This window comes from Magallana gigas, chromosome 9 (assembly GCF_963853765.1).
Source record: "Magallana gigas chromosome 9, xbMagGiga1.1, whole genome shotgun sequence".
Taxonomy (NCBI): domain Eukaryota; kingdom Metazoa; phylum Mollusca; class Bivalvia; order Ostreida; family Ostreidae; genus Magallana; species Magallana gigas.
In genome coordinates this window covers 24937614-25217820 of record NC_088861.1, presented here as the reverse complement: position 1 = coordinate 25217820, position 280207 = coordinate 24937614, and the positions used below count along the sequence as shown (strand labels likewise).

At 33.6% G+C, this 280207-nt stretch overlaps 13 protein-coding genes, 1 long non-coding RNA gene and 2 other non-coding genes across 19 annotated transcripts in view; 8 read left to right on the top strand and 8 right to left on the bottom strand.

Moving 5' to 3' along the window:
• Positions 1 to 20389: 20389 nt before the first annotated feature.
• LOC117691461 (uncharacterized) lies at positions 20390 to 38655 on the bottom strand. Its single transcript, XM_066072171.1, has 3 exons — positions 38265 to 38655; positions 22798 to 22885; positions 20390 to 22068 (listed from the first exon to the last, which is right to left on the bottom strand). Exons 1-3 carry the CDS (start codon positions 38557 to 38559, stop codon positions 20868 to 20870), a joined length of 1584 nt encoding a protein of 527 aa, XP_065928243.1. The 5' UTR covers positions 38560 to 38655; the 3' UTR covers positions 20390 to 20867.
• On the bottom strand, positions 26263 to 31210 carry LOC117689684 (uncharacterized). The gene is made up of 15 exons (XM_066071987.1): positions 30882 to 31210; positions 30445 to 30552; positions 30210 to 30302; positions 29970 to 30107; positions 29683 to 29790; positions 29424 to 29595; positions 29241 to 29329; positions 28974 to 29143; positions 28753 to 28829; positions 28405 to 28662; positions 28027 to 28309; positions 27707 to 27856; positions 27384 to 27564; positions 27215 to 27272; positions 26263 to 26364 (listed from the first exon to the last, which is right to left on the bottom strand). Exons 1-15 carry the CDS (start codon positions 30925 to 30927, stop codon positions 26286 to 26288), a joined length of 2010 nt encoding a protein of 669 aa, XP_065928059.1. The 5' UTR covers positions 30928 to 31210; the 3' UTR covers positions 26263 to 26285.
• Positions 38656 to 45896: 7241 nt separating the features above from the next.
• Positions 45897 to 99982, bottom strand: LOC105346885 (serine protease FAM111A). 2 transcript variants are annotated; one of them, XM_066070794.1, is made up of 10 exons: positions 99834 to 99982; positions 84176 to 84229; positions 84043 to 84145; positions 78741 to 78996; positions 74222 to 74361; positions 71655 to 71730; positions 51871 to 52017; positions 49295 to 49425; positions 48872 to 49082; positions 45897 to 46799 (listed from the first exon to the last, which is right to left on the bottom strand). In XM_066070794.1, exons 1-10 carry the CDS (start codon positions 99908 to 99910, stop codon positions 46120 to 46122), a joined length of 1875 nt encoding a protein of 624 aa, XP_065926866.1. In that variant the 5' UTR covers positions 99911 to 99982; the 3' UTR covers positions 45897 to 46119. The 2 variants fall into 2 exon arrangements, with proteins under 2 accessions (XP_065926866.1, XP_065926865.1); XM_066070793.1 differs by having other exon boundaries at positions 84043 to 84229; positions 99834 to 99981.
• Positions 99983 to 108516: 8534 nt separating this feature from the next.
• LOC105346886 (uncharacterized) lies at positions 108517 to 160163 on the bottom strand. Its single transcript, XM_066070792.1, has 46 exons — positions 160017 to 160163; positions 157417 to 157550; positions 156908 to 156982; positions 155621 to 156346; positions 154226 to 154309; positions 153705 to 153812; positions 153397 to 153451; positions 152528 to 152740; positions 152219 to 152335; positions 151878 to 152033; positions 151369 to 151712; positions 150764 to 150956; positions 149950 to 150088; positions 149452 to 149584; positions 148703 to 148868; positions 148281 to 148407; positions 147952 to 148032; positions 147203 to 147378; positions 146811 to 146977; positions 145783 to 146010; positions 145152 to 145402; positions 144259 to 144425; positions 142866 to 143044; positions 141945 to 142077; positions 141503 to 141603; positions 140842 to 141060; positions 140296 to 140425; positions 139868 to 140061; positions 139397 to 139527; positions 138866 to 139074; positions 138027 to 138256; positions 137444 to 137633; positions 134648 to 134797; positions 134115 to 134244; positions 133820 to 133974; positions 133238 to 133317; positions 132450 to 132561; positions 126602 to 126753; positions 125583 to 125870; positions 125005 to 125120; positions 124144 to 124355; positions 123474 to 123707; positions 122833 to 123027; positions 122077 to 122238; positions 109345 to 109443; positions 108517 to 108803 (listed from the first exon to the last, which is right to left on the bottom strand). Exons 1-46 carry the CDS (start codon positions 160042 to 160044, stop codon positions 108748 to 108750), a joined length of 7725 nt encoding a protein of 2574 aa, XP_065926864.1. The 5' UTR covers positions 160045 to 160163; the 3' UTR covers positions 108517 to 108747.
• A 1738-nt stretch (positions 160164 to 161901) lies between these two features.
• On the top strand, positions 161902 to 163554 carry LOC136271869 (tripartite motif-containing protein 55-like). The gene is made up of 2 exons (XM_066072432.1): positions 161902 to 162707; positions 163038 to 163554. The coding sequence occupies exons 1-2, from the start codon at positions 161902 to 161904 to the stop codon at positions 163552 to 163554; spliced, it is 1323 nt and encodes a 440-aa protein (XP_065928504.1).
• An 834-nt stretch (positions 163555 to 164388) lies between these two features.
• On the bottom strand, positions 164389 to 168270 carry LOC136271592 (uncharacterized). The gene is made up of 4 exons (XM_066071908.1): positions 167818 to 168270; positions 167555 to 167686; positions 167312 to 167446; positions 164389 to 167224 (listed from the first exon to the last, which is right to left on the bottom strand). The coding sequence occupies exons 1-4, from the start codon at positions 168031 to 168033 to the stop codon at positions 165371 to 165373; spliced, it is 2337 nt and encodes a 778-aa protein (XP_065927980.1). The 5' UTR covers positions 168034 to 168270; the 3' UTR covers positions 164389 to 165370.
• Positions 168271 to 177395: 9125 nt separating this feature from the next.
• Positions 177396 to 178991, top strand: LOC136271868 (tripartite motif-containing protein 55-like). Its single transcript, XM_066072431.1, has 3 exons — positions 177396 to 178242; positions 178420 to 178438; positions 178598 to 178991. Exons 1-3 carry the CDS (start codon positions 177396 to 177398, stop codon positions 178989 to 178991), a joined length of 1260 nt encoding a protein of 419 aa, XP_065928503.1.
• A 1741-nt stretch (positions 178992 to 180732) lies between these two features.
• On the bottom strand, positions 180733 to 218425 carry LOC105327946 (superoxide dismutase [Cu-Zn]). Of its 2 annotated transcripts, none has more exons than XM_034479061.2 (4): positions 218247 to 218425; positions 216781 to 216877; positions 216215 to 216402; positions 180733 to 181186 (listed from the first exon to the last, which is right to left on the bottom strand). In XM_034479061.2, exons 1-4 carry the CDS (start codon positions 218322 to 218324, stop codon positions 181079 to 181081), a joined length of 471 nt encoding a protein of 156 aa, XP_034334952.2. In that variant the 5' UTR covers positions 218325 to 218425; the 3' UTR covers positions 180733 to 181078. The 2 variants fall into 2 exon arrangements, with proteins under 2 accessions (XP_034334952.2, XP_065926872.1); XM_066070800.1 differs by lacking the exon at positions 180733 to 181186 and adding an exon at positions 214996 to 215448 and having other exon boundaries at positions 218247 to 218421.
• On the top strand, positions 194121 to 197075 carry LOC136271834 (uncharacterized). The gene has a single exon (XM_066072376.1). The coding sequence runs from the start codon at positions 194144 to 194146 to the stop codon at positions 195665 to 195667; it is 1524 nt and encodes a 507-aa protein (XP_065928448.1). The 5' UTR covers positions 194121 to 194143; the 3' UTR covers positions 195668 to 197075.
• Positions 218426 to 218815: 390 nt separating the features above from the next.
• LOC105327945 (uncharacterized) lies at positions 218816 to 221206 on the top strand. The gene is made up of 2 exons (XM_034479060.2): positions 218816 to 220137; positions 220827 to 221206. The coding sequence occupies exons 1-2, from the start codon at positions 218911 to 218913 to the stop codon at positions 220896 to 220898; spliced, it is 1299 nt and encodes a 432-aa protein (XP_034334951.2). The 5' UTR covers positions 218816 to 218910; the 3' UTR covers positions 220899 to 221206.
• A 4627-nt stretch (positions 221207 to 225833) lies between these two features.
• On the top strand, positions 225834 to 243923 carry LOC105327943 (uncharacterized). 2 transcript variants are annotated; one of them, XM_011428626.4, is made up of 6 exons: positions 225834 to 226147; positions 235630 to 236615; positions 237187 to 237326; positions 238882 to 239116; positions 240478 to 240731; positions 241944 to 243923. In XM_011428626.4, exons 2-6 carry the CDS (start codon positions 235708 to 235710, stop codon positions 243869 to 243871), a joined length of 3465 nt encoding a protein of 1154 aa, XP_011426928.3. In that variant the 5' UTR covers positions 225834 to 226147; positions 235630 to 235707; the 3' UTR covers positions 243872 to 243923. The 2 variants fall into 2 exon arrangements, with proteins under 2 accessions (XP_011426928.3, XP_011426927.3); XM_011428625.4 differs by lacking the exon at positions 225834 to 226147 and adding an exon at positions 228319 to 228616.
• An 8404-nt stretch (positions 243924 to 252327) lies between these two features.
• LOC105327942 (ribosomal biogenesis protein LAS1L) lies at positions 252328 to 264134 on the bottom strand. Its single transcript, XM_066071610.1, has 14 exons — positions 263977 to 264134; positions 263647 to 263739; positions 262942 to 263085; positions 262541 to 262613; positions 261670 to 261780; positions 261296 to 261421; positions 259949 to 260016; positions 258961 to 259046; positions 257320 to 257535; positions 256848 to 256965; positions 255562 to 255695; positions 255017 to 255127; positions 254138 to 254258; positions 252328 to 253738 (listed from the first exon to the last, which is right to left on the bottom strand). Exons 1-14 carry the CDS (start codon positions 264054 to 264056, stop codon positions 253624 to 253626), a joined length of 1596 nt encoding a protein of 531 aa, XP_065927682.1. The 5' UTR covers positions 264057 to 264134; the 3' UTR covers positions 252328 to 253623.
• Positions 260830 to 260979, bottom strand: LOC117692334 (U12 minor spliceosomal RNA). The gene has a single exon (XR_004603755.1). It is a non-coding gene; the product is annotated as a U12 minor spliceosomal RNA (small nuclear RNA).
• A 1475-nt stretch (positions 264135 to 265609) lies between the features above and the next one.
• On the top strand, positions 265610 to 267892 carry LOC105327940 (prostaglandin E2 receptor EP4 subtype). Its single transcript, XM_034479057.2, has 2 exons — positions 265610 to 266627; positions 266944 to 267892. Exons 1-2 carry the CDS (start codon positions 265869 to 265871, stop codon positions 267172 to 267174), a joined length of 990 nt encoding a protein of 329 aa, XP_034334948.2. The 5' UTR covers positions 265610 to 265868; the 3' UTR covers positions 267175 to 267892.
• Positions 267893 to 272121: 4229 nt separating this feature from the next.
• On the top strand, positions 272122 to 273901 carry LOC105327941 (uncharacterized). Its single transcript, XR_010709228.1, has 2 exons — positions 272122 to 272336; positions 272661 to 273901. It is a non-coding gene; the product is annotated as an uncharacterized protein (transcript).
• Positions 273902 to 277932: 4031 nt separating this feature from the next.
• The window catches only part of LOC117692066 (uncharacterized), a 2533-nt gene continuing 258 nt past the window's right edge, over positions 277933 to 280207 (top strand). The window contains exons 1-2 of the long non-coding RNA XR_010709689.1: positions 277933 to 278854; positions 279099 to 280207. The exon at positions 279099 to 280207 is cut by the window's right edge and continues 258 nt beyond it. This is a non-coding gene — a long non-coding RNA (uncharacterized lncRNA). The remainder of the gene's footprint in view (positions 278855 to 279098) is intronic.

Genomic DNA, 280207 nt, shown 5'->3' with positions numbered 1-280207 from the left:
GTGTGCAAGTTCACATACCCCAAGCTTCCTAATTATTTGACAATGCTACAGATATTGAATGGCAAGGTATGCATTAAATACGAACAAGAGACCAATAGGCCTTAACGGTCACCTGAGTACCATAGCCCATACACAAAATTGTGGAAGAGTCTCATAAATGCATTTAATGAGTTTCCTCCCTGTCTGATTTTTTTTGGAAATGACTCTTAATCCTATAGTTTTGCACAAGACCTATCGCTAGTATCAAAGTGTATGACCTACTACTGAAAAGATGCAAAGCCTCCATACAAAGTATTTTTCTCGGGTATGTTAAAGCTGAACATCGTTTGTAAATAGGCACTGTCCGCCATATTTCTCTCTCACCACCGTTATCCCTACAACTCCTCTATAAGCTGCAGACCTCTTAGCAGCTTAAAGTATTTTGCTGTAGAGGTCTCACTCCATTATCTGTTATTATCCTCTTTCCTGAACTCCTTTCAAATGCTTTCACAATATCATATCAATAACTTTGAAGGACAGTTTCATTTTTTTTTCTTTTCTAAACATGTAAATTTACTCATTTCTTTCATTTTAAATCCTGAACAGAATAAAATGAGACAAATACATAACCCCCACATTTACCAGCCACAACCCTTGCCTTACATGCTGGTGACAAGAAATATTATTAAAGATGACAGGCTAATTTTTTTCTCTAAATATGTAGTTAGTTTTTATTCCGTGTTCAGTGACTGTAGAAAAAAAGATTTTTCATCATTTTGTGCATTAAGACTTTATACTAATTATTCACTTAAGGTAAGGTTTGCGGCTTGCATATTTAAGGAATTGTACCACAGTAACATACCATTTTGTTCACTATGATAAAGTCTATTTTTTCTCATTATATTCATATGATTTAGCCGGACCCGTTTATAACTACAAAAGATCAAAGTTCATGATTTCGAATTTTCATGTTGATGAAATGAAATTCCGTGAAAAAAATGTACATTTTATGTGTGAATATTATATACAATAGGCCAGTTGGCCTTAATGGTCACCTGAGTAGCATATTACCCATACACAAACTGTCTGTGATTGTAAAAAAGAAGATTTTTCATCATTTTGTGCATTAACACTATATGGCCATATTGTCCCCCCCTACCCCTACGATCTGAACCCCTGATCAAGGGGTAATGAATCTCACAATCTAGGTAGAGGAGTTTGTGGACATCATAACCATACATTCAGATTTTTCTCCATATGTGTGGAAGTAAAGAAGAAGATTTTTTAAGGTTTAATACATTTAACTATATGGCTAAATTGGCCCCGCCCTAGGGCTTAAACCCTTGTCCTAAGGGTCATGAATTTCACAATTTAGGTAGAGGAGTCTGTGGACATCATAAACCATGCACTCAGTTTTATTCAAATATAAATGGGAGTAGAGAAGAAGATTTTCTAAAATTTGATACATTTTCACTATATGGCCAAAGTGGCCCCACCCTATAGCCTGAACCTATGACCCAAGGGCCATGAATTTCACAATTTTGGTAGAGGGTTCCATGGAAATCATAATTATGCAGTCAGGTTTTTCCTCACATGTGTGGGAGTAGAAAAAAGGATTTTTGAATATTTGTCTTTTTTTGCATATTTTGCCCTGCTTGTGCCCCCATCCCCCGTCCCCCCTTGGGAAAGGTAGAGCCATGAATTTTACAATTTAGAATACTCTTACCAAAGAAATGCTTCACACCAAAAATGATTAGAATTGGTATTGTAGTTTTTAAGAAGAAGTTAATATGTAAAAAAAAAAAAAAAAAATTAACCCACGACGACGGACGAAGACCAGTTGCAATAGGTCCCCTAAGTGACTCAGGTGACCTAAAAATAGTTAAATAAAGGGCATAGAACTTGTAAAAAATCATCGGCTCAAAACGTCTTGCACATTATCATTGATATGTACACCTATTCCTTTGCCTTTAAACATGTTAATGACAAAAGAAATCTAATTTTAAATTCAGAAGGTCCAAACGCTTTAAATTCCCCCCAAAAGAAAAGACTTTGAATTTCTTTGCAATGTGCATATCTACACATTGTGTCGATCCTAAATGTCAACAGAGTTTCACTAAATTCCATGCAACAGTTAAGTAAAAGTTGTATGCATGTGATTACAAACTGTTCATTACTATCTACATTTTTATTCAATATATGGCCAAAGTTCTAACTTTAAAAGGGCCAAAATTCCAAGAATTATAACAGAATTGGAATGGCCCGGTAATATGCACATATACACAAAGTGTCCAGAATGCTTAAAAAGTTTCACTAAATTCCATGCAGCGTTTAAGTAGAAGTTGCGCTAACAAACTAATCATTACTTTCTTCAATATATGGCCAAAATTCTAATTGCAAAAGGGCCAAAACTCCTAGAAAAATAATGAAAACTGAATGCCCTGGTAATATGCACATCTACACACGTTGTCCTTAATGTTTACAAAGTATCACTAAAGGACTATGTGCGGTATGGTCAAATATCTGCCCCCGATTTCAACCAATTTTTAAATAGTATCGTATAAAAATGAAATCTTCACAAATCATTGTAAAGAGGATGCCTATAACTTTAATCTTGATTTTAGTCATCATTTTTCACTCGCTGTTTATCTATGACGTCACCTAAATGACCTAATTCACGGAAATTTGCAAACAAATGAAGATATTCTCATTTTTGCTCTATATTTTGCATTCGGTGTATAGAGCGCAGGTCTGCTCAAGTGCGATTTTAACATATGTTTTTCTTCAGATAGTTATACATATCATACTAAAAAATGGTACTTGAGCAAGCCTGCGCTCGATGTTTCCCAGTCGAAAAATCATTGGAAAACACCCATTTATTGCCACAAAACATCAATTTATCAAAATAATGCAATATTCATGACGTCATTTCTACATTATGACGTCACTGTGGTGATAACCTTTTACACCTTTATTTCCAATATGATTTGAACTATCTTTCACCTTATTTTAAAGCTCTTTCTAGAACTTTGATTTTGGGGGGCAAAAATTGCATAAAACCGCACTTAGTCCTTTCATGCAGTGGATCAAAAACTTATACTTGCTAGTATACCATAATTACACATGCATGTACCAAATATAAGTAAAGAATATGCAACATATTTCAGATATCTATCTATCTATCTATCTATCTATCTATCTATCTATCTATCTATCTATCTTATTGTAATTATTATAAATATATATTATTATTATCAATATTATAAATATATATATATTATTATTATCAATATTATAAATATATATTATTATTATCATTATAAATATAAATATATTTTAAGGAAACAACAGGGTAGATTGACCTGCCAGGTAAAGTCTCAAAATTTACACACAGAATTATGCTTTCATCAGTCTTCTTAATTTATTTATTTAATTAATCCGTTCATATATGTAAATTGTACCATCCTACATTTGTAATACTAAAAAAAATCATCTTGCAAAGTGCTGCACGTGTTTGGAGATTTCTAACATGTTTTAGACCCAGGGTATAGTTTACTTTCGATCGTATTTGCACAAAATAGGGGTTTATTTGTACTTAAAGCTGCTTGGTCCGATTTTTTTGTGATTACAGTATCAAAATTGTTTCCATACAAATCATTTATCTTAGAAAGTTATGGACTTTCTCCTATTTACACCAGCAGAATCAGTCTCCTTTCAAAGTAAGAAATATTCAAACTAAATAAAAATAATTTCTCTTTGGGCAAACGAAAAAACAAACCAAAATGCATCACGGGAACGTTTAGAAAAGAAAACCGCTTGGTTTCTTCCCCCGAATAATTGGGGTTATTCAACCCGCATTTTATGCATCGATTGTAAAGAAAGCAGACTATGGAAATATTAGCGAACAAAACGTTCACATATTTATTTGTAATTTGTCTGATCATTTCAAACTTTATTTAAAGCGATGTCAAAGTCGTAATACAACCACACCCGTCTCGTCGTCAGGGGTGAAATTTAATATGAGGCGAAATAACGCGGTACCTTTTAATGTCGTTTGTTTTGTTAGCAAATTTTGTACGTATTTTTCTTCATTGAAATTTGGCATAATTGACGGGTAAAACTACTGCAATGATTATTATTATACATACACTAAGCATAGCCATCGTTTAAAAGCGTGCATAAATTTTGATATAAAATCGGACCAAGCAGCTTTAAGAAAGGTATTTACCGCCAAATTTGGATGTTTGGACGATGCTTAAAAAGTACTGTTTGTGTGCTTTTCATAGAGTTTTCTCGTTATTTAAAGGTAAATTGCATTAAAAAAAATTTTTTTTTTTTTGGATTTTGTTACAATTTAAAATCACCAAACATACAAAAAGATAAGTGAATAAACAATAAGAGCTCCGATTACTTACAAATACTGGCTGCTCAAGCAATGATTTAAAACGTCTTATTTGTATTGCAAAAATAAGACTAATTGTTTTAAAGCCTAGAAAATTAATTAACTAGTCACTCTAGATACAATAATTCTTTAATTTGAACATATAATTATAATCAAAACAATTTTAATCACTCGCAGCGTTTCCGATGTTAGGAAACTATGTATATATATATATATATAATTAATGGTATTTCTATGGCAAACCACTTGAAATTGTAGATCAGTTCGCATATCTTGGCAATATTGTTTTCTACAATAATAAATTCTCTAGAGCCGAGAAACGACTTGCTGAGCTAGGTACAAAAACATTATTTGTATTGAAATAAAATATTAGAAACATGTTTTTTAATCAAAATACTTTGCTTTCATTGTTTGATGGTTTTGTTGGCAGTGTCATTAACTATGCTTCTGAGGTATGGGGTTCACTCAAAGCACCTAATATTGAGAAACTTTGTCTTGATTTTTGTAAACGTATCTTGTGAATTAAAAGGTCAACTTGTAATGTAGTAGTTAATTCTGAATTAGGATACTTTCCTCTGCTATATAAAAGAATGTTCAACATAGTCAAGTTCTGGGAACAAAATACTGTACCATGATAATTGTACTTTTCAACATTGCTATTATACACTATACGACTGTGTCAAAAACATAATGCGAAAAACTGGTTGCATCATGTTTAAGATTTTTTAGACAATCTTCGTATGTTGAAATTGTGGAAAAAACAAGAAATAACAGCTGCAGATCTCATTGTTGTCAAACAACGTATTTTTAACTAAGCTACACGGTATATTTTTTCTCAACTAGATATTTCTAGTAAATGGTTTTTTTTTTCTTAAAATAATTAATTGCAATCCACATATTATAACTTTTTAAAAAGTTGGAAACCTATTCCAAACAAATAACAAAAATGTATATAAAATAAAAAGATTCAGGTTGTCTTCGCAAAAATCGTCAATAGAAACAGGTCGATTTTATAATATTAAATGACACAATAGAAAATGTTTCTTACGTTCAAATTCTACTGAAGACGAATTTCATTTTCGTTTTAATATGTCCCATATAAGGAGACTATCGCAAAAAATACATTAAGACTTATTACTAAAAAAAACCTTCAATGTCCAAACTATTGAATTTTTTAATGTTGAAAATGTAAAAGAACTATGTAATTTGGGTAAATTTATTCACTTTAGTTTGAAAATAAGACAAGGTTTACTTAATGCTAATTAGATGTTGATATAATATGTACACGTCTGCCACATTCTCCTGTTAACCTTCCTGTACGTGTATATTGTGTACGTGTATATTGCTTATATCTATTGTACTGATAAGCTGTACAGCTTAAAGTTAATAACGAACTGAGCATAATTATTCAAGATAATTTTGCATGAAAATGATTTTAAAAAGACTATACTTTTAACAATGATAAATAAACATATCCAAGACAGAAATACAGAAAAAGTTGTGCGCGATCGAAGTTATGGGTGATTTTTTCATTTTTAAAATTAATCTTAAGTAATACTAGTAAACAGTTATGAACAGATGGCATTAATATGTCACATAAACGTATAGAAATGTTTTTTAAAAGTTAAAAAAAAAATCGCGTTACTTTGGCCAATTTTAGATATTTTTTCTAGAACTAAGGGGCATAACTCACAGGTTGTTTACATTAGAAACGCATTTTACCGCAATGCATGATCGATTGAAAGAGTCCGTTCTTGGAGTCCTGGCTAGACTTGTCATGTCTTGTTTGCTTCTTACTACGCGAAAAATTTCTATATTTACCCAACCAAATCAGAAAAAACACAAACAAACAAAAACATTACAAATGAATCAGCATCGTCAATCTTCATATGAATATATTAAGCTCAAATATGTATTTCTTATAATACATTTGAAATTCAATACTATTTTGACACAATTGTACCAGAAAAATCTGTTGTTTAAATCAAAAGTAGATTTTGTCTTACCTTACATATATTTTGTTTTATTGCTGACGTATAGATGTAATACCATTTCCATATATTTTCTTTGTTTGTAGAAATTATTCAAACAAACCCTATCAAATGACTATAAAAACATCAACGAAAATCCATTAAACGGTTGGTACTTACCAGTTTGCTCTAAAAATAGAAAACAGGATGTGAAAAAAGTAGAATAAAAAAAAAAGGTCAGGAAACAAATCAAAACCGGTTTTACACACACATTATTTTCTTAAGGTACTTCACTACACCGAGACTTTTTAAGACACTGCGTCACAAGGTGTCGATTTAAATGTTTTGTTAAACTGTTTGTATCAATCGATTCAGATGAATATCGTAATAGTTCAGTGGTTAAAGTAGGCTTGTGAAACGCAGGTCATGAGTTCGAATCCGCCTGGGGCTTTTGTTTATGTTTAATGAATGAAATTTTTAAAAATATCATTTTTTATCTAAAATTGTACATTTTTTCACCTATTTGACACATATACTTCTTATCCATCATGCTATCTATCATAATCAAGTAATTTTCTGCTGATTAGAGAAACTATTTCAACGTGTAGTGAGGCACATTAACTTCCCCTTGAATTTTCTTTCACAAGTATTAAATATTTTAAGTTACGCAGAAAAATAGGTGTAACGCAATATTTTATAAACACAGTTTATCAATCAATGGTTTTCAAAGAATAAATTATCAACAACATTATCTATCTTGTTCTTGAAAGAAATCAAAACCAAAAATTTTGAACACAAGAGGGGCGAAGATATAAATGAAGACGTGTTTTCGACATCTTGTAGATTGGTCGTTTGTAATTTTTTGATAAGTGTACAATAAAAACAATACAAGGAATTTTCATCATGTGGACACAATACAATTTAAGGGCTTATCTAAAGGTTTAAAGACACAAATTATTACTTCATTTGCTTACTAGTATTCTTCTACTTATTCCGCATTTATTCTTTATAATTTAATTCTGGTTGTAAAACGCTTTCTGTTTGGCTGAAAAAAATATTTAATATTGTATAAAGAATGTTGCCTACGTAATAGTAAGACTAACGTCAAAAACGTATTATTTCGCCTAACGTAACGTTTGAATTTTGTACAATTTTACGTCATTTTAAAGGTCAAATGACCGTTTTTATTTACAAGATGAGTAAAAAGATTAAATCATAAGCAATGAATTCAATATCTATTAGTTTTATACGATATAAAATGGTTTCAAACAGTTTACGCTTTTTTATAAACCGCTCCGCGATTTATAAAGCGTAAACTGCCTCAAACCATTTTATATCGTATAAAACAAATAAATATTGAATTCAATCCTTAAATAGTTGTATTTAAATCTCGAAGATAATCATCAATACAAATAAAAACAAGCTATCAAAAAAATTTTTACAAGCAATCTAAATACAAAATATACTAATTATTCACTTGAGGCTTGCATATTTAAGGAATTGTACCACAGTAACATACCATTTTATTCACTATGATAAAGTCTATTTTTTCTCATTATATTCATATGATTTAGCCGGACCCGTTTATAACTACAAAAGATCAAAGTTCATGATTTCGAATTTTCATGTTGATGAAATGAAATTTCGTGAAAAAATGTACATTTTATGTGTGAATATTATATACAATAGGCAAATTGGCCTTAATGGTCACCTGAGTACCATATAACCCATACACAAACTGTCTGTGACTGTAGAAAAGAAGATTTTTCATCATGTTGTGCATTAACACTATATGGCCATATTGTCCCCCCTACCCCTACGATCTGAACCCCTGATCAAGGGGTCATGAATCTCACAATCTAGGTAGAGGAGTTTGTGGACATCATAACCATACATTCAGATTTTTCTCCACATCTGTGGAAGTAAAGAAGAAGATTTTTTAAGGTTTAATACATTTTAACTATATGGCTAAATTGGCCCCGCCCTAGGGCCTAAACCCTTGTCCTAAGGGTCATGAATTTCACAATTTAGGTAGAGGAGTCTGTGGACATCATAAACCATGCACTCAGATTTATTTAAATATATATATGGGAGTAGAGAAGAAGATTTTCTAAGATTTGATACATTTTCACTATATGGCTAAAGTGGCCCCACCCTATAGCCTGAACCTATGACCCAAGGGCCATGAATTTCAAAATTTTCGTAGAGGGCTCCATGGAAATCATAACTATGCAGTCAGTTTTTTCCTCACATGTGTGGGAGTAGAAAAAAGGATTTTTGAATATTTGTCTTTTTTTGCATATTTTGCCCTGCCTGTGCCCCCATCCCCCCCCCCCTTGGGAAAGGTAGAGCCATGAATTTTACAATTTAGAATACTCTTACCAAAGAAATGCTTCACACCAAAAATGATTAAAATTAGTATTGTAGTTTTTAAGAAGAAGTTAAATATGTAAAAAAAAATTAAACCCACGACGACGGACGAAGACCAGTTGCAATAGGTCCCCTAAGTGACTCAGGTGACCTAAAAATAGTTAAATAAAGGGCATAGAACTTGCAAAAAAATCATCAGCTCAAAACGTCTTGCACATTATCATTGATATTTACACCTATTCCTTTGCCTTTAAACATGTTAATGACAAAAGAAATCTAATTTTAAATTCAAAAGGTCCAAACGCTTTAAATTCCCCCCAAAAGAAAATACTTTGAATTTCTTTGCAATGTGCATATCTACACATTGTGTCGATCCTAAATGTCAAGTTGTATGCATGTGATTACAAACTGTTCATTACTATCTACATTTTTATTCAATATATGGCCAAAGTTCTAACTTTAAAAGGGCCAAAATTCCAAGAATTATAACAGAATTGGAATGGCCCGGTAATATGCACATATACACAAAGTGTCCAGAATGCTTAAAAAGTTTCACTAAATTCCATGCAGCGTTTAAGTAGAAGTTGCGCTAACAAACTAATCATTACTTTCTTCAATATATGGCCAAAATTCTAATTGCAAAAGGGCCAAAACTCCTAGAAAAATAATGAAAACTGAATACCCTGGTAATATGCACATCTACCCACGTTGTCCTTAATGTTTACAAAGTATCACTAAATTTCATGCAGTGGATCAAAGACTTATACTTGCTAGTATACCATAATTACACATGCATGTACCAAATATAAGTAAAGAATATGCAACATATTTCATCTATCTATCTATCTATCTATCTATCTATCTATCTATCTATCTATCTATCTTATGATAATTATTATAAATATATATTATTATCATCAATATTATAAATATATATTATTATTATCATTATAAATATAAATATATTTTAAGAAAACAACAGGGTAGATAGACCTGCCAGGTAAAGTCTCAAAATTTACACACAGAATTATGTTTCCATCAGTCTTCTTATTTTATTTATTTAATTAATCCATTCATATATATAAATTGTACCATCCTACATTTGTAATACTAAAAAAATCATCTTGCAAAGTGCTGTATGTGTTGGGTGACTTCGAACATGTTTTAGACCCAGGGTATAGTTTACTTTCGATCGTATTTGCACAAAATAGGGGTTTATTTGTACTTAAAGCTGTTTGGTCCGATTTTTTTGTAATTACAATATCAAAATTGTTTCCATACAAATCATTTATCTTAGAAAGTTATGGACTTTCTCCTATTTACACCAGTAGATTCAGTCTTTTTTCAAAGTTAGAAATATTCAAAGTAAATAAAAATAATTTCTCTTTGGGCAAACGAAAAAACAAACCAAAATGCATCACGGGAACGTTTAGAAAAGAAAACCGCTTGGTTTCTTCCCCCGAATGATTGGGGTTATTCAACCCGCATTCTATGCATCGATTGTAAAGAAAGCAGACTTTGGAAATATTAGCGAACAAAACGTACACATATTTATTTGTAATTTGTCTGATCATTTCGAACTTTATTTAAAGCGATGTCAAAGTCGTAATACAACCATACCCGTCTCGTCGTCAGGGGTGAAATTTAATATGAGGCGAAATAACGCAGTACCTTTTAATGTCGTTTGTTTTGTTAGCAAATTTTGTACGCATTTTTCTTCATTGAAATTTGGCATAATTGACGGGTAAAACTACTGCAATGTCTATTATTGTACATACACTAAGCATAGCCAACCTTTAAAAAGCGTGCATAAAATTTGATATAAAATCGGACCAAGCAGCTTTAAGAAAGGTATTTACCGCCAAATTTGGATGTTTGGACGATGCTTAAAAAGTACTGTTTGTGTGCTTTTCATAGAGTTTTCTCGTTATTTAAAGGTAAATTGTATTAATTTTTTTTTTTTTTTTGGATTTTAATTTAAAATCACCAAACATACAAAAAGATAAGTGCGTAAACAATAAGAGCTCCGATAACTAACAAATACTGGCTGCTCAAGCAATGATTTAAGACGTCTTATTTGTATTGAAAAAATGAGACTAATTGTTTTAAAGCCTAGAAAATTAATTAACTTGTCACTCTAGATACAATAACTCTTTAATTTGAACATATAATTATAATCAAACAATTTTAAACACTCTCGGCGTTTCCGATGGTAGGAAACTAAGTATATATATATATATTAATGGTATTTTTATGGCAAACCACTTGAAATCGTAGATCAGTTTGCATATCTTGGCAATATTGTTTTCTACAATAATAAATTCTCTAGAGCCGAGAAAGGACTTGCTGAGCTAGGTAGAAAAGCATTATTTGTATTGAAATAAAATATTACAAACATGTTTTTTAATCAAAATACTTTGCTATCATTTTTTGATGTTTTTGTTGGCAGTGTCATTAACTATGCTTCTGAGGTATGGAGTTCACTCAAAGCACCTAATATTGAGACACTTTTTCTTGATTTTTGTAAACGTATCTTGTGAATTAAAAGGTCAACTTGTAATGTAGTAGTTAATTCTGAATTAGGATACTTTCCTCTGCTATATCAACGAATGTTCAACATAGTCAAGTTCTGGGAACAAATTACTGTACCATGATAATTGTACTTTTCAACATTGCTATTATACACTGTACGACTGTGTCAAAAACATAATGCGAAAAACTGGTTGTATCATGTTTAAGATTTTTTAGACAATCTTCGTATATTGAAATTGTGGAAAAAACAAGAAATAACAGCTGCAGATCTCATTGTTGTCAAACAGCGTATTTTTAACTAAGCTACACGGTATATTTTTTCTCAACTAGATATTTCTAGTAAGTGGTTTTTTTTTCTTCAAATCATTAATTGCAATCCACATATTATAACTTTTTAAAAAGAGAAACATATTCCAAACAAATAACAAAAATGTATATCAAGATTCAGGTTGTCTTCGCACCAATCGTCAATAGAAACAGGTCGATTTTATAATATTAAAAGACACAATAGAAAATGTTTCTTACGTTCAAATTCTACTGAAGACGAATTTCATTTTCGTTTTAATATGTCCCATATAAGAAGACTATCGCAAAAAATACATTAAGACTTATTACTAAAAAAACCTTCAATGTCCAAACTATTGAATTTTTTAATGTTGAAAATGTAAAAGAACTATGTAATTTGGGTAAATTTATTCACTTTAGCTTGAAAATAAGACAAGGTTTACTTAATGCTAATTAGATGTTGATATAATATGTACACGTCTGCCACATTCTCCTGTTAACCTTCCTGTACGTGTATATTGTGTACGTGTATATTGTTTATATCTATTGTACTGATAAGCTGTACAGCTTAAAGTTAATAACGAACTGAGCATAATTATTCAAGATAATTTTGCATGAAAATGATTTTAAAAAGACTATACTTTTAACAATGATAAATAAACATATCCAAGACAGAAATACAGAAAAAGTTGTGCGCGATCGAAGTTATGGGTGATTTTTTCATTTTTAAAATTAATCTTAAGTAATACTAGTAAACAGTTATGAACAGATGGCATTACTATGTCACATAAACGTACAGACATGTTTTTTAAAAGTTAAAATAAAATCGCGTTACTTTGGCCAATTTTAGATATTTTTTCTAGAACTAAGGGGCATAACTCACAGGTTGTTTACATTAGAAACGCATTTTACCGCAATGCATGATCGATTGAAAGAGTCCGTTCTTGGAGCCCTGGCTAGACTTGTCATGTCTTGTTTGCTTCTTACTACGCGAAAAAATTCTATATTTATCCAACCAAATCAGAAAAAACACAAACAAACAAAAACATTACAAATGAATCAGCATCGTCAATCTTCATATGAATATATTAAGCTAAAATATATATTTCTTATAATACATTTGAAATTCAATACTATTTTGACACAATTGTACCAGAAAAATCTGTTGTTTAAATCAAAAGTAGATTTTGTCTTACCTTACATATATTTTGTTTTATTGCTGACGTATAGATGTAATACCATTTCCATATATTTTCTTTGTTTGTAGAAATTATTCAAACAAACCCTATAAAATGACTATAAAAACATCAACAAAAATCCATTAAACGGTTGGTATTTACCAGTTTGCTCTAAAAATAGAAAACAGGATGTGAAAAAAGTAGAATAAAAAAAAGGTCAGGAAACAAATCAAAACCGGTTTTACACACACATTATTTTCTTAAGGTACTTCACTACACCGAGACTTTTTAAGACACTACGTCACAAGGTGTCGATTTAAATGTTTTGTTAAACTGTTTGTATTAATCGATTCAGATGAATATCGTAATAGTTCAGTGGTTAAAGTATGCTTGTGAAACGCAGGTCATGAGTTCGAATCCGCCTGGGGCTTTTGTTTATTTTTAATGAATGAATTTTTTAAAAATATCATTTTTTATCTAAAATTGTACATTTTTTCACCTATTTGACACATATACTTCTTATCCATCATGCTATCTATCATAATCAAGTGATTTTCTGCTGATTTGAGAAACTATTTCAACGTGTAGTGAGGCACATTAACTTTCCCTTGAATTTTCTTTCACAAGTATTAAATATTTTAAGTTACGCAGAAAAATAGGTGTAACGCAATATTTTATAAACACAGTTTATCAATCAATGGTTTTCAAAGAATAAATTATCAACAACATTATCTATCTTGTTCTTGAAAGAAATCAAAACCAAAAATTTTGGACACAAGAGGGGCGAAGATATAAATTAATGATGACGTGTTTTCGACATCTTTTAGATTGGTCGTTTGTAATTTTTTGATAAGTGTACAATAAAAGCAATACGAGGAATTTTCATCATGTGGACACAATACAATTTAAGGGCTTATATAAAGGTTTAAAGACACAAATTATTACTTCATTTGCTTACTAGTATTCTTCTACAGTAACTTATTTCGCATTTATTCTTTATAATTTAATTCTGGTTGTAAAACGCTTTCTGTCTGGCTGAAAAAAATATTTAATATTGTATAAAGAATGCTGCCTACGTCATAGTAAGACTAACGTCAAAAACGTATTATTTCGCCTGACGTTACGTTTGAATTTTGTACAATTTTACGTCATTTTAAAGGTCAAATGACCGTTTTTATTTACAAGATGAGTAAAAAGATTAAATCATAAGCAATGAATTTAATATCTATTAGTTTTATACGATATAAAATGGTTTCAAACAGTTTACGCTTTTTTATAAACCGCTTCGCGATTTATAAAGCGTATACTGCCCCAAACCATTTTATATCGTATAAAACAAATAAATATTGAATTCATACCTTAAATAGTTGTATTTAAATCTCGAAGATAATCATCAATACAAATAAAAACAAGCTATCAAAAAATTCTTTACAAGCAATCTAAATACAAAATATACTAATTATTCACTTAAGGTAAGGTTTGCGGCTTGCATATTTAAGGAATTGTACCACAGTAACATACCATTTTGTTCACTTTGATAAAGTCTATTTTTTCTCATTATATTCATATGATTTAGCCGGACCCGTTTATAACAACAAAAAGATCAAAGTTCATGATTTCGAATTTTCATGTTGATGAAATGAAATTTCGTGAAAAAAATGTACATTTTATGTGTGAATATTATATACAATAGGCCAATTGGCCTTAATGGTCACCTGAGTAGCATATAACCCATACATAAACTTGTCGAGGAGTCTCATATATGCATTTAATTAATTAGGTTTCATTTTGGAGTGGAAAATTATAAATTTGTAATGACGACCACCTCCCTGCCTGAAATCTTTCAAAAAGAACTTTGAAACCTATAATTTTGGCAAAAAACTTAAAGATCTGGTCTACAAAATCATGAACTCAGTTTTCCTTTCAGGTGCATGGGAGTAAAGTAGATAATTTTTTAACATTATATGCATTAACACCTATACATCCATATTGGCCCTGCCCTAGAGTCAAAACCAATACTCCAGGGGAAATGAAAATTAAAATTTCAGTAGAGGACTTCCTGGTAAACATAATTATATTTTAATACAGATGCGTGAGAATAGAGAAGAAATTTTTTAAACATTATATGCAATAACACTTTATTGTCATATTGCCCCCCCCCCCACCTCGATGTCCTGAACCCCTGACCCAGAGGCCATGAATTTCACACTTTAGGTAGAAGAGTTAGTGGACATCATAACCATTTATTCACTTTTTTGCCCACATGTGTGGGAGTAAAGAAGAAGATTTTTTAAGATTTAAAACATTTTTACAATATGGCCATATTGGCCCCACCCTAGAGCCTGAACCCCTAACAAAGGGGTCAATAATTTGACAATTTTGGTAGAGGGCTTCATGGACATTATAACCAGGCATTCAGTTTTTAACAAATTTATATGGGAGTAGAGAAGATTTTCTAAGATTTAAATACAGTTTTACTATATGGCCATATTGGCCCCACCCTAGAGCCTGAACCCCTGACCCAGGGGTAATGAATTTCACAATTTTGGTAGAGAGCCACATGGACATCATAACCAGGCATTTAGTTTTTAACAAATATAGATGGGAGTAGAGAACAAGATTTTCTAAGATTTAATACATTTTCACTATATGGCCATATTGGCCCCACCCTAGAGCCTGGACCCCTGACCCAGGGGTCATGAATTTCACAATTTTGGTAGAGGGCCTCATGGACATCATAACCAGGCATTCAGTTTTTAACAGATATATATGGGAGTAGAGAAGAATATTTTCTAAGATTTAATACATTTTTACTATATGGCCATATTGCCCCCACCCTAGAGCCTGAACCCCTAACAAAGGGGTCAAGAATTTTACAATTTTGGTAGAGGGCCTCACGGACATTATAACCAGGCATTTAGTTTTTAACAAATATATATGGGAGTAGAGAAGAATATTTTCTAAGATTTAATACATTTTTACTACATGTATATGGCCATATTGGCCCTACCCTAGAGCCTGAACCCATGACCCAGGGGTCATGAATTTCACAATTTTGGTAGAGGGCCTCATGGACATCATAATCATGCATTTAGTTTTGAACAAATATGAATAAGAGTAGAGAAGAAGAATTTCTAAAATTTAATACATTTTTACTATATGGCCATATTGGCCCCACCCCAGAGCCTTAACCCCTGAGCCAGAAGCCATGAATTTCACAATTCATGGACATCATAACCATGCATTCAGTTTTTTCCTCACATGTGTGGAAGTAGAAAAGATTTTTAAAAATTTGGCTTTTTTTTTGCATATTTGGCCCCGCCCGTGGCACCCCAGGGGTGGTAGAGCCATGAATTTCACAATTTAGATTCTTCTTACCATAGAGATGCTTCACATTAAAAATGGTTACGATTGGCCTGGTAGTTTTCAAGAAGAAGTTAAAAATGTAAAATTGTTAATGCACGACGCACGGCGCACGACGGACAACGGACGAAGACCAATTGTAATATGTCACCTTAATGACGCAGGTGACCTAAAAAATTATTTTGCGCTAAAAATGCTCGAATATAATGTCACTATTTATATCATGATTTCTTATTATAATATTTCTGTTTTATTTTTAAAAATTGAGGATCTAATTATACACAAATCAATTTACCAGTCTAGAGGTGTGAAACCCTCTCTTTGTTCACCAGACTCGTGTACCATGTGTATACATACCCCAGATACACGTGTGTCTAGAACAATGGCTTCGTTAGTTTACCTGTGTCATTGTCTCGGATCACTCGTGTTTGAAAGGATGTTCTGTAATCAAAAAATGAATAATGGACATAAATCTGCCCATGCAAGCGTGTTAAGATATCGTATTCATCGGTAAAAAGGCGACGAGAATAGCAAATTTTAAGGAGATCTGACTGTTTTAAAATACTACGGATCCAAATTTCTAAATCTACATTACTTAAAATAACTAGACACATCAAAACATCAGACCTATATCAATCATTTTGGCTGAAAAATCGAATTTAATTGCGTGGACCCTGAGGTCCACGCAGAAAATATATAAGCGAGGTTTAACCGGATGCTATGGGGAAAATTCAGCCTGTGCATGAGCTAGCTTGGTTCCTGTGCGTAATGGGTAGAGCAGGGAACCAGGCTACCACATATTTATCTGAATCGAGATCGGGATTCCGTGCCATTTGCATACATAGTTCAAAGGCGCTGTAATTGTAAAGTTGTCGGTAAATAGTAAAGAAACAAAGTATTCCTTTTAAAGAAATGATTGGCATGTGATATGAACTATCAGTATTATGAAATAAGTTAATGTAATGTCAAAACTACAACATGCATCAAATAGCATAATTTGCAATGTTTTGTTGTTTTCCGAATACACATGTAATCTAAATTTACTTTTATAGTAGGCGAAGCTAGGGTACTTCCCGATTAATTTTTTTAAGCATTTAAGGTAATTATCCATACGTCACAAAACAACGTCTGACGTAATTCACGCGTTATTACGTCTTGTCCGTGCCCGATCTAATTGAGAGCTAGCGTTAAAAGGTGTAATTTAACGAGGCCGGGTCTAATTTGTTCTGAAATCAAGCTGACCTAGAAATTGATTCAAAACAAAGCTATTCAAAATACTGACAACTGCAATCAATTAGGCCTATTAATCAGCGAAATGAAAACTTGACTGGGTTGTGTCGATTGCGTACTCGTTTTGAAAATATACTAGACCTCTTACTGTTTTCTTGCATAAACATCAATGCATTATAAGGTTGAATTTAATCCAAATATTTGAACATTAATCCCCGAAAGTCCATAAACACCCAAAATGAAATCCTGACCGAGATCTATTCCAGTGCATAAGGGAGATAAATACACAAGGGGAAATAATTTGACCGATATCATATTTATCCTTTTCGCTTAGCAACGAGCATATTTATATTTTCCACACAAAAAATGTTTTTAGAATTAAAACCATACGCTGAAGAAAAGTTATTTCATTTTAAGAACAGTCTTTAAACCAGTTAAGAAAAGGTTGAATAGAGGTTTGTCTTAAAAGCATATCAGGTAGTTAGCATTATCCACGCGTGTGACTGCAATTTCTAAATACCGATCTCGATCCATTATACTTAAAGATTCCAAAAGAAACCATCTTTTGCGATTTAAATAATACAGATTAATCAACAGTTTGTTTAAATCATGTTTTCTATTTAACAATAAACTAAACCTATTTTTTTAGAGTGATGAAATAATAAACCTATGCACAATTTTATTTTTACGGATCTTTTTTCAAAATATATATTTTAATGTTTTTTACCAAAAATACGCCCATTGTGATCCTGAAAAGGCCGGTCCTTTGGGTAATTTTATTTCCAATTGATTAAGGACGTTAGGGGGTAAATAATATCAATTTTTCAGAGAATTCTGTACGTAAATAAAATTACAAGAGCTTAAATTCGATTTGAAAATTTAAATCATTTCATCTCATTTGTTAGCAGATTTATCTATATTTTAATAAATAAGCAAGTGAACAAAAAATTATTTGTTTTGAAATGATAATTCCTTCATTTTACATTGGATACAAGTCAAAAAATAATCTTGTGAAAGTTTAATTTCAGGCTTAGGCTTAGATTCATTATGTATGAAAAAAGCGCCGTTTTCCGCAAATGGTTCTATTTTTAGCCACGGCCATAGCTTTAATGATACCGATGGACCAGCCAACTGAGTAAAATTTGATAAGAACATATGCTCATATACATGTTTGAAAAATATGAAAAAAATCTGTACGCATTTTATTTATCAAGTGGGGTATGGACCTTTACCTTAAGTATAACTGAATAATTATGTCACTGTATAAAAGTTTAAATCTCAAGAAAAATGCATCAAAATATGAAATTTTTAATTTACACAAAGCTGTCACTGCAAACCTCTTTTATAGATAGATCATAATTATTTTAGAAGTATGAACCTTTAAATTCTGAGATAAAAAGTCAGGGCTATAGACGACTTTTTTCAGTTATTTCCCTTAGTAAAATTTCTTCCCGATAGGTGTCGCGGAAAACAGCCGCCATTGTAACCGTGACGCTGGATAAACAAACGCGGTAGCAACCATTCCCCGGTAACATAAAATTCTTGCTAGCAAAGTTTTGTTATATGAAACTGTATTATATTTTTCGTTTATGTAAATCATGGATAAGAGTCAATGCAAAAAAGATACTGAGCGAATGATTTCTTCCCCAAAAGACGTCAAAACCGGTGAATGGAAGGATGACATTTGTGGGTGGCCACAAGTAGAATATGGCGATATCTACAATTATTTGATTTTAAGTAGAGCATGTGACGGCGAAAAAATATAAAATTACAAATCATTGGACAGTTACAATTATTTTAAAAGCGGTTCTGTCGGGAAAATTCTTCATTTTGTTATTCACAATACAGTTATTCTGAAATCTGAAGTGCGCCCGTCACAAAAAATAAATTCAGAGTTTCACAATGCATGGGTATTCTGTGATATGATCGGCACAATTCTAAACGGGGGATGTTCATGTATGGCTGGGAACAGTAAAACGTGCAGTCATGTAGGCGCACTTTTGTGGAAAATTGAGCATGCTGTAAGGTTAGGTTTTACGGGAAAATCTTGTACAGATGAGCAGATGCAGTGGAATAAGGGTGCGACAAGAAACCTTGAACCAGGTGTTCTTGAAGAGATGGACTTTAAAAAACCTAAATATGGCAGTGAGGTTAACAACAATGCTGAAAAACCACAAAATACAAAATCTATCTTCCCAATGTTTGTATCACATCAATCTTTTAAATACTTTGTAGAAAACTCAGAACTTAAAGAATTATTTCTTTTAGAAAATTCACTTTTAAGTAAATCTATGCACGCAAATATAAACAAATCTCTTTTCGAACCTTCATCTGAGCCTCATACTGAGCATACAGGTGAACTATCTTGTGAAAAGTGTTGTGCGTTTTATAACAGGTACATAAAACTTAATGATGCCCAAATTCAATCGTTATCGATGGCAACAATTTCACAAAGTGAATCTGAATTGTGGCACAACAGTATAAAAATAAGAATAACTGGCAGTAGTGCTCACAAGGTTCCCGTTCGTGACACTACAAATAGTGATAACTTCTTAAGAGAACATATGTACCCTTCCTTCACAGGAAACAAATTTACTAGACATGGACAAGAAGGTGAAATTCTTGCAAAACAACAATTGCGTTCATCTGGATGGCACATAGAAGATACAGGGACCATAGTTTCCTTTGAAGAGCCCTGGCTAAGTGTTTCCCCAGATGGAATAGTAACCAATGCTGATGGTTCAAAATGTCTTTTGAAAATTAAATGTCCAATACTCAAGAATGATCAAACACTTGATAGCTTATTTACAATTGGTAAATATGATGTTGTGAAATCCTTGCAAAATGGTACATTATATGTTAAGCATAACAGTTCAAGGGGCTATTACCTTCAAATGCAGTTAACTTTGCATGTAACACATATGCAGCTGTGCAAACTTGTTATTTGGACAACTAATGAATACAAGGTCATTGATGTACAATATGACCAACAGTTTTGTGAAGCAGCTATTTCAAGACTATGTTGTTTTTACTTCAACCAACTTTAACCAAGAGTAGTTGATGACTTTGAATGTGGCAGATTTAAAATAAGTAAAAAATATGTTAAATTTTCTAACTGATGCATACATGTGTATACACATGTACATGTAGTTGAATGAAGTTTTTGATGTCAGACTTAATGCTGAAATTATACAGTCAACTATTTTTCAATCTGTGTTAATTATTTATTCCTGAACATGAAGAGTATTCAAAATAAGTTCATTATCACACAACATCCTCTTATCTTCAATTAAACCCAATTACATGTTTAAAAAAATATTTTTGATGAAGAATTTAATTCACATCATATTAATAAAGACTTATTACAATAGTCTTAATTCAAGATCTGGCATTGGCTTTGCCTAAAATACATTATTTAGCATTTGTCATACTATGAGTGGATATACTCAAGGAATCATGAACTGGACCTTAATTAGACTGGTATATAAAACCTAATACAAATCTATTATTCATGTTTCAACTTTGTGTCATTTACATCAGTGAAACCTTCAAATATTATCATGCATCATTTACTGTTACATCACTGAAACTTTCAAATATCATCTGCCACTCATCATCATCATCTTTAATAAGATCAGATCGCAGATTTACCAATGCAGCACAAACAATCAAGTAGTCACTGAGTTTCTTTGCAGAGGTAACTGGAACTACCTGACTTAGTATGCGGAACACCTTTAAACGTCGTATAGCCCTTTCCACGTGAATCCGTACGGTGGCAATTCTTCGCGTTTCTGTTACATCCTCTTCTGAAAGTTGGTCTTTACCATTGGTAAAAGCTGGAATGTTAAGTTTCACTTTGAGAGGGAATAGAAGGTCACCAATGGTAAAGCCTCGATTGGCCATAATTTCATCTCCAGGAAGAAGATAGTTTAAAATGCCAGATTCTTCTACAATTGCTTTATCACTAGAACGTCCTCCAAAACCCTTTGAGATAAACATAATTTGTCCATGTGGTGCAATACCAACCAAATACTTTCCTGTATTGTGGGACTTGTAATGACTGTAGGTTTCACCTCTTGTTTTCAAGTTTTTAGCTCGTTGAATGAAAGTCTCGGCACAATCAATGATGACTGTAGTCTTTGGATAGTTTTCACGAAAAGACTTCGGCATAGTTGCTCGAATTGTTTCACGGGGAAGCCAAACTATTAAGTTTTTCAGTTTTAAAGCCATAAAAGAGAGTCTTTGATTGAAAATGGTGCATGCATGAGACTCTGATATCCCAAATCTGTTGGCAATATCCCCAAACAGTAGATTTAGCCTTAATTTCATAAGAACCAAAAAAACTTGATCCGAAACAGGCATGGTAAATTTAAGTGGGTCATCCATATTTTGCATAACACTCAAAACAGATCTAAAAGTTTTCAAAGGCAGTCCTGTGTACAGCAAGGATAAGGAGTCGGATGTTATGTCAGCAGAGGTTAAGCGAATATGAAGAGTGCTGCAGTTTACTCCTTTGTCTTCAGTCTCACTGGGTCTCGTCTGTGTTCCTGTATCTCTAGATCCTGAAACACAGGGCCTTGCATATTCATGCTCATGCAGTGTGGGATCTATCCACTGGGTGCCTGTTGATATGCTTTCGGTCATATCCGTTTGAGTGGAAAATGATGTTGTCTTTGGTTTAATGGTGAACTGATTAGTGTTGACAGTTTCAACATCATCTTCAGAAACCAGCTTTTGTTGTTTTAGTGTGGGTTCAAACCTATAACAAAAGTATACCAAAACATAATTGTCAAACATAAGCAAAAAAATTCTACATAGAACAATAATATATTTCTTCATTGTGACTGAAGTCTTCTCCTTTAACACTTAAAAGTACTACTGGAAATCCCAAGTATCATGTGATTTTTTAGCCAAGCTTTGCTGAAAGCAGAGCCCTCACTGCAGGCAGGCAAATTACCAATGTTACTATAACTAGCACAATAAAAACCTGAACAGCCTCAAAGTAAATGCTTCTGCTTTACCAAATAGTTACGGAGACCTGTGTTTTGTCCAGTGTTTTTTTTTTCTTTCTTATATATTTAGCAAGGAACGTATTATTGGCTTTTTTCTTATCTTATGTGTTTTAAGAACAAGACTATGTATTTTGGACACATACATTGCATATGAATTTCCATGAACTACTTTCAGATGCATTAATATTCGGCTGCACATTGAAGAAACGGGGTATTGAATTTACAAAGCTTATTTCAAAATTGAATGCACTGTTGATTTTTTTCTACATACATTTTTTGTTAATTATAGCAGCTTACAAAATTATGCTGCTCTCCGACGGTTTGCTGACATTAGAAGCATGAGAGAGAGAGAAAAAGAAATAAATTTTGTCAGCTTTTTCTGCACCATATGCATTAAGAAACATCAAATGAGCCCAGCTTTCAGTACTTCAGTTATGCCCCTTTCATTTGATTAAATCAATAATACATAAACATACCCGTATGTCCCCTTTGTCTGTAATTTCTCTTCCGTGACAGACTTTCTCTTTAAAAGTCGACGCCCAACTTTGATGGGAGCTTCATACCCTGCAAAGCATTTTTAAAAATAATACTAAATTCAAAATAAATACATTCATATGTTTATATACATGTACTAATATAGATTAAATTGTCATATTGTGGTAGAGTGTTATTTTCTAATTTGTTTTTATTTAAATGATTAAATATCAAATGCAACCAATAATTTCTACAATTCGCGTTTTGAATATCCGCGATGACTTTCCGTAATTAATAAAAGCATACAATAGTTTTGGTTTTTATTTCACTTATTCATATAAGTCCTGAGGCTAGTTATTGAAATCCTTGATTTTCATTGGTTGAGGGAGATTCCCGCCAAGTTCTTGGTACTGGTCAGTCAGAGCGAGAAATATTTTCAGCCAGTTGTGAGGTCAATCTTGGTTCCTGGGTTATTTGACTATATATATATATTAACATTAATTAATTACGAAAGATTCCAGGACATTGATTGTAAGTTGACTTCTTTTTCATACTAATTCTTTGTTTTTCATTAATTAATCTGTTTTTTACCTTTAATGTAATTTAAATGCAATATACTGAGTTTCACTTAGTAGTGATCAAATTAAGCTGTGATTGAATCAAAGTACATGTATATGAAGTTTGTATATCGGTTTTATATGTTTATTAATAGGGCTATTGGCCATTCAGTATTTTCACCCATTAATCGGGCCATACACCTAATTGGAACCCTGATCCATAATAAGGTATACATGTATAGAAATATGTATTATATTTATTATGAATAAGAGCTGTATAACTCATATGATTATTATTTATGATTGTGTACGTGAACTTATCAACGATCAAGTTCTTATATAAATTTATACGTGTATATCACTTTGATAGAAGGGGAATAACTCTTATGATTCTTTTGCATAATTTACTCAGTATATATTGTCAACTTTTAAACAAATTAATTCATGTATAATTCTATGAAAATGTCATTGTATTAATATAATATGTTTATTGTTATAATGAATGCTTATACGCTATTGTTGACCTCTTACAGGGTTCATAATGAAATTATAATAAATCCATCGAACCTGAGACGTGGAGTTGTCATTTATACATATATAAAGAAAACGCTACTACAGAAATGGCGCCCACGTTGGGACCCTGCATTCCATTCTAAGACGAAACCTGAAGGCGATTTCCCGAGCGACGCACATTGCCAGTGATTACAATTAATATAACTACTGGACCATTGCGACTAACGGGACATATACCGTGTATACGTCTTCAGTGATCCATGAACTAATTACGAACTTCACTATAGTGACTTGTGTGTGAAATACCGGTACTACCTGGCCACTCTGATAGAGTACGCACGGTAGGATTGTCATTGACGTTACCTTTTTTTTTGCACGTGCTAATTATCATTTTTTTTTACCTCTGTACACGTTCAAACTTTGTTGGTTAAACTGCAGTTGAATTTTTTTTATTTAGTATAGTATTTTTTGGCATTATTTAAATTGTGGTTATTTAAAAAAAAAATAGTTGCATTCAACTTTTCACGGTCAAGTCAAAGTTAAGCAAAACGTGCATGCTTATATAGATACTAATATCCTCTTTCTGTTCTTATTAACTTTCTTTACTTGATGAGAATGACATTAAGACTGTAAGAACGTTTACTGCAGACGATTCGAACATTACCTGAATATATCGGTGTTAGCAAATTGTCCATTTGTGGTATATTGATTGTCAGGTGCCGGTGTGTTTGTTTTGGTCAGTTCGTCATTGAAAGTCTGTCGATAAGGTGCATAGATAGATGGAGTGTGTTTGATTGATACAAAATCTGCTTGACAAGGGTATTTTGTTATAGAAAATCCCCCCTTTGATCTTAAAACAGCAGTAGCTGTACGTAAGTGATCTTTCGTGATCTAGATCAAGCGCGGATCGCGTTTTATCAGCGGCTTGAAATTGATTGCGATATTTAGCGATTATAGCAGTTGTGTTACAGCCATATGTATTTAGTTTAGAGATCTAGATTACATACTTAGTTGTGGGATATCTCTAGTTTAGTATAGTGCTATAAATAGATTTGAACTTTCAGCCCAGGGGTGTTGTGCGGAAATTCGTCACGCTTGATTACACCCGTGTTACTAACCAGAGTTATCTTTTCTTAGTTCAATATACATTTAAGAGTTATCTTTCTTGAAATATCAGTTTTCAGTTTACCTGGTGTATTGTGATTCCAGATTGAATTTAATTCTTTGTGAACAATTTTTTTTATTTTTCAGCTGCAACTTTATTTGAAATGCATTGATAATTTGTAATCAAACAATTTTTTTTCAGAGCTTAATTTAGAAGAAGAATTTATTTCAGTATATGATTATTCATTTTTTTATAGCCCTCATCTATTACAGCTGATCTGTAACATTTCACCTGAAACAAATCCAGATGACTAATTGCTATCAATTTTCTTGTCTTGAATTAGCAAGTTAATTAAGGAATTTATTATACTTTAGTTAATTAGCTAAGATTAGAATCATAGGCACAATACTAAGTATTACTTACTGGCTAGTGATATTAAGGTGGATCTCTACACCAAATAAGTGCAGGAGATTTTTGCTGCATGCATTTGTTGCTAACAGTAGACCCAGTATCCAACAATATAAGACCCCAAAGTATAGCACTTCTTTTTTTTTTTAAAATTAACTATATAATTCAATTTCCAGAAAACACCCAAAATTTCCTAATTTTCAAAGTTTTCAGGTTAAATCTTTTGATGTTGTGAAATGTTATAAAGCTGTGAAATAAGTAACAAAAATATCAAGATTGAAGTTTGTATAAATTTTATTTAAATCTACAAAAAAGTGATATTTAAACACATAAAAATGATTCTCAAGAAAACTGCTGGATGAAATGCCACACAAATCTACAAATATAAAGAATATTTATAGGTTAATAAGATGAAAAAAAGAAATTGAATGAAATTGAAAAATCCAAAGAAATACTTAATTATTACAAAAATCATGGTATGAAAGATCCTATTTAAGAGTTATCTTTCTTTATTTTACCTGGTCTCAAATAACTTGGGGTCAATTTCTTATAAAACTTAAAATAATCACAAAAAAAGATAATTAAGGAATAAGTTAATGGCAAATATATAGATATAAGGAAATTTATAGAAATGAATACCATGAATAATAATGTAAGCAAGATATACAGAAAAATCAGCTTACAAAAATGACATACATATATTTGTGCATGTGTGTGCAGTTATGACACACAAATCAGACATGAACAAAGCAGAGTTAAAACATGTACACAAAGACGTACACAACACAAACATTTAAATCACGTGGCACATGAACATTCTTTAAAGAAAGCAGTTATATTTTATAAGAAATGAGTATATATATATATATATATATATATATATATATATATATATATATATATATAGTTACCTTTCAATCTCTACAAACATCTCAAAGAGAAATGGAATCATACTTACATTGCCTGCCATACCTTTTATGATACCCCTGTTTCAATATATATTATAATTAAATTACAACTGCATTTAACAACAACAATACAAAAAAAGAAATAATACATTACACATTTGCAAAAAGGAAAAACCCAGCAGATTAAAATTCCTGGTTGTGAAAAATATAAATTTGATTTGAAAAATGATTTATGATCTTGGAAAAAATGGACCGTGTTTTCGTAACCCTTACAATACCGTCAGAGTTTGTCTCACTTAGGATATTCTCTAAACCCTCTGGTCCTTCTCTTTCATATGCCATCTTAAGGTGTTGGTATGACAAACCAGATTGTGCTATTTTTCTAAACATGTATTTTGAAAGACAATTTGACAGTGGTTGTAGAGACCCTAAACATTCATCTGTCTTTGATTTATAATCTATGGAAGATGTTACATACTCTACGCTAAAACTATGTTTCAATAACACATCACAACTTATTTTACAATACAAAACCAACGACTGCAATGCCTTTACATCTTCAAGGGCTGAATGGGCTTTAAAGGACATGGACATACAATCTTTAACCAAGGCTTCAAGTTTGTAGCATTTCCTGCCTGGTAAAGCTTCTCTAAATACATATAAACTATCAACAAAACCTTCAATTGGTAATGAAAAAGAATTATTTTGACAAGTTTTCAATAAAATAATAGAATCGAATGCTCGACCATTATGACAAACAAGTAATGGTTTGCTATACTGTTTTAACCACTGAGTAAAATCTTCTAAACACCTTTCAACTGAAACACTATCAACCTTATTCTTGTGAAAATACATCTCCCAATTTGCAACATATAATCCAGTTACAGCTGTTGCACCGGCTGTGATTGGTGACTTAGGAAAAACGTACCTATTGAAACTGTCTTCTCCAGCCACACATGCCAACTGAATTATATCGCAGGAAGTTCCTGAAAACATAAAATCAAATATCTTATTACATGATATTTACTTGCAATGTTTTGATAAAAATTGCAATGAATATTCATATTTGATTACATAAAAACATTAATGTTATCTACCCAAGCCAGTGGTCTCCAAGTCAAAATAGATGAACGTATGATTTCCTTTGTCCACCACTGTTGGCGCTGGTCGTACAACTGTATCTGGTATTTCCTCTGTGGATGCTGAAGATGTAGCAGAAGGATTTAGGTCAACACCAGATTGATACGTTGTCCCTTCCTTAATTTCAGCTGTTGATACCTGTTTTATACAATGAATAATTTATTTAGTACATCGATATGTGCATATACATGTTCATGTCTAAGAAAAAATACATTCTGTCTCGAATAAATAATTGTGCTTTTGAAATACATGTAAATTGAAAACATATTATTATGTTTACCTGTTTTGCTGTTGAGGACTTGAGTTCATACCGTCGCTTTTTGTAAGCAATGCTGGACTTCACCTTTTGGTTGTATTTTCTTTTGTTGCTTGCTCTTTCAAGGAAAGACTGTGTGTTTTTCCCTGGAGACAATAACAGGTTTTCATAGACCTGCAAAAACAATAATAACATAATTCGGCCAATGTAATATATACTTTTATTTTATGAAAAAAGTTTTAATAATATAAATTACTTGTATATTGATGCAATGAAAATTTAGGCAAAATGCTATTTTATGAATATTCATATACATAAACATAACTGCAAACAAATCAACAAACCTTAGAAAGGGCATCATGACCAATGTTTTTCTGCGACACAGCTGCTGCCACTCTAAAAGCAGTTGACTCAGATCCACCATAAAAACGGTTTTTTAGATGCTTTGATGCAACGATGTTGTTAAAACTTTCATTGGCCTGCGTGCTCCCCATGTTCAACAGGCGATCCACATTTTTTAAGAAATATTCAAATACTTTCTGTAGATCTGTCAAAATACCATTTCCTTGAAGATATTTCCCGTACGGCAAATTTTTCGGTTTATATCCTTCTGGTTGCTTCACAAAGCTACAAAAATACAATACAAAATTTATGGGTTGTCAAAATTTATATATACCATAACAGTCTGACAATATTTAATTTACTGGTATTTATTTTCTTACCCGCACCAGTCTCCACATTTGGAATGGTCCCCTGTCACATGAAATGGAATAGCTCTTAGATTGTTTTCTAAGGATTGCCTGTCCGAGTTGCCTTTAACTGCATACGTAAAACATTTCGTCAGGTGATTTATAGCCTTCGGGCCTAGAGTGGGGTACTTTTTTTCTTTTCTCAATTCAAATAACCTGCTGGTGAAATTCTTCTTTGTATGATTAAAATCACAATGTTTCTCCAGGTTTTCATCAAAACCAGCTTTTGCTCTAAAAAACAAATGAATTATAACTTTTTATATAAAATTATATGCTAAAAAATTTCAATAAATTGTTTACAAATGCTTCATACTAAAGTACCTTGAAATTGTTGTTGAATCGTTGTCCATTATTAGCTTTTTTACATGAAATCCTCTTTGTTTGAGGTCCTGTAACATCTATAATGAATAAAACCTATTAGGTTAAGGCCTTTAATTTATTTAAAAAAAACACCACCTAATACACACTTCCTATATTTTATGCAAACTGATGCAAAAATATTGCACTGTCTACAGTATAAAAAATTAACATTTGTGGATAACCTCTATTGCCATATCAGACTCCATAGCTTTTGAAGATTTCTCCCAGTTTTTGCGGCAATCATGATCCTTAGGAACCCTGTCTATAGCTCTGTCACAGAATCTACAAATCCTGCATCTGTATGAGTATGACAGGACTTTTCCAGTGTTACTTCCAATCATACTTCCGTGTCCTTATAATAACAAAATGTAAATCAATATTTTCAAGTATGATAACATTAGCATAAGTATAGATTTAAATTTTTAACAGTCAATTATAAATAAAATTACCTGTGTGGCTGGCATAATTTCTACCACTTCCTCGTGTCTGCCAGCCAGCATCAAAGCTTACAGTTTCTACGCTATCAGGACTTGCACACCTGTTATTTAAAGATTTATCACCATTGTTATTTGTTTTTAAGTATTTCACCAAAAAGAAATCAAATATTTTACAATATATTTTTATTTACCTACCTGCTCTTTTCTTCCAGAAGTGCTTCACAACAAGACTCATAAGCAACTTCTTCAAATGCAATCCCTGCTTCTCTTTCTCTCTTCTTCAATGTAGTTTTGGTAACAGATGGCAAATTTAATGCCCCAAGAAGAGAGTTAATTGTAGTTTCTCCAATCCCACAAAAAAGCATAGCTATAAAAATTATTTATCAAAGTAGAAAAAACATAATGTTGTTTTAAACATAAAATGTCAAATATGTCTTATAAAAAATTAATTTACCTGCACCTAATTTGGAGTTTACATCCCAAACATTAGGATCATGTCTCATTCCAGTAGGTATTAATGTAACTTTTTCACAGTGCTCACATTCCATGTGAAGTAAGCTTCCTGTATAAACATATTTTAAATTAAAAAAAATACATGTATTGATTATAAAATCAAATTTCAAAACATTAAAAATATTTAATAAATATATTTGCTATATATTAAAATTACACGTAAATGTACATTTTCATATGAAAGCTTTACATTTGTCAAAATTATTTGTGTATATATTTATATACTACCTAGTCCATATCTGGTGTCTCCAATGCAAGAGGACAGCTGTAGAGGTTTCTTGCAATAATGACAACCACTTTCCAGACCTTGAATTAATATTTCAAGATCTATGATATGCCGTCCTTGCAAATGATAGAAATTTCCACCTGTATATTAAAAAAATACATAAATACATAAGTATCAATTGTACTGATATATATCAATGTACATGTATTAACTGTTGTACAAAATATGCATTCAAACTCAACCTGTATTTCCTTCCTCTTCATTATCATCATCCTCTGAGATGACATATTCTGTCTCATCATATTTCTGGTCTGCTTGGACATCATTGCTCGAACCTTTCAAAATATTTTAGCATATATATAAATACAGCATATTAAATCTTTAAATTTAATAACACATTAAAATGTGTTAATTTTTCTTCTATTGTCCCTATACAAATGAAAATAATGATAAAAATCTTATGCAATTTACACATACATGGTTTTTCCATACACATATAAGAGTGGTCATGATGTACAGCATAATCCTCCGGATCCACCGGATCCATCATATCTTCTTTTACACATTTTCCACTGCTATTGCTGCCTATAAATTTTCCATAAAAACAGTTATATAATAATCATACATGTAATATGTATATATGTAAATGAAAAATGTTCGTGCATAAAAATAGTTTATAATTTTTTTCTTGGTACAAAACAGTATTCGTTGTATAGTAGTACTCGGATTATTAAGTAATAGAACAAATAAAAAAACAATTTATATAGCTTGTCTTTATTTATTCATCTATCCAATTATCCTTTAAGAAAGCTACTATCCGCGCCCCTTCAGTCCAGAATAAAATTAGGAATGTGAATTCAATATATAGAGAAGAGATGGTGATTATTTTTATAATTCCAGAAATCAATACTTACATTTATAATCTGCCCCGTATGTATGGTCGTGTACTGTAACTGACATGATGAGTATACAAGCGATCTTCAAACTTCACAACGACAACCGGCTTTTCGCAAAAACAGCTGATAATCAATGTAGTTTAAAAGCTTTTGATACGCATATATTTTTATCCTACTGTGTAAGCGTTTACGTGATTTTATACTTTTTTAAAACTCCTCTATTAAAGAGTTCCAAAAACGGTGTATGGTTATTTTGTTCCATTACAAAACAAGCCAATCCGGAACAAGATGGCGGTTCAACCGGCAGTCAGACATATTGGTTACGGTGTAGACTTCCCCCTTAATTAGATATGACTGAATCAGCTGATCAAAGTGTACATTTGAAAAAAGGTGATCAAGAGAGTGAACTCTCTCAACAACAAATTCAGCGTATGATTGATTACATATCAGAACATACTGATTACAAAATAATTACAAATGATGAATATCAGTTACTTGATAGACCAATGGCGCATAGCACACCCACTGCATGGGGTGGAGCTCGGCCTAAGAATACAAACACTGTCAAATTTGAAGAACCACCAACACACACATCCCAATCAGATACATGTTCGGGCTTTGTATTCGACTCATCTACTGTCCGTCCCCGTTTCTCCATCTTTTCTGCAGAAGAAAAATGTGAGACATCATTTGATGTGTGGAAGAATGATGTACAGTGTGCTCTTAGAGATGGTGCTTGTTCAGCAAACATTGTTATGCAAGCAATAAGGTCTTCATTAAAAGGAAAAGCTAGGAGTCTTTTGTTGACTTTACCAACAGATGCAACTCCTGAGCAGATAGTGACCAAATTGGATGGTGTATATGGTAACATTTACCCAACTGAGAAGCTGATTTAACAGTTTTATGCTTCAAAACAGGAGGATGGAGAAAGTGTAGTTGATTATGGCATGAGATTAGAGAGCATACTACAGAGATGCATTGAGAGAAAAGCAATCAGTAATGATGTTAAGAATGAGATGCTTAGGACTAAACTATGGTCTGGACTAAGGGATAGCAATCTCCGTAATGCCAGTCGTTACAAGTACGACATCATCAATGACTTTGAGACATTGAGAAGAGAGTTACGCACTATTGAACTGGACTTAGAGCTGTCATCAGTCCCTTCTTCTACATCAACCGACAAGAAGAAATCACAAGTATCCAAGATTGGAAAAGGAGATTCATCTTTGGAAATGATTCTGCAGAAATTAGAAGCTATGGATAAGAGACTTGGAGATGTAGAGAAGGAAGTTAAACGAACAAACCCAAAAGATCAATTACCTCCCAGAAGTGACCAGAACAATGCTAGGAACTACAATGGTACTGGAGACCGTGGACAAGCTGGTAGAGGTTATCAACCATTATGGTAGAGGTCAAGGTCAATACAGAGGAGGATATAGAGGAGGATACAGAGGCGGTGACACTTATGGCCAGTCCTATCCCAACAGAGGAGGATATGGTGGATACAGAGATAATCGCCGCAGGGATTTAAACCAATAGAAGCCACTAATGAGGGACAAATTGGGGGCTTCAAAATAAAACATTGTCCCATTGAAACAAGTAATGATTTAAAATGTACAAGATCCATTTCAAAACACAATGTGACTCTTGTTGGGTCATCTAATGAATTAGAAGTACATGTACAAGGTGTGCTGACAAGGGCACTCATTGATACTGGCTCGTCAGTGTCGACTTTAAGTCGTAGTTTTTATGATACATATCTTCACGATATTCCACTGCAGCCAGTTCAGTGCTTATTAACACTTGAATGTGCTGATGGTACTGAGTTGCTATATCATGGGGTCATATCATGTGAGTTACAAGTAGATGGCATTGCTGATTCACCGCAAACAATCCAATGTCTGTTTCTCATAGTAAATGATACCAAATACCATGAGTCGGTACCAGTTCTAATTGGCACAAACATTCTTTCAGTACTTTTATCTGAAACAAAAGATAGGTATGGTGTTCAAATTTTACAAAAAGTCAAAGTACATACACCTTGGTTTATTGCAATTCGCTGCATGACGCTGCGCGAGAGGGGATTGTCTCGGCGTGCATATGTATTGGCTCGTGTGAGATCAGCTGAGGAACGACCTGTCACTATAGCGCCCAACAGTAGTGTGACCATCCAAGGCTACTTGTTTGATAAGCTCCTTTACAGGTATTATCCTGTCTGTGGGATGCTGTCACCTACTGCAAGGTCTCGTATTCCAACTGATCTTGATAAAGAGCCCAGCGTGATAACGTATGACACAGCTGAGAACGCCCCAATCCCACTGCATGTTAGCAACATCACCACAAATACTGTGACAATAAATCCTCGTGCTTTACTTTGTGAGGTACAGCAAGTTATCATTCAGAACTTTCAGAGAAAGGAACAGTTATCAGAGGCATCTGATGTATTCAGTCAAGTTAATTTACCTCGAGATGAGCTTTCTGAGGATCAACTGCAGAAAGTTCAAGGATTACTCAGCAAGTTTGACTCATTGTTCTCCAAAGGAGACACAGATATCGGATATTGCCCATATGTTGAGCACAGAATTGAGCTCAATGATGAGTCTCCGTTCAAACAACGTTTCCAACGCATTCCACCATCTATGCTAGATGAAGTACGAGAACATCTAGAACAGCAACTATCAGCTGGAATCATTAGAAGGTCTCACTCACCTTTCTCGTCCAACGTCGTACTAGTCCGGAAGAAGGATGGACAGTTAAGGATCTGTATAGACTATCGCTATCTTAACAGCAGAACAAAGAAGGACAACTATGCTCTTCCTCGTATCGATGAGATACTTGACTCACTTGCTGGGAATACTTATTTTTCAGTCCTGGATATGAAGTCAGGGTACTATCAGATCCCTATTGCAGAGGAGCACAAGGAGCGGACTGCCTTTACGGTGGGCCCCCTTGGATTCTTTGAGCATAACCGGATGGCAATGGGATTGGTTAATGCTCCTGCAACATACCAGCGCCTTATGGAGGAATGCTTAGGTGACCTTCACCATCACATTTGCTTCATATACCTGGATGATGCTATTGTGTTCTCTGGAGAGAATTTTGATGAGCACTTGGATAGACTGAAGCTAGTGTTTCAACGCCTAATGGATAGTGGCATCAAGTTGTCACCGAAGAAGTGCGTATTATTTAGGAGAAGAGTGAAGTATGTAGGACATGTTGTGTCTGCCAGTGGCATCGAACCAGATGATGAGAAGATCCAGAAGGTCAGAGAGTGGCCTACACCCACTAAAGCAGAGGAAGTAAGGAAGTTTTTGGGATTTGTGGGGTACTACCGCAAGTTCATCAAGGATTTCTCTAAGATCGCCCGACCCCTTACAAATCTGATCCCATCGACAACGAGATCAAAGACAACACACAAGAAACATCAAAGAAGCCTGATTTTGTGTGGGAAAAGGATCAGGAAAAAGCTTTCTCAACATTGAAAGAGTGCCTAACATCAGCTCCCATTCTAGCCTACCCTAATTTTGACCTACCATTTGAAATCCATACCGTTGCGAGTGCATCAGGATAAGGTGCTATTTTATACCAAAAGCAGGAAGGAAAACATCATGTCATAGCCTATGCCAGTAGAGGACTTAGCAAATCAGAGAAAAATTATCCAGCTCACAAACTGGAATTCTTGGCATTGAAGTGGGCTATTACAGAGAAATTTCAGGATTATCTCTACGGCAAGAAATTTACAGTCATTACGGACAACAATCCACTGACTTACGTACTTTCCACTGCAAAATTAGACGCAACAGGGCATAGATGGATAGCAGCATTGGCAGCTTTCGATTTCGACATTTTGTACAGACCAGGTCGGAATAATTCTGATGCAGATGCCCTCTCTCGACTACCTGCACTAGAGTCAACTGATTATCTGTCAATCTCAACAGATTGTATCAGAACCATATCCAGTATTCATAGGCAACCCCATGAACCGTACATAGAGAGTGTGAGCTTCAGCAGTGAAACTCTGCACCCTCTGATGTCAATTCAGTGCCAGGAAGTACAAGAGATTGACATTGAGAAGGCGCAACACCAAGATCCAATCATCAGGGATTGGATATACTTTGTTGAACAAGAGAGATTCCCTGAGAAACATGATTTACCTCCAACACAAGAGTCGACAATCTTCAGGAAGAATTTCAAGAGATTTAAGATCATTGACAACAAGCTGTACAGAGAGAGAATGACGGAGTTTGAAACTCATCAACAGCTTGTAATACCGCCAGAGCTAGTTTCTGAGGTACTAAGAATGTCGCACGACAATCTTGGTCATCCAGGCAGAGACAAGACAACATCTTTTATTAGAGAGAGATTCTTTTGGCCTGGCATGACTGGTGACATTGAGCAATGGATTAAAGGCTGTAAAAGATGTCTGATGAGGAAATCACCAACCAACATCAGAACTCCATTAGTGAACATTCAGACTTCACAACCATTGGAATTAGTTTGTTTGGATTATCTGTCATTAGAATCTTCAAAAGGAGGATATCAGCACATTTTAGTAATAACTGATCACTTCACCAAATATGCCGTTGCTATACCAACCAAGAATCAAACCGCTAAAACGACTGCTGAAGCCTTTTATAACAATTTTGTCATTCACTACGGACTTCCAAAACGTCTTCATTCTGACCAAGGTGCCAATTTTGAATCGAAACTCATTAAGGAACTTTGTGAACTTACAGGCATTGAGCGATCAAGAACTACCCCATACCATCCAATGGGTAATGGTCTCACGGAAAGGTTCAACCGAACATTACTTCAGATGTTAGGGACATTAACAGTTGAACAGAAGCAGAACTGAAAGAAGTATGTTGGTCCTATGGTGCATGCCTACAACTCTTTAAGGCAAGAAACCACTGGCCATACTCCCTACTTACTGATGTATGGGAGACAGCCTTTGTTACCTGTTGACATAGCTTTTGGCTTGAGTGATGGTACAAAAAGGCAGCCAATGAGTAGCTATGTTGCAGACTTAAAGACTAGACTAGAGAAGGCACACGAGATAGCCATGAAAGCAACAAAGCTAGCACAAGAGAGACAAAAGAGATTTTATGACCAGAAAATAAGAGGAAACAACATCAAAGTTGGAGACCGGGTACTAGTTAAGATTGTAGCATTTGATGGGAAACATAAGCTTTCCAACAGATGGGACGAAGACCCTTATGTTGTACTATCACAACCAAACCCGGAAATCCCTGTATTTGTTGTGAAGAAAGAGAATGGTGAAGGGAGACAGCGCACCCTTCACAGGAACCTTCTCCTTCCAATAGACACCAACTTTGATGATCAGGATAAATCAGACAATAGACCGATACCAGCTCCCAGAAGGAAGAGAAAAGTCCGTGATGTCAACAGACAGCCTGTTGAAATAGAAAGGACTGATGATACAGATGACGATGCAGATGATGATTCAGATGATGAATAAGAGATTTTCTTTGTTACCACAAAGAAAGTGAAATCAGTGCCTAGGCATACAGCGCAAACATCAGATATCTCTCTTGATCGGAGTGGTGACGACTATGAAGACAAGAGAAGTCAGAGTATGGAAGCCAAGGAGGACGCTTCTCATTCCGTCATGGAGGAAAATGCTTCCACATTTGAAAATAGCGTAAACACATCTACTGATGATGTTTCAGAAGGAGCTGATCATGATGAGGTAAGTAAATCTTCAGTGGAAGATACAAATACCAATATCACAGATAATGATATTTCAGGTACCAAGACCAGACCACCATTACCTCTCCCTCGCAGATCCCATAGAACAACAAAGCCTCCCCAGTGGATGCGAGATGGAGAGTTTGCTATAAATATGGTGTGCAGGGCCATGTTAAATGCTGTGTTAGACAAAGAGTAAAGGTGTATCATAATATTTTTATTCCGTTTGATATTTCAGTTTCTATTACATATTTGCTCCATGTGTAATGACGAGGACGTCATTTTGTGAGGAGGGGGCATATGTGGTACAGTGTTATTTTCTAATTTGTTTTTATTTAAATGATTAAATATCAAATGCAACCAATAATTTCTACAATTCGCGTTTTGAATATCCGCGATGACTTTCCGTAATTAATAAAAGCATACAATAGTTTTGGTTTTTATTTCACTTATTCATATAAGTCCTGAGGCTAGTTATTGAAATCCTTGATTTTCATTGGTTGAGGGAGATTCCCGCCAAGTTCTTGGTACTGGTCAGTCAGAGCGAGAAATATTTTCAGCCAGTTGTGAGGTCAATCTTGGTTCCTGGGTTATTTGACTATAGGCCCTATATATATATACATGTATTTACATTAATTAATTACGAAAGATTCCAGGACATTGACTGTAAGTTGACTTCTTTTTCATACTAATTCTTTATTTTCCATTAATTAATCTTTTTTTTACCTTTAATGTAATTTAAATGCAATATACTGAGTTTCACTTAGTAGTGATCAAATTAAGCTGTGATTGAATCAAAGTACATGTATATGAAGTTTGTATATCGGTTTTATATGTTTATTAATAGGGCTATTGGCCATTCAGTATTTTCACCCATTAATCGGGCCATACACCTAATTGGAACCCTGATCCATAATCAGGTATACATGTATAGAAATATGTATTATATTTATTATGAATAAGAGCTGTATAACTCATATGATTATTATTTATGATTGTGCACGTGAACTTATCAACGATCAAGTTCTTATATAAATTTATACGTGTATATCACTTTGATATAAGGGGAATAACTCTTATGATTCTTTTGCATAATTTACTCAGTATATATTGTCAACTTTTAAACAAATTAATTCATGTATAATTCTATGAAAATGTCATTGTATTAATATAATATGTTTATTGTTATAATGAATGCTTATACGCTATTGTTGACCTTTTACAGGGTTCATAATGAAATTATAATAAATCCATCGAACCTGAGACGTGGAGTTTTCATTTATACATATATAAAGAAAACGCTACTACAATATGATGACTTTAATTAGTATTGCTTATTGGTAAAGCTACTAAATATTGTTTGAAATATCACTGTAATATTTATACAAAAGCATAGAAGGTGAAAATAGTAATGAGTAATGTCTTATTCATAACCATACAACAAACAGTTTGACAACTGTTTGAATAAATGTCAAGCTAAGAATATACATACTTCAGGTTATTCAAACCTATTTCACACATTTTAAGCGTAAACTTATTTAAATAGCACCTTAAAAGGCTCATGTACATTCACTGTAACATTTCAGTTGATGTTTTCATTCATAAATATTCGGGATGGCAGACCGTACTGTCAGCCCGAATTTTTCCTACATACACCCGTTCTACAGTGATGCAGGGGCATTTTACACTAACCTAAATTCAAAGTGGGTGTTGGATTTCTTGCTGTTGGTCGTCCGTCAATGAAATGGGTGGGACACACGAATACATTCTTCGGCAGATCATTCCGATGTAATGCCCGCTGCCATTTCAGTCTCTCGTTCTCCTCTTTAGGTATTTTATGTAGGCTGAACGGGACGACACAAGGGCAATCTTTGTGAAAAATACGTTCGTGCTCTTGACAAATAGATTGCTTCCATATGTATAACTTTTTTCTGTTGTTAGTGCAGCGAAAACCCGCACACGATTCACCACCTCCGCCTTGATACATCTTCACGGTTTCACGGTTGTAATGGCGGGTGCGTCACGTGACCAATTATGTCTGCGCTCAGCAACTATGACGTAATTGCGGGAAAAAGTCGTCTATACATACATGTATACGTAATACAACATACAAATTTAGTGGTTAAAATCAGAGGGCTAGAATCGGTGGACTCTCTTATAATCTTAAGGCTTTCACGTTTTCGTTGGAAACACATGCAAATGGTCCACGTATTGTAGTCCTTTTTTAAAGGACAGCAACTTGTTTGTATAGCTTTGTAAAGAAATTTCCCTCCTGTTGTCCTCGTGACGTCACTTACGCTGAGGCCTCGTTATCGCTTAATACTAGATTCCCCAAAGCTAAGCAGGTAAAAATAGCCACTTTGAAGCAGTATTTAACTCCGTTATCAATGCATCGATTTCGATGCATTTTTTTTTTTTTTGCATTAAATTTTGGTAAATAAACCCTTTGCCATATGCTTTACATCAGCTTGGTTGCAGGTACCCTTTAACTTTCTGAAAATTACACAATTATTTCATTTACAATTTATATTTTTCATATAGACAGTAATACACACATTTATAAATTCACAACAGAGTATACATATAATAGTTGAGCAATATTGTTATTACAGTCAGCTTATATCATATAATGTATTACATGTGAATCTTCTCTTTAAACTATTTTCCACAAATTTCATCTCATTTAAAATATATTAACATTTCAGATTTTTTTTTTTAAAATATGCTTTTTTAAATTTCAATTTCAGGAAACATAATAAACCAGATAAACTAGGAATATTGGTTTGATTGAAACAGTAAAAATCAAAAGAAATTACCATTTTTGTTTGTGTCTAGAAGAGGACAATCTCCAAAAATAACATTTCGAGATAATGAAACCAATTCTCTCTGCAGAAGTATTAAATAAGTGAGTATCAAAATGATTCCACATAGCTAATGAATGGGAATAACTAATAAAAATATGTTCAATAGTTTCACTATATTCCGCAGAAGGTGCAATCATCATCATTATTAGCTGCTTTTATCTTCTTCAAATAGATTTTAAGTGGGATAATTCTGTGTAAAATTCTATACTGATACCAGCAGAATCTTTGGTCAAATTAAAACATAGTTTGAGAACTTTCTTATGAGATATTTTCTAAATAACTATAAGGAGATATTTCAGAGTTCCGTCTGACATTAGAAATTGGTTTTTTGTTTTTAGTGTTAATATTCGTATAAAATTTCTACATTCATATAAAAGAATGGCTTAAAGAACAGTGGTATAACCATATAACCGTGGCTAAACGTGTACTCTTAATGCTTCCCGTTCTGAATGAACCGCGTAAATCTCCTATCTAAATTCAAAATTAGAACAGTGAAATAAGCATCTTCCAAGTCAATCGTACCCATATAACAATTAAGGGTACTAACCATACACAGATTATTGTCAAAACTCATTTTAAATTGTTTAATATAAACTACAAATTTATCTATCTCTTAGAAATAAATCATTATTTTAAAGCCATACACGCTATAATTTACGTCAATTTTGAATGACAGTGAAAACGCATGTGTTTGTCTACTTATAAAAGTTATCCTTAATCTGTAAATTACAATGATGAATTCCATCTCGTTACAAAGATATACATTTTTAATTGTTTATTTTCCTGCCAGGAAAATATACCTTTTCATGAATATTGATGAAGGAAGAGCAAACCGACCTCATTGCGCATGTCCGCAGAGAACTAGGTGGTCGTTATTGTTTGCCTAATTAAATATCCAACTTGATTTTTAATATGCTTAACAGTTTTTAATTTGAAATACATACATGTATAATGAGTAAAATACGTTTGTCATTCACGATACCCTTACTTCTGCATTAACACTTATAGGATTTATAATTAGCACATAGGGGGAAAACACAGGTCTACGTCATTTTTTTAAAGGAAGTATTCATATCTAGCCTACTCACAGGCTTGTATCTTTTTCTTTTGTTTGTACTCGTATATCGGACAAATTTATGCTTTACTGAAAATATCCCTTCCTTTGTGAAACTATCACAATTATGAAGATGTTGACCCTTCACCAGTTTTGGTATGATAGGCTAAATTTAGCTGTCGATATCACGTGATAGATTGATATTCACGAGGAGGCATTACTTTCCTGGCAGGAAAATAAATATTTTTTATTGTTTAATATTTGATATATTTGTTACGTGATCGAATTGAGCATTATAATTAACAGAATAAAGGTAACTTTTATTAGTAATCAAACACATACATTTTCCCCTTTATTCAAAATTGACGCAAATTATAGCGTGTATAGCTTTAAACGTATAGTTAGCTTTAGGGGTGAGAATTACCGTTTGGACAACCCGGTATACGGTGGAACACACGGTATACTTTCCCGAATTACACCTTTGTCTATGAATTTCTTTATTTCACAATCAAGATACTCTGAGCACTAATCTCTAACCTTTTTCATGCACAATTTTGAGATGGATTACATATGTTAACTCCAATTTGTATTCAGACACAATATCTAAAATGACTTCGACATTTATTTATTTCGAATTTGATAAGAAATGCTGTAGTCTGCCAGTTATTCATAAGTCACTAGTGACTGCTGGATATTTTTCCGTAACCTGAATTAGTGACGCCGACTGTCTTGGCTCAAGCTCCTTCAGTAGGGGAGGAAGTATCAGCGGACACCCCCACCCCATCTTTTTTCCTGGATCCATTTAAGGTGGTATAACACACCTGAAATAGTCACTCAAACAATAAATAATTTAATTATGAAAGATATAATGATAAATAAATTGTACACTTGTCAAAAAAGCGAAAAATTTCCAGTTTTGGTATAAGAAATGAAAATCTAAATATTCAATTCAGTAAGTAACAAAGAAAAAATTCCTGCGGGATACAAACTCGGGATGTACGGATCACACACCCGACACTTTTCTATTCGGCTATGGAGTGAGTTACATATTGAAGTCGATAAAATCCTTTTAATAAAACAAAATGTCTTTTCACTCTGAGGTGAACCATTTTGTTATGTTGTGTTATTCAACCTTAATATCCGGAATTTCCTTGATCTTAAAAAAGGTCTCCGGTTTCGAGGAAAATGGGCAACTTTTGAGCGGTCATTACTTAAATCCTCGCCCACTTTGTGTTATTCTTGAATTGTTTTTAGTTGATCAGTGATGTTGTTACCAAATGAATTTTTCGGTGACGGCATTTTGTGAGGGGCACAAGATCAATATCGGCATTCAATCCTGGTTTGACGCCGTTTCTTCGAACGTGATCTATATCATTGGCCATGGCCATCATAGATATGGCCTTCATTAGCTGATTAACGATCTCAGTAGTTCCATCTATCTCACCTTAAGCTTGTGGATCCATCCTTACGAAGGTGTTAACTACTAGGATTATCGGAACTATTGCATGTGCGATAAGTTTTTGCGGCTTTTGAGTGTCAAGATCTGAATTTCTCGCGACCACCGGTAACAAACGCTAAATTTCTTTGTTCACTTTTTGGAACTGACAATTATTCACAATTTAATCATTACATTTCCCCTAGTATATTTGATTGCACTATGAACCTTCTTGGGGCTTCCCTAACGGCCTAAATGTCAGTTTTAACCATTTCGAATGAACGGAGGAACCTTGTAAACTAGTTTTAAACATTTTCCCTAAACAGGTTGCGGTTTTAACTATTTAGAAGTTTTCACCATATATGCAAGCTTTGGTAAAAATATTAGCATTGCTGAAGTAGTTCTTGAGAAGAAAATTCTTTTTAAAAACAACCTATTTTAAATATGTTGTGATTATTTCTTTTTTGTAAAAGCCTTTGCCTATCAATTTAAAATTTCCTTCCCATATGGATGTTTTGTACCATGTTTGGTTATTATATATCTATATCTATATCTATATATATATATATATATATACACACACACACCCACAATTTAGCCAAGTCATTCTAGACGAGAAGTAAAAACTGTGAAAAGTTTACAGATAGACGGACGGATGGGCGACAGACAACAGGTGATCAGAAAAGCTCAGTTGATCCTTAAGTTCATGTGAGCAAAAACTGATATCTTTAAATACAATTAATTCTAACAATGATCTACAGAAGTAGTCTAATTTAATTTTTTTTTTCGTTGTCATAGATTGAACAAATCTTTCGCAATAATTCCTGCGGTGTTTTTTTTGTTTGTTTTTTTTTTTAAACTTTTCCTGGGTTCACTATTCAGTTTTAAGCTTTTTCACAAAAATGTGACAGGCTTCGTGTATGACTCCAACACTACCAGTACTTCGAAATAAAGACTAAGGAAAAAAAACCAACAGTTTTGTGAAAAAGAATATTTTATTTACGGATATTCCAGGCAGTGATATTAAATGTTTGTATCTGTATGATGTTCGTCCTTATACGTAAAGTAATAGGAATAAAAACGAAAACAAATCAAAATATAGCGCCCATGAAAAAACTACAAAATAAAAAACAAGATTTTAAATAACAGTCTTTAGATACAAAATACTAACGCCTTAACCAGAAAATTTAAAAATGTGAGCAGAAAGATATCTATCCACCTCTGGAGACATCGTCCTGAAGGAATATTGAAGAAAATGTTAAATACTGCATTAAGAATCAAAAGAATAGGCATCCGTAAATTATCAAAATGGGGTTACATTTTAGATAGAGGCTTGCATTGTTGGAACACAGATATAATAATAAGTTCACATACGCAAGAAGTATCCCAAATGGCAAATGACTGCACAAAATATCATTTCTTAAGATATACCTGTGAAACAATACTCATGATCAATTATATCGATTGCTTTCAATAAAGAAGCTCATCCAAATTTATGTCATGAAAAACTCTGTTTTTAAAGGAATTTAGAGAAAAAAAAATTAAGTAAATAAAATGAAACAATGATGATATTCTGAACAATGATGATAATCTGAATATAATGTACTTTCATCAAATCACCATCTTATGGTGTTCTTTACGTACAGCTTACATCTGAATTGTGTTTATATATATATAAATATATATAAATATATATATATATATATATATATATATATATATATATATATATATATATATATATATATATATACACACACACACACACACACACATGTTCTTGTATTTGGAAAACAATCACATTTACATGAAAAAGACAAAATCCTTATAGGATTAGTACACAATCAACCTTGTGCACAAATGATAAATCTGAATAAAACTAGAGGTACTGTGAGCAAGCTCACAATTGATACCCCCCGCTAAGAAAAAAATCATAACACGTGTATTTTTGCTATTATAGAAAATATTGGATGAATCTATTTCACTGTCCATTTTCTATAAAAAACAACTGCTTTATTTTTGAAAACTGTTAATTTTTAGCTTCTAATATTTCCATTAATACAAGACATGACACAGACAGAATTTAGCTTTTTTGAAACAATGACCTTGAACTTTCTCAATTGACCTTGGGTCAAGGTCATGACACACCCTTTAATCATAAGCAATCTTTGTGTAAAGTAAGAACTTCCAATGTTTCCCCATAAGAAAGATATGGACCGGACACAAATTTTGCATTTTTTCTACCAGTGACCTTGACCTTGCCCAAATGACCTTGGGTCAAGGTCATGACACACCCTTAGGTCATAAGCAATCTTTGTGTGAAGTAAGAACTTCCAATGTTTCCCCATAAGAAAGATATGGACCGGACACGAATTTTGCACTTTTTCTGCCAGTGACCTTGACCTTGCCCAAATGACCTTGGATCAACGTCATAACACACCCTTAGGTCATAAGCAATCTTTGTGTGAAGTAAGAACTTCCAATGTTTCTCCATAAGAAAGATATGGACCGGACACGAATTTTGCACTTTTTCTGCCAGTGACCTTGACCTTGCCCGAATGACCTTGGGTCAAGGTCATGACACATCCTTAGGTCATAAGCAATCTTTGTGTGAAGTAAGAACTTCCAATGTTTCTCCATAAGAAAGATATGGACCGGACACGAATTTTGCACTTTTTCTGCCAGTGACCTTGACCTTGCCCAAATGACCTTGGTTCAAGGTCATGACACACCCTTAGGTCATAAGCAATCTTTGTGTGAAGTAAGAACTTCCAATGTTTCTCCATAAGAAAGATATGGACCGGACACGATTGCACAGACAGACGGACAGACAGACAGACAGACAGACAGACGGACAGACGGACGGACGGACAAGGTGATTCCTATATACCCCCCCAAACTTTGTTTGCGGGGGGTATAATAAGCTGTTCTGGTACGCTTCGCGGTAGCACATCAGAACGACTTTTTTAAATTTCAGATTGACATATGACAGTTTATATACACAATTTACAAATTTAATGTACCCAGCTAGGAATACACCGATTAAAACTTGCTCTGGAATAATACATGGCTTGATACAACCATCACTTGTGTATCTAAAAAATCAAAGGATCCAAAACAATGAACATGTTTTTATGTATAAGTACATGTTAAGTGCACAGATTATTATATGAATCAAAGCATATACATGTTCAAAGCTGAAAAAGCATTCAAATACAATAATGTACATTGTGCAAGTTTTCTGATCCAATCAATTCTTAAACATTCAAATCAATGTATATTATCTAGTTGTAATATTTCTCATCAGGTTGTTCATACCCCAGTATCACACAGACAAACAAGCAATCTTATCCACTAAATCTAATAGGGTACCTCCTTTTCAATTGATGATTTGTAACAACAATTAATTCCTTTTATATATCCATATTCAATTATATCTAATATTGAATTCGCAATACACTGCTGGTATCACGCAATTGACAACAGAAAATAAGAAAATCTTATACTTATCAAAAAAATTAACTTGTGTTAATTAAAAGTTGACAAATCACATGGCTATATGCATGAATACATCAAAATCGGAGAGATATTTATTCATAATGTAACTGAAAAAAAAATTAAGCTGGGGCAAGCAATATGTACAACCAATACAAGAACAATTCTATTCCAAATTCTTTATTTCAGAAAAGAAATCATGCATCATTGTCAATTGTATTTTGCAATATTGTCAAATGAGCTTTTGAAATATTGTTGATTACTTTTAAATCAAATGTTAAGACTATAAGAGGAAGGAATTTTGCTTTTCTTTAAATCAAAAATGGCAGCACGATGTCACATTATTAAGCATTATAAAAATCCAAGTCTATTTCAAATTTAAAAAAACAAACTATTATCAAACTAACAATGATTGATTAATGTATGAACTACTGTAAATTCCTTATTAAATGTGAGGAATTAATATCCGCATAAAATCAGACAGTTTTGAGCTATTTGAAATTATAACAAAATATTGGTGCTCACTATTTTATATTCTTGCTATTTGATGCAAATTAAATAGCAACATCACGGAATTAAGTACTTGCTTAAAAAAGGAATTTACAGTATTAATTAAGCACTGATTAAAACTGTTTCTTGATGATACAGACATAGCCATGACTGCAAATGCACATGATTGTTTGAAATATGTGTTTGCAGTTAGCAGATCCATTTCTCGAAAATCTTTTCTGCAAGATTCAATATGTCTCGATTTCCAGAATCTCTCATTCTCTCATATATATTTGACATGGCATAGCCAAACTCAATTTTTTTATGATCTTCGACTGGATGATCTGGACAAAGATCCTCATAATAGCAACTTGGAGTACCCCCTGACATCATAACAACAACACATGGCATGCCATCCCTTATTATCACCCCAGGGGATCCTGAGGACCCTAGATCAAATGAAGTATGGAACAGGATTTTTCTGGGTGGCTCAAGTAGTATGCTGTAATAATCAACCACTTCACCATTGACCATAGGGAAATAGCTCTTGCTCCACTCTGCCAATTCCTTAATATATGGGATGATTTCATGGTCGTGATTTGGTGACCACCTAGGAATTACATCACTGTCCTCTTTCATTTGCCTGCCTCCAGGATGCCCCACGAAGTGAATCTCCATATCACAAACATCTCCAAAACAAGTCAGTGCTGGCGGGAAAGGAACATCAGCATGATGGCTGACCAGTTCTAGCACAGCAAAGTCAACGTCATTGTCTAGGTAAGCAATACTTGGTACAAAGTTAAAGATCTGAAGGGGGTCTTCCTTTTTGTTGTATTTCTTCCTCTCAAATTCTATGGTAATTCTCTCACAATCAATGAAATTTGTGAAAACTGCATGATAAAAAAGAAATTAATTAATTACCTTATAGACTTATGCTGTTCTCTATTTCCTGACCTCTCCATTGAATCTACAATAATTCAAATGATGAGGCCCATGGGTCACATTGCTTATCTGACTCAATGTCCAGTTATGACTATATGAATTGCTTTGATATAAAAACATGTTGTATATATACATGATCATACAGTTCAAACCATATACAATTGCATCTCATTGATATTTTTACTTGTTTCCTTATTAAATTCAAAGTTGTGTTACTTATAGTAAATTTTTAAACTGGTGATTTGCCTTACTGCTAGGACTTTGCATTCAGCAAAGCCCAGGTAAATATTATATTTGCAAAATTGTAGTAAAAATCAATTTTTAATTAGCAGTCCTCAATTTTATGAAAAATATTAATCAACTCTTACTGCTTTATCCAAATTGTCGCTTTTAACCCAATGCCAGAAACCCATAGCCAGTCTAATACACTTTTAATACCTTACTGTGGGCCAACTCATTGACCTTGTCTTAATCTCATGAATAAACCTTTTACATAGTTACATATTTTCATATGATTTCAACTATCTTCAACCTTATTTTTCAAACTCTCTACTGAACTTTGATTTTGGGAGTGAGAAATGCAAATTACCACTTGTAATCCTTTGCTCGATATTTGGACTGGCTTCTTAACATATTCAGTGAGAAATACTTACCAATCCTATTATTCAGGTGGAATAACACATCATCACAAAATGGCTGACTCTGATTGAAATGACATTTCGTTTTATCAAACAGATTTGATCTACTGTACGGCAAAATGTAACTTACTACTTAGCCGACAGTATAAAGTGTTGGGCTTGTGATCCATACTTCCTGAGTTTGAATCCTGCAGGGGCTTTTGTTGTACTTACTGAATTGAATTTTTTAGAGATTCACTTTTTATCCCCAAACTGCAAATTTTTCGCTTATTTGACATATGTACAGTTTATTTATTATTATATTTTTCATAATCAAATAATTTACTGTTAATTTGAGTGAATTTTCCCAGGTGTGTTATTCCACCTTAATGCTTTAGTTAGTAGTATGCATGCAATCAATAAAGATTACAACATGATTGTCATTTTCCTACCTCCAAAAACTCAAATAAGAGTTTTACTTTCTCATTGGTGAATTAAGAATAACTAACGTGAAAATAGTGACAATCCCAAAGGGTCCTGCTTAAATGATAGACATTAGGATGAAAAGCATTTCAGAGAATTTTGCTTTGAGCATGACCTAAAACTTAGAAAATTTCCAGATGGCATAGAACTTTAAATTCAATTTCATTACCCCTTACATATAGGAATATTTTTTTCAATCTGTGATCTGATATGACTATGACACTTGACCTACAAATATCATTCAAAATCATTGCATATTCTTTGATCACAGGCACACTCTGGGTGAGGTATGAGCCACATTGGACTATAAAGAAAATAATCTCATATACAGTAAATCTGCTAAGACCTTCACATTTGACCTTGAAACTTGGTTCAAGGTCACTGTACACCCTTTACTCCAAAGCTCTGTTTATGTGAAGTATGAGCAAAATAGAACTAAGTAGGAAGTATATATGCTCTCAAATAAGGATTTTTGCATGGTTTGATATGACCTTAGCCCTTGACTTACAAATCTCATTCAAGATCACTGTACACCCTTTGATCATAGACACTTTGTCAGCGAAGTATGAGCAACATTGTACCAGGGGAGAAAAGTATGCTTCGAACAAGAATATTTCATATAATTCTGCTATGACCTTCACATATGACCTAGACACGTTTCAAAGTCAATGCACACCCGTTACCCAAAGGCATTCTGCAGGTGAAGTATGAGCCACATTGGCCCAAGGCGAGAGATGATATGCTTCGGACAAGAAATCTCGGTCTGACGAATGAACAGACTGATCAATATAGGGCATAAGCAGAGAGGGGCCTTAATAAATATTGATGAGAATAAAAAAAACTTCAATGAGTTGGCCATTGGTCAGTAAGCATATGCCATTGTGGGTTTTCGACAATGTGTCTACTTTTAAAACACTGACCATTAATTACGCTCTTGATGACATGTACACAGGTCACTATGTACTTTTCCCCCACGCGGAAACCTGTTCCTGCTGGATCTCCGTCAATGTGTATAAGTCCTACGCTTCTGCTTACGTTTGTCTTCACTTCACTTGACATCACGTCTTTCTGCTTGTGGGTCCCTTTTGAGAAGGGATGAGTATAAGCTAATCTTGTTGTCACAGACTTTGCCTTTTGAAAAAAAAAATTTATATATTTATGTCAATATGATTGTTTTCATTTACAGTACTTGTCTTGTATAATTTTTCAATTCAATTTCAGTTTGCCGAGTGTATGGAATATTTCTGTCGAATTTATTGGGAAATTAGCAACAGATTACCTTGATTACGACTCATATCAAACATCACATATCACTGAAATAAATTGTATTTCATTTTACATACAGGTCCTGTAGCCCCTGTAGCTCCTTTTGGTGATTTTTCAGGTGCAAAGGTTTCCTTTTTGATTTGAGTCCCACTTTCTGAAGCCTCTGCTTTGATGTCTGCACATTGCAATTGGTCCAAGTTTTTCTTTCCTAGAATGCATATAATTAATCAAAGGTGCATGGTTCAATCATTATTCTGTATTTTCATTTTGGTAATTATGTCAGAATTAAGGACTCTGAATTAAGGGAAACACATTTTGTTTTTTATGATTTCTTAACTGTTATAAATATTAAAGTTTAAGGCACAAAGTAATCATTCACCCTGGACCCAGTTTAAAAACAGTAGGAAAACCCCTGATTTATTTAGTGCTAACCTTACTCAGGTGCTTAAACAACGTTCACTATACAAATATATATATATATATATATATATATATATACACACACACACACACACACACACAGAACTGGATGTTTTAATTTTAAAACTAAATACAACAGCTATTGAATAAATTCATAATATTTATTTATTTCATGCATCATATTAAGATCAGATTGCTCAGTACTACTGTACTGCGAGATGATCGACATGTCATAAATGTGATAACTGAGAATCACCCATAGTGTCCCCACTGTAGGGGTCCTTCACCAGCTGTAAGAATTTGTTCATCAAAAATCACTACAATGACAATGACGCTGATAAGCATAATTTTTACAGTTTTATAATTCTAAAATTTGACCATGGCTCAATATTTTCGTTTCGTCTCAATTAATTTCTCATTTTCATTCTGTCTACAAATTATCGTAAAACGGTTGGTGTTGATAGATTAGGTATCGGTATGAGCAATCATCATACAATTATCACCTTCCAGGATAAGTGTCGACTGAATAAACAACCCATGACACGGGTCCCGCGACTTACGCCTGTAGCAATTTAAACTAGAAATTGTCCTAATGGGACTAATACCCCCGCAAGGCTAATTTCAAATGGGACAAACAATTGAATTGAATAATAAAGGTTTGGAATACATACAAATAAAAAAATTCTAGAATTGTTAAAAAAAAAGAGTTAAGAATAATTAAAATCACAATTTGATGATATTTTTTTTTATTTAAAGGTTTTAAAGAAAAACCAACAAAATGACAATAACCCCTCCTGTTGCAGTAAATTGAATACCTTATAGCCAAGCAATGCTCTTCTGTTGATAAAACTTAGAATATCTTTCTAATTAAAGTCTTGACAGATGCAATTAGTTGTTTCAAACTTCCTTACTTCCTCCTGTGGTACAATGGAACTACATATCAGAAAATTGATCCGATAGGACTATGATTTTCTTTGATGAGCTTGTTAAATTTAATAAACTTCCAAAACATTACCATAATTACCATACTATGTAAAAAAATGTAAAAAAAAAAGAAAATTTAATATTACAAACAATTTTTAAAATTGCAAAAACACTACAATCATATCAGTAATTGTGAATTTTATTTAAATTAATGCCCTATAGGGTCACTTCATCAATTTACTAGCTAGACTAATAAATTAAAACAACTTCTAAAAATAGTTAACTTCTTTATTAATAATGATATTATTTATTTCCTTAAATGATAGAAACTTTTGATTTACATGAAACAGTTTTAAAATAGCCCCAAAACCACCGCCAATTTTACAGATTATCAATTTACATTAAACACATGCTCCATCTAAACCATGGCTCAGATAATGGCCCCCTTTGGACAAATGAATTCAGCCACACTTCTCTTTGATGTTCTTATTAGCTCCTAAGAATTTATCATTGACAAACAAACATTTTGCATTGTCTGTTGATAGAATACTTAAAAAATAAATTTAGTCACGACATAAAGACAAAACACCTCCATCTGGATGTATTTATATAAATATATTTTACAGTGTTTTAATACTATTAATTAATCAATAAAATCTGTAAGGATTACTTTCCTTACTTTTCAACATCAGTGTACAATATATAGAATAAGGAAAATGAAAACTGTCAAAAAATCATTAAATCTTGTCTGATCTTAAGAAAAAATTTGCAGGTGCACATCTTAAGATGGCAATCAACATATGTACAAATTTTCAGACTGTTCCATCCAGTAGTAAAAAATTCTACAGGGGGGACAAAGTTGCGTCTACGGACAGACGGACGCACAGACAGATGGACAGATGGACGGACGGACAGACGGACAGGGTGAAACCAATATTCCCCCCTAAACTTTGTTTGCGGGGGTATAATGACCAAGTTGGTGTTAATTAGGTATAGCGCTTGGAGATGCACGGTGACTTCGAGGTATCAAGAGTAAGAAACTATAGATAATGAACGGGACTGCAGTTTGACTTCAAGGGATCAAAGGTTTTGAGAGATCAAGAGTTTGAGAAATCAAGTGTAAATTTGCTTAGTTATATCGGGAAAAAAGTGGGACCCTAGACTCACTTCGAGCGATCAAGAACTTCGAACGATCGAAGTTCGAGCCATCGAGAGTTACCAGTAAAAACAAATGATAATTGTTTTAAAGCATGCAGAGCAAGAGTACAGACTGTACTCTGACAAATGTATACATTTCTACTGCTACAACCTGAAAGTAATGCCTTTTGAGAAGATGTTTTTAGCTGTTGATTCCAATCTTTCAATTTTTTCACCTCATCTTCTAATAATTTATTTTCTTCTAATAATTCATGTTCTTCATATAATTTATTGGAATCCAAACTTGCATTGATGTAATCTGCAATGATAAATGACTACCTAATTAAGATATTAAATCAACATTAACATAACAGCACAATTAAGGTTCCTTAACACACAAAAGCTTTTATTTGATGGATTAATTATTAAACAATCTATTTCAAAGAAGAGGCCCATGGGCCACATCGCTCACCTGAGCAACAAAAGGCATGATAAAATAAGCTTAATGGAGTCATAATAAAAAAAATATGTGGACACTGTGGCATATTACATGTAGATCCTTTATAAATAAAAGTCCATCCCCCCCCCCCCCCCCCCAGGATGTTCTTATGTTTATGATCCAGTCCCAGATGATTTTATAGTCATATCACATGTTGAGCATTGCAGTTCTCAAAAAGATCCTAAACAATTGTTTATAAACAGGATATAAACCTACATCACACTCTGAACCCCTTGTGAGGCTCAAGAATTTGAATCCACACTATCTGAAGTTGCTTTCCCCTAAGTTACAGCTTTTCTACGCAAATGGTTTTTTAGAAGATTTTAAAATTTTTCTTTATATATTCCTACATAAAAATTTGTTCCCCCTTCTGATTTAACCCCATCCTACCCCAGGGGATCATGATTTGAACAAACTTGAATCTACACTACCTGACGATGCTTCCACACAAGCATCAGCTTTCCTGGTTGATAAGTTTCTGAGAAGAAGATTTTATCAGACTCATCACTATATACTCCTATGTAAAAAGTTGACCCCCCCCCCCCCCCATTGTGGCTCCATCCTTACCCCGGGAGTCATGATTTTCACATCTTTGAATCTACACTACCTTAAGATGCTTCCACATTGTTTTCACCTTTACTGGCCAAATGGTTCATGAGCAGAAGATTTTTTAAGATTTACTCAATATATTCCTTTGTAAAATTCGGACCCGCCATTGTGGGCCCGCCCTACCTTTGGGAGTCATGATTTTCAAAACTTTGAATCTACAATACCTGAGGATGCTTCCACATAAGTTTCAGCTATCCTGGCTGATTGGTTTCTGAGAAGAAGATTTTTAAAGGTTATCTCTATATATATCTATGTAAAAATTCCAACATCCGCCCCTCCCACTGTGGGCCCGCCCTACCCCGAGAGTCATGATTTTCACAACTTTGAATCTACACTTCTTAAGGATGTCTCCACATAAGTTTCAGCTTTCCTGGCTGATTGGTTTCTGAGAAGAAGATTATTAAAGATTTACTCAATATATTCCCTTGTAAAATTCGACCTTGCCATTGTGGGCCCGCCCTACCCCATGGGAGTCATGATTTTCACAACTTTGAATCTACACTACCTGAGGATGCTTCCACATATATTTCAGCTTTCCTGGCTGATTGGTTTCTGAGAAGAAGATTTTTAAGGATTTACTCTATATATTCATTTGTAAAATTTGACCCCGCCATAATGGACCCGCCCTACCCCTGGGAGTCATGATTTTAACAACTTTGAATCTACACTACCTAAGGATGTCTCCACACAAATTTCAGCTTTTCTGGCTTATTGGTTCTTAGAGGAAGATTATTAAAGATTCACTCAATATATTCCTTTGTAAAATTCAACCTCGCCATAGTGGACTCGCCTACCCCTGGGAGTCATGATTTTCAAAACTTTGAACCTACACTTCTTGATCATGCTTCCACACAAGTTTCAGCTTTCCTGGCTGATTAATTTCTGAGAAGAAGATTTTAAAAGATTTACTCTATATATTTCAATGTAAAACTTCGACCCCCATTGTGGCCCCACCCTACCCCCAGGGATCATGTATTTCACAACTTTGAATCTACACTACCTGGGGATGCTTCCACACAAGTTTCAGCTATTTGGCTGATTAGTTTCTGAGAAGAAGATTTTAAAAGATTTACTCTATATATTACTATGTAAAACTTTGACCCCCATTGTGGCCCTACGCTACCCCCGGGGGTCATGAATTTCACAACTTTGAATCTACACTACTTGGGGATGCTTCCACACAAGTTTCAGCTATCCTGGCTTTTATATGGTTCTTGAGAAGAAGATTTTTGAAAATTACTCGAAATTTTTCATTAATTTCTAATTATCTCCCTTTGAATATGGGTGTGGCACTTAATTTTCACAACTTTGAATCCCCTTTGCCTAAGGATGATTTGTGCCAAGTTTGGCTTGAGAAGATGTTGAAAATGTGAAAAGTTTACGGACAGACGAACGACAGACAAAATGTGATCAGAATACCTCACTTGAGCTTTCAGCTCAAGTGAGCTAAAAAGTAGCTATACTATATAGTTACATGTAATTAAACTATATATTATATATTAAACTATATTATATTAACATTAATTAGCTTAAGACTTGATTAATATGATAAAACATTTATAATTTTTATATAAAACATTGATCATTCATTGTAATATAAATATATAGGTAACTAGATACGATCTCGTTACGAGTAACGAGTAGGTCTTCCGTTCAATTTTAAACGATACGATTTAAATATAAATGAAATTTCAAATTTCCCCCTCAACCACTCCCTTTCAGATAATGCATACGATTGTCAATATCCCTTGAAATGCTTAACAAAGAGTTTTGCTTTTTCACATACAGCACATTTAAGGTTTAAGATTTTAGTCCCCTAAAATCCCTAATTACGTTATTAATTGGTTTAGAAATTCGTTTTACAAAGTGATATTGTTACGACCAACAACTTTGTTTCTATAATGCATTACAAAATCTTTATCGTTTTTAAGTTATTTGTAATAGACTTTACGAGTATCCTGGCCCCTAATTTAAGGGGCCAGTCCTATTTTCTTGAGTTCATTTGAACGGTTTCACGAATACTAACATTTTTTGTTCTTACACTTATCTAGAATTGTTGTTCATTTTTTAGATACAAATGATTGAATATTTTAGGGGCCAGCCCTCTAGATCCTTAATGGGGACAACCATTGGTGTTTTGATTAATGGAATCGATTAAAGTCATCAATGCAAGCATTTTCTCTTCTACAATGCTTAACAAAATATGTCTATTTTTTTAGATAAATTGTGTCAAAGTTTTAGTACTTTGGCCCCTAAAAATCTCTAATTACGTAATAAATGGGCGTAGCAACGATCTTGCCTGATAGATATTGTTACGGTCAACAACTTTGCTTCTGTAATGCATTACAAAATCTTTATCGTTTTGAAGTTATTTGTAATAGAGTTTATGAGTGTCTTGGCCCCTAATTTAAGGGGCCAGTCCCTATTTCTTGATTTTGTTGGAAAGGACTTTTGATTATCTACCACTTTTGTTATATATGTTTTAACAAAATATCAACTCATAAAAAGATACAGATCAAAACGTATGAAAAATTTGATTCGAAATTCGTACCCACTTTTCGAGCCTAGGCGAGCTCATAGAAATGGCGCCACTGGCGCTAAAAAACTACATTGTGCACAACTTTAATTTATGGTCTACCTATCCTGAAAATTTCATATTCCTATCTCTGATAGTCTCTGAGTTTATGTCTGCACAAAATGGGTCGTAAAAACTGACAAAATCGGCCGTAAATCGGAACCGGAAGTGCCGATTTCAAAATTTCAAAAAACTTCTAGAATTATGACCACTGGCAATCATCTGTGAAAAAATGGTCGAAATCGGCCGAATAGTTTTCGAGATATCGCGTGCACAAAATTTTGGGAAAAAAATAATAATAACTAGATACGATCTCGTTACGAGTAACGAGTAGGTCTTCCGTTCAATTTTTAAACGATACGATTAAAATATCAATGAAATTTCTGAATTCCACCTCAAACACTTCCTTTCAGATAATGTATACGATTGTCAATATCCTTTAAAATGCATAACAAAGTGTTTTGCTTTTTCACATTTTGCATATTAAAGATTTAAGAGTTTAGTCCCCTAAAATCAACAATAGCGTCATCAATGGGTGTAGCAATGAGTTTTACGAACTGATATTGTTATGATCAACAACTTTGTTTTTGTAATGCATTACAAAATCGTGATTATTTTCAAGGTATGTGAAAAAGACTTTACGAGTGGCTTGGCCCCTAATTTAAGGGTTCAGCCCCTTTTTCTTGAATTCAGTCGAAAGGTCTCACAAATTCTAACATTTTTTGTTATTACACGTATCTAAAATTGTTGATCATTTCTGAGATACAAATGATTGAATATTTTAGGGGCCAGCCCTCTAGATCCTTAATGGGGACAGATATTGGTGTTTTGATTGATGGAATCGATTAGAATCATCAACGCAAGCATTTTCTCTTTTACAAAGCTTAACAAAATATGTCTCCTTCTCCAGATATATTGCGTCAAAGTTTAAGTACTTTGGCCCCTAAAAATCCCTAATTACGCAATAAATGGGCGTGGCAATGATTTTTCCTGATATATATTGTTACGATCAACAACTTTGCTTCTATAATGCATTACGAAATCTTTATCATTTTTAAGTTATATGTAATAGAGTTTACGAGAGTCTTGGCCCCTAATTTAAGGGGCCAGCCCCTTTTTCTTGAATTCAGTCGAAAGGTCTTACAAATTCTAACATTTTTTGTTCTGCGATCTATTTAAAATTGTTTATCATTTTTGAGATACAAATGTTTGAATATTTAAGGTGCCAGCCCTCTAGATCCCTAATGGGGACAGATATTGGTATTTTGATAAATGGAATCGATGAGAATCATCAATGCAAGCATTTTCTCTTCTACAATGCTTAACAAAATATGTCTCCTTCTCTAGATATATTGCGTCAAAGTTTAAGTACTTTGGTCCCTAAAAATCCCTAATTACGTAACAAATGGGCATGGCAATAATTTTTCCTGACAGATATTGTGACGATCAACAACTTTGCTTCTATAAAGCATTACAAAATCTTAATCGTTTTTAAGGTATTTGTATTAGAGTTTACAGGTGTCTTGGCCCCTAATTTAAAGGGCCAGCCCCTTTTTCCTGATTTCGTTAGAAAGAGCTTTTGATTATCTACTACTTTAGTTATATATGTTTTATCAAAATATTAACTGATAAAAAGATACAGATCAAAATGTACGAAAAATTTGATGCAAAATTCGTACTTAATTTTCGAGCCTAGGCGAGCTCAAAGGAATGGCGCCACTGGCGCCAAAAAACTACTTTGTGCACAACTACAATCTATGGTCTACCTATCCTGAAAATTTCATAATTATATCTCTGATAGTCTCTGAGTTTATGTCTGCACAAAATGGGTCGTAAAAACTTACAAAATCGGCCGTAAAACGGAACCGGAAGTGACAATTTCAAAATTTCAAAAAACCTCTAGAATTATGACCACTGGCAATCATCTGTGAAAAAATGGTGGAAATCGGCCGAATAGTTTTCGAGATATCGCGTGCACAAAATTTGTGGAAAAAAATAATAATAACTAGACACGATCTCGTTGCGAGCAACGAGGAGGTCTTCCTTGTGTTTTCGAACATGAAATACATGTACGACCTTGGTTTTGCTATTTAACGACTAAACGTGATTAAACATATAAGACAAAGGTCTACATTCTAAGGGCCAGATACTATTTTGTTTTAGATGTATGAGTTTTGGTTGAAAACATTAAGATCTCTAATTCGAGGGGCAGCCTCTTTTTCCTCGTATCAAATGAAAAGTCATTTACTTTTAAAGAAATTTTGTTCAACAAGTGTATAGAAATTTGTTACCATTCTTGAGATATCTCAGAAGTGTATAGAAATTTGTTACCATTCTTGAGATATCTCAGAAAGAGCGTTTTAGGGGCCGATCCCTTATCTCCTTATTGGGGTCGTTTAACGAAATTTTGAAGAATCCATATTGTTTAGTAGATCATTTTGAGTATCTTTTCTTCTATACTGCATTTCAAAATATATTTTTCCTTTCTGAGATATCGGTGATCAAAGTTTTGGATTTTTGACCCCTTAAAAACCTTAATTACGTACCACATTATAAAATCATGACACTGCTTGGATACATAACTGTAAGATAAACATCTTTGCTTCTATAATCTTTCACAAAATATATCTCAGTAAAGGGGCTATAGATGAAAGACTTGAGAGCCCTTTGGTCCCCTAATTTGAGGGGCCCCTTTGTCTTGATATCAAATAAAAGTTCTTATAAATATAAAAAAATTAACATTATATGTTTTAACAAAATATTATTCAGAAAAGAGATAAACAAAGAAAACCAGAAAAAATTATGATATTTGTTTAATCTCAATTTTTGGGTCCAGGCGAGCTTCGGCGCTTTTTGCGATCGAAATGATTTTAAACCTTTATGCACAATTTCAATCTTCCGTCTACCATCACTGAAAATTTTAAGTGTATGTCTGCTATAGTTTAAAAGGAGTACTGCCGAAAAAATACCTCTCTGAAAATCGACAAAACGACAATATCTCAAAACCTGAAGTGACGTCATCAATAAAAAAAATTTGCAATACGGTTCACATCGTCATCTATTAGATCGACAAGTTTCATAAAAATCAATTGAGTAGTTTTCGAGATCTTGCGTGCACAAAATTTGTAAGAAAAAAAAATAATAATATAGAAGTATAGGGAAAAAGGAACAAGGCAATAACAATAAGGTTTTCCGTTGGAAACTTGTACTTCAGTCCAACAACCCCTTTATTTTGAATATCTTAGTTAGAAAGACAAAAAAAAATGGAGAGAAGGAAATAGAGAGAAAGAACAAATCTTGGCTCCGGCGAGATTCGAACACACAGCCTTTGCATGTGTCATAACAGTATTTCATCGTAGACTGGTCCTCTGTCTCTATCGTACGAAATATATATAGGCATTGCCAGTCTATATTTCATCATCGAAGGTTCACGTCAAAACATGGCTGACGCGAAATAATTCCTGATTTTCTCTTTGAATTTGGGGCGTTTCCGCCCGGGACAGGAGCTGAATTTTTGTATGAGATGAAAAACAACGTGTAAGATGTCTCACTACTCAGGTTTGGTAACAGTGCGAGGTCATTTGAAATATTGATGCGTGTTTGTGTCTGGAGGGGGATGAAAAGGACCGAGCTTGATTTTCGTCGTAAATAAATCGAAAGTAGAATTTTGAGGTGTGGATCTCGGATTCGGTTAACGACAATTAGGGGAAGTCCTAAAACAATGACTGATGCATTTTACACATGTATTTCAGAGTAGAGATTTTTTTGTGTCGTTTACTATTATGTTTGACTGTTTTATATCAACAGGATTGATAAAATTCTTATAAATGTAGAAATAACGAAATCAGTAACACGTAAATTTATTCATAAAAAAATTGATGACAGTAATTTCCACAGTTCTAACATTCATAATTAGTTCACACGGTATCGTAGATACAGACTAAACGGAAAACAAGAAATATACATGCAACAGAAATATTACGCGGCTGCTTACATCCCTTGCACTGTGTAAATTTTAAGTCCCCGTACAGGCTATACTCGCGGCTTGATATCGGAAATTTCTTCTTAATTGTTCAACCCGCTGCAAATTTGGCAGAAAAACAGAATGAGGTCCGAGGTACATTTACACAAAATTTCATGAAGATTGAGTGAAGGGCTCGGGAGTTAGAATTTTTTTCTACAGTACATGTCAAACACGAAAATTAAAACTCAAATGCCAAAAAGTTCATAACTCTGTTAATAATGAACGAATTGGTCTGGTAATTAGTGCGGTAATCTAGAATGGTACTAAGTTGAAATTAAAGGTCCGAGATCAAAGATCAAGTAAAATCGGGCCAGAAAAACTAAATGATTTTATGAAGGGTGGGGGGGGGGGCGGTGGTCGGTGACTTCTATATTAAACGGAAAATACTAAATTCCCAATATCACTAGAGTTTGAGATACATGCTTGACCCTTATTTTGCTATTTACCAGCTAAACATGATTTGGAAATAGAATGAAAAATCCTTTGATTTTAAACAGACTCTATTCTTCAATTTCTATATCCTCTTTTTCTTTTACAAATAAATCAGAAATGTATTGGACTTCTCGCCCTTGTTTTGTTTCTGATATATGTATAAGAGCTTTGATTGAAACATTTAGATCCCTCTTATCATGTAATTTGAGGGGCTAGCCCCTTTTCGTGATATCAATGAAAGGTCCCTTAATATTAAACACATTTTGTTCAACAAGTGTTTAGAAATTTGTGACTGTTTTTGAGATATTAGGGAAAGATTGTTTTAGGGGCCGACTCTTTATCTCCTTATAAGGACCATTAAACGAAACTTTGGTGGTTGAATATTATTACGAATATTATTCTGAGTATCTTCTCTTCTATAATGCATTTCAAAATATTTCTCCTTTTTAAGAAATAAATGATCAAAATATTGGACTTCTAGCCCCTTTAAAATCCAGATTATGTAACATATCAGAAAACTCTTAACAAATATAGGTAGATAACTGGAAGATACACATTTTTGCTTCTTTAATACATTACAAAATATTTTTCATTAAAGAGATATAGATAAAAGACTTTAGACCCCTCTTGGCCCCTTATATGAGGGGTCAGCCCCTTTTGCTTGGTGTCAGTTGAAAGATCTTTTATAGATTAAATTTTGATGCTCTACATGTGTTAGCAAAATATTGATTAGAAGAAAGATATTCGTGATCAAATCTCAAATTTCGTAAAAATTGTCAAAAAAATTTAACATCAACATTTTCAGTTCCGGGCGAGCTTCAAGGATGATGACTTCTGGTCAAATCTAAAACAAGCAAGCAAATCTACCATAACCACTCTATCTTGCATATAAATTTCAAGTCCCTAACTATAACAGTTTTTGAGGAGATGCGTGAACAATATCATGTTCCAAAATACATGAAAAAGGGAGATAATTCAGAAGCGGAAGTGAATTTTCAGACAGGAAGTAAGATGCAAAGAGATATTCACCTAAGACATCATCCCTGTAAAAATCATTAAAATCGATTGAGAAATGGCTGAGAAATTTAGGGTGACTACCAAGAAGAAAAATAATAATATAGAAGAATGAGAACGCGTAGAAAAACAGTAAGGTCTTCCGCTGAAGACGGAAGACCTTAATAATTAAGGACTGTTTTTGTCTAAATCTTAAAGGAAGAGTGTTTTTCAACTTGTACTTCAGTCCAACAACTCCTTTATTTTGAATATCTTAGTTAGAAAGTAAAAAAAAAAACAAATGGAGAGAAGGAAATAGAGAGAAAGAACAAATCTTGGCTCCACACGGCCTTTGCAGGTGTCATAACAGTATTTCATCAAAGGTTCGCGTCAAAACATGGCTGACGCGAAATAATTCCCGATTTTCTCTTTGAATTTGGGGCGTTTCCGCCCGGGACAGGAGCTGAATTTTTGTATGAGATGAAAAACAACGTGTAAGATGTCTCACTACTCAGGTTTGGTAACAGTGCGAGGTCATTTGAAATATTGATGCGTGTTTGTGTCTGGAGGGGGATGAAAAGGACCGAGCTTGATTTTCGTCGTAAATAAATCGAAAGTAGAATTTTGAGGTGTGGATCTCGGATTCGGTTAACGACAATTAGGGGAAGTCCTAAAACAATGACTGATGCATTTTACACATGTATTTCAGAGTAGAGATTTTTTTGTGTCGTTTACTATTATGTTTGACTGTTTTATATCAACAGGATTGATAAAATTCTTATAAATGTAGAAATAACGAAATCAGTAACACGTAAATTTATTCATAAAAAAATTGATGACAGTAATTTCCACAGTTCTAACATTCATAATTAGTTCACACGGTATCGTAGATACAGACTAAACGGAAAACAAGAAATATACATGCAACAGAAATATTACGCGGCTGCTTACATCCCTTGCACTGTGTAAATTTTAAGTCCCCGTACAGGCTATACTCGCGGCTTGATATCGGAAATTTCTTCTTAATTGTTCAACCCGCTGCAAATTTGGCAGAAAAACAGAATGAGGTCCGAGGTACATTTACACAAAATTTCATGAAGATTGAGTGAAGGGCTCGGGAGTTAGAATTTTTTTCTACAGTACATGTCAAACACGAAAATTAAAACTCAAATGCCAAAAAGTTCATAACTCTGTTAATAATGAACGAATTGGTCTGGTAATTAGTGCGGTAATCTAGAATGGTACTAAGTTGAAATTAAAGGTCCGAGATCAAAGATCAAGTAAAATCGGGCCAGAAAAACTAAATGATTTTATGAAGGGTGGGGGGGGGGGGCGGTGGTCGGTGACTTCTATATTAAACGGAAAATACTAAATTCCCAATATCACTAGAGTTTGAGATACATGCTTGACCCTTATTTTGCTATTTACCAGCTAAACATGATTTGGAAATAGAATGAAAAATCCTTTGATTTTAAACAGACTCTATTCTTCAATTTCTATATCCTCTTTTTCTTTTACAAATAAATCAGAAATGTATTGGACTTCTCGCCCTTGTTTTGTTTCTGATATATGTATAAGAGCTTTGATTGAAACATTTAGATCCCTCTTATCATGTAATTTGAGGGGCTAGCCCCTTTTCGTGATATCAATGAAAGGTCCCTTAATATTAAACACATTTTGTTCAACAAGTGTTTAGAAATTTGTGACTGTTTTTGAGATATTAGGGAAAGATTGTTTTAGGGGCCGACTCTTTATCTCCTTATAAGGACCATTAAACGAAACTTTGGTGGTTGAATATTATTACGAATATTATTCTGAGTATCTTCTCTTCTATAATGCATTTCAAAATATTTCTCCTTTTTAAGAAATAAATGATCAAAATATTGGACTTCTAGCCCCTTTAAAATCCAGATTATGTAACATATCAGAAAACTCTTAACAAATATAGGTAGATAACTGGAAGATACACATTTTTGCTTCTTTAATACATTACAAAATATTTTTCATTAAAGAGATATAGATAAAAGACTTTAGACCCCTCTTGGCCCCTTATATGAGGGGTCAGCCCCTTTTGCTTGGTGTCAGTTGAAAGATCTTTTATAGATTAAATTTTGATGCTCTACATGTGTTAGCAAAATATTGATTAGAAGAAAGATATTCGTGATCAAATCTCAAATTTCGTAAAAATTGTCAAAAAAATTTAACATCAACATTTTCAGTTCCGGGCGAGCTTCAAGGATGATGACTTCTGGTCAAATCTAAAACAAGCAAGCAAATCTACCATAACCACTCTATCTTGCATATAAATTTCAAGTCCCTAACTATAACAGTTTTTGAGGAGATGCGTGAACAATATCATGTTCCAAAATACATGAAAAAGGGAGATAATTCAGAAGCGGAAGTGAATTTTCAGACAGGAAGTAAGATGCAAAGAGATATTCACCTAAGACATCATCCCTGTAAAAATCATTAAAATCGATTGAGAAATGGCTGAGAAATTTAGGGTGACTACCAAGAAGAAAAATAATAATATAGAAGAATGAGAACGCGTAGAAAAACAGTAAGGTCTTCCGCTGAAGACGGAAGACCTTAATAATTAAGGACTGTTTTTGTCTAAATCTTAAAGGAAGAGTGTTTTTCAACTTGTACTTCAGTCCAACAACTCCTTTATTTTGAATATCTTAGTTAGAAAGTAAAAAAAAAAACAAATGGAGAGAAGGAAATAGAGAGAAAGAACAAATCTTGGCTCCACACGGCCTTTGCAGGTGTCATAACAGTATTTCATCAAAGGTTCGCGTCAAAACATGGCTGACGCGAAATAATTCCCGATTTTCTCTTTGAATTTGGGGCGTTTCCGCCCGGGACAGGAGCTGAATTTTTGTATGAGATGAAAAACAACGTGTAAGATGTCTCACTACTCAGGTTTGGTAACAGTGCGAGGTCATTTGAAATATTGATGCGTGTTTGTGTCTGGAGGGGGATGAAAAGGACCGAGCTTGATTTTCGTCGTAAATAAATCGAAAGTAGAATTTTGAGGTGTGGATCTCGGATTCGGTTAACGACAATTAGGGGAAGTCCTAAAACAATGACTGATGCATTTTACACATGTATTTCAGAGTAGAGATTTTTTTGTGTCGTTTACTATTATGTTTGACTGTTTTATATCAACAGGATTGATAAAATTCTTATAAATGTAGAAATAACGAAATCAGTAACACGTAAATTTATTCATAAAAAAATTGATGACAGTAATTTCCACAGTTCTAACATTCATAATTAGTTCACACGGTATCGTAGATACAGACTAAACGGAAAACAAGAAATATACATGCAACAGAAATATTACGCGGCTGCTTACATCCCTTGCACTGTGTAAATTTTAAGTCCCCGTACAGGCTATACTCGCGGCTTGATATCGGAAATTTCTTCTTAATTGTTCAACCCGCTGCAAATTTGGCAGAAAAACAGAATGAGGTCCGAGGTACATTTACACAAAATTTCATGAAGATTGAGTGAAGGGCTCGGGAGTTAGAATTTTTTTCTACAGTACATGTCAAACACGAAAATTAAAACTCAAATGCCAAAAAGTTCATAACTCTGTTAATAATGAACGAATTGGTCTGGTAATTAGTGCGGTAATCTAGAATGGTACTAAGTTGAAATTAAAGGTCCGAGATCAAAGATCAAGTAAAATCGGGCCAGAAAAACTAAATGATTTTATGAAGGGTGGGGGGGGGGGGGGGGGGCGGTGGTCGGTGACTTCTATATTAAACGGAAAATACTAAATTCCCAATATCACTAGAGTTTGAGATACATGCTTGACCCTTATTTTGCTATTTACCAGCTAAACATGATTTGGAAATAGAATGAAAAATCCTTTGATTTTAAACAGACTCTATTCTTCAATTTCTATATCCTCTTTTTCTTTTACAAATAAATCAGAAATGTATTGGACTTCTCGCCCTTGTTTTGTTTCTGATATATGTATAAGAGCTTTGATTGAAACATTTAGATCCCTCTTATCATGTAATTTGAGGGGCTAGCCCCTTTTCGTGATATCAATGAAAGGTCCCTTAATATTAAACACATTTTGTTCAACAAGTGTTTAGAAATTTGTGACTGTTTTTGAAATATTAGGGAAAGATTGTTTTAGGGGCCGACTCTTTATCTCCTTATAAGGACCATTAAACGAAACTTTGGTGGTTGAATATTATTACGAATATTATTCTGAGTATCTTCTCTTCTATAATGCATTTCAAAATATTTCTCCTTTTTAAGAAATAAATGATCAAAATATTGGACTTCTAGCCCCTTTAAAATCCAGATTATGTAACATATCAGAAAACTCTTAACAAATATAGGTAGATAACTGGAAGATACACATTTTTGCTTCTTTAATACATTACAAAATATTTTTCATTAAAGAGATATAGATAAAAGACTTTAGACCCCTCTTGGCCCCTTATATGAGGGGTCAGCCCCTTTTGCTTGGTGTCAGTTGAAAGATCTTTTATAGATTAAATTTTGATGCTCTACATGTGTTAGCAAAATATTGATTAGAAGAAAGATATTCGTGATCAAATCTCAAATTTCGTAAAAATTGTCAAAAAAATTTAACATCAACATTTTCAGTTCCGGGCGAGCTTCAAGGATGATGACTTCTGGTCAAATCTAAAACAAGCAAGCAAATCTACCATAACCACTCTATCTTGCATATAAATTTCAAGTCCCTAACTATAACAGTTTTTGAGGAGATGCGTGAACAATATCATGTTCCAAAATACATGAAAAAGGGAGATAATTCAGAAGCGGAAGTGAATTTTCAGACAGGAAGTAAGATGCAAAGAGATATTCACCTAAGACATCATCCCTGTAAAAATCATTAAAATCGATTGAGAAATGGCTGAGAAATTTAGGGTGACTACCAAGAAGAAAAATAATAATATAGAAGAATGAGAACGCGTAGAAAAACAGTAAGGTCTTCCGCTGAAGACGGAAGACCTTAATAAGAAACAGTACGAAAACTATAAGGTCTTCCGTTGGAAACGGAAGACCTTAAATATCGGTAACTAGAACAAGGGATATCTTTTTTAAAAATTGTGCTTAATATCAGCCTTTACAAAGTGATGTAATTAAACTATATATACTATATTAAACTATATTATAATAACATTAATTAGCATAAGACTTAATTAATATGATAAAACATTTATAATTTTTATATAACACATTGATCATTCATTGTAATATAAATATATAGGTAAATATCGGTAACTAGAACAAGGGATATCTTTTTAAAAAAAATGTGCTTAATATCAGCCTTTACAAGTGGCTGTTCGAAAATTATTGAGACATTCTCTCTTATTCCCTTGGGAAAAAGGATAAATCCTTGAAACTTCACCAAAATGTAAACCAAGATAGAGTTTATCAATGTGAAAAGTTTCTAGTCCATGGCATAATTAGATCATTCCTGGTAAACTGACCAACGTGCTTTCGTCGAGTTACACCCCAAACACATCAAGTCATTCTAACGCTTTTTACTGCTCCGATCCGGATGTTTTAAACAGTGGCGAAGCTAGACCATAATCGAAGTGCATGCTTAAAATGCCAGTAGGCCCAGGGGGCGAAGGCCCCGGAAGGCGGATGCTCATGAATTCTGACGATTTTTAACACTCACAATCATCGCAGAAATTGAAAGGAATGCTCACTATTTAAGCATTTTTAGGCATTCTATTGGGGGGGGGGGGGATTTAAAATGATGTGCTTAATTAGGTACATGCATGTCTATATTTGGTACTTAAGACGTCTTTGTTTATTAGGTACATGCAATGTGTACTGTTATTTAAAAATTATGATAATGTAAGACCGCATCGCGTGTCTATATTTGGTACTTAAGACGTCTTTGTTTAGCATTGATTCCGGATATAGTAGGACCGGGTGACGGAAACCGTTGAAGAGATAACTAAGTATGGACCTTCATACTTAAATTCTTTTATTTTCTTTCTTTATTTTTTTACTGAGTTTTTTCCTTTTCCCCCCAAATGATGTGCATGCTAAGGCATATAAGTATACATGTACATGGTAGCTACGCCACTGTTAAACCCCAAGCCCATCACGTCATTTTAACGCTTCTTACCGCTCCGATCCGAATGTTTTAAACACCTTACAGACAAACAGAAATAAGAATTTCTGTTTATTTTTAATCTTTTATTTTCATTTCAAAATGTCAACATTTACATATTCTCTCCATTCTTGATTTCTTTTGAGAAAAATTCGGGTATCTGTTAAGTGCGAAACAAAATAGAAACAAAATCTACCAGAATGAAACCTATCAAAACAAAATCAAAGCTAAATGAAAACAAAACAAAATCTACATATGCAAAATGAAATTAAATCGGGCAAAATGAAATCGAAGTTAATTGATATAAATGTAACCATTTTATTTGAAATATATTGCATGAATACAAATATTAAAGTGTTTATTTTGGAAATAATGGATCAATAAATCTGTGTTGATACACAAAGAAAGATAGAAAGAGTTTGTTCATTTCATTAATCCCCCACCGACCTTCCACACATACACATATACACACGGTGGGTTTTAATGCCTGTGTTTTTCTGGGCTTATTATGAGCAAGTATCAAAAATAAAATTTCCAGTATGAAGGAGTGTAAACCACCCTTAAAATTGCGTCAACAGTAAAATAAAATTTTAACTATGTAGTATCTCTCAATACCCTGTGAAAACGAAATTTGCCTCCCCTTTAATGTGGTGTCTTCAGTTTACTGAGACAATTTAATTAAGCAGTCTATTATTAAGCATTAAATGTTGTTTGTTTTAAAAAGTGAAAGCACGTGCGACAACTTTCTTTATCTCGAACGGCCATGGACCAGTTGCAATTTTACCATATTATTTCTCCAAAATTTGATAGTCAATCGCTTTTATTTTACTGTTTATATAAGTGTATGATTTGATATGGTTTGGTTTCAGACAAAAGCAAAACAATAATCGCCAGTCTGATTTTGTGATTACAAGTATGATTACAAATGGATTGTAAAAAGAAACCAAAAGTGATACTAAAGACCCTGAAACGTGCTACTACACGAGTTGCACGGTTCGGTTCGTTACGCTTTTTGAACGGTACGGTTCGTTTTGTGAACGGTACGGTTCGCTTTGTGAACGGTACGGTTCATTTTGTGAACGGAACGGTTCGCATCTTGAACGGTACGCTTGGCTAAAAATAGCTGCATGCTTTGTGAACAGTTTGCGCGCTTTATTAATGAGGTAGGCGTAGCCTGAACGCTTTGATTTTTCTCAAAATAACTTTGTTTAGTTTTTGCCCGATCTACTTTAGCAAGGTGGTAAATATGACAAGAATTTTTCTTTATTTATATGATATATTAAACATGTATTTCAATCAATTTAAAATCGGATCTTCCATCCGTTCCCCCGTTTTTGATAGGTTGCGTGAAACGTGTACTCAGTGATAACCGGGAAGCGGAGTTAGTTTTAATTTAGATTAGTCTATTATTATTAGTATTTAATTTTAGATGAATGTAATCATTAAAATTGATTAAAAGAACTGTTTGACTTTAATTCGATATATTTTGTTAATTGAGCGAGCTGTTAATAATTCTACAAAACATCTTAAGTTTTTATTTCTATACATGTACTTGAATTGAAGTCATCAAATATTTCTCATCCATTTAAAACTGCTATGAAAAATTGCCCCGACTTTAATCCGATATTTCTTTAGTTTCCTATATCGTTGTTTTGATTCTCGGCTAGTTGTTATTTTTACAAGCATATTTCTTTTTCTTTATTCATAATTCGTATGATCATTCTTAATTGTGTACTAATGTAGCACTATTGCCGATCAAATTCCCCTCGTAAATAGATGATGTAAAATTAAACGCAGTTAATGATCAGATAAACAATGAATTTCAGATAAGAAATCTTGATATCAACTGTCATATATTTTTGGACAAAATTTTTTTTTTCATTTAAATATTGATTCCATGATTTTCTGCACTTGTTTGTATGTACACAGATCATACCTTCGTGTAATCCGTCATCACTTCTCTTATCTGAAGTAAGATTGCGTGTGTAGTCAAAATATGTATGTGATAGTAGAGTAATATGTCTATGTGTATTTATTCGTTTTGTATTTTCTATTTTTCGTTCAATAGAATCTTAAAATTATATCAGTCAAAGTTTTACTGCGCAAGTAAACTGAGTTCTTCCTATCTGTAATTTCATTAGATCATAATATTAACCAATTATATTGAAGCTAGGTGTATAAAAAAGTTACCTATAATTCTAATTAAGTTAGAGCAGTATACCGTTTCAAGAAAATATGATCCAGTCGATATCTGTAGCATCTTATGGTATGTAAATTTCATAATAACTTATGTTTTACTTATCAATGTAAATGTTTAGTCTCTGGTTTTATTTTAATTGCATTGTCAATACTAAAGTGTATTTTTGTAATTAAAGTTCCAATACTTGGAATGTGTCCGTAAAGTTCAAAGGTTAGCTTTCTTTGCAGTACGCACTGTAATTGATTTTTTATGAAACGTATAATGTATTTGTGGTAACTTATAGCTAATGTATTTTCTTTCATTTTGTCAGTTTTCTCATATTATGTATTATTTTGTAGGTCAAGCCTCTATATTCAAAATAAAATAAAGTCATCAGATACACTGTATACTATCTTTATTTTCGGTTACATGAATATTAGATTTTGTTATTATCATTATTTCATTTTTTTAAACTAGACATGAACATGTAACACATTTCTTACAATATGTACACAACTGGATACACACATTAAGTCAATAGCATTTAATGGCGATATTTATCATTCTGTTGAACGTGCCTGCTCTTCACTGTATGAATGCGATTTAGCTGACATTTTACAAATGCTGACTAACCTGTTTATATTTTATTTACCCTTTTACACACATATTTGTTGTAAAATACCCGGTAATCAACAAATGAATGTTTAAAGTGATAAATATATAAAGAATTTATCTAGTCACGAAAATAATACGATAGCGAAGGAAAGAGATTCTGATCGTCAGTACATGAGTTATATCAAGAAGTCGGAAGCAAGTTATTGCTGAATTATTTTAAATAGGAAGAGAAATAAGGATTAAAGAAAACGTAAAACATAAACATTTTCATTCGATAACTTTCTTCTAGCTATGTAGGAGGAGCAAAGTAGCATGCGGCACATAGCGTGATCTCTACTGTTTTACTTAAAAACTGATTGACACGCGAAGCACGTGGAGTCCTGAAAATCCCGCTAAAATGACCAACTATAGAAACATAAAGCGAAATAATATAGTTCAGTGATAAAACTTTAATCTAAATATTATAATCAACAAACAAGTTCTCTCTCTCTCTCTCTCTCTCTCTCTCTCTCTCTCTCTCTCTCTCTCTCTCTCTCTCTCTGAGAGAGTGTATGTAATTGTGTGCAAACAATTTGGAATTATTAGATTTTTATTTGTATGAACTTAATTCATTTATTTTAGACTCATGGTTTTCACAACAATTTCAACACAATGACTTTTGTACGATAGACGATGTAATCAGATTGATCTCGATGGTTAAAATTTCAGCGTTATTTCACATCACACAGATTGAAAATAAATGTTTGTGCTTACATCTACTTGCAAATTGTTAAAATCTCATTCAACTGTTTACAATGTAATTAATCAGTTTTTTGGTACATTAATGTACCCGGTAAATGATACTTTTATCGAAAGTTAATATTTTGTAAAATTCAGCAATTGGTTGACTCCGGGATAGCATCTGATGAACACATGAGCATTAAAACCCACAAGTATTCCTTTCCCGATTTTATACGAATTGAATTTGCATTTTCTTTTCTGTCTATCCTTTAGTAGTCGCAGATCTCTAAAAAACAAGATTTCGCAGTCTTCTCTAAGAATGACTGTCTTTCAAATTTAAATTTTTTTTACGAAAAGTAAAAAAAAAATTGAAACGACTAAAGGTAGATCCAGGTTCCTAGAGCTGGGTCAGCGAGGCATCAAATCAAGTCCTGTGGTTACTCAAGTGGAACTTGTTTTACAGTCAACCCATTCATTTTGTACAAAGACAGCTAGCCTCTAGAACACTCTCTTCTATTGTTGGGTTTACTCATTATATGATTGTGTAAAAAATATTCACTGGCTCAGTTTTGTTCAGAGTAAATGGAAAAAAAATCAGATAAAGTAATTTAATAAATGTTTACGATTTGTACAACATGGAATTCTTTAAAAAATGGCTTGAAATAAAAAAAAAATATCTTTAAAATCATTTATAATTCTATGGCTTTGTGGTTTTCGCATTTTATTGTACAACATATATCATAAGTATACTAATTTTTTTATACCTTATTGAGCAATCTAGCAATTCATTAAAAAACATTAGGTGGAAAGACCTCTAATTGTAAGGAGAACAATTAGCCTACATACTAGTTAAATTGATTACTTTTATCATAAACAGTAAGTCTATGGACACCAAGAAAGTAGATGTTTAAGCTTTTTAATCTCCAGGTTTATGCCTGCGCCCTGTACCCAGACCACTGACTTGTTTATGTACTGTCGAAAACACAGTATTGAATACTCTTTTCATATATCTTTGTTCAATTATTTGTTGGGGTTTCTTCAATTTTTATTCCAATTTTCACTAAAATTCGTCAAAGGAAAGATTTGTGTTGTCTCAATAATTTCCGAGCAACCCTCATATTCAACATGTCTTTATCAGTTGTATTCATGCTTTTATTGAAAAATAATTAAACCTTAATCTTTGCATTACCTTGACCATCACGGTTCGTCCAGTAACAGCTCATCACACCAATGACTTGATCTTTCAGCTCTTTTAGTTTCTCAAACTGTAGTATATTATTGAAAAGTTTAAAACAAAAGAGATTACAGGGCTGCATTTTACAAAAGAACTTACGACAAAGTCGTAATTCTTTTCAGTCTCATGGAACGGTCTTTAATGAACAAAATTTATATCAAACCATTTATTTACAACTATTTTGATTTTCATACTTGTATTTTACAGATATTACAATAAAACATTGATTAGTTTGTGTTTAAAAAACATTCATTAATTTGTCGTAAGTCGTAAGTTCTTTTGTGAAACGCAGCCCTGAGCTCTAGATGAGAAATCACCTCTGTATCCAACTCGTTGTGTGTTTTCTATCCCTCACCAAGGCTCGGGGATAGAAAACACACAACTCATTGGATAAAAATCATGTAGTACCATCGCAAATCATGAGATTCTTTTTATCACATGTTTACCACAAATTAAACCTCAATCTTTTGTTAAACCTTAATCTTTCTGTAAACATTGTAATTGTGTGCCGCATAACACATTCACTACAAGACGTCAACAACTAGTTTATTCATGGAAAAAAGTTCCTTGAAGATTAACAAAGAAACATTAAAATTTTCAATTCCTGGTATATTTTTTATCAATTTAAAAAAAAAAAATTAAACAGAATTAAATGCTGCACATTTATAACTCGATCATGATCTACGCTTTTCAATTCAATTATTTTGTGACTTTTCATTCTACGTCAATGATCTGCCTAAAGCTATGTAATTTTAATTATGACGTCACGTGGCGTAAGAACACACAGTGGAATATCAAATACTTATTCCATGAGTGATATCCACCGTATATTGGGATAAACATGTGATAAAATATCATAAAAGACAATAATATTTGTACCTTTCATTGACTGAAACATGACATTCATTCCTATTTGATATCGATGCAAAATATGATATCACACAACTCGGCAGCATCAACAAAAATAGGTATTATAAAGACAAGTTACCAATGGGATTTATTAAATACAGAATATTAAAAATAATATTGTGCTAAATATCCTTCAATCGGAATCCGTTTATCTATAATCTTTGTTTTTGTTGTTTTAAAACCGTTTTTGAAAGCCTACTATCTTTTCACTTTGTGCGTCATCCAGAACCAGATGATGTCATAGTTAGCTGTGAAGCGAGATCGGTCTCTAGATCGCTTCTATTTAGTCTGTAGGATTTTCTAAATCTAATGACCGTGTTGTAACTATTGTCATTTGTTGGTAGTGATTATTAAAATAGGGATGACTTGAATTCGCAATTGATGTGTTTGTTATTTTAAAGGATTGCAGATTATTTTGACGTCATAACATGCATAATGTACAATTTCCTAAAAGCAATGTATTTATCAATGAATTTCTTGACGTCCATAACTGTGAGTGATTATATATTAATATAACCTCAGACACAAAAAGATGAATTGTAAGCTTTGTATCTTGCTTTTAAATTTATTAACTCTACGACTGACACTCAAATTTTCACTGATCATTAGAATTATTAAAGCATTGTAAACAATAAAAATAGAAAAATAAACTTTGACCAAAATTGTGACCATGCCCCTTTAAATTGCAAAAATGAAGGAAAACATATAGATCTATGATTAACTGCTGCAAATCATGTTATCTATTAATTAATTAACATGTTAATCCTGACCACCCAATGAAAATTTGGTTGTGTTTATATTCACAAGAACTTACCAAAATTATAAATGCCTCCCAAGACCTTTTTATTTTACCCCAAATAAGCATCCTTAATCAATATTTTACAAGCATCCTATTCGACATTTTATACTTTCTAACATTAGTAATGTATCATAAAACATTTACAATAGTTCCTCATTCAAGTCAATTCAAACCAACAAGCATTTGCAACTTTGTGCATGTCAACAAACTTGACTATTCAAGTCTTCAGTATTTCCATTCAAGTAATTATAATAAGCTCTAAGAAAAAAAAATATTCAGAGATAAAAAATTTACATCCCTATTATCAACTAGGGCTGGGACGATTCTGTACTTAGCCAATTTGGTACATATCACGATACATGAGATGCGATACAATACATATCACGATACATTTCAACTAAATGAAAAGATGAATATTTAGGGTTAAAAATTTATTCAATCTGTTGTGTCCAAAGTTATTTTGATATATTTAAAATGAGCATTGCACAATTTACAAATTACTTTAGTCTCATATACACTACTTTTTCATAAACAAATAATCCAAAATTTTCCACACTCCAGATTATATAATTAGCTTCCTAACAGTTTTGACAACTTTACAACGTTTTCCACCATCTTTGTACTTTCATATTAGGCGCGCAGACTAAAAATAGCCGATATATGAAGCTCGGATATTTTTGGAAAATAAAAAAAAGTTCACTTAGGCATTGTTGTATTAATGGTAAATGTATCGATCCAAATATCGTCAAAATAACTACCGTGATGCACCGATGTATCGGTGGATCGTCCCATCACTATTATCAACACATCTTACCTGATTTTTATATTTTGCTGATAGTCCTACGGTAACTTTCCCCGTGGCGTCAGTGAGACATATCTTCTGCACATAAAATGTACTTGTCATCTGATATCTTAACTCTGGTTTTGAAATCTTTTTAAAAAATCCCATTACATCTAAAACAGAAAAAAAAAGTTTTAGATATGATTTTTATAATCAGACCAAAAGGCTGTTCAAAGTTAATTCTATGTTTAACATAAACCGAGCGCGTAGGTTTCAGCGAAATTATTGTCGTTTTGAAAAAAACAAATCCGTATTTGTAAAAGTCCACAGTTGGTTTTCATTTAGCGACTTAATTCTACATCCTATATGAGAGAAAAACATGCTCATAAACAGCATCGAGGTGCTCATTATTCATAATATGAAGAAAATGAGAGTTTACACCACTATCAAAGTAAAAAAAAAATAAACATTTAAAAAGAACAATAATGGATCAACACATGATCGAAGTTGACAGTAAAAATCTTTTTTCATGATTATATGCTGTCGGTTGTCAAGTCACAAAGCCTGAACCATGCTGAACAATCTTTCGTCCAAAAATGAGGTTTGTTGTATATATTTTCTAAAGTAGTCCAACAACAACTAAAATGATTACCCATCTTAATAAAAACTAGAACTGTCCTAATGGGACTAATACCCCCGCTAGGCTAATTTCAAATGGGACAAATAATTGAATTGAATAATAATTAAGGTTTGGAACACATAAAAAAAAAAATTCTAGAATTGTAAAAAAAAAAAAAAAAAAGTTAACAAAGAAAAATCAAAATTGTCAGAATTTCACTGTAAATACATATCTATAACAGTAATACATTTACAAATGTATGTATTTGATGATATATTTTTTTAATTTAATTGATTTAAAGAAAAACCAACAAAATGACAAAAACCCCTCTCTTTGCAGTGAATAGAAATACCGGTAGCCAAGCAATGCTCTTCAGTTGATAAAACTTTCAATATCTTTCTAATAAGAGTCTTGACAGATGCAATTAGTTGTTTCAAATTTTCCTCACTTTCTCCTATGGCACAATTGAACTCCATATCAGAAAATTGATCCCATAGGACTATGATTTTCTTTGATGAGCTTGTTAAATTTAATAAACTCCCAAAACATTACCATAATTACCATACTATGTAAAAATATGTAAAAAAGAAAATTTAATATTACAAACAATTTTAAATTGCCAAAACACTACAATCATATCCATTCAGTAATTTTGAATTTCATTTAAATTAATGCCCAATAGGGTCACTTCATCAAATTATTTGACAAATAAATTTAAACAACCTCTAAAAATAGTTTAACTTCTTTATTAATAATTATATTATTTATTTCCTTAAAATGATAGACCTTTTGGTTTACATGAAACAGTTTTAAAATAGCCCCAACAATCACCCATTTTACAGATTATCAATTTCCCTTAAACATATGCTCCATCTGAACCATGGCTCAGATAATGGCTCCCTTGGGACAAATGAATTCAGCCACACTTGTCTTTGATGTTCTCATTAGCTCCTAAGAATTTATCATTGACAAACAAAAACTTTGCATTGTCAGTTGATAGAATACTTATAAAAAATAAATTTTTTTTTATTAATTAAGACATAAAGACAAAAAACTCCATCTGGATGTATTTATATAAATATATTTTAGAGTGTTTTCTATTAATTAATTAATAAAATCTGTAAGGATTACCTCCCTTACTTTTCAACATTAGTGTACAATATATAGAATAAGGAAAATGAAAACTGTCATAAAATCATTAAATCTTGTCTGATCTTAAAAAAAAAAATTGCAGGTGCACATATTCAGATGGTGTTCAACATATGCACAAATTTTCAAACTGTTCCATGCAGTAATAAAAAATTCTATAGGGGGGACAAAGTTGCGTCTACAGACAGACGGACAGACGGACGGACAGACAGACAGGGTGAAACCAATATACCCCCCTAAACTTCGTTTGCGGGGGTATAAAAAAATCAAAATGTGTACAGTGAAGTTACAATTTTGCATTTTTTTAAGATGGGAAAAGCTTAAGCAACTTCTTACAAACACAGTACTGAAAACCCCATAGACTTCAATGTTAACTTTGTTACTATTTAATTTTTGTTCAATTTCCACGGTGAATGAACCCTTTAAAGTCATACTATGTAGTCCCCTCCGGTGAAAGCGATAGGGGACTAATAAAATCGAAATCTTCACTTTAAAAAGAGAATCACAAATTAAGTTTATGATTGTGCATCAGTACATGTATAAAGAAGTTTAATCGGCTTCGATTTTCAGTATTAATTGCATTCAATATTAATGCATCTAAAGGTACACACATCGTAGGTTATAAAAATATACTGTTCATATATCAATTACAAAAAAAATTAGCTATTTTCTCGGGCAGCAATTATAATGAAAGATTTTTAAAAGGTGAAGTTATTACTAAATGCGATTTAAACTTGTTCATGGTAAACGTTGTAGAAAGAAAAAAAAATGGTTTAGAAAAAAAATAATGTAAGTTTATAAAATGCAACACATAAAATTAAAATTAGAGCCATAGGGTTATTTTTTATATATTAATTATTCTCTCTCTCTCTCTCTCTCTCTCTCTCTCTCTCTCATATGCACATTTATTTGGGAGAAACCCCCATGTGCACATTAATTTGGGAGAAACTCCTGGGGCAATCAAATTCCAGAATTAAAAGTATAAATTGTTCTTTCTCAGTATCTGAATGTGACAATTATAAATGTAACTTAAATCGCATTAATGATAAAATACAATCGTCGTTTCATAATGTATATGCTTACTTATGTTTAAGTCCAAACTTATGCCTACCTATGAGTAGATGTAAAATTTTGGCTTTACTTTAGTTTGACTTAAAGATACGCTCTTTTATGAAATGCAAATATTCGAACTAGTCCCGTATTTACATCGGCGCAGTGCAAAGTCTGGACATTTGACCCTTTAAGAAACGAGCCCCTGGGATCATAAATTTTACACCAAAATGCTTCAATGTTTTCGGTATCCAAATCGAAACAAGAGATGTTTGTGAAACACTTATGCCCCCCTCCCTTCGAAACATCCCCAAAGAAAATGAATGTAAACTGCAAATAACTGGAATTTTTCTAAGTCCAAGGGGCATAACTCTGTCGAAAATTGCACAATTGTACCCAATATCGAACTTGAGCTAAACTTTATCATAATTAATCTATATACTAAATTTCATTTCAATACGTGCAACTTCTGCGAAGAAAATGAACGAAAACTGCAAATAAATAGAATTTTTCTATGTCCAAGGGGCTTAACTCTATTGAAAATAGATCTATCATACCAAAAATCAAACTTGACCTAGATATTATTTAGATAAACATGTATACCAAATTTCATATAAATATGTGCATCCTCTGCAAAGAAAATAAACGAAAACAGCAAATAAAAAGAATTTTTCTACATCCAAGGGACACACTGTAACTCTGTCGAAAATTGCTCAATTGTACCCAATATCAAACTTGACCTAGATATTATCATGATAAACCTGTATACCAAATTTCATTTGTTTATCCTCTGTAAAGAAAATGAATGGAAACTGTTGGTGGACCGGCCGACCAACGACATACCAGCAGACAGACAGACGGACAGACAGAGAGACGGACAGCAGCAAAGCAATATGCCCTCCCTTCTTCAAAGGGGGGGGGGCATAAAAAGTTATACATTAATTTAAAATCTGTGATGAAGTGACTTTAAAAAAAGTTCCAGCCTTCATGAAAACTCCAATGACCAGAGCCAGTGAATTTTGAGGTGGGGTCAGTGAAAATCAAAAAAGAAGAGTCCGATGAGCTTGTAAATACAATCAATTCATTATTTCGAACTAGATGGTACTGTTTTAAAACTTTGAGATATCCAAGTATTTGAAATATCAAGGCTACAAATCAGTGGTTGGGACTTACAAATCACTTCAACATATCGTAAATATACATAAATATGGGGTTTTTTCGCGCACAAAATTTGCAAAATTGGGGAAAATCTGAACATTTTTAATTTGCCTTGGTCACTTTTTGCGATTTAAAAAGTTTCTTATAAATAAAAAATTAGATCATAACAAAAGTTACAGGATATATGGTATCCATTTGTTCAAGATATCAGTGTTAGAGATATATAGATATTAGTTCAAATGTATTTTCAAAATCAGACACACTTTAATTTTTTTTTTTAATACGAAACATGTATTTATACTTTCTTTTAACTTTCACCATGTTAATTACATGTATGAATAAAGAACAGAATATTAGGTAGTGGGTATTCTTTAAATTTTTATGCAAAACATTCTTTCTGAGCTATAAAAAATGCGGGGGTCTGTAAATTTATTGAAGGGATCTGTATCTTTAGACAGATCACTGGTCCTGCTGGCAAGTAAGTTTAAAATGTTCTCGTAAAGACTGAAAAAAACCAATATTGAATGACAATAATCAAAATCCAAATTATCAATTAAATATAGAGTTATAAATTACCAAAGAATGATCCTGATTTCATAATTTCTGGAACTGCCTTTAGAGGAATGGGCCTAAACTGACCCTTTCCATTATCTGAACTTTCTGCTTGAGATCCTGCTGGTTTGGCTGTACTTGGGAAAGTTCCAACACATGGTGAAAGGTCACCTTCCACTGGTTCAATTACTGTGGATTCACCAAACTCTAGCTCATACTTGTGGTATAAATGAAATTTCGGATCTGAGGTTTTAAATTTGGCCCCTGATACATAATATTCCTGAAAAAAGAAAGATAAATCATTAATTTCAAATTGATTTTGATTTTTTTCTAATATTAAGATGAATCAGATGTTGAAATGGTGACCAGCAAGGATATGAAAAGGAAAATAGAATTTTATATACATGTATAGGTTTTTCAAACATTGTCCATTATTGCATCGTACATGTACATGTTTTTAATCTTTGCTCTAATATAATCTATTTAATCTAAGAAAAGCACATGAAAAACATAAATCGCTATTTATGGTTGGGATACACTTTTTACATTCAGTCTTCCTAGACTTTTAGCTTCGCTCCACATCTGAAAGCCTTTGAAATACACGAGCATTTAGGTACATTTTTCTCCTTCAGCTGGTCAATGTTTTGTCAAAATCTATCATGTCTTACTATATATATACTAGCAGAAAAAAGAAACTGTGCATTATAAAATTTAGTATAATTTTTCTATATCTATTGTTTGTATTTATAAAATTTAAACAATCAATAATGGTAAAGTTTTTGACAATATCGGATGGTAACCGTCCAGGTGCACGGACTTTTTCATGGTTAGTGAGCACCTGTTGTTCATTGAAGAATTTGTACGCACGAGTTTTACGGGCCAACACTGTTTGGAATAAGAACTGTAAAGGATTTGTTAAAACTTTTTTTGTTAAGGAAATCACTTTAGTTTCAACAAAATTTAACCCTATGTCATGCCACGACTCAACGAAAACCAAGGTAATCGTGCTGTTGGGATGCTGCAAGCTGGAATGGCACAAAATACTGTAGCAAGACACTTTGGAGTTCATCGGAACTGCCCGTAGAATTCCAGGGCTTCGACCAATTAGTCCAAGACTGTGCGTAATCGTCTGCGCGAGCAAAACATCAGACCAAGATGTCCAGCAGTGCGCCCAGTACTGCTTCAACGTCATCGTATTGCCAGACTAGCATGGTGCACATGACATCTGCAATTCAGAATACAGGACTGGACCAATATTCTGTTCACTGATGAATCCAGATTTCATTTGGATAGCAGTGACAGCCGTTGTAGGGTGTATCGTTGCGTTGGGTAGCGTTACCAGGACGCTTGTGTTGTGCAACGTCGACAATTTGGTGGAGGTAGCGTTATGGTGTGGGATGGAATATCAATACGTGGAAGGACCCCTCTACAAATTGTCAATGGAAATCTCACCGGCGTACGCTATCGAGATGAAATTATTCAGCGTCATGTGATACCCATCATACAGAGACATCAAAATCACATCACTCTGCAGTAAGACAACGCAAGGCCACACGTTGCACGTGTAGTCAGTAGTGATGGGAATCGGTGAGATTTTAATAATCGATAATCGGTTTCCCGCAACTAACTAATTATCGATTATAATCGGAAATTTTTATATTTTATAGTGTAGTGCTAAATAAATGTAAGTGAACAAGTTACAATGAACAGACTCATTACTCGGCTTTCGTAATTTGATTTACTTAGTATTTCTAGTGATAAAAAAGCTATATTCAAAAGATTTTTCTTTGTAGGCAGTCAAACATTAATTTTCTTGAAACCAAAATGCTTCCAAATTCTATAATGTGCTATATTTCTCGAGTAAGAATATCGAGCTCGTCTGACATGTCAGCCATTTTCAGACCGCGCACCTTTTTAGGGTTTAGATAGTTCGCGTCTAGAATATTCTGTTTAATATGATATGTGCTCGTTGAAAGGGAAAAAACCTTAACCAATTAATCGTAATGAAACCTTTATGATCGAGCGCTAATAGAATGCGAGAACAATCGATCGATTTTTGATTATAATCGATGATGGGAACATCACTAGTATATATAGTCAGAGGGACTTGTTTGCTCAACAGAATGTCGATGTCTTGCCTTGGCCAGCTGTTTCCCCTGATTTGTCGTCGATTGAGATGAAATGGAAAGACGTTTAAACCGTTTACCAAATCAGCCATTGACATTGGCTGATTTAGGCCAGGCTTTAACCAACATCTGGAACAACATCCCTCAAGCATTTCTGACAGGGATGGGGTAATTGAAAAAAGTATTTGTACTTGAGTGTAATTAATTACATTTTTCAAAGTATTTGAAAGTAATTTGTAATTGAGTCTGTCTTCAATTACAAGTAATTGAATGTATTTAAATACATTCCAAAAATATTGTGTATTTTCAATTACTTTTCAATTACATCTCAATTACTTTTTTTCCAAGTCTTATAATGATAAATAGAACTTATACATGTTTGGCATGGACTTTTGTTTATACAATAATTAATGTCCCATAATAATTCATATGTTTATACAGCATAACACACTGCCCAGGGCAATAGGTAAAGATCTAATTTTGTGGAGGTGTGAACTCCTCTAATACCCAAGAACCCCCATTGATTTTAGACTTAAGGGAGTCAAAATATCTCATTCTTGTGAATTATAGCAATTTTTATTTATATACTGATACGATGCACTTCTGAAAGTTGTACTTTCTGAATAAACATAGTTTTAATATGTGAATAAAAATTAATTCACTATAGAGAAAATATTATTCAGAACCAAAAATGAACTCAATGGTACTTAATGAATTTAATGTTAAAGAAAATTTTTCTAGAAATTTTCAAGAAATCTGATCTGAACTGAACTATACAACCTTAAAAAACATAACCGTACTTAAAGCTCTGTATATCTTAATGCTGTTAATATATGTATATTTCTCAAGATAAAAATAAAACTAAAGTATTTGAAATGTAATTAATTACATTTATCAAAGTAATTGAAAGTAAATAATTACATTTAAAAAAATCAATGTAATTGTAATTGCAAGTAATTGATAAAATTGTCAATGTATTTGAAAGTAATTAATTACTTTTCAAAGTAATTGACCCCAACTCTGATTTCTGAACACTTTAGTGGCATCAATGAGGCGTCGCTGTCAGGCATGCGTGAACGCAAATGGTGGTCACACGCGTTATTGATTTTGTTAATTCAATTTCAAATAACAGTGACTTTCGAGTGTGCTGAAATTAACGTTATTCGTCTCTGACATTAATGTGTTATGAGATTTTGTTACGAACACGTCTTTACAGTATTACAGGCCTCTCACACCTATTTTTGGTACTGGGGCCGGGGCCAATGGATTGGGAAAAATGCGACGTTTTGATAGAGATTGGGAATTATTTTCCTTGCTTAATGTACAGTCCCCAGAACAAAAACTAAGGTATATTGATAGGATTTTTCAAAGGTTAATTCATTTAAAATTATTTCTAAAACTGGGAACATGTATGTATAATAATGAGAAGGAAAAAAGTTAATTCACAGTGTGTGAAACAAGTTTGTTACTGAGATGTAAAATTTCCCAAAAGGTTTTTGTGTAGTTACTAGCTATATATCATCTGGCAAAGAAAATAATGAAACTTACAGGTTTTTTTTTTATTTAAAAAAAAATTATCTTATTTGCATTAATGTAAAATTTAATCTATATTGGTATTTATACCTTTAATAGATAAATGTTTCTTGATTGTGTTAGCCTAATGACAATATTTATAAAATCAGTCTCTGTACTTCTGTGTGTTTGCTGTATTAGTCCAACCCTTCGACTTACTTACTACCGTTTAGTAGAGGATCTGTTCAGATAAACATTTTTATAATAATTTGAACATTTATTGCAGAATTATAAGCTACTAACAGCTTATCAACAAACTGTATTATCAGGATTAAAAGTAATAAACATCGTTTTTAAAATTACACCGTTTCTGTCTGAGGAAATTCTGGCTAAGTTACATAAAGATCACAAGAAACAGTTTACAACGCGGTAGTGTTGCACATCTTCACAGAGCTTTTATGACTGCTGAATATACAAGATATATATTTAGAATAAGTACGGTTTATTTCAAGTTACATTATTAATATTAGGCAATCTCAAATTGGGATAAACACACTCAATTTTGGGAAAAAAGATGCCTTTTTCACGTTGGGAATGGGGCCAAATATTGGCCCCAATTATAGAGAATCGAGAGGCCTGTATTACAAAATATTAAATTGTTCATTGTAATTTTTAAATGTTTTTTCATATATTAAATAATGCACAGTTTCTTTTTTTCCACTGGTGTGTGTGTGTGTGTGTGTGTGAGTGGAGAAAATGTACCTCAGTGTGCTTAATTTTGAAAAAATTAAAACGTCCAGTTGTGAACTTGATTAACCTTTTAAATGATCTGTCAGTAGTGCGCGTGTCGTGTAACATACATATCAGTAATTATTCTTTGAGTATTAATTATGAGGAGATATTTTTGGGCATGGCAAGGTCAAATCCATTTAACCCCTAAAGGCTTTATGAATTAGGCTTGTCTTTGCTGCAACCAAAATTATCACCTCATAATATTCAAACTTGGGAATGATTCCGTATTACTTATCTTGTTTATATAATTTTTAGCAATTGCAGGATTAAATAGTCATGACATATTCATACGATTTCCATTTCTTTAATGCAAAACCCATTTGTGCCCCAACAACATGTCATTTGAATTTTTGGGACTGAGAATACAAAATCAATTTGTAGTGTTATCACAGACAAAGACACTGAAAAATGTAAATGAATGTCATTAATATTCATATATACAAATGTATTTCTTGTAAGTTGTGTTTCCAACAAATGATATTTCTGAATGCTAAATTTTCCCTTCACTAATAGTGAGATTTTGGCAATAAACAACGTCATGTGATATGTTCACGACTTGTCCAATCTGCTTAATTTCTTCACATACATATTACAGTGTATCCTCTTTTGTACTAGGATCCTCCTATTTTATTCATGCAAAGGACAGGGTCACAAAACAGAATGATATTCATTGTTTATAATATAGTGGGTCTAAAAAATCATCAATAATATGTCACTTTCTAAAATATAAAGCGATCAAAGCTATTCACAATAATCAAGATGTGTCACTTTTTTTTCACTCTCAAAAATAAATTCAAAATCATGGGAGATTTTTCTATAATTCACTGAATAAAATGGAGCCAATGACATATGTTTAGGTATGTCATCCTTTGTCAGAGTTCAGAACAGATTTTTACCTTATTCATCTGCAAGTTCAAAGATTCTAGTTTTTTAGCGTTTTCCCCAAATGATATAAGTTTCATTTCTCCGCTGTCATCTTCCAACAAATAAATTAATTTTCTTCCCGAATTCGTCTTATTCCTAAATGACCTCTGGTGCTCTGCAGTTGTCAACAGTTTCTTGACTTTTGCCCTAATCTTCCAGCTATTCAAATACATGTAAAACAATTAAAAATAATTTCTGATCATAAAAACACAAAGCATGAATAAAATTAAAAAAGAGTAAGCAAGTTCATATACCCCATGCCCCTACATGTACATTACTTGACAATCATAAAAATCGCAGGGTGTGTATTAAATACACAAAGCAATTCAACAAAGGGGTTTAACTCACAGAAACAGCTAGAGGTAATAAAAGATAAGGGAACTAACTGTGACAAGGCATCGATATCATCAGTAAGGGACCAACATTGTAATATTTCGACATCAAAAACATTTGAACTATTAACTACAGGTATATATATCATGATATGGTGCCAACATTTAGAGGCCCAGAGGCCACATCACTCACCTGAGCAATAATACAGGGAATCTCGATAACTCGAACTTCATGGGACCATGATTAAACTTCGAGAGATCAAGAGTTCGAGAGATCGAAAGTTTAAAAAAAAAAATCCGGATTTTTTTGTTCCGGTCATTTTGGTTCTAAAATTACAGTATCTGGAAGATTAAATTTATAACATGGAAGGATACTCTAACATGATTTCATTTGTATTTCTGCTACATTACTTCAATTTAAACAATACAGAACTAAGTTGCGTGGTTATTAAGTGTACTTTTCACATTAAAAACACTTTTAAGTATATTATGTTTTCTTAATCATAGAATTTTAAATAAGGAGCGGTTTACCGTAACTTTCACAAGTTGTTGAAATTAATAGATCAGTTATTAATTACCTATCTGCCCTTTGCAGGAAGCAAGGGGTAGTTTCACTACCAATTAACACTACCACGCTAGCCCCAGGCGTTCACTCAACCATCCAGGTAAGGTCCAACCTGAGCTATAATTATACGCTTGATTGGCCGCGTGTGTACACAGCAACCTCTTTGAGTTATCATGAGTGAAAAACAATGAAATATGTATAACGGGACCCAGGTTTTACTTCGAGAGATCAAGAGTAAATTTGCTTAGTTATACAGAGAAAAAAATCAAGACCGTGAGTTCACTTCGAGAGATCGAAGTTAGAACCATCGAGTGTCACCTGTATGTAAACAGTGGCACCATAATGGGACGAGCGGAGATTTTTATGGTTTGAAAATCAGATATACTAGATATAGTAGGATTCCCCTACCTACTCAAATCATAAGCCAAAGTTAAACTTAACGTCGCGTGCTTGGTCTACACAATGGCATCATGTTTCATAGGTAAAATATAAAAATTGTGTCATCGGAAATAGCCGAAGAAAAGTATGTCATTTCTAATTTTCAATGATTTTCTTATATAAACATGTTACCATTAGGCCTCACTTCGCTGCGCTCTGTAATACAGTCAAAATTCAGATATCTGTTCAGCATAATCTAGTCATTGACAAATACAAGATATCTGAACAGTGAACAACTATTTTTCCGTGTATAAAGTTGTTGATGTTTTTGTAGTAAATGTGTTGTGCGGCTCACAGTTATAGTTTCTATAGAAAAGTTTCAGGTTTAACAAAAGACATGGTAAAACATGTTATAAAAAGAATCGCTCCGGCCAAAATTAAAAAATATTTATGTTTTCCCTGTGACCGACCCAATTAAATCCCGCCGACTGAATTCTTCTTTTTCACCACATTGAAAATACATTTTTTTTAATTTATTTTACCCAAAATCGTTTTTAGAAGACCCACATCTTCTTCGTTTTCCAATCATTTTGAAAGCCTCGATCATTAACATGGGCAAAATACTCGCTTAACGATCAGTAACTTTGCCGGAATTTCCTCCGAAAGAGAATGTGTTCTGAGTTCACAATCGTGTAAATTAACCCCAGAGACATTAAAATGGCTATCATTTACAAGTTACCAACTAATCTTAATATCAACACTAAAAGTTATACACATCATTGTAATTTTATTTTGCAATGCAGAGTAAATTTAAGTATATGGTTAGACTACATGTTGCCTCACCCGTATTTATACCCATAAAAGATAAGACAACCGATTAATCACAACAGTGGTTAACTGAGGCTGTGGATACGTCTACTGAATTAAATAAATACACACAAATACAGAGACTGATTTTATTTGTCATTTAGCTAACCCAATTACAAAACATTTCATCTATAAAATGTATGAATACATGAAATAAATTAAATTTATTAGATTGGATAAATTTTTAAAACTTTTAGAAGTTGTTTTATTTTTTATTAACTTGCTTAAAGTTTAATCAAATTTTAATCAAGGTTGGATCTCAGTATATCATCATTCCTGTAGCTTATGATGTATCAAATAATTGACAGTCTCCCTGATGTCAAACTTCTCCCTACTATTCTGTTATGGAGAAATAAATCTCCCAAAAATTAGGTTGGTACCTGTATGACAAAAGACTCTTTATGTTTTGAAAAAATTAAACAGTTCTCTTAATTTTGTCAAATTTCAAATCAACAGATACAAAAGAGTTGGTTTTGGTTATGACTATAATTTAAATGAAATTACATGTAGGTAAATTTACAAAAATCTTTAGTATCTAATTTGGGTTAAAATGTCTATGTCAAAGGAGAACATTCTCTGCAAGTGTAGTGATTTTGTGTAATCATACTGTTGTAGAATCATTAAATATGACTTTACAAATATGTACATTTATAACATTACCTTAAGTTTATCAAATATTATTGTTTTAATATATTTTTAGACATTTTATATACCAAATTTTTGAAAAATTAGGTACATTATGATCATTAAAATGATATTTAAATATAGGTTTACATGTACATCAATATACAAATGATATTATGAATGTATTCATGCACATCTAGTCATTGAATCAAACATGTTAAAATTTAAGATGAAAAATATCAAATTCTGAATTCGATATTAAATTTCTTTTACATTCCATCAGCACAAGTATAAAAATTTGTTTTACAACTGGTCATATTTTTCTAGTTTTGAAATTAATTAAAGAATTGATTTATTTTTAATTTATAATGTATTTTATATTGTGCCCTGACAGAAAAAAAAATTATTTACCTACCTACCTACCCAACTTCAAAATTTAGGGTCGGGTTAGGGGAAACATAGATATTTTTAATGATGGCCTCATGATTTGCGATTTTATATGATTTTTATCCAACTCGTGTTTTATCAATCCCATAGCTCGCTAAGGCTCGGGGATAAAAATCACACGTATTGAATAAAAATCATACACCATCACAAACCATGAGAGATTATTTATTTACTTTTTATACTGAACATGCTGACTGCACTAAAGACCTCGACACACGTGGTAGGGTGGGTTTAGAAAAATCTGTAATAGTGTATAAAGGTATTTTTGGGAGTTGATTTTAATCAACTCTCCTATGCAGTTACTCAGACAAACCGAAAGTGAAACAGAGTGTGGACCTCAGCACAAATCATTGCTGCTGAAAAGACTTAGTTCTTGAAAATAATTGATAAATTCGATGTAATGTATGCTAAAGCATAGTTTTTCAAGGAAATTTAATTATAAATACCTTGAAAATAGTCAGATTTGGTACGACCAATTTTAATATTTTTTGTAGTCGTATGTATTCCTATGCCAGAGTTCAATATAGTCTCGTTCAACTGGACGCTCGGCTGTCTCCGTAAATCCTTGTCGGAGTTCTATGGTGTCAGCTGAGCGTTTGGTTAACGAGACTAGAGTGCAATATTGCTTGGATCCAAACAATTTGCGAGAAATATTTCTATTACTGATACATAGTTTCATTGAATTAATTTTATCTTTAAACTAGAACTGTCCTAATGGGACTAATACCCCCGCTAGGCTAATTTCAAATGGGACAAATAATTGAATTGAATAATAAAGGTTTGGAACACATACAAAAAAAATTTTCTGGAATTGTAAAAAAAAAAAAAAAAAAATTAGTTAACAAAGAAAAATTAAAATCAAAATTGTCAGAATTTCACTGTAAATACATATCTATAACAGTAATACATTTACAAATGTATGTATTTGATGATATATTTTTTTAATTTAATTATTTATTAATGTAAAGAAAAACCAACAAAATGACAATAACCCCTCCCTTTGCAGTGAATAGAAATACCGGTAGCCAAGCAATGCTCTTCTGTTGATAAAACTTTCAATATCTTTCTAATAAGAGTCTTGACAGATGCAATTAGTTGTTTCAAATTTTCCTCACTTTCTCCTATGGCACAATGGAACTCCATATCAGAAAATTGATCCCATAGGACTATGATTTTCTTTGATGAACTTGTTAAATTTAATAAACTTCCAAAACATTACCATAATTACCATACTATGTAAAAATATGTAAAAAAAAAGAAAATTTAATATTACAAACAATTCTAAAATTGCCAAAACACTACAATCATATCAGTAATTTTGAATTTCATTTAAATTAATGCCCAATAGGGTCACTTCATCAATTTACTTGACAAATAAATTTAAACAACCTCTAAAAATAGTTTAACTTCTTTATTAATAATTATATTATTCATTTCCTTATAATGATAGACCTTTTGGTTTACATGAAACAGTTTTAAAATAGCCCCAAAACCATCACCCACTTTACAGATTATCAATTTCCCCTAAACACATGCTCCATCTGAACCATGGCTCAGATAATGTCTCCCTTGGGACAAATGAATTCAGCCACACTTGTCTTTGATGTTCTTATTAGCTCCTAAGAATTTATCATTGACAAACAAAAACTTTGCATTGTCAGTTGATAGAGAACTTATAAAAAATAAATTTTTTCATTAATTAAGACATAAAGACAAAAAACTCCATCTGGATGTATTTATATAAATATATTTTAGAGTGTTTTCTATTAATTAATTAATAAAATCTGTAAGGATTACCTCCCTTACTTTTCAACATTAGTGTACAATATATAGAATAAGGAAAATGAAAACTGTCATAAAATCATTAAATCTTGTCTGATCTTAAAAAAAATTGCAGGTGCACATCTTCAGATGGTGTTCAACATATGTACAAATTTTCAAACTGTTCCATGCAGTAATAAAAAATTCTATAGGGGGGACAAAGTTGCGTCTACAGACAGACGGACAGACGGACGGACAGACAGACGGACAGACGGACAGACAGACAGACGGACAGGGTGAAACCAATATACCCCCCTAAACTTCGTTTGCGGGGGTATAATAATTTTTAACATGATTCATATGGGGGTTTCTCGACATTCTTGTCGAAAATGTCCAAAAATTCAGATGAATATTATAAAAATGTGTTCCGTATTTTTCCAACGATTAGTCGGTATTTTTTTTCTCTTTTCTCTCTTGAACTTTTATCCTGCAACCACATTGATTTCTGACGGGGCCAACCATTTTGACGTCTTCGAGAAAGACTGATTCTGATTGGACTATCAGGAATATTAACCAATGAAACTGAGTTTAACATTAGCTATCAAAAGTTCAGTTTGGAGAGCATTTAAGGAATTTTATCAGAATTTAAGGATGTAAGTAGCATACGTTTGATGTGAGATTTAAAGATTAGTGCGAATGTTTCTCGACTTGTTGCAACACTGCTGTTGTCATAGGCAAAATCCCATCGTGAGCCCTGGACCGGTAAATGTCCGAGTAAAGATAAACTGACGACTTCCAGAGAATAATGACGTATATCTCCGCTATATTAGGACTCATCTATTTGAAATTTGACATGAGTGTATCTCAGACATTTCTTTTCTGAAAAATACATGCATATTGCGAGTGTTTTAAAAATTAATTGATTTATTAGGCTTTTGAATCGAGCTGGTAGTTTTTTATCTGGGTCAGAGTTCGACCCCTTTCTTTATTTATGGTTACATTGAAATTAATGTTAAAATGGGCTTGGCCCCTGTGCTTTTAAGTCCGACACGAGAGAGGTGCATGCCTCTGACACTGGAAATTGTTAAACAAACATTGACCACGCGCTGAGCCAACAGGTGGCTGGTTACGTAATGGCGAATACACTGGTGATGGTCAGAGTGGATAATTATTTCAATACATGGGAATAAAATTTCTTTCAAAGTAAGTTAAGATTTGCATAACACGCAATATCGGGAATTGTTTACAATGCAAGCGACTTTGTAGATGTTGCTGGTATTTGAAAATACGATGCATAAGTATAAAGTGTAATTGTTTAAATGTTAATCATTAAATAATAATAAAGCATTATCTGGTACATCGTGGCATCATACACTGATAATGTTACTGCAGTTTATACCCCATTTTGAATTGATAAAAACGACCTATCGTCTGAATCGACGTATCGTATGATTTTGTTAAAATTTTGGCTAAAAATGAGCAATTCGACTAACAAAATAACATATATGATTTTAAAATAAATAAACATCGACAAAATCAACTTCTGTCAGTTCTTCAGTACTTTGATTTAGACTGTCTTTATATGTTTGATAATTAAATACAATTGATGTTATTCTTTTTCTGCATTATTGGAGAAGACATTTAAGCACTCTTTGATGCAACTGTTAAAGAGCACAAAATGTACAACCAGTTGGGAGAAATATTAATAATGGTTGTTCTATCAAAATTAAAATGCTTTTAGCAATGCAGCTGAGATTTAAATACAGGGCATATGTCCCTTGCAATATGCAAAGACTTAAGGTAGCTCGCGGGTTTACCTGCTTGTGAGAAAACCTACCTTGAAAATTTGTCCACGTGATCCATAGGTTTTATAGTTTTATTTCTAAAATTTATTTAAGATTCGTCTGCGCGGTAATAATGTTATTGTGTTTCAAATACAGTGTCATTAATAAAATCAAGCAACGCCATTTCAATGAAATATATAGTAAAATGCACATTTTAACCGAGAAACGCATTACAAAACTATGCTCCAAACTTTTAAACGATTCAGACGAAATTAATCATACTCAACACAAAAACAGAGGAGATAATTATGAATCAATTCATCAAAAAATATTAATATGTGTTCTCGGCCAAATTTTGGCAAAAAAACTTTCAAGATTTAAAAGATTTCTCAAAACCTTATATTTTCATTACGACGTTAGCCTGACGTCATCATTTCCTTACTTCTTAGAACACCAACATTGGAATGCATTTTTTTATAATACTATAGTTGTTTAACACATTTTAGAACATGTAAATGCTTATTAGACATTATTGTGAATGTTATCAAATGCAGTTAATGTAAGGCTGTAAAGACACAGAAAATTGCTATTTTTGTTTTTATGAAACTCTGAGTCAATCAATGCAAAAATAAAATGGTAGGCAACTACTGACATTATAAGCAAGTAATCGAATAAAACAGTTATCTCAAGCCAAAAGAAATTTAAGAATTTAATCTGTATTACAGATTACGGAAGTTATAATTGTAAAAAAAAAAGCGAAGTTAATGCATTCATTCTATTTTAAAACATGACTTTAAATGGAAGAGTTCTAACGCACACTCATTCTTTATCTTTATAGAACAAAATGTGACAATGTATGTGACATCTTTAAATTTTCAGCACATGATATTATAAATCTTTGTATAAACAGTCATAAACCGCATATAAGCTTTTTAAAGTATTTTCTTTTATACCTCTAAATATCTCATTTGTCATTTTAAAAAAAAATTATGAGTTTACTATGACGGTCAACTCTTTACATTGATTCCTATTGTGACGTCAGCAAACCCGTGAGCTACGTTAAATAGAAAGTTAGTAGAAACGAAACTACTGGTAATTTGCAATTGAACACATCATTCCAAACAATGCAAACATAATGTAGATGCATTTCCATGTCCTATAAGTGGTTTCAAATGCTTAAATCTTCTATCTGGAGAAATTAAAAGTACTGGCAAGCAAGCAGAACTCTACAGACCACATAATTTCTTTATGACTTGATATAATGGGCAATCTTAGGAATTCAGAGTACATAGAAAGTGTCACAAAAGTTTTTAGTGAAACTTGTTTATGTAATGAACAATGCCAGTAATGTTGACAATGTACAGTGGCAAGGCTGGCGGCCCAATTCCAATTTATTTTCATGAATTTTATGGATAAAAAAAACTTTAAACAAGAGGCCCATGGGCCATATTGCTCACCTGAGGAACAATAGGTATGATAAAATCAGCTTAATGGAGTCATAATACAAACTACAGTGCTGCTATCCTGAAAGTTGACAAGGATAGGATAGGATAGGATGCAGGATGCACGATACATGATAGAAATATAAAAGTTAAGCTCTATCCTATCCTATCCTATCCTGCATCCTGTAGCCAATCAGATTCGAGTATAAATTTCAGAGTTATTTTGCGAAACGAAAATTGGCCTAACAATGTATTTTCAATGTTAATTTAATACGTTTTACAAGTTAAACCATTTAAGAATACTTATCATATCAAGAACGCGGTGCATAACATTGATACGCGCTAAAATGTCGGCGCTACATCTTTGTCAATTCGTACGCAAATACGGAGCTACTGCGAGAATCGATGCAACATTTGACAACGTCAGAAATAGATTTCTGTATTTACTTCATTTAAAGTCTGCAACGTAATAAAAGCTTGAATTTATAAACGACCAAACCGGCATTTTAAAAGATAAACATGTATACAAGAAACAGACATTGTTTCACGTTTCATGTAATTTATTCGACGCCCAATAACAGGGACGCATATTTCTGTCCGATATTAACCTGAACATATCGAATTAATAAATGTTAGCTAAATATAAATGCTTAAGAATTCATACTTTAAAAATAACTCCGAGTGGTTTAACTATAAACGATATAAACTTCCTAAAGGAATTATTCATTTCCAGATCGTGTTTACATTTATCGCCGAACGAATCGCTCGAATAATGATAATTACGCTCAGTTATGTGTGATAAGAAAATAATTTGATAAAAATATGTGACTAAACAGTTCCTCAATAAGTGCATCGAAGTTATTTATTCGTTTTTTATGCATACATATAATAAAATCAAAAATTGAATCGCTTACCTGTTTGTTTACGTTATTGTGTCCATCCCGCGTACGATTTAATTTTACCGTAGCACAGGTAAGTAAGTTATCCCGCTCGAAGAATATTCGGTTTTAAGATTTAATTATTCATTTTGAGTACTACATTAAAAGATAAAATCATTTAATTCTTAAATTTCGTTTCATTTAACTTGCATTCCTATATTTTGAAGGTATGGGATAGGATAGGATAGGATAGAACATATTTGCAGGATAGGATGCAGGATACAGGATATAGGATAGGATAGGATAGTTTTGTCAACTTTCACGATAGCAGCACTGTATCTGGACATTGTACAATAATACATGTAGATCTTGTATAAATAAAATCCATTTTCCCCTGGATATTCTTATGGTTTTTTTTAAATTAGTCCCTTTTCTAACATTATGATTTAATAGTCATGTCACATGTTGAGTATTACAGTTCTCAAAAAGATCCTTAACAATTGTTTATAAATGGGATATATAGCTACATCAAACTCTGAACCTGCTTGTGAGGCCAAAGAATTGTCCTGGGGACAAAGTCTTAACAATTATAAAGAATCATCTGGCGGATTAGTTTCTGAGAAGATTTTTAAAGATTTACTCTATATTTTCCTATGTAAAACTTTAACACATCCACCCCCCTAATGTGGCCCCACCCTACTCCCAGGGATCATGATTTTCACAACTTTGAATCTACACTACCTGAAGATACTTCCACACAAGTTTCAGCTTTCCTGGCTGATTAGTTTCTGAGAAGAAGATTTTTAAAGATTAACTCTATATATTCCTGTATAAAACTTTAACAACCCCCCCCCCCAATTCTACCCCACCCTACCCCCGGGGGTCATGATTTTCACAACTTTGAATCTACACTACCTGAGAATGCTTCCACACAAGTTTCAGCTTTCCTGGCTGATTAGTTTTTGAGAAGAAGATTTTTCAAGATTTACTCTATATATTCCTATGTAAAACTTCGACCCCCCCCCCCATTGAGGCCCCACCCTACCCCCGGGGGTCATGATTGTCACAACTTTGAATCTACACTACCTGAGGATGCTACCCCACAAGTTTCAGCTTTCCTGGCTAAATGGTTCTTGAGAAGATTTTTGAAAATTTCTCAAAATTTTTCATTAATTTCTAATTATCTCCCCTTGAGAAAGGGTGTGGCCCTTAATTTTCAGAACTTTGAATCCCCTTTGCCTAAGGATGATTTGTGCCAAGTTTGGTTGAAATTGGCCCAGTAGTTCTTGAGAAGATGTTGAAAATGTGAAAAGTTTACGGACAGACGGACAACAGACAAAATGTGATCAGAAAAGCTCACTTGAAAAACATCAAAGAGAACTATTATTGTAAAGTGTTGTAAGAAGTATTAATTGTCTGGCCCATTCGAAGTTTGCACAGGAAGCAGGGACTTTAGAGCGGTTTTAAACAAGAGCTTGGACTTTGGGCAGTACTTGTCAAACTCAAATTTGATGAAAGCTTGGTCTACTTCAAGCTGCAAGTCTGTGGCTCTCGGTCTGAAAAAATTCAAATTGACGACCTGGGAGCTACAGTGCCTCCCATAGTAAAACAAAAGGCCAATGGGCCACATCGCCCACCTGAGCAACAACAGACATACATGTAATAAAATCAGCTTTACGTAGTCATATGCGAAACATCTGAACAATGTCGTATAATATATCCTTTACAAAAAAAAATCTCCCTGCATATTCTTATGTTAATCATTGAGCCTTTGTAAAAGGATGATTTCACAGTCATAGCACATATTGAGCAGTTCTTGAGAAGATGATCAGACTGTTTATATATATAATAAACCTTCATCAAAATTTGAACCCCTTATAAGGATGATGAATACTAATTTTAGGTCAAAAGTGAATACACGATCTATCATTTAAATACAAGTAACTCTCGAAAGCTCGAAGTCCCTGGAACCAAGGAAAAACTTCGAGCTTTCAAGAGTTCGAGTTTTCAAGAGTTCGGAATTATCCGTGTTGACCGACGGGTTTTTTAATGATTCCTACCGGATGTTATGATTAAGCCATTTATTTAGTGCTTACAGTACGCACGTGCTTAAACAATGTTTTCTTTTCAGTAAAATATACAGAACTGGATGTTAATAAAAAACAAAATACAAACAACTATCGAATAAATTCATAGTAATTAATTTTTTCATGCCATAAATTAAGACCAGATTGCTCAGTACTACTAGACTGCATGCGAGATGATCGACATGTCGTAAATGTGATAAATGAGTATCACCCATTTTCCCACTTTTCGGGTCCTTCGCCAGCTGTAAAAACTTGTTCGGCAATAATCATTATAATGACAATGATGCTGATAAGCATAATTTTTACAGTTTCATAATTCTAGAATTTGACCATTGCTCAATATAATGGTTTCGTCTCCATTAATTTCTCATTTTCATTGCGTCTCCTAATTATCGTAAAACAGTTGGTGTTAATGGTTCAGGTATCGGTAAGGTCAATCATCAAACAATTACCACCTTGCAGGACAAATGTCACCTGAATAAACAACCTGTGACACGGGTCCCGCGTCTAACGCCTGGAGCCATTTAAATGACCAAGTAGATGTTAATTAGGTATAGCGCTTCCAGATACACAGCGACTTCGAGGTATGGAGAGTAAAAAACTATAGATTACGAACAACGGGACTGCAGTTTGATTTTGAGGAATCAGGGGTTTCGAGAGATCAAGAGTTCGAGAAATCAAGAGTAAATTTGCTTAGTTATATAGGGGGAAAAATCGGGACCCTAGACTCACTTCGAGCGATCAAGAACTTCGAGCGATCGAAGTTCGAACCATCAAGAGTTACCTGTACATGATAAATAGTTTCCAGAACAATAATAATATGCGGGTGTACAATTAGCTGGCACCATTATGTTTATGGCTGTAGGTGAGGAGATACGCGTACAGATCTAGCGGTGTACGACCAATGTATGATGGACTGCACACCTATATACCATAATACTTAAAGTTGTAAGTTGTAACTTTTCAAAGATAGCTCTCTGAATTTCATAGTCCCATCGCAAACCACTGCCAATGTATTTTCTCTCCAATCTCAATAAGAGAATCGGGAAGTCAATATGCAGATTCCGGACTGTGGCTGCAGACATTACCCATCATGATCACTGACAATCTTCCAGAGTTTTTTAATACTATCGGTCCTAACGGTAAAACCGAAAGAAATCTAAATGTCTGATAACATAATTAAGATATATATCCTGTCCGTGTGACCAATAAGTTCCACTTTCACAATCCAGATATTTTCTATTTCTATGCAATGTTTTGTTTTTTTTAAGCATAATCTCTAAAATGCTTTAAGGGAGGCTTTAACTTAAAAAGGTTCGCTCCTAATTTAAGGTTTTGGGTAGCCATTTTGGGTCACCTCTAGTCTGAAAATTCTGCATCACATATTTATTCTAGTAGTACATCTATATTTTACAATGCCAATTAAACTTTATTGAATAAAAATGTTAAAAAAAAAAGAGATGTTTGTGAAACACTTATGCCCCCCTCCCTAGGAAACATCCACAAAGAAATGGAACGTAAACTGCAAATAACTGGAATTTTTCTAAGTCCAAGGGGTATAACTCTGTCGAAAATTGCTCGATTGCAACCCAATATCGAACTTGAGATATATATTATCATGATAAACCTGTATACCAAATTTCATTCCAATATGTTCATCCTCTGCGAAGAAAATGAGTGGAAACTGCAAATAACTAGAATTTTTCTACATCCAAAGGCCATAATTCTGTCAAAAATTTGTCGATCATACCCAATATCGTATTTGATCTAGATATAATCTTGATAAACCTGTATACCAAATTTCATTTCTATATGTTCATCCTCTGCAAAGAAAATGAGTGGAAACTGCAAATAACTGGAATTTTTCTACATCCAAGGAACATAATTCTGTCGAAAATTTGTCAATCCTACCCAATATCGAATGTGACCTAGATATTATCATGATAAACCTGTATACCAAATTTCATTTCAATATTTTCATCCTCTGCGAAGAAAATGAACGGAAACTGCAAATAACTGGAATTTTTCTCCGTCCAAGGGCTGTAACTCTGTCGAAAATTGCTCGATCGTACCAATATAGAACTTGACCTAGATATTAGAGAGGCTTAGCAAACCAATGTGTGCGTGTAGAACGGAAAATATGTGCATTACGTCATTAGTTTGTGTAATGACGAATTTCTACACATATGTACCCGAATGAACATACGTGTAAATTGCAAAGTACCCGTAAGGTTGAACTTATAGCCTCTGTTTCCCTGTTGTCTATTAATTTTAATAAATATGTTAACTTTTCTTAAGCCTGAATATTCAATGTGAATACTGATATCTACCAACATAAATTTTCATTAGCGTTTAATATGTTAAAATATATATTATATTGGAGTTTTATTTCACGTATCTCTTCCTCCAAAACATGCAATGGCTCCGTTATCTTATTAATTTGCGATAAATAAAAATGTGCATATATAATGAATGATGTTTAATAAAATAACACATGCAGAATCCCTACTTTTCGTTTATAACTAACATTCTCAGCTTAGTAGGGGAGGATATCCATAATTACATTAAAACATGTACACGTACAAGTACACATTACAACTGCTAAACAAGAAAAGTAATTGAGCTGGTATGCGTAGTTCTAACTTGTAACCTACACGTACATGTTCATCCTCTGCAAAGAACATGAGCAGAAACTGCAAATAACTGGAATTTTTCTACGTCCAAGGGCCATAACTCTGTCGAAAATTGCGTGATCGTACCCAATATCGAACTTGACCTAGATATTATCATGATAAACCTATATACCAAATTTCATTGCAATATGTTCAACCTCTGCGAAGAAAATGAACGGAAACTGTTGGTGGACCAACCTTCCGACAGATCGACCGACAGACAGCAGCAAAGCAATATGCCCTCCCTTCTTCGAAGGGGGCATAAAAATTACATTTTTTAAGAGTTTAGTAATTAAGGGACTATATTTTGTGGCAGAAGGTTTTCAAGAATCAAATGAACAATTTTCATAACTCATAAGTTTTAGAGTACTGTTACTTTTAATTAGCTTCCTAATTTTCAGCACAGACCAAACATATAGATAGTTTCTGTATTAGGAGATATTCATGATGTTCTAAAAACATATTTAAACAATATTTTGATATTTCTATCAATATATTTTGGCATATTTAGCTTGTTTTACTTTTAAATGAGACATTAAATGTATACATGTCTGTTTGTATGCAAAGTTTTGGAAAGATGACATAATTATTTTTTTTATTTCCGTTATAATTTGATTCCTCAAAAATTTTGTAACATCTGTTGTTGTGTTCAATATGAACTGCCCTTTGAAGCCATCAGCAAAGCAAGAATTCTTAAACTGTAACTTAAATTTTACTTTTATAGTCACTACATGTGTTCAACTTCATACTGTATTAAAATCATTATTCAATTATAGTTAAAACTATAAATATTTGTTTGAAATCTTCAAATTATCAATTTCCATGTCAAATTGTAGCAAAAATTTCAGGAAAATTATCATTTCTGTCTGCATGGGGCCCTGTATTTAAAAAAATGGCATGTGACATATGGATCACAAATAAAATAAAAGAACATTTTAGGTCCCCATCTTTATATCCAAGGGGTTTTTGATGATTGACATTACTATTATTTCAGGTGCCAACCTCCTAAGTTTCCTCTAAGCACCTACCTTACACTGATATAGCATCATGATATATTATACAGAACAAGTCCTGTCGAAGGCAATGGCATGACTAATGAATATTGAATAATATACAGATCCAGTACAATCTTTTGATTTAGCTATAGCTTGAAAAAGCTATATAGCTTTATCAAGCTATTCAAAATAGCTTGATAAAGCTATTTGTATGCAGTTTTTGAAGAAAATATTCATTATAAGAAATAGACAAAAATCGCAATTAAATTGCTACTTGTATTTGCACCACTGACCATTAAAAACTTCACCTTAATTAAAGATAGTTTTAACACTGCAGCTTTTAAACACATAAAACCAAAAAATATAAACCCATTGTTTGGGTAACTGTTCACCACTTAGAGTGCAATGAGGCGTAAATAAGTATGATTCCTTCTCATTGTGATAAATTATTATAAATCAATTATCTTGTTTACCATAACTGACCTCCTTTATATTTCATTCTAGAAGTAACTGTGTGGTCATGAATTAATTGTCCCAAAACTTTTAGAACTTTAAAAGCAAAGTTTCTTGAGGATACACAAATTGACACAAATTGATTTTTACATGCACTGTTTACAGTACAGTTCAAAGTTCAAAACTACTGAAAAAAATTCCCATTTAAATAAGAAAAATGTATGACAAAATAGCTAATAGAATGGTGAATACAGGTATATCATTAATATTGATAAATTAAAGCACAGCACAGCAATATGTCATCAACATGATCAATAATCAATGGGCCTATTAATGAAATAAAAAATTAGCTTCTGGAAATATTTCCGTATTGATAGACATTTACCTACCGCCATATCATAGGACCGGCTCATAAAATATAAAAAATGGTTATCAATTACATCTTTGCACATAAGAAAATAACATATTCAATACTTACTGCCTAAGACGAGGTGACAGCTTGGAGATTTTATAAAAACCATCATTTAATTTTCTACGTTTTATGCTGTCGGCCATGATGCAACCATTTCGAATTTCGCGCCCAATCGGCAATCCTCGGCTAATTCCGCTACGCTCTCAATCCAATTGTAACTACTCGGCCATTTCCGTCACTGCAAATAACTCTTTTTATCGGTTACGGAAAAGGGCGAGCGTGATCCGGTTGGCTCCCAATCTAATAACGAATGAAACCTTAGGACTAGGCCTGCCGCGCATGCGCGAAATTTTGTAAACATCCTGTAGTTCGAGTTTGTTCAGATAGAATCGAGAGTATGTCGGTATGTTATGCTATACCATTTTAATGATATATTACACATAAACCTTATCTTAATTTATCATATTTCTCTAAATAAACGTTGTTGGTAACACCGTGATCAATATAGTGTACCCTTTAAGATCCCGAATGACCCTGAACTTGTAATATTTATAACGTAAGCATAAACCAGGGACGTATACATGGTAAATTCATCCTTGCATAAACGTAAGCATCGCAAGAAATATTATTATGTTTATAAGGCTTAACCTTGATAAGGGACTTATGCATGCACATACATTCCTTTTAATTAACAAGTAGAATAAAGAATAAGATATTTATTTCAAATAATGAACCCACAGGGTGTATAGCAGATATAAAATATATTTGGAATTTGATGACATGACAAATATATCATTGACTTATTAAAAAGAAACATTGTACTCGGTTTGTTTACATGTATGATCTAGTAAAATAAATGTTATGGACATGGGCCACATCGCTCACCTGATGAACAATAGGTATCATAAAATCAGCTTAATGGAGTCATAATACAAACAATCTGGACAATGTACAATAATACATGTAAATCCTGTATAAATAGAATCCTTTTTCCCCTGGATATTCTTATGTTTATAATCATTAGTCCCTTTTCTAACAGGATGATTTTATAGTCATATCATATGTTGAGTATTGCAGTTCTCAAAAAGACCCTTAACAATAGTTTATATATGGGATATAAACCTACATCAAACTCTGAACCTTCTTGTGAGGCCAAAGAATTGTCCTGGGGTCAAAGTCTTAACAATTATAAAGAATCATCTGGCTGATTAGTTTCTGAGAAGAAGATTTTTAAAGATTCACTCTAAATATTCATATGTTAAACTTTGACCCCCCATTGTGGCCCCAACCTACCCCGAGGGTCATGATTTTCACAACTTTGAATCTACACTACCCAAGGATGCTTCCACACAAGTTTCAGCTTTGCTGGCTGATTAGTTTCTGAGAAGAAGATTTTTAAAGATTTACTCTATATATTCCTATGTTAAACTTCGACCCCCCATTGTGGCCCCACCCTACCCCCGGGGGTCATGATTTTCACAATTATACATCTACACTACCTGAGGATGCTTTCACACAAGTTTCAGTTTTCCTGGTCTATTGGTTCATGAGAAGAAGATTTTTGAAAATTTCTCGAAAATTTTCATAAATTCCTAATTATCTCCCAGTGCAAAAGGGCGTGGATCTTAATTTTCACAACTTTGAATTCCCTTAGGCTAAGGATGCTTTGTGTTTAGTTGAAATTGGCCCAGTGGTTCTTGAGAAGATGTTGAAAATGTGAAAAGTTTACAGACGGACAGACAGATGGACGGACGACAGACAAAATGTGATCAGAATAGCTAACTTGAGCTTTCAGCTCAGGTGAGCTAATAAAAGTATTACAAGAATAAAAATATTTTCTGGCAAAGAAATTAAAATAATATATAACATGTATAACAATGTTTGACAATATGTATAAAGTATAGCAGTTACCTAAGTCTACCTATAAATAAACATTTTTTTCTTTGATGATTCATGCGGGCTATAAAGGTAGCAATCATTGCAGAAAAAAATAATGTGGGCTGTGTATTTTTTTCTGCAATATATTGCCACCTTCATACTCTTTAATATTGGTATTATCTCTATCTGCAGAAGAATTTGAAATAACAATTTGATGATCTATCAGAATATCTGACACATTGGATCAAAAAAGATTAAAAAATTTCAGATATTACATCATCAACCTCCAAAGAGCACTCATTAGACTTATTCAACACTTTGTCATTCTGATCAAATATATTATCTCTTATTCTTTTAATCTTGCCGGGATAATCCAGATCCTCTCAAAGTTAGATGTGGTTATGATGTATCACAGCTTGTGATTGGTTTATTTCTCTTGTCTCTGAACTTACAATTCTGAGAACATTACCAATATGATATGTATAAAGATATAAATATCATAACATAAATAGGACAAAGTATGGTATTATTCTCAAACAAACTATGGGTAACTCTTCACAATGCAATATTTTTTATTCAGATGATTGAGATGATCCATATTTTCATCTGAGTCTGATGGTAACCTGTGGAAGGAAATTATTTAAACATAAATGAATGCATGTAGAACAGTTTGACTTTCCTATATTTTCCCAAAGTATAATTAATCTTTTATGCGTGTTAAGACATATTCATGGTAAATAATATTTTTTAAAGGCCATTACCCATGGACACTATTAACTTTAATTATGAATACTTGTATATAGCCTAATACATGTATATGTACAAACATGAACATGCATTTGTATTTAATTCATTTATGTCTACATATAATAGGAAATACAGCTTTGATAACCCTAATATGCATTATCAATGAATGATTTTTCTGCAAATACTTTCAGCTTAATCTATTTTTTTTAACATGCGCCATCACATCAATGTCGACTTTTTGTAGTGTTAAATATGTATTGTACATTATACAATTATAGCTTATAGGTTTAAATAACATGAACAAAGTTGTTTTTTATTTTCAAAAATTATATTTAAAAAAATTTAACGTTTTATTGACATTACTTGACATGATTTATTACATATTATCATGTATTTATTGACATCAAATTCTAAACTCTACATTGGTTTACTTGCAACTAATACATATTTTCCACTCTCTCATAAAAAGTACAAAATGATTCGTATAAAATAATTAAAAGCATATATCCTTCTTTGAACAATGAAATTGTGATTTCGAAATGAACGTCCATAAATTAAAAACAATTTTTTTTGGTAAAATTTCACTTAAGATGTCTATTCTTCTTGTTTTTATCAACTCTGCCAATCATCTTTTAATCTTTAATATAAAAAGTAAAAAGAGATTATAATATTAAAGCTGTTAATATACGTGTGTTACAATTTGTCTCTCTGGGCCTCATCAGTCAGGTAAGAGATCAAACTGTAACACTAAAAATTATCAAAAATTCCCTGATACATGTACCTTCCTGGTTCCGTTTAATAATATTAAAAAAACACCCCCCCCCCCCCAATTCCAAATGCATATCAAATTATCATAATAAAACTTATTGGAAGATTTTAATAAATTCATTACTCTTTAAAATGATTTTTATGCAACCAGGAAAGTTTCGGCCCATACTCGTATCTATCAGACAGAAAACATACACAAAAAGTGCACAACAATAACTGTTTTTATCTCCATTTGGCTAAAGACGTCTTAAACTTATACATGTATCAATCTGTGTTATAAAGTCAAAGCATTTATCAACTTTTGGAAAAAAGAAGAAGCAACAATAGTGAATCTTTACATGTAGTCTTGAACTGTATAAGGGGCCTGGTAAGTAGGGAATTAACATAAATTAAACCTAAAACAATATTAGTAAACTAACAAAAATGCATGCCAAATACGCGCAGGTGAAACTTATTTTTGTTTTGAACTGTTAACTTGGAGCACATTAAAATTTGGAAAAACAAGCTGCAACTCAGCACTGGTCTGTTCACCATTGCCAGTCTGCTACTGGACTGACATGATGCTGGTTACAGATGTCAACCATCTATCACAAACTTTTTAAACCATGAAAGATCAATACGCACATATTATTCAAGTCGACACGTGCAGTTAAGGTAACTAGAAATGAAAATAAAGTATTTATTTTCAATATTTGAACAAAAATAACATAAGAACAAAACAACAAGAATGGTAAACAAATGAAATGATAGACAAATCTGAAAAGAGAGAGTTCTAGTCTGTTGTATTGTTTTGTCATCCTCCAGACCTTGCCGCCCACAAAGGAGATAACAACAAAATCCGGAGAGAGAAAAAACTACTATAGGTCGTATTCCGAACCGAAGAAGTGTAATCTAAAGAATGGGTAAAAAAAAAGGTGATGATATTAAGTATATATAAAGGTGCATTGATCGAAAGGCGTACAGTTTACTTATAGAGTAACAGATAATTGTGCAAGAGAGTCCGAAAAGATGTCGATCGCTAATTAAACAAATAAATTTTGTTAACATCAGATTGTGAGAAAATTTCCACATGTTGAATTCAAACTGTAAAGTCCAAAATAAATTTAAAGATGAACAATGAATTTTCTATTGGAAACGTAAACAGTAGTCCACTTGCAACTGCCATTCTATATATCAACTTAATGAAGGTATATTTGTGAAAGGAAACTGACCCCTCCCTTTTTCCGTGACAGTAAGCAAATTGGTATAAATTACTTCAATGGCATTCAAACGATCTTAATTGTAATCTCTCAAACCAAAAATATTGCTACAAGAGAAACAAATATTCAGAATAAACATAAATTATCATGGCTACAAATCGTCAGAAGTGCTTGTATGTACAGTCACGCAAGACAACTGGTAGTGACCTAGCTATAGCAGCCATCGTAAAATACTGACAAAATGTACCGAAGTATAATTCTTATCACAACGAGTAACGTGCATCTCATCATTGTGGTAGAGTAAAGTATATGGCATTCCTACTAGCTCTACTGTAGTTAGTTGGTTAACACTTTAGCTCGATCGGTAGAGTGCTGGACTGGGGTGCCAGAGGACCGGGGTTCAAACCCCAGCAGAGGCAATAAGTGTCTCTGTTACATCATTTGAAAACATATTGAAATTATTTCAAGATACAAATCACTATAAATGACACTCTGTTTATTTGCGATATCAGAATATACTCTATCATGGTCAAGAATTACCAAAATTATGAAATCTCTACTCCACTATATCAGTAAAAAAAAAGTACATAACAAATTGAAAGAAAATAATTCAAAACCAATATTGGTCTGTGATTTGTAAAATCACATTTCAAAAAAGTTTCTTTTATCGATTCATCAAATTGCTCTGTGTATGGTGTGTCGATGAATCTAAATCGAAATATTAAGGAACCTCGATACCATGTAACTTCTATTTTTTTATGAAAGTACGTCACAACATAGCGATTTTAACTCATTGTAAAACAAACACCAATATTCATTTTCTATCTCTGTGGCGCAACACGGGTAGCTTAGTTCATTTGTTTCATTTTCTTGCCTAAGTTTTTACTTTTTCTTTTCAACCTTTTTGTCTTTCATGTTTTCTCTTTTTTCTTTCTCTGTTGCCATTTCTTTCTGTTCTGCTAAGATTTCTGGGATTGTAAAAAGGCTGTTTAATCTACGCGTTTCCTTATATGGGGGTGGTGGAATAAACATGCAGGCTTTCAATCTCAGCTGACCAGTTTTACCGCTGGTATTTCTGCAGTGCCAGTTTCGTCCGCAGTTGCTATAATTTCAATTTGACCATTCTGAATTTAGTCAGATAAGGGTTGTGGATCATCAGTTGTTGATTGGCTAGTAAATTCCTACGTGGCTGGCTCTGGCTGTGCCTGTTAATCGATAATGTCGGCTTTTAATGGTGTGACGAGGAGGAGAATTAGGAGGAAGAGAAGGATCGTGTTAATGTATTGGAGGAAGAGGAGCAGGAAGATCTTAATGGGCTGGGGGAGCAGGAGGATCGTGCTGGTTTTGCGGAGGGTGTTCTGGTGGGGCAGTCTCGGAGGCCAAAGCAGGGTCAAAAGCATGAAATGGAACTGTGCTTTTGTTCAATAAGCATAAATTTTGGATTTTGTTCTTTATTTATGGTAGCATGTGGACATAAATATCTTATGTTAAAGTTTAAGTCAGTTATGATGTTTAATTTGTTGACCAACCAGCCTCCCTAAGAACTATTTAACACATCACAATACTTCACTCTGTTCCTACAGGGTGATCACAGATGCATTATATTTACTTTCACATAAAATTGTTATTGAAGCTTTGTGTACGTAAAGAATAAAATATATGATGTGAACTACATGTAAATGCCATTCTTTTATTATTTTTTTATAGTTCTATTCATAATCAGCAAATACAACATTAAGCAAACGTTAAGAATATCGATGTTTATCTAATACGTGGAAGAAAACAAAATTAACGTAAAAATAACTTGTCCCCATAAATGTAAACAAGAAGTGTCCATAATCTTACGCCCGATGCCCCCTCAGTCTTTTTAACGGAAATATAGTTCATTCTTCGATTGCCACTTTTTAAAAAACTTTTCTAGAGCTATCAGGGTCGACACATTAAATTCAAAATCCGAAAACTCAGATTTGTTTACCAACAAAAATTGCACATAATCGCCAATAAATAAAGTTACTCTCTCTCTCTCTCTCCTCTCTCTCTCTCTCTCTCTCTCTCTCTCTCTCTCTCTCTCTCTCTCTCTCTCTCTCATCTAAGGACGATTAAGTCAAAAGTAAGTGTATACTTCTCAGCGACAGTTTACCGTGCATGCGAGCTATTATAGAAATCAAATTCGATATACGTGCTTGCGTTGACACAGAACTAAATTTGACGTCAAAATTTAGTAAACCATCGTAATAAGATTTCTATTGCTTGGTAAATATATATGTACAATCTCCGTATTTTAACTCGAACACTAGTGAAACTTGCAAACAAGTTAGTGACAATAAATAGCAAAGTGAACATAAATATATAATCTGATTTTTTTATTAATAATAATTATTGTAGATCTACCAACACTTAGGAAGTAGTTGTTTGAGTTAATTCTTAATCTCCGGGATTATGTCTGCAGGCTCTGCTGCGCCAGGTATCCCGAACACCGACTTGTTTATGTATGGTCGTAAATATAAGGTGTTAAATATTTTTTAACATTACTTTGTTCAGTTATTTGTTTGGGTTTCTTCAATATTTATGACAATGATCATCAAAATCCGTCAGTTAGAAAGGCAATTATTTGTGTTGTCTCTCTCTATATATATAATTTCCAAACAACCCTTCCACTTCTAGGTTAAACTTAAAGTTCTAAATATATTTATATTTTATGTACCTGAAATTAAATTAAGTGAGATATACAATTAAACATGTATACTACAAGCTATCAATGTAAAATTTTATATACCGGTAGCTTCATTCTACCCCTCATTAACAAGAATGAATCGTTATTTTTTTGGATTGCAAGCATGCATGTTGGTTTAGCTGACCAAACTTAAATTAAGGATGACAGACCCAATTCACTTCTACAATAGTGATGTTTCTGAAAATTGTATATGAGTTTGAGTTACTTAGATGTGTTAAAATCAATCAAAAAATAATCTAAAAAAATAGATTTTCAGTAGGGACCATTTCAAAAACTGTATGTATTACTTCTCTTTTTCAATTGAATATAATGGGGAAAATCGTCCTTTTGCGATAAAAAAATAATTCTAAAAAATCTGCTATAGATTTTTATTAATTCTATCCAAATTAAAATATGACACATACATGTATGATGATTTTGAATTAATATCAATTTAAAAAATGACCATGTCATCGACTTCGTTGTTACAGGGGCACATGCCAAATTGTGGTGTTTCGTAATTTTTCTTTAATTTTTCATGAGAAGTATTAATGTTCAAACTCTTAAGAAAAAGTTTATGTACATTATTTCGAGGTTGATTATGAAACAAAACAAATATCAGAGTGTGTTAAAGATTTGTGTATGATAAAATACTTCAAAACTTCAGCACTGGGACGGTTTTACTCTATTTTGAAGCGGATCGAAATGCAAATGATTTGTTTACTGGCTCAAACCCGGTTAACTAACCTTTGTAGGTGGTTATAATTAACTTGAGCTAATATAAAACTCACTGCAATACTTGACAACCCCTAAAGAAATTTGTACAGGTTAAATAATGTTGAAAAGCGTATTTTAGCATGTTTTTAAATTATAGCAAGGTCAGACACTACTTGCGCTACATAAAATGTGTATTGTACAGCTATATTTTGCGTCATAAGCGATTTTTCATTGAATTTTAGTGATTGTGACACAGGATTGAGAATTCAATGTTTGTAACAATCACCCCCTTTAGGTGCGCAATATTTCTGCGCAAATGGAATTGTATTCATCGTCCTTTAATGCTAACTAGTAACTTTTTCACAATTTTAAGTCTGACAAAAAAAAAATGGATGACATGTATCATTAATTTAATTATTTGGCGAAGTTTCTTTTATACTGATGTGCGATAATAACAATGATAATTATTTTATAATACTTCAGCTTTTGCATATATTGGGCCTTTGCCAATTATTGTAAAATTTGTGTTTGTGCCACTAAAATATTTGTATCCCTCAAAATATTCTGCTGCAGCAAGTGAGTCTCAAAGATAAATTAAAAACAACCCAAAGAAATCATATGCATTAAATAATAACAAGATTGAAACACATTACTTATTTATTTATGATAACAAATTATACAAATACAACTAAATCATTATCCGTATTAATCGTTAACACGTACTGATTTAAAACTTAATTTGAAAATGTTTTTGAAATTCAACAGTTTTTTGAAAAAGTCATAATTTTTTTTTTAAACAAACTTAAAACAGATCAAATTCATAAAAAAACTATTTTTTCTTTAAAAACATTTCCATGCACTAAAAAAAAATTCCATCCCTACATGGTTGGATATGACTGTTGAATATGTTTATATTAGACACATCTCGATCGTCATCCGTGAAACAATATCCTCTCTTTCATTGTATGGGGGGAAGTCTGGACACAGCCTTTGCTGAATAACTCTTGTATGCATCTGAAATCAGATTAATTGAGGTTCATTTAGTAATTAAATAAACTTAAAAAAAAAAAAAAATTAAAAATGATGATCGAATTTGTCTCATTTTAATTAAGGTTCATTTTAATTAGTAATTTGAAAAGAAGTAATTAGAGGAATGTAGCTGCAGGTCTGGTACTTAGCTATATGGGAAAATTCTCATTTACAATATATTGAATCTATAAACTTAAATTTTTCTGTAGAGCTACAGACCTGCAGATAGTAATCAGGATGATAATTATATGTGGTTTTTTTTAACAAACCCAATAATTCTCCATTGCCTTGCAAATGCTCAGAGATAAGAAATTACTGTATGATATTCTGTTTGCAGAATTTTTTTTGAAAGTGAATTTGCATTTGAAATACTGACAGAGCAACAAAAATAAATACTCTAAGGATAGGTTTTGTCGATATTATCCTTTTAGTATAATCTATGAAAAAGGTCACATCAAACTCTGCTAGCAATAAATATTAACATGCCGCCATTTACTATATAATAACCAGTTTACACCAAACTGACCTGCATCTGAAACACTGCTGGAAATTTCTGTCGTTTCATTTTCCATCCAATTTCCAGAGACATTGTTTTTCCCAACCATAGGTCTGGGAACATCCACCCCTAAATCACAATGCATTAAAAATATGTTAATAAAAATAAATGACACAGTGAAATTTTATTTGGAAAAAATCACACAAAATGACAATTATCTAAAATTAAATCCTTTTGGAAACAAGAGGCCCTGGGGCCACATCGCTCACCTGAGCAATTATTGCCAACAAAAGCTTTAGACCATCTTTAGAGTATCAAATACATAATATCTAGACAACTAAGCAAAGTATATCTTAATTTCAAATGACGTTCAAATTTATTTCCAACATATGATGCTTCCTACAAGTGACATCTTTTCTGGCCAAATTGTTTTTAAGAGGATTTTAAAAGATTTTTCTCTTCATATTCCTATGTAAAAATTCAACCTCCACCCTCTTGTGGCCCCATCCTACCCCTGGGGATCATGATTTGAACAACTTTTAAAATCTACACTACCTGAGGATGCTTCCACACAAGTTTCAGCTTTTGAGACAATATGGATTTTTAAAGAATTTTCTCTATATATTCCGAAAATTTGACACCCAGGGATCATGCTTTGAACACACTTGAATCTACACCACCTGAGGATGCTTCAACACAAGTTTCAGATTTTCTGGCCAAATGGTTTTTGAGAAGAAGATTTTTGAAAATACTAATAAATTTTTAATAATTCAAAATAACCTCCCCTTTAACAAGGGCACAGCCCTTTATTTAAGCAAACCCCCTCATCTAGTAATGCTTTGTGTCAAGTTTGGTTGAAATTGGCCCTGTGATTTTTTAGAAGAAGATAAAAAATATGAAAAGTTTACAACAAGGACAACAACATTCAACACAAATTTTGATCAGGAAAGCTCACTTAAGCATTTGGCGCAGGTAAGCTAAAATAACAAGAGGCCCAGGGGCCACATCGCTCACCTGAGCAACCATTGCCTTAATTCTGATCAAATTAGCATTACAGTATCAAAATATCTTGACAACTGAGTACAGTAGATCTTGCTAAAAAAATTGAAAATCTGCCAATTTTTATCAACCTCTTATTTTTTGGTAAATACCAAGCCCCTTTTGTTGTTGTACCTGTAAGAAGATTTGTCTCTATTCCTATATACCCCCCCCCCCATTTCATGGCCCCATTTTTCTCTAGGGAATCATGGTTTCATCAGACTTAAATCTGCATAACCTTTGCTTTCACACTAAGTACTGAGTTTTGAACCGAACACTTTCCCAGAATAGTTTTAAAGATTTTCTCTTTATATTCCTATGTAAAAATTCAAACCGCCATCACGGTCCCGCCCTACCACTAGGGACTGTGATTTTGCAAACTTGAATTTACACTACCCGAGGATGCCTCTACACAAGTTTAAACCCTTTCTGGCCAAAATTCTTTAAAAAGAAGATTTTTAAAGATTTTCTCTATATATTCCTAAGTAAAAATTCATCCCCCATTGTGGCCTCACCCTACCCCTGGACTATTATTTAAACAAACTTGAATCTATATGATCTGGGGATGCTTCCACTCAAATTTGGGCTTTCCTGGCCTAATAATTTTGAGAAGAAGACTTTTAAAGATTTTCTCTATCTATAAAAATTCATCCCCCATTGTGACCCCGCCCTACCCCCAGGGACCATGATTTGAACAAACTTGAATCTACACTTCCTAAGGATGGTTACATGCCAATTTGAGATTTCTTGGCCAAATATTTTTGAGAAGAAGATTTTTAAAAGATTTTCTCAATATATTCCTATGTAAAACTTGATCTCCCAATTGTGGCCCCACCCTACCCCCGGGGATCATGATTTGAACAAACTTGAATCTACATGTACACTACCTGAGGATGCTTCCATTTCAATTTGAGCTTTTCTGGCCTAATAGTTTTTGAGAAGATTTTTAAAGATTTTCTCTATATATTCTTATGTAAAACATGATCCCCCTATTGTGGCCCCACCCTACCCCCGGGGACCATGATTTGAACAAACTTGAATCTACACTATCTGAGGATGCTTCCACTCAAATTTGAGCTTTCCTGGCCTAATAGTTTTTGAGAAGACTTTGGCTCAGGTGAGCTAAAAAAGGTTAAGTTTACAATACAATAAGTTGTTAAAGTTGGTTTCTGGAAGAAGAGACTTTGAAAATTTTCTTAATAAATATTGAAATTTTTTTTAGTTTTTTAATCTTTAGTTTTTAAGATCTGTGTACAAACATAGAATCGTGAGCAAATCTCTGTATCTTGCTTATAATTCGAAGCTTAACACTCAAATATGGTTAGTAAATAGAAATTGTAAACAATTAAAACACAAGAAACATGCACTATAACAAATAAAGAACACAATTTATTTTTTCGAAATGAATCATATATATACATGTACATGTATATACCTACATATTTCCGACAGCGATATCAAACTCTATTTAAACTGAATAAACATCTCAACAAAACCTATTGCATTAATATACCATTACGCAAAATATAATGCCGAATTACCGATAGAATGAATTGTATTTCAGTACTTTTTTGATACATCAGATTTTGCTTAATTTGCGCAGGTAAACAGTTAACTGTTTGATTTACCAAAGTCTCTGTTTGATTTGATACGTAAACATAGGTAATCATAGATTACTAAGCTCACCGAGACGGAGCATCACCCTTATGAGACATCACCTTCATAAGACCACCTTTATCATTTTATATGAAAATCATACTTTATGATCTTGGATATTCATGGATTCTGTTTTGACAAAATATCGTATATCATCTGATAATTTTTTTTATGATAATCATATGTTCATATGTTAATCAATACAATGATATAAAATTAAATATTGCATCATGTCATATTTATAATATATATCATATAATACAATAAAATACCGACATAAACAATAATGAGATATGATATTGAAACATATGATATGACATTGTATTGTGTTATAATACCTTATTGTATTTGATCACATAATACAATATCATAAAATATAATACAATATAGTATTATATTACAATATCATAATACATAATACATCATAACATTGAAACATGATATTATAATGTATAATATAGTATGATATTGTATTGAATGACACTGAAACATATTTGATACATTATATGATATTATATCATATAATACAATATAATTTGATTCTTACCTTGTATCTAATCAAATGATACAATATTATGTGATAAAGTAAAATATTAAAAAATACATTATTATATTATACATATTGTATCATATGACACAATAATATATATTACAATATCATATTATACAATTTCATGTGTTATGATAATATATCATATAAACCAATATCATATCATACAATATTGTATGATACAATATTATATAATATTACAATATCATATAATACAATTTCAGGTGATATAATTCTATATTACTGAAACCAATATCATATTATACAATATTGTATGATACAATATTATATAGTAAGAATATACAATATTGTATCATAGGATACAATATAATATTTTGCAATATCTTATGTCATTGTATCATGTGATAAAATAATAAATTAAAAATACAATATAATATTATACTATATTGTATCATAATATACAATACTATACATAACAATATCATGATACAATATCATATCATAAAATATAAAAAAAAAGATACAATATCATATCGTATCGTATAACTTTTATAATATAACATATGATATCATATTGTATCATATCAAACAATATTGTTTCATATTATACAATACTATATCATAGGAATCATGTTATATCATTTATCATTAACACATCTATCTATCGAGCTGGTTTGAGTGAGGTAGGAGATTTCTTTAGCATCCTTGATAATGGAGATCAGGCTCTGCATCTGAAGCAACCTCTGCGTTTAATTTATAATAAAGTTAAATCAACTATGCAAGCTATCATCTATAAAACATGTCACCTGTTCCAAAAAACTAAACCTCATCCAGCATCCGAAACCTATGGCTCAGATTCAGCATTCAAGCCCATCAGGTGCATTGGTATCATAAGACGCATCATCCATGCAAGTTTGGTGAAGTTTGGACCAGTAATAACTAAGATATCATTATCAGAGGGCACTAGCAATTAAAACCTTAACTTCCTCCAGCATCCGCAACCTATGGCTCAGATTCAGCATCCATGCCTGTCAGGTGCATCTGTATCATAAGACACACCATCCATTCAAGTTTGGTGAAGTTAGGACCTGTAAAAACTAAGATTTATTTTTTAGCATCCTTGATAATGGAGATCAAGCTCTGCATCTGAAGCTACCTCTGCGATTCATTCATATTACAGTTAAATCAACTATACAAGTTTGAAATAGTACTATCATCTATTAAACATGTGACCTGTTCCAAAAAACTTAACTTTATCCAGCATCCAAAACCTATGGCTCAGACTCAGCATTCAAGCCTGTCAGGTGCATCAGTATCATAAGACACACCATCCATGGAAGTCTGGTGAAGTAAGGACAAGTAATAACTAAGATATCATCATTAGAAGACACCTGTTTCAAAAACTTTATTTAACCAGCTCTTAAAACCTTAACCTCCTCCAGCATCCGAAACCTATGGCTCATATTCAGCATTCAAGCTTGTCAGGTGCATCAGTATCATAAGACGCACCATCCATACAAGTTTGGTGAAGTTAGGACCAGTAGTAACTAAGATATAATCATCAGAGGGCACCTGCAATAAAAACTTTAACCAGCTCTAAAAACCTTAACCTCTTCCAGCATCCGAAACCAATTGCTCAGATTCAGCATTCAAGCTTGTCAGGTGCATCAGTATCATAAGACGCTTCATCCATACAAGTTTGATGAAGTTAGGACCAGTAGTAACTTAGATATTGCTATCAATGGGCACCTGCAACAAAAACTTTAACCTGCTCCAAAAACCTTAACCTCCTCCAGCATCCGAAACCTATAGCTCAGATTCAGCACTCAAGCCTGTCTGGTGCATCAGTATCATAAGACACACCATCCATGCAAGTTTGGTGAAGTACGGACCAGCAGTAACTAAGATATTGCTATCAAAGGGCACCTGCAACAAAAACTTTAACCTGGTCCAACAAACTTAACCTCCTCCAGCATCTGAAATTTAGGACCCAGATTCAGCATCCAAGTCTTTCAAGTCCATTAGTAGGTCAAGATGCATCATCCATGCAAGTTTGGTGAAGATAGGACAAGTAATAGCTTAGATACAGGACCTGCAACAAAAACTTTAACCAGGTCCGGACGCCGACGCCGACGCCACCGCCGACGCCGACGCCGAGGGTATAGCATAAGCTCTCCTTGACTTCGTCTCGGTGAGCTAAAAATCACGAAATACAGACGATAGTTCCCAGGTTACAAAGCGTAAATAATGAAAACGAAACGAAAATCAGAACAACCTAACACCAACGTCATGTGTGAAAACTGTCAACGCATTGAAATATTTAGCCTCAATTTACTTCACAAAATCGGCACCAATATATTTTGCATGTTTCAAAAATTTCCCTTCATTCGCGAACTGTTGCACAACAAGCAAATTCATCATAGTCAGATCGACCCTTTTTCGTATAATGTCATGGCTGCTTTAAACAAAGAACCTCGTTTTAGATGTATGGAATACGAGTCTTGGTAAAATGGGTACGCAAACCCGGGCCGTGGCAAAATAAAAGCCGGGGCAGATCGGCAATCGTCAATTCCAAATACGCATTATTTTGCAGCAATATTTACAGCAAATATAAATATACTGGTCCATCAAATATCCTGAAATTTTAATGAGATTGGCAGATTAATAACTGCCAATCTTTTGTTTTGCCCAGGCCAAGTCTTGTCTACCCATTTTACCGGATGCCGAATCCGAAGCTATTTAACTGATTGAAACACGCCTTTCCTTTATTATTATTTTCGTGATAACTCATATTTGAAACAGAATTAGACCTTAATTTTTGCAATTTATATTTTCCTTCCCATAAGGATAATTTATGCTAAACTACGTTGAATTGGAATCAGTAGTTCTTGAGAAGAAGATTTTTTAAAATGCACCCCCCTTTTTCTACAGTTTCAAGGTTTTCTCCGCTTTGAATACAGATCGGACTTTTATTTCTGCAATTTATATTCGCCCTCCCATAAGGATGCTTTGTGCCAAATTTGGTTGAAATTGGATAAGCGGTTTTAGAGAAGAAGTTCAAAATGTAAAAAGTTTACAGACGGACAGACAGACGGACAGACGGACGGACAGACACACATTAGGCTATTTATTGGGTTCGTCAAGTCCAAGTTCTGTTGGATATTGCTTATTGGATATGAAAAAGGCGTACATACGAGAGTGTAGTTTTTGGGTTGTAACTGTTTTAATCTAATTGGGTAAATATATTTAAGTGTCCACATTTATTGAATTTATTTTTTATTTTTCTTTATTCATTCCAAATTAATGCTTGTTTTATTGTTTGTAGGTATATTGTGACAAAACTGCAAATGTTTTGTGTGAGGCAAACTATTTTTTTGTGAAGTTGTTTTGCTAAGATAAAAAAATATTATTTCCTTCTACAATTTACCTTAAAGTGCTTCCTACTGAAAAGCATGTTATTCATTACAAGAAAACTAAGCAAGTCTTATGATAAAGTCCCATTCATATTTGATACAAACAAGTAGCCAACAGGTATTCTACTCCTGTCCAGCTTCTCTTGGTTACCTGTATCCTATCAATGTAAATACAACCCAACAAGAATTAGAAACCTGTCCAACTCTTCTTGATTACTTATTTTCCTTAAATGGAATGCAACCTAATAAATATTGGACACCTGTCCAAATCCTCCTGGCTATCTTTCTTTCTTAACTGGAATACGACCCAATGAAAATCGGACACCTGTCCAAATCCTCTTGGTTACCTGTCTTCCTTCAATGGAATACAAACCAATAGAAATAAGAAACCTGTCCAAATCCTCTTGGTTACTTTTTCTTCCTTTACTGGAATACAACCCAAAAAAAGTCGGACACTTGTCCAAATCCTCTTGGTTACTTTTTCTTCCTTTACTGGAATACAACCAAATAAAAGTTGGACACCTGTCTAAATCTTCTTGGTTACCTTTCTTCCTTTACTGGAATATAACCCAACAAAAGTCGGACACCTGTCCAAATCTTCTTGGTTACCTTTCTTCCTTTACTAGAATACAACCCAATAAAAGTTGGACACTTGTCCAAATCTTCTTGGTTACCTTTCTTCCTTTACTAGAATACAACCCAATAAAAGTTGGACACTTGTCCAAATCTTCTTGGTTACCTTTCTTCCTTTACTGGAATATAACCCAACAAAAGTCGGACACTTGTCCAAATCCTCTTGGTTACCTTTCTTCCTTTAATACTAGAATACAACCCAATAAAAGTTGGACACTTGTCCAAATCCTCTTGGTTACCTTTCTTCCTTTACTGGAATATAACCCACTAAAAGTTGGACACCTGTCCAAATCCTCTTGGTTACCTTCCTTCCTTAACTATAATACAACTCAACAAGAATTGGACACGGTCCAAATCCTCTAGGTAACCTATTTTTCTCTAATTGAAATACAACCCAACAAGATCTGGACACCTGGCTCTCCAAATCCTCTTTGTTACCTATCTTCCTTAACTGATATATAACTTAACAGATATTTGGAACATCTGTCGGCATTTTTCTTCAATATCTGTTCTCCTGCATTAGAATACAACCCAATCAGTAGAGGGCATTTATATAGCCCTTGTTTTGTACTGAAGATTCCTAATTAAATACGAGGAATTTATAACCACATTGAATCACAAGAAGCAAATCTCACGAGATTTTAACATTTCGTTTTTATTTTTCAAAAAAAAATTGGCATTCATAAGCATTATAAGCATTAAATAAATAGTTCAAATATTTTTTGAACACTACATATCTGGTCTAGAAACCTTTACAAATATCAATTTATGATAGGTCAAGGTACATGTACCATCATTTTGCAACTACCTGGCTGTTATGCAAATGACAATTTAGCAATTAACAATTTTTCTAAGCATGGATCTTAAATAATTGCAACATGGCCACAGTTCAAGAAAATTCAAGCAATATAATGAAAATATTTTGTCCACAAACCTTCAATTCATCTACCACAAAGTATATGTAATTACCAAACTAAGAGGTGTCAACTTTCTTTTGTTTTTATCTTCAAAACACAGAAAGATAATAATCTAGGCTTTGATACAAAGATATATTTATGACAAAGGGCAAACGGTGTCTTAAATAAATCAAGTCCTTAGTTACAAAAATTGGCAATCAGTCCTTTAATAAAAGAAGTTCTCATCAAATGAAGAAAATCCATGAAAATACTACAAATAATTTTATACTACCATACTGCTAAATAAATTGCAATCTTGCAATAATTTGACTTGATCAAACAAAATTCTCATCAAATGTCCAATAAAATGAAAATGTACTTTTGAATGATAACATTCTCAAACTGATTACATCCTTTCTAAAAAGATACAATGCATGTCTTTCTCACAATAAAAGAAATTACAATTGATTCAATTTCAGTGAAAAGTATGGTAAACAGTGATGAAAATGAAAAAAAATTGTCTCAAAACTAAAAAAATAAAAATTCACTGTAATAAGAGCAAGGAGGAAGATGAAAACAAACATCCTTACATTATTAAGTTTTGCTGTAGGTTTTAGATCCAAAAACTGTCAAGGTGGTTTTATTTTTTATTTTTTTTTTTTTTTGGGGGGGGGGGGGCAGACTCCACACTTTCTTCTTTAGAGTTTCCCATAGCTTATTATATTAGCTCTGCTTTCCTCTATCCACATATTGCAAGTTATTCTTCCTGGAGTGGTGTTCGAGATCAGACATTCTCTGAAATATTCCTTAACCTCCTCCAGTTCAGCCTCCGTCCATTTCATTCATGCTGCAATGAAACAAATTTGTACGTCACATAAAATATGTTAATTAAATAAAGATAGAAAATAAAATAACTCAAATCATATCTTAACAAGGACTGAAACACACACTTGGCCTCATTTACAATTAATTACTTTGCACACAAAGTTTGACTGATAATATCCTGCTTGGATGGAGTTTGAAATTAGAAAAGTTAATTGAAATAATAGATTAACTCAAATCAGTCATGTGGTATGATATGAAGAAAAAAAATATTTACTAGATTAGGAGGTTTTCTTTCCTCGAAGTGATGTATCCTCTTATTCATCTTCCTGTATGTCTTCTTCTTCTATCACTACAAGAAAGTTTTATTCAATTAATTGCAACTGAAAAGTGCTTTTTTCCCAATTTATCAAATTCCAGAAACCAAATTTTCAAACACCTTTACAACAAACGGTTTACATCTAACTGTTCATCAAAGGAATATAATTATGATGGTGTAAACAAGGAAGCAGTAAAAAAATGTTCATTACAATTTTTATCCTTTGTCTGCATTCACACTGAAATATTGAGAAAATTAAATACAGGAATCCATTTCTCAAAATTTTTGAAATAGCAAATTAATGTGCTTTTCACTTGAAGATAACATGCATTAAGATGTTTCTAAGAAAAGAAAAAAAGCACAAAAAATATTACATACACTTACTTTTTTCCGTCAAGGAACATGCTCCTGGCCACCAAACACCCCCATCCAGGAGAAGAGCTACAGCATCTCCTGAAATACAAGGAAATCGATTAAAAAAAATTTCATAAGGCTTGATCATTGTGTCATGCTTCTGCTTAAATTCAAGCCAAGGTTACATTCACTATTTATTTGATGTACACCTGTCAGTGTTCTAACCATAGAAACCAAACTTCTTGTTTCTTTATGGCCATTTAATCTAGAGTTTAAAATGCAAACACACAAATACACATGAATTTACAAGTGTAAGATACCAACAATCATAGCAGCTTGGTCCTCACAACACGCTACCGCCATGTTCTTTACCTTCAATTTACTACAGAAAGTAAAATATTTAATGTGGCACGTATCATTATATGCTCTTACCTTAAAATTAGCACATCTTTTGTTCTCTTGGTAGTTGATCCACCTGTGCATAATAAAAATGCAAATATATCTCTATATTTATACTTATAATGGACTTACTGATTCACGATATCCAACAAAAAAATTGGACAAGCGATTTATTAATATTATTCTACCCAACAATGTATTCATCGTCAAAAATATACAAGATGTTAGCATAGTATAAAAATTTATAATCCACATTTACGATTTCTCACTTTCATAAATAATATAGTTTTTAATATATAGCCTGGTATAGTGTTAAATCTAGGATTTGAAAAGGGCATGTTAAATAATGGTGAAAAGGGCACTTTTCTCTGCGGTAAATATTATAACACCTTGAAAGAGGCACCTTTTTTTGCGGTAATATTATAAATCATTAATCCTTGGAAACAAGCGTATTTTAAGGAAAATTTTGCATCGTAATCAAATGTGACCTCAAGATCTGTAATGAAACAATATTATTGTACAAAAAATGATTTGCTTTTGCATTCACATATTAAGTGTTATTCAATATTTTTTTTTCATTTTTTTTCTCTCTTATTAAATTGATTTACATTTATTTTCATCCCTTAGAACAGTCTGACTAGTTCTAAAGTATAATGCATTAAAAATTCTTTATTTCATTTAGGCTATATGTAAACTTGAACACATCTGTATCCAGTAATGAATCATAGGACATGTATAATGTAGACAATATTCTCTTTTGAGAAGTAGACAGGCATAGCATGAGTGTAGACTATGCCTGTCCACTTTTCAATCAAAAGAAAATAAGTAGACAACTGATGGCAAAATTATTAAACCCTTTTTACCACAGAAATTTGGATATTGAAATTGTTATTTTAGGCTTTTTAAAAATCAAGTGGCATTAAAATCTGCAAAACAATATTGCAATCTTTTATTATGAATTAAGTTTCTGCATTCTTCAAGAAGTGTAGTTACGTTTTTTGGGAAACAGAGAAAATTCTGGTTAATCTGACGATAGCTTAAAAGCTTAGAAAAGAATAGGAAAACTTCACATCTAGTTTTTTATTAAAATGTTTCTTTAGTCAAATCATGGTTTTAGATGCCTCGGTGTTGAAATTTCAAATTATCTCCATAAAATATATTCTTTTGTGTTAATTCTATTTTTTAGATAACCCTACGATGTCTCAGTGTTAATCTAACTTGTACAATTAGCCTACTAATTTCAAAGAGATAATACAGTTGTTATTTATCAAATTATTGCATCAGTAATTAGGCTGTGTATACCCCCTCAGCTTGGGCCTCTCTATAGTGTTTAACTGTATTGTCTATTGTCTCAGGTCACTCGTGCGTGAAGTCCAGCAAGTTCGGGTTTAACTTTGCAAAAAACAGAGGCTAGGACAATGGTGGTTTTGAATTGAATTTACTTTCAATAAAAAGGGCATCCGCTATTCAATGTATGTTAAGACGATCAAGACAGAGGAAATTCGAAATACACATAAGTCCTTTTATTACTATAATTATCCGAATGTAGTTCAAAATTGATTAATAAAGTAAAATATCCTTATGTTTGACAAAATGTATCAAAGCAAGACTTATTTTTAAAGTGTGAATAAATCAAGAAACTTACTTTTTGGATCTTGACCTCGTGCTCACTATGCCTTGCAGACGCCATTGTTGTTGTGTGTGACATCAAACGCTTGAAAGAACAAGATTAACGGAGGTTGCTTTTCGGAACTCTCGGGAGTTACTATGACCGCAGCTTAGCAAAATTTAGTGTTCCGAAAGTATGATATAGAAGTGAATACATGGTGCGTCCATAGAAGCAACTTTTTCAGACACTTTATTGGACAAGTCGCAGTGTCCAAGTTTTGTTGGGTACTAACTTTCATGTACCCAATTAAGGCATTTTAAGTAGATTAAGCGACACTTCCTCTTGGGTATACCCAATAAGAAAAAAGTACCCAATTAGTACCAATTAAGTATAAAAAGAACCCAATACATGCACTCTCGTAAACACGGACGGACGGACGGACGGACGGACGACGGACAAAAAGTGATCAGAATAGCTCACTTGAGCTTTCAGCTCAGGTGAGCTAAAAACCTTGCATATTAGGTCCATAAAGGTAGGGGTATCTAAAAACTAACACAATTTATTGTGTTGACATGCTGAAACTGTTGGGTGACCTACAAACTAATACAGTATGGCGTTGCATTGCATGTTCAGTTGAGGAAGTGGGGGACCTACAAACCTGCATTGTGAGTTATTGTGGAATCATTAGAAGTAGTGGTGGCTCAATTTTCGTGGAATTCGTGGTTAGCCCTCGCCAACGAGTTTACATCCTCGACGAAAACTAATGATAATAGATTAAGTTTTCCTACTGAAACTAACGCATCCACGAAATTACATCCTCACAAATAAGTAAAATACTGACAATTCACTAAAATTGGCCTCCACGAAATTAAATGATTCCACAGTACCTTGGATGTTGGGTCAAAGGGGGTGGGGGACCTACAAACCAATATACTATACATACTATACAGGGTGTTACCTTGAATGTTCTAATTGAGCAGGTGAGGGACCTACAAAGTTGCACACTCAGTGAGTTACCTTGCATTCTGGATTAAAGGTGATGGAGGACCTACAAATTCATACAGTTTATTACCTTGCATGATGGGTCTACAGGGACTGTGGTTTGTGATTACCTTGCATGTTGGGTCCATAAGGGGTGGGGGACTGAGTGACCTGCTGAGCCTTGTTGGCCTTGGTTTTGATCAGATAGATAAATATTCCTGTCATGATGATGATCAGGACGAAGGCACCTACCGCCCCTGACACAATGAACATGGTGTAGTTAGCTCCGTTGCCTAAAAAACATGATGGAGAAGAAACTTATTCAAACAGTCAAATATGTGTGAATTAATCAATCTGATTAAAATACACTGTCAGACGATAAACGAAAAGTAGTTTGTCCCTTTGCCTACAATATGCAATGAAGAAACATTTACTTGATCTAACAGTCAGATATATACTGTATACAGGGAAGTATTCATCCCCGTTTCATTTTTGCCCATTTCGCCCTTGTTGTCAGCGAGTGAATTTAAGACTCAGCAAATTTAAATGTCTCAAAATATCTTTCTTTAACATATATCTGTTTCTGGGCAAATCAATACAAGGCAAAACTGTTTGCAAGTATTGAAGGGTGAAAAGAAACACAGGGCAAAAATAACCCTGTATTCAGTATATGTATTTTTTTTTTAATACCAGAAATCAACTTGGGGGGTACACTTGAGGTTGAGGTTACACTTGAGGTTTCTTTCTTTGAATATTTGTGCATTTTTAGCACTTCACCGCACCAATGAAATCGGTAGAGTTTGAATCGGCCGTTGTTCACATAATTTATCTAGTATCACACTTAACAACCACATTACCAGAATTAATTTCACATTAATAAAACAAACCAATTTCGGTTTGAAGTTCAGATGTTGACCATGCAAATGAGTTGGTATCAACGACCAATCGTTGTCCAGTGGTGGAGGTCACCACCAGTGACCCCGTGGTGATGGCTTCCCTCAGCTGGAAGATGATCTCTCCCATGGTGGGCTCCGAGTCCAGAGCTCTGGAGAACACCTCAAACTTGATGGTTATGCTTCCAGCTGAAACACAGAGGAAATCCCTATATATTGATTACAATAGAAACATTAGTCATTCTAGCAGAAAGAATGTAGCTATCTCTGATTTAATATATTGCAGTTCTCTCTGAAACTGTTGCAAGTACTAAAAACACAGTGATTGTTTACATTTAATTCTAGCGTATCATTAGATGTAATTTTTGAGTTCTGATTAATGACTATAAGATTAAAATGATCTTGAGTTTTTGTGTTTTAGATGTTACATGTACCACAAAATTTAGCCATAATTAAAATCTAGTTATATTGTATCTCTATAGAGAGAATTCAATTACCAATGAAAACTTAACATCTAAACCCATGCAGGAATAAATGTAGTACAAACTAAAATTCTGAACACTGTAAAACACTTTTCAGACTTGCGAAAGAAGGATTCTGCCAACCAGCATTAGTTTTATTGTTTATTTAATTACCATCGTCGTCATCGTTTTTCACTTCCTCCACGCGCAGGTTCGTTATTCTAGAGGCGGGGATTTTGAGGTAGGAGGTCAGAATCTGCATGATGTGTAGACGGAAACTGTTCTCCTGGCCGGCCACGATGCTGGCAAAGTTGTCGTGGAGAGCGAAGAGAATGTATACTTTTCCGGCATACGCCGGCACGTGAACTGAATTAATCGGTGTTGTGGTATCGTCAACTGTGCTCATGCCTGGAAAATTTTTTAAAAAAAAACTTTCGATGATATTATTGATTCAAAATATCTCGGATTTCATCATCCTGTAAACTCTTCAATTTACGTTCCGATTACTATAGGTATCAAAAGAATGTATTTTCATTTTAACCCTCAATTAACAAACGTTGTGGTCTGGTGGAAGAAAACATGTTTATAGCAAATTGGAATACTTATACATGTAATTACAAATTCGTTATAAGGGTATAATGAATTACGTAAGTTAAGTAATTTAATCCATCCATTGGTCCCTAGGACTTCGCTGTAACCGAATTTAACTGTAACACTTTAACATGTACCACTGAATTTAGTGAACATAAAGATACATGTATTGTCAAAGTATCGTAAAGAGTTACTGTTCAAAAACACAGACATGAATTCATTTACATGTTTTTTTAAAACTCTGATGCCTTACTTGTTGTGGTAGACACTATGACAGCGTTCGATACTAATTCTGTCACTCTCTCATTTATTACTCTCGCTACCGTAAAGGTAGAGAAATCCCACGCATTGTTGTTGGTTGTTGCTGGCATTGTTGTCATTTCTGTTGTCACTGTTGTCTCTCCTCCTGTTGTCGCATCTGCCATTGCTGTTGTTGTTTCTATAGTTACAGGACCTTCAAACACACTGGAAAAAAATTGATTCCCTTTATCCGTTAAAATCTTTCAATTACTAATAATTGAAGATCAACTGTTTGATTGACTGAGTGAGTGATCTACTGATAGTATATAAAGTTTAATAAATTTGAGTGAGTGATCTACTGATAAAATAGTATCTAAACTTTAAATGTTATGCAGTGATGTTTAATTTTCATAGAGACCAAACATGCAAAAAAAATTAGCATTCTCAAAATTTAAGGTAATCTTGTTTTATAATTACATTTTGATTTTAGTGCATTTAGAGACAAACTAAAAAATGATGAGTAATGTTTAAGTGTGTATTTTAATGATCATTAATAAACAAAAGGTTAATTTACATCTCAAAAGGTGCTAAAACATGTTTCCAGCTTATATAATTAATCTTATGAGCATTAAGAACATTTCCAAAGCTATGCAGTAGCAAAAGTGTAGTAATTAACTTTCACTAAAAAAAATCATACAGAAGTGTTAATCTCATTCAGTAATACCAGTAAGTTACATATATGTTACCAGTAAGTTACATATATGTTACCAGTATGTTACATATATGTTACCAGAATGTCTTTTTCACTCTATCAAAAAAATTTTAATTTACAAGATTCAACTTTTGATTACAAAACTTTAAAACTATTACCAACCCAATAATTCCCAACTTATTACAGGAACAGTTCATATGAAGTCCACCGGGGAGGAATTCTGGGATGGAACTCGCACATCCATCAATGGTCCAGTTTGTCCCTGTCCAAATGTTGCACTGTAAGCAAAAAAATACCACTAATAAGAAAGACTCAATACTAGATATGAAATAATGCATACCAGAGTTTTTTCTCCCCATATCAATTTGTTCAAATTCTGTTTGTGAAAAACAAAGTCCCATGGTTAAACGTTCCTTGAATCAAGTAGTTGTGTCAAGTGATATGGCTTATATTAAGTATAAACATTCTGATTAAATAGACAGGGATGTGACTGGCAAAGGAAGAAAACAGGTGGAAATCAAAGCAGTTTGGGGTCTGCATTGATCTCAAGAATGACCATTTTGACTTTCAAATCTCTTAAAAATCTACATTTCCTCAGGAAAAAAATCACATCCCTAGAAGAGCCAGTAGAGTCATTAATTGGGGGGGGGGGGGGATAATAACATGGTGGTTTGGTGACACCCCCAAAAAAGGGTTGAAAGAAGGGGCTGGTGAAACATGTTTTTTTACCCAACACTTACCTGTAGACTGTGAGCACTGTCATTGTATTCCCCCCTGACGGGAACCTGTATCTTTACAGGTGTTGTGAGTGTGTCGGGTGTTATCAGGTCATAAGTCGAAGGGTTGACCAGCTGCAAGGCAATCAGGTCACTCCTCCTGATCATGTCAAAGGAGAATCGGTGTGGCGACGTGGCCGTCACCATGTCGACAGACATCTCCGCCGAAGTGAAACATGCTCCGTAACACTGTAGTTCCGTGGAACAGTTCCAGTGGTGATACCTGTCGGCGACTTCTGCTCCGTACAGAACCTGTGTGAATGTACATCGACATTATTGTAAAGTCACTTAATATCATGCATGTACTAGCTGGCCTAAGACTAATTCTCGCCAAGTAACATTTCTTGCCAGTGTACTATCAACACATAAAATTCTATATGATATATTGACATAATGCGTTGGTGAGAAATGGTTCTCATTAATATCATTAAGAAATGCATCAACCATAAAACGCGTAATGGAGCACTTAGTCGTAAGTGTGGGTTTGGTACTGAAAGCTGGTTCCTTCAGGAGGACCAGCGTTTAAAGGTCTATTATAAAATGGTTACTGATTTGTGGGCATGTTATTTTATTCAGTTAAAAAAAATTCCTTTTGATAGTTTGATATGCATATTAATGCTTATGCTGAGTTCCGAAAGATACAAGTAAAATGTAAATTTGTTGGCAAGTGCTACATTTCATAAAACCAACAAATATTGATGAAACCACATTGAACCCTGATGAATCCACAGTATGGAAAACTTTAGAAAAGGGAAAACCGTTAGCTATGCAATCATTCAATTGAATGGTTTCCTTATCATATCAAAATGCACACATAGCTTGGCCTTAACAATGCAAAGACCAATTAACAATGCAATCATTCAATTCCATGGTCTCCTTATCATATTAAAATGCACACATGTCTAGGCCTTAACAAAACAAAGACCAACTCCCTTCCCCATCCTTTCTTGTTATCCACAAAAGACTTAAAGTACATCACTTACAAGAGCAGTCTGGTTGACGGTACAGTTGAGGCATGTGACCGGTACTAACTCCCCTGCCAAGTCATCCGTCCTCTTCTTTTGAATTCTTAGTGTGGTCATAGCACTGTCGACTACCATTGCATCCTCTGCATAAGTTATGCCAGCACAGAGTCCTATATTAACAAAAGATTGAAATCATCTGATTTAGTTGACATTGCCAAGTTCCAACAATTTTGAACAGCTTCTGCAGCCTTTAAAGTTTGGTGGTATTGATTAAAATTCTCCCTTTCCACACCAAAAGAATCAAACGATGTGGAGTTTCCCACCCACAAATCTAATGTGCTCTTCTAAAAAAAAATGTTTGCAGTTCAATGATAATGTATGCATTGACAAGAGGGTCTTATTTCCATTTTAAAATGGAAACCTGATGAAAAGAAGTTTTCCACAACATATTAATAGAACATCTTCAGTTTCTTAGGCATAAAAACTCAAAATTCTGTGTTGCATGTGGATATCTATTTTAATTAAAGATTTCCTCCTTTTACTTTAGATTGAAAAATTTAGCTATTCTCTTTTTTAATAAAACTATATATGGCTGCAACTTTTGACCCTATCTAACATTGCCTTGAAAACAAATGGTTTGTTGTTTTTTTTCGAAATTGTGTATGTTGCAAAAGGTAAAATTTACATAAGAAATGTGATTTAAAAACTAATTTTTCTGTAAAATTTCAGTTTTTATCTCTTCCCTCAGTTTACACAATATAGCCGAAACGATTTCTTCTATGTCTGATTTTTTAACCATTGTTCCTTTAATTTCATTGAGACTTTCTTGAATTGCCGTCAACTCATCTGTGTCGACCATTTCGGGGGCACCATAGGGGGGCGAAATAAAAGAGGAAATTAAAGCAGAAATCAAAGAAGAAATTGCAAACGAGTTAGAGCAGAAACTAGATGAAAATTCCAAACAGTTCAATACTATGACAAAAGAAATGTCCGATGGGTTTAGTCTGGACTTTAATAATTTGCAGGAAAAATTCCACAAACAAGCTAGTGAGTTTAGAGAAATGTCTCAAAAGTTGAAAAAGTGTTTATTTACGGCTGAAGCTGCACTAAAGCTCTCAAATAGCAACCAACAATACTCACAAAAAAACAATATAAAGTTCACCAACTGGAAAGAAAACAAAACGGAGAAACTTAGGGAGGACCTTATACAGATCTTAAAATCAACGGTAGGCATTGAATTAGACCCACACGATGTATTGGAAATCCACAGAATTCCCGGAGGTGGGGCACAGAATGGGCCGAGACCTGTCATCGCCAAGTTTAGGAATTCCGAAACTAAAATAAGGGTCATCCGCAAGAGGCAGGACGCTCAGCTAAAAAAACACTTTTTTATGCACGACCACCTTACAACAATGAACGGGCATCTAATACGCGACCTAAACAACGACGACAGAATCGACCAGGCCTGGTATTTCAACGGAAAAGTTTTCGCCTTGGATACCAAGGGTAAAAGACACAAATTCGATGTGTTGGACCAAATAGGTGACAAACTGAGGACTTGAAGAGACACTTAAATGATCAGCAGGATGCGGCGGTAGCAGGTGCGCGATAAGTATCGGGATCGGTGTACATGTGTTCAGTGGACAAAATCGGGATCGGACTTCGCTTATGTTTACATGTGTGTGAGGTTTGTGTGCGAGGTGTGAGAATGTGTGCCAGATTTTTCAGATTTGTTTACAATGAGGTAAGAGGTTGTGTATATACTGTTTTGTTAATTTATCGTGACTGATACTTTAAAAATAGCGACAGTGAACTGTCAAGGTCTATCAACTGCTTCTAAACGTAAAGATGTTTTAAATTATTACAAGGGAAAGGGTTACTCAATTTTATGTCTCCAAGACACACATTTTACTGAAGATATTGAGCCATTTGTTGAAACACAGTGGGGTTATACATGCTTTTTTAATTCTTTCAAATCAAACACCAGAGGAGTGGCCATTATGTTTAACAATAATTTTGAATTCAAGGTCAATCAAACTCGTAGGGATAATGATGGTAATCTTCTGGCTCTTGATATGGTCATCGAAGAAAACAAGGTAACAATTATTAATATATATGGTCCAAATACTGACACACCCACTTTTTATGATATGGTTAGAGATGTTTTGTTAGATTTTGATAATGAGTATATTTTTCTCTGTGGTGACTTTAATCTGTTTCTTAATCCCAGCATAGATACTGAAAATTACAAGGGCATCAGTAACCCTAAGGCTAGAGACAAACTTCTTGAAATTATGTCTGATTTGCAACTTTCAGATTATTTTAGAATTTTAAATCCAAGTAAAAGGGTTTTTACTTGGAGAAAGAAAACCCCTTTTAAGCAAGGGCGATTAGATTATATCCTCATTTCTGAAAATGTATCCAACATTGTTGAAAATTTTGTTATTAAACCAGGTTATAGGTCAGATCACTCATCGGTCATTTTAGAGTTAAAATTCAATACATTTCAACGAGGCAGAGGGCTGTGGAAATTCAACAATTCTTTATTAATTGACAAAACTTACATTCAAAAAGTCAAAGACACAATACAACAAGTGCATAACCAATATAAAGGTACTTCCTCGGAATCCATTGAGGACCAGAATTTCCTGGAAGTTCTGCTCATGGAAATTAGAGGTGTCACCATTTCATACTCTTCTTTTAAGAAAAAACAAAGGGACAAGCAAGAGAGGTCCTTGTTAGAAGATATAGAAAAATTGGAATCAAATCCTCATGTTAATATTGATCTTGTTAGTGAAAAAAAATTGGAACTAGAAGGTCTTAGGAAAGAAAAATTACAGGGACATGTTATAAGGTCACGTGCCAAATGGGTAGAAGAAGGGGAAAAACCTACTAAATATTTCTGCAGCCTGGAATCTCGAAATTTTATAAATAAAACTATTAAGAAGGTGGAGATGGATGAAAACAATACTATTTATGATCAGTCTGAAATTTTACAACAGGTAAAGATTTTTTACAAAAGTTTGTATACTTGTAGAGACTCTGAACACATTGATATAAATCTTACAGATGTATTAAATCCCCTACATTTTCAGAGGCTCGATAGAAAGACTTCAGATTCCCTTGAGGGTAATATCACAGAAAAAGAAATTTCCTTAGTTTTAAAAAATATGAAAAATAACAAATCCCCAGGAAGCGATGGATTCACTGTTGAGTTCTTTAAATTTTTTTGGAGAGATCTAAAGTTGTACATTGTATCAGCTATAAATTGTATATTTAGCAAACAAGAGCTTCCCATTACTCAAAGGCTCGGAATTATATCCTGTTTACCCAAGGGTGATAAGCCAAGACAATTTTTAAAAAATTGGCGCCCAATTACCTTGCTAAATGTCATGTATAAACTTATCTCAGGGTGCATTAGTTATAGAATAAAATCTACCCTTGATTATCTTATTTCAGAAACACAGTCTGGTTTTATGAAAGGCAGATACATAGGTGAAAACACAAGGTTTGTATATGACCTTATGGCATATACAGAGTCATTAAAAATTCCTGGCTTACTTATTCTCATAGATTTTGAAAAGGCATTTGATTCTATTGCATGGGAGTTTATTTACAAAGTTTTGCATTTTTGGGGGTTTGGAAAAAATATAATTAGCTGGGTTAAGATCTTAAATACAAACTTTAAAGCAGCTATTTTGCAATGTGGACATCTGTCTGATCAATTTGACATACAGAGAGGTTGCAGACAAGGAGATCCGATTGCTCCATATTTATTTTTACTCTGTGCAGAGATCCTAGCCATACTTATCAAACAGAATACAAACATTAAGGGTATCATAGTTAATGGTAAAGAACACAAGATAACTCAATATGCAGATGATACAACACTGACACTTGATGGTTCACCAGAGTCTCTTTTTCATTCTCTAGATACATTAGAGTTTTTCTCAAAATTTTCGGGATTAAAAATCAACAGCTCAAAAACCAAGGTGGTTTGGATAGGCTCTAGAAAGTTCTCAGATCAGGTTTTTCACCATACCCGATGGAAACTCAATTGGGGTTGTACAACTTTTAATCTGTTAGGGATAGAATTCTGTGTAGAGTTAGATAAAATTACTGAATTAAATTACAATATACAACTGCCAAAAATTCTTTCACTGATTCAACAATGGAACAGAAGGGTTCTAACTCCTGTTGGTAGAGTAACCGTGGCCAAGACTTTAATTTTGCCGAAATTGAATCATCTATTTATTTCGCTACCCACACCTGATAAAGCATTTTTATCCTCATTGAATACAGCAATATTTAATTTTATATGGAAATCTAAAGGTGATAAAGTAAAAAGAAAGATAGTTACTCAAGATTACACAAAAGGTGGTTTAAAAATGCTGGATGTCCATAATTTTGTTTCTTCTCTCAAATGCTCATGGATTAAAAGGCTAACTCTCAAACACAAACCATGGATGGATATTTTTTTTGCAATTAACGGCAAAAATGTTACTATGAAAATGTTAGAGTTTGGGGATGATTTTATAAGAAAGATGATTAAACAAAATAATGTTTTTTGGCAAGATGTTTTTCAATCATGGCACCAGGTAGTGAACATGTTAAACAAACAGCCTGGTTATATTAAGAAAAATATTATCAATGTTCCAATATGGCACAACTCTTGTATTACAGTTGCCAATAAATCTTTCTTTATTAATGTATTGTACCAACATGGTGTAAAGTTAGTTGGAGATTTCTTATCTGCAAATGGAGCTTTTTTGACATACGATTATTTTTTACATATGTTTAACTTGCCTGATATATATGTCATGCAATACAACAGTATTATTAGCGCTATTTCAAAGTTTTTAAAATCAGTGTTTGTTGAAAGAGTAAATATTGAAAAAAATTGTACTCCTTTTTTACCAATGTATTTTGAAGTGATTTTATTGAATGAAAAATGTACCAAGGCAATTTATAAAATTTTGAACTATACTGAAGCGGTTCCAACTGCAATATCAAGATGGAATAATGAATTACCACTTGAACAAAATTTGTGCATACAAGACTGTTTCAAAATATGTTTTATGACAACTAATGATACATCTGTTCAATGGCTGCAATACAGAGTTCTACACAGAATTCTTCCTGTTAACTATTATTTAAAAAAAATCAAGATCATTACAAATGATTGTTGTACTTTTTGTAAAGAAGAAATAGAAACAATACAACATGTATTCTTTAGTTGTACTAATGTTTTACCATTGTGGAATGATCTTAGTATGTCTATATATAGAAAAACAACAAAGAGGGTTGGATTCAATGTTATCAATATACTATTTGGAGAAAATTCTCTAAGTGTAGACAATAAACCTGTGAACTTCATAATTTTATATACAAAACAATTCATATATATATGTTTGAAGCAGAATAAGATTCCAAACTATGTTGATCTATTATATTATTTGAGTTTTAAATACAAGATAGAGAAATATGCATCGGTTCAAAAATTTCAACTTAGGAAATTTGAAAAATGTTGGTCACAGTGGGAAGATCTCTTTTGTTTATAATTGTATACCTATATTTTACAGAGGTGGAATTTGCTACGAATATTATTATTTCATTTATTATTTTTATTAACCATTTAATATACAACCTCAGGTTCATTTACTTTTGATTTTTGAATGAGTGTATGAATGAAAGTGGTATGAAAGAGTGATTAAAATATTTAAAAAAGAAGTTGACATCAGTTTAATAGTAATTATGTATGTTTGAATTTGAAAAATGCAAATAAAAAAAAAAAAAAAATTTTTCTGTAAAATATGGAGAGAGAGAGAGAGAGAGAGTAGGAGGGAGAAGAGAGAGCAGTACCTACCAATCTTGATACTGTCCAGTGCGGTCAGGAAGTCTGTAGCCTGGGTGGTGGTAATCTGGTCCTCTGTCTTACCCATGTGCAACAATGAGTAACTAGTTAAAATTGTCTCTGCCTGAAAGACCAAGTTAAAATTCAGCCAAAAGGTGAAAAAGAGTTGAACAGAGTATTACTGGCAAAAAAAAAATATGACTAATATTTGGCTGAACATGTGCAATCATCTGGAAAATATCAATTCCAGACAAGTTTGATTTCATATTAAACAGATGTATTTGGGTTTTTTGCATCTCACAAAGTGTGTAAAATGGAGAAACCATTTTAGTTTTATTTTACATGGATGTATTTTTCATGAATTAAAAAGTTTATCATAGCTAGCATTCAATAGAAGACATAAATTCTGTGCATTGTATTTTTAAGGTGTGTCATCACTAAAATAACTCTAAGTATGGTATTTGCCAGTGAAAAAAATAATTTGTACTTCAAAAAGATACACTAGCTAGAACTTAATTTTATATAATTAACAAATAAATTTTCACTGCTACAAGATATCTGTTGTAATGCTTTATATGATTTTAAAAGAAGGATATAAAATCTTGATTACATACAAAATTGTTGGCCAATGCAAGTAAATTGGCCTTTTCATAAGTTCAAATATTCTACCTAAGCAAAATTTCACCAAGATTACGATGAAAGAAACTAAAAGTTACAATTCAGCCAATAACTTCGAATTCTAAAGTTAAGAGCAGGCCAAGAAAAGTGAAGACATTTCAGGCCATCGAGATTCAACTTACCGTAGATTTGGACATTGGCTGTACAACTGTCACAGTGGTCAGTGTATTGGGATCAACTGCTCTCCTCTTTCTTTGTCCACCTGATCAAATTAAAAAACAAAATTTCAGTAAGAACCTTGATATACAGGTATTTCTCATCACAAACCAGTCTTGCTATGTCTCTCTTCTTTGTTTAAGACTACGTAGATACAATAGGCTGGGTCAGGAAAAAAGTTGCTGAAACCAGCTTACTAATGGTCAGTCAAGAAAAAGTCAGCAAAAATAATACTTTCAGTACCCTGCTCTTGCTTATAAGGTTATCAATTTTACTCCACAAAGGCAAACTTCTTTAAACCAACTTTTTTAAATTGCATCTTAATAAATTCCAGAAAGTTCATTAGAACCTTGAGGTTGCAAATATATTTTGCTGCAAACCAGTCTTTTACTGTCTCTTGTTATATCCTTTTAGTAAATGAAAGTAAAAAGATCTAGGTCAAGTTTCTGCAAACTATTTGATCACTGATAAATTAGCAAAATCATATTATCGCAAAAAAACTTAACAGTAATCCAAACCATGCATGCCCTGAGACACTTTAACGTTACCTTGCTGGGACTGAGGCCGGGTGGTAGCTGCCAGCTGATTGGCCTTGGTGAGACCTTCCTCTCTGACCCTCGGGGTCAGCATGCCTCCCTCAGCCATGGGTCGCAGTATAGTATTAGCAGTGTCTATCACAGTCACTGCCTCCTCTGGGGCAAATCTGGAAAAAAGTGCGTATTATATTCACCGGATAACGGTACCAATGTTTGACCCTAGAAAACGTGTGCTTTACCAGCAGCATAAATAACCACTTTCTCAGTACCGAGTGGAGGCAAAGACAGAATGCTGTAGGTAACTTACTGAGCAGAGGATGAAGACAAAAGGCTGTAGGCGACATCATTCATCACTCCTCCCAACGCCTGGGAACTATTGCCTGGCTCCTCCATTAATGAGGTCAAGGACATTGCCATTCCTACCGCTTGATCCATATCTACAAATTCAGTCATGAAAAGCTATCATTAAGAAACAAATTAGAGTTTTGAATTATAAATTCTTTATTCAGTAACTGCTAGCAAGTACATGACTATTTCATGGCTGAATGAAATCGCAACTAACACATATTTTCATTAATAAAATATGAGCTTGGAAATATTGCCCTGTACATTTTGAAGAAATATTAAAGTGATTGACAACTTAATATTGAATAAATCATTCAGTCTTAGTACCTTTTCTATCTAAATAATAGCTAGTATAATTATATTACATTTCTAAATTACTAAAAATTCATGTAATGGTAATATTATTGGCACAACATTTTCCGAATTTTTTACTCAAAGCCAGCTACATTGTACAACAAAATCCCACACATGAAATAATGGTTCTTCGAAGTTTACCCGTTTTGAGTAGCATCGTGACATCACTGACAGCTGTATTAAGCTCCGCCTCTGTCATCTGTTTTTCACTGACAAGAATCGTGTCGGGAGCAGTGTGAACTACACAGGCCTGCTGCAAATCACAGGCCTCGATGTGGACCTTAAACTCTCCTGAAAAAAAAGGATTTGAAATTCTTAGAATAACTAAGAAAGGTTATTTGCAAACTAACTATAGGCATATAAGTAGAGTGCCAGTAAAATTAATATCCTAAGTGCACTATATAAAATTAATGCTGTAGTTCATTGGGAGGGTAACAGTTAAAATTGACACCTTAAGAAAACCATTGCCAACCGATTCGAAGCAGAGTTGGACAAGGTTTTAGAGAAAAGTTTACTGCTTTTACATAAGGAATAAGAAATCATTCTTGGAGTATTATGAGGTGATAATTTTGGTCGGGGCATGATCAAATCAACAAGATATCTGTGAGCCAATGCTCACTAGTGATACCCCCGATCTGATGTGAATATGCAAAATAAGCAAAGTCGACATTTAACAGAAAGCTGGCATCCGATTGGTACAGAAATATATCCCACAATATGGCATGCCGAAACAAATAGTGTGTTAAAATTTCAAGCATCTGCGATAAATAGCTGCTAAGAAATCTTTGAGGAAAATTTGTTTGAAAATTTTAGCTAAAATAAACAAAGTACTCATTTAACAGGAAGATGACTTCCGATTGGTACAAAAACATATCCCACGATATGGCATGCCTTAAAAAACACTGTGTAAAAATTTCAAGCATCTCTGATATATAGCTGCTGAGAAATCTTTGACGAAAATTTGTTTGAAAATTTTGGCAAAAAATAAACAAGGTCATTATTTAACAGGAAGTTGACGTCCGATTGGTACAAAAATATATCCCACAATATGGCATGCCGAAACAAATAGTGTGTTAAAATTTCAAGCATCTGCGATAAATAGCTGCTGAGAAATCTTTGAGGAAAATTTGTTTGAAAATTTTTGCTAAAAATAAACAAAGTCGACATTTAACAGGAAGTTGACACCCGATTGGTACAGAAATATATCCCACGATATGGCATGCCTATACAAATATTGTGTAAAAATTTCAAGCATCTGCGATAAATAGCTGCTGAGAAATCTTTGAAGGAAATTTGTTTGAAAATTTGGGTAAAAAATAAGCAAAGTCGTCATTTAACAGGAAGTTGACGTCCGATTGATACAAAAATATATCCCACAATATGGCATGCCTAAACAAATAGTGTGTTAAAATTTCAAGCATCTGCGATTAATAGTTGCTGAGAATTCTTTGACGGAAATTTGTTTGAAAATTTTGGCAAAAAATAAACAGTCATCATTTAACAGGAAGTTGACGTCTGATTGGTACAGAAATACATCCCACGATATAGCATGCCTATACAAATACTGTGTAAAAATTTCAAGCATCTGCGATAAACAGTTGCTGAAAATTCTTTGACGGAAATTTGTTTGAAAATTTTTGCTAAAAATAAACAGGAAGTTGACGTCTGATTGGTACAAAAATATATCCCACGATATGGCATGCCTATACAAATACTGTGTAAAAATTTCAAGCATCTGCTATAAACAGTTGCTGAGAAATCTTTGACGAAAATTTGTTTGAAATTTTGGTTAAAAAATAAGCAAAGACGTCATTTAACAGGAAGTTGACGTCCGATTGGTACAAAAATATATCCCACGATATGGCATGCCTTAACAAACACTGTGTTAAAATTTCACGCATCTGCGATAAATAGTTGCTGAGATAAATGTGACAGAAATTTTTGTTACGGACGGACAGACAGACGGACAGATGGACGGACGGACAGACAGACAGACACACAAGGGTAAAACAGTATACCCCCTCTCCTTCGGAGCGGGGGTATAATAAAGCCCGAAGGGCTTTATGATAGATAGATTTGATCACGCCCCGAAATTATCACCTCATAATATTCAAAGAATGATTCCTTATTACTTATATTTATATAATTTTAGGCCATTGTACGATTAAATCTTTAAATATAGATAAGCAAACCCCGCCGTCGCCTCAATTTGGCGTCATTTGTGTTATGGGTTATATAGTACAAAATCGATACGTAGTGTTATCACAGACAAAGACACTGGAAAATGTAAATATGATAGATTTGATCACGCCCCGACCGAAATTATCACCTCATAATATTCAAAGAATGATTCCTTATTACTTATATTTATATAATTTTAGGCCATCATACGATTAAATCTTTAAATATAGATAAGCAAACCCCGCCAGCGCCTCAATTTGGGTCATCTGTGTTATGGGTTACTGTGAAATCATTAGATTTCGTGGTGGCTCATTTTTCGTGGAATTCGTGGGTACCTCTCATCCACGAAATAACATCCATCACAAATTGATGAATTAGGGTAATAAAGTCATATTCCCTTTTGTAGATATATATGAATACACGAAATTACGTCCCCACGAACCTGTAAAATTTAAGTCATCCACGAAAATTGGCCCCCACGAAATTTAATGATTCCACAGTATATAGTACAAAATTGATACGTAGTGTTATCACAGACAAAGACACTTGATAATGTAAATATATAGAAATGATGTATATTCTACGGCGAACCGTACAGCATAATTTATGTCCATGTAACAATTCGTTGTGTTACCTGTTGCCAAGTGTGTTGCTAACGCTGAGGGTAATAAAACAGATTATTAACTGTGTTTAAACCAATCAGATTTCAGTTTTAAACATAGAAGTATAATAATATATTTTGTATCATAACCTCACCTGTTTCCAGCATCATGTCGTAGGAGACAATGTCAGTCAGGGGCCGCGGACTCATTCTGCGGACTTTTCCCTCATCCACTTTCTCTGTGTGGATGTAAAACACCACCCTGTCCCCCTCAGGGTCTATCCACCCCTCCCCCATCTGGACAGTAAACTTGGTTGTCAGAGCTGACCCATTCAGTGGGGTTATCTACAATAAAATGAAACAGTACATGTACCCTGCCAAACATGCTTAAAATCTATTTACTATTAATAGTATTTTGTTCACTATTTTACATAAAAGCTTATAGCTTATCAGCTTTAAGTTCATTTCTCTGTTCACATTCCGATATCAGTTCTGATTTTGCAATAAATGAATTTGGTTGCAACACATTATGAATGCATTTTTTTTATATTAAATTATTTTTAATGAATATATCTCTTTACATATTATTCATTGAATCTATTATTTAAAAATCAAAACAACAATTCTATTTAGATTTGTTAATCAAATTTGAACGTTACATGCTAAATTATGGACAGGCATTAATTCATAATTGAAAAAAATCTCTATTGACAAACTGTGATATCCATGACAACTGACCTTGACCTCTCCTATCATTGGAGGAGAGTTCACAGTGACCGTGACCTGCTCTGTTCTACTGAGCATGCTCTCTCCAGCAATGGCAGTGACCTGTATAAGAAACCTTCCCCCAGCAGGCAGTCCCTGGTCGAGATACAGGGAGAAGACATAGTTACTGAGGGGCTCATCACTCTCCTCTACCAATCGCTGAGGGAGGGAGGTGAAGTTGTCTAATGGCACATAGTCATATCCTGTAAAATATCAACACACGCTGTAAATCTATGACTGTAAATAGGTATACAGTTGTACATGTATCATGTAAATCATAATTATTTTTCTTTACTTCCTATTTAATTACAATCTGTAAATGGTTGTATCCTGTAAAACATATTAAATACATCCCGTAAAACAGTCTGTAAATAGTTGTATCATGTATAAGTGTCAGTAAAATGCCATGTATTATTGACATCATATCAACAAATAAATTTACTGCCTGTATATGGTTGTAACCTGTAAAACATCATCTATATGTATGATAACAGTCAGTAAATAGTTGCATCATGTATTAGTGTCAGTAAAATGCCATGTTTTATTAACATCATATCAACCAATGAATTTCTCCCTGTAAATGGTTGTAACCTGTAAAACATCATTTATATTAAACATCCTGTAAATTTACTGTCTATAAATGGTTATACCTTGTAAAACATCATAACTTCTCCTGTAAAATATGCTGCCTGTCAAAAAGTCGTCTGTAGTAAAATCTCTTTTTGTAAAAGCATCATTTTGAATATTCTGCTAATTTCATCACCATCATATTATTATTATGATATAACCTTTATTTATAGAATTACTTCTACCTTCTACTTGAGCACAATCCCAGAAGACTTTGACTGGCTTTTTGTTGTAGGTAGAAATAATACTACTGAGTCTGAGTGGCTCCCCTGAGTTTATGGTGAGGTCTGTTGTTTCCATGACGACCAATGGTGCTCGATTATCCACGATCTCCATGACGACAGAAAACGAACTAGATCTCTTTCCTTTCATCATTGTCACATTCCAGACATATCTTATAAGGAACAAATACATGTATCATTGAGATTGTCTGCATTTTCTTCCAACATCAATTGATGAAAACAAATTGGAAAAGTTATTATTATTTTATACACTAGAATTGTGTACCTTTCTGACTATGCAATTCATAAAAACAATTACAGTTAGATTGGCATGTACCTACAGGACTCAATACGTAGCTTTTCATGATAAAAAGACTGATAAAAGTTATTGGCATTTTCCCAATGAAAGTGATCTCTATCTTTAGATGAGCAATGTACATGTACCATTTATTTTAAATTTAAGAATGATCTTTCATTGTGAAGGAAAGCCTTTACCTGCCAACTGAGAGCATGTCTGGAGGAATGGTCAGGATAGGGGTCACTAGGTCACTGGGTCGTACCAGGGCCTCCAACATGACCTCTGACCCGTCTTTCTTTATGTAGTAGGGCACACCTGGTACTGACTCCTACAATGAAGCAGAGGTACATCTTTAGTAGGAAAGGAGGAATGGGCATATAAATACAATTAAAACATAAGGTAGGATTGGGAATCGAACCCAAGACACCTGCAACTCTAGTCAGGAGCTCTTCCACTAAGCTACCCAGGCTGATATCCACAGTCCACATAGCCTGAATTAATACACATGTAAATCATAGCATTACATAATGTTGGAGAGAATCAAAGTACTAAAATTGCTGAAAGCCAATGCTTTGGAAACAGGTTTGATCAATAACCCTTTGATTTAATCTTTGCCCTTGAAAACCATCTGCTGACAAAGTGGCAGTATCCTTTTTGATTTCAATTACCTTAGCACAAGCCCAGAAGAACTTGGGGTTTTCAGGAGCATTGTCAGGGTCTGAAGATCTGGAGGCATCAAGAATCACTGTCGCGGTGGGGAGGGACTGGATGTATTTGGGGACCTTGACCTCCAAGGGCTGACTCAGAGTAGTGAAGGTTGTGGACGCTTCATCTGACACCGACTCGTCATTCAACTTGAACACTGATACAAATAGTAAAAGACACATCAAGTAAGTGCAATTAATTAAGATAAAATAATAACTAATTTCTTTACTATGGTGAAACTTGTTTTGTAACTTTATTCTGCGCTGTTTGAATTTTAATTCTATGAAGGAAATTTCAACTTTTTAAAACTTCAGAAATGATGTCTTGCTTTCAATTTGTTTTTCTCCTGCATCTAGTTTGAATAAAAGTCTCATAAACATCGATTTCTCACCTGTGACAGTAATTGTATAAGTAGAACCTCCCCTTAGGGAGCCCCGCCTGATAACAGCAAATGGCAGCTCCATCACTGAGGATATCACTACATCAGCACTGCTACTGGTCCACTTGTACAGGAAACTTGTCTGTCAGAGAAAAGGGAGGTGTTATTGTCTGTCAGAAAAAAGGGAGGTGTTATAATGTTTGTGATATCACAACAAAAATTTGTCTGTCAGAAAAAATGGAGGTGTTATTGTCTGTGATATCACATTAGGTTGTCTGTCAGTAAAAAGGGAGGTGTTATTGTTTTCGATATCACCACATCAGCTTGTCTGTCAGAAAAGGGGAGGTGTTATTGTTTGTGATATCACCTTGTTAGCCTGCTGTAGAAAAGGGGAGGTGATATTGTTTTTTATATTGCCACATTATTTATTATATAGTTATATGATATTTAGGAGGAATTCAAACAATTACATAGAGTATAATGTGAGGATAAATCCAAATACCATTTACCAAAACATCAGACTGAAATACCACAATGTTATAAAATAATATTATGTACCTCCTGCATGTCAATTCCACTACAAGCTGATGGTGTAACCACGGCAACCATTTTCAGCGGTCTCTGAGGATCAGGGTGTTTCCTTGACATCAGCTTTAACTGCACACTGATTGGTTTGAGATCATGTGACCTGGTCACATGGGTATTTACAGATATAGAAGACAGGTCCATCATATTTGTAATCATGGTTGTGAATATGTATGTTGACCCTGGTACAATCTGTCAAACAGTACATATTAATAAACTTCAACAAGTTGGTGCATACCACACAATGATTGCAATCATTCTAAAGATTCAAGCAACCTGCTTCAATCCATAATTCATATATATAACTGAAAAATTTCAATGGTAGAGTTAAGGATTGTATACAAAAACTGTTGTTGGTCAATTAATTTCTGTCATTTCATTCATTTAATACAGATAAAAAACATTCGAATAGGTTGCTGGTAAATCTTGTAGATTTTTATTGCACACAGTTATACTACATGGTTAAATTTTACAGTAATACTCTGAAAGTTCAGTGGAAAACCTTCAATAAGAATTTAACTTCAACTTACATGTATTATAGAAAAAATCAAATTTTTTTTCTGTATCTCTTTTCTTTGTACCTCATCCTAAGCCTCAAAAACTTTCAATCTTTTTTATTTTGCCCGTTTCTTACCTCTGATCCAAGTCCACCAATCTTCCACTGTGAGGTCGGTAGGTCATCCAACCTACTCTGTATCCTCGCCACATCTGACAAAATGGATGCCGAAGGGGAGCCTGGAAAGTACATGTACATGCATGCAACAGATTATCATCTTCAAAATCAAGACGTAAACTATAAACCAAATTTTGTTTGTGCAAGAATATTTTACAAGGTTAAGAAAAGCCTTATTTTTGTAAAATATTTCTTGCTGCAGATCAGCACTTTGGTGTCTTGGTTGAAAGTTATCTACAGGCTTGCATGGAAGTGAAAATAAATTCCTGCAAACCTGTATTAACTGTTGCAGCCAGTAAATTTGCAAAATGAAAGTTGTAGCGAATAAAAGTTTGGTTATAACAGTGTCAGGTTAAAATTAAAGAGGAATCATAGTGGCTGTCAATAGGTATATAGTCCTTACTATGGTTTGATGCTACTGTCCAATTAAACACTATATCCACACATCCCAGACTACCAGACTTCCTCAGATACAGGTCAAACGGGTCACAGCTGCCAATCATCCCTCCTCCCACTAGCTCTACACTGATCTGCATCTACAATGTTATAATGAAAGGCATTGTTAAGGCACTGACTGACTGCTTTCCTCATCTATATTTCAGAAGCAACAATAACTGTAGATTGCTTTAATAATTAAACACTTCGTCTATAAATTAATATTAGCAAAAAATTGTCAAAAGCACATCTCACACAGTTTTAAACCTAACTTAGTTTTATTATTAATAAGAAGATGTGAAATAGTATACGAAAATGAACAAATACAAATCAATTTGTCTTTACGAAAACCTTTATATTTTGATACAACACATTTTAATTATGATATACTTGATGATATTATATTAATTAGATTAAATTATAATATGATATTATTAATATTTATGATATCATTAATAATATAAATTTCATATTTATTAACATGCAGCTCTTTTTATTTCATGAGAGATCAAGCCATCACAGTGTACACACAAGTATCTGAGCTATATATTTTTATCGTAATGAAAAATATGAAGAATAAAGGTGAAGGAAATCTGATCAATTGCATTAATGATAATCAATGATATGTACTATGTATATCTGTAAACAACTACACTGTACTTGTTTTTTGTAACATGATGTTCATTTTCCTATCTCTAGAAACTAAAAAGACTTGTTTTTCCAATGAAGGATCCAGAATAATGAATATTGAATTCATGAAAGCAGAAAAAAGTTAATGAAAATGAGTTGATTCATGGTCAGTAAACATTAGTGAGACTGGCCTAGCTTGGTTTCCACTGATCATGATGCATTAACTTGTACTTCTGGATTTCCGAAATTCCATCTGTACCTTATCTCTAGGACTTGACACCACGACACTTCCAGATGCAAATGATGGCTCCCTTTCTTCAGAGAACAACTTATGGATGCTTGCGTTAGAAATAGTGACTTGTTCACCCGGCCTCAGAGAAAACTCGTCCTTCTTCAGAAATACCATCAGTCTGTTTCCCATGAAGTGACATTCAGCATCTGAAAACACAACATTATTTAATAATTTACATATATATATATATACATGTATTGTAGACCAACTTTTATTCGCGAGTGAGAAATTTTCACAAAGTTCATGAAAGCCTCATCGTCGTGAATATTTCTCACTGCAAACCAGCCCTTGTCGTGTGTTTGTAATAACAACACAGGTCTGTATAAAGCTTACTCACGAAAATTAGTCGTCACGAGCCAGTTTGTATCGAGTAAATCGTGAAATAATATCGTCGCGAATAAAAGTTTGTTTACAGTATATTAATAGTGCCAGATAAATTTGGCCGTTTTTAGACTATTTATAACTTTTAAAATTAAAGATCTCTGGATGAATATATAACGGAAACATTTGAATACTATATAAAGGGTTATTTTCGACCCATGTTATTTTTTGTCCATCTACGCTTGCAAACATTTTCGCCCCGTCTTGAATTTGCCCAAACAAAGTTGTGCTAAAAGAAAGATAATTTGAGACATTGGACTTCGCCTAGTATTAAATTCGCTCACTGACAACAAGGGTGAAGGGGGCGAAAATAAAACGGGGGTGAATATTTCCCTGAATATTTGGTAGATTGATTCTTTATGCAGGACTTGCACATTATTATTCTTACCAATGCATTAAGAATCTCTCATGATTTGTAATGGGATATGATTTTGAATCAAAATTGATGCCTTCTTTATGGAAAAACACAATTCTTTAGATAAAAAATCCTTTATCTTCATAAACCATGCAAGATTCTTTTTGTAAAATTTATTTTAACTCTTTTGTATCCCTTTTTTAAAAAGTCTTTTTAAATACGGCAATGCAAAATCAATTGATAACAATTAAATCCATCGTAATGTCATCACAGAGTAATATTAACAATTTATTATAATAGTGATATCTATTGCAAATTGGTGCAAATAAGTGATAAAATATTTCATGGCTAGGAAAAGTAATATTTTAATTTTTAACGCAAGTAGATTTGACGGGTAATTTCTTGAACACTCAGACTAATTTTAAAAGACTTATCATAAGTAAATTCTCCAGTTTCACCTTGAGTAAATTTTCTAATCTACAGTATTGTAGTCTTTAAGCAAAGTCTTTAGCTTCATCAATAGGCAATTAAGTCTTAAGTTTCCTCTTGAAAAAAGTCTAATTTTTTTTTTTATTTCCAACTATCCAAGTCTGGAAAAGAAAAGGTAAACTCAATTATTCTTACTGTGTCCAAGTTTTTGATAACTGGCTTCATCAAACAACTGTCTGCAGTTTTCAGGGCCTTCCACCGAGGCATCAAACATGAGGGTTAGTGAGCAATACATCTTGTTGAACCAGGCAGACTCGAGTCTCGGGGCAGGGGCTCGTACGTAAAGCTTGACATACTGCAAGCTATAATTGTAACAATAAAAGATGAAATTAAGTTGAAATAGTGTTGAAAGTTTAAAAAACTTGTATATGTCCTTTTTTCCACTGACAGCCAACAATGCCATTCACTTATTGATTTGAATTGCATCTTCAAAAGTTTCAATAATTTACAATGTACCAAGGATTAAGTACCACATATTTTGTGAATTTGATGAACAGCAAAAGCTGATTTTTTTAAACATCAAATTAATTCAACATTTATAGCAAAATTAAAGCGCTATCATTTCCTTAGAGTTTTAGGACTTACCGGTAATATAGGCCAAAATGCAAACTTTAACATTTCAAAGTTGTCTTTTGAAAGAAAATTAGATGCCAAAGTAACCCAATCATACATGTAGATTTCCATTTAATAATCTGATACAAATTTGTAGATACAATAGGATCTATTTGTAGAAGACCTAATTAATCAAATTAAATAATTTTGTGAAGTAAAAAGATGAAAGCTTCTTGTCACATCAAGTGATTACTAATTTCCAGATATTTTACATGAAAGATTTTATTAAAATACAAAACTGAACATGTCAACATATCATTGTCACCTTGCAATAAGATTTTTTAACTAAACAATAACATTTTGAATAATGTAGAAAAATCTAACCAACTATAATATTTTCTCAAATTTACAGTGTAGAATAATCAAAAACATGCAACATACATGCATTTCTATAAGATACAGTTGACTATACAAACCCAGGAATTGAAGTTGAAGAAAGGGGCTCAAACAGTACAGTCAGGTCATAGGGCATTGGTCTGTTGACCTTTGACATGTGTTTGAGGTCGCATTCGCAGGTCGTGTCATCCACGAGTTTGGCTGGAAACAGCATAAAGCTGGATGGGTGGTGGTCGGTGGAGAAGCAGCCGATGCCCCGCTCTTTGTACGGACATCTGATGGCGCACATGAGGTAGTTGGTCTTATAGAACCTAATTGCCCTCACTGTCACCTACAAATGTATTCAGGTCAAGGTCAAATCTCAAAATAATGAAAATTGTTATTTTCATTTAGCAGATGCAACTAGTACTTCAAATTTAATCTTAATTAATATATAGCCCATATCTTGACTGCCACACAATTTGGCAATAAAATGTCCAAAAAAGAGCATAGTAGTTGAAAATATTTCTTGTTCAATGGTAAAATCTTCAATTTACATAAGTAATCATTTTAAAATGAGTAAATCTTGGCTAAAAGGAAATTTTTAAAACATTTAGCACCACAATTTCATGTATGCTTTCAATTTTTCAAATTCCATGAAATCAGACCATCAAACCATGGTATGTTTGACCTTGAACTTTGACCTTAAACTTTATGATGAACTCTTCTGACCTTGGTTTCTTCCTGTACGTTGATTTGTTGTGGAAGGACTGCTCTGACGTCGGCTGCTCCAAATAAAACAATACGAGTGGTCTTTGGTGAATTGATGGTACTGATTCCCTCGTCGGTGGTAAAACATCCTACTCTATAGAGTCCAACGTCTGCGGCAGTCAACTCTCGGGTGCGAGCTATGATCAGACCTGTATTGTTGTCATAGGATACAACAGTCATGTCTATCTCCTGAGAGAAAAAAAAGAAAAACATAATTCAATGCATTATGGAAATTAACTTTTTAATGTTTTAAGCATTATTTTGCAACACGTACGGCACCAAAGTTACATGTATTTCTAAAGTTTTCAATAACATGTAGGAGTTAATTAAATGTCGAACAAGACATCTCTACTTCAAAACTTGAGATACTAGGATTTCTTTAGCCATTGGCTATTATTTAGTACATGTATAGAAAAAATCTAAATATCTTCGCTTTTGCCTTTAACAGCATATTTATACGTACTGTGGAATCATTAGATGGCTCAATTTTCGTGGAATTCATGGGTACCTCTTATCCTTGAATTAACATCCTCCACGAATTAATAAATTAGAGTTATGGAGTCAATTTTCCTTTTGTATGTATAGATAACACACGAAATTACGTGCCCACAAAACAGTAAAATTTAAGCAATCCACGTAAATTGGCCCCCACGAATTTTAATGATTCCACAGTAGTTCTTTGTTTGAAAGCTACTGATATAGTTAAATAATGGCCAAAAATAAACACAAAAAAACCCCCAAAAATGTATTGATTATAGGGCACTGCTGCATTAGATAAAATGCTGCACACTGATTAATTTTACAGCAAAATTTGCAAAAAGAAATAGCTTAATTCTGAATTTTGAGTTTAAAAATTCAAAACTTGAGTTATTTCATTTTGCGAATTTTATCTTGGAATAAAAATAAAATATTTGCCTGATACTTTATTTTTTTAACTTTATGACTTAAGAACCAACTTGTTATGAATATGTTAATTTTTTTGGCCTTACCCTGTCAAAGTATGATCCTTTGTACAGACCACACCCGTTTATCTTGAGGGCCGAGGGGCGGTTTTCACCCTCCTCCTGGGCCATTGTGTAGACCGTCATTTCCAGCGCCTTCTGCCCATTGGCTCCCAGTCGAGTCTGGTTAATGTGGCCCATCCCAACATAACATTCTGGACCAGAAAAGGAGTGCATATAATGAGAATTATCTATAATTATAATTACCGGTATGATTGTATAGAACATTACCAAACTACAAATATCTTATTGTTGGCCTAATCTGTAGGATTGGGGGGTCTGAGGCCCATTTTCAGTAACTTTACTGAATAAATTTAATAAGTTTGAATTTTCCTGGGGTGTTCCCTTCAGTAGATCCAACTGTGTTAAGGATAGATTACCTTTGTTATAGTCCTTGCTATTCCTAAGTACACATTTGTCACAGAAGTCTAGCACCGACTCCCCGTGGGGAACCCCAGCACAATCGACACACTCATTCTCCCCTTCACACACCCCGCACTGATCCTCCCCGTGGTTTTCTGCCCGTGAGGTGTTGCCCAGCACACAGTATCCACATCTAGATATAGCATCAACAGATCTTAAGTTTGTTTCTTTTCATATAAAATCTTACGTAAATGTTTTATAAATATATGATATTATATGTTGTCATAAAATTGCAACAAAAAATTGACTTCAAGTTCCATAAAAGAAATCATGACGTGTATGACACATTAAATAAGGCAACAGTTCTATGGACCGACAGTAAAAAAAACACATCACTGCATGCACATGCTGTCTTTTGTGCACTAGAACATGAGGTTCTCATTAAGGTGTTTTGCAAGATATCAAAATTTATTGTCAGAAAAAACCTCTAAATTTGCATGGTTTTATTAAAACACACAATGAAGCACATATCTCTGCAGTTTTAAACCCAGTCATGATATATTACTGTTATGAAAAATGTTGATGCATTGGTTCTCAGGCCAAAAATTGCAAAATTTAATGTGGCCAAAAGATATAATTTGATTTTATTTTCAAGAAATACTGGTAAATACTGTAGCATTTTATCTGTTGCAGAAGTGCTCGAAAACCAATACAATATTTATTTTTTTGGTCTTATTTTGGGGTACGCCGGTGGCGTTGTACTCACTTGTTTGTGTAGGCGTCGCTGTTGACCCGCCCATCACATTCCTGAAACAAGGTCATCAGCCTCACTTTGTCCACATTGTTCCTACAATCAAAGTTCAAGTAATATGCACATCTCTGATAATTATGTTCATACATGCAATTGTCACTTGATATGCAAAACAACAACCTCCTATCTTGAAAACTACGCAAGGAGTTATCATTTCAAAAGGCCTAGGGGTCACCCTTTTGACAGTCGCCTGCCGCCCAACCACCTGCCTACCATTTTTCAATTTTTAATATCAGGATTGTTCATTTGGGAAACTCAGTTCAAAATTAAGAACAAGGTCTTACGGTAAGCACATCTTGAAGGTGTTGTCAAAGTAGTTAAGGCCGCACTGTCCCCTGCAGTCTAGGCGGTGGTCCCTGGTCAGACCTGTGTCCCCCTCTGTACAGTCGCCACAGGAGTCGACCACAGCACCTACGGTACAGGTAATTAGGTCAAGGTGTTAGATTTATATCACAACTGGCATAAAATAATCGTAGCAAGAGAAGGAAGTTACCAGAGAGTTCAAGCTAATACCATATGCAGAAAATGTATTTGGTATTCATATTGTTTGAAACTTTAAAAATCACACACATAAAAAGAAAGTACACATTTACCCAAAATTTGAAAATTTTGTGACACTAAAAACAGACAAACTTTATATGGTCAGTAAACATGTGTAAGAATTAGGCTGACAAGGATTGTTTTTTTCCCGATTCTGAAACCATACCTCCGTTGAGCTTGCCGCTACAGTCCTCGCAGTCATTGTACCCCCCACACACCCCACACAGGTCCTCCCCCAACTGTGACCCCGGCCGTCCGTCACAGCCCGCCTTGTTAATGAACAGAGTGATGATCTCTTCAGAGAATGCACTGTGACCCCCACTCCCACAAATCTGCAATAAAAACAAAACAATCAAATATTTACAAAGAAACTGTTTCTTGCTGGTTCAAGAAAAAGGAAAAAAACAGGCCATTAAGAACAAATATGAGGAGTGTAACTGTTGAATTGATCCTCACAGTAGTGATTTCTGGCTGAAGCATAGGTAAAATACTGTAAACCAACTTTTACATGTATTTGCGACAACATTATTTCGCCATTTACTGGATACAAACTGGTTTGCGAAGACTAATTTTTGCAAGTAAGCCTTATACAGACCTGTGTTGTTATTACAAACACACAACAAGGGCTGGTTTGCGCCGAGAAATATTCGTGACGACAAGGCTCTCGTGAACTTCGCGAAAATTTCTCGCTCACGATTCACGAATGAAAGTTGGTCTACAGTATAAAGTTATATAATCTGCATACAGCATTATAATTAGGTAGACACTTTGTTCATGAATACACCAGTTCAAGTAAAGCTCTACTCTATCTCCAAAAAAAAAAATTTGCATTGCTTTAGTGTCAAACTTCCTTTGAACATCTCCATGAAAGACAAAAGTGAATCTAATTATGAGCAGAAGATTTTACTCTTTTACCTTCATCCCGGCAGAACACCTATGAACTCTGACATGACCTAATGACCTTTCATTGGAGGTCATATCGCTGCCGTCCCAGGCCAGAGTGTAAAGTTTAGTCTTTTTTAGGGCCTCCCTAGTTGTCCAAAGATATCTAAAAACAAGGTCAAATATCCATCTGTTAAACTAAAATTTAAAATTCTGATTTTAACTAAAATTAATCATAGTACATGTATTAAATATATATACTTACTATATACCCACAACAAAGTTATTACAACTCAGGAAAAAAAAACCCTGTGATTTTGACAGTAACTGTTGCAAACTGTATAAAAATGCTGATTCAAATGTATGACTTATGCTTTACCTTACAGTCGTATATTTCATTTTTAAATTACCTTTCATTTGCTAATTTGAACTTGAGTTCCTTACAGTAGAACAACTCTGAGCACTAATGGTTTGTAATTGATTTTGTCAAATTTGGACAGTTGAATAACACAGTAAGTAAACATAACTTACCCTACGCTTGATGCAAACTTGAGTTTGTCAGTTTTTGACAGTAGAACAGCGCTGACATTTTGCTGTGACTGACTAATTGTCAAAGGTCCAATGACAGGGACTTGTTTCCAGCCTGCTCCATTATCATAATGCCAAGAACCTTTAATACAAAAACAAAAATAGGAATGTCTCAACAAACTCAATGGCAATGATTCAGCAATAGAGTCTGTGCTTGAATCAATCCAGCACTTGGTGTATTAATGCAATTAATTCTTGAATTGAAAACCTTTTTATTATATTGAAGATATCATTGATTAGAGTGATGCATACATCAATAAAACAAATGATATTGTCATATACTTGAAGAAATCGTCTTTTATTTATCAAGTACAGTAGATTCCTAATCAAACGCAAGGAATTAAAATCACGAGAGGCAACTTTCACGTATTTTAAAATCTCGCTCTTATTTTTCGGACAGTTTTGGACTCTAGGAATTTTTAACAAAAAATTGGTTATCGCGATTTTATATCCTTGCGATTTGATACAAAACAGCAGAAGCGCGGAATTATAAGTACTCGCGTAAAATAAGGAGTTTACAGTATATTATCAAAACAGAAAATTTTTGCACAAGATTAAACTTCCTTTATCTCATGAATAACATTTTTTTTAACAAATTGAAATCTCCAAAAAAACTTTGTTACAAAATTGAATTACAATAACTATGCATCAATATAAAAATCAACAAAACTTGGCTCCATGAAAATGTTTGGCTCTGCAATACACATATTTTGGAGCTTAGTACATATTATATATGAACAGAAGTCAATGTTCTCACCAAGTTCATTGGAGGCCGTCCCTAAAAGCGCGAGCCCTACATGGTCGCCATCCTCATCAGCGAAAACGAGATCACTGATCTCCCCTGCAGTGAACTCCCTGTCACCTGTGTAAGGCTGCACCAAGATCGAGGTCAATATGTCCATTGTTTTCTCAGGTGAGAGCAGATAAGGGGCATTGTTTACATCAATGACCTAATAGACAAATCAGCAATAAAATATCAGAGACATACGGTATTATAATACAAATTATTTTTCATGTAAGTATTATTCTATACATTTACTTTAAAAATATTGGGATATTGTATCAAATTTGGGTGAGGTTTTTTTTTTTTTTTGCTTAACATTGAGCAAACTAAAGCCATAGTTGGTTTTTTTTTAAATTGCTTATCTATATGTCATTTTTGGGTGATTTTAATGTTTTTCATTACAGAAAACACTTAAGACTTTATTTCTTGGTACTCTATTGTTTGCAAAAGAATATATGATCCATTAACAGCAAAAATGAAATATTTGAGGACCAAAATAAAACAGTTAAAATCATTGCAGAAAAAGTTACAGACAAGATTAATAAATAAACTCAACATGAATAGAAAAATACATGTACCTTCAAAGTAAAAACAAATTGATCACCAGAGTTCAGTCTCATATCAAAATGGATGTCTCCACTAAACGCAGGATGAAGTTTGACATGGAGTGACCTTGACCTTTTGCCAAGGTCATCCAACTCTACCCCCCAGGATGGAGCTCTCCTCCACGCAGATCCTTCTCCTGACACAGTTACTATGGAAACCATCGGCAAGCCTGAGGAATCTAAGGGCGTCCCCTTCAGAGAAATGCGTAAAGGGTAGATAACTCCACCCTCCATGAATTCTAGACCTTTTTCATAGATTTCCTTGATGCCTCTTTCGGATAAAATTTCAATTTCATCAGGAATCTGTGGGGCTTCATCTGTTGTTGATGCAAAGAGAATTGAAAAACTAAATCATATTGTATGCAATTTTTTAAATTGTTTTGTTAAAGATCAAACATTGCTTGGGTATTGTGGTTTCTATAGCTTCAAAAATGAATGAAAAATCTCAATATAAGACAATGCAAATAGCTTTAGTAATATACCTGTAATGTTGACAAGAAACACCTTGTCCCATTGGTCCATTGTCCAGTGTGTTATGCCTTCATTAACTGACACAGAGGTCATTGCCATAGTTATGTTTGGGGTCAAAAGTTCAGGAATCGCAACTACCCCTATATGATATTGGTAGCCCATGGAAACTACAAAATAACACATCAAATTTCAAAAAATTTGACAAGGATTTAACCATATCCACGACATAAAACAAGAAATATTTTCTTCTGTTTTAACAGAGCATAAATATATCTGATTTTGAACATCATATAATAATTATAATTCTGCAATTTTGGACAATAAGATATTAAAATTTGTTTTATGTACTTACTGGTTGTAGGCAACGAGAGAATTTTGCAGATGGCTACAGTTTTTTCTGATCCATCAGTAATAGCAGTTATTTGTTCAAACATTCCCACCCTTGCATCTTCCAGAATAGCAGATCTCCCTGCATCAATAAAACATAAACAGATTCAGTTCCACTTTTTTCAAATTATTCATGGGTGTAAATGAATTTCAGATATAACATCCATCTGAAACAGTTCAAGAGTTTTGAATTTAACATGTAAAAAACTAATCTCTCTCTCTCTCTCTCTCTCTCTCTCTCTCTCTCTCTCTCTCTCTCTATCTCTCTCAGCACCTGCATAAAACTCCACTCCTGATTTTCCATCACAGCTCAGATGGACTGTCATATGCTCCAATCGCTTTGTCTCCTCCTGTACGACATGTTGCATGTAATCGACCAAGCGGAACTGTACATTGTTGTACACCGTGACCGCTCTATCCACTAACAGGAGACGATCACCAGCCGAGGAGGGAGAACTAGTTGACATAGGGGTACCAGTACCAGATTCTGTCAAATTCAAGAAAATATATAACAGTTCATGTACTTTTCAGAGTTTTACTATTTATTTTTCTATCATTCAATTTATGAACAACATTTATAACTAATGGGACCAGATAATTGAAATATTGAACTTTGTGTCTTGGAAATGTCCATGTCAAGCAGTATCATTGCTTATATGGATACTGGATGTATTTTATAACAAAATACAATAAACTGCTTTAAGGCATTCTGTTTCATAATTATCACAAGCAACTACCCTACTCTTTATAAATATTACAATATGGGATGAGAATGTTAGTATGTGAGAAGTGAGAGAGCGAATACTCTGTATATCATAAAATAATTTATATACGTATAACCTTTTTTCAGAATAAAAAAAAAAACAAAAAAAAACCCACAATCACCAATATGACTTATGGGATAAGCTTACAATATAAATCTGTAAGTTCATTTGATTTTGAGTGAAGAGTACCAGTATGACCTGTGTTAATAATAATTAAAAGTATTTAACAAGAAATTTCTGAAATATTGTCTAGCTTTAAATCTCACTTTTAAATAAAATTAGATTTGTGAGTCAAAGGACCAAGGTTCAAAACCCCAAAGGAGGCAGTGAGCACCAAAAGCGGTGTCTCTATATAAATATAGGTATACAAGAATTATACCTCCATCTCCTGAACAAGTCTTCTCAACACAACGACCAGACGCAAGGCAGAAAACCTGAAATCAATACCTTATTCATTAACAGTGCATTATGTAGCAGTTAAGTTCTAAACATAGTCAATGACAGTCTATTAACTCCCTGAAAATTATTGATATTATGTACCTTGATCTTTGTGCCATAAGAAATTATTCCACAAGTGTTTAAAAGGGGTGGATATGTTAGGGCATCAACTGATGTTATTATCAATGACATAAGGGTGCTATATTGCCATAATGGGTGTAACAGTTAAATGATTGACAGATGCTATACCTGGTGGGCGGGGCATTTAGAGTCCATGGTGGGGGACTCTGTGGATGGGGGCCCCTCACAGGGTTCTGTGTACTTCACACATTCTCCTCTGGATGGGCAGTAGTACTCCTGTAAACAAAGGCTCATTAAGTTCTAACCTTGTACCAGTAGTTGTTGGATCTTACAATTTTGTCAAAAAGTAATTTGCTACGAAGATGAAGTCTTTAACAGAGCAATGGATTCAGACAACAAATACATGTATAATCCTAGCCAAAATTTACTTATATTCATAAGGATTTCAATATAAAAAGATATTATTCACTGCTGAATAGATTTTAAATTATACAGTATTTCTAAAAAAATTACCTACAAAACGTTTTCGCTCACAATAAAAATAGAAAACCACCACTGCAATGTTTAAATGACAATGTTGAGATATAAATTTAAAGTTTGTGTACATAAGATAGAATAAATAAAATGATTCCTGATGATAATTTTGATCATGATTTTTAATTTTTAATAGATGAATTCTACACACATACCTGCACTGGATCACACATGTGTGGGGTGGGTGAGCTACACTTGTTCTCCTTGTCCACACATCTCCCAGATTGAAGGCAGAACAACTGGAAATGGGATAATGAATATATTCATATCAATTGTCTGTGATTTAAGACAGAGAGCATTTACAGCTTAACTTCAATATCTCAAACACTGATATCTCAAATACGATGGATATGTTGAAGTGAGTTTTAAGTCCCATTTACTTATTTTACCCTCGATATCTGATTCTCAAATATCAGGTATCTCAAAGTTTTTAAACTAGTTTGAGATAACAAAGTTTGACTGTATACATGTAGATATTAGACAATCATGAACTTTCATGTATTTTGAGGGAATTCAATGATTCAAAGTATTCTGAATTTGTGTAAACAAATAATTATGTGTTCTATACATAAAAATGAATGTAATACATTGACAGATTTCTTTTAAATTGGATACAGGTTCTTTATAATGTAATGCTTTCAAATACTATTTGTCCTTTGTTATACTTTCATGTTAAATACTGAAATCTGATTGGTTAAGACGCAGTTAATAATATTTACTATTACCCTCAGCGTTAGCAACGCACTTGGCAACGGGTAACATTAAAAAATGTTACATGCGCGAAAATTATGCGCGTACGGTTCGCTGTAGAATTCACGTTATTCCAGACCTATATAAAAGCAGTAAAATTTTCTTAAAATTTAAAAAAAAGACATTCAGTATAACAAAATAAATAGTGCCTGTTTGGGAGGATAACAGTTGAAATTGACACCCCTCGAAAACCATTGTCAACCTCCGCTTCGCGTTGGTTGACAATGGTTTTCTTGGGGTGTCAATTTCAACTGTTACCCTCCCAAAAAGGCACTATTTATATAATACAGTTAAAAGAATATCAAATATTTTCAATGGTTGCTTCATAAAATACTTTCAAATACATCATATACATGTACTTTGTCTGCTGACGAACAAATCTGCTCAATTAATCTGCAAATCGTTTGCTCTTATAAATGCACCCACAATAATAGCTTGACTGATATATGGTAGAGGGCCCGGTATATTTTTTTTAGTACAATTATTACATCAGGTGCCTGTGCTTGACAGGAAACAAACAGCAAAACATGCCTATTTAGAACAAGCTTAAATAACAAAGGGACACTTACATTGCAGTAATTTTCATTCCCTGTAGATTTTTAAACATATTTCAAAGCTTAAAGGAATATAACATATTACGTTTTGATAACAAAGCAAAATCGCCCATCCCTGGCACAACTTCGTTTAAAGCATGTTTTACTCTAACAAAAGTAATCCCTAATGCATGAACAATTGAACATGCAGGCATAACATTTTTAAAATTGAAAGAGCATGCCTATGTACGTAAATGTCCACCCTACCTGACCTTCTCCACAGGACCTCCACTCTGTGGACGGGGCGGGGGTTGATGTTGAGTCTGTGTGTCCATCACATCCCCCATGTTTGGGCATGCATCTGCCAGACTGTAGACAGAAATACTGGTCCTCCATACATGTATGACTGGTGGCTCCCCCTCCTGTCTCCTCGCCACAGGCCTCGCCCAGGGGGATACAACTCTGGGTGGTCCCACAGTACACCTGCCCCAGGTCACATTGGCCGGCCGTGGTATCATCAGAACCCCCACATGACCCTGAATTGGGTACACAGCCATTTCTCTGCAGGCAGAAATACTCGTCCTCCCCGCAGTTTGAAGTCTTTGTCGCAGGACTGGTTGTTTCACTCGCGCAATCTCCTGAAATCTTGACACATCTGCCTTGCTGCAGACAGAAATATTCATCACTGTCGCACTTCGTCCGGATTTCCTCCACTTCTTTTTCACTTTCGCAGCCATTTTTAGGCACACATCTTCCAGAGGCCAGGCAGAAAGTCTCATCTTCCCCACATTTGCCCTGCAAGGTCGATCCCCCACTGCCAGAGTCTATGTCATTCTTGCAGTTAATGCTTTGTCGAGGCACACATTCATTTACCTGGAGACAGAAGATTTGGTCTTCGCTACAGCGTGATGAAACTGATTCAGTCGTTGGTCCGGCTGTAGAGAAACAGCCATTTTCTTTGGAAACACATTTTCCTGATGCCAAACAAAACACCTAAAGGCCATTTTAAAAACCAACTTAATTAACTGATATTTTAATGTCTGTACAATTAAAAGCAGAAAGTCTGTTATCACTTAAAGCCTTTGTTTTAAAAATGAAAAAAGTACTAGACATCTTTTTGATCTAACTAACAGTTAAATAATTTAGAAAATGTACACATCATATCATTGTTACATGTACATAAAGGGGCAATTTACTTTAAATTAGGAAGAGAAGAAATTAAATATCATAAATAATTAATACACACATAATTTATGTACCCACGGGCATTCAAAAGGGGATTTTCATTTTTAAATTTTTTAAAATCAAATAGATTCATGTGTACAGTTGAAAACAGTAAATCATAAGTTTATTCCTTTGATTGATAACATATTTGAAATCTTATTAAATATTTTATTCGTTCATTATAGGGTCTAAGAAATCTTGCCTCAGTTAGGGCAATTAAGCTAGTAGAGCTGTATTGCTGTACTTTAACAACTCACCTCATTATCAAGTAATTTGCACATTTCATCATCATGAAAATAATTTTAAAATCGAACTTAAAGTTACATGTACCTCTTCTTGTGAGCATTTGTTCTGGACCCTGGGAGGTTCAGCACACTGCTCAAGACATACTCCATTGCAAAATGTCTGTTAAGAATGAACCAAAATGGTACGTGTACTAAACAGATTACTAATATCAAAATTCACAAACAAGGGTGATCTCTTTTGTTTGATATCAAGTATCGTACGAGTGAAATGAAATTATTCTATGCTCAAATACATGTAATATACAGATTTTTTTTTCAAGCTTGACAGAAATAGAACATGATTTAGATCTCTATTAATTTATTATCCCTTACATATTACATGCATTATTGCTCTTTTGAAAGGCAAAATGACCCCATGCAGTGACAGTTTTGTGAAATATATCACATAACAGCAATTGTTTGATTATCGTAATTTAATAATCTACTAACTAAAACTTTATCAATTTGCCTTGCAAAATAGCAGTACTGCAGTTATAGATCATGATAGGGTTTCACATGTACTTGTATCTAAAGAATTTGTGAGTGCATACATACCGTGCCTGTGGGACAGATCCCTGGAGTGGACAATACGCTGGGTATAGTGGTGAAGAAGTTGGGCGGGGTGGTGAAAGCTCCACTAAACCCCTCCACCCCCTCCAACCACACGGCCACAACCAACAGGGCAAGAACTGATAAACAAAAAGAGTGAGGGAGATTCGTAAATTCATTTTGACTACCATGCAGTCTACTTGAGGAGCGGTAACTAGGACAACTGTATATAAATCCCTGCAAGATTACATTGTTGAGACTAAGAATTTTGTTTTGTTATATGTCCGAGCATAAAATTTTCAGTCTCAACAAATCTCACTGAGATTAATAGAATCATTCATTATTACAAGTGTGGAACAGTGAAATTCCACCAAGGGGACAAGATTAACAGTCTACCGGTACATGGTCTAGGACGAGGCTTTGCAAAGCCCTGGACAGTGAATCTTAGCACCGAGGTGGAATTTCACTGTTCCACATGAGTATATAATGAATGATTATTTTTCTTGCAATATTTTTTCATCAAAAACTGATTTCTTACAACTTTCTGTTATGACATTCAAATGATCCCTCCATGTGCTTCGACATAAGTCAAAATGAGAGCATGCAACATGTTTTCAATAAAGATTTGATAAATTGTAATAATTTATCAAGCAAAACAATTACTTAATGGATAATCTCAGTCCATCATTTTGCATTTCTCTACAGCAGACAACATTTGTTTACGTTTTAAAAAGGGCGAAGTAATATACAGTGTAAGACAGAACAATCTCACAGCAGTCTGACACTGGACAAACTCATGATCTCACACTGGTCATAATGCGAGAATAAAACATATGTAGACTAATACTTACATGGCATTGAATACCTCTATATTGTGAAATATGTACTTCCTATCGAAATAAACACAAAAATCACGCATAATTTCTTTCATATTTTTTTTTCCCAACATTGGAACCTTATAATAATAGAATATATATACATGTATAATATATATTGGCAATGGGTGCAAGGATAAACTACTTATGAGTTTGAATCTTGCTGGCACTTTTTTATTTATTCTCACTTTTCCAAAAATATTTCAAAAATATATTTTTTATTCAAATATTGTAAAAATTGAAAATTCTAAGATGATAGAAGTATTTTGATTATAATTTATGCACTTTTGTCCTCATTAATGTCGACAAGTGTCCCATATCGCTGATACATGACAAATTTCTATCAAACTAAGCAAGCCTCGCCCTCTGTCAAGTTTTTTCACCTTCGCACATTTCAATAGAGTAACAGAGTTAAGTTATAAGGTTAACATGGTTAATGTATTTTATGTGTAAGTGCTGTTAGTGCATGCAGCTATATTGATTTCTATCGATTTCCTTTGCGTTTGTTTTTTTAATCTTAAACGTTGATAAATTTTAAGTTGCCTGTTAATTATGGTATTATATCAGTATAGGGTTTTAGTCATTTAAACGATGGAATGAACGCTAGGCCTAAATCCAAAAAAAAAAGAAGTCAACAGGTCAACGTACGTTCAAATATAAAGACTCCAAGAGAAACGGTTATGATAGGATGGAAGCAGTTATGTACAATTTTTCGGAAAGGGACAGGATTTACCTTTTGTATACCATCATTTGTTGATAAGCTTAATCCCTGAATGGGAGATCCGAGAAGCTTTCAGAAGGTTTTATTTTTGGCGCCAACGCAGATTTCGATTTTTAGGATTCCGTGCCCGACTAATGTTTTATAAAGACACGACTTTGATAAGAAATAAAGAAAATACAATTTTTTAAATCGATGTTTAACATTACATTTGTACCTATGAAAAATGATGTTCATATAAGCCACAAGCTACATGTCATGATATGCGCGGATTCATAAAAAAAATTCCGGGGGGAAGGGGGGGGGGCGGTGGGCGGTTATTTGATTTTCCCGGGGGAGGGGAGGTCTGAGACATACCTTTGGTAATTATATAATGTCAATTTTAAGAAAATTAGAGAAAATTGAATTTTGAAAGAGGGTCTGCGGGCGGTGGGGGGGGGGGGGGGGGGCACCCACCCACTGGATCCGGGCAAAAGCTAATTAAAATGAAACAGATTGTATACCCGATCAAAGAGTAAATGACATACATTGTATCACAATACATAAAATGAAATCATGCAAATATGAATTATTAAATTGAAGCCAATGTAATGAATTATCGTCAGCTAATTTTTATCATTATATCATAAATAAAACACGATTACAATCTAAAAAGGCGTGAATAATATAAATGTAGTATCAATTGTCATGTAAATGTAAAAGTTTAACGTTCAAGATATGTATGTGCGTGTTTGAGAGAGAGAGAGAGAGAGAGAGAGGGAGAGAGAGAGAGACAGACAGACAGACAGACAGACAGACAGACAGCGGCAGAGGCTGACAGACAGAGAGACTGGCATAAACAGAGAGATAGAGAGGGGCGGACCACGCCCTGTTGCAGTTTTTTAAAAAAAAATCAAAATTCAATCCTAAAGGAGTAAAAATTGCAATACCTTCATAATGTACATGTAAATTGCATGTCATTTTACAATTATTATGAACACCACTTCGAGTTTAAAACCAGACCATCCACTTACCTCTGTAGGGACTTAATTTAACCTCCATCTTTATGTACACCCAGGTAGACAGGGTTTTATATATTGAACGAGACAGACGAGGTTTACAATGCTTAACAATCACAAATCACTTGCACACCTGTAAAATGCTATTGTTTCCAAGACAACTTGCAGGTAGATGTCAAGAAATCGATGATGCCCGGCCAGCGTCTGTGAGCCACCTGCAGGCTCTGTGGAAATATCATTAGGGATTAGGGGTACATTTGAACTATAGCAAATCGCCATTATTCTCTCCATTATTTTACTTTTTCGGTAGGTGTATGTACTTGTCACCAATGGAAATATGACTGTATGCAAAAATGGCGCTATTCTAAGGAAGGATTACGTTTGTAACATGAAATTTGTAGCCGAACTTTGCTTTGTAGTATATATTATAATAATTTTAATACTGTGCAAACATGAATTCAAAAATCGAATCATTATTACATGTAGATATATCTATATGTATATTATCTAATGCTAATGCTATATTATTTAATACAGTATTTACGTTTTCCAGTGTCTGAATTGTCTGTGATAACACTAATAATCGATTTTGTAATATACAGTCCAATAAATTCAAATGACGTATTGCCATGATTACTGTGAAGCAAGCGAGGTTTGCATAATAATTTTTTTTTTATATTTAATCGTGCAACTGCTGAAAATTATATAAATCCTTGTATTAGTAACATGGAATCATTCTTTGAATATTATGAGATGCATGATAATTTCGGTCGGAATGTGATCAAATCTATCGTTAAGCCCTTCAAGCTTTTTCAGCTTTGATCACGCCCCGACCAAAATTATCACCTCATATTTACTATTAAAAAAATGCATGATCCCTTGTTTCTTATAAAAGATATTGTATAATATCAATGAATTTAAAAATCGAATGTGATTTCATTCTAATCAAATTTCCCATTTATTTACTAAAGTTATTATAATCACGGTAATGTGCTGTGGTATCAGTTTTATTCGTGGGTGTCAATGTTTGCGGGTAGCCAAAATTTTACTGGTTCGTGGGGACGTAATTTCGTTGGTAGTGAGTTATATATATATATAAATATTAAACATATGATTGCATATATAAGATCGCGGGATGTAAATTCGTGGGCATGGGTTACCCACGAAAGCCTCGAACATTGGCCCCCCACGAAAAAGGATGATTCCATATATAGTATCTAATTTTTGTTTTACTCAAAGATACATTAGATGTAAAACATCACTATTTTAATTTAAAATGTTAACTGATACTTGTGTATATCAAATTAAAGAAAACTATAAATATGATTTATAGATAATCCTCTTATTCTTTGGCAATGGAACGATTTCTTAATTAAGGCGGTATGTAGCGACACCTTGATATCTTATAACTTCTAAATAATTTTGTGATTCTGGCATGTTCAGATCTAGGTGGAATATGAGGTGGGGAGCATTCATGGTGAATAATTTTTTATGAAATAATTAAATTTCATGTAAATTGATTTAAAAAAAAACACCTTTAGATCTACATGTACTAAGAAACTAAATGTATTCACATAAGTTAATTATAATTGAACGGCCAGGAACTTTACCCCCCCCCCCCCCCCCAATTCATCGGAAACAATTCCTGTATACGCGCCCCTACTTGTAAAAGCTACATATCATCGGGGGATATTCCACAAAACAGCGTTTTATAGACGTATTATGAATAATTACCTTTAAAAACAAAGGTATAAAAAGTGTGATTTCTTCCATGCACGTGCACCCACCTGCTTGTCTTTAAATTACGAATAAAAATAGAACAGATTAACTTGCATGTACCTTAATCGCTTCCGTGCACATTCGATCGATGTGCAGTGTTGTGTTTAAAGAGATTTTAAACATGGCCGACTACCAAATGACAGGAAATACTAACATGGATTTAATGTGTGAGGTTCATGATGGTTGTGAATTGTTACCCCTCTACTGTATGGACTGTGATTGTCCTATATGTAGCCACTGTATAACTAGTAATCACTTGGGACATAAATTCCAAAATGTGTCCGAGGTGGTTGAAACTAAACTTCGTCAACTGGAGGAATCTCTTGGCAACGAACACGCGGTTTTACGTTTACATAAATTACTTTCTGATTCAGAAAGCAGACATAAACAACTCGCAGAACACAGAGAGAACCTTCTCCGAAATGTTGTGGACAGAGAGGAGGAAATAATCGAGAAAGTGAAAATATGGAGAGAGAAAATGACAGAGAAGATTATTTCTCTTACAGACAACGAGGAGAGAATGCTCAAAAAAGATACAACTCTTGCTTCTGCATTACTTAAATGTAAAGAGAGAAATTTGGAAATAGATCGCGAGGGTGTAAAAATCGTCTCTTTGAACTGCGCATTAAGGAATTTTCTAAACAAAGACACATGTGTTCGGTGTTTTGATTTCCAAATTGGAGTGTCAAACGATGATTTGCTCAGTTTATTTGGGAAATTAATCGATGAAACAGAAGAATTGTCGTCCGATATCTATCAGTGTGAAGAAGAAGAAGAAGAAGAAGAAGAAGAAGAAGAAGAAGAAGAAGAATTTCATGACTGTTTGGATTTAAAGGTGTCAATGAAGTTCAAATTTGCCTCAGATTCAATTGATAACATCGTACCTTTACAAAATTCCAAAACTTTTCTATTGAGTAAAGGAACAGTGTACGCCTGTGATTTAAAAAACGGCGATTTAAAACATCGATCAGTATTAACGAACGCGCAACAAATTATCCTGATTCAATCCTGCGGTGATGTGTTGATTCTAATGAAAGACCGAAAGTGTATTAAACGTATCTCAAGCGGGAGTTTGGTGACTACATTTATTAGTACAAAAAATCCGTACTATACGTATTTATGTATAGGACCAGGAGGAGCTCAGGCATATGCTTGTGTTGTACAGAGATATGATGTGAACAATAACTATAGAAAATATAACATATATCTCGCAGACGATTGTGGAAGAATTTTAATAACATTTTGTTTCGGTGTAAGCTATGAACACCGATATTTTTATCAAATTCGAGCTATTGATGAAAAAGACACTTTTGTCAAGATAGGACTACAATCACTGGAATTAGTTCTTGGCAAAGGGGAAACATTCACGACGACTAAAACCTACAACGGATCTGTTGGGACAAGTCCTTCATCTGCGTTTAATCCAAACGACATTGCACTAGACAAGCGAGGCAATATCCTGGTGGCTGTGCCTAACGACAACGCCGTTCATCTCCTGGACAAGTTCTTAACCTTCCAGAAGCTTCTGATGACGGAGGAGGATGGTCTCCAGAGACCAACATCAGTGGCACTAGACAGTGAGGGATATCTGTATGTTGGGTGTGAGAATGGTCAGATCCATGTCGTTAGTTATCAGTATCTCCTAAACACGAACAGACTGACACGGCTGAAATTTAAACAACTCAGCTCTAAAGGCAGTAGCTTAAACTTTCCCGGAAATTTCTGTCAAAAAACATTTGACGAGATTTTGAAAAATCATGATTCCGAAAACTGACAACATATTTATCTAACTTATGTATTCATTTACTCTAAAACACATGAGTAAAATTATATAACTATAGAAGTTATGTTCAAGCCTTAATGGTGAAAAAGGGTATTAGGAACTTTTAGAACAGTTATCAAAATATGTTTACATTTTCCAATGTCTTTGCCGGTGATAACACTACATATCGATTTTGTACTATATAACCCATAACTTCAAATGTCGTATATTAGACTATTTTTCAGTGAATAAAGATGGAGGCTGACTACCAATCAACTTCTAAAATAAAGACACAGACGTATATGATGGAAACATGATATTACATTTGATTGTTTAAAGTTTTAAGATTAACATATGTTTAATTAATAAATTAAAACCGACCACATCAAAGAAAAACATTGTTTAATTAATAAATTAAATCCGACACATCAAAAAAAATATTACAAACTGAAATGGTTTATATCTGCTTGTGTACGTTTCATTTGAAAAAAAACAAAACACCCTAGTCTTTCTTCGATGATACACATGGAGTATTTCTGTTTCTTTATATATCCCAAATTTATGTTGTTTGGCCTATTTGTTTACATTAATGAACGCAAATTACATGCATTCATCTTAACTTTATCAGATGTAATAAGGTTTTGTGAGACGTCAAACGAAGATTTAAAGGAAGTGAACATGAAAAAATTATCAAGGGCTCAAATTTGTCAGTTTGATCTATATAATGATTTTGTAAAGCCAATTAGACATAGCTTTCCTCAGTAAGAAGATATTCCATTAAAAGTAACTAATTCTTGCAATCCATGGGAGCCGCCATATTGATAAAATCATTACCTCCCTGCTGGGTTATCTCTAAGCATCTAAGAGAGGGCAGCACTGATGCCGACGTCAGTGAGACACATTGCATTTTGGCACATTGGTTAATCAGCACTCAGTTACGCAGTTAAAATGTCATCGTCAGAAAGTGAATTAAACAATGAAATTGAAGTTGAGGGCTATCAATTTGAACCAGAGTTTACAGAGGAAGAAATTGAAGCCCAGAATGATGCCCCTCCACCTGCAGTTAATGTGAATGAGAGAGGAGCATCATTAAATTGGTGTACTTGTGAAAACTGTACAATTCTACCTACATTTAAGGAATGTCTTTGTTGTTATGAATTTGAACATTATGTGGCGGACTACATTAACGAGCACATAAAGTGCATATCCCAGCACCCAGATTTTGATACAGTGTGTCTTAGTCCTGTCATCCTCGAGACAGCTTATATTATCTATCTAAGATATACCGGTAAAAGCCAGAGAGGAAGAGCCCCAGAGCACTTAAATAACAAGTAAGACTCCCAAAGAATGATTTCAAATACAATCAATATTTATTTGAAATATTTCAACAACATCTCATTTGTGTATAATCACTTGCACATACATCTGATACAATCTAATTCTGTTACAGACAATCAAGATTTATGGCCTACAGACAGTTTATAAATTGGGTTAGACGAGGTCAGCCTCTTGGGAAAAAGTTCAGAGTTGTTATTCCATCATGTGTAGTGACAAAAATAAGGAATTCATTTCCCGATGAGCATGGAAATTATGAAGGATTTCATGAAGCCTCAGACACTGATTCAGATTCTGAATAAGTACATATATTTATCAGTGTAAACAGACTGTAAATAAGAATACAGATATTTACCTAATGTATACCTATATACTTGAATGCATGTATTCATTGTAAAAATGACATGACAGTATCAAATACCATTTAATAAAAAAAAACCACCCAGTTACCTTGATATCTATATATCAAACACTTGAATAAAGTGGATGAAATTTAATTAATTTTAAATCTTGAAATATGGGCTGCAACAAGCTCAGAAGTTGGGGGAGCTGGAATTTTAGCTATATTCTGTGGTAGTGTTTTCTTTCTTGTCTGATGCATTGTTGTTAAGTTTGATTTTAATTCTTTTTGCTCCAGAACCATATCCATCAAGTCTAATCTAAATCCATAATCTTTTTCTTCATAGAGTCTCTTGGCAGTCCATCTTCCAGTAACTTTTGAGAAAGCTCTGTAAAATTTTGGTTGACCCTCATCATCAGTTTTTTGATTTCTCCAAATATTGAAGTTATGGTCAATAGCTGACAATTGTGTACGGGCTACCATTTGCTCATATTTGAATTCTTGACGCTTTGGAATGTACTTCAGCATCATTGAATGATATACCTCAAGCTCACCAGTATGACAAAACATATTCAACTGGCGAATATCTTTTAGAAGTCTTTTGTGAAAAATAACAGTCAATAGGGCTTTGTGGGCCTTGCTACCTTTCTGCAGCCATTTTTTCTTTCTCGTTTCCTCTGTTGAGAGTTGTGGGTGACCACATTTTGTATAATTGTTACCAGGAAATTCGTGCACATTACAAATATGATGTTCTAAAGACCTCCACATTTCAACAAGCAAATCAGGATCACCTCTACATCGACATGCACAATACCAAATATGATTGTTTACACTCCTTATCCAAGGAGCTAAATCTTCACATCCTTTCTTTTTTGATGCTACCAGAAGCTTTTTACATATACTTTTTGCTAAATGCCAAACATCAAACTGATGCTTAATACCAGGGTGTTCTTTTCTAAGAAAACTCCGTATTTGTACATGTCTGTCAGTTGCTAAAGCTTTTATAGATATATTGGATTGTTTTAATTTTGACAAGCATCTTTTAAATCCTTCTAACTCCATTGTAGAAGATGACCCCGTTTCACTTACTTGAACAACATTAAAATCTAAAATTGCAGAAGTCATGGCCTCCATGACTGTATATGTACAGTATTTAGCATTGAAACCTGGAGAATCACATCTACCATCTCCACAAATTACTAGGGGTTTTCTTTTCATTTTTTTAAGAATATCATTTTGTTGTTCTCTGTAGTACATATCTATGACAGGTAACACTAATGTTCTGCTGTTATTGATAAAAGTTGTTCTAGATATTATTTTTAAATTCATGCACTTAGCAAAGTTTGAAATGCCTGAGAAAGTTAATCCACTAAAATATGTGGCTGCTGATAACATAATGTTACCAATTGGTTGTTTCCCTACAAAGGGTTGTGATTTCCAAGTAAATTTATGGTTGTTCATGCAATTAAACTCCACAGACAATCCTGTCCCATTGACATAATGGTTTGTAGCATTGGCATCAAATGGTTGTTTGCAAACTTGGCACATTAACATACAGAAAAGAGATTTGATACATGACCAAAAGACAATAAATTTTGAATCCTCAGTAGGATTAACATCTTGCTCTTCATCACTTGATAAATTTGATAACTCATTTGTTGACTCATCTGAGGGAATGAAAGAGAAATCTGGGTCAGCTTTGGTAGTAATTGATTTGACAGGTGATAATTCATCCGATTCAAATGTGTGCGAGAAGCACTGTGCAGATTTCACAGGTGTAGAGGAGAGAAAAATAGTGTCAGTTTCTGATGTTGAAGGAATATCCTGGAATATTTTTGAATATCCGTGATCAGATGTTGCTAGACCAGGGTTTTCTCTTGATCTACAGTTGACACAGAATTCTGTTGAATTTTCAGTTCTTATGTCACATTGTGTTCCCATATCTTTCATAGTTCTTTCATCCATGTATTCAAACTGAATTCCAACATCAACAGTGTTCTTTGAATTCTACAAAACAGTATGATTTTAATTGTAAAATGCCTTTGCTTTTACTTTACAAAATAGATATATACATTAAACTATTAAATTTCTTACCTTTGGTTTTTTTGATTTTCCCACAGGAATTGTTTCTCCTTTCCTTTTCTGCCCCGATCTCCCAGTATCATAAGAACAGCCTGGCTCATCTATATTTTCATCATCTTCAGCATTGACAAGAATATTTTCAAGTAGCTGTGAATTTAAGAATGATACAAATTAAGGCTTTTATTTAATGCACAGATTCATTGTTCATGAATTTGACTGTATCAACGTTAGTTATTAAAATTACCCTGTACTCACTTCCACTTTTTCCTTCTCTTTTATTCTTTTTTCACTTGTTTCCCTTTTCTTAGGAGTTTTGCTGTCAAGGAAAATAGTAGGAACTGCCCCCTTTTTCAGTTTTTTTCTTGGTTTGAAATTCATCAGGCGTGCCTTTATTAAAGAAATAGGCTATTTATTGAAGATTGTTTATCAAAATATTTATATTTTGTCTGTATTTGAAAATCATTCGTATATCAAATGCATATTTAACTTAAATTGAAAACATTAAAGCAAATTCCTACCTCAAGATCATCTTCAAAGCAATCCTCTTCAAAGTGTTTTTCACATACAATTTTATGATATGCAAACACAAAAGTCTTTATGTTTAATTTATCATTCCCCAAATTATGAATCCATCTTTTGCACAATTCATAGTCACGCTTAGGGTCAGGAATAGAAAATGTATTAAATCCTTGTCCCCTTCTGACAGTGCAAAATTTTGCTTGACATTCAGGCATGTTTTCCCGTAGTGCGATCAGTTTGTAACACTGACCCAGTCAGCAGCAGCAATGTGTCTCATCTACGTCAGAGCACAGATGCATGCTGGGAAATAATTGATGGCCTCCATAAACCTTTCACTGAGAGTGTTTAATTGATAAAATCTCTCAAAATAAATAAATTTAATAGCTACAACTTTCGTTATCAAGTTTCAGAGGGCTTTTCAAGTTAATTGCAAAAGAGTTATTTTTTTCATGTTCACTTCCTTTAAACAGTATGCTGGTAATTTTTCAGATATGATGCATGCACACACAGGAATGCATATTTTATAAACACCGTCTGTTAACCGATTTGAAGATTTAACCGATTTAATGTTGGATATTCACAGTGTTAGTGAGTTACCCCTCAGCCGTATAAACTGTGGTTGTTGTCTATGTGTAGACTGTGTCACTCGTGGTCACGCAGGACATGATGTCAACAAAGTGTCCTATGTGGTCGAAATTCATGTACAAACGAATAAAAGTCTTAGTGAAACGACAACCCGGTTTTACTTTTAAAATACTTACAGATTTGAAAAGCAGACTAAAACTACGCTCAGAACAGAACCCGAACCTACTCCAAAATGGACTGGCCGATAATTGTTTCCATTGAAGTTGAAATCAATAAGAGTCACGTTTTAATCAGAGACTGTTTGCAACTATTTTGTTTAAACTTTATCATAATAAATTAGATAAGATACTGTTAATCGTAATTAATTGCACATTTTTTAAAATGAACGCCATCTTTTATAATTAACCTTTCCTAGATATAATTATCTTCAGATGTGTACATGTAAAGGAAATCTTACTGAGAAATGCTTTGTTTAGCCCTGCACAAAAATGTCTTTACTTTGTCGAGTATTTTTGTACAGCTAACGGTTTTAATCCATTTATGGTTGTGATGGTTGTGGTTGGGTTGGTTATATTCAAACAAACATTCCACTGATCTTACATGTTAAACTTTTTAACATCATTTTTTTTAAAAGTATAGTTCTATATTGAACTTACAGAGCGATTATTCATCTATTTACTTTTTTATTGATATATAGTAATTATACTATGCACAGTGTCATGTATGAGCAGTGTTAAAACCCACAGATTTTAGGGTTTGTGTAAAAATGACAGACCGTCAACCATCTCAAAAATCCATAAAAAGAAATACAAATTCAAAGCAGAGCAACACGGACCTCCAAAAAGATACAGGTGTGATCAGGTGCCTAGCTAGGAGGAGTGAGCATCCTCTGCCTACCTGTTGCACCCGCCGAGTGTTCCTTGTCACAATTGGGCATGTGTTATAATCGAAGTAAATGTCAAAATCGGGAAAAAGTCACAATAGGGAAAAAACAAAACGTTGATGATTTAATTTGTTTGTGATGGTCAAAATACAAGCCTTGAGCCAACACGGACCTCCATTACATTGGAGGTAGATTTACACATTTAAATGTATGCTATATACACGAATTCAACAAACATCAGTGTGTGAAGTGCACGATAGTTATGATTTGCTACCTATATACTGCGCGGATTGTCCTTTATGTAGCGACTGTGTAACTCGTGATCACGTTGGACATACAATCAGAAAAGTGTCAGAGGTCGCCGAAACTCAGCTACGGCAACTAAAAAAATCTCATTAGAGTGAAAACTTGGTTTTATGTCTTAGCAAACTGTTTACATATGCGGAAAAGCGAATGAAAAAAAACCTCTCTGAACATAGAGAGAGGCTACAACAAAATGTCGTGGACAGAGAGGACGAAGTAGTCGAGAAAGTGAAACAATGGAGAGAGAGAAAATGACAGAGAAGATTCTTAATCTGGCAGACAAACAACAGACGTCGCTTGATAAGGATAGAGCGTCAATGTCCGCCCTACTTCAATATGAAGGTAAAGGTCTAAACATGGGAATGGAACGTGATGTAATCCAAATATTCTTACTGAACCAAGGATTCAGGAACCTTATTACTGGCAAAAGTGCAAGGCGATCTTGCGTTGAGTGGAGAATCTTGTTTCAGAATAGAAAATTTCGCTGAAAAAACTACTGTATTTGATCTTTTAGGAAAATTGATCGATGAAACAGAATACATGTCTTCTGATACATATCACGAGGAAATAGGAGAAAATAAAGAGGAGGAAAAACAATCAATGTATAATTTGCATCATCCTTATCAGTTATTTTTCTTTACATCTTATTAAATGTTACTAATTTATCCAAGAACACAGACACTACACGTATAATCCTAGATAGAACACAAATAAAACTGAATTGATTAACATAACATAAGATTTGAACTTCAAAAGTAATGTAATTTTTATTTTCACAATCATGAATGCATTAGACCTGATAAAGCATTATATTTATGATGCAAAAATGTGTATCATTTACGCTAGTAATATTATAGGTTGTATAATTTTCCGATACACGATATTTAACGTTACAAAAAATTATAATATAATTAACATTAAATGTTTCTAACAAGTTTTGATAAATTTTTGTTTATTGTATTTTTTTTTCGTAATTATCCGGATTATTTATCGAATAAAGATGCAAATTAAAGTGAGATCTTTACATGGACAGTGATACTAGCATTGAGATAAAAACATAATAAGAGCGAAGCACACAATATATTTATGATTGTTACATTGTAAAATGTATAATGTCACTGAAGCTGAAAACGAATAGATCTATTAATTGTTTCATGAAATGTATTTGCGATCTTATTTCAATATTGTAAATCCTTTTGATGGGAACGAAGACGGCCCAAAAAGAATATATGAAATCGATATCGATGTGATATAACCATTGTTATCTTTACTTTCTTTCTGTTGGCTACACGACAAATGGACTGTAGAGGGATGTAAATTTATTTGTAAACGTTTTATTATGAGAAAAAATATATAACGTCAGCAGGTGTCTGTGATTTATAAAACAGCAAAAACACGTCAGTGAAAAATAGACATCGTCTTTTGAAATGATCGAAACTAAGTTTACAAATGGTATAAAAGATAAAATCAATCGTTATCCATACATGATTAATAAATGTTATGGGCCAGTCGAATTATGTAATTTATTCTTTGATTTGAAACACATGCAGTCCCAGACCCAGTGTTTGTGGTATGCATGCATACGTGCTGATAAGACTTTCAATATGGCTGATTTCAAAATGTCAGTTGACTTTAAACTGGATCTTATGTGCGAGGTTCATGATGGTTGTGAGTTGTTACCCCTCTACTGTATGGACTGTGATTGTCCTCTCTGTGGCGATTGTGTCACTCGTGATCACGTTGGACATAAAGTCCGAAAGGCATCCGAGATGGTCAAAAGTAAAGAGCTACAGTTGAAGGAATCTCTCAGCAGCGATAATTCGACTTTAATTCTGCAGAAGTTGTTAAAAGATTCAAAAATGAGTACAAAACAACTCGCAGAAAAAAGGGAGAATCTTTTACGAAATGTTGTGAATAGAGAAGAGGAAATAATCGAGAAAGTAAAACTTTGGAGAGAAAAAATGACTGAAAAAATAATTAATCTCACGGAGATTCAGTCAAAATGTCTCAAGAAAGGTATAGCTCTTGCTTCTGTCCTACTTCAAAGTAAAGACAGCGGCCTGAACTTGAAAAAAGATTATAATAGTGTCGAAATTATCTTTCTGAGCCATGGATTACAAAATCTTCTGGATAAAGAAAACAAAAACTGGTCTAACGATCGGTGTTTAAGGAATCTAAACCTAAGTATAGGAATTGTCAATGAAGACCTGTTCGATCTATTTGGAAAATTCGTCGACGAAACAGAAGAGTTGTCTACTGATGTTTATCCGTTTGAAGAAGAGGAGGAAGAAGAATTTTATGATTCATTGGATTTAAAGATAATGGATTTCAAGTTTGCTTCAGGCCCTATTAACAACATAATACCATTAAAAAATTCTCAAATTCTTTTTTTGCTTAAAGAAAAAATAGCTTTTTATGATTTTGATCTCAAGAAAGGTCATCGACTAAAGGATATTTCATCTGACGTCCATCAAATCGTCCTGATTCCGTCATGTGGTGAGGTATTGTCATTGATGAATTGTCTTCAACACATTTTACGCATCACCAAAGGAGGTATGATAACGACATACATAACAACAAAGAAGCCTCACGAAAGGTATAGCTGTGTAGGATATGCAGGGAAGCAAGCATATGCATGTGTTGTACATGAAGCCGAGAATAACAATAATTGGACAATAGAACTATCCCTACTAGATCAATTTGGTCAAATTTTGATGTCATTTAACTTAGATTTCTCTAAGTATTTCAGAAATATAAAGTTTAAGATAAAAAGGCGAATTTTCGTTTCTAATGAAACATACAAATATATTACAATAGACAAAAGTACGGTGGAACTTGTTGATGGCACAGGAAATACAGCCAAAGTGACTAAAGCTTACAAAGGATGTGTTGGAACAAGCCCTGCTTATTCATTCAGTCCAAGGGACATAGCAGTAGACAAGCGAGGCAATATTCTTGTGGCTGTTGTTAACGACAACGCCATCCACCTTCTGGACCAAACCTTGACCTTCCAGAAACTTCTGATGACGGAAGAGGATGGTATCCACAGACCGACATCTGTAGCATTGGACAGTGAGGGATACCTGTACGTGGGATGTGAGAATGGACAGATACATGTTATGAATTACCAGTTCCTCCTGAATACAAATAGACAGACACGATTGGGAATTGAATACTCAAAATAAATTCCTAAACAACAGTTTTACGAAGATTTTTGCCCGAAATTTTCAGAAGAGAATTAGTTAAAACTGAGTAGAACTGATTGTTTCAAAGCAAAAAATGAAAATGTGCGACTGTTTCCATTCCTATTCATTGGAGGAAGATAACATTTTTTAAAATCAAAACCCGATGTAAATTTAACAGTTTCATGTAAATAATCAGTAAAATCAAGTTTTTAATTTTTTTTTATATTAATCATATAAATGTAATATGTCATTGAAACAAACTAACACATTTTTAATATGATTTATGCCTCCTCATTCTCCTTCCTACACATCAAACAAACTCACAAATGTGTTGAATTTTATTGATCAGAATATGATTATATCCCGATCAAAACATATAAACATTGATGTACATCATCTCTAGTACATACCAATAATTCAAGTAGAACAAAATACTGTATGAAACATATGTTAAAACCAACTGCAACATATATAATATGTAGAGCAGAATATTATACAAGGTAAACTATGCATTCAAACACATAAGTAAATTATTTATAACACAAACTGATGGCAGAAGGTGGGGGAATAGCCTGTTCAAATACAATAGATAAGTTAACAATGGCAAATTTATTTACATGTTTTAAAAGGGGGAACACAGTAAATAAAGGAGGTGGGAGGGAAATTCGACAAAACACAGACTGTACAATTTGAAGACTGATAAAACGAAAGTGACGCTATCTTTCAGCCAATCAGATTGCTTCAAATTCAGCATTAAACTGAGGGGCTCCCCATGGGGAAAGCTGTGCATGTTAAAATTATGTTGTTTATATCTACAGATTAAAAGTACATTCGTCTGCATAAAACCATTTATGATTATAAATTGCATTTATGTGTAAATGTTGCATGATCAAAATTTTAGGGGAAAAAATACATATTTAAATCATCTGTTATTTTTCAGGTGCTTATATGTCAACATTATATATTTCATTTTTTGGCATGATTGAGGGGGAAATAGGAAGATTTGATAACTCCCCTATGAAAATTTATATTCACGATGGCATTGCCTAGGTGAAATTTGATTTGTCGGGGGGGGGGGGGGGTAAGAATAAACCTTTTTGCGGTTAATGATTTGCTCAAAGAAAGATGTAATTATAACTAATAAAATGGTTTTTTTTAAATGATTCATGCAGGTTATGACAGTAGCAAAAATTGCATATACTGTGGTTTCATCAATATGTTGAATACCAATTTTCGTGGATTTCGTTGTTAAGTTGATCCATGAGATTAAATGTTCATTGAAACGCAGTTTCTATTAACATTTTGTATTGAAAGGGTCATTGGCCACGAATTAACGTATCCTTTAAACTGTGATTTTTACTTTATCCACGAAAATTGATACCCTTGAATATTAATGAAACCACAGTAAGTAACCTGCGTTATTTTCTTTTACAATGTCACCACCTTAATATCAGCAAAGAAAGCATTTTATTGTTTAAAAATATACTCCAATCAGTACTTTAATCACTATCAAAAGAAGACATTGTAATTTGAGCAGATAAATACTGCACCAGTAAATGCTTATGGGGACAGAATTAATCCATAAGCGTTGCATCACTAATACATAATACCACTGAATTCAATCAAAAATAAAGGGGTCTCGTTTTCCCTCAGTCATACCTGGTGTTTACAGATGACTTCTTTAAATCATTGCATTTGTAAATTCAATATATAGGAAATCCTGTTACTTAATTTTTTTTGACAGGCAATATAACCATTCCATAAAATCATTACATGACCTATTTGTAAAAAGTACATATTAGAATTACGTGTATGTCTCTTGCATTTGTAATAAATGAAAATCCAACATTTTCTATAGTACATGTATTTATTATGAAATAACATGTATTGATCTACAAAACATAAACAAAAGTGTCATTAATTAGACAAATGAATATTAAGATTTTACATTATAAAGTAGCTTTCATTGTCATTAGGGCATTTAATACTGAGATAAAGTACAAAGGTACATGATAAATAGATAGATGGTCTGATTTTCAACGTAGCAACATTTTTGACGGATTATTATAATTCTGATAGAGAGGTTAAACAAACCAACGAATACGTGTACGTGTAGAAAGGAAATTATATGCATTATGTCATAAGATTTTATTTGAAGAAATTGTACACGTATACATGTACACTATGAACAAACGCGAAAATTGCAAAGCACACATATGGTCAAACTTGTAACTTATGTTTACTTGTTGTCTATTTACATGAACAATATGGTTTATTTTTCTAAAGCTTTAATATTTACATGTAATGGAACTTCTGATATAAAGAAAAATAATTGGCGTTAAAATGTATTGTGTTGGTTTCAATACACATATCGCTTCATGCAAAACATGAAAAGACTCTTAATCGTATGTTATTAAAAAAACATACACATATGATTACATGAAAACAACGTAGTTAAATAAAAATAATACTCGTAATCTTCAGTTTTCGACTGTGGTTACCATTATTCAGATAAAAGGACAGGATATAAAAATACGTTTAAAGCATTTATAAGACTGACGTCAACAATACAGTAGATAACAGTGGACTGGGTGGAGGCTACTTGGTGATTCCGATCACCCCACAATCCAATCGTACATGTAGTACTTAGAACCAAAGTTCTACCAATTATTGACAGAGTGTACTTACAATCATAATTCTACCATTGTCAGACTGGATAGTGTTTACAATCATGGTTTTACTGATGTTGCAATAAGTAGTAGCTAAACCCAGATTTATCAATTATGGACCAGCATTCTACAAATATTGGACAGAATAGTACTTACAATTATAGTAATACTAACAATGGACTGATTAATTACATGTAACTACCATTATAGTTCTTACAATGGTGGACTGAATAGTAGCGAGCGCAGCGAGGCGGCGCGAAGCGCCGCTCGCGTAGCGAGCTTCATAGACAACGTGTACGAACGGAGAAAATTTGAGTTGAAATCTGCACATTGTTCAAAGAAATTTTTATGAGGCCACGTGAAAAAGTTCCACATATCCCAATAATGCTTTGCGTGCATAGCAACATGGTGGAACAGGAAGCGTTTCTACGGAAAATTCTTACCTCTAAATCGCATACATCATTTTTATTTAACAATAAAAAAAATCCTTTAAAAACATTGAAGTAAACAATACATATGCTTATGTACAAAATCTGTACCTATCTGAACTTCTGTTGACATATGACGTCATTTCCTTCCCCGAATTGTTCCGACAAATTACGAAAACTGTCGAATGCAAAAGAAAGTTAAGTATGACGTCACAGTGATCTCGCGTTTTTTATTTCCCGCGATACATTTAGAGGTGGATCAAGCATCTGTACTGGGTGTAACGTGTAGGAAGTACTCAGTATCAGTGTTAACAGTGACTCTTTGGCTGATTAGTTTTGTTTTGATAATTTTTTTTGCTTAGTAAATACACATGCAAGTTCCATGCTAAATTTACTGTCATATTGATCCAATCATATATGCATACGTGAGGTAGGTGACAACAAATTATTAAACAAGAAAAGTCTAATCATTATTAGATCTACGTGCAGCCACGTCATTTTGTAATGAATAAATAAAAGAAAAAAAATTAAACTGTTAAAATATCTACATGTATTTGTTATAGTTGCATATGTGGTCAAACCTTTCAATATTATTGGATATCACACACTAAAAAAGGATGAGGGCAAATGTCTACAACGCTTATATAGCGTACAAAAATTCAAAAGATTAAAAACAAAATTGATGTCACAGAGGAAAATAATTAAAACACAGATAACAACAAGGAACAAAATGAGAAATAACACAGACACACAATTTATATTGTTTACTGATTTTAATGATCATTATTAATAGGTAAAGGAATGATAAAACATTACTGTATTTACATTAAAAAAAAAAAACGGCTTTGTGTTTATGATATCAAAATATTTTAATAAGTCTGTTTAACATTTTATTAATGCTCAGTAGTAGTTTATTTAAGTTTATAATAATTGGAATAAAAGTTTGATAACTTCGGGTTCCTTGCAGTGGTAAAAGTTTTCGAGACAAAGCCAAATGTGTGGTTCTTTCTGCGCTCGCCCCAACGGTCACACCGTAAAACATATTACTTACAATTATAGGTACATTAACATCGTTTAAGTTCTTTGTTTATATTTAGGAAGACAAGATGCCTTTTTAACTTTTATCTGTTCCAAAGTTAATTGATTCACACATTTAATATAATTATAATCAGCAAGCTATAGCTATTTTTTCTTGCTAAGACAAGGTTAGATTACATGCATGATATATATGAGTTGTTTGCTTTTCTACAAAAAGTTATGTTTTAGGTGCATTTATGAAAACGATCTAAAAGACTTGTAAATGAATAGCAATGTAAAACGGTTTTATCAATATCCATTTGAACTAGAACTTTAAAAAGTCATTGAATTGTGATAAAGAAATGCGAAATAGGTCTGATATGAATAGAATCCTTTATCTTGAATAAACATAATCATTTTATGGATTTAGAGCATACAATTAAACACGCACTTTTGAAATCCACGGATAGTTGAATGCATTAAACATTCACAAAAAAGACCTTCAATATGGCTGACTTCAGAATGTCGGGAAACACTAACTTAGATTTAGTATGTGAAGTCCACGATTGTGAGTTATTACCCCTTTACTGTATGGACTGTGATTGCCCTCTCTGTGGCGACTGTGTCACTCGTGATCACGTGGGACATCAAGTCCGAAAAGTGTCCGAAGTGATTGAAACTCAAGTACGACAACTCGAGGAATGTCTAGACAGCGACAATTCAGTCTTATTTCTTAAAAATCTCCTTTCTGATGCTCAAAGAAGACAAAAAGAACTCGCAGAAAACAGGGAGAACCTTTTACGAAACGTTTTGAATAGAGAGGAGGAACTGATCGAAAAGGCAAAACTTTGGAGAGAGAAAATGACAGCTAGAATCATTACTCTTGCAGACAAGCAAGTGAAATCACTGGGAAAAGATATGACTCTTACTTCTGCATTGCTTGGCTTTAAAGACAACGGCCAAGAGATGGACATAAAATGTGATAGTATCAAACTTATGTTTCTTAATCATGGATTAAAGAACATTCTTAAAAGCAAAGGCAAGAACCTGTCTGACATTTTTGATAATTTTGAATTTAGAATAGGATTGGCAAATGATGGTTTGTTTGAATCATTTGGTCATTTAGTTGATAGAACAGAAGAATTATCTTCTGATACATATCACAAAGAAGAAGAAGAAGAAGAAGAAGAAGAAGAAGAAGAAGAAGAAGAAGAATTTTATGACTCATTTGATACAAAGATGTCAATGAAGTTCAATATTTTTCAAGATGCAATAGATCAAATAGTTCCAGTACAAAATTCGAAAACACTTCTTTTGATTAAAGGCACGGTCTTTGAATTTGACATAAAGAAAGGTGAGTTGAATCCTCAATCGATTTTATCAGGCGTCCAACAAATTGCTCTGATCCCATCTACTGGTGATGTATTGTCATTGAGGATAAGCCAACATAACATTACCCGTATTTACAGTCAGAGTCTGGCCACACTGTATATTGGTACAAACAGGGATAATGAAACATATTGTTGTGTAGGACCAGCGGGGGAGCAAGCGTATGCTTGTATTGTACACGATACCTTGAAAAATAAAACTAGGATTAGAAAGCTGTCTTTATTAGATGACTTTGGTCGCTTATTGATGTCATTTATATTGGATACACGTCTGTTTCTCAGAATACCAAAGTATATCAGGCAAACTTTTGTTTCTGGTAGAAAAAACAACTATATTTTAATGGACGTAGAAACAGTGGACCTTGCCGATAAACAAGAGAACAATGTGAAAGTGACCAAAGTTTACGAAGGGTGTGTTGGAACCAGTCCTTCATCTGCATTTAGTCCAAAGGACATAGCACTAGACCACCTTGGAAATCTCCTAGTCGTCGTATCTAACGACAACGCTATTCATCTTTTGGACAAGAATTTGACCTTCCAAAAGCTTCTTATGACAGAAGAGGATGATCTTAAGAGACCAACATCAGTGGCACTGGACACTGAGGGATACCTGTATGTGGGGTGTGAAGATGGACAGATGCATGTCGTGAATTATCAGTATTTCCTCAACACGAACAGACTTACAAGATTAAAAATTGACAAGAAACAGTTTTAAAGATAGAAACATAAACTCTCGTGTAGATCTATCTCAAAGAGAAGATAGATTGGAACGTTGATATAATTTGTTTTGTCTTTAAACATGTGTGACGGTATATATAGATATCTATTATAAGCTGGGTTTTTTTTTTATCCCACTCGTCACTTTTTAGTTCATTGCGAATATGATCTTTAATTTTTTCAATCAGTTTGATTGGATTTATTTATTCAGCACAGAAAAGCTTATTTCATTATTATACCACATTTCAACGTATTCCATCTAAAAGCAATAAACAGATACAATTTTTGTTCAACTATTTTATAAGAAAATGTAAATTCATGAATTATGTTAAATTTCAATGCTCATTTTATTTAATTTGATTAACCTTTTTCAATCATCAAAAAAATGAATTTGTGACAGGCTTGGAGCATATTCTGTAGGTCCTGTCTAACACATATAAATCAAATCTAGTGATTCTGATAAAAATAAAAATATATTTTACATTGGACACTCTATAGGTAAAAATCGACATGACTGGTCTCTATGTTTTATTATTTCAATTTAAAACTGAAAACATATTTTGCCGAACTGGCTTTTTTTTGTTCTTTTGTTTCAAATAAAATTGTTACTTTAAAGGGGCATGGTCACGATTTTGGTAAAAAAATTATTCTTCCGATTATCAACCATGCAGGAAGGCATTCTTAATAAGCAACCGAAATTTGAGTGTAATTCATTGAATTATAAGCAAGTTACAGAGCTTGATATTCTTTGCTATGTAAACAAAGCATTTGTTTACATTTTGAATGTTAAAGCGAAAATTCCACTTTTAGATCTAATATGAATGTGTTAAACGTTAGGAACTGTTAATAAATGCTTAAAATAAATAAAAGGATAGACAAATTAGGTTTTAAAAGACTTTTTTACTGGTATATTGAACCTATGTAAACAAAAACAGGACACGAGCCTTGTTTATAGGACAGAGAATTGTCAGCCCTGTATCTTGCTTTTAACTCCACGAATGACTCTCAAATTTCATTTGATCATTAGAAATGCATTTCTAAAGCACTGTTAATAATAAAAACCTTAAAATAGAATTTGACCCAAATCGTGACCATGCCCCTTTAACAAAAATTGCCAACTTTAGTCCAAAAAAGTTCACATAGGAATACATACAGCTTTACACAGATTTTTTTTACTCAGTATTTCTATTTAATATTATCATAATGCACAATTCAAAACTATTTTTGATGCAATTATTTTACCTTTAAGGCTAAATAAAAATATAGGCTAAAAACCGATGTCGACCTGGCAAAATTGCATTTTAGGTGCAGAAAGGTCAAAATAAATATGCCGTTACTCAAAGAAATAAATTTCTTCGTACATCAAAATATTTTGTGATTTTGTGATCTGCAAGTAATTTTTATATGCTACTCATAGATAATTATAAAAGCAAGAGTTCACGTTAAGTTATTTCTCATAACATCTTATTAAATGTTTATGTAATTTATCCGAGAACACAGATATAAAATGATTAATACATTTAATATACCACTGAATAAAACAAAAAGGGCCGGAATCTCCTTTTCCATTAGCCTCTTTAAAAAAATTGCCACAGTAAATTCAAAATAAAGGAAATTTTTTGACAGCCAATATCATTGTTCTATCCAATTATACACTTACAGAGTAAATACATAATTTGTAGAAGTAACAAATTAGAGTTATGTCTCTTGCATTTGTAATAAATGAAAAAAGCCAACAGTTTCCATAATACATATATTTTATTACCATATTACATGCATAGATCTATAAGACATAAACAAAAGTGTCATTGATTAGGTAAATGTATTGTAGAGCGTATTTAGTTTTAAAGAAGCTTTCATTGCCATTAGGGCTTTAAATACTCAGATCGAGTCACATATAGGTACATGATATATGGACAGGTGGTCTGATTTTCCTGAACCATCTTTTACAAATTGTTATTATTATCACATAATCAGATAAATGTGGCAAGTTATTAGACTTGTAGCTTTTTTGCTGTATATCCACAAAACTTAGAAAACAAGAGGACAATAGATAACAATGGACTGAGTGGAGCCTAGCGGTGTCTACTTGGTGATACCGATCACTCCACAAGCCAATCGTCCGCCAGCATTTCCGGTCGACTTACTGAGTTCATGACCACCTTTTCCAAGATCATCAACATCGGCATGAATCTAAAAACAAAAATATATATTTATGGGTTTAATGAACAAAATTAGACTCTGGAGATAATTTAAATAACATGTTCTGAATCAACAACAGAAGCCCTTCTCAACTTTCAATGCAGCATTCTTTCTTGAATAGTGCGAAAATACACACTTTTCATGCACACTCTTGAGAACGAATTGATTTTAATTTACATAATGATATGTTACACACATTTAAATTTTGCATGTGTAAATGTGTAGTTGTCCAATAACGAACAGTATTAATACTTCAACCATATATCTTCCAAGATACAATTACCAACATACTGTAAACGTATTATATATGGTGTGTACGATATTTGGTGGTAAGTAGTTTTTACACAAAAGTTGGCGTGGGTTTGAATTAACGCATTCCTGAATGTGACTATTTTTATACGTATGTGCATGACATTTAGCAATGTACTTGATTTAGCGGAAGCCGCATTCTGCCAAAAGCGCTAAATAAAATACACAGCCAAATGTATTACGTTTACAGTAACATCTGCACGTTCTTAGTAGTTGTCTAAAAAAGAACATAGTAGTATATGTACTTCAACAAAAGTTCTATCAATCATGGACTGATTAGAATCAACAACCAATGCATCATCGCAACCCACGGCCAGTCTCGCATACACTTTCTGAGCGTATGCGAGACTGGCCTTGGGTTTCCAATGGTGCAACCACAGGGACTTCGTATATCCGCTCTACACTCTATGACATATATAAATAATACACAAGGGAAGAATCGAAACTAGAACACGATTTGTAAACAATGTCAAAAAACAACTTACTTGACAAAAGTTACGCACATCCTCCCACACAATGTTGCAAATGTTGTCAAAAAACCCGTTCACATTGACATATTTCTAATAAACTCGGTAAAAAGTGTTTTATCCCATTAAAACAGCTGTCTGCTGAGAGAGAGAGAGAGAGGGAAGAGAGAGAGACAGACAGACAGACAGACAGACGAACAGACAGAGAGCGGCAGAGGCTGACAGAGAGACGGACAGAAACAGAGAGATAGAGTGGGGCGAACCACGCCCTGTTGCAGTTAAATTTAAAAATTCAAAATTCAATCCTAAAGGAGTAAAAATTGCAATACCTTCAAAATGTAAATTGCATGTTATTTTACAATTATTATGAACACAACTTCGAGTTTAAAACCAGACCATCCACTTACCTCTGTAGGGACTTAATTTAACCTCCATCTTTATGTACACCCAGGTAGACAGGGTTTTATATATTGAACGAGACAGACGAGGATTACAATGCTTAACAATCACAAATCACTTGCACACCTGTAAAATGCTATTGTTTCCAAGACAACTTGCAGGTAGATGTCAAGAAATCGATGATGCCCGGCCAGCGTCTGTGAGCCACCTGCAGGCTCTGTGGAAATATCATTAGGGATTAGGGATACATAAGTACTAGCAAATCGCCATTAATCTCTCACTTTTATTTTACATTTTCGGTTAGTACATGTTCTTGTCACCAAAGGAAAAATGACTGTATGCAAACGTAGCGCTATTTAGTGAGGATAACGTTTGTAACATGAAATTTGTAGGCGAACTTTGCTTTGTAGTATATCTTATAATTTTAATACTGCGCAAACATGAATTCAAAAATCGGATCATTATTACATGTATATATATCTATATTATCGAATGCTAATGCTATATTATTTAATACAGTATTTACGTTTTCCAGTGTCTGAATTGTCTGTGATAACACTACGAATCGATTTTGTAATGTACAGTTCAATAACTTCAAATGACTTAATTATTACCATGATTTTGGCTACCCGGTACATTGACACCCACGAATAAAAATTGTTCCATGGCACATTGTTGTGAATATAATAACTCAAGTAAATAAATGGAAAATTTGATTAGAATGAAATCACATTCGATTTTCAAATTCGTTGATATTAAACAATATCTTATATAAGGAATAAGGGATCATGCTTTCTTCACAGTAGATTATACTGTGAAGAAAGCGGGGTTTGCATAATAAACAAACATTTAAATACTTAATCATGCAACTGCCAAAAATCATATAAATCCTTGTATAAGTAACAAGGAATCATTCTTTGAATATTATGAGATGATAATTTCGGTCGGGACGTGATCAAATCTATCGTTAAGCCCTTCGAGCTTTATTGGATTTGATAACGCCCCGACCGAAATTATTTTATATCTAGTGAAAAAATGCATGATCTCTTATTCCTTATATAAGATATTGTTTAATATCAATGAATTTGAAAATCGAATGATTTCATTCTAATCAAATTTTCCATTTATTGAGTTATTATATTCACGGCAATGTGTCGTGGAATAATTTTTATTCGTGGGTGTCAATGTTAGCGGGAAGCCAAAATTGTCCTGGTTCGTGGAGACGTAATTTCCTTGTTAGCTGGTTCTATTTTGTAAATAAATATTAAACATATGCTAACATATATAAGATCGCGGAGATGTAAATTCGTGGGCAAGGGTTACCCACGAAAGTCTCGAACATTGGTCCCCCACGAAAAAAGATGATTCCATATATTTATACTACTATATTAAAATGATACGCTCGAATTTTTTAGCTTTAATACCGATAAATCGGAAGAGTACTGTCTTTTGTTTTATATATATTAAACATCGTTGGTATTTGAAAATTACCCATTTGTTTTTATTTTTTCTCAATCAAGTTTCATTAATTAATAATCACCGAAAATTCCTCAAAAAATTCCGGAAATCATCTGATTTTTTTGGATTTTACAATCTTGCGCATGCGCATTACATTCACGCTAAATCACGGGAGGCTCTTTATTTTATGTTTCCACAATATCACATTTGCCTGGATAAACTTGGAAACGATAAAACAAATGTGTGCTAATTTTCATTACTGGTTACAAATAGAAAGGGGTAAAAGTCAGGACTAATTTCTAGCCATATATGATATCATATGCAATGTCAACCATGGTCAACCTGTGCACGCACGGGTCAAAGTCTAGTAGAATCTAATTTTTGTTTTGCTCAAAGATACTGTGACCGCGTAGATTTTACGGTGTTAGGGATTTCGTCTGGAACTGCATCCGCCGTTTGCAGTACGAACGGAGTGAGGGAATGTTGGAGAGGGGGTGCAAGTATTTAAGAAATAAACAACGTTATTTAGTGAACATGGCGTTATGAATAGCAATTGCTCTGTTGGCATATTGCATGATGCGCGCTAGCGCATCATGGAAAATATGCCAGCAGAGCAGTTGCTATTCATAACGCCATGTTCACTAAATAATCGTTGTTTATTACTTATATTTGCATTTTACCACTCGCAAATACCCTGTATTAGCCTAGACCTTGACATTTAGCTATTACATCAAAAGTAAACATTCAGACTGTAATGTATCTTTTTAATTCACATAGATTTGTTAACAGAGTCAATGATATGTTATAACAGTAATTCCTTTAAAATGTTATCAAAAACATGTTTTAATATTACATGTAAATACGTCAATTTTAATCGAGTTGGAGAAAAACACATGATGTATCGTATAGTGGTTTAAATCTATAACGTCATGGAAAAGTATATACCTTTATGACGTCATAGTATACTGACAGAGCAATTGCGATTATAGAGAAATAATTGCAGCTCCTCCGTATGGGCTTACAGTGGGAAAGAACAATGGAAATGCAAATATTTAAGAAATAAACAACGTTATTTAGTGAACATGGCGTTATGAATAGCAACTGCTCTGTTGGCATATTCCATGATGCGCGCTAGCGCATCATGGAAAATATGCCAGCAGAGCAGTTGCTATTCATAACGCCATGTTCACTAAATAATCATTGTTTATTACTTATATTTGCATTTTACCATTCGCAAATACCACGGATTAGCCTAGACCTTGACATTTAGCTATTACATCAAAAGTTAACATTCAGACTGTAATGTATCTTTTTAATTCACATAGATTTTTTAACTGAATCAATGATTTGTTATAACAGTAATTCCTTTAAAATGTTATCAAAAACATGTTTTAATATTACATGTAAATACGTCAATTTAAATGGAGTTGGAGAAAAACACATGATGTATCGTAAAGTGGTTTAAATCTATAACGTCATGGAAAAGTTTATATAAGGTTACACCTTTATGACGTCATAGTATACTGACAGAGCAATTGCGATTATAGAGAAATAGTTGCAGCTCCTCCGTATGGGCTTACAGTGGGAAAGAACAATGGAAATGCAAATATAAGGTTGTGGCGCGCTGTAGGCCGTAAGGTAAAACGAAGGGTAGGTTTGCCGTATTCCCGAAGGTCCACCAGTATACAGTTCCAGAGAAATAAACAGGCAATTGATGCAGGATTCCACATTTATTGGACGAGACTCAACGATGGCAACTTTATAACAATTAAACAGACAGACATGTTACAAACAAATCGGATATGGCCAGTAGTGGCCTCCGGAATCAAGACTCTAGGTGAGTCGGACGTGGCCGAGGCTGGCCGCCGTATTCCAGACTGCCGATTGACAGTTGTACATAACTATATATAAGAATCTAAACAATGAGAATAAATTGACATGTGATGACATTAGTAAGCTGAGTGAAAGGTTCACAGATATAAAATAATTAAATAAACTCAATTAGTCTTTGATGTCCAAGAAATGAAAAACTGATAATTGCACAATGTTGTTTTAAGAGATTAACAGTCCTTGAGACGTGGCACCCTGTCTCTTTAAAATCACATTAAGAGTCCGAAAAGTGTCGATCACTAAATAAATAAGTAACTTTGTAAGAAATAAACTGTGAGAAAATATTACGAAACAGATGTTGAATTTTAAAAGTAAAGTCCAAAATAAAATTATAATTGATCAGTGAAATTTGCACGGTGATAATACATTAGATGTAAAACATCACTATTTTAATTTAACTGATATATATCAAATTAAAGAAAACTATAAATATGATTTATAGATAACCCTCTTATTCTTCGGCAATGGAACAATGTCTTAATTAAGGCGGTATATGTAGCGGCATTTTGATATCTTTTAACTTCTAAATAAATTTGTAATTCTGGCATATGTGCAGATCTAGGTGGAATATGAGGTGAGGAGCATACATTTTTTTTTTTTTTTGTATTTGGTTTTTTTTTATTTTTTATTATTTTTTTTTTTTAGGTGAGGAGCATTCATGGTGAATAAATTTTTATGAAATAATTATTTTTCGTGTATATTGATTTTAAAAAAAAACCCTTAGATTACATGTAGAAAGAAACTGATTGTATTCACACAAGTTAATTATAATTGAACGGCCAGGAACTCTACCCCCCCCCCCCTCCCCCCAATTCATCGAAAACAATTCCCGTACACGCGCCCCTACTTTTATAAGCTACATATTATCTGCGTAAATTCCGCAAAACAGCGTTTTATAGACATATTATGAATAATTACTTTTAAAAACAAAGGTATAAATAAGTGTGATTTGTTCTATATGCACCCACCTGCTTGTCTTTAAATACGAATAAAAATAGAACAGATAAATTTGCATACCTTTAATCGCTTCGTCCGTGCACATTCAATGTGCAATGTTGTGGTTAAAGAGACTTTAAAAAAAATGGCCGACAACAAAATGACAGGAAGTATCAACATGGATTTAATGTGTGAGGTTCATGATGACTGTGAGTTGTTACCACTCTACTGTATGGACTGTGATTGTCCTCTGTGTGGCGACTGTGTCACTCGTGATCACGTGGGGCATAAAGTCCGGAAAGTGTCAGAGGTGGTTGAAACTCAACTTCGCCAATTGAAGGAATCTATTGGCAACGAACACTCGGTTTTACATTTACAGAATTTACTTTGTAAATCAAAAATCAGACAAAAACAACTCGCAGAACACAGAGAGAACCTTCTCCGAAATGTTGTGGACAGAGAGGAGGAAATAATCGAGAAAGTGAAACTATGGAGAGAGAAAATGACAGAAAAGATTATTTCTCTTACAGACAACGAGGAGAAAATGCTCGGAAAAGATACAACTCTTGCTTCTGCATTACTGACATGTAAAGAGAGAGATTTGGACATAGATCGTGAGAGTATCAAAATCATCATTTTGAACTGTGGATTAAGGAACCTTCTAAATAAAGACACCAGTGTTCGTTGTTTTGATTTCCAGATAGGAGTGGCAAACGATGATTTGCTCAGTTTATTTGGAGAATTAATCGATGAAACAGAAGAATTGTCGTCGGATATCGTTCGGTGTGAAGAAGACAAAGAGGAAGAAGACGAAAAAGAAGAGGAAGAAGAATTTCATGACTCCGTGGATTTAAAGGTGCTAATGAAATTCACATTTGGCTCAGAATCAATTGATGACATCGTACCTTTACAAATTTCCAAAACTATTATATTGAGTAAAGGAACAGTGTATGCATGCGACTTAAGAAACGGCGATTTAAAAAATCGATCAATATTAACGGACGTGCATCAAATCGTCCTAATTCCATCTTGTGGTGATGTATTGGCATTGGTAAAAGATAACAAGTGCATTAAACGTATATCGAGTGGGAGTCTGGTGACATCTTATGTGAGTACAAAGCTTTCTAACGAAACGTATTTATGTGTAGGACCAGGAGGAGAGCAAGCGTATGCTTGTGTTGTACACAAATGTGTAGTAACCTCATACTGCAATGATTATAAAATATCTGTATTAGACCAATTTGGTAGGATTTTAAGGACATTTTCTGTGAAATTACTCAACGATCTACATTATCATCGGAGCTTTGTTACAGATGAAAAAAACGTTTTCGTCGTAACAGGCCCACGATTAGTTGCATTAGTTCATGGCAAGGGGGATACTAGTACTTTCACGACAACTAAAACTTACAATGGATCTGTTGGAACAAGTCCTTCGTCTGCGTTTATTTCAAAGGACATAGCAATTGACAACCGAGGTAATATCCTGGTGGCTGTCCCTGACGACAACGCCATTCACCTTCTGGACAAGTCATTGACCTTCCAGAAGCTTCTGATGACGGAGGAGGATGGTCTTCACAGACCGACATCAGTGGCACTGGACAGTCAGGAATTCCTGTATGTGGGATGTGAGAATGGACAGATACATGTCGTAAACTATCAGTATCTCCTCAACACAAACAGACAAGCACGACTGAAATTTCAAAAGCTTAGCTCTAAAGACAGTAGTCTGGACTTCCCTGGACATTTTTGCCCCAAAATATTTGACGAGATTTTGAAAAATCCAATTGCTGAAAATTGACAACATAATTGATGGATTCATTTTTGTGTGTTGAAACACATATATGGGCATATTCAATGTTAAGTGCTTAACAACGGTGTCAGAGGACAGAGGTCAGAAGACCTTTACACCTTCATACTATTTAATAAGATACCTTTTAAGACCCCCAATTTAGCATAACAAATCTGCATTACAGAAAGACCGAGTTTAGCGCGAAATTTATATCAACCCTAATTTCTTTCATATTTTGAATTCCTTTTCCAACCATTTTTATAACAATGGTTAACGACTGGCTCTATTGAAATATGACTATAAGTTTTAAACTATCTAGAGCCAAAGGCTCGTGTTTATGCCGTATGAAAGGTATTGAATAGTGCTATAAGAGTATCATCATCCACGAAATTTTGCAAAGCGTTATCGCACTGTGCTACAATTCACAATACATTTCGAACTGCCCTCATATTTTATACCAATTTATATTTTTTACCATATGAAAAATAGAAATCAGACACACAGGCGACCATTATACTGACAATGATTCGGTTTGTCATATTATTTTATATTTACATTCAGTGTATATTTCCTCTTATGTTTGCATTGGAAATCTGCGACGTTCAATTTTCTATCTTTACATTAAATGTATATTTCTCCTTACGTTTGCATTGGAAATCTGCCACGTTCAATTGTCTATGAATACATTTTGCTAATTCATGCGCCATGAGCACAAATACAAACGTTTTCACGTGTTTTGAGTATATGTTTTTATGGCTATTCCATGTATGTTTCATATCCCTGATTAAGAGCGCAAATAGTAACAATACTGCCGACATCCAAAAATAAGCATTCGATGCTTAAATGATTGTCAAATTGTTTTGTCATACGCAGAGTCTTATAAAATGAAAAACAAACTGGCAAAATTAATGCAATTTGCAAGCATTTGAGTTTCATTGTTACTTATCGCAAATCCCGCTGGTGTATACGTCATTTAATATACATCAGGAATGCGATGTACAAAAGGTTTTAACAATATCACTCACTGTAACCAACAGAATTTATATAAAACAATACCGTGGTTTAATATTTTTTGGTGGATATCAATATTCGTTTGTCATTGAAATTAAATTGTCAACGAAGTGCAATTTCTACTATTCAACAAATAGTATTGAATTGACTATTCATCACGAATAAAAGGTATTTTTGAATCTGTGATTTTCAAAAAAAATCACAGCATTTGATGCCAACAAATAGTAATAAAACCAAAGTTCTTCATATTGAAGCTAACAACTTCTCCACCATAATCTGTGAAAGAAAAATAGACTGAATAAAGACTAAACTAAACAAGGAATGTAGGACTGGTCTAGATTTTTTTTCTTCCACAGAATGAACAGTTTCTGGTTTTTATTTTACATAACACATGATAACTTTATTCAAGAAAAGACAGTACCTTGTATTTCTGTTGGGAAATTTAAATTTTATTCTTCAATTATTTGTAATAAACCAGTTTTAAAAGTACCTTTTCTTTTGTTTTTTATTGAATAGTTTCAGGTAAGCGAAAGGGTTACAAAGCTGTATTGTTACTGTATAACAATCATGTTCCTCCACTCCACTTCTAAGAAATAATTAAAAACAATTATCACTGATCGAGTGTGCTCAATTCAGTTGGCTCAATATCTTTTCATGAACTTTGCAATACCCGTTTAATTGGACTTTTTTTAGTGCATATAGGTGGAGGTCGACCACCAATTACCTTCTAAAGAAGCATACGGTGGAACGAACATGTTACTTTTGCCGTCACATAACGGAAGAACGTGAATACCATATATAAAACATATTTAATCGAAGTTCTGATGTGATACGAGTTGATAAATGAACATGACTTATGGAGACGAAACAAGGATTTTTGAAGTAGAGAGATTATGCATATAATTAGGGTGGCTCGCTTCACCGTAAATATTTTTTGACAATTACTTGATTATGAAAGAAAGCTTGACACATAAGAATCATGTAAGTCAAATAAGTAAAACAATATGCAAATTTGAAAGAAAACATTTATGATTTTCAAAAATGTATTTAAGTAAACATTTAAAAGAAACTCATGCAAACTCGAACACGCGATCTGTGGTTTACAAGCTTTATGTCTCAACCATTGAGCTATTATGATAATTTATAAACCAAATCGATTGATAGTGACCAATTGACAAGACACTATATATCGTCATGTTGTGTCATTGTGTCTTTAAAATCATACTTGATGTACGTAGTTTGCTACCTTGACTACTTAATAATTCAGTATTTCTCTGATGTTTCATTCCGATTTCATTCAGGTTTATATCATTTTTTTTTCTAATTATTTCTATTTTGACATGGAATTAACAATGAATTGGTGTTTCGGCCTACCTGTTCTATGAGTTATAGATATTTTACGTTTTCATTTGTGCAAAACACACTATTATCTTTCTTCTTAAAGTCATAATGTTCCTTTATATATCACGAATTAACATTGTTCGATCTAAATTTTTCCGTTTATGTCTTTAGCTTTGATCAGGTATGATAAGGTACCGTCCGATATCAAACGAGGATTTAATCAGTATGCCGGTAACTTTTCACTGATATGGTGCACACATACACAGGAATGCATATTTTTCAATTTCCGTTGCTAACCAATATAAAGATTCAAAATGTCGACTGACATTAAATTGTATTTAATATATGATGTTCATAGTGTTTGTGAGTTATTACCCCTCTACTGTTTGGATTGGGTTGCCCTAAAATGGAGCGAGTTTGATCACAAACTACGTCGTAGTTCAACTAAAATGAGATCGAACTCACTTTAGTCTGACTAAAATGAAGCCGTTGTCCAGTCAATGGAGAGACTCTGGCCTGACTTTGGTCAGGTAGTTTAAAGATGGCGGTGGAATGCGAAACCTCCAAATTTTGCTTTTGTTAATCAGCACAACATGCAATATGTTAAAATGTAGCTCACAGACATGTGCTTTAATGTATTGTCTTTCCTTTTTCATGATCAAATGAACAATAAAACAACAATAACAATTAACAACTTTCTCTTTTTTAACTTTAACCAGACTTCGACCAATGTGCGTTCAAACAGAGACATAGGTGAGACTGTCACGTGGGGCATGAAGTCATTAACGTATTTGATATGGTCGAAATTCAAGTACGACAACTATAGAAATATTCAAAACAACTACTAAATGCTGTACAACAAAACATCCACGAGAATCAAAATGTTATTGCAGAATGGAAAGAAGCAAGAACATCGAACACGTGCTCTCAGACGGATATAAATTTAAAAATGTGACAACGAGGAACAGCATAATCACAACGTCAAAGTTATGTCAAAATTGAGTGAGGCGAATGACGAGCTGAACAAGGACAAAATAGCAGAGGCCAAGCGAAAAGATAGCCAAACGTTTGGACCTTGTTAAACAGCGCCAGAAACTCATTCATTTGGCGGATTCATCACAGGCGGGGTGGAGGGCGGTCGATGAATATGTCAAAAATCCGTTAGCGTCCGTTTTGGAAGATGAGACGGAAATTCAGGAAGCTCAGAATCGTACAGAGAGGAAAAATTAAAGAAGTGGGAGTAAAGAAACGTAGAGACCAAAGAAATAATGCGCGTGCCCTTGCACAAGACCCAATTTGTTTCAGAACAGGCCTACGCACACGCAAACATTGAAGAATATCAACACAGTCAGTAAAGGCAACGAGGTTTTGATTGCTAAAGGCTGTTTTGTGGCATGTTCTTTGACAATGAATGGTAGATGTATTGAACTTGATGGTCAGGAAGAAAGTTGTTTTGTTCTTATCTAGACCCACATTTAGTTTAAAAACAAATGCAAGCTAATATACATAAATAAAAAGCTCAGCAGCAGTGCCTTAGATATAGGGTTGCATTCTTTTAGGTTGGCTACAAATGCAAGTGTGGATGAAAGGTGTCTTATTTAGAGACACGGTAGGTGGAAGAGCGACAAAGCCAAAGATGGGTAAATAGTAGACTCGGTTGAAAAGCGTTTGCAAATTTCTTGGGCATTTTGTTTATGATTACAGTCAAAGCATTCTTTCTTTGTATTTTCTAAAGCGTACACAGCTGGTTGTATGTAAGGGATATATGTGTTGTAATTATTTGTTTATAATAAGTAAAGTAAATGCTTGCATTTTCCTGCGTTTCGTCTGTATAGCGTAAAATGTTGCATTCACGGTAGACATATTTAAGAAACTGTTATGGTCCAGTATTGATCAATAGAGGGAAAGGTAGTGTTAGAAATGTATTACGATTTAGTAGAGCAAATCACTTTCTAGCCGCCGATTGCATGAGCTCGATATATAGACCAAATTGATATTTTTAAAAGAAAATATTTCTTTGTTGGAGAAGTTGCTTTTCCTATGTAATTATGTAGGAAATATTATTATTTAAATTCATATGTAATATGTTAAGTCTGTCACATCCTTTCTGCGTCATTTAGCATTCATTTGGCAACAGATAAAGGTATCTTAGAGCTTTTCACGATTTTGCATCGTTTTTGTTTCTAGGTTTTCCTGGCTAGCTATGAAGTTATTATAAAAGGAGTGTGTGTTTTTTTTATGATGTTACTTTTTAACATTGAAAGGTGTTACATAAATTATCATAATGTGGACCATGATATTTCAGAAACCTCTGATAGTGGAGTTGATGACCTGTACATTACAACGTACTTACTAATGGATGCTGAAGGAAACCTGTATTTTGGGGGTAAGTAAATATTTTTCCATCGTGAATTATTAATAAAATCCGATTAAAAAGGCAGTTTTAGAAGCTTTTGAAATATGAAATACCGAATTCTTAAAACACTAGTTAACATAAAGATATTTCCTTAAAGTCTCGAATCATCGTGAAATTAAATAGCACAATTTCAGACTCTATCCTACAGGAAGCAAATTAATTTAACTACATGATTATTTTTTTTTACCAAGGGACTCAATGTTGTAGTGGTCACCTGAGTATGATACAAATCTTTAAGAACTTGAAAAAATGATATATTTGATGATGCTGTTAAACCCTTGTCATGTATTTTAAAACATTTTTTATAATGGGAAATCGAAGATATGTATCAGACTAATGGACAGCATACTCCGTAAAAAATTATTTCCAATGTAAAGCAACATAGAAATATGATGATATTCCATTAATTTTTAATTTCTGGTATTCGTAGATCTGGCGGTTGATTCGGAACAAGGGGAATGAGTGGTATATTTTTATAATTTAAAACACCTAATAAATAATAAAATGAATTCAACGGACTTATGTTTCGTACATCAAAAGGATCATAAATATACATTGACCGCATGTAAACATTGATCCCTTCGCTTTTATTTTCATTATTTGAGTTATTATTGACGTTAATATCTGCAAAAAACTGTTCAATTATTAAATTTGATTATTAAACTAACTACATTCTATTTAAAAAATTAGGTTGTGGGTATCATTATTGAAAAACAAAGTTTTTATTTGAAACCATTTGCTGTTATGCACCCACCTGCATGTTCTTCCTTTTTGGCACAGATAAAAGAGTGTAAATGTCGATTAATGAATACAAAAGGAAACATTATAGTGCCTTAAACCGGTTTCATTCACCCTCAATTTATTCATTGTGCAATGTTGTGTTCAATGTCACTTTAAACATGGCCGACTTCAATATAACACGAAATATTGGCATGGAATTAATGTGTGAGGTTCATGATCGCTGTGAGTTGTTACCACTCTACTGTATGGACTGTGATAGTCCTCTTTGTAGCTACTGCATCACTAGTAATCACGTGGGACATAAATTCCAAAATGTGTCCGAGGTGGTCGAAACTCAACTTCGCCAACTGGAGGAGTCTCTTGGCAACGAACATGCGGTTTTACATCTACAGAATTTACTTAGTGAGTCAGAAATCAGACAAAAGCAACTCGCAGAACACAGAGAGAACCTTCTCCGAAATGTTGTGGACAGAGAGGAGGAAATAATCGAGAAAGTGAAACTATGGAGAGAGAAAATGACAGAAAAGATTATTTCTCTTACAGACAACGAGGAGAAAATGCTCGAAAAAGATACGACTCTTGCTTCTGCATTACTCAAATGTAAAGAGAGAAATTTGGAAATAGATCGTGAGAGTATCAAAATCATCTCTTTGAACTGTGGATTAAGGAACCTTTTGAACAAAGATACTAGTGTTCATTGTTTTGAATTTCGAATAGGAACGACAAACGATGACTTGTTTAGTCTGTTTGGGAAATTAATCGATGAAACAGAAGAACTGTCGTCTGATATCTGTCAGTATGAAGAAGAAGAAGGAGAAGAAGAAGAAGATGAATTTCATGACTCATTGGATTTAAAGGTGTCAATGAAGTTTACATTTGCCTCACATTCAATTGATAACATTGTACCTTTACAAAATTCCAAAACTATTCTATTGAGTAAAGGAACAGTGTATGATTGTGATTTAAAAAACGGAGATTTAAAACATCGATCAGTATTAACGGACGTTCAACAAATCGTCCTGATTCGATCATGCGATGATGTTTTGTCATTAATGAAAGACGGAAAGTGCATTAAACGTATCTCGAGCGGTGGTTTGTTGACTACTTATGTGAGTACAAAGCGTTCAAACGAGGTATTTGAATGCGTAGGACCAGGAGGAGAACAAGTATACGCTTGTGTGGTTCACAGATTGTACGAAAACAGTTCTTGTATATTTTACAATGTATCTCTTTTAGATGATTTTGGTAGTATTTTAATGACTTTTGCTGTAAAATTAACATATGCTGGTTTACATTTTCGTCGGATTTTTGTAACCGACAAAAAAACCACTTTCGTTAAAATCGGCTACAGGTCAGTTAAATTAGTTTATGGCAACGAAGAAACTTTCTATACGGCCAAGACCTACCGCGGATCTGTGGGAACAAGCCCTTCGTATGCGTTTTATCCAACTGATGTTACAAAGGACCACTGTGGCAATATTCTAGTGGTCGTGCCTAACGACAACGCCGTTCATCTCCTGGACCAAAGCTTGACCTTCCAGAAGCTTCTGATGACGGAAGAGGATGGTCTCCACAGACCAACATCAGTGGCACTGGATGCTGAGGGATACCTGTATGTGGGGTGTGAGGATGGACGGATACATGTTATGAATTATCAGTACCTTCTCAACACTAACAGACTGACAAGGCTGAAAATTCAAAAGACAGTAGTTTGATAGCTGGAAAGCTGGAAAGTTTTGCCCAAAAATATTTTGAAAAATCATAATGTTGAAAACTGACAACATAATTGATGTAAACATTTAGTATTCTGAAACCAGGGATGGGGTAATGGTAATTTGTAATGGTAATTGAGTGTAATTAATTACAAATTTTGATGTAATTGGAAGTAATGTGTAATTGGCCACATTTTCAATTACATGTAATGGTAATTTAATTAATTACTTTCAAAAAAGGCATGTAATTCCAATTACTTTTCAATTACTTTCAATTACACACTGATGTACATATAGATATAAAGCTGTCCTCTACCCATTTTTCCCCACTCAATGGTACATTAGGTCAAGTTCAAAGAGTAGTTAAAAAGCATTGAACTATTATTATATATATCATTATGATACTGAATATTTCTCAAAATGGATTTTTTCAGTGATTCAATATTTAATGATAAGTTTCCAAAATTTAATTAATTACATGTATTTGATGATTTGTTTGATCTTTTTTTTCTTAAAAAATACTTATTTCCCTTCTTATTAGAATAATTAGTGTATTATCATTGAGTTAGTTTAAAACATCACTGTTTAATTTACAAACAAAATCAGTGTTATCGAAATTATATAAACTATCAAGTCATGCTTTGTAATTGATAGCCTAAAATACACAGAGCTAAAATGCATGGCTTCAAATGGGTTTAAGTTTTTGATGCCTAACATGTCCATAGGGTGTGTTGCCTTATTGCTAACATTTTGATAATTAGGTAAAGAACAACAGGTGTGAATTGTGTTTTGATAACAATTAAAGTCTGCCCTCTACCCGAGATTAACCTGTACTTTGGCATTGTATTTTCAAAGAAAAAAATAGTGTATAAAAATGCAAAGGAGAAAATTTTCATATAATAGTTTTGCATGCAAGAAATACTTCAGTTGACATGGTAGGTGTAGGTTAAGGGATATGACTTTTAAATGTTTATTGAATATCAGGGTGTATGGGACACCTCCATATGACTACCAGTACCTGCGTTTTAAAATAAAAATAAAAACCAAATTTATATTTTTCTTTCTAAAAATTGTAACTAATTATCAGAATAGTTAGCAAATTCTCAAACACTGAAATTATTTTGATTACGAGGAAATTTTATTCATATTATATATATACCTCCTTAAATGTTTATGTGTTGTATATAAATCATGGTTTTAGTAAATTTTGATGAAAATGTAATTTGTAATTTAATTAATTACATCTGCAAAGTAATTGTAATTTAATTAATTACAATTGAAAACTCTTGTAATGGTAATGGCAATTTAATTGAAGAATTTAGGCAAGCAATTGTAATTTAATTAATTACTTTCCATTGTAATTGACACCATCCCTGTCTGAAACTAAATACAATGTATGTGTGTGTGTGTGTGTGTGTGTGTGTGTGTGTGTGTGTGTGTGTGTGTGTGTGTATATATATATATATATATATATATATATATATATATATATATATATATATATATATATATATATATATATATATATATATTTATATATATATATATATATATATATTTATATATATATATATATATATATATATATATATATATATATATATATATATATATATACATATATATATATATATATATAAACAAGAAAAACCTCAGTGGTCAGTGAAATATATATAAAATAAAATATGGGGAAGGCTTACATAGGCATTGCCTGCTGCCTAATCCATTTATGTAATATATTTACGTAATAAAATATGCTCAAACCAAACCAACTTTTAGACCAGGCTTTAATATTAAAAACTGATGAGCTCTTTTAGAATGTCTTAAATATACTATAGAACATTTAGATTCAAATTTGAATGCCTTGTTGCTAAAGAGGATTTACTTTTTTTCAATTAGTCCAAATGTCAATTGTTTATTTCTTAATTAAAAGTCAGAGATTGATTATTTGTTCTTATATAAAAAATTCTTTCTTGAATTTTGTACGATTAGAAATGTTGACGGTAAAATGATCCTTTTTTGAATATATAAGGTGCCGAGCTTGCAGGCGGTAAGAAAAAAGACGAGTCTGCTTCACACTTAAGTGCGAAAAGCGGACCCCAAGGGATGACCCCGAGCAAACCCATAGCAGACCCCGATCGGACCCAGAGCAGACTCAAAGCAGACGCAATTTTTTTAAAAATCAGACACCGACCGGTGTTAGGTTGTGTCTGGTTGGTACTGTAATTTGGTACAAGAGGAACATATATACAGAATAAATATAAATACAAATCGTCAGAATTATACATACAATATCATACAAATTTTATGAAGGCTTTTTATGAAGGCCTATGAAGTATCGAGATACTTCTTAAAGCCTAAATTTGGTTTAAAATTTTATAAACGCTAGAACAATTTATATCATTTGACCATATTTCTTTAAATCTATGATTTGTATTGTACAGAAATGTGATGTAAACAAATCTTGCAGAGATTGTAAAATTTCTTTTTTTGACAGATTTGGAAGAATTTTGAATCACTTATTTTTAAAAATTTCTATCGGACTTTTGTTACTAATGAAACCATCACTTTCGTCAAAATAGATTTCAGATCACTGCAATTAATAAATACCATGGGAGATACCTTTGTACAAGATACTCTTACACGAGCAGGTTTGCTCATAAATAAGGAAAAGTCTCTCTTTCAGCCTGTTCAATGCTTAAAGTGGCTAGGCCTGGTCTGGGACTCCAGGTTATATTCGCATAGTATACCACATAGACGGATTGCTGACACTAATGATTCAATCAAATTTCTTATTGACAGATTTCCAAAATTTACAGCTTGGGATCTTGCCAAGGCGGCAGGAAAAATTATCTCCATGTCACCAGTTGTTGGTAATGTTACAAGTCTAATTACCAGACATATTTATATAGCCATAGAAAGCAGAATTCACTGGGATCGCTTTACTGGTCAGTAAAATCAGAATTGCAGTTTTGGTTGCAAAACTTGAGAAATTTGAATCAAAAACGCTTGATTCAAGATTCTTATCAGTTGCTTTTGTGTTTTCAGATGCCAGTGACAATACAGCCGGTACATATACGGTAGAAGACACTGAAAAGATTTTTCACAAAACATGGTCTAAACATGAATCTGTTATGAGCTCCACGTGGAGAGAACTTAAAGCCATTCAATTAGCTTTAGAATCTTTTGCAGGTGCATTTATTGGAAAAAAAAGGTTACTTTGGCATACAGATAATCAAAAATCTGTAAAGATTGTACAAAGAGGCAGTACTAAAACTCATTTAAAGAAATTGGCATTAGATATTTTTTAGAATTGTATTGAAAATTCTATTTCATACAGTATTTCATGGATTCCTAGAGACGGAAATACAAAAGCAGACTACTTATCTAATTTGATTGATTATGAAGACTGGTAAACAACTGAAGTGTTCTTTAGTTTTGTCGATAGTATGTGGGGTCCTCATACTATCGATAAGTCTGCCAGTGATTATAATACTAAATGATAAAGGTTTAATTCTCTATTGTCTGAAGCAGTTGATGCGTTTACACAGAACTGGCGTTTAGACAATAATTGGCTAATACCGCCCATAAGTTTAGTGAGTCAAACTATTAATCACATTATTGTATGTAAAGGTGAGGGCACACTTATTGTTCCGAAATGGCTATCTAGTAATTTCTGGATTTTATTGTTTGATAAGAGCATGAGATATAACCCATGTGCTGTCCATGTATTAGAATTCGAACCAAACCAAAGTGTTTTTAAGTACGGGAAAAATTCGCATTGTCTTTTTGGTTCTGATTGTTTTAATTCGAGAGTGTTAGCAGTAAGACTGCGGAGATAAAAAAAAAAATAGGACAAGGCCAATTAAGGCAAGGTCCGAGTTCATGTTTTGAAAAAGACTGACGTGACGGACCAAATACCTGTTCGACCAGTTTACCTAGTTTAACATTCTCAAATAATGAATATACTAAAAACCTACAATAAGTGTGTGCAGGCAAACTATGGTTCTAGCGGGAAGGTTAGTATGTGGTTAAAAATAAAAAAACATCTACAGGACCTTTTCTAACTTTTAAAACAAATGAGGAACGTTACTGTCCATTACGTTGTGGCCTTTGTCTCTAGATCAAGGATTGAATAGATCGGACATATGAATAGTGAAATGATGCATGTTTTGCTTCGATAGATGGAAACCACAAGAGAATGTACTGAAACTGATATATCAGCATAAAATTGAGAGCAAATGAAAGGGCTAACCTTCATGTGATTCCAATATTTTATAAAAGTATAGGTCATGTTAATAAATACATAAGATAGTCAGACGACATGCGTTGGGAAGAAATATTTAAGCTTTGTACTTATGTCATCAGCTATATCATATTAAGACCATGTTCATGACATTATGAAAAGCCCTTGGCAAAACTGGTTGCACATTTATAATCTAATATACTACTCCATTGATAACAAAAATGGTAATTATTTACAAAATGAAAAACAAAAATGATAAAAAATGTAATATTTGAGCTTGCTGACCGATTTTCATTTAGTCCTAAACTGTGAAATTTTACCAGAACGCCAAGTATCTAGATAAAACGTCTCTAGCGTACAACGACTATCCTTTCACGCTATACAAAATATATTATCTTCAGAAATGATTATCATAATGCATTAAAATTTTCATGTATTAATTAAAATAGGTAGATATTTGAGAGGACATTTTTTGTCACTAAACATCAATTTTTGCAAGATTTTTATCGCATTGGTGACATTTCTTTTGGATCAACCCTCGTATTTACAACTGTACAAATGTTGATGTTGTAATTATCCTTAAGTTTATCAATGTAACAGTAGGCCAAAAAAGAGTGTTTGACAAGAAATAACACTGATTAACATATGGTATGATTAACATATGATATAAAATGAATTTTCTCCTCACCTAAAAACATTTAAAGATCCAGGTGGGATACAAGAATGTAAGATGTACTAGTAATTTGGTCTTTAAAAAATAATATAAACAGTATACATTAATATTTTTGTTTAGTAAAACGTATCAAAACATATTTTGCAATGCGTTTTCCTTGAAAACTTGATGTGTTCAGATTTGATTTCGAATATATAATTTTATTAATCGTGAACTTTATTTTTAAGGTGTTTACTTTTAAGTCGTTGGTAGCATATTATCTTTATAAATAAACACCTCTTAAGGATAATACTTTTAAAATGTTGTCCAATACTGAACTTACAGCGCGATTATTCATCCTCCTACCTTTTATTGATTTGAAATACGCATAATACCATTCGTATGCGGTGTTAAAGCCCAGAGATTGTCGAGTGTATTCCATTTGTATGCAATATTTACCGACTCAACAAACTACCAATATGGCTGACATGAATATGTCAGGGTTCTGCAAAATGGATTTAGCGTGTGGTGTTCATGAAGGTTGTGATTTGCTACCTTTATACTGCGCGGACTGTGATTGTCCTTTATGTAGCGACTGTGTAACTCATGAACACGTTGGACATAAATTTAGAAAAGTGTCAGAAGTCGCCGAAACCCAATTACGACAACTAGAAGAATCTCTTAGCAGTGAAAACTTGGTTTTACGTCTTGATAAAATGCTAACTGATGCGGAAAGACGACGAAAAAAACTCTCAGAACATAGAGAGAGGCTTCTACAAAATGTCGTGGACAGAGAGGAGGAAGTAGTCGAGAAAGTGAAACTTTGGAGACTGAAAATAACAGAGAAGATTCTTAATCTTGCAGAGAAACAACAGACGTCGCTTGGTAAGGATGAAGCATTATTATCTGCCCTACTCCAATATAAAAGTAAAGGTCTAGACATGGGAATGGAACGTGAGGGTATCCAAATCTTCTTACTGAGCCATGGATTCAGAAACCTTATAAGTGACAAAAGTGCGAGGCGATATTGCGTTCAGAGTTTGGAGAATCTTGATTTCAGAATAGAAAATTTCGCTGAAAATCTATTTGATCTTTTTGGAAAATTGATCGATGAAACAGAAGACATGTCTTCTGATACATATCACGAAGAAGAAGGAGAAAAGGAAGGAGAGGAAGATGATGATGACGATGATGATGATGATGCATTTTACGACTCATTAGATTTAAAGATGTCAATGAAATTCAAATTTTGTTCAGATTCCGTTGAAAATATTGTTCCATTAGGAGATTCTAAAACGCTTATGTTGATTCAAGGAAAGGTTTATGACTGTGATGTGAAAACGAGAGATTTAAATAATCAAGTGATTTTATCGAACGTGCTTCAAATCTCCCTGATTCCATCCTGCGGTGATGTTTTGTCAATAATGAAAGACCAGAAACAAATCAAACGTATCACGAAAGGAAAACTAGTGACCACATATGCTAAGTCAAATGATGCAAACGAGGTTATTGTCGGTGTAGGCCCGGCTGGAGAACAGGCATATGCATGTATTGCGCATGATATCAACAAAAACAAATGGGGATTTGAAAAATTAACTCTCCTGGACGAATTTGGAAGGATTTTGAAGTCATTTAATTTGGAACAAGACCCTTTTTCAACTTGCCGTCTGATTTTTTGTAGTGATGAAAAAAGCAATTTTTTCAGGACATGTCGAAGAACGGTAATACTTGCCAATATTAAAGAAGACAAAATTAAAACTGTGAAAACTTATCGTGGGTCTGTTGGAACAAGTCCCTTGTCTTCGTTTATTCCTAATGACATTGCAATTGATCACAATGGTCGTCTTCTTGTTGCTGTATCAAACGACAACGCCGTTCATCTTCTGGACAAGAACCTGACCTTCCTGAAACTTCTGATGACGGAAGAAGATGGCCTTGAGCGACCAACATCAGTGGCACTGGATACTGAAGGATACCTCTATGTCGGGTGTAAGGATGGACAGATACATGTTGTTAACTACCAATACTTTCTTAACACAAATAGACTAACAAGATTAAATATCGAACAATTTGGCTAATATTGGTACAACTAACATTGTTGTCTTTGAAATATATTTAAAAGTAGAAAAAAAATGAAATACTTTTGCTTGTTTTGCTAACTTAAAAGTTTAACAATAATGTTCTATTAACTTCAATTTTTTGGCAAGTATTTGTGCAAATGAAATAAGGTGTTGGGTTAAGATACTGATCATTGAAATTCCTCCACAGTATCGACAATAAACGCGATTATTCATTTTTGATTGGTCATAATTTATGTTAATGTGTACATGTTAAGTAAAATCTTAATGATAAAAGTTTTGCATCTGATTGTTCTGTAAGAGGGTTAAGTATATTTAACATCGGTCTCGAGATTTACATTTTTTATAAAAGTTTAAACTTGGAAATGAAAAAGTATTTTTATGTTTTTATCCTAATTGAATAACTGTAGTAATATCAGTATTTGGTTGTAAGTAATTTTTATTATTAATTTTTTACATTTGTGAATCTGTCCATTGATTGGTCAATTTACTGTATAGGCAGTAGGCCATCTTTTGACGGCATTTTCACCGTAGATATTGACAAGGGAAGACGTGTTGTACCTTTTGTATGATAGATGTGAGTAATGATATTTTTATAACAAGTGAATGATTTATAACTATATTTTGTGGAATAATAAGTTCTATGTAAGTTACCGATCGAAAGTTGTTCATTTCTTGTCAGAAAATTTGTGTGATGTTGAGCCATCAATATGCGCTGTTTAAAGACATTTTTCGGTCATTTTTTTTAATACGTTGATCAAAAGATGTAAATTTATTTCATTGATTTAGGAAATTGTAAATCGTTGACTGATTTTCCTAAAAACTAATGTAATTATTTAATGTAGTTAATTGTCATTCATACAATTTTTTGTTTTTTAATGTCATTAATGTAATTAAATGTGCGTAGGAACACTTTAATTTAATGCTTAACTTTTGGATGTCGTCGGTCTTAAATATACCACGGCTGTGCATTCAATGCTTATATTTAAATTCATATGGATGTTAATTAGTATGACGAATATACATGTATGTATCGTCTTTTTGAAGCTTTTATACATGTATGCGCCCTTAGTCAGGGATATGAAAGATAGATGGAACAGCCATATCAACATGTTATTTATTTCGCTTCCGCGGCTTAAAATATTGTGTCAAAAACTTCAATGACGAGAAAAATCTTTTTGATTAACAAATAGATGTGATTATTTTTCTTAATTATATATCAAAAGAGTAATGCAAGCATGAAAGTTACAGTAATATATATATTCATAACGCGTGATGACTTTTATACTTGTGTTCATTTGCCATGGCTGTGTGCTTACAGGAAATTTCCAATGCAGATTTTTCCAATGCAATCCAGTGATAGGGGAATTATACATTGAACGTAAATGTAAAACAATAACTGCAACAACATTAAAAATGTATGCGTCTTAATCTGATGCTAAGTTATTGTACTGAATTTAATGGATTTTATATGTAATGAAAGTAGTAATCTAAATCGGCTGAATTGAAATTGACTTAGTTTTACGACATGTGTGTTTTAACCAGCCCCTCGCCTGCGTTCAGGTCAAAGGACATTGTAATAAAACACCTTGGAAAACGTCCAGTCGTCGTATCCTACAACAACGCCATTTTTCTGTTGGACAAAAATTTGACCTTCCAGAAGGTGTTGATGACAGAAAAGGATAGTATCCACAGACCAACATCAGTGGCACTAGACAGTGAGGGATACCTGTTTGTGGGGTGTGAGGATGGATAGAAACATGTCGTTAATTATCAATGTTTTCTCAACACAAACGCCTATGAAGAGTAGCAATAAATTAACAAAAAGTCAGTTTTAAAAATAAAATTATAAACTCTAGTGTAGCTTTATATAAAAAAAAATACATATATTCTGAAAAAATTAAAATATACTTGCTTCGTCCTTAAAGTTATTTATCTCTACGAGGGTTGTTCGGAAATTATTGAGACATCAGGCAAGTAGAATAAGGGGGGGGGGGGGGCGGGGGGCGGGCCTGGGCCCCCCTCCCCCCACTTTTTCTCGCAGCAACAATTTTTTTCAAATTAACATATAAAAATTTGAATTGTTATGGACTTGCCCCCCCCCCCCACATTTTTGTTAGTATGTAAAAAATTGATATGAGAAAGGTAAAGAGAAATGAAATAACAACGCTCCCCCCCCCCCCCCCCCCCACCCAACGAAATAGGATTTTGAAGATTTTGGGAAACTTAAAATTTCCCCTTTTTTTTTAAATTAATTCTTCATTCTCATGTTTTGTTTACATTTCATGATGTCAATATTCGCATATTCCCTCCATTCTTTATTGGGAAAAAATCGGGTAATTTCAAACCGAAAGTTAAATTACTGTGAAATGTCTCCTACAGCAATTCTGTGTACATATTTAAGAACTGTTGACATCAGTTAGTATGTAAAAAGTACTTGATATTTAGTCACTTTGTCTGAATTCTAGCTAAACAATTTGTGAAAAAAGACGATAAACTGAAGTTCTTTATCCTTAACCATCGTATAGATTTTGTTAAAGTAATTGGGTGGCATTAAAAGGTCTTTTTCAGAATATTTCCATCAATTTGATGTATATTCGCTGCGCCGCCTTGACGTCAAATTTCTATATACCGTCGTTTTCAAATTCCTATAGCTTGGTAAATATATCTGTACCATATCCGTATTTCAACTCAAACACTAGTGAAACTTGATCAAAAGTTTGTCACAATAAATAGCAAACTGAACATATATAATCTGATTTCTTTTAGTATAAGCTGTAAGTTTGCGGACACTTAGATAGACGATGTTTTAGTTTTCTTATTCTCTGAGTTTATGCTTGCGCCGGGTATCCCGACCACCGATTTGTTTATCTACCGTTGTAAACAAAATATTAAACATTTTTTAAATATTACTTTCTTTAATTATTTGTTAAGGTTTCTTCAATGTTCATGAAAATTTTCACCCTAATTCGTCACTTAGAAAGGGAAATATCCGTGTTGTCTCATTAAATTTCCGAACAACCCTCGTACTTATTAAATGTTTTTAATTCTTCTGACAACACAGATACCACGTGTAAAATCCAAAACAGGACACAAATAAGTTGTCATGTATGCTGCTTTTAACAAATAATAAGTTTTTATTATAGGAAAAATATATAACGTAAGGTGTACGTGATTTATAAGACAGCAACAACACATTGATAAAAAATAGTCATCGTCTGTTAAAATAACGGAAATTAAGTTTACGGACGTTTAAAAGATATCATCAATCGATGTACATACATGATTAAGAAATGCTATGGTCCAGTCGAATTATGTAATTTATACTCTTTGCCAAAGTCTTCGATTTGAAACACGCAGTTCCAAACCCAGTGTTTGTGGTATGCATGCTAACGTGCAGATAAGACTTTCAATATGGCAGTATTCAAGATGTCAGAAAACATGAACTTGGAACTTATGTGTGAGGTTCATGATTGTAGTGAGTTGTTACCCCTCTATTGCAAGGACTGTGATTGTCCTCTCTGTGGCGACTGTGTTACTCGTGATCATGTGGGACATAAAATCCGAAAGGCATCCGAGGTATTGGAAAGTCAAGAGCTACAGTTGAAGGAATCTCTCACCAGCGATAAATCAATTTTATTGCTGCAAAAGTTGTTAAATAATTCAAAAAGAAGTAAAAAACAAATCGCAGAAAACAGGGAGAACCTTTTACGAAATGTTGTGAATAGAGAGGAGGAAATAATCGAGAAAGTAAACATTTGGAGAGAGAAAATGACTGAAAAAATCATTTATCTCGCAGATATCCAGACAAAATGTCTCCAAAAAGGTATAGCTCTTACTTCTGCCCTACTTCAAAGTAAAGACAGCGGCCTGAACTTGAAAAAAGATTATAGTAGTGTCGAAATCATCTTTTTGAACCACGGATTACGAAACCTTTTGGACAAAGGAAACAGAAACTGGTATAACAATTGGTGTTTAGGAAATCTCAATTTCAAAATAGGTATTGTCGCTGAGAACATATTTGATCTAGTATTTGGGAAATTAGTCGACGAAACAGAAGAGTTGTCTTCTGATATCAATCAGAATGAAGAAAAGGAAGAAGAAAAAGAAAAATTATATGGTTCATTGGGTTTAAAGATAATGAAATTCAAGTTTGCTTCAGGTCCCGTTAATAACATCATACCGGTAAGGAATCTTCTTCTGCGTAAAGAAAAAGTAGCTTTTTATGATTTTGATGTAACAAAAGGAACTTTAAATCATCGAATGAAAAATATTTTATCAAGCGTCCATCAAATCGTCCTGATTCCGTCATGTGGGGATGTATTGACATTGATGAATAGTCTTCAACGCATTGTTCGCATCACCAAAGGATGGCTGGTAACTACGTACATCAGTACAAAGAAACCAAACGAAAGGTATAGCTGTGTGGGATATGCAGGGAAGCAAGCATATGCATGTGTTGTACACGAAATCGAGGAAAACAATTACTGGACAACAAAACTATCTCTACTAGATCAATTTGGTCGAATTTTGATGTCTTTTTACTTGCAATGTATACTCTCGAAGTATATCAACATGTTTAAGATTAAAAGGCGAATTTTCGTTTCTGATGAAACAAACAAATTTATCACAATGGACGAAAAACAGTGGAACTTGTCGATTGCACAAGATATATGGTCGAAGTGGTCACAGCTTACAGAGGATGTGTTGGAACAAGCCCTGCCTATTCATTCAGTCCAAGGGACATAGCAGTAGACAAACGTGGCAATATTCTGGTGGCCGTTGTTAACGACAACGCCATCCACCTTTTGGACCAAACTTTGACTTTCCAGAAGCTTCTGATGACGGAGGAGGATGGTCTTTACAGACCGACATCTATGGCACTGGGCAGTGAGGGATACCTGTATGTGGGGTGTGAGAATGGACAGATTCATGTTATAAATTACCAGTACCTCCTGAATACAAATAGAAAGACACGATTGGGAATTGAACACTCGAAATAAATTCCAAAACAAATGTTTCATAAAGATTTTGGCGCGAAATTTTAAAAAGAGAATTCGTTAAAACTGAGTAGAACTGATTGTTTCGAAGCAAAAAAAAAATATTTGCGACTGCTTCCATTCCTATCCTTTTAGAGAAATATTGAACACTCAAATCTAGTTCCTAAAGAAATGTTTATCAAGATTTTTGAACGAAATTTTCAGAAGAGAATTAGTTAAAATTGAGTAAAACTGATTGTTTCAAAGCAAAAAATAAAAATGTGCGACTGCTTCCTTTCCTATCTATTTAGAGAAATATATATATATATTTTAAATCAAACCTGATGTAAATTAAACAGTTTGATGTAAATAATCAGCAAAATAAAGTTTGTAATATTTTCTTTATTAATCATATAAATGTAATGTGTCATTGTACAAACTATCACATTTTTAATATGATTTATGTGTAATCCTTGTTTAATTAAAATTTTATAGAATATATCCATTTATATATCATCAGTTATATATAAGGTTCTTATATGTCAACATAATCATTATACATTACATTTTATTGATGGACTGGGAAATATGAAGATTTATACCCCTTTGAAAAATCATATTCCCGATGGCATTGCCTAGGTGAAATTTGATTTTTCGGGGGGATACATTTTTTTCAGTTTATTGATTTCCAAAAGAAAGATGTAATTTTTACCAATAAAAGGGTTTTTTATGATTCATGCGGGATATGACAGTTGCAAAAATTGCATATTAGTACCTGCGTTATTTCTTCTACAATGTCACCACCTTAGTATCGCGCACTAATCAACAACAAAAGGCATTTTATTGTTTAATATACCCTAATCAGCACTTTAATTAATATCAAAAGTAGACATTGTAATTTGAGCAGATAATTACTGCACCAGTAAATGCTTATGGGGATGGAATTTGTCTATTAAGATATAAACGTTGGATCAGTATTATATAATACCACTGAATTCAATAACACATAAAGGGGTCTCGTTTCCAGTCCTACCTGGTGTTTACAGATAACTTCTTTAGGTCCTTGCCTTTACAAATTCAAAATATAGGAAATCATGTTACTTAAATTTTTTCGACAGGCAACTTAATCATTCCATAAAATCATCACATGACCTATTTGTAAAAATTACATATTAGACTTTCGTGCATGTCTCTTGCATTTGTAATAAATGGAAATCCAACATTATCCATTGTACATGTATTTATTTTGGATTAAAATGTATTGATCTACAAAATATACACATAAGTATCATTAATCAAACAAATGAATAGGCTATTTATATTTTAAAGTTACTTTAGCTTTCATTGCCATTAGGACATTACATGAAGTAATGAGATAAAGTCACATATATAGGTACATGATATATGGATAGTTGGTCTGAATTTCGAGAACCTCATACCATCTATTACAGATTATTGTTATAATAAGAGAGGTTTAGCAAACCAGCGAGAACGTGTAAGTGTAAAAAGGAAAGTATATGCAATCCGTCATCAGTTTTTAATATAAAGAATTTGTACATGTATGTACACTATAGCTATGAACAAACGCGAAAATTGCAAAACACACATATGGTCGAAATTGTAGATCATGTTTGCTTGTTGGCTATTTACATGAACAACTGAGTTTATTTTACCTAATATTTACATGTGATGGGACTACTGAAATTTAGAAACATAATTTGGCATTCGAATGTATTGTGTTGTTGAGGGTTTAATACACTTATCGTTTCGTGCAAAACTTACAATGACTCTAAATCATGTTAAAAAAATATATATACACATATATGATTACATAATGACGTACGTAAACACAATGCAATTAATTATAAATAACACTCATTTTTTTGACTGTGACTACCAATATTTAGATAAAAACTTAAAAACAAACTTGCAAACTTAAATATTCCCTACCTAAGGATGCTTCCACACAAGTTACAGCTACTCTGGCCAATCAGTTTCTGAGACTCTATGTATATATTCCTATGTGAATATTCGACCCCCCCCCCCCTTGTGGCCCCACCCTAATCTTAGGTAATAATACGTTTAAAATAACTGCTAAAGAAGACGTTAATATGTGTTTTTCTAACTTGAAGCCTACACCTTCACGTACGAGTACTCGTTGATCTGCTAAACCTATTATCACACTATCAGATAAATGTGTGATCAGTCTGGTAGTATGTTGTTGTTTATCCCAAAACACGGAAAACAACAGGACAACAGATATCAAACAACAGGACAATAGATAGCAGTGGACTGAGTGGAGGCTAGTGGAGTCTACTTGGTGATTCCGATTACTCCACAAGCCAGCGTTTCCGGTCGTCTTACTAAGTTCATGACCCCCTTTTCAATATCAATCATATATCAAGTGGTGTAAATACATAGCAGTGGACATAAACACATACTTAATATATTTAGAATAAAATGTTCAGGATATACCAGATCTTATTTTTAATTTAATTTCCATTCTTTTTTTAATGATTCAAAATGCAGACATATATAGTGTGTAAACACGTTCTGTGTTTTTGCTACATGTAAACTATATTGTACTACTAATGACGGACTGAGTAGTACTTACAATCGTAGTTTTACCATTGATGGATAAATACCATAATTCTACTAACAATTAACCAAGAAGTACCAATGATGGATTATTAGTATTTAAAACCAACGTTCTACCAAGTATTGACAGAGTAGTACTTACAATCATAATTCTACCATTGTCGGACTGGATAGTGCTTACAATCATGATTTTACTGATGGTGCAATATGTAGTAGTTAAACCCAGATTTATCAATTATGGACCAGCATTCTACAAATATTGGATAGAATAGTACTTACAATCATAGTACTACTAACAATGTACTGATTAATTGTAACTACCATGATAGTTCTACCAATGGTGGACTGAATAGTACTTAAAATTATAGGTACATTAATTAATATCGAAGTTCTTTGTTTACATTTATGAAGACAGGATACCATTTTAACTTTAATATGTTCCAAAGTTAATTGATTCACACACTTAATATATAATCAACAAGATATAGCTTGCTAAGACAAGGTTAGATTACATGCATGATATATATGAGTTGTTTGCTTTTCTACAAGAATGAAATCAAAGTTATGTTTTCAGGTGCATTTATGAAAACGATCTAAAAGACTTGTAAATGAATAGCAATGTAAAATAGTTTTATCAATATCTTTTTGAAATAAGAATTTTAAAAAGTCATTGAATTGTGATAAAGAAATGTAAAATAGGTCTGATATGAATAGAGTCCTTTATCTTGAGTAAACATAATCATTTTATGGATTTAGAGCATACAACTAAACACGCACTTTTGAAATCCACTGATAGTTGAATGCATTAGACATTCACTAAAAAGGCCTCCAATATCGCTGACTTCAAAATGTCGGGAAACACTAACTTATATTTAGTATGTGAAGTCCATGATTGTGAGTTATTACCTCTCTACTGTATAGACTGTGATTTTCCTCTATGTGGCGACTGTGTCACTCGTGATCACGTGGGACATAAAGTCCGAAAAGTGTCCGAAGTGATTGAAACTCAGCTACGACAACTCGAGGAAGGTCTAGACAACGAAAACTCAATTCTATTTCTTAAAAATCTGCTTTCTGATTCTCAAAGAAGACAAAAACAACTCGCAGAAAACAGGGAGAACCTTTTACGAAACGTTTTGAATAGAGAGGAGGAATTGATCGAAAAGGCAAAACTTTGGAGAGAGAAAATGACAGATAGAATCATTACTCTTGCAGAAGAGCAAAGGAAATCGCTCGATAAAGATGTGACTATTACTTCTGCACTACTTCTTCGCAAGAACAAAAGTCAAGACTTAGAACAAGAATGTGATAGTGTCAAACTTATCTTTCTGAATTGCAAATTAAGAAACCTTCTTAAAGGTGAAGACAAAATTCATTCTGTAACTCAGTGTTTGCAGAATCTTGAGTTCAGAATTGGAACAGCAAATGAGTATTTGTTTGATTCGTTTGGGCAATTAATTGACATTACTGAAGATTTTTCCTCTGATGTATATCGCTGTAAAGAAGAAGAAGACGACGACTACGAAGAAGAAGAAGAATTTTATGAAACATCGGATTTTAAAAAGTTATCGGAATTTCTTTCATATCCCATTGAAAACATTGTGCCATTGCAAAATTCTAAAATTCTTCTTTTGAGTAACGGAAAAGTGTTTAATATTGATGTGAAGAAAGATGGGTCGGATCATCAAAACATTTTATCGGACGTGCATCAAATCGCCCTTGTTCATCCATGTGGTGATGTATTATCATTGAGCAAAAGCCGAAAGAACATTAAACGCATCTCCCGTGGGAGATTGGTCACAAGATTTATCAGTACAGAGGAGGACAACGAAAGTTATGAATGTGTAGGACCAGCAGGGGGACAAGCGTATGCTTGTATTGTGCACTCAACATTAGCGAGAGGTTATTTGTGGTTTACAAAATTATCTGTACTAGATGAGTTTGGCAGAATTTTGATGTCCTTTACCTTGGGCTCATCTCTGGTTTCGAGGATGAAAATCAAGGGTTTTGTGTGTTTTGAAGAAAATAAATTTATAATAATTGACGATGGAAAAGCGGTCCAAGCTAGTATCAATGATGATTCTATAAAAAAGGACCACATTTACAGTGGGTCTGTAGGAACAAACCCTGCTTCGTCGTTTTATTCAAAAGATATTGCAATAGATCATCGAAATCATATTCTTTTGGTTGTCCCAAATGACAACGCCATTCATTTTCTGGACACTTCATTGAATTTTCAAAAGCTTTTAATGACGGAAGAGGATGGTCTTCAGAGACCGACATCAGTGGCACTGGACAGTGAGGGATACCTGTATGTAGGGTGTGCGGATGGACGGATACATGTCGTGAACTATCAGTATCTCCTCAACACAAATAGACTAACAAGATTAAATTTTGAGGAAAGTTAATTTTAAGAATTAGGCATCGACTTTCTTATATATTTATGTCAAAAATATAAGATTTTGACACAGTATGATAAAGATTGCTTCGTCCATATAAATGTGTGCAACTGTAAACTTTGAGAAGCATATTAACTTTTTATGTAGAAAACAGACTTTGACAATATTTTGATACCGTTCGCTTTGCCTTTTAATTGTGTGTGGCAGTGCATGTAGTTATCCATTTTGAGCTGCTATTTATAATTTCATTTTGTTTTCAATTAAAGAATTTTGTGATTATTCTGCAAATAAATCAATTAAAAATAAAATTCAAATTCAAAACTGAAATGAAAATTATTGAATGGGTTATAATTTATAATTTCTTCTTCTTATTTTTAGTTTATATTATATATTATATAAGATTCAACACTTGTGTAAAAAAAAAACCAAGAAGAAGCATATTTCTTGAAATATGAAATGTCTATAGTTAATGCCAAGTTCGACGTTTTATTTAGGACTCCGAAACAGGGTAACAGTGTTTCGTAAATGTTACGGACATGTCTAAGAATGTCTTACATAGTGAATGAAGTATTATTCAAATACACCATCAACAAGATTAAGGTAGTTCATTACATAAGGGCGTATAATTTTTTGACATAGCGTCAGATGGAGTTTTAATTTTTTGGTTTTTTTAATAACTATTGTTTGGATCGATTGAGTTTGTTAAATATCATCATAGCTCAGCAGTTAATACCAGTTTACATCCATGCAATAAATTGCGAAATAAAGTTGTCACAAATAAGTTTTTTTTAAGTATCCAGATAATGCAATAAATAAAGATAAAAGTAAACGTCATGCATGAAATCTCTAGAGTATTGTAAGAGCAACAAAAACCCTCTTGTGTTTTAAACTCTCTAAATTCAGTGAATCCCTTTGATGGGAGCGATGACGGCCCAAAATGACAAAAAAATTAGCATTATTGTGATATTACCAATGATACTTCAATAATTTGAAAAAATTTGAATCCATCTCTTGCTTTTTATGGATATGCTCTTTCTGTTGGATTTACAATACAATAGGAGTAGTTGATGTCATGCACAAACTGTACTTGTTTATAGCAAAGCTTTTAAAGACAGCAACAGCACATAATAGCCCTATCATCTACAGAAGATTTTACTTCTGATATCAATCAGTGTGAAGAAGAAGAAGAAGAATTCTATGATTCATTGGATTTAAAGATAATTATTACATCATACCATTAAAAAATTCTCAAATTCGTCTTTTGTTTAAAGATAAGATAGCATGTCATGAATTTAAAGTAAAGAAATGTATATACCCTAATTAAATCATCGACTGAACAGTGAGCATCCCCAAACGAAAGGTCTAAAATTCTGAAACAAAACTTTCATGAGATTTTCGCCCATAAGAATTAGATTTACTTAAAGTCATATAAAATTTATTGATATATTCTTTTTACAAATAAAAAAAATTTGCGACTGCTTCCTTTCCTCCGCATTTTCAGAAAGATATCGTTTTCTAAATTTAAACCTGATTGTAACCTTAAACAGTTTAATGTAAGCAATTGGTTAAATAAAGTAGATCAAATTTTCTTTATTATGTCCCCGTTCGAAAAAGAGAGGGCTTTGCTTCTGTCCTTCTGTCTGTAGGTCGGTCCACCAACAGTTCTATTCATTTTCTCCGCGGAGGTTGCACACACTGACAATTTGGTATGCAGATTTATCATACGAATATCATGTTGATGGTTCGATGAGCAATTTTGGACAGAGTTATGCCCCTTGGACTCAAAAAAATTCCAATTCTTATCATTTTCCGTTCATTATCTCTGCAAAGGTTGAACAAGTTGTTTACTGATATATCATGTAAAACGTGTTTTTCCAAAGATGTGATTTTACAGTAGAAGATTTGTGCAACCTATAATTATAAATCCTTTTAGCTTAGACACGTCATACTTAATAGGTTGATGCATCTCGGATAATAAAAGTTGATAACCCTCAATTCTAAAATTTAGGTTCAAAAGGTCAATTTCATTCCCATGTGCAATGTACACTATCTATAATACAGCCTTGTGCATCTTATAATGTATGTCCAAAGGAGACGGGCATCTCTTAATTTGTTATTAATTTGTTATCCACATACATGCAACACTTAATAAAGTGGATAGTGAAATAAGATTTTACATCTGCTATGGCCTTTACACCAACAGCCTCTTTGAAAAAGATAAATGCCATTGGTAAATTTAAAGTATGACAATAAGTTCATCTTAACAACTTTCTTGACAGCCAATATTGCCCTTCTATTCATTTGTACCAATTTGTAGAAATTACATACAGGAGTTATGCCTCTTGCATTTGTAATAAATGAAAAAAGTTGGAAGCCAACTTTTTTCATAGTACATATATTTATTACCATATCACATGTATAGGTCTATAAGACATAAACAAAAGTGTCATTGATTTGGTAAATGTATTGTAGAGCGTATTTAGTTTTAAAGAAGCTGTCATTGCCATTAGGGCTTTAGATACTGAGATCGAGTCACAAAGGTACATGATATATGGATAGGTGGTCTGATTTTCCTGAACCATCTTTTACAAATTATTATTATTATCACATAATCAGATAAATGTAGCAAGTTATCAGACTTGTAGCTTTTTTGCTGTATATCCACAAAAGTGAGAAAACAAGAGGACAATAGATAACAATGGACCGAGTGGAGCCTAGCGGTGTCTACTTGGTGATACCGATCACTCCACAAGCCAATCGCCCGCCAGCATTTCCGGTCGTCTTACTGAGTTCATGACCTCCTTTTCCAAGATCATCAACATCTGCATGAATCTAAGAATAAAAATATTCATTTATTGGTGCAATTGACAAAACCAGATTCTGAAGCAAATTAAATACCATGTTCTGAATCAACAACAGAAGCCCTTCTCAACTTTCAATATATCATTCTTTCTTGATTAGTGCGAAAATACACAAACTTTTCATGCACCCTCTTGAGATCAAATTGATTTAATTGTACATTGTGATTTGTTACACATATTTAATTTTTGAATGTGTAAATGTGTAGTTGTCCAATAATGAACAGTAATACTTCAACCATAGTTCTTTCAAGATACAAAAACCGACATACTGTAAAAGTATTATAGTTGGCATGTACGATATTTGGCGAAAATTAGTTATTAAACAAAAGTTGGCGTGGATATGAATTAGCGCATTCCTGAATGTGACTATTTTTATACATATGTGCAGTACATTTAACAATGTACTTGATTTAGCGGAAGCCGCATTCTGCCAAAAGCGCTAAATAAAATACACAGCCAAATGTATTACGTTTACAGTAACATCTGCACGTTCTTAGTAACTGTCTAAAAAACAACATAGTAGTATATGTACTTCAACAAAAGTTCTATCAATCATGGACTGATTACAACCAGCAACCAATGCATTGTCGGAAACCCATGGCCAGTCTCCCATACACTTTCTGAGCGTATGCGAGACTGGCTGTGGATTTCCAATGATGTAACCAAAAGTTCTGATTGGACTGATTAGAACCAGCAACCAATCCTGTTCTACTTATGATGGACTAAGTATTACTTACAACCACGGTTCTTCCAATGATGGACTGAGGGCCGGCCAAGTCGATCATTTTGTCTGTGATACTGATTTTGGCGACACCGTCTTCGCCAGCGGTGACATTACCAAGGTCCCCCACGTGCCTCTCTGCATCCTCTGGGGCACCGTGCTCTTTGTTGAAGGGGTTAAAGTGGGCTCCAGCACTGGTACAGCCTACATAGAGATCACAAAAGGTCAAATGCCTACCAGGATTTCACTATGTACAAGCTTAGTTAACTTTTTTTTTAACAGTTGTGTGAATCACATCAGACAATCAAACTCGGTCAACTTTTCGCAAAACAACCAAACACAAATAAATAACCAACATAATGCGCTCTAAACAGACAAGAATATTCATTTTAGAAAACTATATAGAACAGAAACTATAAGGGGTTTTAAAATCAAGTATTCTAAAACATTCTTCAATAAAATGATTTACTAAGAAATCAAAGATAAGAAAAAAAGACAACTTCATCTTAAAATTGAAAATCAAGTTTCCCATCAATGCTTTGGTCAGCTTGATATCAAAACATTTTGTAACTCCACTGTTACCATTAGTATTGTCGCCGAACTGATGGACGTGGAATCCATGCTGCCCTGGTGTTAATCCCTTAATCTCCCCTGACAATGTCACAGGTGTTCCAGGAGCCTACAACAAACAGATTATTTTTCAGTCAAAATTTTTGTTTCATAGTTCATTTCTACTCTCATTTTACATGTATTTAATTAATTTCTGTCAAAATATATATAAATGCAATTCATACACATTTGTTTACTACCGTAAAGTTTTTCTATAAGCCTACAGTTAGCAAGATTGGTCCCACCTCCCAAAAGTTCTAGATCCACTTAGGGATCAAGCTAAACAGTACTGGCCTCAACACCAATTCTCAACAAGTGCCTACTGTCACAACTGCTTCTTTTTTAGTGTCTTAATAAGATTGTGACAGTTCTGTCCCAAGATATTTCATAAGCACTTACTCTTATATTATTAGATATTCATAAATACCTCAGGGGTCCAAATGATTCATTCTCTAGAATAACCAAATATCCCAATATTTGTCTTTTAAAATGCCTACCTGTACTACCTTGTCAAGTTTAAGAATGTGGCTGTAAATATGAAAGTCTACATGAATTTTGCAAAAACCTTATATGTAACCTGAATAATGTTAAAAAATTGTGCGAGATGTCGAGAGTGCTTCTGAATCAAAGGAGAAACAATGTCAGATATTTTTGTTATAAATCTCTGCAAGAAATCTGTTTGTGCTTTTTAACATCTTTAGATAAAAGATATGACATGTGTTAATGAAGAAATGTTGGATTTCTACCTTTGTATTTATTCAATAATTGTACTCCTTTTACAAGTTGGAGTATTTTTTTAAATCAAAAATAACTTGCCAGTGCAGAGTTGGCCAAAGATACACAAGAAAATTGTTTGCAAAATGAATTTGTTGCATTACATGTAACTTGCATTATACAATGTCTTCATGTTAAGGCCTATAAAAAAAAATGTGTGTTTAGGGTAACATTGATGAAAAAATTAGGTTAGGTAGGTAGGAATTTTTTTATTTAATATTTTTTCTTCATGAATCCTAAGAATGTTTGTTTGTGTCATATTTAAAAACGGATTCTATAATAGAAATAATAAAAAATTCACAATCGGATAAAAACAGCCATCTAAAATGGTAGGATCGGGGCAATTTTGTAGGTTAGGTCGGGTTACCCTAAACACACAACTTTTTTTTTTTTAGGCCTAATGTGATTTACCTCTTAAAAATTAAAGAATAAACTTATTACAACCCCATTTCGGTCATTAGATTTAGCAAACTTTTATCTTAATGAAAATTCGCCTATAAACATCGTGTAATTTCAAAATAATGACGAATTTTAGAAAATCCATCTCCCTTTGGTTTTCATCGAGAACTGAGAAATTTCGTGTGCAAACTTCTCGAGCAAATTCGAGACGTCCTAATTTAATTTCGTTACCGAATGTTTAAGATATGTTTTTACGGCAGAATCACCTCTTGACTAAATTGGACGGTTCCTGTGACATTGCTGTCACCCTTCAATACACAGACGGCCTTCAGAGCAGATGACATGATTTAAATTTCCTTAAAATACACGTTTCACCGGCGCGAAATTTACTCGTTTTCTTTTTTCTTGGCGACGGTGAAAATGTGATAGAGTCGTGTGCAAAGCTTCAATATTGAGATCAACGAACCCGATGTAGTTAAAGTTCCTACATTTACTGTGGATTTTTTCATAAATATAAACATTTGCCAGTTTACAGACACGTAGCACCGGGAGAGGGGCAGGGGGAGGCCTGACCCTTTTTCGCAGCAGACATTTTACTTAAATATGCATATAAAGATAAAAGAATTGAAATATCATGGAGTTGACACCCCCATCCCCGCCACTTTTGCGTGGAGCATATAATGAATTGAGTTTTAATTCAATAGATTTAATGATAAAAAACAAAATTTAAATTATTTTCTTGCAACAAAATCTAATTTTAATAATAACAATAGCATATAAATATAAACTAAGCACACAAAACAAAAAAAACTCAATATAAAATGTGCTGCAATCTTGTCACGAAAGACAACGCGGTTGTTCCTTTGTAAAAGAACAATGACGTAACTTGAACGAATACAATAAGGTGACGTCACAGATTCACGATCAAATATGGCTGTTGCTCCGTCTTTTGTAACGAAACGAATAAGTGAGAGACTTTCACCTTCAAAGGCATTACAGGATGCGAAAGAAAAGTTAGGTCCAGTCTATTTTGATGCCAAGTTAGTGGAATGTCCCCAGAATGCAGTGGAATTGGCAAAACTCTTAAACAATTTGGACGAGCTCGATAAACAGCGTTTGAAGATCATAGAAGAGGGTAGGAAAAATCAAAGAATCCTTCTTCATACACTAAGCTCTAGATACACCTTCTCAAAATCTTCTCCATCCCTGTCGGCCAATCAGAGCATTCGAGATGTCAAGCTTCCGCCGCCTGGATTCCGTTACCATGCTAACGGAGACCCCAAACTTTCGTTATTACAGAGTCCGGCGGGGTCCTTGCACATACGGGGTACGGATACAAGTTCACAGAATCTTCCAGAGCAAGAGGACGTCCTGTTGAAGCAGACGTTCATAGCATCGGACAGTAACCTACACAAGATGCATGTCGCAGAAAAATCTCCCAATTCGTCGGACAATGCTATCGGATTTGAGGAAGAAATTCACGAGATCGAAAACATCATTCGAGAACTTGAAGAGGATATGAAGAAAAGTAAAATTAACGTTAACAGCGTCGGTTCGGCTAGAGAAAAGGCGATGTCTTTTCTCAGGGCCCATTCTCAAGGAGAAGATGCCTTAGCTAAAACTATATCCGAACCGTTAACCTATTCACAGCCAAACGACAGGTTCCCATTTCAGCCAGGGGCCTCTACATTTACCTCCAAAAAGAGTTCTCCGACTATAAAAGAGAGGCCTAAATCTACGTCTCATTCCAGTTGTGTGGCGTGCCAATATAAACTAAAGCATTCTAGCGAAGATTTTAAGCGATTAAGTGACACTATGGATAAAATCAAAATCAAAAGATGGAACATTGCTCCACAAGGCACCTTAGTGAAATCTCCGTCCTCTAAGCTATCTGTGGCCCCTTCTATTCTTCATTCTAGCAACTCTAGCAAATCCAAGTCTTCGTTTTCAAGCAACCGGGTAACGTTCAACTTGGACGCAGACACGAAACCCAAGTTTCAAGATCGGCCTCGGCCTAAGTCCTCGGTAGATACAAAATTCTTACACAATCGAGCGTCTGGCACTAGGTCTACTCAGAGTTCCATGTCGTCACGAGGGAGATCGGTATCTTCGTTGTTAGATGACCGTTCCGTGATCGAAGCATGGAAGGAAATAACGGTGAGTGCAATTCTATGTATATGTATGCACATAATTTGTATATTAGATACCTTATAAATATTAGGGACATAGTAACAAATGCGGGATGGAGAAGGCTATGACCTTTTTTGATATTGATAAACACTGAAAAAAAAAATTTGAAACTATTTGCCCCATGCAACCCAAATTTTTGCGGATGTATGAAAATCGACAGAGAACGTTAAGAAGGCTATATAGCTTTCAAGCAGAAAGTCGATCAATTTATAAAATTATTATTATCGGTATTTTTTTTGTTGTTGATAAACCTTATCATTTTAATTCTTTTTTAAAGAAAAAATCTATAATAGCACTAAAGGGGGATTTCAATTGCCTTAGTAAAGAGGTGTCTCTTTTGTGTACATATATGTGACATTGATTACGAGTTGCGTTAATTCTTTACGTACATGTATACAAGAAGGATGGGGGGGGGGGGGGGGTAACAATAGTTGAGTGTAAATCTGGTTTTGTTAGCGTGCGAAAAATGTTTGCGAGTTGACATCTTAGTCGCGAATTATTATCTTCGCCAATCTAACGTAATCGCGTAATATAATCCGCTATTAGACAAAAAAGAGACTTGTTTGATAGTTGATGTACATTAATTTTTGAGAGCCACTTCCGTATTTCACTATAATAGTATGATATTTAAAGTTGGTATAATTGTCTTTTTACAGGAAGAAGAAACACAACAGTGTAATGTTAGAGTCCAAAAGTTCCTGGAATCTCTACAGAAAACTCCATTGTGAACAGAATTAAGTCAAAATTGAAATAGATGAGGATTACAGTTGTGTATATAGCTCTTTTAATGTTGATGATTGTTGAGAGAGAGAGAGAGAGAGAGAGAGAGAGAGAGAGAGAGAGAGAGAGAGAGAGAGAGAGAGAGAGAATAGTGTGTGCCTGTTTAATCGTGCAAATTTTATTTTAAATAAAAATGATGTTGTTATTGAAAGTTATGAAAGTTTGATTCTAAATGTCCAATATACTATAATCAAAAAATGAATGATTGTTTATATTTGACTTCCTTTTAGTGTATACATGCATTTAATTTCAAATCGTGTGCTTTTATCTAACATAATTATGTATTTAGTAAAGTTGCAACTATATGTAGAAGTACAACAATTGGTATCCCAGCAGATACGATATTAAAATAAAATATTCCTAAATGATTTAAAGATCATCTGGGATTTGCAAAAAAAAAAAAAGAGAAAGAAAAGAAAAAAAGAAAAAGAAAAAAAATCATAATAATCTTTTTGGGAGGTTTACTGTTGATAACACAAATCAACTTTTACGTATGCTTCCAATTGCCAAAGATGTAGACAAAGTGGTCACTGTTGCATTCTTTCGGGGAATCCACATTTCTTTTTGATTATACATTGTAACGACATTTTAACTGTTACGGGAAAAATCCGAAAACGCTCGCAAATTTTTGTAGGAAAGTTACGAAAATATCTAGCTGCAACAATGTAGCCCTCTCTGATTTTTTTTATATCTGATGTTTACTGGAGAGGGCCCTCCCCCCCCCCCCCCCCCCAAAAAAAAACAAAAACAAAATTTAAAAAAAACGGGAGAGGGCTACTTTATTGCAGCTAGAAAATATCCGACAAAATTGTGAAGCTAGCAGACCTATAATTAAATAAAAGGCGATGTGATATTCAAAATCAATTAAGATTTCCCTCCAAGATCTGTATATTTTCGTAACTTTAATTAATTCAGTAAGTTTTATAAAGCTGCATGTCACCGCTTCGAGAAGATTACTTGAGTAATTAATTAATAGATCTTGACATTTTGCTCCTCTGTCAGTATATGGCGAGAATTTGGAACTCATGACGAATTTAGTCATGGGATGTTTATGAGTCTTTTTATAAACTCAATCTGAATTTCAAATTTATGAAAATTTCTTTCAAGGGCAATAAACACCGAAAAGTTTACGAAATCCCTCAACCCCGCACAGAATTTATAATTAGACCTGTCATAATATGAGCCATGCATGCATTGTTTTTAAAAGAGGAGAATTGATATAAAGTGAACGCTTTTAATTCAAAAATTTATGAAAGTTCGCGATGCACGCAATTTGTTAATTGAATTATATAAGATGACGAAGGATCAGGTTGTGTTGATAGTCACAAGACAAAAAAAAAATTAAGATTTTGTGACGCATGCAGTTAATGAACTTGCAAATTTTTGAAATAAGAATGTTATATAATATCTGCACCCTTTTTATGAATGACAATTTAGTAGTGCATGATGTTATTGTTTCACGTGTATTTTGCTGTTGTTGTTTTTTTGTTTGTGTTTTTTGTTTTTAAACTAAAAATTACATAAGGGGCCCGGCGAGACTGATAATATCTACATCTGCATTTCGAGGTCAGTAATAAAAAAATCACATGTTATATATATACCGCATGCATGACCAAACTGAACTATTTTCAAAGAAGAATGTATGACCATAGTTGGAATAATGTACCTTTCTTTCCTGTTTAGCCAATACGATGTTAATTAACAAAGTCGTGCGAAAGAAATTAGTGTGTCCAATTAAATATACATGCATCTATACGAATATCCATGGTAACACATCCAATACATGTTTAACCATTTATACAGTTTGTAATGCATGTACATGTATGCGTTTATTTTTTTTAAACAGACTCAGTTCGCCATTCGTCACCCCAGCTTTGAGTCTTAATTCCACAGCACTATATTTTATTGCCGATCATTGCAATGCTGGTAATTTTGCTTTCATTAATTCTTTTTAATTTTATTTTGGCTTTGTTTATTCTTCATGATTTTTTGAAATATATTTTTTAAAGGGACTTAAACACAATTTGACTTAAAATTTTCAAATTTTATTTTTCGATTTTAAATGTTTATAATTTTATGATTAATATAGAAGCTTATAATGTTATGTCAAAATTTGAAAGTCAAATACAAAGTTATAGGCAAGATACAGAGTTCAGAATTCTTTGTTTTGTAAACAAAGCTCGAATATTGTCATTTTTTACATATGTGTTGTATTGGTGTAAGTTTCAATCAAATGTAACTTTTTGTTATTGATATAATAGTATTTAATAAGATACTGAGTTAGTTGAAATTGTTTTTTACATGTCATTTTGACTTAGAAATGGCAATTCTCTACATTTCTTTTCTTGTAAACAATTATAAGACTCGAGCTTTGTTTACATAACAATCTATTCTTACCTCTGTATCTCGCTTGTAACTTGACTTTAATTAACATTCAATATTTTGGTCAATCATTTAAAATGCACCATGCAGTAAACCATTTTAAACATAAAAAATAAAAGTATAAAGAGAACACGGGTAAGCCAAATCTCTGCCTATTGTATGATTGTTATATACATGTATAAAAAACATTTAGATTTCTTAATTTTTCTTCTTATTTTTAAGTGTTTATGCACCCAGGAGAGCAACTCAAAAAATAAACAGACACGTAGCATCATTATTTAAAAAAAAAAAGGAGAAGCCAGACAAAATTTGGGGGGGGGGGGTCATTATGTTTGTATATTTATGATTTATTTAATGATATTTAATAAATATAAGAAAAAGATACATTAAAAAAAAGTGGAGTTATCTGCCCCACACCACCCCGCCCCGACTCTCCCACGTTCCCTATGTGACTGATAAAGAAAATTATATCGGTATATATATAGATATTACCAACACACTTATAACGACATTAATTTTATATATCCATGTACATATGTAACTATGTCTATATAAGGGGCTTTATCGTCGTTTTCTTTCTATATAAAAAAAATAAATGTGCGGCTGCATGACTAATTGTATATATATACATGTATATATAGCCAATGAATGTCTTGTTTGATGGAATCGTAAAGTATTTAAAAATACAAATTTTCCTAATTGTCGTAAAAGTTAACACGATTTCTATCTCATTAATTTTAATGGGTTTAATTAATTGTGTTGGTCACGAATAGTGATTGAAATGAGAACGAATATAATTAATTACAATCTAAATTGACCGGATATACGTTCTGCAAAGAAAACCATATGGCACTATATAAAATCTGTTACAATTGTTTTTAATTAATATTTGCATGGTTGTTTACTAATTCAGCATAGTATGCATATAACAAAGAGAGGTCTGACTTTTGTCACATCCTTTTGTCTTATTTTAAAAGAATAGACCATATAGACAGATGGGGAGGGTTTATGTAAATAGCTATATTTTTATTTTAATTCAAACCGTATGTATACATGTCAACACACAAAATTATTGATTTTGTCTGTGTGTGGGTTGGTGGGTGGGGTGAGGGTGGGGGCTTAGGGAGTCGAGGAGAGGGGGTGGTAATAAGTGGGCGTTGAAATGATAAGACAGGTCGATGTCGATGAAAATGTTATTGGATCGTCTTAAACCGTAGAATTTGTTAGCGATACCTATATACTGTCTATCATATTCTTAGTAGATCCATATTTTTATATTATATTGACGAGATTTGAAACGTGCAGGATTTTACATTTTCATGAGTTTACAAATTGTGCTACTGTTCACACATTGGAAAAATGAAAATACTTATAAGCCACGGCGAAATGATGATAAAAAAATTATCAGAAGTCAACATTGTATCCTGTAATCGATCAAGAGACATGAAAGCACTTGTCGCCAAAGTCAATTTTAGATGTAATGATTTTGAAATACAAGTATATGCCCCTTCATATATAAAAAACTACTATATAAACTTTTAAGATTTATGTATAATTCAATTTTGTATTTACATATAAATTATGATATCTAAAGAGAATATACGTAATTTTTGCCTAGCTTAGAAGGGTTGACGGGGGGGGGGGGGGAGGCTGCTAGCTCCCTATTCCACGACATACATTACATCACCCCCCCCCCCACCCCCAAGCACCTCCTCCGCCTATCAAAAGGGTACGATTGAGAGTATATATGCATGGTACATGTAGTTGGCATCAATGTGTTGTGTTTTTAGTGAATGAGTTTGATATATGTTTTCCACGTACATGTACGTTTGGCATTTCTCTATTAATATATCCGTAATCAGAATAATTTGACTTTTATTATTCTGGCCACGATGTTTTGATTTCACCTGGGTTAGGAAATAAACCTGTATAACTATGTGTCTATATTATTATTGTAACAAGTTTATAAATGTGACTTTTAGTGTTCGATAAGGTAAGAAGTAGGGCGTCCTAGGGTCAAGACACTAACGGGTACATTTTAAAATATATATGAGAGAGAGAGAGAGAGAAAGAGAGAGAGAATCTAATTAAAATTAGATGTTAGATCCGCTCGCTTACTCGCTTGTGTAGCGAGTAAGCGAGCGGATCTAACATCTAATTTTAATTAGATTGAGAGAGAGAGAGAGAGAGAGAGAGAGAGAGAGAGAGAGAGAGAGAGAGAGAGAGAGAGAGAGAGAGAGTCCGAAACGAATTATATCGTCTGAGACAGGCAGATCGATTTTTATCCATTGATTTGTGTGATAATTGCTTGCTAGACTAGAGCACCTGTGCTAAATAACGGCTCAGGTGTGTATTTCAAAAGGGCCGACTGTTTATGTTTGGAGTTTAAAATATGTGACGTACTTCGCTATAACAATCGTGTGTATCGCTTTTCTGGCAAGTCTAGAAATATTCTATCAAGTCACGATTCTGGCCCTAGGGCTTAAACGCACATAGCGGCGCGTGTAGAAGGTTTCTTAAGACTTCTACAGCCGCGAGCAAGTATACGTTTTTTTTGGCGTTAAAGTTGATATTTCTCCCCCAGAATACTTACACTTTTGGAAAATTATACTGTGTCTATTTTTCGACCAATAAGTTAAGGTTTGTGAGCTTGCAATATGAACCTTTTCGGCTAGTAAAAGAATATATTGAATCAAAGTGAAAATCGGGGAAATTACATACATCTGAAAAAGAAGAAAAACAAAAGACAATTGTGAAAGTGATATATTTCACCTACAGCGATTTAGGAATGGAGTACGCTTAGATACATATTCAGGTAGGTGAATATATAGATATTGTATTGTATATTCATAGACATATGTGTATTGTTGAAGAAATCAAATAGTAGATATATTGAAGGAGAAAATATTGCAATGCATGATAGGTAATGCTAACATTGTAATTTATGAACTTAATACTTTCATTTAATTTTTCTTGATTCAGGTCAAATGACCGTCTGTATTTGCCGATTTAGCTGTCATATTAAGTATATTATTAAACCTTTTTAAGATATTTATATACCGGTATCTATGTAGCTCTCATTTTGTAAACATGTATTTATGCAATGGAGGGGGGGGGGGGTGTTCACATGACATTTTTTTCTCAGGACACCCCCCCTCCCCCACATAAGTATATTATTTATATATCTTGTTTGTTTTATAATGGCACTTAAAGGAGTCTATATATAACGCCCCCTCCTGGCCACAAACAAACCCACAATAGTTCGATTGTGGTTGACCTGTGTTATAGTGTAAGAGACAATATAATACAGCGCCACGACATAGCAGCACGACCTATCCATTTTTACATCGTATACTATATAAATATGTGTATTAATTCTATGCGTAATTTTATGCACACTTGCGGACATGTTATATGTGTGTAGAGGTTATACAAATAACCCCCTCCCACCAGCACCACCACCACCACCAGGCCCCCTTTCCAATTTGATTTTATAGATGACGGTTCAAAATTCGACATTTTTACTATGTAGGCACAGAGTGTCAATCTCCAAATTGGTGGAGGGACAAACTTACCCCAAAATCGTGACAAAATAAAACCTATGCTGAAACAAAATAAAAATAGATATATGCATGTACGCTTTCTTCGCCCAAAGCCATACTTTTACAAACACGTTGAAACTCCCAGAAAAAAAAATTAAATGACTTTCATATTTAGAAAGAAATCGATTACAAAGTGGAGGGGGGGGGGGGGGCTGCACCAACCCATGCTGTAAATTTCTACGTGCTGTCAATGACGGATTGGACCATGCCGCTCTCTATCCATCTCTTTTCCCCTTCTCTTTAACACGGCTATATCATAACAAGTGCGTGTAATTCAAAACAATGCACCACCCCCTCTGTCAATCTCTGCCGATCGAGATTGGCTGACAAGCTTATATAATTGTAGGATGAATCATTCATTAACATATCATCCTGGCTAATGAACTATAAACGCGGTCGTTGAACATACAGAATCGCACAAGGAACTTTATCGCTGATTGGGTCTTACAATGATAAATCACCATGCAAATGCAAGGCACCATGGGCACGTTAACATAGGCTAGTGTATTGACAAATTCCATCATATGTGTCTATATAGATATATCGGTATTATTTTTTTCTTTAACAGTATATTGTCCGTTGACTACATGCAAAACCACGTGTTTTATATAAATGATCGAAATTCGTCCCACAGTTAAAAGTATGTTCTCTTTTCATTCGCAACATTGTCACGTACGAAACAGCTAGAGAGACGGGCACTATATATATTATGGTCATGCATGCATGCATATGTCTTTTGTCGTTGCTATTTAAGAAAAACCCTCGGCCGATCGTGACTTGTTAGCATGAACCTATAGCATGCACCTGACAAATACAAAAACCCCAGAAAAACATTGTAAAATATATTAATATTTTTAACGGATACATAAATATATATATATATATATATATACATCAAACACACAATGGTCAGGCACGTAGCATCGTTTTTTAAAGTGGGGGGGGGGGGGGCCAGCTAGACTCATCCAAAAATTCTAACTTCAATTTCACTCCTTATTTCCTTATTTCCATCTCCTTTTTTTACATACTCCCAAAAAAGTGGGGAGGCCAACTCCATTATAATTCCATTTTTTATATGTGAATTTTAAAAAATTTGTTGCTGCGAGAAAAAGTGGGGGGGGGGGGCAGGCCCCCCCCCCCCTGCCCCCCCCCCCCCCCCCCCCCTCATGCTACGTGCCTGATGGTACAGATGACGTCCCTGATTAACATATAATAAAATTTAACAATGTTAATATTATATTTACAATATATAAGCATGGTAAGAATTTCAAAAACAATGTTACAATAATCAAGAATCTCATCTAAAAATAGGTAGCTGAATGATCTCAGGACAAACACGTGGTTTTGTTTATGTTTGTAGACATTTGACCTATTGAAAGGTCATTTCCGGCTACAGCGCCACCTGTAGAACGTCTAAAAATGTCACGATTGTAAAGAGGATTTGCACTACCTGATTCGGAAAATGAAAGGATTTTTTGGATATTGCTGGGTCTATAATGACTATAGATGATTTTTATGTCGATAAGTCAAAAGAGCCGTTGATTGAATTGTATAAAGCGCGAGTGTACAAGGTTTTTCATGTAAACATCGCCCTGTGTTATGACGAGGATAAACTGTGTACGAAAATATGCATGTCATCAGCGGATGAGAATGGCACATCGCAAAACATTAAAAAGGCGAAAGTAAGTAAATCTTGTTAGATTTTTCAGTTAGTGGGAGTCACAAAGCATGGGAAATGTGTTTTGATATGGAGGTTCGAGTCTGCAATATCTTTGTATATACATGACAATGTTATATGTCGCAGTAGTCGTGCAATGAGTGGCACCTTTTAATGACCTACTTGCAGGTGCAGTGCGATTAATCACCGATTTGAGCTGACGTTTTTATCGTGTGGGGATCAGTTAAAGGCCGAACATTTTACAAACGCCCCCTTTTTTACCTGTACAAACTTCAAAAAGATGCCGCTTGTCAATCAAGTTTGAAACAATAGCACCCAGTTTGATTGACGTGATCGTCCGAGCGTAATCTTGCCAGGTCCGCGGATTTCTGTTTACTAGCAATTAACAACGTTATCTTTGATATCTTCCGTCATGTATTAAAAGGGGGATTAAAAATTGAATTTTTAACATTACCAGTATTAACATTGTTTATGAAAAATAATTATTCAGTAATTGAAAATACGTAATTTATATTTCAATCATGTTGAATGCATGTGATCTAATAAATTCTACGAAGATGCATGATCAGCTCCAAGGCACATACACTCTTCTGAGCTACTAATGCTGTATTTACTGGTAATACACTCAACTGGAACTTGTTGCACGAAAACGTCATTCCATGGAAAACGAACTCCATTAATTCTCACCGTGTAATGGCTACCTTTACATTCCATATATTCGAACTGGTCGTATGGTTTTCTTATACAATTATATTTATTAAAATTACCTTCCTAAACAATGTCAAGGGCTAAACACAATGTACCGACTTATATTTTCAAAGCAGAATTAATTTACTGAATTTTTTTCAATTGTACTTTACGCACGTGTGCTTAGAGAAAATTCGGACGACACAAAACATTTCTTTATAAAATCGCTTCGTGTGGTCATTAGAACAATAACATATTCAAACTAAGACCAATTATGACTAATTATTTATTTCCTGTGTATTAATTTGCTTCCTGTGTATAGTGATTAGCAGCGTTCACGACCGCAGGTAGACTGCAAGCCCCGGAGGCTTTCACACCTCTAGAAATTAAGCCCCGCCTTCACCTGAGATTTACCACCCGGTAAAAATGTTCGGCCTTTAAGAGAGAGAGAGAGAGAGAGAGAGAGAGAGAGAGAGAGAGGAGTTGAGGTATGCATAGAAGTGTTGCTATGACTATCTTGTTACAAAAGATAATGAATTGACATGGCCGGGGGCCTAGAACCATATAGATCTTGTAGACTGGGTGTCTTATTGATATGCATGTCTGAGTAGTTGCATTTAATATTCTTAATTGACTGACATCCCAGTAGATCAGATTCAAACTCCTATACATTTAGGCTAGTATATAAATACAAGTATGTCATATCATTTAAGTCTTCAAGTACAAATTACAACAGATTTGGAATTTTCATTTCCATACATGTGTAATGATGGTTCATCTGATCTTTTGACATCGGTATTCAAGAAAAAAGATGTGTTAAATTTGCTGCAGCTCAGAGTTGCAGGTTTACAGGTGAATGCATTACAAATAGTTTTTTGCATTTCCTGGTCTTGCACCAATTTCAAAACCAAAAATCACGATGCACTATAGAGATTGCTTTAGTGCTATAGGTTATTAAATTGATACATGGTATCCTATACATGTATATATACATGTACTGTATTAGATATCATTCAATTAACATTATTAACTTTACTGTAACAGACTTTGCTTGTGCAGTTAATAAGAGTTGTTTATCAATAGCTTACAGATCACGTGTCTGGGTAAAATGCTTACTACTCTCTGCATACGAGTCTTGATTAAGTGAAAACAAAATAATGCATAAAAGTAGAAATATGATTACTTAACTGACGTTGACCAGGTGGCTTTTAGGTACATGTAAAAGTGAAAGTTAAAAAAATTAGATCATTAATTGCCAAGTTAAGTTCACTCCCCTCCCCCCCCCCCCCCCCCCCCCCCTCAACTACTTCCCCAACTTTTTCCTTCCCAATTTAACTCCCTAAATTAATTAACACCTACAGAAGACAGCACATATATATAGAGATGGCTTATGACTTGTATGATTTTTCTTTTGATATCAGGCCGCATAATATATACAATTATACAAACTCATAAATAACAGTTGTAATCGGTATTGTGTGGCTGGCACATTGATATATATTTGATTTTGATCCTACCTTATGAAGCAATCCCATTAGCAATTAATTATGGAGATATTATTGCATTTATTATGTGGGAATTAACCTCTTTGGCAATGATTTCCCCTTCCTGGAGTAATTCATCCATGTTTGAGTGTTATTGTAATACCAATATAAGCCTATTATCATATTTACAACTCAAATAGCTTACAGATTCATGCCACACCATGCACAGATTACATATGCATGCACTCAAGACGGTATTTCATGATCATGATTAAGCTGCATTGTGGGGATTTTTCGTCATGCTTGTTGGACAGTCGCTTAATTTCCAAGACGTGCAGAATAATGACAGATGCATATGCCAATTTTTTTTAGTAAAACCATTGAATTATGAATGAAGAGTACGATCAACAGCAGACGTATGTTTCATTAACACGGAAGTAAAAAATTTTCAAGCTGCAATTTCAAAGTTATTTTGTATCTGAAAAAAACATTTCATAGACATAAAAGAAATATAAAAGTTTAATACTTGATAATCATGACAAATAACATTCAATAAAAACATGAAATACATGCATTGATAAAAGATTTCTAAATCCAAACAAGCCCAAAACTCTGCCCATGTTTTCACAGAGGAATTGCATTATTTAATACCATTTATTTTGCATATTATTAATAATTTTCATTCTCATTTATGCATAGCTTAGCAAGGAAACTGTAAAAATTATATCTCAATGACTGTTCTTAATGGTGACAGTTATAGCTCTTCAAGTGTTGAATAAAAAGGAAACCTCATCAGGCAACTTCCTGGTTAAAGCCATTTGGTCAATTACCTGGAGTTTCCTGTTCCAACAGCCATTAACCATTGAATTTCATGGTAAAGAAAAATTCCATATATATATGGTATTTCAGCTTTAACGTTCAAATATCTTCTTATATCCTTATACGCTATTAATACACTCTTCATTTCAAGAAACAAGATAATCTGATAATGGCCACGACCAATCAGCTAGCCCTCTTAATAACACGTAGTTTATAGCTTTAAAAATCATATTTAAAAATTTAAAGTTAGATCCAGTAAGGTAATTTGTTGATCTGACAACACCCAGCCTCCTTTAGGTGGAATAACACACCTGGAAAAAGTCACTCAAATTAACAGTGGATTATTTGATTATCAAAGATATAATGATAAATAAACTGTACATATGTCAAATAAGCAAAACATTTGCAGTTTGGGGATAGAGAAGGAATATCTAAAAAACCTTATTCAGTAAGAAGCAACAAAAGCCCCTGCGGGATTCGAACTCGGGATGTACGGATCACAAGCCCGACACAATATCCACTCGGCTATGGAGTAAGTTACATGTTGTGGTCAATTAAATCCTTTTGATAAAAAAAAAATGTTGTTTCGATCAAAGGTCAGCCTTTTTGTGATGATGTGTTATTCTACCTTTATGAATGGTCAAGTGTTTTTCAGCTGTGAATATACCATATGGCAACCATGTATTGGTGACATGTTATAGTTAATAGTTATAATGGAAATTGATTACCGTAATAATGTACCAAGTTTTTAGAAAACTCTTTTCTTTATAAGACTCTGTATGATTATGAATTTTGATTTGAAATATGCCGTTATTGATGTAAAAAAAAACCCCCAAAACCATACAGCTATAAAACAGTTTTTATGATGGACACCAAACGCTGAATGTTCTCTTTTGTCTTGAATTTGTTTCTTTCTTTCCCAGTTTTGTTAAAAAGGAAATATTGAACAATTATTTCATGTACTGGCATAGGAGACAGTGTCGAATATTGTTCAATCAATTGACACAGCTGTGTAACACAGTATGGAAGAAATCATAAATTCTAGCACATTTTCATTAATTTTGTACCATACTCAGTCAATCAGATTTACAGTTTTTTGACATATTCATTAATGTATTGAACATGTTGGAAAAATCAATTTATGACAAGTTTATTCATCTCGTGTACTCAAATAAAAATACTAGGTTTTTTCATCAGAGTTTCTGAGTGTGACGAAAAAAGGTGTGGATTTTAATATAGTAGAAAGAAGTATATATTTCATATATGGCAGTCACTGACAGTAAACTGTTGTTTACCATGTATACTGGCCACTAGCAAGATCATACTCCCATTTTTTAAAAATCTTAATCAATAGTTGTGGGAGGACTGAGTTTTTGTTTCCAGAGATATTAATAATAAAAGAGAGAAAAAAATTTGACAGGTGATCTTCCTGCGTGTTTGAACCTTTTTTTATTTTGGTGTCAGATTTTTCAAATAATAATAACTCTAGACATGCTAGAGTTACAAGTATTTTTATTCTTGTTCGATCATGTTGGATGACGTGGGAGTTTATAAGGGAAATGAATTAAACCGTAATCTCCGTTGTTTACTTCTACCTGAAAAGGCCACCTTTACGATAAACATGTTTAAAAAGTGTTTGATGCAATTAGATATTGTATAATTCTGTAATTTTAGGTACTTGTAAAATTTACAATACATTTTTAAAAGAAAATATGTTTAATTTAGTAAAGTTAATAATTTATAATTCAATTGGCATTCAATTTTTGTGGATTTATTAAATGATGATTTTATCAATAACATCTCCTGTCACATATAGAGCTCTTGTGATGTACCAGGACTGTAACATTTGAATTTTCAAGGAATGACTCAATCAATGAAGAAACCATGCATTTACCAGTAACTATTACTAAAAACAGAGTGCCGCGATACTTATAAAAAAAACAAACCACTTGACATTCTGATATTTCATTATCAAAGGATTAAATTCCTGACATACTAGCACATGTATATGTATGTATGTACCCACCCTTTTATTTCTCAAAAGCATGTAATTGGAATAATGTTTTTAACTTAATTAGTAAATGAAAATCGTGTGGGTCAAATAAAAATGAAAAATTTCGATAACACTTTTAACTGCATGAGTGACCAATGAATAAACTGATTGAAGGCTTTAAGCTGTAGCATGATTTTGGGTGTTGTGTTAATTGAAGAGAACGCAAACGGAATGTGATCAATATATATTTATACCATCAATGTTAATATGGAACTGTACGTCGAAGCTTTAATAGGTGCTTATAGGTGTTGTCGGCAAATGACGATGATGGTAAAATGACGTACGAATGATGTAATGTTTCAGTGGCAATGTGTCGGAATGATGAGTGGGCCCCTGAAATTTTTAATCAAGTCGAAGAATAAACAAGGATATATCTTTGTGTGTCAGCTAATTGTGAAGGCATTTCAAAAATAATGTCATTTTACTCGATGACGTTGTTCACGTGTTCAACTTGACTTTTGAATTGACAAATGACTGTACAGGTATATTAAACCTTATAAGCAGCTGACTTTCAATTCGAGATGGATTTTATTGTAAACTTGGTGACTTTTAGAATAACAACTTTATTTTTAGAGGGAATATGAATATTAATATATTCAAAATAATCTTAAAAAAAAGAATTTGAGTCATTGTATGCAGTGTGCTTCGATGTCCTCTCTGTGCTCAGCAAGTGTGCAGGGTCTTTATCTGTTTTCTCATGGTTCAAAGGGAAAATATTTGTTCTCTGGAAAATACAACTTAAAGGCAAGTGTTGATACAATCATGTATTAAACTTTAGCATTTTAGAGAGGGTTTACATAGGGTTTGCCTGTTACCCAATCCATTTGATTTCTCAATAAAATACGTTTTATAAATTAAATTATTACACTTGACCTCTACACATTTTAAATTTAGTGAAGTTGTTCTATATATATATACATACCAGTATTAATAAAATTTTATAGTGAAAAATTTTAATTTAAAGATTTATTATAATATGTGTACATTTAATTGATTTATATGTTTTAATTTTACAAGCTACTTTGGACATGTAGGATATTAAAATATTGCCGAGTTAAATGTATCTATGTTAAGCTTATAGCAATTAAATTACAAAGTCGCTGTCAGAAAAATTATCGAAAATTTAGTATGACGAAAAACAGCACAGTACAGTGGTTTTAAGTGCTGGAATTTTTGACGTGAGTACTCACTAAACATTAAATTGTTTTCATGTGGTATAAATGGGGTTAAGGATTTTCCATATAGATTCAGATAAATTAATGTATAGTTTTTCCAGTTTCTCTTTTCATTTATTGATATACATATGTACAGTACTGGCACTTGTATATGTTTGATGGCCCTTTTCTCACTCATGACAATTGACTGGTGTTTAAAGAATGATCATGATGTGTGTGTACATTCATGTCTCAGCACATACATGTAGGTATTACCGTATATGTCCTTACTAGTACATATGTACATGTATTAAGTAGTATTTTACCTACCAGTATCTTAGGATTGTCTTAAAAAATTGAAGCAGAAGGACGAAATAAAAAAAAAAAGTAGAAGGGGGTCTTGCTTAAAGCTACTTTGTCTTTGAAATGCAATAATAGATGGGTAATTATTGGTGGGGGAATTCCCCACCCCCTCGAGTCTTAGAGATAACCCTGCAGTATCACTTTCTGTTGTTTTGGTATGAACGTGTACATGCATGCATTCATTCTGGTATGACATACTTCATCGACAAGTCACTATAGTGGACAGAGAGTTACTATTAATGGAAAAACCAGTGGTTTATGTGTAAAAAAATAAATGAATAAAACCGATGTCAGATTTTATACTTTGCTGTAGTTTTTTATGGTTTAAACACTTTTAGCTCTTCCCTCTGTTTGAAGGGGTGGAGGATCTTGATTTGGTGGCTGTAGGTAGGTTTAGATTGAAAGGCTTAAACAAGGAGAGCAATGAATTAATGATTGTTGTGTTTTGTGTTTTCAGAGCTACCTTGAATCCGTAACGGCAGATGGAGACTCAGTGAGTCGAATTGTCCTGACCCTTTCTCAATCTGATTTCGCCATGGTTCAGCAATTCCAGTCGAGGGTTGAGAGGGACTCTCAAGCAGTAGTGGATCTATCGAAGGACAATTCACAAGTGTGCATCTTTGGGAAGAAGGAGAATGTCAGCATCGCCCAAGCCCTGATAGACAGAATGGTGAAGAAAGACAACAGCATATCGCCCTGTATCGACATACGATTACGGGGAGGACATGATGAGAGTGGGTTTCATGAAGGGTCAGAATTTTCATACAAGAACGGTTCAAGTAGTAGTGGAGGTGTAGACTTTATGAAGGAAAATGGGAGTTCAACCTGTGGTGATGTAACAGAAAAGACGGATATATCATCGGTGAAACACCGTACAGTGGAAAGTGCTAATAAAGTTTCAGATGTCTCTGTGTCGGGGGGAAAGAGACCCCAACGGGCGCACGCTGCCCTGAAAAGGACCATGTCGGTGGGGATGGGTCCCCTTCCGTCATCCCTATCAGAGCCCAGAAAAAATCCCCTGACCAAGACGGTGTCATACGGCAATGAACTGAGACTGGCCGAAAACTCGCTGTCCAGATTAAAACTCTCTCATCAGTCCTCGACTTCTTCGGACGACGAAGAAACAACGGACGAAGAAGAGTACAACACGAAGATTGAGTTTGCGCTCAAGTTGGGATATTCCGAGTCACAGCTGGCATCTGTGCTGAAGAAACTCGGCAACAAAGCGGGACAGAACGAGATTCTGTCGGAACTGATCAAGCTGAGCACAACGAGTGTGGACAGGGACTCAAAGAGCAGCGATGAGGGGAACTCGAGTTTCTGTGCAATGGAGGGTTCTTCAGAGAACCTTTTGAACTTCACCCCTGAGAACTGTTTCGACCTTTCGGATTCTTCCTCAAATTTTCGTCATATTGTTATCGATGGTAGCAATGTTGCAATGAGGTTTGTACAGAAATCTTTTTTGATTCAAATCTTAAATGTAGTATTAATTTATATATTATATACAATATCTCAACACATGCAACATGTCAGTATAAAAGCTTTATAGTTTTGATACTAGTACCAGTAGCTTTTGCTGGTTTTATCTTCGTTTGATGATGCTTATAAGAGACAGACTTTTGGTAACTGTATATATTATTCACTTGGTCAGCTATGGAAACTAAGCATTCTTGCTTCACTAAGAAGATAATTGGGGGGGGGGGGTATTTAATGATAATCAAATTTATAACAGAATTTTATCAAGAGTTGTGAAATACTTTGAATAGATGGTACTTCACTCTCCAGATAATGGGAAAAAGGTACTTCACTCCCAAGGTAATGGAAAAAAAAGATATATAGTCTTTAATAATTCCAATTGAACCTGAATTTTATTGAGGGTTGTGAAATACTGCAAATAGATGATACAGCTGCGGGTGTTTGACAATGAATTGGATACTCTAGGAAGCCTCTGTTGCCAATAGTCGACACTGTAACAAGATTCAGGGTTAACAGATAGAACTCGTATCATTTACAGTCATGGCAACAAGGAGATCTTCTCGTGTCGAGGGATACAGCTGGCTGTCGATTGGTTCAGAGAACGAGGTCACCAAGCCATCACCGTCTTCGTGCCTCAGTGGCGGAAAGAAACCTCACGCATTGATGCCAAAATCACAGGTAACTGTTAACACCTGCTAAGCTATCCACTGTGTCCATCGAGTCAGAAATAACAACTTGTACGCTATATATTGCAAAATACCATCCCCCCCCCCCCCCAATAATCATGATAATAATACTTATATAACAATACCTTTATGATATTAATGACGGTAACAACCAGCAGGCCTTTATACCTGAGTGAAATTGAGTGAAAAAGTTGTGTATTAATTTAAAAAAAAATAGAATATTGCCATAGCATTGATAGATTGTCTGATTAATCTGATGTACAGATTATTAACTTGTGACGTGCAAAATAACTGGAATTGACAGGTTAACAATATATTCACACACAAGAACTTTTTTTCCTGAAGAAAACGTCTTCTCTCCTTACCTTAACATGTATCTTCATGAATTTAAAGTGGTGAAGAAAAGGCATCTTCCCAAGTCAAAGGTTTTTGATCCGCACCACTATGTGAGAAGCGGTGCGGATCAAAAACCCTCGACTTTGGAAGATGAAGAAAAGGGAGGGTGGAGGGTTATATTGGGGTGTGCAATTACATATAGGAAAAGCAAAGTTGCTAGGATGTAAAGTGAAGTAAAAATCGATAAAACCAGGGTATTAATTTGTCAATCTGTGTTTCATAACTCCTGATAAACACAGTTCAATAAGGCTAGAAAGCCGGAGTCAGGATGACAAAGGTAAAAATCCCCGACTAGATTAAAAACGGTGTGTACAAATTGACAAATTACGGCATCTTCCGGATTTTGCGCCCGTGTAATGGAAGCCAGAAAGGCAGAGAGTGACAAATTCCCCCATTTAGACAGTCTGTGATCTCCGGGCTGCCCTCCTCGTTAACATGTTATACTGGCATGAACACGAGACATGCCCTGCTTGCAACATATCTAGCAGTCAGGGAAGTCACGTCAACCAAGATATGTGGCCGTGATGAAAGGTCATTCGGGCATTTTTTTTTCTTCTTTTTATTGACATTGATCACCTTATCTTTGCTTAGAGAGAAAGAGATTCTCACGTTAATTAGTCAGTTATATCGTGTATAGGGGGAACTATTAATTTTCATTGAAAGAGGAAATTTCAATCTGTGTGTCGAATCAGTTCAGTCATAATTATTGGAAACTGAACATAGAAAACAATGTGGAAAAACCATTTCTTTTTTAACTTGATAATGAGAGAGAGAGAGAGAGAGAGAGAGAGAGAGAGAGAGAGAGAGAGTAGCATTACCCACAAAACTGTACTTAACCACATATTAAAAAAGGAAGATATTGAAATAGCCATGCAGAGTTTCATGCTCCACACATATATAGTGTTATGAAAGTGATACCTGATACCTGAAAAAATTTTTGTCACACTCTTCTGAAAATTGCTTTTCTGCAGAAGAACAATATTTTCAATATTGTCATCAAGCTGGTAATTTTCAAACATTTTTTTTTTTTGGTTTAATGTTGCCATAAAGTATTGAGAAAAAGTGTTTATTTTTATAAAAATTCCCCTTAATTCATTTTGCTTCATTAAAATATTTCCCTTAATTCAGTTTGCTGCATTAAATGCTTCCAGATCAGGAGATACTGTTTCAACTGGAAAAAGAGAAGATTTTGGTGTTTACACCCGCACGCAGAATCGGAGGAAAGAGAGTGGTGTGCTATGATGATCGGTACATCTTGAATCTAGCGTCGGACAGCGGGGGCGTCGTGGTCTCTAACGATAACTACCGGGATCTGGTCAGCGAAAAACCAGAGTACCGCAAAGTGGTGGAAGAGAGGCTTCTGATGTACTCCTTTGTCAATGACAGGTAGCCATTGTTTACTGTGGGGTACTTTCACTTTCATTTTGTCTTGGGGGGTTGGGGGAGAGAATTTACTTTGAATTAACTCATCCTGTTAACTTATCCTGCATCAGATAGGTGGTCATAATTTGATTTTAATTTTAGGTAATATTGACAGATTTCTCATATGTATATTTATACTTTAAGAATCCTTCTTATATGATGGTTTCCAACTTTTATTTTTGATTTACCCAATAGGAAATAATTGACAAAAAAAACTTAAATCAGATGCAGCTGTGCTATCAAAGTTTCCAAGTTTCTTTTTTTTTTTTTCACTTCTCACTTCTCACAAGTGTCTTTGTGTACGTTTAAAAGAATAGCTAATCTCAATGCTGATAGGTCCGCTATTTAAATAACTAATCTATTGAGGAAAGAAAAACCTGTTCTTCTTTAAACGTAACTTTCAGACACTTTAGCTTTTTGATCACATGACCACTTCATATGTTGTTGTTTTTTAATTTTGTCGGGGGCCCATTCAAAAATTTTCACACGCAATTGAATGCTAATTAAATGATGATTAGAAGTGATTTTTCAAAAAAATCCCTCTATTGCCCTGATATAACGCTGGCATTTCCTTGTAGGAGGAAATAAACATGAATCGCTATTAATAAACTAGGTAAACAAATAAAACGTGAATGGGGGGTTGTTATGTAATATATATAAATATATGCTTCATTCATTGATTTTTTTTAGCAATTTTATAAGTGTAGCTCTTTGCAAGAGATAGTTGTGGAAAATATTAGGTGAAACATAGAGCAAGTGTACTTAAAGGATTACTGCAAGAGAAGGTCTGGGAAACTTATCAATATTTAATATACAATATATACAATAATTATAATTATGCTTGATACTGCATGAACTATAAACTGGGAAATCATTAAGCTAAAAATATGTGATAACTAGAAACAATGTTCTGTTGTGACCTTAATTTTTTTTTTTAAATTTTTGAAAATTCCAAGGAATATTTTGCAATTTTGAATAAATTCCCTTGTGGAAATGAAGTTCATGTTTGTTCTTTTTTAAATTTCGGTGTGAAAGGTGCATTCGTTCGTTTGTTTATATGATAGAGGCTTATGGCTTGAAGAGGCCAGGGATTGGGCTAATTATGAAGTACAGTCAACATGATCCTTTGAAGTAGAGTGTAATTTTATAAACAGCACTAGCAAAGCTGATTTGTACATTTTAGATGATCAGTACTTGTATAAATCCAGGCAGCTTTAAAGCCTTGATGAGACAAGGAACATTTTTGTTTTGTGACTTAATTCTATGTCGTTGCACACTTCATGTTTATGAATGAGTTCATCATGGTGTTCTGTCTGTTTGTTTAGGTTCATGCCTCCGGACGACCCGCTGGGCCGGCATGGTCCGAGTCTGGACAACTTCCTGTCCAAGGAACCCCGTCAGCCAGAGCCCCTGCCTCCGATCTGTCCGTACGGCAGCAGGAAGTGCACCTACGGAAACAAGTGCAAGTTCTATCACCCGGAGCGGGGCAACATGCCCCACAAGATGGTCAACGAGAAGCTGGCGGAACAGGCCAAACAGAAAATCCAGGAGGCGCGGGAAAATCGCAAAACCCAGGATGGTAAGAAATCTGTGTATGTCTCTCTCTCTCTGTCTCTCTCTGTATCTCTCTGTATCTCTCTCTCTCTCTCTCTCTGTCTCTCTCTCTCTCTCTCTCAAAAGATGTGTTGCAAGAAGACCTAGTACATATTAAAGCACAAATTTAGAATGACATTGCTAGATACTTGCATAGTACAACTATTTTATTGATTTTTTTCATTTTTTTGGGGTGTAATATTCAATTACTGTGTCACGATTTTATTCATTTATTAGTAGACTGATCATTTCTGATGTAAATGTAGTACATGTACCAGTATTCATGTTTTCACTAAACACTTTTGTGATATTATTTAAACTGAAAATTGTCAAAACTGTTGGTATTGCTTTCTTTGATCAGCTGGATGAAATTTCCTACACAAATACTAGTACTTCAGAGTGTACTCAAATTACACAGATTGTTTTTCTTTAACCAGGAAAACATTTGTATACACCAGCACGATCAACTCGCCATTGTCCCACTGACAAACTGCCATTTAAAAAAAAAAATAAACTGATTTGTTTACATTCAATAAATTGGGAAAACTGTTTTTTCTTTTTTTAAATCAGGGAAGTTAAAAAAAAGAAATTTTTAGAAATTATGTGATTTATGCATGTCAAGGGCATGTGAACAAGTTCAGTTTCAGTTTCATCCAGGAAATCCTAGCTGTATGATCTGTGGCGCTATATTTCTATTCGTTTAGTGATGTCCCTGATTAAATTAATCATGTTTATAAACAAAATTCTGAGAAAATGTTACAAAAATATGTTTGTTTTTTTCTTTCCAAAATGTCATAGTGCATGCACACATATAGATTTTGCATCTGCCTTCTTTGAAAAATTGGGAAAATTCATTTAGAAAGTCATTTTGAAAGAATTTTAAAGATAAAAATGAAATCCCCCCCCCCCCCCCAATTTTAAAATTTAGGTACTCTCCACCATAAATACAGGGAACAGAATAACAGACCAATACTCTGCCTATTTCATTAATGAAATATAAAAGTGAACAAAATATATATATCTGCAACATATATATCTTTAAATCTTGTTTATGATAAATCAAGTACTTCAGCCAGTGATAGTTTGCCAGTTTAAACTCATTCAGCATGCAGCAAGAATAAATCAATTAATATGTCTAAATTGTTTTCCATTCATAGTTATGCTTCCTTTTATATTATACTCTATGTCATATTTTCAGGAAGTAAATCTAAGCAACCTTTGTGCAAGAAACCTTCCCGAGGTAAGATGGCCGTGTCAAGGACACAGTCACTTACCCCCAAAACTCACCCCGACAGCCTGGGAGCAGAAGCCCCGGTCAAACGCCACAGTGGGGACTTTGGCGAGGTGACGGTAAACATCGACAGCCGGGACCTGGAGAATGACGAGAAGTGGAAGAGTTACAACGAGAAACTGTCCGAGCACCGGAAACAGATGGAGCAGGCGGATATAGAACACCAGAGACAGAGATCTGACGCCAAGGAATCTCAGTTCAGCATGGTCACAATGCAGAGTATGGAGCCGTTCAACATGGCCAGTAAAATGGAGCAGCAATGTGGGTCAAGGTCGTCCTCTCCCATGCAGAGGTCAACACCGTCCCCGCAGCTGATGCTGCAGAACGAGGAATTTCTCAGCGGGCACTTGATGCTGGCCAAGAAACTTTCGGACGAGGCCGGGGAGACTAAATCCCACAAGTCAGAGGAGAGACTATTTAACCGAAGCCCTCCCATAGGTTACCATGGTAACAGCCCGTTGGCCACGCCTGTCAAGCAGAACAAGCCCCCCTCACAACAACAACACCAACCGCTACTAATGAATCAGCAGCTCCCTCCCCCTCCTCCTCCATCACACCAGCCCATCTCTCAACAGTTTTCCCATCCAGTGCCCATGCAGCACCAGCATCAGAAACTCAGCAGGCAGTATTCTCTGCAAGGACCTCAGGACCCTCGCCTTCAGCGTGGCCAAATGGCTCCAGCAGCACATTCCACCAGGACACCTTTTCCGCAAGAAAACTACGGAGCATTTGGGCTGGCAAGGAATCCCTTTTCATCATCAGAAAACTTTTCCACCCCTCCTCCTCCCTTTAGCGGCAGGCCCGAGCATCGTTACTTGGGAGAAGAAAGCGAGCATGCAGCTCTGGCCAGAATGCAAAGTGCGCCAGAGACGCTTTTCACAAGGAATGACAATAACTCGCACAAGAGGTTCGGGAGAATGGTCCGTCAAAACAGTTCGTCGGACACGCAACTCCATCTTCTTGGAGATCTGGATCTTGGACCGAACGAATACAGCTTATTTCCTGCGGAGGTCCTGGATTTCAACAGAAGATGTCAGCAAAATCAACAGTTCTCCTCTGGTATGAATGCACAGCGAATGGGAGATCCTACTCGTCAGTTGAAAACCAGGGCAGTGGGTTATACAAAACAAGAATATCGGTCGCAGCACGACAATGGAGAAACCAAATGGACTTTTGAGCCAGTCTTGGAGCATGGTGCCGCCTATAAGAGCCAGTTTTCTGGAATCCAGGGCATCGATGCGTTTGAATCGGACTATCCACCCACCCCGTCATGGCAAAACCAGGACCAGTTAAAATTCCCAGTGCAAGAATCTTATCACTGTCCACAACAACCTTATGATATATTTCACGAGTATGGAGGACTACCTTTCTCCCAACCACACAGAACTGTAGAGCATTGTCAATCAGGGGGCTTCAGTTTTCAGACACCAACTTCCAATTTACATGCGGCCCCCTCCAACTTTTGTGAAAGTCAACAACATTCCATGTTACAGAACCCCCCCTCCTCCTCCTCTTGTGGCAAACAAAACATTGGGGTCATAGGTCAAGAACACAAACAGAGCCTGTCCCGAACGTCGTCTGCAAATCTAGGCGGCCATCCAGCCCCCAATCAGCAAAGTTCGGCCATGAACGCAATGGCTTCGCCGATGATGGAAGGCAACGGAAGTCGACCAAAGTTCACGGATTTCTCCCCCATCCAGCCGACCGACAGTAGATACAATCTTTACTACCATTTGTGCGGACTCTTTCCCGAGCCCAAAGTGAGAAAAGTGATGAACGAGCACCCTGAGGAGACAAGTCCCCAGGTGTTGTGTGCACTCATCATTGGCATGTGATAACGTTGCGATGTGATACATTTTCAGACACAGGAGACATGAACTTCAGCTAACGTGCTCTGATGAAAAAAACTGTGATGTGGAAATGGTGCAGGTCTATTAATGAATGTTGAATTGAAATTACCATGTTTTTTTTACAAGGTTTGGTTATCCTATGATAAACTGAGCTGATTTTTTTCTCCCTCTTTTTAAAAGCAAGTTTAATTTTTTGGAGTTATGAAATTGTACAAATGTGAATATGTACTGATACCATAGATCTTTAAGTTTTAATGTACTTTACTTATGTAATGTTCAAAGGAATCTTTGAAAACTTATCATTTTAAGATGAAATTGATTATTGTACAAAATTAATTTATAATTGAATTATTTTATAACATATACTATGAATGAAATGAACCAAGTTCAATTCTAAAATGTGGTGCCGTTTATAACAACCAATTACTACAGAGTTTAAAATAACTTGTACATTTATTTACATATTTACATGTAGATAGCTGTATTGCCATATCTGTGACATATTGACCTATAATTTTGCAATTTTTTTTTTTATGTACAGTACATTGTATTTTAAATGTGTGATATTCACAAAACCTGATACTGCAGCTCAGAAATTTACCTAAAGTAAATAAAGTATTTGGAATTTTGAAAAAAAAAATTATACAGCATAGATGTATGAGAATCATCAAAGATTACCGATTACACAGAAAAAGGCCGGGGTTCTGAATATAATATAATGTTCATTTTATGACCTTAAACTATCTCCAGAATTATTATTTGAAATTACAGAAATATTGGGGGGGGGGGGGGGGGGGGTAAATGAGCATAGTCACAATAGGAGGTGAAAATTTTTATTTAATTTTTTCCCCTCAGTTTTATGGTATTTCTAATGGGTAACGAAAATTATTCATGTAAACACGGTGTGGGCCAAGTACATGTTGAATATTGGTACAAACTTAATTTTTCGTTTTTTTTTTTCCTTTCTATTTTTAAGTTACTTATAAACACCGATGAGCAATTTTTAATTATATTCCCATCTCATATGGTGTCAAATATGGTATTTCTATCAAGCGACCTCTATGTAATAAGAAAACATGGCACTGTCTTTGTTTCCATAACAAAGTGAATTGAGCTCACTTAAGAACTGATATTAAAAAATAACTGATATTAAAATTTTGTAGATCCATTAGGAGTACCCAAGTGAAGCATTTTATCCATAAAAATAAAAACATATTAATAAATTCAAATTTTTTTTTGGCTTAAAATGCTACCATGTCCCTGAAGAGAGCTTGATGGTTGTGGCCATTACCGGACTTTAATAATCTCCGCAAAAAGAAGAGTTCTATTCAAGATACTGTAACCCAATTTTTATTCGCGGCGACTTATTTTCACGATCAACTACCAATAAACTGGTACGCGATGACTAATGTTACTTAGCAGCCAAGCCTTATCCAGACCTGTATTGTTATAAAAACTATAGATAAAGGATTTGTTCGCGGCGAGAAATATTCGCGACGACAAGGCTCTGGCTAACCTCGCGAAAATTTCTCGCACGTGAATAAAATTTTGTTTACAGTATAGGAAAACTTTCAAATTTTAATGTGGGAATAAATGAAAATAGTTTATAGGTAAACAAATCATTTAAAAAAAAATTTTGTAGACCAGTGCGCCTCCTTTATTGAATCAGGTTTTGGGGGTTGGACTCGGGAGTTGTTATTGTGTAGCTATGAGGTTGTATGCAGTTTGTCGAAGCTCGGCAGTGTACTGTCTGGTTTTGGGAAACGCTTGCTACGTGTTACTTGTGCAATAACGTTTGTGTTGAACAACATTAGGCTTCTTATTTTGTTATTATTTTACATTGCCAATTAGCATATCAAGTTTATTTTTTTTTCTTCTTTCACTTTCTTAAAAAGAGTGCCGATTCTACAGAGGAGAAGAATTGTTCTGTTGATCTTGCATCATCCGAGTTTTATTACATGCATTTATTTATTGTCAACCCAGCTTGTACTAGGTAAGGCTGTCTAGAGGTATAATGGTGTTGTTTTGCATCTACCCCTTTTTATGAATATCTTTTGCCTGGCAAAATCAAGGAAGTTATCCTTTACGAGCGACTCAAAGAGACAATGGCTGTATATATTTAGTGCTTTTACATGTAAATATAGAACATATTTTATTATCTTACTGTTTGGGAATTTTTTTTTCATATATATCTACACATATAGTTTTTATCATCATTATCTTTTTTTTTTTGGCTAAATGCTGACTATATACCCTAGCCCACCATTATGCAAGCAGGAAATGATAAAGTTGAAATTTCATGCATCTACAATCTGACTTTGATATATTTGTATGGGTTTTGTTTTTGTTTTTTTCTTGGTGGGGGGGGGGGGGGGGATGGGGAATAGGAGTCATTTTCCATTTGTACTTTAAAATTTTTAAAGACTTCACCATTTGTACCCCTCATTTTTTTTTTCATAAGAAATAAGGATATGAAGTAACATTCCTTTTAAATTATCAAAAGGGTCAATTTTTTGTCCCCCTATTCTCTTTCCAAGCCAAGTTGATTTGGTAGCGTTGTAATAAATTGTGAACACAGTAAGGCCAAACGAAAAAAAAAATGTTTTGGTTTTCAGGCTTCGCCGCATCAGGTCAAATGTTGTCACATTGATCAATTAATTTCATTGGCCATATTGAAAAGGGGAATAATTCAGTCTTGTATTTTAAGTTAAAATTTGAAAGTTGAGTTATTTCCCTTTTGAAAAATAATAAAAGCCTGAATGTCTAACATTTTTTTTGGCCTGAGAACCAAAACATAAATTTTTTGCGCTCCTACAGTGTGTATATACTGATGTGTTTTGACAGACCTCACCAGTTAGGTGAACTGATTACGTAGCCTCTATGTCTGAGGTATATCTTCATTTTATGTGTGGTCTGTATTCATTTCAAGTAATTATATTATACTTATAGTTACATATATATTTATGTATTTAATATGTATTATTGTGTATATAATCTGAAGGAAGAAAAAAATCATATACGCACATTCAATTGATGAAATATGTGGATTGATTTGGTTTTTGTATGTAATTGAACCAGTCTCGGAAGTCAGGAAATTTCTTGTATAATTAAACTATCAATTTAAGATTTAAATACTCTGATTTATTAAAAAAGCAAGATGTAAAAGATAGAGAAGGGGAGGTAATACTTTTTTTGGGGGGGGGGGGGGGGGGTGGTCAATTTAAATCAGAATTTTTTTTTCTAGATTTTTCAATAATATTTTAAGGTCATTAAATTGTTAAATGTTTTAACATCATTAAGTAAAACATGTTTAGAATTTTCAAAAAAATTAAGAAATATTTTAATTCTTTTCCTGATTATGGGCTGGCAGAGATGAATAGACTGTAAATACTGTAAATTATGTAATTTTTGTTCATTCTCGGATGTAGAGACTGTCGATTTTGTATCAGAATGTACATAGATCTGTAAATTCCATGTTTATATCAGCTGTAATAAATCTAGTCAGGAAACATACTCTGTGTCCTAGCTTATATGTTATGTAAACTTTTCTTGAGATCCAATTCATTATAAATTGGTCGAAGCCATGGTCGAAATGGAACCAGTGGAAAGAAAGAGACGACCCAGTCTGATTTGATTTATTGCGAGACAGAGAGAGTTTTGATGAGTTAAAGAGACAAAGTAATGAATATCTCCTAAAACTTCTACTTGCAAAGTTTTCCTGAAATAAAACCATTTTAAGAAGACCTTGGACTTTCAGAAGGGCGTGGTCATCTATATTCCTTGCGTCAAAACAAGTTAAAAATGACGCTGGTTTCAAGCGAAATATGCACCAATTGCGTAATATTAACTAAAAAGCCAGACAAATCTTGTTGATTTCAAAGAGACATGGCTGAGTGGCTAGCAATGAAATAGACAGGCGTACGTCACATTGCTGTTTGTTGTATGACACAGCTACCCAAAGTCAGAGTTCTTGTTAAAATGGCTCGATCTAACATAGATGCATGGAGATTCTTTGATATTGAATGGAGATTTGAATTTGTCGTTTTTGCATTAAGCTTACCCATCAGTTCTGCCTTAATCTTTGACAAATATGATGGGTTTTTTTTTACCATAAACTAACGTTTGATATTATAGAAAAAATCCAAATATTTTAGCTTTAAACTTTGAGCGTTTAAAATTCCTATATGATAAGATGTAAACTATATGCAGGAAAATATTTGCCCCCGTTTTATTTTCGCACCTCTTGTCCTTGTTTTCAGCTGGTAAATTTAAGACTGGCCTAATTCCAATGTCTTAAACTTTCTCTCTTTGAATACAACTGTGTCTGAGCGAAATCAAGACGAGCTAAAATTACACGGGGCGAAAATAACCATGTACACAGTTTGTTGTCTAAATATGGCCACACCCTTAATTCGGAACGTTCCGAAGCAACTTCCCATGGTCATGTGTCAGATTGTCCACTCGAAAGACCTTGAGCAAATAACATTAACATGATACAGTGGGTATTGTGTTTCACACCGGTTCCTGACACTTGTAAATATTTGCGATATAGAGTTATTTCACTTATTCAGGAAGTTCAAAATATAAATTGTTACTATAAATATATGATTAACAATTTACATGTAGCTTAACTTACTATTCAATTACATCCGCCGAATATTTTTTTTCAAATTGGAAACTCTTCTTTAAAGAAAAAAAATATATTTATAATGATGCTGAATTACAAACTTTGGCTTTAATTAACAAAAAAATATGCATGAATTTAAAACTAATTTTTGTGGCTTCTCGCCGTTTTTAGTGTGTATAAAAGTCGCGGCTTCAAAATCATAAAGTCGAGAAAATTAACTACGAATTGTTGTTGTTTTGCGTCACTTAGAGACAATTTTCCTGCTATAGTGAACGCTACTGCTGCAGTTCTGTACATGTGCTCATTGTCATGCACTGAATATGGTGTCTGCTTGACCGTTATATATCATGCAGTTTTATAGCATATATCATGCAGCAACAATCAAAGGCGTATCCAGATAAAAAAAAACAAGATATGCATACATCAAGAGGGTATCATACATGTAACAGCGTATGCGGAACTCTACAAACATGAATTTTCTCTAGGGTTTATGATCCACACCCCTGTACACCATTGCAGGCAGCTCTGCTAGCAACTAATTAATTTCTGGAAGAAAAAAAATCGGAAACAAATGAGCTCGTTTGCGTGAGTTCTGAAAATATCAGGCTTTGTAGAGGAGCGTATAGATTGTCATAAATCCTTGGCTAGCGGAAATGCTTTTCAACGGGCATACAATAACACGCATGGTACGACATCGGAGATATCATACCTTCGTTGAGAGATATCAATTAGCATTTATAAATATCGACACTGAATACCACGTATATACATGTACCAGTATATATAAACAGAAAATGCTGGTAATTTTAAATGAACAGTGTATCTACACCATATTTTCAGATAGAGCACATCATGCATATAATTACCGGTATGTATACAAGGGTCATATCATGTTGTGACATAGAACAAATGCTACGCGCGCCTTCACGGAGGATCCGAGCAGTTAGGGGCAGTATCATGCATATAACATGCAGCCAGGAGCAGTATCATGCATATATCATGCAGTTGCCAATGCACAAACCATGCAATGACAAAAGACGTAAGCTGTATGTAATTTGGCTTGACAAATTTAAAATACATGTATGGCCGAATCTTTCCTCTTTCATCGTCTTTCGAATAAAACCTTGTCTTCATATTTGGCTATAGCATAAATGAACGGTGATTCTGAATTATGACGTATAATGATGATAAAGTACAGAACTGCTGGTTTTTGATAACAAAGTCAATATAAATATTATAGTATATAAATAACGCTACTAACATGCAGGTAGAGTTTTATTAGTTTCCAATTTATCATCACCTATACACTAGTACAATGTACTTTAATTTGTAACAAAGTCACGATCATCTCACTTTAACATCTACCACGTGTATTAAAGGTTATTAATGTACGTATATGCTAATAAAAGAATGTCTTTTTTTAAAGATTAATGAACGTCTTTTTTTGTGAGATAAACCAAAATAAGGTGGAGGGGGTGTGTTGCGTCAGATAGTAATCGATGGCTATTAAAGTTACCTCAGGTTGTCATTGGCGAATATAAAATAAGGTGCAAAGCTTTTTATATAAAGCCTCCCATTTTAAAAAACGCAGACGCAGAGTATTATTTCTATTTGGTCATTTTAAAGGATTTTTGCATTCATGAAATTAAAGGGAAATAAAGTATTTTAGAAATGAATATGTTCAAGCATGTTATTTGTATTGATTTTGTTTAATCAGTCTAAAGTTTACGATGCCCTATTAGAGTCTAAATACGTGTTTACCCAATGAAAACTGCAACCACTACTTAAAAAATAATAATTACCCCCCCCCCCCCCACACACACACACTTAAAATAAATTATTGTGCCCTTTTCGGTGGAAAGAACATAAACTGTGCACAGATTGCACGATCGGATCGTATGGATGCTTATCATGAATGTAAAATGTACATATAATTAAGGTATATATACGGTACATAACAGTTTTATTTATGAAACAGCAGACATAATGTTTATTTTTGGATGAATAAAACTATATACATGTATTTCTGTTGAAACCTGTTCAAATTCTTTTTATGAATCTTCAGGTACATCAAATTACGACACGACGTATAATAGTATATAGCTTTGCTTTTACAATGATATCGTTCAAGCAGAAAGAAAATCAGACCGTACGCGTGATTTCGTCTCATGAAAAACACAAGATGAGTTTGCGCCTGCTCACGATGTAGCATTCATGAGAGAGAGAGAGAGAGAGAGAGAGAGAGAGAGAGGTTATAATAAATGGTGCATTTCATTCCATTATGAGAAGCAAACAATAGTTATTCTCTGCGTTGTTTTTTTTCTGAGTACATTAAGTATTACAAAGTGTTCCATAACGCAGCATCATCGTTGTTTTTTAGATCGACCCCAAGCCTACTAAATAGAGCGATCACATCAGCTATTATATATTATCATCACCGGTCAGACTAATTAATACTTAACAGACACGATTTTTGTACCAGTCGCTGGTGGAGTCACGATTCCTACCGAGCCCACGTCAGAGAGAGTCACGAGTCTTCTTTTATATCATTCTTCTGGGGATAAAAACCGATGCCGTCCACAGATCACGAAGTTCTCGATTCTTTAAGAGACACAAAGAGTTTAAAAAACCAAATCAAATTTTAATCACTTCTGTTAAACACTTCCAATTCTCCTTTTTTTTTTTTTTAAATCTACATTAAATTGTGAAGAGATATAACAAAGTCGATGTAATCTGTCAATTTAAGATTAAAGTATAATACTTAAATTATGTTAATGCTTTATGTACATATATTTCCCGTTTACGTTTAAAAAAAAAAAAAACAAACCCCAAATGAAACGATTCTGACCTTTGTGTTTAAGACTTGACATAAGTCATTTACATAATTGTCTTTCTGAATATATAGGAATAATGATCGAAGCTTGTCTATTGGGAATTATTATTTTTTTTTAATTTTGTATGTATGAAAACAAACTTTTAGCTTGGATACAATTTAAAATAATTTCCCCTCCCTCCTCTCTGACATCCGCCGCGTACTCTTAATGGAATGGATCGCGCGTCAGAAGATCAGAAGAAGGGAAAAAAGAAAAGACACTTCCCCACCCCAAAAATGAATGTAGAACAGTTGCCCCCCACCCCCACCCCCTCGCGCCTGCTGATACGTGGCGGTTGACAATTTAATTGGTGACGTCATTAAAAAGATTGTACAAAAGAAATGTATCTAACACATACCGGTAGACAGTGTCGCTCAAATATCGGTAAATTAATTCAAAAGACTTCGAAAAATAAACAGAAAAGTATCAAATCAATTGACAATATAAAATTAATTCCGCTCAAACACAATCTCATCTTTTTTAAGGTATGAAAAATTAGTGTATTGAATATTATTTTTACTTGTTGATGCCAGAGAGAGAGAGAGAGAGAGAGAGAGAGAGAGAGAGAGAGAGAGAGAGAGAGAGAGAGAGAGAGAGAGAGAGAGAACAATTAGCCCGCCTTTATGTGTCGCGTTTATTCGCATGGCATATAAATTAATCAATAACGTGAGATGTACTTTGAAGGTGGCAGGAGTATAAAAAAGTAATCTAATAGCAGGAATACACCAACAAGAATGATATCTGAAAACAAATTAAAAATTTTATAGGTTTAATTGCAAAACTCAGATTCAGTCAAATTCGAATAATGCGTAAGCTATGATTAAATGCCAACCCCTTATTTCCGCATCATATTTCATTAACCAGATTATGTTGGCAATTGTCCGTAAGCAGGGTACACATTCACTCGACTCTATTACTGTTCTGTGAATAAAAACAATGCAGCTTCTTTTTTATACCCCTTCTTTATTATATTTAACAACTTCATTCAACAAATGAATAGTCAAGGGGAGATAACTTTTTAATATGTCAACAAATGAAGTCAAGGGGAGACAACTTTTTTTGAACAGTCAAGAGGAGATAACTTTTCAACAATGTGTATGCTGCTGCCATCTCTCCCCTCTCCAATATTAAAACATATTGATAAAAAGCAACATCGCTCACAACAAAAACACTGTACCATTTCTCATTCTTGATTAAAAATTCACGGTCAAAATATTAAGATCAAAATTCAACCTTCCCTCTTTAACATTGGATAGGAACAATTTTGAAATGGCCCAAAGTACTAGTTAGTACGGTAAAAGAAGGATGTCAAATTAAATCAGTAGTACATAGGCAACGGGTGCACAATAAAATTGTAATTGGTTTAAGCATATATAGCCCCTTTTCAAAATTTTGTTCTTAGATAGGTAAGTTTCTAACTTGGTGAGTTACACATACTTTATACATGCACTGTTTGTTGTCAATAATCCCCCCCCCCAAAATAAAAAAATAGCAAGATTTAAAAGTAAATGATTAAGTTTTTCATTAACAAATACAGGAAATGCTGTATTTACGCAAATAATAAACAAAATATAAAACAATACATTAGCAAAATATGACATGTTATTTGGGAGACCATTTTTCAATTTTTCAAACCTGAAACAAACAGTAATTTTTTTTTAAATACATGTGGGTGCTATGCTACAGTACAAAAAAAACCGACACTTGTACTTATCGTTTGTGTAGTAAATAAACAAGGGTATCTAAGATCTAATTTTAATTAGATTGCCTTTTTACCAGTAAAAAAGTTTTGCAAGTGCAATTATTTGTTATGTATGCCTTTACTGACACTAGTCCAAGTCTCTTCGCTGCTTTAGTCTTTAAGTCTGTTCGAATGTATACAGCATTTAAAAGGTTTACAGAAAATGGCTCAAATCCCTGATTACATGATGTGACAAGTAAACAATGCCTATGCTTTGTCTTCTCACCACAGATTCTCTAGTTTTATTTTTCAGTCAGGCACAAACATGTGTATTTAGATAAAATGCCTAGTGTTGCACCAAGGAACATGAAGCGGAAGCAGCCACAGTGGGATTTGAACCAGGAACCTATGGACTGCTGGTGCCATGCTGACCACCACTAAGCCTGGTTCTTGTTCCCTGTCACTGATTGTCCAGCAAATGAGAGTTCTAGATGAGTCCCATTGCATGCTTCACTGCATTTATCTCCTGTCACCGATCGTCTAGTTCGTGAGAATTCTAGATGAGCCCCATTGCATGCTTCACTGCATTCATCTCCTCAGTCGTCCAAACTCTCTGTGTTACACCAGGATCTCCTTCCTCTATGCCTCTTGGGATCCCTACACACTTCATCCTGAATGTAAAAAAAAGAAAGATTATTGAAGTAAAATACTTCATTTTGTCAAAATTTATCTCACAATCACTTAGGCCTCCTTTAATCTGAACTAATAAAATCATTTCTGCTAGGCGGATTTCTCTGATAAATCATCCAAGAAAATTGCCTACACAGAAAACAATTTTCTTCAATTCAGGCTTACAGTTCTTTTTTTTTTTTTTTTTTAATTTTTTTTTAATGGAAATATCTGAGACTAAAATAATAAAGAACAAATTGCAGTACAACAAAAGGTGAAAATATACTTGTACTCAACATTAAAAATAAAAATATCCCACTCAACTCTAAACTAGATTTTAAATGGCATCAACACTTTATTATTTCAATAACAAGAGACCCACTAGGTTCACATGCACTCACCATCCCATACTGGACTGGACCTCTCTGCTCTCCTCAGGGAATGTCTCTGGATCCACCAGAGTTATCTTTCCTGAATCCAGATCCAGGGCACCCACTGGAATACGGTCCCAGTTCAGGATATCTAAAAAGAGAAATTTAAAATGCAGCAAAACATTATTACTATAGATTCCTAATATAATGAAAGGAATTAATATCTGAGTAAAATCACAGATTTTAAAATCTTGCATTTATTTGTTTGAATTCAAAGATGTTAACTTAATGAAACTGTAACAAAAGATTCGCCGTTTGCGATTTTATATTCTCGATTTGATGCAAAATGGTTGAAACACAGTACTTAGCATAACTCGTGTAAAATAAGGAATCTACAGTATAGAGAAGTGCCAAGGGCAATCTAATTTGATTATTTACAAACTTTTCGATTAGAGACTTAGAGGAATAAACCTGACTTCAGAGTAAGCAAGAATTCAATACAAGCTTGTTCGCTCTAATTATCTTTTACGTTGAAAAATGCAAGATAAATGTATGTCAACTACATGTGAAGTTGTATGAATTGTTCTTTATGGATGCATCAAACTTTCCACATCAGTATCTATTTGCTTGAAAATTCCATCTTAGACTTTTATTACTTTAGTTTCTATAAATCATGCGGTTTTGGCCCTTTTTCTATCAGCCGGAGTCGATTTATCATGTACAACAAAAAGGTAATAAAACAACATCACCCCTTGTTTCTCGATGTAAAATTAAGTACTGCACATATAAAGAATATTTTTCTCTCCCCCGATCAGCTTTGATTTAAAGTCTGTCACACATGTACCAAAGTTTTACTGACTGCATGGTTTTCAAAGGGCTCCCAGTCACTTTCATAACCCAAAATCTTACCTTGATCTCTGACCCATGGAGACTGACAGAACTGCTGGGCAGGAGTTAATGAATCTTTGTGTTCTTCTGTGTTATCCTCACTGACTGCAGGGCGTAGTTGTAAGTCCACATCTAGTGCAATACAAGACACTCACAAAATCAGGCAACGTGATCAGGTTATTCGTAGATTATTATTATTATTATAATAATTATTATTTATTATTATAATAGGTAAATTCCTAATTAAATGCGAGGAATTTATATCCACGTAAAATCGCGACAAGCATGCCTCGTGGATTTTAAAACCACCCTTTTATTTTCTTAGAGTTGGGAACTATAAGAAATATTGATAAATGTTCTGCGTTCGCGATTTTATATTCAGTCTCGCGATTTGATACAAAACAGCGGGATCACGGAATTAAGTACTCGCGTAATATAAGGAATTCACAGTAACCCAACAGTTCAGACCACTTTGTCAAAATTGCAAGACATCAATATTCACTATTTTCAAAGCAAACTAATATTCCTTGAACATGTTAGAACAAAAATGGTTTTTATATCCTTACCCAATACAGAATGAAAGGGTTCACTCTGGTCACTGCTTTTACTGTTTACAGACTTTCCGCAAACAATGTCCAGAAGCTTGAGTATCTTCTTCTTTGTTGGCGGGCTGACTCGGGGTGTTTGCAAGGAAAGTAACCTAAAGAACAAGCATCATCACCTATGATATACATGTATATTAAGCAAGCAAAATGTCTGCCCACAATTGATTTTTAAACAAGTTACATGTAGCATACATTTAATTCAAGCTATCTGTGTTTGTATCTATTATGTGTAAAGCTGACAGTAAGAGATTTACTTTAAACAAACTTTTATTCACAAAGACATTATTTCGCGATTTACTGGTTCACTGGCTAATCTAGACCTGTGTTGTTATTAAAATCATACGGCAAGGGCTGGTTCGCGGTGAGAAATATTCAAGAAGTTAAGTGAGACACAAATTTCGCGGAATTTTTTTGCTCGTGAATAAAAGTTGGTTAACAGTATTTGATTTTGCAGAAGCTGCTTTTAACTAAAAACATTTAACATATAATGTAATGCTTTTACACTATGACATGATTGTTTGCAATTTTAAGCAATAAAATTTTTCATATTTATGGGGAGCTTACAGGGTGTGTACAGAAAACAAAAGAAAATCTTAACTGTACATCGATCTGATGAAACAGCAGATTGAAGCCAATATAAGCCTCTCCATACACAAAGAAAGGGATATTTTTAATACTTTTTTCAGAGGAGAAGAAATAAAAGGGATAAATTTCAACCAGGAGTATATTTACCAATCCTCTTTTATAGTCAGAACTGTTAACATGAGTGACATGGACTGATAAAGAAACAGCTATTGTTTGATGACAACCTGTGTATAGCCCCTAAGGCTGTGTAGAAGTTTTTGGAGAACACCTGGCCCAAGAATCATGAAGCAATCTTAAACTTAAGTCAAAATTTGTACACTGTCTTATTGTCTCGTAAATGAATACCTTGAAAAATTGAAATTCGTTTAAAATGCGTACCTATATTGTGTTAGTAATTATAAAATATAATCGAAAATTTATGACAAATTCTAATTTTTATAAATGATTATAATTTGGACTTAAGACTAAAAATGCTTCATGATCCCGCGGCCAGGCCGGCCGTCATCATCATCAACTTTCCTCAAGCCAGTAATCAGACTCAAGTATGAGTTTTGACCCCAAATTTAGCATGCACTTTCACAATTTTAATTGAAGACTGAGTTAAGAGATTTTTTTAAAAATTTGGTGACGGTGGAGCCAGTACATATAAATGCATCACTCACTGTCTGATGAGGGTCTGTGTGTACATGCTGGGGCGGCGCAGTAGTTTCTGTAGGACCAGTCGGTATGGAATGTGTCGCCTGTACTTGTATAGCTTCTTCTTGCCAGGTTTCAAATTCCCTATAGAGAGGAAAATCCCTTTCAGATTTATCACATTCTATTGCATACATAGCAAGAAAATACGATCTGATTGATGGCAATCATTTTACATAGCAAGACCATGGATTTATAGATTAACTAAAATGAGTAAAAAATAAGGACAAAAACCCCCCAGAGATTAATATACTTAAATATCCAAAATTAATAAAATACATTATTTTTAAAAAAATTGAGCCTGAGAGTTTTACTGTAAATAATAAGATAGATGATTCAGCTTGACTACAGCAATGTCCTCATATTCCAGAATGATTATGGAACCTCAAGAATATTCCTGTCCTTATATCTAAGTACTGTAAAAACAACCAAGTTACTTACGCTCTTCAAAATCGACACTGCTGGCGTTGGAGCGGATGATCTTCTGTAGCCAGCTGCACAGCAAATAATTCTGGAAATTCTGTTTATCTGTCACCATGGTGACCATCAGCTGAACCAGAGCGGAGGTCAACTTGGTCCTGTGCAGGATGTTCAGCAATGGCCCCCACAGTTTCCCTAACACGTCTGGAATCCTGAGCTGTTGTGAACTCATCAGTTCTAACATGAGAAAAAGTAAATTCTGCCAACTTTTAAATAAAACTGATACAATTGTATTGTCTATTAATACATGCGTCTCTCTTTCTTCGAGAGTTCAGGTTTTCGCAGCAATGTTAAGGCGTCCCGATGCTAAAATACAGCTGGAAAACAATATTATTTGAATCATCCCAAAAATACTTTGACGGGAGTATTTCTTAAAATCTATGTAACATTTATTGACAACGATGTGAAACATTATGTTTAATGCATTTTTGTGACGACATACATTATGTAATCACGTGACGCCGAATCCTTATATAATAAATGATCTATTTAAATCGCATCAGCGCAGGTGATTAATGACATAAATCATAAATATTTTTCAGAAAAATCCTTGGTTATGTCATATACTTTGAAGTTCTTGCTTGGGCTTGAAATAGATATTTCGTTTATGGAAGATATTGTTGAAACATTCCACAAAATCATCAAAATCATGCACATTTTTACTATTATAATCAAAAGCGATTTATAAAAAATTAGGGTAATTCTGTAGGTTTCCCAAGCTCAATTCACATTGGGACTTATATTCTCTACCAATTTTATGTAAAATATTCTAAAATTGTGTTGATCTTTCACCTGCGCCAAGCTGGTTTTTACATGCATTAAAATTTCTTCATTCATTTGTTTACATGTAGCAGGGAGAGTCTCAAAACCATTAGTTTATAGATAGTCTTTTACTTAAAACAAAGCTTTAAAACTGCAGATTATTTGATACTTGTTTTTAATATGAATGAATTCTGTATGTCTAGCATTAACGGCAGCATCTATGTAAAGGAAACATACGGTTTTATACTCAGTCTGGTTTTACATAGTTCACTTTTATCGTTAACTTAAAGATATATTCCCTGAAAACTATCGACAGGAATGCAGATCGTGACGTCAAAGTTAATTATGACGTTATATCGTATGAAGTAGAGACAAGTGACTTTCTACACATGGCTGTAAAATCAATCGGGAAGCCTTAACATGCACGCGTTGTGCTATTTAAAGAAAGTTTGTAGGACATTCATTTCTGTCAATTAGGACAATCTTTCTTTTAAATAGAAACATAAAAATTCAGAGAAATTGTTGAAATATTTTCAAAGAATTTTTCAATTTCTATATTTTTCTGATTTAATGCACGACATGAAACATATAATTTTTAAATACATTTTTAAGCTAAAATGTTTATTTTCAGACAAAAGTCTGAAGTTACCTGCGAGCTGCTTTACTAAACAATAAAATGTTTTCTTTGATGATTATATGATTTGATGGTATAAAAACTTCATTGAAACATTATCAAATCTTTTGAGAAGCCTTCAGGCTTCACAAGATTTGGACGCATGACCAACCAAGTTCATATTCCAGTGAACTATTTGACTTGCTGTTTATTTCTTATGAAAATACCTTCGTCATCGATGCCGAGTTCCTCCAGTTGTGACGGTGTGGGAATAAAACGGCCCCTCCTCATAATGCTGCTCAACATCTTTGATCTACAAACAGACACCAAACATTAGATCCTTATACAACAAATACTGTGAAATCATTAGAAATTGTTTGGGCAAATTTCAAGAGATTATTAATTCATAGTTTCAAGGGGTTGCATTTTCAAGGATTCACTTAAATATTTAAATATGTAATGGGAAGGGTTACCTACTGGTCGCGCAAAAATAAATAGCAACAATGATTTACATGTATATGCATGATTTCACAGAGTTTTGAATCTGCAAAAAACTGACATGAGGCTTAAACAGTTTTAAACCTAACAAAAGGTTGCGATTCATTTTGCTTAAAGAATACCATCTTCACAAAGTCAAGGTTTTGTGATCACAGAACTCCATACTTCCTTACTCAAACAATTTTGGCACAACGAAGATGGAATAATACAGAACACCCAATGTTTTCACCACAGATTTACATGGTTTAAAAACAAGTAAAATAATCCATGTAAATTTACACTTTAAAATATATGTCCAGTTACAAACAAAATTCAATATATTACAAGGATAACTGAATTCCTGTATTCTATACCACAACGGAAATCAAATATATTAAATGCCTTTACCAATAACCATGGTATTTTCTATTTTTTTCTTGGATTTCAAATATATACTTAAAGTTATATAACAATTAATGCACATGTAATGAATGAGGAGTGACTTTTCTTTTTGGATACTGTGGTTTCATCAATATTCGTTGAATACCAATTTTCGTGGATTTCGTTGTTAAGTTGATCCACGAAATTAAATGTTCATTGAAATTCAATTTTCAACAAACATTTTGTATTGATAGGATCATTGGCCACGAAATTACGTATCCTTGAAACTGTGGTTTTCAGAAAATCCACGAAAATTGATACCCACAAAAATTAATGAAACCACAGTACTATACATACTTGTGTCTCTCTACCAGGCGCAGTAAGTCACTGTAGCAGTTGACCACTTTTTCTCCTGATCTGATGGCCTGTAAACAGAGAACTCCACATAGAAAAAAAACCCCTATATATTAAACAGTTGAAACATTTTACCTACTATTTTTTATTTAAAGCAATATGAGCTGTGTTTTCTGAATTTTATTTTGCTTCAAAAACCTGCTAGTATACTAAGTCTGCCTGTAACTTAAACTTTTATGATTAAAAAGATTTGAAAAAATCATTAATTTTTGTCAGGAGAAAGATTTCACTTATAAGGAATATATAGCAGATCAATTTTTGTACAGGACGACAATAATTCAATTTTGCTCCAATTAAGGCTTCTTAATGGCTTTTCCCACAAAAACAGAGCTAACAGAAATTTTAAAACCATGATATTTTTTGTCATTTTAATAGAAAATAACATTTTCTTCAAAACAAATTTCAACATGAAAATTGCAGCTCATATTGCTTTTACAAATTCATTGATTTATAAACCTAGGATGTATCCAAGTATATAACATTTCAGACATTCCTTGCATGATAATTAATCAGCAATGCATGAATTTCTACCACACAGACATAATGGTATCCATAAATGTACTTCAGAGGTACTTTTAATAAAAAATGCCTTGGATCCATCTATCTTTCCTGAATTCATGATGCTTTCAATTGGTTTATTTTTAAAAAAATACATCAAGAACGATTTGGAATATTAAAGAAAGTAAGGATCATATTACAATAGAACTAGAATTAAAATCTGCTTCTGGTGTAATTGTACCGGTATTTTGAGGTACTACAATGCATGTGATCTGCATGCTGTTTCATTATCTTGCTGATGTTCTACTATTTTGGTTAATTATGGACAGGCAGATCACATCTACCCAGGCATCCCGCTGAAGTAGGCGGGTCACCGTGGGGGCGACCTGTGCCCTTTCACAAATTCCTCAGAGAAATACTCTGGAACCTGGCGCTACCCAGGTTCATTATTTTCCTTACTCATTAGTTTAAGGCATAAACTTAATAAAAGTCTGTTTTAACTTATATATTTTGCAAATTTCACTAAACATGAAAGAATATGAATTAACATATCTGAAATTTATTGTCTTCTTTTCAGGTTTATTTAAAAATAAATTCATCATATATTTGATAATATAATTAAACAATTATTAAATAATTAATATTGTTAAAACACATTACCATTAAATGCATTAGTTTTGCATCTTTAATGCAATCATCTTAGCAACTGTCAAGTGTATCAAGGGAAATAATCTTTCAATAATCTTTAATTCAGGAAGAGTTACTCTTCTTGACAACAATCAGACAAGTTACCTTGAAGGTGTCTGCCATGTATTTCTCAATGGCTCTGTCAATGGATTCCCTGTCCTCCTCAAAGTTAAAGTTCTTTCTGGGCTTTATCGTTTCCATGATTTTATACTGTGCATCCCAAAAGTCTACCTAGAAAAGAAAATGGCAAAATATCTCTTGAAAAACCATACAGAATCACTTATGTGAATGAAATGTACAGGAGTTTAACACTCACTTGAATTTTACATGGAAAAATTCAACTTCATGTTTGGTTCATAAAATATTGTGGAAAATCAGGTGAAAATCTTGATGTAAATTAAATGAATTTCATATGATCATGGAGGGCATAATATAAGGCTGTGTAAATGTGACACCCGCCCTCCCCCCTTTCTTCTTACCCTCAGCCATTCTAATATCCAGTCTGCTCCGGCAGTGAGCTCGGACAAAGAGGGCATGGTCCTGTGTGTGGCATTATGTCTCATCTCTACAATCCAGCTGGGGATCCCAAACTGTGAAAATACAACCACATTGCAGATCTGGCAGACAAGCAGGAATAAAAAAAATATATTGCAAAGTACAACATTTCTACAATCTGTTAATTCCTAATTAAATGCAAGGAATTAAAATCTGCTTAAAAACATAAAATTTAAAACCTTCATTAGGGATTTTACAATCCCGCTTTTATTATTATTTTTTTTACAGTAGCGTACACACATACATCCAGATTTTTGTACACAAGTGCTTAATTCTGCAATTCAATTGTTTGGCATCAATTTGCAAGAAGTAAAGAAAAATGTGAATGCAAAACTTTTGCTATAGTTTCATTTGGTTTTAATATACCTGTCAGAAAAATGAAAGCGAGATTTTAAAATTGAAGAGATGTGTTTCTCGCAATTTTATGCGGATATTAATTCCCCTAGGCCTTGTTTATTTAAGGTGGAATAACACACCTGGAAATAGTCACTCAAATTAACAGTAAATTATTTGATTATAATCGAAAGCTTTAATGATAAATTAACTGTACATATGTCAAATAAGAGAAAAATTTACAGTTTGGGTATCTAAAAAATTCAATTCAGTAAGTAACAACAAAAGCCCTAGTGGGATTCGAACTCGGGATGTACAGATCACAAGCCCGACACTTTATCCATTTGACTATGGTGTAATTTACATGTTGCCTTTGATAAAATCCTTTTAATGTGATGACGTGTTATTCCACCTTAACTAAAAATTTACAGTACTGTTATATACTGTAATCTAATGACATACACTGTCTGCAATCCTGTGTAGTGGCATTCTGTGTACTTTAGTTTGTCCCAACTCTGTAACATTGTTTACAAATCTGAAAAAAATCCCATACAAAAATATTAAAATAATTGAAGAAGTGATAGAAAACAAGCAAGAATATTTATAAAATTTCAGTACAATGCAGAACGATGTCAAGCATATGAATACTATTAATCAAGTGCATGTGCTTAAATTTTCTTTTAATATTTCATTAATTAGACATTTCTTGAACTATTAATATTTTTTTTTTAGGTATTCTTTTGCTTAAATGTGTAATGAAATAGCCTTACTTTATATTAAATCTGACCTACATGTATGATAACTAAAGGCATTTTTTTTTTAAAATACAGTGTATATATTCTTTTACCAATAATGAAACTGACCTAATGATGGCCATACTGTACTCATACACAAGCTTCAGATAATTGTCTTTGAAATTGCCTTCTTCTATGGCAAGCAGATGAGAGATGCAAGCTCTACACAGGGCCATGCTGCTTTCTATAGCAATCGGTAACTTGCTGAGTGCCCTATATAAAACAAAACAACATACATGTTAAAATCAATGAATGACATTTTTGTTACGTTAATTAAAAATTTAAGCAAAAAACAATAATATAGCTCATTATTGTTTTGGTTTAATAGGTTCAACTGACTGAAATTAATTTGGGTCAAGACATCAAAGGAATTTGAGGTTAAACTCCTGAGTTAAAATGTAAACAGGTTTACTGGCCAAGAAGTGTGAATATATAACTTAACTGATCTTGCACTTCCTCCATTAACAATTCTTAAAAACATCTTGAAATTCTGTTTGGTTAATTCTTTATCATCAGTGCTTAGAGAAACCTTATGTAATGAATTTAAATGTGAAATAATACCATCCAAATTGCGTAAACGTTGTCACAAACCGTACCCATCCCGATAGTATGCCATGACCAGATCTAGTCTAAAGTGAACTTTGGGCATTGTGCCCATGCAATTGTTCATTCTGACCATTAAACAATGCATTAACCATCGCTTTGATAAGAAATGGTACTTGGTGAGACCTAGTCTTAGGCCAATACCTAAGTATACTAAGAACAATAGTATACCTGCTTTGCCATGTTAACATTTTCTCCATTGCCTGCCTTTTGGGCTCAACTTCGTCCGAGTATATGCCATTATAAACCACTCTAAACTCTGCCCTGTAAGTAAATAAATAATCTGTTTAATGTAAAAGACACATTAATACCCTATTAATAGATAAAATAACCGATTTTTTAAACAGCGTTAAAGTGTGAAGGGTACTTGACTTTCTCTTTTAATTCTAGTCATACAAACAACAGTTAAAAAAACACAAAATTTTATCAAAATTGTTACAGTTCGCACTGATCCGTAAATGATTCTGTCGATATGCTTTCGATACACAACTGACTGCTTACTTATTTCTCCACGGTACAACCATCATTTTAACCTTGTCCTGGTCCTTTTGTTTTGTTTTCGAAGCTTTAACTTTACCCATTTTTGACAGCTTAGTCAACCCACGTGTTGAAGAATACAATATTTACATCCGGTGTGTATAAAAGCCAAAACCATACATGTACATGTTTCCAGTCGTATCTACTTGGAGGACGAGTAGTGACGGTTGATATGTTCAGGACAGCTAGGGAAAACTTTTTGGGTATCTCATCTTAAATTCTAATAAGACTGTCTAAAGAGTTCCTCAACCCTATTTCAAATCCGTAATGAAGTGTTACGCAAAGAGGCTGATCAAGCAGTTTTTCATTCTTTTTTTTTACGGGGAGGGAGTGTCCACCCATATAATTCCTCTCTTTCTTAAATATCACAACAAGAGAAAAACTCGATATCTGAAAGGAGGGGGTGGGTTGGGCATCAATGTAAATGAAGTGTTTTGATGGAAAATGTCATTTTAATGATCTTTCATATATGTAGCATTTTAGGCCACATCATGAGCAGCAAGCAAAATGATTAAAATTTAATTCTCAGAAAACCACACTTTTTCGGTTTATAATCTATATAAAATTAACATATAATAAATATACCCTAGATTTTATATATCTTGAATTAATATGATACGTTTATATGTATGATTATGCACATTTTACGTAGAATTAATCAAATGATGATGAAAGCATTGCATGCGACTTAACATTTACAGAACTCGCTAACACGGGTTAATTAAGCATTGCATTTTATTGTTTAATATTAAACAAGCACAATTCACAAATAGCCACAAAATAGAATTGAAAAAAAAATAGTGGGAGAGGAGCTAGTGTGTGTGTGTGTGGGGGGGGGGGGGGATCAGGAGCCAGGATAATGAAGCAGTTTTAGACTTACGTACGTCAAAGTCTACACACTGTCATAATGTCTCGTGCATGGTTGAAAGCATCGAAAAAATGAAATGCTTTTAAAAAGTATCTCTAATTTACGCTAACAGTTACTAAATTAAGCATAGTTTAACTTTTGTTCATGACTGTATTAAAAATTGAACTAACCGTTTTGTAAAACCAATTGACCTACATGTATAATGCATGCACCTTACATGGTTGATATATAGTTTGATTTATAGCACTTTTATAATGGGGAGCTCTTTTTATCAAGTCAGATTACTTGCATGATGACCGTATCTATAATACATCCAAGGCATTCTGTTTAGATTGTTACGGTTCATGAATATGTGACGTAGGCTAGTCAACTGGAGATCGACTCCAGAAGGTCGACCGATTGTATGCAATACCGAAACCGAGGTGTACAATTTAGTATCTCTAGAGGCCATCAGTAATATGTCGAATATATACCACGTGGATTAACAGGAAACCTCTCCCGCAATCTAATTAAAATTAGAACTTCCATCCGCTCCCCGGTTTTCGATATGTCACGCGACATATCGAAAACCTTGGAGCGGATGGAAGTTTTAATTTTAAGTATCTAGATTGCCTCTCCCGTACGTAAAACTCGAATAATCTCGTAAATACAGAATACATAATGGCCGCAATTAATGAACTTTATTTACCTCTACATGAAGTCATCACAAATAAAAAAGTTTGCGGACGTTTAAAGTGCGCGTTGTAATACTTAAGAGTACCACTTCAAAATAGTCTGTCCTTTATAATGCTTATAGCATAGTTTTCCGGATGTTAGGACGTCATGTCATATTTATCACCCGCAGATTTCAGAAAAACAGTCGGGAAATTTGTTTGAAGAGGCAGTACAGGTAAGGTCCGATATACCAAAACTATCGTATACCAAGAGCCTTTTGATCCATTGGAAAAAAGGAAGTGAAAGTGTTTTCAATAACTGGAATTGAACGACTATGGGATGCTGGGATCAGAATACGTCCAATATTGATTTAAAGGATATACAGGAGACCTCTATTCCAGCCTACGGTTTCTTCGCTTTTGGAGTGTTAGGAAATGTACTTGCTCTCTGCACAATTTGCCTGAACCGCCAGCAACACCAATGGCGCTCCTTCTACATATTTTTCTTGGGTTTGGCGATGTCCGACTGTCTAAACCAAGCGTTGGTGTTCCCTTTTGAGGTGTTAAGATATGAATCCGATTTTACTTACAGAATTTCAGATGACGAATGCCATTTCATTTCATTCTCTTACGCCTTTACCCAAATTTCCTCCGGTCTCATAATAGCTGGACTCACAACTGACCAGCACATGTCACTCATCATGGGCCGTCAACTGGATACAATGGTTGGAAATCGCCGAATCTATGTTTTTGCTCTCTTCGCCATGTGGGCTGTCGCAGCATTTGTGTCGTCTATTCATTTAATCTTTGGAGAGAGTGAAATTTTTTATCCGGGATCTTGGTGCTTCATAAACGTATCAAGCGAAGATTTTGGAAGCAGCGCCAGTGCTTTAGTGTATTCACTTACTGGAATCCTAACTCTTATCTACACCGTGTCTTTACATTTATACATCATGTGCAGGTCACACAGAGACGCAGAGCTCACCGGCCATCTTGTGGACACCGACAGGATCACGGGATATTACGATATTCACGTCAACATTTTCTTGATGACGTCAGTGACTTTTTATGTTTTGTGTTGGGGACCATTTCTGGTAAGTATTTCATAATCTATGCACCATTTTGTAAATTAATGATTTACATCATCCTATACACGTATAATCTCTTAGTAATGAAAAATATATAATCGAAATCGAAAAGTGCCATTAAAAAAATATTATAGCAACAATGTATTAACTCGGTCCGAAAAAAAGAAAAAAAAAGCTTTGACCTGATTTATTGATGGATTAGAAACAGCCCTTTTTTCCACAGAAAAAAAAATATTTCGTCCTAAACTGGGACAAGAAAAAAGTTGCACTTGAATCAAATAATGATACAGATCCTTTAAATAAGCTTTAACTTTCGCCTTAGGTGGACATTTTGTTACGATCAGTCAACGTTGTCTCTAGCTGCACAGGAAGACTAGAACTGTGGCTAGTCAGGCTTGTTGACTTCAAGTCCAACCTCAACCCGTGGCTCTATGTGATACTACGAAAGGAAAATCTGAGGAGAATTGTCCGGAAGTTCAGATCTTGCCGTGCCGGAAACATTCAGGACGGGGAAGGGGAGAACGACCGACTTGTCAGTGACACACATATGTGAAACAAAAGTTTTAGAAATTGGGCAATATAGTCGCCTGTACCCTAAACATTCCAACAAATCAATCGTGGAAAGCAAAATGAGATTTATTCTTTGTTGGACAACTAGACTACAGACAACTAATCATCGGTTAGAAACCGCCATACAATCCAAAGTACAAATAACATTTTTTAGCAACTGATGCACTAAAAACCGTCCAGCAATGCATGGACATTAGTAACCATATTATATCGGAAAGTTTAGGAAAAACCAAAATAGGATGCAAAGAACTTTTGTGAAAAGCCCAAAGTTATGGAGTTTAAAGGATTTTTATTACGATCAATTGTTTGAACTATAATATTAAACACTTATTCTCTAAGTTCGTCCTGCAGTTTTCGTTTTTAATGATTGCATTCAGCCCGTATAAAAACTATATAAATGCTTTTCTATATGTACATGTTGATTATAGCAAATATATTATCGAACACTAGGTTTGTAAATGATTGAATTCATCAATTGGGGACTAAAAAGAGAAAAGAAATTATGATAATATATAAAAACATCGAGAATAAATGCTGTAAAATGTGAAGTTCACGATGTAATCTATCAGTATGGTATAACTACTCACTACTCTTTCACCAAAAGTTTAAAACAAATTTTCCATGATATATAAAGCACATAATTTATAGAATAATACATGTACTTATTCCAAAATAAAGTTTCTACGGACGCTTGAACAGAATGTTGTTATACTATACATGTATATAACAGCCACTTAAAATCAATTTGTCTGGTAAATATTTAGGAAGTTTTTGAAAGAATGAATAAGTGGAAATCTAAATTAAATTCAACTTTGAACTGTTATGAAATGCACTCATTTGCATGCGCAGGAGTGTTAAGGAAGCATTTCGAATCAAAGTAACAGGTAAATCCGAATTCGAAATAAAAAAATCTTAGTTATAATGTACCTGTTTAAAGATTAAAAACAACAATACGTAGACAAATAATAATACAGTATAGCAATGAATGATTTATTTTTAACGTCGTCGTGTCAATAATTGCTGTCAGGTGAGCAGACAAATTGAATAACGCGCAATATACTACTAATACACATGTATACATTTATATTCAGGTTGTACGGGATACCTACACATTGTGACCTACCTCCAATCGAAATAAGCAATAAAATCAAGTATAATTTGATAATTGTTTTGTAGCCCAAGTGGGTTGGAGCGTCCACTACGAATCTTTAAGTCATGATTTCGAATCCCGCTGGGACTATCATAAGATTTACCTTTCCAAACTTTATAAAAATTTAGAAACATAGTGTATAAATAAAATATAAATATTGTATAATTTTAAATTCTTAAACTGTGAAAGTATTTTGATTATAATCAACTTTTATCAACATTAAGGGGATGTGCGGCCATCTTGTACATTTGAGGATAAGAATGTAAACATTTCTTGAGCGAGCTTGTTTCTGCCCAAAGCTGACCAAAAATTGTTGCCAGTGAATATGAGGTTCCTTAGCTTGATGTTAATGCAAACTGTGCATTAAGAATAAAACAATGCCTTTTAAATCACTCGGAAAAAGTGATTGTCTTCAATAAAAAATAAAGATATATCTTTCAATGAAAATAAAACTTCAATGTTCCTCCATAGACACAGACAAAACTATCTTGTGAGAATTGATAGTTTCTGAAACCTATTTTAAGAATAGGGTACCCTACTTTGGGATAAATACTTAAATAAGCAAGCTTAGACCTATTTCCTCAACAAATGGTTGTATAGTGGACAACACCGACCTCCTTTCAGATTTTTCAATCTTGAATTTAAGTCTGTAACTGCGCAGTTCTAAGTGGTCAAAGAATGCATGGTTTTGCTCATGTGTTCATAATTTGCATACAAAACATCATGTAAAACCTCATATTTATTGCTTTTTTATCTGTTGGCAACAGTTTAAATTTGGTCGGTTTCAAGCAGAAACAAGCCAGCTCAAGAAATGTTTACATTCTTATTCTATAATGTACAAGATGTCCGCACATCCCCTTAATATCAACAGGTATCCCAATATATATATATATATATATATATATATATATATATATATATATATATATATATATATATATATATATATATATATATATATATATATATATATATATATACAGTTGAGATAAAGGAAAACGATTTTCCACTATTTGTAAATCCGTATACATTACAAACACGAATGTGCTTTTTTTAATTATAGGAATAAATTTTTTATCTACGGAATTTATACGTAACTGTATAGATGTGGTTGGACCGTTTACTTTTTATAAACCGGAAAACGATTAACTGATTTATTGACTACAATACATTTATCCTATAGCAGGATAAATCAACATAAAGATTTTGAGAAAAAAAATCCCACATTTTCCTCATCTGGTTGATATATTATTACGATCATTCAACGTAATAACAGTTTGTCCAGGAAAAATAGAACTATGGCTGGCACATTTCGTTGACCTCAAGTCAACCTCAATCAATTGTTCTATGTGTTACTGCCCAAGGGAAATTGAGAAGAATCGTCTGGAAGTTCAGATCTTGCTGCGCTAGGAACACCCAGGAAGGGGAAGGTGAAGAGCGAACGCGTATTTGACCCGAGATGGTCTTATTTGACGTAAGTTGAAGGAGAAATGACCGCCAAGGTCCATATACAAATACTTTATAACGAATTATCGAGTTAAAAATGGAACTCTAATTTAAGGATGACGGATATATAATTTGCTTTTTTGCATATATATTGCGTATCTAAAAGGAATGATTGTTACGAACATCGAATTCTCAATATAACGTCACAAACACTTAATCTTAATGAAAAAAATTGCTTATGACGCAATATATAGCTGTTATACGTCATCAATACCCACTATATGCAGTGCAGGTAGTGGCTGACCGTGCTATAATCGTGTTTAAAATAGTTTACAACCGTCCTTGTACATATACGTTTTGAAGATGATTCATCAAATATCCATAGAAAACGATCTGACTGTTTCATTTATCTCTAATTCTTTAATGTACTCTCGTACATACATTAACAATTGTAATTAACTTCATTTAAATTACTTTTTACGATCAATCTAACATTAAGATTTTAAAAGAAAGATGCAAAAAATAATTATGTACTTTTTTTTGATGATTTATATGGGTTATAAAAATATCGACCATTGCAGAAAATTTTTTTATAACCTGCAAATGTATTTTTTTCTCAATTGTCGCTTTTTTCACCCCCCAAGTGAATCACTAAAATGTATATTATTGTTGAAAAATACCACTTCAAAATTTACTGTCCTTACTAATATTTATAATATGATTTTTCCGGATGTTAAGCATGCAAGTCATAAATCACGCGCATATTTCAATAAAATATAACCGGAAAAATTTGTTGAATATGTACAGACTGTATACCGGTGATGGTATAACGAAACAATGCAATGCATTTTAATATGTTGACTATATTATATTAAAGTGATGACACTGGGATTGAACGAACATGTCATGCTGGTATCTGAATAAACATTCAAAGGACATACAGGAGTCCTCTATTCCAGCCTACGGTTTCTTCGCCTTTGGAGTGATAGGAAATGTACTTGCTCTTTGCACAATTTGCATGAACCGCCAGCAACATCAATGGCGTTCCTTCTACATCTTTTTCTTGGCTCTGGCGATGTCCGACTGTGTGAACCAAGTGTCAGTGTTCCCTTTTGAGGTGTTAAGTTATGGATCTCATTTCACGCACAGAATTTCAAAAGTCGAATGCAATTTCATGTCTTTCTCTTACGCCTTTACCCAAATTTCCTCTGGGCTCATAATTGCCGGAATCACAACAGATCAGCATATATCACAGATCATGGGCCGTCAACTGGATACAATGGATGGAAATCGCCGAATCTATGTTTTTGCTCTCTTTGCGTTGTTTGTTGTTGCGGCATTTGTGTCGTCTATTCATTTAATCTTTGGAGATAGTGAAATTTTTTATCCGAGATCTTGGTGCTTCATCGAAGTATCGGGGAGAGATTTTGGAACGCGGCTATGTTAAGGCTGTCCGAAGCTAAATATATATCGAAAAATGATACTATTTTAATTATCGAAAAATGCTTTAACTGAGTGAGTTTCTTTAAACTTTTATTACATAAGTTAATAGTGGCATCCAACACCTTATTTGATGAATTTTTGAGACGTCATATATTTTTCTTAAGCACGTGACGGGTGTATTCTAACACGGTAAATAATCTATAAAAATCGCATCGGCACAAGTGAATAATGACATTAAATCAAAAATATTTTTATGAAAAATCCTTCGATAAGTAATGTATTTTGCAGTTCTTGCTGGGGGTTCATATAAATATTTCGTTTATTTGAAATATTGTCAAAACATTTCGCACCGCCATCGAAATTAGGCACATTTTTACCTTTTAGGCTCGATTTACACAAAATCGGGCCAATCTGTAGGTTTCCCCCAGCAAGATTCACAGTGGTACTTATTTTCTCTTCCGATTTCACGTAAAATATACTAAGATTATTTTTATCTTTCACTTGTGCCAAGCCGTTTTTTATATGCACATACATATCACAATTCATTAGAATACACGTAGCAGGGGGTCTCAAAACCATTAGTTTATGAATAGTTTTTTACCTATTACGAAGCTTTAAAACTGTTGATTTTTTTATACTCCATATCGGTGATATTGAATTTAGGTATCACTAGTATTTACAACAGTGTCTATGTAAAGGAATGAAGCGGTTTTATTATGCACAATGAATATCACTTATTACGTTACGATACATTCCCTAAGAACGATCGAAAGGAATGCAGATCGTGACGTCAAAGTTAACTATGACGTCATATCTTATGAAGTACAGACAAGTGACTTTCTACATATTGCTGTGAAATTAATCGGGCAGCCTTAACATAGCCGCGAAGCAGCGCCACTGCTTTAGTGTATTCACTTACTGGAATCCTAACTCTTATTTACACGGCTTTTTTACATCTGTACATTATGTGCAAGTCAAACAGGGACCCAGAGCTCCGTGGGCATCTTGTGGACACCGACAGAATCACGGGATATTACGATATTCACGTTAACATTTTCTTGATGACGTCTTTGACTTTTTATGTTTTGTGTTGGGGACCATTTCTGGTAAGTATTTCGTAATCTGAGCATCATTTTGTAAATTTACGATTTACATCATCTGGGACATGAATAGTCAGTTGGAAATGAAAAATTAAATATCAAAATTGAGAAGTATTATTTTTGATTAATTTTTTTTACAGCAACAATGTACATGTACTAACTCGGTTAGAAAAAAGAAAAAAAAAGCTTTGACCTAATCCATTTGTGGATTAATTAGAAATAGCCCTTTTTCCACAGAAAAAATATTTCGTCCTAAACTGGGACAAGCAAAAAGTTGCACTTGAGTCAAGTATACAGATCCTTTAAATAAACTTTTAACTTCCGCCTTAGGTGGACATTTTGTTACGATCAGTCAACGTTGTCACTAGCTGCACAGGAAGACTGGAACTGTGGCTGGTCAGGCTTGTTGACTTCAAGTCCAACCTCAACCCGTGGCTCTATGTGATACTACGAAAAGAGAATCTGAGGAGAATCGTCAGGAAGTTCAGATCTTGCCGTGCTGGAAACATTCAGGACGGGGAAGGTGATGGGGAGAACGACCGACTTGTCAGTGACACACATATGTGAAACAAAAGTTTTAGAAATTGGGCAATACAGTCGCCTGTACCCCAAATAAACCATCAAATCAATCTTGGGAAGCAAAATAAAATTTATTCTCTGTTGGACAACTTATCATCGTTTAGAAGCCGTGATACAACCAAAAGTACAAATAACTTTTTTTTTAGCACCAAACACCGTCCAGCAATGCATGAACTTTTACAACAATATTATTTAGAAAGTTTAGGAAAACCCAAAATAGGATGCAAAGAAAAACACAAAAAATCATTGTATTTGTATGAAATTAACCAATTCCTAACCGCCAAAATTAATGCAAGAGGCCAATTTTCTTCTATATGAAATTAATTCCTGGTTTCATTTTTTTTCATCTTTTATCTATGAAATAAAATGGCTCTTCTGTAAAAAGCCCGAACGTTATGGAATTAATGGAATTTTATTATCAGTCGTTTGGACTTTAATATTAAACACTTATTGGTTAAGTTTGTCTACCGCAGTTTTTGGGAGTTGGTTTTAATCAACTCTCCTATGGAGTTACTCTGACAAACCGAAAGTGAAACAGTGTTTGGACCGGGATATATGAAAGACGTGAAATACTATGAATACCTGAATGACCTGAAACTGTACATGTATATAAAGAGATAGTTTTATGTTTTGCGTTATATAAAATGACTGTGTGTGTGATCATTATATTTCCATATGAAATCTGGTAGAAAAATATCATGAAATGACATCCATCTGAATTATTTACGAAAAAATATGAAAGACTTGAAAATTTAAATTGACCTGAAATTTCAGCTGACCTGAAATTTCAGCTGACCTGAAATTTTAACAAATGATACGTTTCTATGTTCTGCATCAAATTAGATGACTATGAATGGGATTTTACCATACTATACCTGTAGCCTGGAATTCATGGAAAAGCAAAAAAAAATCATATTAGAAAAATTGTTCATAACATATCGTTAATTTTAGCATAAAAATAATCAATAAAATCAACTCCTGTCAGTACTTCAGTACTTTGTTTTTTGTTTTTTTTTGGTGATTGCATTCAGCCCGTATAAAAACTTAAAGATTTCCATATATGTTCAATACTAGTACAATACTAGACCTAAGTAATGTTCATCATAGCAATTAGATAATCGAATACAAGGGTTTTTAATGATTGAATTCATCGATAGGGTACTGAGAAGAAAAAATAAAATTATGATATTTGAAAAAATTAAGAATGTTGTAAAATGTAAAGCACACGCTTTAATCTATCAGAATGGTATTGTCATGTTCTACATTTTGAATTTACTGGGTGGGTGTAAAAACTTAACTTACAAGTTGTCATGTAAAGAACTGCGAACGGTAGCATTGTCTAGCCGTCTAACTAAAAGTCATTTTTGATAATTAGCTAATTAAATTGATATTTTAAAAATTATATATATATATATATATATATATATATATATATATATATATATATATATATATATATATATATATATATAATTTTATCAAATGTAAATGATTTGGTCAAACAAAGAAAGATAACCTTGTATTTTGGTTTAAAATAGCTCTCTTTACTAAAAAAAAGGAATATATTTTAAAAACATCCCCCACCCTCCCCTGTTAAACAATTCCTTCGGTTTTTTAAATACAATTGTTATTTAGCATATTCATACCAAAGGATTTGTTGTTTCATGGGAGGAACGTATGTCTACAGACCAAAATACATTTCACAAAAAGCATTTTGCTTTGTAACGTTTCAAAAAATAATTCACAAATATATATGAATTAACATGAAAATTTACCTTTATATCTTATGTAAGCATTTAATTAAGTTTATGCAAATATCGGCCGCTAAATTATATTTTCCTAAGTCATAGAGATCGATCTCAATTAAGTTTTTAGACCCCCTTAAGCAAAACTTTCGCTTAATTTAAAAAAAAAAATATAAATCAATTAGGAATTGATTATACTTTTTAGCAGATAGCTTTTTTGTTGAATATCTGACAGAAATTCCGAAATATTTAGATGTAAAATGTAGGCGGGAATAATTTTTTTAACGGGCGTTAGCGTTCTCAGTTATTTACACTCACCCGATAAATTCAAATTTTATAACATGACAGTATACTTACCCTTCAACCAAGAAAAAAAATTCAAAGAAAAATAAAGCACACACTTAGAGCATAATACCTGTACTCATTCCAAAAATAAAATTTCTACGAACGCTTGAACAGAATATTGTTGTACTATACACAGGAAAAATTGCAACATATGTTCGACATATGTTTAACATCCGTTGAACATATGTTCTGAAACATACGTTCGCCATAAAAAATGAGCACCATATGTTAAACATATGTTCATAAACATATGTTCATCGTATGTTTAACATATATTAAACATATGTTTTTGATAACCATATGATTACCATATGTTTATAAATATATGTTAGACGTATGTAAGTTTTTATGTACTAGTATACGTCACTCAAGTGGATCTAATAACAGTTGAACGTGTTTTTATTAAAGATAAACAAAAATGAATTTTATTGTTCAATGTATTTTATATACTTTTATAAATTACATGTACTTCCCAACCTAACCGTCCGAGCAGCATGTATCTCACTATCATAGACCCCCTCCTGGACACATGATGTCCGGTAACTGGCCAAAGCATATCCTTGCTCTCTTTGCCATATACAGTCCTGTGTTATGTAATTTTATAAAAATTAAAGCAGAAAGATATCCCCCTCTCTCAAAATCTTTGTGTTTAATTACCGGACGTTTTGAAAGCAAAACAGGTGCTTAAACCTAGCGTCTCTAACTTTTTAAAGAAAGTTAATATTATATTAAAGTCCACATTGCAAATACATGTACACAGAATAACAAAGCTTATTAAGGTATTCAATGTATAATGAAGGGATATTGAACAATTTTGAATCATTTTAAACCAGTTATTTATGTATTGCTAGACAACAATGTAAGTGAAATGAACCATATAAGCATTGAAAAAAAACTACCACCCTTAATCTTCTGCTATGGTCACATGACTGACAACATATGAGAGCCATTCATTTTGCACCTTAAATTTGTTTTAAAGAATTATATCTCCTTGTTGAAAAAAAGAAAATTTTAATTTCGTCAAAAAATCTGCGGGAAATGATCCATTTATTTCATATTTTGACGAAGAGAAAGTTTATACATGTATTAACCAAGAGTTTTACAAATATTCAGTTACTTTTTACAATATCTTATTAAAACATACGTTGCCCATAGACTTCAATGCAAAATTAAGGTGTAATTAGTTGAACCATAATTAATATTTTGAAAATTCCTTTGGTGGAGTATTTTTATTTGATAACACATTCAAAATGATATTATGAATATCGGACCATTCATTTATTAGTTACAAAATATGGTCGTTATACATCGAATACCTTAATTGGAATGATAAACAAACTCCATACCTTGAAAATGCATTTTAAAAAAAATTAGGACTTTGGGAAATATCCAAGAATGCGAGGATTTGTACAAGAATATGTGCAGTGTATACTTTTTGACGGAAATATTATAGTGACCATAGCAGAAGATTATGGGTGATAGTTTTTTTTCAATGCTAAATGGTTATCTTTCGACCTACACACACGACACCAGTACCATTTAAGAAATAAACAACGTTATTTAGTGAACATGGTGTTATGAATAGCAATTGTTCTGTTGGTATATTCCATGATGCGTGCTAGTATTATATACCCCTTGCAGATCCCCTGTGATATTAGATATTGCATCAAACCTGTAATGAATTTTTCATTTTATAACTCACTTAGATTATAATATTTGTTAACATAAAAATGATATGTTACAAATTGATTCTTTTAAAATTGTATATATTAGACATGTTTTAAATGCAACAATTTTAGGGACTTGGAGGAAAACACATGCATCGTTTATACCCTTGTTTAAAAAATCTGACTTATGTTATGATCTAAATTGTCATGAAAAAGTCTATGACGTCACACTTTTATGACGTCATATTACGCAAAAAATATTGTATAAATCATGGTATAGTTAAAAAGAGTTATCTTTCCTTGTACATTGAATTTTGTATAAGGAAATATAAAAATCAAACACTTCGTTTTATTTGGGTACATTTTTATGCAATAATAAATAACATTTGTTATTAATTAAAATTAAATATGAATGAAACTAAAATACCCTGTATTGTATTTTATAATGAAAATAATTTAATATATTAAACACCACATATTTTTGTTATTAAAAATATTGACTATATATACGAGTAAAAATCTAAGTGTGACTGTTGAGTATTCGCTATTTGAGGATCTGTGAGGCATTGGCGCATACAGACAGAGCAGTTGCGATTAGAGATATATAGCTGCAGAGCCTCCGCTCAGGCTTATAGTGGGGGAAAACACTGAATATGCAAACATATTAGTATGTGAATTCGTAGAACTGCAATCGTTACCCTCTTGCAAGTTCTCCCAGTTTGCTTCTATCACCTTTTTATTGATTTTTTGATTTCCAAAAAGTACCTCATTGTCCATATTATATTTATTCACTGTTTGAAACAACCCCCTATTTCGGTAGCTGGTAAAAAATACAAACCTTTGGGGTCTAGGGAGATTCGTGATTTATGAAGCGTAAACTTAAGCTTATAGTTATAATATGCTCATATAACTGAACAAATCAATTAAATTTGATTCTTAACTTAAAAAACTGCGCTAGTTCCAAATGAATCAAATTCCGTGATCGAGAAAATTGTTTTCATTCTTGTCAATATTTCCGTGTAAAGGGGATGCGTCTACAAAGATTTTTAAAAAATTATATATCGTTTTTGATAGTTCTTTAATTACTTAATTAAACGAATGACCAACGTGATGAAAACCTGGGACATATAAAGTTTATATTTCGAAGAGCTTAAGGGTCCTCAGTGTTCTTGTCGTCAGACTTTGATATTCTGTTTGAGAGCTGTTATACAATACAATTTATAATTATAAGTGAGTTACAGGAAGAAAAAAAGCGGAACTCTATCTGAATCGAAGCAGGCATCACATGCCTATATCAGGAAAAAAGATTCTTAAACAAAGTTTAATAGACAACGCAGAATTAGAAATTATCACAAACACACCAGTCCTGTATTTCTATCCTTGTGAACATCGGTTAAAGCGCTGTTAGTTTACTTGAACGACTATGGCATGCTGGGATCAGAATTCTTCCACTAGATATGGGGAGGCCATTGAAGAGTCCCCTTTTCCTCCGTATGGGTTTTTCGCCTTTGGAGTGTTAGGAAATGTACTAGCTGTCTGCGCGATTTGCCTGAATCGCAAACAACACCAATGGCGTTCCTTCTACATCTTTTTCCTAGGTCTTGCGATATCTGACTTTCTTAACCAAGTTTCAGTGATTCCGTTTGAGGTGTTAAGATATGAATCCCATTTTACGTACAGAATTTCAAAAGGCGAATGTAAATTCATTTCTTTCTCGTACGCTTTTACTCAGATTTCTTCCGGTCTCATTATTGCTGGAACAACAACCGACCAGCACATACATGTATTTCGTTTCAAAAGCCGCCGACTGGATCCAAAGGTGGGAAGTCGCAGAATTTATGTCCTTGCTCTCTGCGCCATGTGGACAGTTGCGGCATTTGTATCGTCTATTCACTTAATCATAGGAAAAAGTGAAATTTTTTATCCGGGATCTTGGTGCTTCATTGACGTATCAAGCAAAGATCTTGGAAGCAGCGCCAGTGCTTTAGTGTATTCACTTACTGGAATCCTAACTCTTATTTACACGGCGTCCTTACATTTATACATCATGTGTAGGTCACACAAAGACCCAGAGCTCCGCGGCCATCTTGTGGACACCGACAGAATCACGGGATATTACGATATTCACGTCAACATTTTCTTGATGACGTCAGTGTGTATGTATGTTTTGTGCTGGGGTCCATTTTTGGTAAGAATTTATTTGTACCTTCTGAACACATTTCACTCAAATTTAGGATTTAACAATATACTGAGTTAAAAATAAATCAATACGATTTCCTACTTTATAAACAACAAAGTGATTCGTTGATTTAATAATTGCAGTACAATTGCCATAGCACGATATTAAGTTAATCAAAGTATTTAAGAAAGGCAAGACTCACATTTTATTCATGTATAGGGTAATAATTTCAAACTTTTATTTTCGCCCTCAGATAGATATATTATTACGAAAAGTCAATGCAATAACAGTTTGCCCAGGAAGACTGGAACTGTGGCTGGCACATCTAGTTGATCTTAAGTCTAACCTCAACCCGTGGCTCTATGTCATACTTCGAAAGGAAAATCTGAGGAGAATCGTCCGGAAGTTCAGATCTTGACGTGCTGGAAACATTCAGGACGGGGAAGGTGATGGGGAGAACAACCGATTGTTCCGAGATGGTCTCATTTGACGTATATATAAGTTGAGGAAGAAATGGCCGCCTAGACCCGTATACAAATACTAAACACCGAATCTCATCTAATTAAAATTGAAACTCTAATTTATAAATACATGTAAGAACATTATTGTCGATAGAATGATTTGTGTGTGTGTGTGTGTGTGTGTGTGTGTGTGTGTGTGTGTGTGTGTGTGTTTTAAACGTATGTGATGTTTGGGGGAAAAAAGAAAGTTAACCTGCATCATTTTTTTTTCTACAATGATCGCATTCTTTACAATCTTCATGAAACCATAAAGCAATCAATTTTCTTGTTATGCGAGTTTTACTTTTAATTTCTAAATTTCTCTTCAACTACTTTCAAAATGTGTAAATGTTATTGTTATTAAAGTAGATCTATATTTTACATAGAAGTAATAGCAAATTCTTCCATAAATACATCTTTAAGGCCATACTCCCAATTTTTTGAAAATATGACGTCAGTTCGTACGGTTAGTGATCCAAATTATTTTTTTTTCCGATTTTATTTCAAATATTACATAAGCTGTAAAACAGCAGTTTTATTTACTATGTGTTTAATTATATGCATTTAAGTAGTTTTAACGATTATTTAATTCCTCATACTTTAATGAGAAAATGATATACAAGGTTTGATCGAACACAGAATCATCTGCGCAAATTCAACCTAAAAAAGTATTCAGTAAGACCACATTTAACTATTTTGTTATATTGGTAAAGAAATATATTTTTCAAAGGTTGAGAAAAGACATAAAGATATGTTTTGAAATGTTAATGTCCTACTTACAAACTTACTACAATACTGAAAACTGAAGACTTTACAAAGAGATGGTCACCATGGAGTTGTCTCTTTCCTGTATAAATATTTA

Excerpts from the sequence above, each read along its gene's own strand:
- LOC117689684 (XM_066071987.1), bottom strand. The coding sequence starts at position 30,927 with ATGTCAGTTACAGTACACGACCATACATACGGGGCAGATTATAAAT. Across the intron at positions 30,108-30,209 it reads TGAAGAGGAAGGAAATACAG|GTGGAAATTTCTATCATTTG; the intron begins GTTGAGTTTGAA and ends TTTAATATACAG. Across the intron at positions 27,565-27,706 it reads AGTCCTCAACAGCAAAACAG|GTATCAACAGCTGAAATTAA; the intron begins GTAAACATAATA and ends TGTATAAAACAG.
- LOC117691461 (XM_066072171.1), bottom strand. The coding sequence starts at position 38,559 with ATGTATCAAGGCGGAGGTGGTGAATCGTGTGCGGGTTTTCGCTGCACT. Across the intron at positions 22,886-38,264 it reads AACACCCACTTTGAATTTAG|GGTATGAAGCTCCCATCAAA; the intron begins GTTAGTGTAAAA and ends AATGCTTTGCAG. Across the intron at positions 22,069-22,797 it reads CAGACAAAGGGGACATACGG|GTTTGAACCCACACTAAAAC; the intron begins GTATGTTTATGT and ends CTTTTGTTATAG.
- LOC105346885 (XM_066070793.1), bottom strand. The coding sequence starts at position 99,910 with ATGGCCGACAGCATAAAACGTAGAAAATTAAATGATGGTTTTTATAAA. Across the intron at positions 52,018-71,654 it reads GACGAACCGTGATGGTCAAG|ATTACATCAATGCAAGTTTG; the intron begins GTAATGCAAAGA and ends TTATCATTGCAG. Across the intron at positions 49,083-49,294 it reads CTACAGGGGCTACAGGACCT|GCAAAGTCTGTGACAACAAG; the intron begins GTATGTAAAATG and ends TTTTTTCAAAAG.
- LOC105346886 (XM_066070792.1), bottom strand. The coding sequence starts at position 160,044 with ATGGAGGTTAAATTAAGTCCCTACAGAG. Across the intron at positions 148,408-148,702 it reads TAGCGGCAAGCTCAACGGAG|GTGCTGTGGTCGACTCCTGT; the intron begins GTATGGTTTCAG and ends CCTGTACCGTAG. Across the intron at positions 141,604-141,944 it reads GACAGTAGCATCAAACCATA|GCTCCCCTTCGGCATCCATT; the intron begins GTAAGGACTATA and ends TGTACTTTCCAG.
- LOC136271869 (XM_066072432.1), top strand. The coding sequence starts at position 161,902 with ATGGCCGACTACCAAATGACAGGAAATACTAACATGGATTTAATGTGT. Across the intron at positions 162,708-163,037 it reads CTATTGAGTAAAGGAACAGT|CTATGAACACCGATATTTTT; the intron begins GTACGCCTGTGA and ends TTTCGGTGTAAG.
- LOC136271592 (XM_066071908.1), bottom strand. The coding sequence starts at position 168,033 with ATGCCTGAATGTCAAGCAAAATTTTGCACTGTCAGAAGGGGACAAGGA. Across the intron at positions 167,447-167,554 it reads AAGAGAAGGAAAAAGTGGAA|CTACTTGAAAATATTCTTGT; the intron begins GTGAGTACAGGG and ends TTAAATTCACAG. Across the intron at positions 167,225-167,311 it reads GAAAATCAAAAAAACCAAAG|AATTCAAAGAACACTGTTGA; the intron begins GTAAGAAATTTA and ends ACTGTTTTGTAG.
- LOC136271868 (XM_066072431.1), top strand. The coding sequence starts at position 177,396 with ATGGCTGACTTCAGAATGTCGGGAAACACTAACTTAGATTTAGTATGT.
- LOC136271834 (XM_066072376.1), top strand. The coding sequence starts at position 194,144 with ATGGAATTAATGTGTGAGGTTCATGATCGCTGTGAGTTGTTACCACTC.
- LOC105327946 (XM_034479061.2), bottom strand. The coding sequence starts at position 218,324 with ATGTCATCTGCTCTGAAGGCCGTCTGTGTATTGAAGGGTGACAGCAAT. Across the intron at positions 216,878-218,246 it reads CCGTCCAATTTAGTCAAGAG|GCTCCTGGAACACCTGTGAC; the intron begins GTGATTCTGCCG and ends TGTTTGTTGTAG. Across the intron at positions 216,403-216,780 it reads GTTCGGCGACAATACTAATG|GCTGTACCAGTGCTGGAGCC; the intron begins GTAACAGTGGAG and ends ATCTCTATGTAG.
- LOC105327945 (XM_034479060.2), top strand. The coding sequence starts at position 218,911 with ATGGCTGTTGCTCCGTCTTTTGTAACGAAACGAATAAGTGAGAGACTT. Across the intron at positions 220,138-220,826 it reads AAGCATGGAAGGAAATAACG|GAAGAAGAAACACAACAGTG; the intron begins GTGAGTGCAATT and ends GTCTTTTTACAG.
- LOC105327943 (XM_011428625.4), top strand. The coding sequence starts at position 228,431 with ATGACTATAGATGATTTTTATGTCGATAAGTCAAAAGAGCCGTTGATT. Across the intron at positions 228,617-235,629 it reads AAAACATTAAAAAGGCGAAA|AGCTACCTTGAATCCGTAAC; the intron begins GTAAGTAAATCT and ends TTGTGTTTTCAG. Across the intron at positions 237,327-238,881 it reads CATTGATGCCAAAATCACAG|ATCAGGAGATACTGTTTCAA; the intron begins GTAACTGTTAAC and ends AAATGCTTCCAG.
- LOC105327942 (XM_066071610.1), bottom strand. The coding sequence starts at position 264,056 with ATGGGTAAAGTTAAAGCTTCGAAAACAAAACAAAAGGACCAGGACAAG. Across the intron at positions 261,422-261,669 it reads GGATATTAGAATGGCTGAGG|GTAGACTTTTGGGATGCACA; the intron begins GTAAGAAGAAAG and ends TTTCTTTTCTAG. Across the intron at positions 259,047-259,948 it reads CGCCTGGTAGAGAGACACAA|ATCAAAGATGTTGAGCAGCA; the intron begins GTATGTATAGTA and ends GTCTGTTTGTAG.
- LOC105327940 (XM_034479057.2), top strand. The coding sequence starts at position 265,869 with ATGGGATGCTGGGATCAGAATACGTCCAATATTGATTTAAAGGATATA. Across the intron at positions 266,628-266,943 it reads TGTGTTGGGGACCATTTCTG|GTGGACATTTTGTTACGATC; the intron begins GTAAGTATTTCA and ends CTTTCGCCTTAG.